This window comes from Rhinatrema bivittatum, chromosome 3 (genome assembly GCF_901001135.1).
Source record: "Rhinatrema bivittatum chromosome 3, aRhiBiv1.1, whole genome shotgun sequence".
Classification (NCBI taxonomy): domain Eukaryota; kingdom Metazoa; phylum Chordata; class Amphibia; order Gymnophiona; family Rhinatrematidae; genus Rhinatrema; species Rhinatrema bivittatum.
Genome location: NC_042617.1, coordinates 532,180,857 through 532,466,331, shown reverse-complemented (window position 1 = coordinate 532,466,331; position 285,475 = coordinate 532,180,857). Strand labels below are relative to the sequence as shown.

Sequence of the window (285,475 nt, the reverse complement as noted above, 5' to 3'; positions counted from 1 at the left end):
TCGCCTCACACTTTTGGAGAGATCCTCAGCCCTAGATCTGCTGTTTCCAGCATGGAGGTCTAGATTGGGTAAATGTGATTCGGTTACTTTTTCAGATAATAGAAGGACTAGCAGGCACTCCATGAAGTTAGCATGTAGGACATTTAAAACGTGAAAATTCTTTTTCACTCAACGCACAATTAAACTCTGGAATTTGTTACCAGGGGATGTGGTTAGTGCAGTTAGTGTAGCTGGGTTCAAAAAAGGTTTGGATAAGTTCTTGGAGGAGGACTCCATTACCTGCTATTAATCAAGTTGACTTAGAACATAGCCACTGCTATTACTAGCATCAGTAGCGTGGGATATACTTATTTTTTGGGTACTTGCCAGGTACTTGCAGCCTGGAGTGGCCACTGTTGGAAACAGGACGCTGGGCTTGATGGACCCTTGGTCTGACCCAGTATGGTAATTTCTTATGTTCTTATGGCGAGGAAGAAGTGTCTGATCATAGGAGGGGACCACAACAGACTCCAGGTGTTTGCAAGGACAAACTAAGATTTAACCTATGGCTGCTGGAACTTAGTGCTGCCCAGGGAACATTCTCATTGGTCCAGTACGAGACATAACCTGATTGATCTCAGGACATAAGGGCTACCCAGGAACAAACTCGCTCTCTTCTGGTACAACAGCATTCTGGTTCCTAACTATATGGCTTGCTGTCTGCTGTGTCCATTCAGGATATCCACCAGTCTGGCTGCCTTAAGTATACTTTTCCTCACCCTGCCAGTCGCCTGCATGCCCTGACATTGGAAAAGGCAAAGATTATGATTTTTCCAGAAAAAAAGACAAAATGTCTTTAACACAAATTCAAATTTTGCTTCAGTATCCAAGAAGCAGAGTATACTTTAGAGCAGTGGTCCCCAACCTTTTTTGCACCAGGGACCGGCTTCAAGCAAGACCATTTTTCCATGGTCTGGCAGGGTGGGGTGGGGCTTTGGTCATATGGGGGCGGGGTTATGGAGGGGGTTGGATTTTAGTGCACACTTATCATTTAATTATGACATTTATAATGTGAATGTGACTCAACTCACCATAGGTTCTCACATGCATGACACACTGACCCATGATCGTCACGGGGCTAGATGTAAAAGTACAGTTTGCATCCACGGGAACCCCCCTGACCCACAATAATGGATGTAAAGCAGAATTATGACATTCCCCATACAACTCACCCTACAAAAAAGATATTCTGGTTCTGGTGTCATCTCAGTAACAGCAACTCAAACTCCTTCTACTTCCAGGCTCAAAAGCCCTACTTATGAAAAGACAGCAGTTTACCACCAATACATGTCCTCTTGAGAAAACACAACAAATAAGACCGATACAAACGCTTACATGCTAGTAAAATATCTCATCTCGGTAACAGACACAGAACCGACCTAACATACTCCCAGGATCTGTAGTAATGCACATAAACTAATTTGCACATAGTTACACCTGTATTATGGAATACACTCAAACAGGAGCAACCCTATCTATGAAAAGGCAACACTACAAATATTAAAGCAGGTCCTAAAAACCAATACACCTCTTATTAGGAAAACAGAACTAGCAAGCCGCTATAGATCCCCACACAGAAATAATTGTAAAACTATACTAATAAGCAGAATAAATGTTTCAAAACAGCTATGAACAGAATAACATCCAACAATTAAAAACTCATAAAAACTATTAAACATTCTCCAAACACCAATAAAATATTTAAAAAAAGCAGACATCACACAATTAAAATGGCAGTCAATCAAGAAAAATAAACTTAAAATGCCACCTTTACTTACCCCCTCCAGCAGCTCTCCTACTCCCCTTCCATGCAGGCCGTGGCACACACCAGAAGCAGCAGTAGAAGCTAAGCTCTATACTTATTATGGTCCTCTTCCTTAGTGCCCATGTCTCTCACACACACACCATACCAGTCATGCCCCCATGACCAGTTTCTGTCTCTCACACACCAATCATCTACCAAACAGTCTTTGGCACACACACACCAGTCACCTTCCTGAACAGTTTCTCTCATGCCATACACACACACAGGCTTCCCACTCCCGTGTTCTACTTACATATACGGGCTTCTCACTCTCATAATCACTTTCTCTCTCTCACACACACACTCACCAGTCTCTCACTCCCATGCTTTTCTCTCCACATGCACAGGCTTCTCATTCCCATAATCACTTTCTTTCTCTCTCTCACACACACACACAGTCACCTGACCTCTCTCATGCTATAACACACACACACACAAAGGCTTCCCATTCCCATGTTCTCTTTCAGATATACAGGCTTCTCACTCCCATGTTGTGTCTCACACACACCCAGGTTTCTCACTCCCATGCTCACTCTTCACATGCACAGACTTCTCATTGCCATAATCACTTTCTCTCTCTCTCTCTCTCTCTCTCTCACACACACACGTACACAAACACACACCAGTCACCTGATCTCGTTCAGGCTTCTCATTCCCATAATCACTTTCTCTCTGTTACACACACACCAGTCTTTCTCATTTCCATGCTCACTGTCCACGTGCACAGGCTTCTCATTCCCTGAATCACATTCTCTCACATTCACACACACCAGTCTTTTTCTCTCACACACACCGTCACCTTACCAACCAGTCTCTCTCTCTCATGCATTCACACTCACCCAGGTTTCTCACTCCCATGCTTTCTTTCACACACACACACACACACACCACCCCCCCCCCAACACCAGGCTTCTTACGCCCTTGCTTTCTCACATACCCAGACTTCTCACTTCCATGCTTTTTCTCTCTCTCACACACACTCACACACACATACACACACATCAGTCACCTCCCTGACTAATGTCTCACACTCTCACATACACATCAGTCATCTCCCTGAGCAATCACTTTCATTGTCTCTCACATACACATACACACACACAAACACACACACACAGCTCTCTGACCAGTTTCTCTCAATCACACACAGGCTGGCTGGTTGCTTCTCTCTCTTTCTCTCACTCACTTCTTCTCTCCCCCCCCCCCCCCCCCGAGCACAAATAGTAGCTGCAGCAGCCCCTGCAGGCCAAAAAAGAAGAATCCCATCGGCCGCGGGAGGCTCATGCTGCTGACTCCTTTCTCGATTACCGGCTGCTTCAATTGCTCGGGGGTCGATGCTGCAGCCGCCGCTGCTACTTTATCATGCGGCACGGCTCTTTCTCCTTCCCGTGCACCACATATCACTTCCTCTTCCGGGTCACGGGTGGGGGGGGGGGCAGGCGCGGGTGCCACAGCTTCTTCTAGCACCGCTGCCATTCCCACTGGGCTTGAATGTGCTGATAGCCCGGCAGCAACGGCAGCGGGAGAGACCGGGAGCGCGCGACCAACCTGCCGGTGCTTGGCGGCGCCGCAGACCAGCAAAAACCCCCAAACGGCCCAGTCCCGGTCCGCGGACCGATGGTTGGGGACCCCTGCTTTAGAGGTGTACCTTAGCTTGACATTGACAGGCCGATGCAATATAGTGCACTCAGCCTAGTGCACAGCTTGACGTGTGGTTGGGCGCACGTTTTGGATGTGCTAGAATAACTCCTGATGCAGTAATGGGATTAGCACGTCCAAAACGCATGTCCAAACAAGTGCATAACTAACAGCGCTCATCACATGTAATGTGATGAGCGCTGTTAGTTATGCGCTGTGAATGAGGCAATTAGCTATTACCCCCCATTGCAGAAAATTCCCCGGTGCCTAATGCATACTTGTTAACATGGCAAACTTAGTACAGCCCCAGAGCTGGCGTTGTCATACCACAAACCAAGTGTTCAGGAAAGAGCAAACAATCCTGCTGTCACTGGTTCCTCCTACTTAGCATCGTTGTGATACTAAGATCCACTGATTGCGGGGACTGCAATTTATGAAAAATGGAAGGGCTCAATAACAAAAACAAAAATGTTGTGGGCACACAATTTACATGCACAATATACATGGTGGAATAAAATGGACGCTCATATTGAGGGTCACCTCACCTGCCTCCCACCCTTCCCCAGCATCTGGCCCTGGAGATGGTTGAATGATGCAGGTCTGTGTATCTCTCTGGCCAGTGCAAGGGTATTAGGTACCTAAGGAGAATCTTACACAGCCTTGAGCTAACTGACCCCCTCCCCCAAGTCCTCTCCACACACAATTAAAGATTATACATTTATTTTAAAATTTCATATTAACCACTTCCCTGACCCAAAAAGGGAGATTTTACATGAAAAGGACATTCAAAATATAGTCTTCTGAGATGAAAACATCACTTACCACAACATACGGTATATATTATATTTACATGCATTGCTGTGGTGCCAATCAGAAAACCCTGCAAAAAGGACACCTGACCCATATGGTATCAGATGTGGGCTTGGCCCTCAGAAAGCCATAAGTAAACCAAGTTACAATTTAGTAAACTTCCCTTGCCAAAACAGCACTAAGTACCAGGACTCAAACAGTAATAACCCTATCTATTAAAAGGCAACATTGCAAATATTACACCAGGCCCTAAAATACCAATACACCTCTAATTAGGAAAACAGACGAAGCTAGGTTGCTATAGATTCCTACACAGAAACTACATGCCAGCAGAATACCTCACCTCAGTCGTATAATGTAGACATAATATTGGGAGTTACCACCCAGGAAAAAGAATGTAGGTGTCCATATGGATAATACATTAAATCACTGTTAGCATCAGTGTGCTGCAGCAGGCAGTCAAAAAAGCCAAACAGAAAGTTAGGAATTGTTAGAAAGGGAAGTTGGGTTTATTTATTATTTATTTAAACATTTTCTATACCGGAACTTCATGACAAGCTTCATATCAGGGGCCGGTGTACATCAAACATTAGGGGATGAACTGAACATAACCATGTAACAGGAAGGCCGGAAGCGGCCTTATAAAACAGGAGATGTCATAATGCCTCCATATCGCTCCATGGTGAGACTGTATCTTGAATAATGTGTGCAATTCTGGTCACCGCACCTCAAAAAAGATTTAGTTGCACTGGAGAAGGTACAGAGAAGGGCGACCAAAATGATAAAGGGGATGAAACGGCTCCCTTATTAGGGCTGTTCAGGTTGGAATAGAGATGACTGAGGAGGAATATGATAAAAGTCTATAAAATCATGAAAGGACTTGAACGGGTAAATATGAATCGGTTATTTACTTTTTCAGATAATACAAGGACTAGGGGGCACTCCATGAAATTAGCAAGTAGCACATTTAAAACAAATCAGAGAAAATTATTTTCACTCACGCACAAATAAACTCGAATTCATTGCCAGAGGATGTGGTTAGGGCAGTTAGTGTACTTGGGTTTAAAAAAGGTTTGGATAAGTTCCTGGAGGAGAAGTCCATAAACTGCTACAAATCAAGCTGACTTAGAAAATAGCTGTTGCGCTGGAGGTGGACCTTTGGCCTGGCGTAGGATTGGTATGGCCCTCTGAGGGATCCCAGAGGGCGCCTGCCGCCAGGAGGCGGAGCACACGAGGAGATAGAGGCTGACAGGAACTTCACTAATACATCACTGCACAATGTAAATAAGTTACATTGTAAATAAGCACAATGTAAATAAGCACAATGTAAATAAACATCACTAATACATCACTGCACAATGTAAATAAGTTACCTCTGTAAATTTTTACGCTACTATCCTTATTTCCTTCCTCTCCCAGTTCTACAACCTTGTTTTATTGTAACTTTTGCTTCCGTTGCACTTGTTAAAAGAACAGTTTTTGCACCCCCTGTTATATGTAAACCGGCATGATATGATCTTATCATGAATGCCGGTATAGAAAAACCTTAAATAAATAAATAAAATAATAACGGTCCAGGGGTTCCGCAGGTTGAGCCCTTGGATTCCCAGACTGCCTGGGCTTAGGTGGGCCTCTGGGAGTCTCCCGGAGAGATGACGGAGAGATGTGCCCACAAAGAGAAGAGGTGCGCGGCTGTTGGTGAACAGGTGAGCTAGATCGGAACTGAGAGTACCGGAGACCACGGGAACAAGGCAGGAACTGAAGATCCTCCAGTTAGGATAGGCAGTGCCTAGTGGTCCAGCTCGAAGAAAGCTGCGGGCGTTGTCAAAGCAGGCGGACCTGGTGGTCACAGGAGGAGCAAAGAGAGAGTCCGAATGGAGTGCAAGGGACAAAGCCAGGGTATCCATCCGAGGATGGTCAGCCAAAGTGCAGGTCGGTTCCAGGTATCAGTCCGATCGTAGTCAAAGGCAAGCAGAGGTCAGTTCCAGGTATCAGTCCGAGCGTGGTCAAAGGCAAGCAAAAGTCAATTCCAGGTATCAGTCTGAGTGAAGTCAAAACATAGAAACATATAGAAACATAGAAATGTCGGCAGAAGACCAAACGGCCCATCCAGTCTGCCCAGCAAGCTTCACACTTTTTTTTTCTCATACTTATTAGGGATGTGAATCGTTTTTTTGACGATTTAAAATATCGTCCGATATATTTTAAATCATCAAAAATCGTTAGAGGCGATATTTAATAGGAATTCCCCCGATTTATCGTTAAAAATCGTAAATCGGGGGAAGGGGGAGGGCGGGAAAACCGGCACATTAAAACATCCCTAAAACCCACCCTGACCCTTTAACATAAATCCCCCACCCTCCCGAACCCCCCCAAAATGTCTTAAATTACCTGGGGTCCAGTGGGGAGGTCCCATTGTGATCTTCCACTCTCGGGCGTCGGGTGTGTTGATAGAAAATGGCGCCGGCGCTACCTTTGCCCTGTCATATGACAGGGCAAAGGTACTGCCGGCGCCATTTTGGTTCGTGTTCCCTGACGTCACGAGCGTGAAGCCAAGTCATATCTTGGTCCTGTGTATTGAATTTTGCTCACACTTGGATACCTCGTGCCTGCACCGTCCATGCCTAAGACTCTGTTTGAACCTGCTCTGTTGCAGTGTGGTCTGCGACCAGCCACAGGCGGCTGTGTAGGACGCGCTTCGGTGCAGGCCTCTTCAGTATCTTTGTCATGTTCCAGTATCAGCTTCCATCATCTCGTCTAGGGGCTCTTCAAGTCCAGCGTGGTCTGTGACCAGACCTGCGGGTGGACTGTAGGGTGTGCTGCATCGTAGTCTCAACCAGTACTTTTGCTTGAGTTGTTACGGCTATGGCTGCTGAGCAACCGCCTCACCACCAGGGGTCCCTCTAGAGCTGGATCTCCTGACAGGCCCAGTCCATCTCTCTTCTCCTCTCTATGTTCTGGGCTGTCCCTTATAACCCTGCCTGACAGTTCCCTCAGGGCTTCGGCATCGAGCTCGCCTGGGCTCCCTGCTCTAGCCTTCCTTGCTTGCTGTGCATTTGGTCCCTGGACCTTCCCTTGCCTTGCGCGGCCTTCGGGCCTTATTCCTTGCCTTGCCTTGCCTTGCGCGGCCTTCGGGCCTTATTCCTTGCCTTGCCTTGCGCAGCCTTCGGGCCTTATTCCTTGCCTTGCCTTGCCTTGCGCGGCCTTCGGGCCTTACTGCCTTGCCTTGCGCGGCCTTCGGCCTATGCTTGCCTTGCCTTGCCTTGCGCGGCCTTCGGGCCTTATTCCTTGCCTTGCCTTGCCTTGCGCGGCCTTCGGGCCTTATGCCTTGCCTTGCCTTGCCTTGCGCGGCCTTCGGGCCTTATTCCTTGCCTTGCCTTGCGCGGCCTTCGGGCCTTATTCCTTGCCTTGTCTTGCCTTGCCTTGTGTGGCCTACAGGCCTTCTGTGTGTGTGTGGCCTACGGGCCTTCTGACCTGCCTTGTCCTGCTTACGGTGTGTGGCCTACGGGCCTTCTGTGTGTGTGTGGCCTACGGGCCTTCTCTGCCTTGCCTTGCTTACGGTGTGTGGCCTACGGGCCTTCTGTGTGTGTGTGTGGCCTACGGGCCTTCTCTGCCTTGCCCTGCTTACGGTTTGTGGCCTACGGGCCTTCTGTGTGTGTGTGGCCTACAGGCCTTCTGACCTGCCTTGTCCTGCTTACGGTGTGTGGCCTACGGGCCTTCTGTGTGTGTGTGGCCTACGGGCCTTCTCTGCCTTGCCTTGCTTACGGTGTGTGGCCTACGGGCCTTCTGTGTGTGGTGTGTGGCCTACGGGCCTTCTCTGCCTTGCCCTGCTTACGGTGTGTGGCCTACGGGCCTTCTGTGTGTGTGTGGCCTATGGGCCTTCTGACCTGCCTTGCCCTGCTTACGGTGTGTGGCCTACGGGCTTCTGTGTGTGTGTGGCCTACGGGCCTTCTCTGCCTTGCCTTGCTTACTGTGTGTGGCCTACGGGCCTTCTGTGTGTGTGTGGCCTACGGGCCTTCTCTGACTTGCCTTGCTTACTGTGTGTGGCCTACGGGCCTTCTGTGTGTGTGTGGCCTACGGGCCTTCTGATCTGCCTTGCCCTGACCCAGCCTGAACCCAGACACTGCTACTTGCCGCCTGCCCTGAACTCAGCCTGAACCCAGACACTGCTACTTGCCGCCTGCCCTGACCAGCCTGAACCCAGACACTGCTACTGCTGCCTGCCCTGACCCAGCCTGGAACCAGACACTGTTTCTAGCTTCCTGTCTCTCTCCACCTGGAGCCACCCTGCTGGGTGGTGTTCATGACTCCTGACCGGAGCCCAAGCGTAACAGTATGCCGAAGCCACTAAATTTCCAGGGGAAGAGATTAGGTTCTGTGTGCTAAACGGTGAGTCAACTTTTCACTATTACAAGATGCCTCCTTCAAAGTTTTATACCTGCAATTCCTGTCAGACCTTGAATTACCCAAGCTATCAGAACTGCCTAGCCTGTCAACTTGCTGGTCAGGAACACTGGACATGCAGTAACTGCAATAAGAGAAATGTTTCTGTCTACCAAGAGTGTTTAAACTGTTCTACTCCAAAGCCAGGATGGTGGAAAATGTTCATGTATTCCCAGCCTATTACCACCAGGCAAACCGTGCCCCTGTTGTTTGGCTATAGAACCAGCTGCTTCATTAGGGAGAACAGTCAGCTCTACTACCGTGCGTTCAGCTTCTGGCCCAGTTAACAACATTATTTCATGTAACAGTTTATGGATTAAGCATTCTAGCACTTCATCTCTGGACACTTTGGAAAAAACTTGCTCTGAAAATCTCAGAACTCACCGGGTTAAGAAGCCTTCGATAACCTCCACGCTAGAGCACCAGAAACAGAAGCAGAGGGAAGTAATTAACTCTAGCAGGGCTCTGCTTCCCACAGCTGCCAAGTGGACACTAACGAGCACCTTCCCTAGACGTCCTAGAACTGCCTGTGCCTTCTCTAAACTGCTCCTCCAGAAACAAAATCAGGAGCGTCAGACTTTGGCTCGAGGTATCAAGCCCACGGCAGTACAATCTGTGTCTTCCATGCACACTACTTCTAACCTTGCTACTCTGCCATCTGAACCTGCTGCACAACCCCAAGAAGAGTCTGGGCCTGCTGTTTCGCCCCAAGAGGGGTCCGAGTCTCCTGCACTACCCCGAGAAGAGCCTGAGTCTGCTGAACCGGTCCTGCTGTCATCCCCGGAGGGGTCTGAACCAGCCCTGCTGCCGCCCCTGGAGGGGCTCGAACCGGTCCTGCTGCCGCCCCTGGAGGGGTCCGAACCGGTCCTACTGACAGACTTTCTAACTCAGCCATCTGAGCCTGCTGAACCGGCCCTGCTGCCGTCCTCGGAGGGGTCCGAACCGGCCCTGCTGCCGTCCTCGGAGGGGTCCGCACCGGTCCTGCTGACAGACTTTCTGACTCAGCCATCTGAGCCTGCTGATCCGGTCCTGCTGCCGCCCCTGGAGGGGCCCGAACCGGTCCTGCTGCCGCCCCTGGAGGGGTCCGAACCGGTCCTACTGACAGACTTTCTGACTCAGCCATCTGAGCCTGCCGAACCGGTCCTGCTGCCGTCCTCGGAGGGGTCCGAACCGGTCCTGCTGCCGCCCCCGGAAGGGCTCGAGCCGGTCCTGCTGCCGTCCCTGGAGGGGTCCGAACCGGGCCTGCTGCCGTCCCCAGAGGGGTCCAAACCAGTCCTATTGACAGACTTCCAGACTCAGCCATCTGAGTCTGCTGAACCGGTCCTGCTGCCACCCCTGGAGGGGTCCATACCGGTCCTGCTGCCGCCCCCGGAGGGGTCCGAACCGGGCCTACCAACAGACTTTGTTACTCAACTATCTGAGCCTGCTGTACCGGTCCAGCTGCCGCCCCTGGAGGGGTCCGTACCGGTCCTGCTGCTGCCCCCGAAGGGGTCCGTACCAGTCCTGCTGCTGCCCCCGGAGGGGTCCGAACCGGGCCTGCCAACTGACTTTGTTACTCAACTATCTGAGCCTGCTGTAGCGGTCCAGCTGCCGCCCCTGGAGGGGTCCGTACCGGTCCTGCTGCTGCCCCCAGAGGGGTCCGTACCGGTCCTGCTGCTGCCCCCGGAGGGGCCTGAATCGGGCCTGCCAACTGACTTTGTTACTCAACTATCTGAGCCTGCTGTACCGGCCCAGCTGCCGCCCCTGGAGGGGTCCGTACCGGCCCAGCTGCCGCCCCGGGAGGGGTCCGTACCGGCCCAGCTGCCGCCCCGGGAGGGGTCCGTACCGGCCCAGCTGCCGCCCCGGGAGGAGTCCATACCGGTCTTGCTGCCGCCCCTGGAGGGGTCCGTACCGGTCCTGCTGCTGCCCCCGGAGGGGTCCAAACCGGGCCTGCCAACTGACTTTGTTACTCAACTATCTGAGCCTGCTGTACTGGTCCAGCTGCCGCCCTTGGAGGGGTCTGTACCGGTCCTGATGCTGACTTTGGAAGGGTCCGGACCGGCCCTACTGTCACCTCAAGAAGGGTTACGGACTATTTCTCTGCCCCAGGTGGGGTTTGTGTTCCCCTTGTCACCCCAGGAGGGGTTATGGAAATCTGCACCGCCTCTGCTACCTCAGGAGGGGTCTAACCCTGCCGCCTTGTTCCAGGAGGGGTTATGGACTATTTTGCTGCCCCAGGTTGGGGTTGTGTCTGCCTTATCACCCCAGGTGGGGTTATGGACTGCCTTACTGCCTCGGGAAGGAATTGAACCTGCCGCATCACCCCCGGAGTGGTCTCACGTTATTATTGATTACCTCCTGCACAGATGGGATCCAGGAGGAGGGGGAGGCCTTGAGGGGGGGTACTGTTACGGCTATGGCTGCTGTGCAACCGCCTCACCACCAGGGGTCCCTCTAGAGCTGGATCTCCTGACAGGCCCAGTCCATCTCTCTTCTCGTCTCTATGTTCTGGGCTGTCCCTTATAACCCTGCCTGACAGTTCCCTCAGGGCTTCGGCATCGAGCTCGCCTGGGCTCCCTGCTCTAGCCTTCCTTGCTTGCTGTGCATTTGGTCCCTGGACCTTACCTTGCCTTGCGCGGCCTTTGGGCCTTATTCCTTGCCTTGCCTTGCCTTGCGCGGCCTTCGGGCCTTATTCCTTGCCTTGCCTTGCCTTGCGCGGCCTTCGGGCCTTATTCCTTGCCTTGCCTTGCCTTGCACGGCCTTCGGGCCTTATTCCTTGCCTTGCCTTGCGCGGCCTTCGGGCCTTATTCCTTGCCTTGCCTTGCCTTGCGCGGCCTTCGGGCCTTATTCCTTGCCTTGTCTTGCCTTACCTTGTGTGGCCTATGGGCCTTCTGACCTGCCTTGTCCTGCTTACAGTGTGTGGCCTACGGGCCTTCTGTGTGTGTGTGTGGCCTACGGGCCTTCTCTGCCTTGCCTTGCTTACGGTGTGTGGCCTACGGGCCTTCTGTGTGTGTGTGGCCTACGGGCCTTCTCTGCCTTGCCTTGCTTACGGTGTGTGGCCTACGGGCCTTCTGTGTGTGTGTGGCCTACAGGCCTTCTGACCTGCCTTGTCCTGCTTACGGTGTGTGGCCTACGGGCCTTCTGTGTGTGTGTGTGGCCTACGGGCCTTCTCTGCCTTGCCTTGCTTACGGTGTGTGGCCTACGGGCCTTCTGTGTGTGTGTGTGGCCTACGGGCCTTCTCTGCCTTGCCCTGCTTACGGTGTGTGGCCTACGGGCCTTCTGTGTGTGTGTGGCCTACGGGCCTTCTGACCTGCCTTGCCCTGCTTACGGTGTGTGGCCTACGGGCCTTCTGTGTGTGTGTGGCCTACGGGCCTTCTCTGCCTTGCATTGCTTACTGGGTGTGGCCTACGGGCCTTCTGTGTGTGTGTGGCCTACGGGCCTTCTGACCTGCCTTGCCCTGACCCAGCCTGAACCCAGACACTGCTACTTGCCGCCTGCCCTGACCCAGCCTAGACCCAGACACTGCTACTTGCCGCCTGCCCTGACCCAGCCTGAACAAAGACACTGCTACTTGCCGCCTGCCCTGACCCAGCCTGAACCCAGACACTGCTACTTGCTGCCTGCCCTGACCCAGCCTGGAACCAGACACTGTTTCTAGCTTCCTGTCTCTCTCCACCTGGAGCCACCCTGCTGGGTGGTGTTCACGACTCCTGACCGGAGCCCAAGCGTAACATGAGTCTTCTGAATACCTTGTGCATCCAAGTACCTTGTTCCTGAGTTTTCGTCTGTGCCTGCATGTACCTCGTCCCTGAGTCTTCATCTGTGCATCCAAGTACCTCGTTCCTGAGTTTTCGTCTGTGCCTGCAAGTACCTCGTCCCTGAGTCTTCGTCTGTGCGTCCAAGTACCTCATCCCTGAGTTTTCATCTGTGCATCCAAGTACTTCGTTCCTGAGTCTTCGTCTGTGCCTGCAAGTACCTCGTCCCTGAGTCTTCGTCTGTGCGTCCAAGTACCTCATCCCTGAGTTTTCGTCTGTGCATCCAAGTACTTCGTTCCTGAGTCTTCGTCTGAATCTCCATGTTCTGCTCTTCGCTGCCCTGGCCTCCATCCAGCCTGCTGCTTCTTGCCGTTACCCAACGGCAGGTCCGAAAGGGCTTGGAACGGTTGGATTACTGTTCATAAGACCACCATTGCATTGATGGTCTTCCCGAAGAGTGCAGTTCCGGAGGAGGGTCAGTCTCTTCAGTCATCTGTCTTCGGTCCAGCCTCGCTCCTATCCAGCCCATGCTCGGGCATGCCTCGTCTGCCGCGGCACCTCTTCGGAGTTTCTCTGGGGTCGAGCAGTGGTCCAAGAACACACATTCCCCTGGTAAGCAGAACCAGAGTCAAAGGATAACAGATGCGAAGCCCTCTGAGCTTTCCCATGCTCAAGGCCTCCATCTCCATAACAGTGCCCATGATCCATATCAGAAAAAGAAACATTGCCCACCAGGAGAGATGATAACTAGACAGAAGGGTCGCATGAGTTCTTTGTAAACCGGCATGATGTGCTTCACGAATGACGGTAAATAAAAGTTAATAAATAAATAAATAAATAAATGACAAAAGAGACTTGTGATGCCGAAACCACTGATACCAGGTGGGGCTGAAATTCAGATAGAAGAGTGATAACCTGTGGGAACAGGAAAGATACTAATTTGGGGGGCAACAATAATGGGATAGGCTAAGCTGAAAAGAAAACAGAACCAACTGTCATGATGCTGAATTAAGAAGAAACATAGAAACATAGAAACATAGAAATGACGGCAGAAGAAGACCGAATGGCCCATCCAGTCTGCCCAGCAAGCTTCACACATTTTTTCTCTCATACTTATCTGTTTCTCTTAGCTCTTTGTTCTATTCCCCTTCCACCCCCACCATTAATGTAGAGAGCAGTGATGGAGCTGCATCCAAGTGAAATATCTAGCTTGATTAGTTAGGGGTAGTAGGGGTAGTAACCGCCGCAATAAGCAAGCTACACCCATGCTTATTTGTTTTACCTAGACTATGTTGTACAGCCCTTGTTGGTTGTTTTTTCTTCTCCCCTGCCGTTGAAGCAGGGAGCTATGCTGGATATGCGTGAAGTATCAGGTTTTTTTTTCTCCCCTGCCGTTGAAGCAGAGAGCCATGCTGGATATGCATTGAAAGTGAAGTATCAGGCACATTTGGTTTGGGGTAGTAACCGCCGTAACAAGCCAGCTACTCCTCGCTTTGTGATTGCGAATCCTTTTTTTCTTCACCCCTGTCGTTGAAGCTATGCAGGATATGCGTGAAGCATCAGGTTTTTTTTTGGTTTTTTTTTTTTCCCTGCTGTTGAAGCAGAGAGCTATGCTGGAAATGCGTGATGTATCAGTTCTTTACTTCCATGACGGTTGAAGCAGAGAGCCATGCTGGATATGCATGGAAAGTGGAAGTATCAGGCACATTTGGTTTGGGGTAGTAACCGCCGTAAACAAGCCAGCTACTCCCCGCTTGTGAGTGCGAACCCTTTTTTTCTTCTCCCTTGCCGTTGAAGCAGAGAGCTCTGCTGGATGTGTGAAGTATCAGTTTATTCTTCTCCCCCTGTCGTTGGAAGCAGAGAGCTATGCTGTATATGCATTGAAAGTGAAGTATCAGGCATATTTGGTTTGGGGTAGTAACCGCCGTAACAAGCCAGCTACTCCCCTCTTTGTGAGTGCAAATCCTTTTTTTCCAATTTCCTCTTGCTGTTGAAGCTTAGAGCGATGTTGGAGTCACAGTAAGCATGTGTATGTTTATTGAATAAGGGTATTGTGTCCAGGCAGTAGCCATCATTCTGGCGAGTCACCCACTCTTCATTGGCGGCCTCTTGACTTTATGGATCCACAGTGTTTATCCCACGCCCCTTTGAAGTCTTTCACAGTTCTGGTCTTCACCACTTCCTCCGGAAGGGCATTCCAGGCATCCACCACCCTCTCCGTGAAGAAATACTTCCTGACATTGGTTCTGAATCTTCCTCCCTGGAGTCTCAAATCGTGACCCCTGGTTCTGCTGATTTTTTTCCTATGGAAAAGGTTTGTCGTTGTTTTTGGATCATTAAAACCTTTCAAGTATCTGAAAGTCTGTATCATATCACCTCTGCTCCTCCCTTTTCCTCCAGGGTGTACATATTTAGATTCTTCAATCTCTCCTCGTACGTCATCCGATGAAGATCCTCCACCTTCCTGGTCCGCCCTTCTCTGTACCGCTTCCATCTTGTCTTTGTCTTTTGTAGATACGGTCTCCAGAACTGAACACAGTACTCCAGGTGAGGCCTCACCAAGGACCTGTACAAGGGAATAATCACTTCCCTTTTCTTACTCGATATTCCTCTCTCTATGCAGCCCAGCATTCTTCTGGCTTTTGCTATCGCCTTGTCGCATTGTTTCGCTGTCTTCACATCATTAGACACTATCACCCCAAGGTCCCTTTCCTGCTCCGTGCACATCAGCCTTCCCCCCTCCCCCCCCCCCATCGAATACAGTTCATTCGGATTTCCACTCCCCATATGCATGACTTTGCACTTCTTGCATTGAATCTCAGCTGCCATATCTTCGACCACTCTTCCAGTTTCCTTAGATCCCGTCTCATTCTCTCCACTCCTTCCGGCGGGTCCACTCTGTTGCAGATCTTAGTGTCATCCGCAAAAAGACAAACCTTACCTTCTATCCTGTCCGCAATGTCGCTCACAAAGATATTGAACAGGACCGGTCCCAACACCGATCCTTGCGGTACACCACTTAAAACCGCTCTCTCTTCAGAGAAGGTTCCATTTACCATCACACATTGTCTTCTGTCCGTCAACCAATTTGCAATCCAGGTCACCACCTCGGCACTCACTCCCAAGCTTCTCGTTTTATTCACCAGTCTCCTGTGCGGAACCGTATCAAAAGCTTTGCTGAAATCCAAGTATATGATATCGAGCGCTCTTCCTCGATCCAATTCCTTGGTTACCCAGTCAAAAAAGTCAATCAGATTTGTCTGACAGGATCTTCCCCTGGTGAATCCATGCTGCCTCTGATCCATCAATTCTCCAGACTGTAAATAGTTCACTATTCTCTCTTTCAGCAGTGACTCCATTACTTTTCCCACCACCGAAGTGAGGCTAACCGGTCTGTAGTTGCCAGCCTCCTCCCTGTTCCCACTCTTGTGAAGCGGGACCACCACCGCTCTTCTCCAATCACTCGGCACCACTCCCGTTTCTAGGGATCTATTGAACAGGTCACACAGCGGACCTGCCAGAACATCTCTGAGCTCCCTCAATATCCTTGGATGAATCCCATCAGGCCCATGGCTTTGTCCACTTTCAGGTTCTTTAGTTCTTCCCACACATTTTCTACTGTAAAAGGATTTTCATCTATTCCACTTCCCTCCAGTTTCTTGTTGTGTAGAGATGGTCCTTCTCCAGGGGTCTTCTTTAGTGAAGACAGAGCTGAAGTTTCGTTTAATATTTCTGCCATTTCTTCGTCTCTCTCCACACATTGATCATTACCACCTTTCAATTTACAATACCACTTTGGACCTTTCTCTTTCGCTGATGTATCTGAAAAATGTTTTGTCACCCATTTTTTATCTCCTTGGAAATCCTCTCTTCTGCTTGACTCTTTGGCCAACTTGATTAATTTTCTTTGTCTCCCTCAGTTGATACAAATATTCTTCTTTGTGCTCCTCCCTTTGGGTCCTTTATATTTCTTGAATGCTGTTCTTTTAGCTTTAATTTTGTCAGCCACCTCCTTTGAGAACCAGATAGTTCAGTTTTCTTTTGCTTTTCTTTACATTTCTAACATATGAGCAGTTGCCTTGGTGATTGCTCCTTTAGATTGGTCACTGCTGATCCACATCTCTCTCGTTCTCCCATCCTTTAAGTTCTTCCTCCAGGTAGTTCCCCATTTCCTCAAAGTCTGTGTTTTTGAACTGTAAAACTCGGGTCTTTGTGGTTCTTTTCCCTATTCTTTTATTGATATTAAACCATACCGTTTGATGATCACTGCTGCTGAGGTGGGCGCCCACCTGGACATCTGAGACATTATCTGCATTAGTGAGCACTAAGTCGAGTATAGCTCCTTCTCTCGTGCGTTCAAAACCATTTGTTGAACAAAGATACTTGCATGGCATCCACTATCGGCTCTACTATTTTAGTTTCTGCAGATGGGATTTTCCAGTCTACATCTGGCATATTAAAGTCACCCATGATCACCACTTCTTCTCCCTTCTTACCTATCTTATGGATTGTGCTTTCAACCAGATCTCTGTCCAGCTCTTCCTTTTGGTTTGGAGGCCTGTAAACCACTCCAATATAAATGGACGCTCCGTCATCTTTTTTAGGTCGACCCATAGAGCTTCTTCAATACCCCAACTTCCTTGTAGCTCAGTTGCTTGGATGTTGTTTCTGACATAAAGAGCCACACCTCCCCCTTTTCTATCCTCTCTGTCCTTCCTTAACAAGTTGTAGCCTGGTATTGTGTATCCCATTCATGAGATTCTGTGAAACCATGTTTCTGTGATAGCAACAATGTCCATTCTGCGTCAGCCATTAGGCCTGCAGATCTGGGATTTTATTTCCCAAACTATGAGCATTTGTGGTCATAGCCTTCCAGGTACTCTCTTTACGGTTATTGCATTTCCTGGACTCCTTGTGAGATATTTAGTTGAGATTTGTTATTCACTTCACTATTTCTATTTGTGGTTGTGCCACTGTTGACAGAGTTATCCATCTCAATTAGATTTTTCTTTTGCTTATGGATCTTGAAATACTGCATGCATTGTGTTTTCTCTCTCTTTTCTGGTAATACTGCTCGTAAACAAAGAAAGAAATTCTCTATAGAAGCAGCTAATGTGCACACAGAAAACTGAAGGAGCTCTGGCAGTGACTGGCAGGTCATTTGTCCCTCCTTCCCGGTACTCTGTCTTATTTTGCATGCCAGTAAATGCTTCTATCCTATCTGAGTTCCGAGTCTGTTTATCTGTAAGCATGAGGATAAGCACTGTAAGAAGCCTACACTAGCCAGATCAGAGTTCTTTGATTAATTTAACATGCAGGAAGATAATTCACCCTACACACTGAGAACATGTGCAGGGGACAAGAGACTACTGGGAGGAGAGCAAATGGTTACATGATCAAGCTATAGATGGCAGCATTGAGCTACCTCTCCCGACTCTTATAGAGTGCAATCAGATTCCTAACAACAGAAATAAAATTCCTACACCAGAGGCTGCATGGTATCAGCCACACCTGAAAGCTATAGCCAGTTATATCCCACCTTTAGGCCATAATGCACAGATTCTGCTTCTGTTTGGTAGGGGTATACTGAGGTTTCACAAGGTTCATCAGAAATGCAACAGTCCTCATAACACTCCTAATGCCCAAAGACTGGACCTTGGATGTGTAATAGTATGTGACGTTTGCATTGACACAGTGTGAAAACAGATTGCACTGATACTTTCACTAACAGTGTGCTAGAAAATGGACATATTACTTTTTGTAAACCATGTCCTAGTCATTTCTTCATTAAAGAAAGACCTGGCTACAAAAAGCAACCAAAGCATGCTGCACAGACCTACTTGAATACTTTTACAACAGAGAACTGCAATGAGGAATTTGGAAGCACAGTGTTCAAGACTACAAGAGATGAATGATAAGAAACCTGCTTCCATTCTGCATACCCAGACCTTGGTTTTCTAATAACGGAGAGCAGGCCCTGTCCTGGCTTACTTCCTTGTGTCAGATCCCGAAGAGAAAACAAGAGTCAAAGGATAATTTTGTGGCCTCCATGAACAATATATTTGAATATGGTCATGCAGAGGCAGCTCCGCCACTGAAGAAGGTGATGAGTGCTGGTATCTTCCTATCTTTGGCATATACTATCTTCAGAAACTTGGTCAAATCAAGATTGTATTTCATTCAAGTGCTCAGTTTCAAGGAGTTCTTCTGAATTACCGTATTTTTCGCTCCATAAGACGCACTTTTTTTCCCCAAAAGTGGGGGAAAAATGTCTGTGCGTCTTATGGAGCGAATGTAGCGTTTCTCCCTCTCGCACGCCCTTCTCCTCCCAACTCAGCCCAATCAGTATGGCACAGATCAAACATCAGCTGTTTGAACCGCGTTCACTACGGAGGCCCCTCCAGTTCAAACAGCTCCCTGCCGGTCAGCTGTTCCTGGGGTGCCATGGGGTGCATCTTACTGCAAAAGTCGGCGGCACCCCGGGAACAGTAGACCGGCAGGGAGCTGTTTGAACTGGAGGGGCCTCCATAGCGCATGGATTCAAACAGCTGATGTTTGACCTGCGCCACGCCGAGCTTCGCAGTTAGATGCACCTGGGAACAGCAGACCGGCAGGGAGCTGAAGCTCTGCCGGCAGAAGACGATACATGGCATCAAAGTTAGTACAGGCCATTTCCTTCTCATTTGTTTAGATATATTAGATGTTTCATGCTTTTAACCTGCGCCACCATACTGATTGGGCTGAGTTGGGAGGAGGAGGAGGGGGACAGCGCGCGAGAGGGAGAGACTCTACATTCGCTCCAGGGGGAGCTCCGTACAGAGCCCATCATGGGGACAGAATTTTTTTTTCTTATTTTCCTCCTCTAAATCCTAGGTGTGTCTTATGGTCAGGGGCATCTTATGGAGCGCAAAATAGGGTATATACTTCTTACTGGACCAGACTTAACAAACAGCCTTTTAGGAGTTTTGATCCAGTTCAGAAAAGAGCCTGTTGCTATAACTGCTGACATTCAGCAGATGTTCTACTTTTTTTGTGGCCTGAGAAGAGTATAAGAACTGTTTGTTATGGTTCAGTGACAATAACATCAGCAATGACATCAATGAGTACAATGTGATAGTACATGTCTTTGGCAATAGTCCATGGCTATCCATGGACTCCAAAGAACAGCACAAAAAGGAGAAATGGAATATGGCACAGATGCCAGAAAGTTTGTGAAAAAGAACTTTTATATGGATAATGGACTCATGTCTATGCCTATAGAGGAAGAGGCCATTGACTTGCTGAAAAGGACACACTCAATGTTAGCCATTGCTAACCTGAGACTGCACAAAATAGCTTCCAACAGTATAAAGATATTGAGCACATTCTCTTTGGAAGACTATGCAAAGGATCTATTAGTTGACACACCACCAATTCAGTGCAACCTTGCTCCTGCTGGACTCTCAAGAAAGATACATTACCTTTCAGGTACCAATCAAGAAAAAAACGTATACCAAACGTGGATTCCATTGATGATCCCATATATGATTCACTTGGATTCATAACCTCAATCACTATACAAGGGACATTTTTGCTACGGGACCTTTCAGCAGAGATACAAGAATGAGATACCCCATTGCCCCTAAGCAAGAAAGGAGAGTGGGACGCATAGAGAGTCTCCCTACAAGCTCTTGGTCTGTTTCAGATTCAGTTTCAGATTTCTTTTTCTCTCACTACAGCACAAGGAAATCAGATGCTTCGGTGAAAGCCATAGCTGCAGTGATCTTTCTACTTGAAGGTAATAGGCAATGAAGGTAAGCCCCATATGGGATTTATCCTTGGTAAGGCTAAAGGGGTGATGCATCAAGCTGCGTTAGTGCTCTAACTTGCGTTATATCATGTATATTTATTTATTTATTTATTTATTTAAACAATTTTTATATACCGGCATTCGTAGGACACATCATGTCGGTTCACAATTAACTGAGAAAGGAAATTACAATGAACGGGATAGAGAGAGTCAACGATATTACAATGAACTAGGAACAGGATAGAGAGAGTCAACGAGCAGGATACAACTTTGTAAAACGAACTGGATGATGATTATCCATGTTAAGAATAGGTATGCATCAGGATGTTAAGGATGCATGTACACTTAAGAACTTAACATATGAACTTATTTACAATATTAATATTAAATGCAGGGGCAGGGAGAAGGGGAGAGGGGTAGCGAGGAGGGGAAAGGAGAGGAGGGGGTAGGGGTATAGGAGAACGTTAAGGCAATGGCACTTTCAAGGAAAGGCTGTTTGTAGGAAGAGAGGGGAGGGGTAGGGGAGAGGCAGCAGGGTGCTGGGGAAGGGTGGGGGGGAGGGAGCAGGGGGGGGAGGGAGCAGGGAGGGAGCTGGGAAGGTGAGGGAGCTAGAATGGTAAGGGATTCATGTATATTGCATGAAATATGCAATATTTTGCATCTTCCCACTCAGTTACCCTCTCCTATTACAATGATTTTCTTTGCATGTGATTTGTATGCATGAATAGTGCAAATGCATGCAAAGAAGGTCATGCATAGGCAATTTGATGCAAATATTTTATCGTGGTTGACCGAGAAGGTGGTCAGTGAGATAAAATGACTACACCTTTTAGAAATGTGTAAGATGTGTAGTGGGAGGCCCGGCACCCTAACGCGGGTCCTGTGGCTCCTGCTGTACATTTAAAGCAACAGAAAATAAAATAGCAGCAAAACAGGGAGGTTGCGCAGGGGTCAATGCTGCTCCCCATCTCAACCCGGGGTCTCCAGTTGAGGCCGCCCAGACTCCCCCAAAATGTAAATAAAAAAATGCACCCCCATGATGATGGAACTGGCCCCTCACCATCCCCAAATCCCTCCAATAAAATAAAGATTCTGGCTCCCCCCCAAATCCCTCCAATAAAATAAAGGCCCCGGCCCCCCCCCCCCCCAAGTGACACTAATGACCCCCTCTCCCCATCCCCCTAAGTGACACTGACACCACCCTGATAGTCAATACCCCTTCCTTCTATTCCCCAAGTGACACTGACGGCACCCTGATTTGAAAAACAAAAAGATCTTGGGCCCCACCCCACCCCACCCCGTTCCACCTCACCCCACGTCCCATCCTCCCCCCTGAAAGGAAAAAAAGGGAGTGTCCTGGCCCCTAGCCCTGTCCCCTTCCACACCTCCCATATTTAAACACGGATTCTGTGCTGGGGCTGGGTGCAGCCTTGTACCCAGCCCGGTCTGCGGACCTGACTTTGCACCAGCCATGTGTCTGGGGTAAGGTCTTGGGATCGGATCTTGGCAATGTGGCCTGTGTTCGATCTCCGGTCCTTACCCCAGTCATATGGCTGGGACAAGGTCAGGTCAGTACCATTTTGAAAAATGGTGCTGACTGGGCCGGGTGTGAGAGTGCACTTGGTCCTGATGTAGGCTCTGTGTTTAGGTACAGGGGTGGGGTGGGGTCTGGGACACTACCTTTATTTTTTTTCCTTTCGGAGGGAGGGTGGGAAGGGGGTGGGGAAGAGCCCGGGACCTTTTCTTTTAAATCGGGGGGGGGGGGGGGGGGTGTCTGTGTCACTGGGGGAGTGGGGGAGGGGCTTATTGACTATCATGGGGTTATCAGTGTCACTTGGGTGGTGGGGGTATTGACTATTGGGGGGAGGCATCAGTTTCACTTCGGGGGGGGGGAGTGGGGTGCCAGGGTCTTTATTTTACTGGAGGGATTTGGGGGGGGGGAGCTGGAGCCTTTATTTTATTGGAGGGATTTTGGGGGATTGGGCCATCACAGCATGGGTGCATATTTTTAATTTACATTTTGAGAGGAGACAGGGTGGCCTTGACTGGGAGCCCTGGGTTGAGATGGGGGTCAGCACTGACCCCCACTTAACCTCCATCTTTTGCTTCTATTTTTTAATTTTTGGCCCAGCGGCCTTTTAAGGCATTGGAGATCTCATGAGATTGGTGCCACCATTGCATTAAAAGGCCTCTTGCCATGTTCTTTTGGCCCGTGGTGTTTGGCCATGAGACAAAAGAATGTGCCATACAGCCACGATGCTTTTTTTGGGGTAGGGACCCTACTATCATGGCAACATCCCCTGTGATTGTGGGACCCCTCCTGCAATAAAACATCATGGCTTGGTGGCTTTAGCCCTAGGGCCCCTAAATTAGCTTTACAGACTTGCCAAGACTTGAATTGCATGGGACAGTGTTAGCAGTGGAAATTACTGAACTGGTACAAAATGAAATAGACTTGCAACTTCACATGGTTAAATTTTACACTGACAGTAAAATAGTTTTGCTTACATATACAATCAGTGCAGGAGATTTTATATGTACATGATCAACAGGGTTGAACTCATCAGAAAATCAACCCGGACAGAACAGTGGCACTTCATTTCCATAGAACTGAACCCTGCTGACCATGTTACAAGTGTTGCGGGAACCCTGGGAAGCGGTCCCATTTCCTGGGAGATGAAGTACACCTTTGGGCCACGACGCGACCGGAGGAGACCTCTGGGGAAGCGCTGTGGCAGGCGAGACGTGCCAAAGCACGGGCCGGCAGGCTGGAGAATAGGGAGCCCTGGCCTCTGCCGAACCTGACGCATCAGAGAGACCCAGCAACGCAATGTTGGTCTCTAAAGTAGCCCTCTGGCCACTCGGTAGCCCTTTCGGACCTGCCGTTCGGAACAGCAGATGCGACAGGACGGACAGAGGTTGAGGGCAGAAATGAACAGACTCAGACGAAGACTCAGGTTACTTGACGAATTCAGACGTAGACACAGGTTGCTTGACAGACTCAGACGTAGACACAAGTTGCTTGAAAATTCAGGTTATGAAAGGGTTCGGCATTAAGAAGAATACTGAAGAAGTACTGCCACGCCACGCACCCTACACAGCCAGTCAAGGCAGGTCGTGGACCACATTAACGATGAAGCAGACTCCAAACTCAGGCATCAACTCAGGTTACTTAGAGTTCAAGATGACGGTGAGTACTGAATGAGCGCTGCCTCACCACGTCCCCTACACAGCCACTCAAGGCAGGTCACAGGCCATGCTAATGGCAAAGCAGGCTCCAGGTGAAGCAATGGACTTCAAATCCAAACATGGCGAAGATTCAAATGAGGCCTGCACCAAGGCGTGCCCTCCACAGCCAGTCAAGGCAAGGCACAGCCTCGCAGGACGGAGCAGGTTCAGATGGAATCTTAGGCATGGACAGAAGCAGACACGAGGAACTCCGGAGACCAGGTCAGGATGGAGGTTAAGAACAGAACCTCAGGTTCCAAAGCTCGGAGAAAGGAACTCGGAGTGGATTGCTCAGAGAAAAGAAGCTCGGAGTGACGACTCAGAGCAAAATGAACTCGGAGCTAGGAACCTGAAACTTGGAGGATTTAAAGCAACGGTCTTCCGGAGACTTGCGCTGCCAGTGAGAAGAGCATCTGGATATGAACATCAGGAGACATCAGGGCATCATGACAAAGACACAGGATCAGACGAGAGACCTTGATGAAGAACATCAAGTCATCTGGAACCAAAGAGATGAAGACACAGGATCAGACGAGAGACCAGGACAAAGGCACGGGATCCCATGAAGAACAGAGTGCCTAGGAGAAGCTGGATTGCTGAGGAGTCCTAAGGAGGACTAGCTCCTTGCAAAGGCAACAGTGAAATGAAGACAGAGCCATTTTATAGGGCTGAAGAGGAACTCCCACGATGAGGTCATCAGGAGGAGCCAGGAGGGCTGGCCCTTTAAATCCAGTGAGGAGGCGCGGCCTCGTGCCTAAGGAGGTAGGAGGCAGGACCCTGGAGAGCAGCATCCACGCCGCAGAGAAGGAGGAGAAGCAGGGCCAGGCCACAAACCAGGCCTGGAATCGGAGGCGGCTTCCTGCCCCTAGGAGGACTGGGAGTGGCTTGGCTCTAGCCACAAGGAAACTGTGGCAGTGGCCTCCGGGCCGCGAAGAGGAGCTTCAGGACAGCCGCCCGGCCACAGAAGAAGAGGCAAGATGATGGCGGTGATTCCAGGCCGCGAAGAAGGATGCTTCAAGGTGGCCTCCGGACAGCATGAGAACGGTGTTTGCGGCCTCCTGGCCGCAAGGGAGAGTGCAGCGGTGGCGGTTCCAGGCCACGACAGCGAGAAAAGAACGTTGGTGGCCTCCAGGCCACATGGAGGCATAGAGGACAGCGTCGAGGACACAGGCTGGTGGAGAAGGTGAGAGGCTGCCTGTGGCCCTAGCCACGAGCAGAATCGTAACAACGAGATGCATCTCTGCAGCTCACCTAATGCAGACTTATTTGACAGGGACAGAATTTCTTTGGTGCTGTCTCATCACAGCTCCAGAATGGATAGTCTGCTTTGAACTGGTAAATACTGAAATGGATGCAGAGATCCATCTTCATGCGACTGCCTGGTTACCAATATTCCAAGGAAAAAGCAATTAGAGACACACCATAGTCTTGGCCATCGTCAATGCCAGTCCCTTGATTTCTGTACCTGCAGACCCAGAGTTTCAAAGCATGCTGACTCCTGCCACCATCCTTACTCAGAAGACTTATGTGAATCTGGCACCTCCTGGAGAGGTTATCACCAAGATGATTCCCAGTGGAGATGGAAAGATCTGTAAAGTTGAAATACAGACTGCCAGACAAGGGACTGTAAAGAACTTTGTCAGACCCATCACTGATATTTGCTTCTCTTAGCTTATGAAAAAAACATGAACATTTTGGACTCCATAGATTGACTGCAATGATGTTAGTGTTTAGTTAAAGAAATGCTAATTGTTGATTGGCTTTAGTTTTCAAAATATGCTACTTGGTCAGTATATATGACCTTTGACTTGGGAATTGCAGAGTATAAGTTCGTTAAGAAGGGAAAGTATCTCAAATTAAACCAGAAATGACTAATATACATCTTTGACTGAACCTATGAATAAATATATGACTGGGTTTCTTCTGAGAATGGGATAGTTGTGCGAGAGATTTCCACTGCATCAAGAGAAACTGACCATTCTGACAGTCATTGGAGCCTGGAAGGAAAGGTGTTCAGCAACCAGCATGTGTTGAATCAAGGAAGATTTTGTTACCACCCTTGCACATCAAGCTGATGAAGAACTTTGTCAAGGCATGGACAAAACTAAAGAAGCCTTAAGTACCCCGGTGGTAAATTTCTAAAGTTAAGTGAAGCTAAGATAAAGGAAGGTGTCTTTGTTGGTTGTCAGATTTGTGAACTTTTTCGAGATGATGCATTTAACCGTGCATTGCACGGCATGGAAAGCCTTCCGGTTAGTGGTAACAATTTTTCTCGGAAACAAGGCAGACAACTACAAACAGTTGGTGGAAAACCAAGTTAAGGCATACAAAAACCTTGGTTGCAACATGTCACTAAAGATACATTTTTTGCACTCTCATTTAGATTTTTTTGCACCAAACTGTAGAGCAGTACGCGATGGGCATAGTGAGCAATTTTACCAGGACATTGCAGCAATGGAAAAACGGTATTAGGGCAAATGGAGCTCATCAATGCTTGCAGACTATTACTGGACAATATGGGCCTGATTTTAAAAAGCATTTACTCGAGTAAAACAGAGTTTTATTCAAGTAAATGCACTTTACTTGAGTAAGTGGGCTTTCAAAAATTGCTACAATATATGCTATTGAATTGTCCATAGGATTTACTTGTGTAAGTACACTTTACTCCAGTAAATGGCTTTTGAAAATTGCTACAATAGTAGTTACATTTACATGTGTAACTCCTTTTGAAAATTACCCCCTTAATTTTTTATTTATTTATTTAGAATTTTTATATACCGGCAATCATGAGAACATATCTTGCTGGTTTACATAAAACAGGAGTTCATTTTATACATAGGAAACTAGAACTATGGTGATCGAAGGTACAGTTACATTTAACAAGGGTAGCCTAACTTGGAGAGGGAAGAAGATAGGAGAGAATAGAAATGGTTAAATAATATACAATTTAAGTATAGTATACAAAATAAATGTTATATACAGGAGGCATGGTGTTTTAATGAAATGTTATATACAGGAGGCATGGTGTTTTAATGAATACAAGAGACAAGCGAAGAAGAGCTGAGTAGCCACTGAATAAGGACTAAACTACTTACATTTATATACATAATAGTTTTTGGCATTTTGTTTCATAGTAAATTTTATTTCTATAATCCTTTTGCTGGTTTAATTTTTAAAGTGTTACATAAGCAGGACAGGTGAAATATTATGCAACCATAAATACATGAAAAAATCTGTTTACAGTTTATGATTAAAACTCTACTATCTATGCAATTGACATAGATGTAAAATGTAAAAACTTAAATATCATGGAAACAGCCAATCAGCTAGTTTAATTGTCATAGGAATTCAGCACATCAACATCAATAATAAATGGCACATTATATTGCTGAAGCAGATGACTTCTAAAAATTTGTATACCTGTGTAATCTGTCCAACCCTGCAGAATTATCTTCATTTTACCTGTCTTTATTGTTGCACGTCCCGGCTGCGTGGGTGCCGCAACCGGGCCTGCTTACCTCGCACTGCCCTCGACTAGCTCCGGTCTCGCGGCTGCTGCCAACTCCCGCCGTCCCCGTCGCTCACCACGGCCTTCTCCGGCTTCCTCCACGCCGCAGACCTTGCAGCAGAGCTCTAGTCGGGGCTCCACGTCTTCGGCCGCCTCAGCCCGCCCCTAGGTGCTCGCACGTGGCCAACATGCTCCAATTTAAAGGGCCAACCGCGGGAACACCGATGGGGGTGTAGATTGATGACATCACTTGAAAGCCCTATATATAGCGAGGCCCTGTCCCCAGGACCTCGCCTTGGCAATCGAGTCAATACCGTGGTGTAGTAAGCTTGCCTAACCCTGCTTTCCAAGTGTCTTCTTGTTCCAGTGTCTCCTTGTTGCAGCGTCTTCTTGTTCTGGCGTCTCCTTGTTCTGGCATCTCCTTGTTCCTGAGTCTCCGTGTGTTCCTGTATCCTTACTCAGGTAGTACCTCCTTGAACTGATCTCTGGTACTGACCTCGGCCTGTCTGACTACTCTCTTGTCTGCTGCCTGGAACTGACCACTGCCTGCCTGACCATTCTCTTGTCTGATGCCTGGAACTGACCACTGCCTGCCTGACCATTCTCTTCATCTGCTGCCTGGAACTGACCACTCTCTTCGTCTGCTGCCTGGAACCGACCCTTGCTTGCCTTGACTATGCTCGGACTGACCTTGGTATTTGAACCCTGCTTTGGCTGACCGCTTCTGGACTGATACTCTGGCTCTGATCCTTGCGCTTCACTTGGACACTCTCTTCTGCCTACTGTGGCCACCAGACCAACCTGCTTGGAATCCACCCGTGGCCTTCACCTGACTAGACCCGCAGGCGCTGCCTGCCTCACCTGCAGAACCTTCCTGAACTGTTACCTCCCTGAGGTCTCAGGAGCTTCCAGTTTGGGTCTGGTCCATCCTCTCTGCATCAGCTGCGCATCCTTGCTCGTGGTGGGTACACCCCTCTGCTACCTCTCCAGGAGACCATCTGAGGCCCACCTAAGTCCAAGCGGTCCGGGTACCCAAGGGCTCAACCTGTGGAAACCCCGGACTGTTATTGGCGAAGCTCCAGCTAGCCTCTGTCTCCTCGTGTGCTCCGTCTCCTGGTGGCAGGTGCTCTCTGGGTCCGACCAGAGGGCCGTACCAATCCTGTGCCAGGCCAAGGGTCCACCTCCAGTGCAATATTTATTTCTGTGGCCTAGACTACACTGGTCAGTGTTATCTCAGTTTATGTACAGTAAGACTTTATTTATTTGTTTAACCTTAATAAAGTTTGGAGTTGAAGAGGCAGCCTTTTCTGTCTACGAGTGATGACTGAATAAAGCTATCTGTTTAAGTTGCATATAGGAATGCCTAAAGTAGACAGAATACTTAGAAATCATAATTAAATGGGGCTTTTCATCATGTTAGGCTTCAGAAAGGAGCTTTTTTTATGGTAATCCCCAAGATATGGATTGAGGAGGAAGTGATTAGGGAGGAAGATATTTATTGAAATTTCAAAAGAAATTGAAGACCTGACTTTTGCTTAATGATGGGACTTGAAGGTCTCTGTAATAGGGTTTTTTGAGCCACACTGTATTTTATTTTATGTGTGTGGAGGAGATCAGTTTTATTTTATTGTTTTATGATGTTTGTATGTTATTGTTATATATCGTCTTGGCCAATTTATTCAAATCAGTAAAGCAGTTTATAAATTGTATTAAATAAATAAATACAAATAAATAAATAGATACAATTAAAATGAGTTTTGCCTTTTCTGCATTTTCCTCTGATGCAAGCCTGAGTATGTGCGTACACCATGCTTTGGAACACAGTGTAGCCTCTCTGGAGGGAAAAGTGTATGTGCTGAGAACAGTGCATGCACTTTTATCTGCTGCAAAACGTACTTGCATATTGAATATGAGCCTAGAGACAGTGGGTTTCCAGGGGTGTGGGGACGTCGAAGTAGTGAGGGTAGGCACTTGCACGCCTTTTTTTTTTGCCTGTCACTTTTGATGGACCCTTCCATGAATTGAGTACATTGGTCAGTGATGTTTCCCTGGAGTACACTTATTCAGGTAACTATCAGGATGGTTTTATTCTATTTATGTATTTTATGATGGTGTATGTTTTAACTTGCACATCGCCTTGGGCCTCAGTGTAGACGACTAAGAAATGCTTAATAAACATAAACATATATCTTCTCTTTTTAGAACTGTATGTGTAACACCAATCATTTTCATTCACTGAGAGTTTACTTTTCACAGTGCCAGGTATTTCCAAGCCAGTCCTAAATCACACCTAGACTAAACAATATAGACACAAATCACAGTTTATTTAAACAGCTCTGAGGTTCAAATGACAGGGCCAACTGAACTTCATGCAGTAAAGCCCTAGTCCACCCCAATGTCGCATTCAGTGCATCTTCTTGACTTCTGAGTGGGGTTGGACTACATTTGCATTTCTTCTCAGTATTTATGATTAGGAATATGTATATACTTAAAAGCTCTCATTTATTGGATCCTTACCTAGATTCAACAATATTGTGCAAGACACCCTATGCAATTTTACAAATCACTTGTGTTTTATTTGTATTTAGGAGTTTCATAAGCTGGAATTTTTTTGTTTGGGGTAGGAGAAAGGGAGGTTAAAACATAAATTATAAAAGAACATACAGAAAAGTATATGTATGCTGCATAGCAAGTTTTTAAAATGTGCCCAGCTAATGTCCTTCACCTGAATTTTATTTCAGCCGGATTCTATCCAGCACTATGAGGCCATTGCAATAAGCTTCGTTGAGCTTATTGTAGATTTTTACTCTGATTATATCACAGGTTTTTCATCGCTAATATTGCCCAGGTATGTAATAAGGGCGTTAGTGTTGAAAAACCCCACACTAAAATATCTGTGGCAAGTTTAGCATGAGTCAATGCAATTTGCAGAGTAATTGTCTATCTACCGTGTTTCTCCAAAAATAAGACAGGTCTTATATTATTTTTAGCTCCGAAAAAAAGGTTAGGGCTTATTTTCAGGGGATGTCTTTTTTTTTTTCCATGATTGGTGAATACGGACAAGGCTAAGCCCGCCTCCTCTTTCATTCACCAATCAGATTCAATTTTCGGCCAAACCTTTCGGCTTGGCCCTCGTTATTGGCCCACCGCAGGAAATTTTGTTTTCTTGCGGTTTCGGCCAATTTTATTTCGGCTGTCCCCCGAAACGATACTGTATCTGAAACCCGCCTCAACCCTTCCAATTTAATTAATTACCGTACAACAGGGTTGTAAAAAAAACCAAACAAACCCAAACCTACCCCAACCCTTCAAATTTAATTAATTGCAACCACCCCACCCTCCTGACCCCCCAAAATGCCGAAATTCCCTGGTGGTCCAGCGGGGGTCCCGGGAGTGATCTCCCGCTCTCGGACCGTCGACTGCCAGTAATCAAAATGGCGCCGATGGCCCTTTGCCCTTACCGTGTGACAGGGGCTATCGTTGCCATTGGCCGGCCTCTGTCACATGGTAGGAGCAATGGACGGCCAGCATGGGCCACCCATTGCTCCTACCATGTGACAGGGGCCGATCAATGACACCGATAGCCCCTGTCACACGGTAAGGGCAAAGGGCCATCGGCACAATTTGGATTAGTGGCAGCCGACGGCCCGAGAGGGGGAGATCATTCCCGGGTCCCTGCTGGACCACGAGGGTGTTCAGTAAGTCTTGGGGGGGGGGGGGGGGGTGTCGGGCAAGTCTTGGGGTGCAACCGCGCATCCACCTATAACTAGGGCTTATTTTTGGAGAAGGGTTTATATTTCAAGCCCACTCCAAAAATCCTGAAAATTCAAGGTAGGTGTTATTTTCAGGGTAGGGCTTATTTTTGGGGAAACACGGTATTACCCTGCAATGCAAGAAGATGCACTAAGATGGAGGTTACCTAGTGCGTCTCCATTTACTGTGTTAAACTTTCCACAGTAGACAGGTGGCACAAAAAAATATTGACTCCAGTGGGGCTGGCGGAATGAAGTCTTCCATCTCTTCTCAAACCCCACTGTCACTCCCCCGCTCCCAGGAAACATCCCCTTCAAAGCAGCTTCAGGGATCCAAAATCCCCGCACCCCCAGGCAATACCAGCCAGAGAGGCCAATTGTCTCTCTGCTTCCGGGCAGGGCTACTCCCTTAATGACAGTGAATTGGTCCTGCCATTGTCAGTTGTCAGTGAAAGGATCAATCCCCTTGCTTCTGAAGCAAGGGGGATTGGTCCTTTCACTGATAAAATCCATGCACCTCCAGGCATGCAAATCCATGCACCTGGGGGTGTGGGGATTTGGATCTCTGCAGCTGCTGCGGGGGGGGGGGGGGGGAGGGGGTGTTGCCTGGGGTAGGAGGATTTTGGATTGCTAGAGCTGCTGCTATTACATGGGTTCTAGGAGGGGTTCTTGAATCTTTAATTTTTTTTTAAGGTGATTGAGAGTGGGGGTTTGGGAAGGAAGGGAGAACCTCACCCTGCCAACTTATTTGGCCCAGCACAACCTGCTCTTCTTGGTCCTCCCTCCACCTCTAGCATGGATTTGTGGTTATAATAAGCATGCAAATAGCCCCCAAGTATATAAAAAAGCACTTTTTTATGCATGAGTCATTTTCATACCATTAGCGTATTGCATCCCGTGGGGACACCATGTTTGGTACAAAGAAAAACCTGTGCTAAAATTTAAAGCCAATTTTAGCATGGATATTATTACTGTTACTATTTCATCTGCTGAGCAGCCTTCCTACCTGCAGAGGCCTCCAGTGAGCTCTGGCCCTAGCCACTGAAGCTGTCTTCTCACAGGCTATCCAACTCAGCCTGTGGTGCAGCCTCCTAGCCAGGAGTCCTCAGTGAGCCTAGTATTTAGCCCTGTCAAGCTCCTCCTCTCTGCCTGCACCACATCCAAACTATAGACCTACATAATCCAGCCTTGCCAAACCCTCATCGCTTTCGCATGGAGTCACATTTGGCTCCTTGCCCTAGACCCTGTTTCCTTGCCTTGCCGAGTCCTTCTTGCTCCTTGCCTTGTAGCCTAAGAGCCTTCTTGCTCCATGCCTTGGCTTGTGGCCTAAGGGCCTTCTTGCATCTTTCTCTGCTTTCTGGCCTACCTTCCTCTGGCCTATATAGGTCTTGCCTTGTTCTGTGGCCTATCTAGATCTCCCTTGCTTTGCCCCTCAGGGCCTTACCTTGCCTAGCCTCTACGGGTTTCCTGTATTGCTGCCTTCAAGCCTTTGTCTTCCTCGTTGTCCTAGTCTCGCTCTTTCCTTTCTTGTCTTCATCCAGTTTTTGCCTGCACTCAAGCCTCATTTTCAGTCCTTGCCTGTACGCAAGCTCAGTTCTAGACCTTGGCTGCACTCAAGCTCCAGTTCCAGTCCATGGGTTCATCTTTCTTGCGGGGGCAATCTCTGGAAAAATGGCCTGTTTCTCCACAGCTGAAACATGGCGGCTTGTCTGAGGTTTTCGCTTGACGTATAAAGTCCAGCCGGGTCTGCACTACTGGCTATTAGAACTCTGTCATCCTCTCCCTGGGTCGAGTGGCTTCTCCGGGAACCGTGGTGACTTAGGCATGGTCTGGGCCTGGTAATAGGCCTCTGCCTGTTCTAGCACCTTTTCCAGCATAAGGTTCTGGTGTCAGCAGACCCACTGTCACATAGGCCATTCTAGGTTGTCCAAGAACTGTTCCAGTAGAACCATTTTGACTACCTCTGCCCCGGTCTTCCCTTCCAGGCGCAAACACTTCCATGCAACATCCTTTAGTCTGTGGAAGAGGTTGCTAGGGTTTTTATCAGCCTGGAGAACTCCTCATCAAAATTGCTGTCGGTAGGCTTCTAGGATGAGTTATGCTCTCTCTAGGATGGCAGCCTTGACTTCCTGATATGTGGCCTTCCCTTCTGGATTGGCGATTTGGAAGGCATCTTGACTACTCCGAGTGATAGATTCCCCAGATAGATAGCTCACCTGTCCTTTGGCCAGCCTGCTAGTCGGGCTGTACGTTCAATGTTTTTTAGGTAACCATCAGGGCTTCTCCTGGTGTCATCTTAAGTAGTGTCAGTAACACGGAGCTGGCTGATTACTGCGGTTTGCACAGCTTGTGCTTCCTGTGTTAGCACTATATGCTGCTGCATCACCTGTTCTTGCAGTGCTTGCTGCTGATTAATCTGGGTTTGCAGGGCGTTCTGCAATTGCTGCTGCCCTGTAGCAAGGACCTGGATTACTTGCAACATCTCCAGTTCTTTCCAAGCTGCCTCCCAACTGTCAGGCCGATACAGTAAAGTTCGCAGGAGAGTGGGCAAGCGCCCGCTTTCCCGGCGCGCGCACAGGCCAGTGTCCTGTGCGCGTGATTCAGTAAACTAAAATATTTAAATTAGGGCCGGCGGTAAAAAGAGGCGCTAGGGACACTAGCGCAACCCTAGCGCCTCTTTTTGGACAGGAACGGCGGCTGTCAGTGGGTTTGACAGCCGATGCTCAATTTTTGCCGGTGTCGGTTCTCGAGCCCGCTGACAGCCACGGGTTGGAAACCGGATGCCGGCAAAATTGAGCGTCCAGTTTTCAAGCCGTGGGCCGATTTCAAATTTTTTTTTTAACTTTCGGGATCTCCGACTTAATATCGCCATGATATTAAGTCAGAGGGTGCAGAAAAGCAGTTTTTACTGCTTTTCTGTGCACTTTCCCAGTGCCCGGCAGAAAATTAGCGCCTACCTTTGGGTAGGCGCTAATTTCTGAAAGTAAAATGTGCGGCTTGGCTGCACATTTTACTTTCTGTATCGCGCGAGAATAACTAATAGTGCCATCAACATGCATTTGCATGTTGCGGGCACTATTAGTCTCGGGGGGTTGGACACACATTTTGGACGCGCTATTACCCCCTTACTGAATAAGGGGGTAAAGCTAGCGCGTCGAAAACGCACGTCCAAATGCAGGTTAACAGTGCGCTGCACCGGAGCGCACTGTACTGTATCGACCTGTGTGTGCCTCTCTGGGAAAAGGAGAGCAGAATAAAAAAAAACACCCTGCTGGTCTCTATGGCCCTTACTCACTGCTTGACCCCTGACTTGGCCTCTTGTGCAAAGAGTGTGTGAGGAAACTGAAAGACCCCAGGAAAGGAGGGGAAAAAATTCTACAAGGGTTTTTTCCCCTTCTGCTGCTGCAGCTGTGGGCTCTTGGCTGTGCTTCCCACTAAGGCAAGAGATCCCACTGTAGCAAGCACCCTATATGGTAACATGGTGATTGTGGCTTGGAAACAGCCAGAAAGAATAAGGAGGCAGACTCTAGCTGTTTCCCATTGTGCAATTTATTTACAGTGGAGAATGAAGTGCAAAGTAAAATCAACAAACGATGCAGCTCACTTTAACGGCAAGTAGACACTCAATCCTCAAACATATGGCTCGATCCAGTAAGGCCGCGGTAAAAACAGTGCGGTAGTGTCAGGCGCACCCTTCCTCCCCGCACGCACAGTTCTCTTCACTAACTCCCCGATACTCTCCTCTAATCGCATGCAAATGCATGCCGCGGCTTTAAAGCGGTAGGGAAGGGTTATGGCCGCGTAACCCATTTTACTGTATAGGCGCTTAATACAGCGCCTATACAGTAACCTGGGTGCGCTGGTACCTGTCATTTCAAATGACATTTGAAATGACAGGTACCAGGAAGTGTAAAAATCAAAATTTGTAATACCTGGTCGGAGGGCCGCGTGGGTCCAGGCGGCTGGCGGGATCCGGGGGGCCGGTGGTCGCGTGTAAATCTAGGCCGCGGGCGGGTGGGCGGCGGCGGCAGCGGCGGCGGGGGGATGTGCCGGCGGGCGGCGGGTGGTCGCGTGTTAATCTAGGCCGGGTCCGCACAGGCGCACATTCATTCATTCACTGCCGGTGGGGCTGCCGGAAGAGGCAACCCCCACCGGCAGTGAATGAATTCATTCATCCAGGCGGAGGAGCCGGCTGCTTTCGCCACCGGCTCCTCCGCCTGGATGAATGAATTCATTCACTGCCGGTGGGGGTTGCCTCTCCGGCAGCCCCCACCGGCAGTGAATGAAATGAATGTGCGCCTGTGCGACCCCTGCGTTTCGGCGAGCCTTGAGCGCCGAAACGCAGGGGTCGCACAGGCGCGCATTCATTCATCCAGGCGGCGGGAGCCGGTGGCGAAAGCAGCCGGCTCCTCCGCCTGGATGAATGAATTCATTCACTGCCGGTGGGGGTTGCCTCTCCGGCAGCCCCCACCGGCCAGTGAATGAATGAATGTGCGCCTGTGCGACCCCTGCGTTTCGGCGAGCCTTGAGCGCCGAAACGCAGGGGTCGCACAGGCGCGCATTCATTCCATCCAGGCGGAGGAGCCGGTGGCGAAAGCAGCCGGCTCCTCCGCCTGGATGAATGAATTCATTCACTGCCGGTGGGGGTTGCCTCTCCGGCAGCCCCCACCGGCAGTGAATGAATGAATTGCGCGCCTGTTCAGCGTTCAGCGATACAGTCTCCAGCGATACAGTCCGTGCAATTGGGTAGGGTAGGCAGCAGCGGGGTCCGGGGGTGGCCGCGAGATCCAGGGAGCCAGCAGCGGCAGCATGATCGATCGCGCAGGCAGGTAGGTGGCAAAGTAAAGATGGCCGCCTGCACGGGAAAATCGTGCAATTGGCCGCTGAAGACGTGACGTCACACCCCGTGACGCCAAACGTCGTGACGTCACGTCTTCAGCGGCCAATTGCACGATTTTCCCGTGCAGGCGGCCATCTTTACTTTGCCACCTACCTGCCTGCGCGATCGATCATGCTGCCGCTGCTGGCTCCCTGGATCTCGCTGCCACCCCCGGACCCCGCTGCTGCCTACCCGCCGCTCCCGGCTCCTGCTGCCGCCCCCCCCCCCCCCCCCCCCCGCTGCCGCTGCCCCCCCGGACCCGCTGCTGCCTACCCGCCGCTCCCGGATCCTGCTGCCGCCCCCCCCCCCCCCCCCGCTGCCGACACGCCCGTGCGATTTTGGCGCTCATCCAGGGAGGAAGGGAGAAGGGACTACCGGATGCCGCTGATGGCTGCCCGCCGCCCACCGGCCGCCTGGACCCACGGCCCTCCGACAGGTATTTAAAATTGTTTTATTTTTTTATATAACACACAGGTATTTTTGTTTTTACACTTTTTAAACTTTTTTTAGCAGGGCCCGAGCCTTGCTACTTTTTCGTTTGTTTTTTTTTTGCCCTGGTCCCGTCCGGTCTCCTGCAGCCCCGTCGGTCCGGACGGGGCTGCAGGAGACCGGACGGGACCAGGGCGGGTAAGCAATGTTTTTACCCTACACTACACTACACTAACTCCTACTAGGGGGAGGCGGTAAACTAGCAGGTTAAGGCCGGCGAGCAGAACAGCGGGTTAGGGAGGAGATAATATCAGCGCCCGTTACAGTATCGCAGGGGAATAGATAATTCCTTCATTATACAGCTTTTTCGTTCATTTACATGCCGGGTGCGGAAAGGGTTATGCGTCTGTTTTCAGAAGCGATACGGACGCGTGAAACTGGAGACTGTATCGCCGAACTGCCTTGCGTGCCCGAATTGTGCGCTACGAGCACGTTACAGACGGGCAATCCTCGAGCGGACGATACTGGATCGAGCTGATAGTAGGTTTTCTCATATGGTAACTTCCTGCCTGCTCCCTGGGGCCTCTCTAAACCTTCCAGGCCCTGAGTTCTTAAACTCTAGTGAGGGGCTCCTCCCTTCATCCAGGATTCCCTTTGGGTTTGTATTTTAAGGAGGACAGGGTGAGACAGCTGGACCCGATCCTCTAAGGTAGTCTGAGGGAGTTTTCTGTACACTCCCTCATAGCCCCCAATATGCCCCTTTCTCCTTTGGCTAAATCTTAGCTGGATAATGACTTATATGTCTAACTTTTAGCCAGATAAGCAAGGGGAATCTTCAAAACTAGTCATTTAGACAGATAACTTGTGAGTTGTCCTTCTAAATGGCTTTGAATATGGATCTCATGGTCTCTTCAGAAGTTCACATTCCACAGGATTCATCAGCAAAGCAGCCAATCAGCAGCAAAACACTAAAGAAACCTTCATTAGCTTCACATACCTCCCCAGCACATGGAATCCATTTCTGGCACAGATCCAATTCAGTCCATCAATGCAAAATTGGCCACTTACTCTAATAAATAGTTAAGGATCCAGAATGAGACTTGCAAGTGCCATGCTGTTCTCTTTGGTTTTGTCCCCATGATTCCTTCCAGGGGCTCTTCTGAAAAACAAACTAGGCCTTAAACCTAGCAGCAGGGTTTTAGGTTTACCCCCTCCATGGAAAAATAATGAGTATCTACCAGTTTCTGCCCCAGGGAGGTCATACAACAGTAGACAAAAAAAAAAATAAAATCCTGGAAACACAAAGCAAGAAAAGTGCCTCCCACTTACTGTGCATCTCATGCTTTATACCTTTAAATGTCATCCTGTGACTTCATCAACACTTAAAGGCACTGTCCCCAAATTTCACCAGCTACTACTGACATATTTGCTACCTATTGCTTTACATGGGTAGAGATTAAATGATTTTCAAGAAGAGGTTTAGCAAAAAGCACTAGTGGCACATGGACCAGAACTGAGACCAAGGCCACATATGCAGCATTTAAAATATATACATGACAAGCAATAATAACTATCTTATATCAGCTAAGAATGTTATTAAATTTTTTTTTTTAATATTTCTTTAAGCGGTTTCTCTGGAATTTCCCCGGGCCATGTTGGCAAGAGAGTCAGAAATGATCTCACGCTCACCAATTCAGACTCAGTTATGTTAAAACATAGAATCGTGATGGCAGAGAAAGAGCATACAGCCTATCTGGTCTGCCCATCCATGCCAGCTATTCAGCTCTGCAATCCTTACCAATCCTTACCACCCCCTCAGAATTCCTCAGATTCTGTCCAATGTGGGCCTCTTTTCCTTTGAAAGAGGCCTCCTTCCTGTGCCTAAGGGTATGCATATTAATATGCATACCCTTGAGGAAAGGCAGGATAGGGGAGATGTGATAGAGCCATTTAAATACCTCCAAGGTTTTCAGGCACAGGAAGGGGGCCTAAAGGAAACGAGGCATCAAGAGGGATCAAGGGACGAGGGTTAAAGTGGGTAGACTCAGGAATAGTTTAAAGAAATATTTCTTCATAGAGGAAAGTAGCGGATGCATTGAACAGCTTTCTCGTGAAGATAATGGAAGCATATGGGGATAGACTTAAAACTAGAGATGTGAATCGGAACCGGTTCCGATTCCAGATTTGGTGACTATCGGGAAATTTTTTGTGTGTGGTCCGATCGTTTTTGGGTTTTTTTTTAATTGGCTGCGCTCGAGCCGATAAACAAAAAAACCCCACCCCGACCCTTTAAAACACATCCTTTAGCTTCCCCCGCCCTCCCGACATTTTTAAAGATGGTGCCGGCCATTCATTACTCCTACCATGTGACCGATAGCCCCTGTCACGTGGTAAGGGCAAAGGGCCATCAGCGCCATTTTGATTAGTGGCAGCCAACGGCCCGAGAGTGGGAGATCGCTCCCAGGACCCCCACTGGACCACCAGGTAATTTTAAAAAATTTTGGGGGGGTCAGGAGGGTGGGGGAAGTTAAAGGATGTGTTTTAAAGGTTCAGGGTGGGTTTAGGGATTGTTTTTGTGTGCCATTTTTTCCCGCCATCCCCCAAAACGATAAGATAACCCCACAAACAATTTCGTGGGGTTTTCCTATCGGTTTCGGGTAGCCCCTGATTTCTGACGAGTTTGAAAATATCGTACGATATTTTTAATTGTCAGAAAAACGATTCACATCCCTACTTAAAAACCATATGCTTTAGAATGAAGCCACTGACCATTTTAGTAGCCACCCTCTGGACAGACTCTATCCTGTTTAGATCCTTTTGAAGGTTTGGTCTCCAGAACTGTACACAGTATTCCAAGTGAGGTCTTACCAGGGACCTATACAGAGACAATATCACTTCCTTTTTCTGCTGACTATTCCTCTTCCTATGCAGCCAAGCATCTGTCTGGCTTTGTGCCATTGTCTTATCCACTTATTTTCTCACCTTAAGATCATCAAATATGATCACCCCCCGATTCCCTCTCTTATGTTCTTAGAAGATTATCATCCCTAGACTGTACCACTTTCTTTGGTGTTTGCAGCTTAAATGAATGACTCTGCATTTTTTGATCATTAAATCTTAGCTTCCAAACACTAGACCATTCGTCAAACTTTGCTAGATCTTTCCTCATGTTTTCCTCATTTTCCTGGTTGTTTATGCTTTTGCAGATGTTGATTTCACCGGCAAAAAGACAAACCTTTACCAATAATCCTTCCTTGATTATATCTAATAAGGTCTCAGACATACTGCATGAGCCAGTCATATACCATTCCATATATGGTAATTTGGGACATAGTATGGCAGCTCTAAGGTGTTGAACTGTAGGAGAGGAGCTTAAATAACCATGAACATGGATTTGAGCAGTACCGTTTGTAACTGGTAAAATATGAGTACTATAATTCACTGTATATACTTTAAAAATAGCGGACAGTACACAGGGGAACCTTTATTCTAACTTTAGTAAGCACTGTTGTAAATGTCATGGAGAAGAAGCAAATGACGTTGGATCCATCTATTCTTGTGCAAGGAGTGACTATTTTTGACATTGTTTTTACGATTGTGCCTAGTGTAAAACCATATTGAAGCTATATAGCTTGTTTCAAGTGAGCCTAAATGCCTAAAAAAGTAACTATTTATATTTTTATAGCTTTTGAGAAAGTAGACAGTATCTAGTGATCTTTACTGCCACAAGTTTTACCACTCTGCCCTTCTTTGATAACACTATCACACCCTGGCCAAATTGTAGGCTTTAAAGTTAATGTAAAACTTGCAGTCTGAATCACTATAGGTATGACAGTTTGTGGCTGATAGTGTTTTGAAGCCTTTTAGGGAAATTTATAGGATGTCTGTCATCTGCAGATTGAACTATACAAAACAACGGGATGACGCACATCAGGATGCTGACATACAGGGGTAAATAATTAAAATCAGGCACATTGCTACAAACTGAATGGGTACTTTTTGCCTATGGGGTTTGCACCAGTAATTAAAGCAAAAGTCTGCTTGGGCTTTTGCTTTGGTTATTTCCCCCAGAAAAACTACCTGCAGAGACTGCATCTTCTTTCTCTGAGGATAGTATTTCTGTCATAAATGCGCATAGTTTTGATCATACAAAACTTCATATGTTGTCCAATCCCCTGCTCCTTCCCTACCCCCCTGCCATCTGAGGGTAAATATATATATGCATTGTTGCACTTACTTTTATCTGCAAACACGTTGGGAAGTTTTTCAAAGCTCTAAATGTTCAATGACTTTGGATTCTGAACCTTCTCAAAGCCCACAAGGACTGGATTCAAAAAACAAAAACACAATGACACTTGATGTGAATGACAGCATGGAAACTAGGAGTCACTTGAGTGTTCCTGCACCAATGAATATACATGACTCTGTTATCCCTCAGTATTACACAGCTGAAAGTCCAGAGCTGAGCCAAAATATTGTAATCTGAGTAGCAATTAAATATATTCATTTTTCTTGTGAGCATCAGCAGAATGCACTATATATTTTTTTTATCGCATTAATGACAAAGATGAGTCATATTGCCATATACATTTACTCGAGTGTTCATGATTACCTGACTGGGGAGAAGATCTCTCTTAGGCCATTAATAGTTGTTTAGATCTTACTCACCCATTGAATTCTCCTTCTGAACACAAGATTAATAATCACGCTATACCCAAGAAGTGGTTTCCTGTCCAATTTTACTGATGGTCTGATGGATATTGATAAAGTTTCTTTACAGCTAAGTTATTAGAATGGATGAATGGATGAATGAAGACAATTGTCATTCTTTTGATCTATTCCATTTCTCATTGTGAAATAGTATCCCAATTAATGATGGATAGAGTGTGTTCCAATTTAGATGTTATTGCCAAGTTCCAATTTCATACCTCTCCATCCTGTTTGGCCATCTCCTATTATCCCTATTGCAGTATCTGAAGGATATCCTCCTGACACCTTCTCCTCCTCTATGAATCTCCTTGAGATGGTGTGCCACTGGTCTTCTTCTCGCAACATAATCCTTCTTCCCAGGAATGAAAGTGGATTCATTCCTCCTTGAGGACACAGAAGGTCCTATGGTTCTTTCTCTGTGAAAGATAACAATTTTTCTGATGTTACATAAGCTGAGCCCCTGGGCTCTTGGGTACTCAGTTAACACAAAAGTGGAATTATTATCCAAAAAGGGGAAACCTAAACAAGAGGCAAGAAGGGTGGAAAAACTTCCTCCTCATCCAATAGATAGGTTTCCAAAACCATGGTAAAAAGAGAAAGGTACTCTCTTTCTAATGATCACCTAGGTCTCAATCCCTGAGACCCCAGAGTCTCAGGGATTGAGACAAACAGGGAGCAGCATGAGGGATGTTCTTCCCCCAGAAGGATCAACTAAGGGATCCATGCAGTAAAATGGTGGTATAGGCTTATATAGACTCTGAGTTCATCATTTACCACTCCACATGGGGGAGCTAACCTCAACTCTGAAACTAACTCTGTTCCCCCCATAATCAACAGATCATTACTTTAATTAGAGATCTTTTAGGTTCTCTACAAATGAAAAAATATATTTAAAAATTAGTTTACCAGCATTATACACACTCTAGGATTTCCAATTAACTATATCAGTACTCTAAATTAACTGACGACAATCAATATGGACAACCAAATTGTTGGACCTTGTCCTTCCCTGTAATAACATAATGGATGTGGCTCATAGAATACATATTTAGTATCTTCCAATTTAATTTTACATTCATGAGCACTGCTTTTAACTCAACAAGGTCTTATGTCTTTGTTGTGTTGACCTAGAAAAATTAGGAAACATAGCTGTCCTATGACCAAGAAACATATTTTGCTTAGCATGAAAAAACATTTTTGATGTCCAATTTTTATCTAGTTAAAGGGCAAAAGAAACTAATAAGGTGGATCTAGTAGTCACCTCAACTTGTGCATTCTGCAGAACAAACAGTAATATCTAAACTATCAGTGGAAAGCTCAGTTCTTCCAGATGTAACCTGATCGAGCCCTCCTCTAGAGCCAGTAGGTAGGTGGAATACCTTAGCAGCATGTTGTATAGAGTTCAAGGGAGCATTTACAATTTCCTGATAACATTTTTTAAATATATCAATTGGCATCACCAAAAGAGATTTATTCAGGGCTTAATTTGTTTGTGTGTGTGTGTGGGGGGGGGGGGGGGGGCAGAGCAGGAGGGGTATTCTGTCACAGCCCTTCTCCAACCCAACGTCAAGGGATGAAGGCACCGCTCACATGAATGATGTTGTACACGAAAAACAAAAATTGATGTGCTTCAGTATTGGTGAACCTGAATTTCGGACACATCATAACGTGCCCCAGTGGCCCCTGAATAATAATATATGAAATATACAAAATTTATTTGAAAATATCACACAGATATACCTATATAGACAATAAAACTAAGCTAGCACACACACACATTCATACCCACAAGTTAAAAAATATGTTGTATTGAGATACAGTGTATAACTCTATTTATGTTACCAATTGAGTTCACAAATATGTATAAAATTTCAATTGAGAATTGATAAATTACTACAAACTTTAAATTGAAATTATGTGCTATTTATGTCTGACAAAAGCAGATGCAAGATCTCTTCGTTTCACCCCTGTCATTTGGGGCTTCCTCAGGGACTGATGTAAATGTACACTTACAAGTGTATTGCCACACTGAAAAGCACATGTAAACAATTAATCACACAACTGAAAAAAACATACAGTATCTTATAGCTATTACACTTCAAAGATGTGTATCAACCCTATTTTACTAAAACCTATAACACTAATGAACACATATGCACAACTCCACTACCCCATTAATCACCACATAGCTATTACCCACCACACATAAAAACCCAACGCTTTTCTAAATATTTTATCTCACTTTGTTTTTCTTTTATTTAGATCCTGAAGTCTAATACACTTATAATCACGACGACAATCTATCTACTTTTCCTATACCAAACCCCGAATATATTTGATAATGGCCGTACCTACCTGAAGTACAACAATTTATTCAACCTATAACGCTTCTAACTTCTTACAAAGTTCCTTCACCACAGCGTTCCCTTTCATTCATTAGTCACGTCTTTCGACCATCTGTGTTTCGCGGCGTTTCCTTTAGCCCTTATGAATTTCTATACATCCATCCTTTTTTACATGTTTATTGATGAAATACGCCGACCTGCGATCTCAAGCCAAACATATTCTGCAACAATATAACCAAAGAATTACCATAGGAAATAAAACGGCATTACCGCCACCCAAGCTCCTAGTTTTACAAATACAAAACTTTCAACACTCACGTCTGATCGGAAGTGACGTAACACGCCGTCACCCGCTGAAATGTAAACTGCTAACCTCCCCACAAAGCTTATATAAGCAAAAACAATGAGCATGTGAATAATCAATTCAATTATATTCTAACCAGCATCATTCCAATACCAATGTATTTCAAAGAATACTTTACTCAATTAATCCTTATAGTTTAACACGGACCTTACTCAGTCAACCATGAATGAAATGTCATTCTAAAAGCTATTAAACTCATATGCTAATAAAATGCGCTCCACTCTATTGGTCCATTCAACCCCGACGGAGCAATTGTGCGCCAACTATAGATAAATTGCTGTTCAATTTTTCTTAACATTAGGGACAAATCTCCCCCATGTTGAAGCGTAACTTGTTTAATCACAAAAAACCTAATTTCTGCCACAGTATGATTACTCTCAACCCAATGTTTTACTAAGGGTGCGTTTTCATGCAACGCTTTGATCCGGCTCCTATGCTCGATAATCCTACACCGAATGGGGCGAATTGTTTGCCCTATGTAAATTAAATTGCAAGGACAAATAATAGCGTATACAACGCCACTAGTACTACAATCAAACAGGCTAGGAATCAGATAAGGATACCTTAAATTGGGATGACTAAACAACTGACACTGAAGTGTCAGCGGGCAAACTGAACATGATCCACAAGGTATTTGTCCATGGAGAGGAACTGAATCCTCCGATTCTCTCCCACCCTTAAGTTTGTTGTATAGAGATTGACGTTTTTTGATGGCAAAAATAGGGTTTTCTGCAAAACATGGCATGGCAGACAAAACATGCCAGTGAGTCAAAATAATTTCCTTAATTTGAGTGGTTTTTGGAGAAAACGGAATAGTACAAATCATGCGATTTAGAGTTTCCTTTGGATTATGAATCAATAAATTATCCCTGTTGGAATATAACGCCCGTTTGTAAGCTCTTTTTATAACAGATTTTGAGTACCCTCTAGCTATGAATCTTTCCTGTAATGAAGTTTATCATCAATTATCAGATTTACAAGCTTATAAAAAATTAGATCAAAATCCCACCCCGAGGTTGCACCAACATGTTATTGAAATTTTGGAAATAGCTAATAAGGATAAAATCATTACTAGTAAGGAACATCAATTTTTACAAGTTTCTCATCCTACCACAGCTTATCTGTACATCTTACCAAAGATTCATAAAACATTGGTAAACCCGCCTGGGCGACCAATTGTGGCGGGCATAGGGACAGTTTTGGAGCCCCTTGCCCAGATGATTGACCATTATTTGCAACCATTAGTTCGTAGTGTACCTTCTTATGTAAAAGATTCAACTGACTTTATAAACCAGCTGACAGCATTACCTGATATACAATCCCATTGGATTTTACTCACTGCTGATATAACTTCGTTATATACCAACATTCCCCAGAGAGAAGCCCTACAAATTATAAAAATGGAATTGGCTAATCTAGATATTTCACAGAGGAGGTTGAATTTCCTTATCTCTATTGCAGATATCGCTTTGACTCAGAATAGTTTTAGTTATCAATCAGATTACTTTTTGCAAACTCAAGGTATCCCGATGGGGTCTCCAATGGCCCTGAGTGTAGCTGGATTGTATGTTTCTGGTTTTGAGAATCAATGGGTTTATAAGTCTGATTGGTTTCAATATATTATATGTTAGAAACGTTACATCGACGACTTGTTTTTTATTTGGAGTGGTAATGAGACACAGTTAGAGACATTTTTGACTGCCTTAAACTCTTGGGATGAACATTTAAAGTTTACCTTTACTAAAAATCATCATTCAGTAACTTTTTTGGACATGCAAGTGTATGTATATGAAAGGAGATTGGTCACCACAGTGTATAGAAAAAGTACGGATAGAAATACATTGTTGCATTACCAAAGTTATCATCCGAAACAGCTTAAGGATAATATACCAATAGGTCAATTTTTGCGGTATCGTCGATTGTGCACTTCCACTGTTGAATTTAAAATCCAGGCATCTCAATTACAGGAAAGATTCATAGCTAGAGGGTACTCAAAATCTGTTATAAAAAGAGCTTACAAACGGGCGTTATATTCCAACAGGGATAATTTATTGATTCATAATCCAAAGGAAACTCTAAATCGCATGATTTGTACTATTCCATTTTCTCCAAAAACCACTCAAATTAAGGAAATTATTTTGACTCACTGGCATGTTTTGTCTGCCATGCCATGTTTTGCAGAAAACCCTATTTTTGCCATCAAAAAACGTCAATCTCTATACAACAAACTTAAGGGTGGGAGAGAATCGGAGGATTCAGTTCCTCTCCATGGACAAATACCTTGTGGATCATGTTCAGTTTGCCCGCTGACACTTCAGTGTCAGTTGTTTAGTCATCCCAATTTAAGGAATCCTTATCTGATTCCTAGCCTGTTTGATTGTAGTACTAGTGGCGTTGTATACGCTATTATTTGTCCTTGCAATTTAATTTACATAGGGCAAACAATTCGCCCCATTCGGTGTAGGATTATCGAGCATAGGAGCCGGATCAAAGCGTTGCGTGAAAACGCACCCTTAGTAAAACATTGGGTTGAGAGTAATCATACTGTGGCAGAAATTAGGTTTTTTGTGATTAAACAAGTTACGCTTCAACATGGGGGAGATTTGTCCCTAATGTTAAGAAAAATTGAACAGCAATTTATCTATAGTTGGCGCACAATTGCTCCGTCGGGGTTGAATGGACCAATAGAGTGGAGCGCATTTTATTAGCATATGAGTTTAATAGCTTTTAGAATGACATTTCATTCATGGTTGACTGAGTAAGGTCCGTGTTAAACTATAAGGATTAATTGAGTAAAGTATTCTTTGAAATACATTGGTATTGGAATGATGCTGGTTAGAATATAATTGAATTGATTATTCACATGCTCATTGTTTTGCTTATATAAGCTTTGTGGGGAGGTTAGCAGTTTACATTTCAGCGGGTGACGGCGTGTTACGTCACTTCCGATCAGACGTGAGTGTTGAAAGTTTTTGTATTTGTAAAACTAGGAGCTTGGGTGGGGGTAATGCCGTTTTATTTCCTATGGTAATTCTTTGGTTATATTGTTGCAGAATATGTTTGGCTTGAGATCGCAGGTCGGCGTATTTCATCAATAAACATGTAAAAAAGGATGGATGTATAGAAATTCATAAGGGCTAAAGGAAACGCCGCGAAACACAGATGGTCGAAAGACGTGACTAATGAATGAAAGGGAACGCTGTGGTGAAGGAACTTTGTAAGAAGTTAGAAGCGTTATAGGTTGAATAAATTGTTGTACTTCAGGTAGGTACGGCCATTATCAAATATATTCGGGGTTTGGTATAGGAAAAGTAGATAGATTGTCGTCGTGATTATAAGTGTATTAGACTTCAGGATCTAAATAAAAGAAAAACAAAGTGAGATAAAATATTTAGAAAAGCGTTGGGTTTTTATGTGTGGTGGGTAATAGCTATGTGGTGATTAATGAAGGGGGTAGTGGAGTTGTGCATAGGTGTTCATTAGTGTTATAGGTTTTAGTAAAATAGGGTTGATACACATCTTTGAAGTGTAATAGCTATAAGATACTGTATGTTTTTTTCAGTTGTGTGATGAATTGTTTACATGTGCTTTTCAGTGTGGCAATACACTTGTAAGTGTACATTTACATCAGTCCCTGAGGAAGCCCCAAATGACAGGGGTGAAACGAAGAGATCTTGCATCTGCTTTTGTCGGACATAAATAGCACATAATTTCAATTTAAAGTTTGTAGTAATTTATCAATTCTCAATTGAAATTTTATACGTGTTTGTGAACTCAATTGGTAACATAAATAGAGTTATACACTGTATCTCAATACAACATATTTTTTAACTTGTGGGTATGAATGTGTGTGTGTGCTAGCTTCGTTTTATTGTCTATATAGGTATATCTGTGTGATATTTTCAAATAAATTTTGTATATTTCATATATTATTGTTGGGCTCTCTATATTGTGTGTAATTCTATGACAAGTGGATAGAGAGTTGTAGTTATTTACCCTTTGTGTATATTTACCAGTGGCCCCTGAAGCAGGCAGTATGCTGCCGAAACATGGCCAATGTCGGGCAGGTGGATCTGGACCCATGTGAGTGGCATTAAGTGATTAATAGCCTTCCAGCTCATAGATAAATATTAATGAAGAAGTGAAAAAACAGCGGGTGGGTCGGATAAGACACCGGGAGAGAGGAAGAGAGCAAGAAGGAGCACAGGAAACCAAAATAAAAAATAAAAAACAGCAGTTTTGAATAAAATCATTGAAGAATAAATTACGGTGGCTGAGTAACAGGACAACCACATAAAGGGTTGTCCTAGGTAAAAGCCACCGCTCATTGACCACGTACTAAGGAGTTCCCTTGATGTTGGGTTGTAGATGATTTCTGGATAGAGGGAATGAGGTCTGTTGGTGAACAGCCCTTCTCCCAGGCAGCCTGCAAGGAAGAGAACGAGCAGGCGTGAGCGAGGAACACACACAGAGAAGGGAACAGCCACTCTGCTCCCTAATCCAGTCCCTCCTCTCTTGTTCTCCCTCCCAACACCTCTCCTCCTATATTGCAGGGAATAGAAGGAGAAGGGGTGATACTGAAGCAGACACTGCAAAGAACAGACTCAAAAAAAAGGGTTTGAATTAGCACAAGTTTGAAACTTTTGAGCCAATTGCCAAGGCTTCACTTCAGGCCTTGAATGGCATCACTGCTCACAACTTTCAAACTTGTGCTAATTCAACTTTTTTGTGTCCTTTACCAAGGTTTTAATTTCCATCAAAATAGTGTTTTGCCACCTTTTTTTCTGGGACCCAAGAAAATAGACCAAAGCCAGTGATGTACATCAATTCTGGCTCCCCTGAGGAAACCTGTAGTTGCTTAGATTTTTTATGGGCCCCCCAGCTCTTGGAGGAAGCAAAGAAGAACAGAGAGTGTTAGAGCTGCGGACCCTAAGATATGGGCGGCCACATGGCTTTGATTTGGGTCTGTGTTTGTGTGTGAGAGAGAGAGTTCGTACCTGGCACTGGCCCTGCCCATCTCATCCCTCCCCACAGTTCCACTTCCTTTTTATTTACAAATAAAGCCCTGGATTTATTCATTTATTTATCTTGGAAAATTGAAAATCAAAGGTTAAAACCTCTGTTGATTCTCTGGAGTCTCCAGTTTAGGATGAACCATATTTTTATGTATGATTAAAGATGAATCACATCTCTGCAACATTTTATATTGTTCTTCAAGTCAATGTTGCAGAGATGTGATTCAAGTGCAGATGATTGGCGAGCATGGGGAATGTGCAGACAGTTACAAAGGTACCTACGAAACGTTTCTGGGTGGAAAGCATTTCCCACCTTACATTTACATAGCTTAAAACACTAAAAAAGACTTTAGGGATGTGAATCGTTTTTATACCGAATTGAAATATTGTAGGATATTTCTTAATTCGTTATATATCGGTTAAAACGAGAAACGAACAATTTCCCCCCCCAAATTTTTGTGAAAATCGTTTTTCGGGTTAGTATGCGCTAACTCCTGTAGCACGTACTAACAAAAAAAACATTTATTTTTGTTACTTTTTGTTATTTTTTGTTAGTGCACGCTAACTCCTGTTAGCGTGCATTAAGCCGAAAAATGATTTTTTACTAAAAAAAAAAAAAAAAAATGCCGATCCGTGGGAAAATCTCAACGAACCCGAAAGCGCAAATGATCGGGCACCCGATGCACATCCCTGGTGTTTATGGGTTGCATCTTCTTTTTCTTGTCTATAGCAAACAAACCTGCTCAGTGATGTAGCATATACCCATATCACCATTAATATGGTATGTGTGCACACTAAATTATCTAATTTTCTATTTAAAATATTCACTGATAGCATGTGGCCCTGGTGAGTAGACAAATTCATCCCATGAGCACCCCGATTGTAAAATCGTTCTGGCTGGCTTAAACACAAAATAGAGGAGCACCAAACATCAGGCCTGATTTACCAGGGTTTTCCCCCCAGCCTTTCTACTATGAGAAAAAGGCTTAGTAAATCAGACCTGCTGGAGAGCCATATTCAAAAAGGAATTTCACAACTTCTATGCCTATGTTAAAAAGAATTTAATTGAATAAGGCCAAAAGAAGGTAAAGCTGATCCTAGTCAAAGAGCCGTATTGGTTGGGGTTGAGCTGACCCACAGTTCACAGGGGAAGCAATTCTTTTAGATGTTAAGATATAATCCCCACATAACTCAAAGGGGTACTTCAGGCAGGAAGGGGGTAGCAGCAGACAGAATTCCTAGATTGGAGGTATTTGTCCATGAGTAAGATGTGAAACAAGGTTCAAAGGTCCACATACATCCATACAGTTCCTCATGAGCAATATGGAGTGGGGTACCTAGAGTACCTGAATGTAAGCTGCTTTGAAGTATCTGAAAAAGCGGAATATAAATCAAAAAATAAACAGATACTGTAAAATCACATTTTCTTCAGCAACTACCCTCCATTGGCTTCCCTTCATTCCTCTGCAATAAAGTATCTAGCTTTTTGGAAGATCTAGCTGTCCAGAGGATTCCTCTTTCTTTCTTTTCCTATTTCTGGCATAGGATATGCTGACTCCCACCCTCCACCTCCACTCCCATAGGGGGTTAGGGTGCTCTAGGGGAACAGATTTCTCGCTCTCCACTAACAGCAAACAAGCCTTCTCTAGAATTTTTCAGCTTTACTTTTATACTTTTCAACACTAGCGCCTTCTGCTGGTTGAACCCCATCAGAACCAATCACTTATTCACAAGTCAGTGACGAGATGTGCAAAAAAAAAAAAATTCATAGGAAATGTTGAAAAGTGCTACAAAATATGATTTTCGTCACCGGGTTTTGCTAAAGGAAATATAATTCAGAATATTTTTTTTTCTGAAAATCCACCAGCTTTTTTGACTAGTTTCATTTACCATCTCTGTTTGCCTTGATGTGTGGGGGATTGGCAGTTTTTGTGAAGAATACAGGATGCATGCTAAGGAGATCATGGATTTGTTTTAGAATCAGAGCTGTCTAGGACGATGCAGCATGAAGCTGTACAAAAAAAGCATTGTAAGCAAAAACCTTCAATCCCATTGTGTTATGCAACATGGTTTATTGACCTAATACTAGAGGACATAAGGAGGATTATTCTTAAATACAGGGCTGTATTGTTCACTCATGAAGCATTCAGGGATAAACCAGTTTTTTTTTCCCTTCAATAGGACAAGAAATTCATGAGATCCTTTAATATCTGCCCAAATGAAGGAGCGAGATGATACATTGTGATGGGATGGCCAAGATCTATTGGATATTTTCCTCTTGGACACTGTTTTTGTTGTCCATTGATCCAAAAAAGTCATCGTCCTGTTGTGATCCTGTTTCAGGTAAACATTTCATCTGAAGTCATTCTGTTATTACTCTGTGTGGTAGATTTAATTGATCAAATGTCACTGCCACAAACTGTATGTGCAGGAAACTGCAGGTGCTTCAGTCTTGCATGACTAAATACAGGAGTTGTACTGAATTCAAAGACCCTGAATGCATCATGAGTTGGATCGCTCAAAGGCTGCGCAGCATGCACCCAACATTGTTTGAGTTTTTTTTTTATTATTGGAGCCACTAGAGGCTAAGAGAAGAAGAAGGGACAGAGACTGTTGAAACAAGGCGTTTCTTTGGATTTTTGAATTGGTCACAGTAAGTAGCACAGTAGATTGAATTCTAAATTGGATTTGACTATTTTTGTTTAGAATGAAGCAGTTCTGTTGATAATTTTTCCATTGTATGAACTATAATCTTAGGAGAGCAGGTCAAGATATAAATATGATTTAAAAAAAAGAGGGATCTTCATAGATTTTATTTTACTTCAAGCACAATGGTCTTTGAAATGGATCTGATAATTGTAGGTTAATTTACAGTGCTGAATATTTCAGTTTAGGCTTTGTGGTCAGGTTTATACTATGTTATATTGTAAGGAATATTTTTAATCTCTAATATTGCAGACCTGTAGTATTGATGTTCCACATTCTCTTTTATTTACTTTGTTAATTATAATTTCACATATGTCAAGTTATGAACAAAATGTAATACAAATACTATTAAGAAAAAGAATAACTGAATAGAGAAAAATATGAAAAAGAAAGAAAAATGAAAATCTATTTTAGTTCTAGAAAGAGTTCCTCAACAGAAAAGAAGGGGAAAAGTACAATTTACCCCCCCCCCCCAAGGGGAGGTGGTCACCTTCCCACCCCCTAGAGAGCACAGAGTTGCTCACACAGGGTGAGGGAAACTCGGGGTTATGAGAACGGGGGCAGGGAAAATCCTGTGCGGCCACCAAGATGGTTTTTCAGTCCAAAAGAGAATACCCAGTCCACACTGAAATTTGTATTCCAAACAAAAAGGAGTTTACTAGAAGCAAAATGTAAGACCAGCTGATACAAAATGTTGACATTTCAAGAATCAGATTTTCTTAAGTAAGTATGTAGCAAGACAGATCAGACACAGTCTAGGCACTTACAGTTTCAAAATCAAGCCCTCATACTCCTTAAAGAAATCAAGCTAAAAAATCTCAGACTTCCCCGAGCTCTTGAACAGCTCTGCTTCCCAAGATACCTCTCAGAGCTAAGGAATCCCCTTCTCCCAATTCAGAAAATACTTCATGAATACCTCGATGGTGAAGATTGCCTCCTGGAATCGCTCCCGACCCTGATTTTCTGGGGAGAGCATTCCTCCTGGATCAGCTCCAAGACAGTCCGACATCCCAGAGACACATTCTCCCCAAGGAAAAGGAACAGGTGCTGTCCTTGCCCTCACGGGAGCTCTGACAGAGCATAGTCCCTATACTGCCTCTTGAGCTCCTTCATGGAAGACCCCCTCCCAGTGACTCCTTGAGTCACCTATATAACCCCTGGCTGCTGACCCACCCTTTAGGGGATGGACTCTTCTATCAATCACAAAAGCTATTAACCACCCTTGAAACTTCCATGGCTAGGAGATTCTCTTCCCTACCAGAATATAAGACCTATACTTTGCTAGTAAGAGTATAATTACCTTTACAATTATAATATAAAAAGATCATTACTAATTAAATGGAAGAAGGCGGCAGAGCTTTGTAAGTAATTCTAATCAATTCTTGAAAGAACGGTGAGTTTCAAAGGTAATATGGGCAATAAACACGGAGAGCTGAAAAGGTTCCCAAATATTAACAATATTTTTACGAAATAAGACCTTTTGCAGTTTATCAGAGAAAATGTAGCAACTATGTATTTATTTAGTTATTTAATTAGATTAAATGTATCACTTTATCAAAAACCAGCACAAAATGGATTATATTTAATAAGTAAAACATGAAAAGAAAATACATTATAAACGCAAAAGCATAACAAAACATACATTATAAATCCCAACAATAAAAGTAAATACTAAAAAGATTCCTAAAAATATACAATCTAAAAGATCTTGATTTACATAGAGCATACAAATCTGAAAACATATGTAGTTCCCTTCTGGGTGCACCTTTAAGTAGGGGGAAACACTCAATAGCAGGACATAGTCCTGACTTAGTCCTGAAAACTCTAGTGTGGATTCTTCAGTGGGGGGAAGTGTTACACCCTCCTGGGATTGTCTCACTCTTGTCTTGGGGTTTAGACTCCCTTGCACAGATGGGGGACTCCCTGCCTCCAAAGAACCCTTTCTGCCACCTGATTCTTCAATACTTGAATCTTTCTCCTACACACCTCTCTCCTCTCCTTTGGACTCCTGGTTCAGAGCACCGGATGGGCAGCTCTTTCTCTCTTTTCTCCTTTTCACTCTGCTGGTTACCTCTGGACAGGAACCTGACACACTTCTTGCTTGTCCTGCATAAATCCTTGTTCAAACAGCCAGTGGCAGCACTCAAGGAGACTTCCTTCTCAAGGTGCAGGATAGTGAGTCAGGAGCACAGCAACTGCTGCTGAAGACAGTTGAGGGCTGGCCACTGGGGTGAATCTTGCTGCTGCAACTGGCAGTGTGATGCTGCACTCAAGCAGGCTCCTTTGATTGTGTGCCTGCATGTTAACTGCTACTGGAGTGCATCTCCTCCGCCTTTCATTGGCTGCAATCAGCAGCTGATGAGGACCTGAGAGAATGGTGCAGCATGGCCATAGAATGGCAAAAGGAGATTGGAGTGAAGATGTGTGTTTGGTAGTGGGGATGGGCATCTGGGTCCCAGGCCAGAATGAAATGAATAAAGGTAAGGAGGGACATGTGGCACCACCACATACTCAGTAAGAAAAAATGCTCTTAATTGTTTAGTAGGCCATTTGGCAGTACATTATTCTTCAACAGAAGTAGAAAGGCCTCTGGCCTATAAACCCCTCAGCCCAACACCTGGGGTCATTGGCCATCTCACTCACTGTGCCTACAGAGTCTTGCTTCCTCTCTGTCTCCCTACTTCTAACTTTCTCACTAGAATATTCTTGAGCTTCTCTTTCCAAATTCTGTATTGCATTATTGTGGCCACTCCTAGACAGGAGTGCCATAGCAAATGGTGTAGTCCACTCACTACTCTACCAATCTCAATGTGTCCTCTGAGTGGAACTTAATAGGCCTCTTTACACATAATATTAAAGAAAAAAAAACACATGCTAAGAAATTCTTCCTCTTTCCCTACTTTGTGCAAGACACATCTATGAAAATTCTCACATGCAAACTCGAGAAGGATTTTGCAATATTCTAGAAAAAAAGGATCATAACCATATCATTATTTGCTCCAAAACAAAGGTAAATAAAAAGTGTTCCCTTACCCCAGACTGCTTGCAGTGGAGGTGTCTCAAGTTTCTGTGTAAGAGACAAAGCATTCTGGGGCATGGTAGTTTCAACAGAAATATAAACAACCTTTGACACAGGTAGAAAGCAATCAAGTATTTTTTAAATAGTTCCTTTCCTGAAATATTAGCATCCTGCAGAATGTTTATACCACATGTATAGCCCCTTCTTGGGGCACATAAAATAAAAGAGTATCTGATGCTGGGTTTTCATGATCTTGGCACCAGCCTCTGTGGATTCAAATTTTACACTTTTGGTTGGGTAGATGCTCGAGGTAAGGGCAATATTTCCTCAGAGTGGACAGGGAAAAGTATCAAAATCTTCCTTTTCACTCTCTGTGACTATCTGATTGCACCTCTATGGAACAAAATCTTCAATCTTCTTTTTCCTAAAAGAGCAGATTCACACCTCAAACCCACCACCCCAGGTATTAAGTAATTTTAAATAAATAAAAATAAATTAGAGTTTCATTCACTGGAGTATATGGCAAAATTATAACTTTTAATTTTTGGGGGGTTACCAGCAGTCAGTGCACAATAAAAATCACCAAATGAGTGAGTCGTAGGGTTAACAGCAGAGATAATGTTGTGGACCCTTGAGCCAGCGTGAGAGAAGATGGATCCACCGAGGGGAGGCCCTCTAATGGTTCTCTTAGCCGGGAGGCAGTGCAGGACCAGGAGACCAGACTGGGGCTTCACCTTTACCAGCCCTTATTCCCCGCAGGTTGACCCTCTTGGGTGCCGGGGCCGGCACGACTTAGGTGAAGGTCTCCTGGCAGAGAAAGTCCATTAGACGGTCCGAGTCGAGGCTGGCAGAGATCCAGAAGAACAGAGACGGTCCAGGAGTTGAGGCAGTCAGCAGCGGTGCGACACGGTAAACCAGGCCAGATGTCGGGGCAGGCTGAAGACAAGCAGGAACCAGACAACATGCCAGAGGTCAGGACGGGCAGTAGACAGAAGAGTCAGGATATCAAGCTGAGGTCAGAGCCGAGGAGACAACCGAAGACAGGAACTGGAAGAGGAGCGGGACCAAAGGAGCAGGAACACAGGAACTGGAACAAGCTGGAACGCAGGAATGGAAGCAGGAACGCAGGAACAAGCAACTAGCCACTCTCATGAGCTGACCTGTTGCCAAGCGAAGGAAGGGAAACAGGAAGTGGGCTTTTATAGCCCTAGCCCGTGATGCCATCGTTGAGGGCTGGACTGAAGTTTCCCGCTGCAGCCCCTTTAAATGTAGAACTAGGCCGCGCGCGCCTAAGGAGGAGGAGTCCAGTAGGGAGTCGGCGGCATCTCCCTCGTGGGGAGAACGCTGCGGCAAAGGCCCGATGCAGCCTGCCCGGGAAGACCGCGGAAGCAGACGGAGGCCAGCGTCTGCCAGGTGAGTTGGGGAGACCTGGTTGCGGCGGTCCGCGGCTGGGATTCACAACAGATAAGCAGCACAGCAAAATTAAATACACTTTAAACTTTCTTTTCCTCTAATATTCACAACTTAATCCTTTTGATCTTAATCATTCTTCAAACAAGACCCCCTTAGTACTCACATCCCTTCTCAGAATTCATCTCAGCAGTACTTCTCATCCTATCTCTAGCAGTTTCCGCAAGGTAACTGTGGTCCATAATATCCCCCCTAGGTTGCCACTGAGCGCTACCTAGCAGCCCAGTGGTGGTACTCTTGCTTCCAAGGTAATATGGTCCTGCTGTGCTGGGTATCAGAAGTTTCTGAAATCTTACTGCAGAAGAGCACACTATCTCCTGAGCCTGGGCAACTCCACCTAGCAGTCTTCTCTAACACTCTTACTTAAGGAAATATATGAGAACAATGCCACAATCTTCCGGATAAATGACTTATGCGGCTAAGTATTTAGCTAGATAAGTCAGGGGCAGGGCATGAGCGTAACAGGGAGGAGATGTGTTAGCCATATTCAGATATTCAGGTAACTTATCTGGCTAACTCTGGTCGGGCCACAGGGCTGTCCTAAAGTTAGCGAGATACACTTATCCTTCTAACTTTAAGATAGCTGGGTATAATCAGTAATGCAGCTGAGCCTTTGAATATCCCAGATTAGTTTGCCAGATAAGTGTATCTGGCTAACGTGGTGAGCCACACAATTGCTGAATATTGTCCTCTGTGTTGCTGGCTGGTTTTTGGGCTGGCATTGGCTTTGGCTGCTAATGTTTTAACTTGTTTTTGTTTTGTTTTATAATTGTTATGATGCTATGTATTATTATGGATGTATACTTTGTACACTGCTTACAACTGTGTATAAGCAACTTATAAGAAATTTTAAATAAAGAAAGAAAGAAAGAAAGAAAAGAAAAGAAAGAAAATGACATAACCAAATAAAGGTAAAAGGGCTTCTTATTAGTGGATTAGGACCACAAATAGTGCCTGGACCACACGCAGATATTTCTTTGATGCATGAAATTTTGCATGATCTTAGTTCCCCTAATAGTAATAACACTGTCTTTGCCTACTGAAGCTTTAAAGACACCCAGTTCTCCCATTTTTCCCCATAGTCCCTAATGACTGAGTCTCCACCTGCTTTTTCTCCACCCTCTCCTACCATCTTTCAAGCTTATTTCTAAATATTTTGTATCAGGTAATATATATCTCCTTAAATCAGCAATAACCTGCCAGAGAATGAGCAAGCTAATGTTCTCAGGCATAGAATCAACCTTGGTGTTCCTTCTCTCCCTATAGGGGTTGCCTTTAATGTTGGAATCATGACAGGCCCATTTTCCAACAAGGCTTATATATCATTGGCTCTCACAATAGACTTCTTGGTCTCATTTATAGATTGCAAAACCCCAATCAGATATAGGGTTGTAGCAGAGGAAGAACCTTCTGATCCCAAGTTTTGAGATAGATTCACAGGGCTGGCTATTGCTGCAGATCTCACAGCCACAGGAATAGATGTAGTTATCTTGGTGTTCCTTTCCTCTGTCCAGTGGTGGATTTATACCACAGCTTCCCCTAGACATATAGACAGCCAGCTGCCCATCCCTCACAAGATGATGGGGCACTGCAACTGATGATGTAAATCTTCCCCGGCTTCTGCCGCCTCTCCAGTATGCACCTCACAAGAAGCTTCTGTATGAAAGGAAGCAGCATTGCTTGCTCCCGCTGACACCACTGGAATGGTGAACTTATCCATGGGTCCCTTCACAGCATCTTTGAAAGGAAAGACTTTTGGACCTTTTTGTGCTTTGGCATTTCTGGCATGCAACAAAAGAAAGGCCAGAAAAAAATAACAATCAAAAGTGATGGGGGTAAAGCTGAGCCTTTGGAGTTAAAAGCTGCCATCAGCCATTTTGTCATGGGGAAACTATAATCTAACACTACACCAGCCCTTCCCAAACCCACCTTGATACTTTTTATTCTTATATATCGGTGTACCCAGGTACCCAGGCTTAATAATTGAACCATAGTCTATGTAAAAGCATTAAAAATGGAGGCAGATTGGGGGGGGGGGGCACTATAACATGACTGACCAAGATGGACGCTTGAGCAAAGAGCTCCTCTCCCCCGACTGCTTCTATTATTGCTTTTCAAAACCCACAGCGTGTTTTTTTCTGACATTTTTTCAGTCAATCTGTCTTATAATCTCCCCACTTGGTGACAAATTGCAAAACGACAGATTTAAAGTAATTCTCATTCAGCAAACATGCCAAAGAGATCCTTGCTGATGGGAGCGGGCAGGCTGCAGATGATTCCAGCGGGCTGGATGCTGGAAGCTCCTCTTCCGAGCCCGCACTAGGTCCGGAATATACAGATTTACCTTCCAGGGAAGAACTGCGGGATTGGTTTTTGGAACTTAGGGCCAATATGAAGCAGCACAAGCTAGACCTTTTAACCTCTGACTCAGAGGTGCATGATGACATGGTGGTCCTTGGTACGCATGTTGATGAGCTTGATACACGGGTGGATAGCCATGCCGATACTATCAGTACGCTGATGGCGCAACATCAATCAGCATAAGTCGAATATGCGCTTCTTGCAGAAAAATTGGAAGATCTAGAAAACTGCTCTTGATGGTGCAGTTTTCGGATAAGAGAAGTACCGGAAGACACAGCATATAGCGACACCAGAGCTGTCGCAGAACAAATTAGCACTTTCATAGTTACCTTTCATACTGAGGGAGATTCCTCTGCAGAACGTGCCTCTCTGCCTGTCAAAATTGAGAGAGCCCACCAGGCTCTTGGCCCAAAAGCGGACAACCGGGCCAGAGATATAATTCTATGCCTGCATACCTTTCCTCAAAAGACCCTCATCTATGGCACAGCAAGGAAGCAAGCTGAATGGCTTTGGGAGGGTAACACCATCGCCATCTTTAATGACCTTCCGCCTTCTATGCTTCGCAAGCACTTTGAATTGAGGGAGATGACGCGATCTCTTGGGGAAGAAGATATATTCGATACAGATGGACCTTTCCATTTGGCTTACAGTTTATGCTTAAGGGAAACTCATATCATGTGATAACTGTATTGGAAGCCATAGAGGCCTTTAAACAGGTCAGTCAGCCGATCCACTTCGCAGTGCCTAAAATGGCTCCGAGTGCTTCAAAAACAGCAACGTTTTCCAGATGGCATTGTGCAGGAAAAGGAAGACGGAGGCTGCGCCATCAGTCCAAGGATTTGTGGTCGGCCCTATTGGATCAGGTCTGAAGGCGATGAAAGACTCTCTGATTTTGCAGTCTAATCATATGTGCTGTAGCACTTTTGCTTGCTATCTCTGTTACTAGGGCTTAAAATTCTCAGAAGGTTTACATTTCCTAAGCTGTTTTACTGTTGTTTGCTAACTTGCTTGAGCAACTTTATTACACATTTCATTTATTTCAGTGGGGGTGGGGTGGGGGGGTTGGTTTCTCACTGATGTCCCCTAGGAGAAAAGGGATCTGCCAAAGGGATCAGGCAGATCATATTTCGGGAAGGGGGGATTTTTGGGAAGGGGCATTCCTATATTTATTTTTTGGGGGCACATAAACAGAAAGGGGTCACCTTGTTTTTGCTTTCGATCAATATCTATGTTGGAGTGCTTTAACATGTACATCAGCAGGATGTTTTTGTTTGCTTTCTAATGACGACTAGAATATTTTCTTTGAATGTGAAAGCCTTAATTCTTTTAGGAAGCACCTGCTCCTTTCTCAGGAGGTGGCTTCTTATAAAGCTGCCATTGTGTTTTCACAGGAAACACACTTGCGAAAATGGCATGAACACATCCTCTCCCTTAGGGATTACCCTCATATGTTCTTAGCAGCTAGCTCTAAAGGTGCCAGATATACCAGTATAGGTGTCCTCACTTCTAGTCTTTTCATGCATGAGATGCTATGTCAAATATCTGATCCCCATGGCCAATATGTTCTGGTGAAACTTAGAGTGGGTAAAGAGCTTGTCATTCTGGTCAACTTATATGCACCTAATGCTGATCAAAACTCATTTTTGAAAGTATTGGATAACATACTGCATTCCCATATGGAGGGATTGTTAGATTGATTTATTTATTTATTTATTTATTTATTTATTTATTTATTTATTTAAAATCTTTTCTATACCATTGTTTAGTAATACACCATCACAACGGTTTACAATTAGGCATGTATATAAGTTTGGTTTGTACACTTATCTAGGGGGTGCCAATCAATTTTCGGTTACATGTTACAAAAATCTATTCTATATGGAAAGTGGATTGGAACTTCCATTTATATGATTCACTGGATAATCATATACGTTTTATACTGTCTCTCTTAAATTAATACTTAATTAAGATAAAAATAGTAAAGAAAGCAATTACGCTTTTAGGGAACTTTCAGCTATGAGTAGGTGTTATTACTCATTGACCTCATTGTGAAAAGCTTTTTTGAAGAGCCAAGTTTTCAAGCTTTTTTTGAAGAGTTTTAAATCTTTCATCATTCTTATTTCGAGTGGCATTGTATTCCACAATATTGGCCCCGCTAAGGATAGTGCTCTCTCTCTAACTTGGGTCAGTTTTGCTGTTTTGACCGAGGGTATGGTTAGTAGAGCTTTATTGGCTGCTCTGAGATTTCTCTGGGGGACATGCAATCGCAGTGCGGTGTTTAGCCAGTCAGCATTTTCGTCATTGATTAGTTTATGAATTGTGCATAGCGTTTTAAATTGCACTCTTTGTTCTATTGGCAGCCAGTGTAATTCGGCAAGTGTTTGAGTGATATGATCCCTTCTTTTTTTACCAGTAAGTATTCTGGCAGCCGAGTTCTGTAGTATTTGTAGTGGTCTGAGTGTTGTATTTGGTAATCCTAGGAAAAGTGTGTTACAATAGTCCGTGCTAGCGAAAATTAGTGCTTGTAGTACTGTTCGAAAGTGTGCTTGAGTTAATAAGGGTTTTAGTCTCCTAAGGACCATTAATTTGGTGTAGCCTTCTCTAACTTTTAGTGATATGTGTTGCTTAAGGCTGAGTTCCGTGTCGATTATTACTCCTAGGTTACGAGCTTTCTCATTTAATTCCACTGTCTTGTCATTTTTAAGTTTGATGGGATTCTGAATTATTTCAATGTTTTTTTCATTCAAGGTGTATAAATTCAGTTTTTTCAATATTGATTACTAGTTCCATTTGGTTTAGTAGTTGTCTTATTATATCTAGGTACAGCATTGCCAAGTTTAATGTTTTTTCAATTGTTTCTTCTACCGGTAGAATTAGCTGAATGTCATCAGCATATATGTAATGTATGATACCTAATCTTGCCAGTAGGTGGCAAAGGGGCAGCATGTAAATGTTAAATAGTGTCACCGAAAGTGCTGAGCCCTGGGGGACCCCTGACTTTAGTTTGATTTTGTCTGATATTGTGGTTTTTATCTGTACCTGAAAGGATCTGTTATTCAGGTAGGATTTGAACCATTCAATTGTTTTGTTTTGTAATCCTATTTCTTCTAACCTTTTTAGTATTATGTCATGGTTTACTGTGTCAAATGCTGCTGACAGATCTAGTAATATCATGATGTAGTGTTTTCCGCTGTCAAATCCACGTAGTACATTATCTGTTAGAGAGATTAGTAATGTTTCAGTGCTATAGTATTTTCTGAAGCCATGTTGCGAGGGGTAGAGTATGTTATTGTTGTCAAGATGTTCTGCTAGTTGCTTTTGTACCACGTTTTCTATTAATTTAGCAAGCATAGGTAGGTTTGAAACAGGTCTCTAGTTACTTAGGATATTATTTGGGTCACTGTTTTTCTTTTTCAGTATTGGTTTTATTATTGCGCCTTTAAGTGAGTCTGGCATTCCTCCTTCGCTAAGTGATAGGTTAATTATTTTGGCTATTGTGTTGGAATTTGTATCTACTAGTTTTTTTATATCCATGGTGGGAATGGTGTCAATTTTATGTGGGGCGGGATTCAGATTTTCTATCATGGATTCCACTTCGATCTGAGATACCTCGTCAAATGTGGACCATTGTGTCACATCTCGTTTGAGCATTTTGATTTCCTGTTTTGTTAGGATTGGAATCTTTGCTTTCAGGTTTGTGATTTTGTCTGAGAAATAGTGTGCTATATCGTTGCATTTATTCTCTTGTGGGGTTTGGGGCGCCTCTGTTTTATCATTAGTCAGATTTTTTACTATGTTAAATAGTGTTCTTGGGTTGTTTGCAAATTTTTCAATTTTTGAACTAAAAAATAGTTTTTTTGTGTCAAGAATTACTTTTTTATAATAGGCTAGTTGTTTTCTAAATTTGGTTAAGTTTTCTGCTGATTTGTCTTTTTTCCATTTTTTTCTTTTTTTTCTCAGATTTTGTTTGATTTCTTTTAAATTCTCATTAAACCATGGGTTTTTTTGTTTGGGCTCAAGGATTTGCATTATTCTTGTGGGGTTTATTTCATCTGCCAATTTATTCGTGTTAGCCATTCTGTTGTTGCGGATACACAGTCTTTGTGGTCAAAGTGTGTTAGTGTTTCTTCTAGTTTGTTTTTTAGTATTTCAGTGTTAAAAGGTGGACGCTATTTAAATTCTAGAGGTTCTTTTTTCTGTATTTCTTTCGGCTTTATACATTTAATAGAGGATTGAATTAAGAAATGGTCTGACCATGGAGTCAGTGGAGACTTTAATTTTACCCTCAATCCTGTGTTAGATAACTCACATCAAACTCCTTGCCCTGCACATGGGATGAGAAAGACTCTATCTTCTATAATGGCCCAATAGGGTTTGTTGGATAGTTGGCGGCAGAGGTATCCCCATTCTTGCACCTACACTTTCTTTCCTTCATCTCATGGGTCTTATTCCCACATTGATTATTTCCTAGTTTACAAAATGCTGCAGAACCGAGTTGTGGGGGTGGGCATTGGGAATATAACATGGTCTGAACGTGCGCCTATCTAGTTTTACATTTTTTTCCAAGATTTGGATGGTGGCCAGAGATTTTGGCAGCTAAATGAAAGTCTCCTGAAAGATGAAATCTTATTCAAATCGATAGGTGAACATTTAAAAGATATTTCCATTTGAATTCTTCTGCATCTACTTCCCAGGGAGTAGTAGTAGTAGTAGAAGACCCCGTACCACTGCTCAAAAGCAGTGGTACGGGGTCTTCTAATCTCATATGCTACCTTTAGGAAGAAGAAAAATGAGCCCAAGTGATCTCAGCTGTTGGCCAAAATTACCAGGTTGTCACATGTCCATATGCAGACCTAATCCAAATCAGCTCTTCAGTGATTATCTTTAGCTAGATCAGAACTGCAGTCACTGGATGTTGGGCTTTTACGTCATCAGCTGGAGATCACTAAGCAGGAGTACTTTGAGCATGGGAACAAGGCTAATTGCTATTTAGCCTGGTGTTTGAAATCATTTCACACCCAGGGCTCCATAGCTAAAATTAAAGCTGCAACTGGGGAAATAGTCACCAAGTCTGCTGATATTCGGGACTGTTTTTCCCAATTCTATACTTCTCTTTATAGTACAGATGGTGACATATTGGACAGGGATATTGATTTCCATCTTGATTCGGTATCTCTTACTTTTGACCAATGACAATATTTGGATAGCCTGATTAGCTCATCCGAAGTTTTGCAAGTGATTAATTCTTTAAAAGCAGGCAAGGGAGCCCACGTGATGTGGTGAGCCTAGTGAGTTGCAGTCACTGGAGTTCCGGGTGCCATCCCTCCAAATTGTTATGAATCTGTTACCAGACGTGGACCCTTGGCCCGAGGTGGTTTTGGCGCTACCTGTGGTGGAAGACCCCCACAGGTCCCCACCGTCGGGAGGCGAGGCCGGATGGGAAGTAGGAGCTAGCTGGAGCTTCGCCACTATAAGCTCACATTCCCCGCAGGTTGAGCCCTTGGGTACTGGGGCCGGCTGGTCTTAGGTGGGCCCCTACGTGGATGATCCTGATGGCGCGGCCGGGTGAGGCAGAGGATCAAGAGGCCCAGAGAATGCAGTGGGCAGAAGAAGTGAGGTCCTGTCCAGGAGTCCAAGGCAGGCAGCAGAAGACGAGGTCAGGTCCATCCAGAGGTCAGAGGCAGGTGGCAGAAGATGAGGTCCGGTCCAGAGGTCAGACAGGCAGCAGAAGACGAGGTCAGGTCCGGTCCAGAGGTCAGAGGCAGGCAGCAGAAGATGTGGTCAAGAAGCAAGCCGGGTCAGGAGCCGAAGGGCAGGATCAGGAGCACTGGATCAGGAATGCCGGATCAGGAACGCTGGATCAGGAACACTGAAGACAACATCGAGGAGACCTGTTGCCAAACCACCTGTTGGGAGTCTGAAGCAGACTTAAGAAGGCTGGGGTCGATGATGTCATCCGAGAGGGCCGGCCACGTTTTCCCGCCACTGGCCCTTTAAATTTCATCTGGGGGCGCGCGCACGTACAGAAGACCCAAGCCAAGGTGGCGGTCAGTGGCATCCTGGTTGCCGACAGAGCAGGACATGTTACGGCTGTGGCTGCTGTGCTACCGCCTCACCACCAGGGGTCCCTCTAGTGCTGACTTTCCTGACAGGCCCAGTCCATCTCCTATGTCCACTCTATGCTCTGGGTGTGCCCTCTTAACCCTGCCTGACAGTTGCCTCGGTGCTTCGGCATCGAGCTCACCTGGGCTCCCTGCTCTAGCCTGCCTTGCGCGGCCTTCGGGCCTACCCTTGCCTTGCCTTGCCTTGCGCGGCCTTCGGGCCTATCCTTGCCTTGCCTTGCGCGGCCTTCGGGCCTATCCTTGCCTTACCTTGCCTTGCGCGGCCTTCGGGCCTATCCTTGCCTTGCCTTGCCTTGCGCGGCCTTCGGGCCTATCCTTGCCTTGCCTTGCCTTGCGTGGCCTTCGGGCCTATCCTTGCCTTGCCTTGCCTTGCGTGGCCTTCGGGCCTATCCTTGCCTTGTCTTGCCTTGCGTGGCCTTCGGGCCTTTCCTTTCCTTGCCTTGCCTTGTGCGGCCTTTTGGCCTTCTTCCTTGATTTCCATACCTGGCCTACGGGCCTTCCGTGTGTGTGTGTGTGGCCTACGGGCCTTCTGACCTGCCTTGCCCCGCTATTGGTGTGTGGCCTACGGGCCTTCCGTGTGTGTGTGTGTGGCCTACGGGCCTTCTGACCTGCCTTGCCCCGCTATTGGTGTGTGGCCTACGGGCCTTCCGTGTGTGTGTGTGTGGCCTACGGGCCTTCTGACCTGCCTTGCCCCGCTATTGGTGTGTGGCCTACGGGCCTTCCGTGTGTGTGTGTGTGGCCTACGGGCCTTCTGACCTGCCTTGCCCCGCTATTGGTGTGTGGCCTACGGGCCTTCCGTGTGTGTGTGTGTGGCCTACGGGCCTTCTGACCTGCCTTGCCCCGCTATTGGTGTGTGGCCTACGGGCCCTCCGTGTGTGTGTGTGTGTGGCCTACGGGCCTTCTGACCTGCCCTGCCCTGCTTACTGTGCCCTGACCCAGCCTGGACCCAGACACTGCTGACTGCCGCCTGCCCTGACCCAGCCTGTACTTGACACTGCCACTTGCCGCCTGCCCTGACCCAGCCTGTACTTAGACACTGCCACTTGCCGCCTGCCCTGACCCAGCCTGAACCCAGACTCTGATTCTTGCTGCCTGCCCTGACCCAACCTGGTACCTGACTCTGTTCGAGCTTCCTGTCTCTCTCCACCTGGAGCCACCCTGCTGGGTGGTGTGCACGACTCCTGTCCGGAGTCCAAGCGTAACAGGACAGGCCCTAGCACTGTGGGAGTGAGACGGCCTGCGTAGGGAGATGTTCCCTGCAGCTGTGAGGGAGCTGGGGCCTGCTGCTGATGTGGGAGGGTGGTGGGAGGTATGTAGTGCCGGCTGCGGGGCTCTGTGGTCAGCAAACGTAACACCCCCTCTCCTAGGCCCCCCTCCAGGAGGTTTAGACTTCCTAGGATGGGAGGCATGGAACAGTCTAATCAGGCCCTTATCTATTATGTTGGAGGCGGGTTCCCAGGAATTTTCTTCTGGTCCAAAGCTCTCACAGGCGAGCAGTTATTCCCACCATCGGCCTCCTTTCCTCACATCCAGTACATCGTGCACCTGGTAGGTGGCGTCATTTTCTGAAGCTAGTGGTTGGTTCAGGCAAGTTCCTCGAAGGCCAGTACAGCACCAGTGGCTTTAGCAGCGAGGTGTGGAAGGAGTTGTGGATCCTTAGGGAAGGTGGAAAATGAAGTTGATAGCTCACGGGACCCAGATGGTGGAGCACCGGGAAGGTCCAATGTATCGTGGTGCCAACCTCATGGACGAGAGCTTGAGGTGAATGTAGCATGTGCTAAGCAAGACGTCTTCGCCAGGTTTGAACTGTGGGGTTGGTCTTCGGTGGGCATCTGCGGCCTTATTGGCTCTGTGCCCAGCTTTGTGTAGGAGCTGCTGTGTGTGTCTCCAAAGGTGGTGCAACTCCCGTGCCATCAACTGAGCTGCGGGTGAGGGGACCTTCAGGGGCAGCAGTAGGGGAGGAAGCGGTTGCCTTCCGGAGACAACTTGGAAGGGTGAGGATCCAGTAGTGGAAGATGGGTGAGAATTGAGGATGAATTCTGCCCAAGGGAGTAGTGCTGCCCATTCGTTCTGATATACGTTGACGAAGGTTGGAAGAATTGCTTCAGGGTGTGGTTGGTCCTCTCTGCTTGTCCATTTGCCTGTGTGTGGTAGGTGGTTGTGAAGTCCAACGTGATGTCGAATTTTTTGCAAAGGGCTCTCCAGTACTTTGCCGTGAATTGAGTTCCGCGGTCAGACAGCACATGTTTGGGGAATCCGTGGAGGCGGAAGATATTTTGGACAAAGAGTTGTGCAGGTTGAGGAACAGAGGGGAGACTGGGCAGGGCGATGAAATGAGGCATCTTGGAGAAGCGGTTGACTAACACCCAGATGGTAGTTTTGCTGTCAGAGGGCGGAAGATCCACGATGAAGTTGGTTGAGATATGCACCAAACCAGGCCACAAGAACCTGGCAATTACCCAAACACCAAGAAAATCCCATGCTACTGATGCAATTAATAGTAGTGGCTATTCCCTAAGTAAACTTGATTAATAGCAGTTAATGGACTTCTCCACGAGCTTATCCAAACCTTTTTTGAACCCAGCTATACTACCTGCATTAACTACATCCTCTGGCAACAAATTCCAGAGCTTTATTGTGCGTTGAGTGAAAAAGAATTTTCTCCGATTAGTCTTAAAATGTGCTACTTGCTAACTTCATGGTGTTAGGATCTGTGAGTGTGTGGGCCCTGGGCCGAGGTGAGAGATGGTACTGCCCACAGGGAGGAGCCCAGTGAGCCTCACCATCGGGAGGCAAGGTCTCAGCTGACATCAGACACAATACAAGTCTAGAGTCTTTATTAAAGAGGTAGAACAGCACTACCCGCGGAGCAGGGGGTGCAAGAGTAAAGTCCCACAGACACCAAGTTGCCATGGTCCTGTGGAATGGGGAATGCCCAAGGAGGATAGATGGTACTGCAATGGTCCACAGAGTGGGGTGCACCTAACAGGGTTCTCCAGTAGAGTTGAGATGGTAGTCGTCCATGGAGCGGGGTACACCAATGAGGTCCTCAGTAGATATAGTAATGGTCCGCAGAGCAGGGAACACTGGAGAGGGTCCCCAGTAGAGGTGGTAATGGTCCACAGAGCACGGTACACCTATGAGTTCCTAGGTAAAGATGGTAATTGTCCGCAGAGCGGGGTACTCATGGCAGGAGTAGCAATGGTTCCAGAGAAGCCCCGGGGAACGGGGCAGGCAGAAGTCCAGGGCATCAGGCCCTCCAAGGAGCGGATAGCCAGAGACGAAGAGAGGGCCCCCGAGAAGCGGGTACCCAGGATGTCTCATGCCAAAGAAGCAGGAACTGGAACGAAGGGTCCTTCTATGAGCGAGGTGGAATCAGCAATGAGGGAACTCGTTGCCAAGTCGTTGCTAGGCAGGGCCAGTCAGCTTAAATGTCCTGGAGGGATGATGTCATCCGGAGGGGACAACCCTGAGGTTCCTGCCATGACATGGTTAAGACTGGCCCATGCGCTTACGCACCTAGGGAGATTCCGAGGGCAAGATGGCGGTCGTCAGCATCCGTGCTGTCCCGGGAGGCCTGGGAGTGGCAGGCAGGTTGACGACAGCTGGCAGAAGCTGCAAGACTTCCCAACGGGGCCAAGCCTGAGCAGAAGGAGGTGAGCAAGAGCGTTCACAGCCACCTGCGACCGACGGGTGTAACACTACCCCTCTTCTTAGGGCCCCTCCCCAGGGGTTTTGGCTTTCTTGGGTGAGAAGCATGGAACTGTTTGATCAGCTCTTTGTCATGGATATTGACTGCAGGCTCCCAGCTGTTCTCTTCGGGACCAAATCCTTCCCACGAGATCAGATATTCCCAATGCTTCCTGTGCTTCCTGACATGCAAGATGTCCTCAAGTAACTCCCTTCTGTTAAATCGGCACGCCTCACGCAAGTAAGGGAGAGAGCTCTGTCGCTGGCTGGACCTGTTCTATGGAACTCCATGCCACTCGAAATAAGACTACAGGGAATCTGAAACTATTTAAAACCAATCTGAAAACCTGGCTTTTTAAACAAGCTTTTTATAAAGACAAAGAGAAGGATGAAAACAACCGAGAGATAAGGTAGTACTAAGCAATCAGTTTTTTTTTCACTTATGTCTCCAAATACATATTAAATGTAGACTTGAACCACGTAACAGTTACCTAACCCACGTATAAACTCTAATTTACACCTAGTTTCTCTTATAAAAAATGTTACCGTTCCATGTTGGCACATGTTTAATTTGTAATCTCTACCAATCATATTTGTATTTTGTGCCTTTATGTAAACCGTTGTGATGGTGAACTAACTTAACAACGGTATAGAAGAGTTTTTAAATAAATACATAAATAAATGTTATATCTTCCTTTCGGGCCAGAGGTTGAGGCTCAGGGGGTTTCTTGGAAAATTCAGATAGGATGAGTGGCTTTAAAAGTGAGATGTGGAAGGCATTATGGATCTTGAGTGATGTGAGTAGATGAAGGCTGTAAGTGACAGGGCCCAGCCGGCGAAGTATGGGGAAAGGCCCGATGTATCTGGGAGCGAAGTGAGCTGAAGGCAGTTTTAAGCAAATAAAGCAAGTGCTGAGCCACACCTTGTCTCCGGGGTTCAACTGAGGAGCTGCCCAATGATGGGCATCATAGAACTTCTTGGATTTCAGGGCGCTTTGCTGTAGAAGTTGTTTGGTGTGCTCCCACAGTTGGTGCAGCTCTTGTGGAGAGGTTTGCGCTGCCTGAGAAAGGACAGACAGAGGTATTGGAAGAGGAGGCAAAGGCTGGCGTCCGTACACTACTTGGAAGGGTGATGACCCGGTAGATGCAGACTGGTGGGAGTTCAGAGCGAACTCGGCCCAGGGCAATAAGTCAGACCAGTCATTCTGCCGAGAGTTCACGTACACCCGAAGGAACTGTTTCAGGGTGCGGTTTGTCCATCTTTGAAAATCGGTCCACGGTGACCCAAATGGTGTTGTTGCCACTGGAAGGGGGTAGATCCACAATGAAATCCATGGCTATGTGTGTCCACGGCTCACTAGATGCAGGAAGAGGTTGTAGGAGACCCCAAGGACAGCCTGCCGGTGGCTTCTGACACGCGCAAGTGGGACATGATTCCACATACACTTGGGCATCCTTCTTCATGGTTGGCCACCAATAGAACCTCTGAAGGGTGGAGAGAGTTCTAGCTTGTCCGGGATGGCTTGTGAGTAAGGAATCATGCACCCAACGGAGGATCTTTTTGAGAAGAGGTCAGGGAACCACCTTCTTCCCAGATGGCACAGTGAGTGTGGCGGATGTACTTTAGTCAGATTAATGATGTGCCGTGGAACATCTGGAACATCATCTGTGGTGAATGAACAAGAGAGGGCATCGGCTCAGACATCCTTGTCGGCTGGCCAGTATTGTAGTAAGAAATTGAACCGAGTGAAAAAAAGAGACCAGCAGGCCTGCCTATGGTTAAGGCGTTGAGTGTGGTGTAGGTATTCGAGGTACTTGTGGTCAGTGTATATGGTTATTTGGTGCTGTGCCCTCTTGAGCCAGGGACCCCATTCTTCAAAAGCCAGTTTAATTGCCAGCAATTCCTTGTCCCTGATTCCATAATTACGCTCAGCCATGGAGAAGCATCGGGAGATGAATGAACATGGGTGCAAGGTGTGGTTAGTTGAATGCTGGCTGAGGACTGCACCAATACCAATGTCTGAAGCATCTACTTCGATGATGAAGGGTCATCGAGGGTCGGGATGGCGCAGGCATCGTTCTTGTAGAAATGCCTCCTTGAGCTCCTGGAAAGCGGACACAGCCTCAGGCGACCACTGGGAGGGATTGGCTCCTTTCCATGTCATAGCTGTGAGTGGGGCGGTTAATGTCGAGTAGTGGTTGATGAATGACCTGTAGTAGTTTGTAAAACCAAGAAATCTTCGGAGTGCTTTAAGGCCCATTGGTTGGGGCCAATCCCAAATGCTCTTGGTCTTTTGTGGATCCATCTGGAACCCCTGGCTAAAGACCACATAGCCCAGAAAAGGGACGGAATCCTTGTGGAAAGAACATTTCTCCAACTTGGCATACAACTGGTTATCACTTAAGCGTTGCAGAACGTTGGTGACGTCCTGGTGATGGCTCTGGAGGTCCTGCGAAAATACCAGGATTTCGTCTAAATAGACCACGACACAATTGTAGAACATGTCTCTGAAGTTTTCGTTCATCATATTCTGGAACACTGCTGGAGCATTGCAGAGGCCGAACAGCATGACCAGATATTCAAAATGGCCATCGCAGGTGTTAAATGCAGTTTTCCATTCGTAGCCCTGGCAGATTCTGACCAAATTGTAAGCACCTCTGAGGTCCAATGTCTTGGCCCCCTGGAGCTTGTCAAAAAGTTCAGAGATTAATGGCAGGGGGTAGCGGTCCTTCTGTGTAATCTCATTTAAGCCGCAGTAATCCTTGCACAGCCGGAGGGAGCCATCCTTTTTCCCCACAAAAAAGAACCCTGCTCCAGCGGGAGATTTGGAGGGCCGAATGAAGCCTTTTGCCAAATTTTCTTGTATATATTCAGACATGGCTTTTGTCTCAGTCAGTGAAAGTGGGTAGACCCTTCCTCGGGGAGGCTCAGTGTTAGGCAATAAATTTATAGCACAATCAAATGAGCGGTGAGGAGGTAGAGTGTCTGCAGCTTTCTTTGAGAATACATCCTGGAAGGAGAAATACTGTGGCGGAAGTCCTGGAATGGATGCTGTAGTGGCTAAGCAGGGTATCGGGGACACGACCTCCAAACACTCTTTGTGGCAGTGGTCACCCCATTGGGACAATTGTAGGGTGCTCCAATCAAATTGTGGAGTGTGGAGTTTTAACCATGGCAGTCCAAGAACCACAGGGTATATAGCCTTGTCCAGTATCAGAAAAGAAATGGTCTCCATGTGCAGAGATCCTGTGCAAAGTCGGATGGTGATCGTGGAGAAGGCAACTTCGCCTGGTAAAGGTTCGCCATGAATAGAGGAGAGTAATAATGGCGTCGGCATATGGATGGAAGGAAGCCGAAGGTGTTCCACAAGTTGTCTGAGGATAAAATTTCCACCAGCTCCGGAGTCCACCAATGCCAGGGTGTGAAATTCTTGAGCATCCAAATTTATGGAGAAAGGCAGAGTTAATGGAGGAGAGAGTGCGGTTAGGCCTAGGAGAAGTCCTCCGGCAGATCCTAGGCCTGGGAGTTTCCCGGATGGAGTGGACAGGAGGGTACCCATGACCCAATTGACCACAATACATACAGAGGCCAGACTTCTGGCAACGATGCTTTTCTTTTGAGGATAGATGACCACGGCCCATCTGCATCGGTTCCTCATCTTCGGTGTTCAGTGTAGTAGTGGTCTGAGTGGAAGATGTTGGGCGAATGCGTGGAGTACCTGACACCATCCTCTTGGATCCTCTGACCTCTTGTGAATGCTCCTGCAGACGGTGATCAATGCGATCAGCGAGGTCTATAAGGGAATCCAAGACCTTAGGGAGTTCTCGTGCTGCTAATTTGTCCTTGATACATGGACTCAGACCTTTGAGGAATACAGCACGTAGGCAGTCCAGGTCCCAGTGCAATTCGGACAAGAGAGTCCTAAACTCTATGAGATAATCAGTCAGTGATCTGGAACTTTTGTTGCAGGTGTAGGAACATAGATCTGGAGATGGCCTTTCGACCTGGGTCATAAAAAATGGAGCGGAATAGGGCGAGGTTGTTGAGGATTGGATCCATTAGCTCCCAAAGTGGTGATTCCCAGGCCAATGCTTTTCCGTCCAGAAGGAACAAAATGTATGTAGTTTTGGAAACTACATCAGGGAAATATGCAGGCTGTAAGGAAAAGTGCATGTTGCACTGGTTCAAGAAACCTGTACATAACAAGGGGTCACCTGCAAAATGAGGAGATGCCGGCAGGGGTACTGGAGGTCGGAATGGTGATGCATGTGCAGCTGAGTTAGGCTTGCCAGGCTTCGGAACGGAGTCCAACCGATTGCTCAGTTGATTTATGGCGTTAGCCAAAGTCTCTAGAATCTTTTGCTGTTCTGTAATTCGCTGGGCCAGGCTAGGGATTGCCTGAATTGCCGAGACCTGTGCTGGGTCCATCGACTTGGCAATCTGTTAGGATTTGTGAGTGTGTGGACCCTGGGCCGAGGTGAGAGATGGTACTGCCCACGGGGAGGAGCCCCGTGAGCCTTACCGTCGGGAGGCGAGGTCTTCGCTGACGTCAGACACAGTACAAGTTTAGAATCTTTATTAAAGAAGTAGAGCAGCACTACCCGTGGAGCGGGGGGTGCAAGAGTAAAGTCCTACAGACATCGAGGAGCCACGGTCCTGTGGAATGGGGAATACCCAAGGAGGATAGATGATACTGCAATGGTCTGCAGAGTGCGGTGCACCGACGAGGGTTCTCCAGCAGAGACAAGATGGTAGTGGTCCGTGGAGCGGGGTACACCAATGAGGATCCTCAGTAGATATGGTAATGGTCCACAGTGCAGGGTACATGAAAAGGAATCCTCCGTAGATGGTAGTGGTCTGCAGAGCGGGGTACACCGATGAGGTCCTCAGTAGATATGGTAATGGTGAGCAGAGTCGGGTACATCGATGAGGTACTCAGTAGATATGGTAATGGTCCGCAGAGCAGGGTACACCGGAGGGGTCCTCAGTTGAGACGGTAATGGTCCGCAGAGCAGGGTACTCACGGTAGGAGTAGCGATGGTTCCAGAGAAGCCCCGGGGAATGGGACAGGCAGAAGTGCAGTGCGTCAGGCCTTCCGAGGAGCGGATAGCCAGAGATGAAGAGAGGGTCCTCGAGAAGCGGGTACCCAGGACGTCTCACGCCAAAGAAGCAGGAACTGGAATGAAGGGTCCTTCTGTGAGCGAGGTGGAATCAGCAATGAGGGAACTCGTTGCCAAGTCGTCGGTAGGCAGGGCCATTCAGCTTAAATGTCCTAGAGGGATGACGTCATCCGGAGGGAACGCCCCCAAGATTCCTGCCATGACATGGTTAAGACTGGCCCATGCGCGCGCGCCTAGGGAGATTCCGAGGGCAAGATGGCAGTTGGCAGTGTCCGTGCTGTCCCGGGAGACCTGGGAACGGCAGGCAGGTTGGCGACAGCTGGCGGAAGCTGCAAAGCTTCCCAATAGAGATGTGAATCGGAACCAGAATCGGTTCGGATTCCGGTTCTGATTCACATCGTGTTGGTTTTTTCGTCTGGCCCAATCGCGGTTTTGTTTATCGGCTGCGCCCGAGCCGATAAACAAAAAACTCACCCTGACCCTTTAAAACTAATCCCTTAGCTTCCCCCACCCTCCCAACCCCCCCAAAAACATTTTACAGGTACCTGGTGGTCCAGTGGGTGTCCCGGGAGCGATCTCCCGCTCTCGGGCAGTCGGCTGCCACTAATAAAAATGGCGCCGATGGCCTTTGCCCTTACCATGTGACAGGGTATCCGTGCCATTGGCCGGCCCCTGTCACATGGAGGGAGCACTGGATGGTGTGGGCCATCCAGTGCTCCTACCATGTGACAGGGGCCGGCCAATGGCACGGATACCCTGTCACATGGTAAGAGCAAAGGGCCATCGGCGCCATTTTGATTAGTTGCAGCCAACGGCCCGGGAGTGGGAGATCGCTCCCAGGACCCCCACTTGACCACCCCCACTGGACCACCAGGTACCTGTAAAAAGTTTTTGGGGGGGTCGGGAGGGTGGGGGAAGCTAAGGGATTAGTTTTAAAGGGTCGGGGTGGGTTTAGGGGTTATTTTTTGTGTGCCGTTTTTCCCGCCCTCCCCCAAAACGATAAGAGAACCCCCACGAACAATATCGTGGGATTTTCCTATCGTTTTGGGGGAGCCCCCGATTTCTGACGATTTTGAAAATATCGTACGATATTTTCAATCGTCCGAAGCCCGATTCACATCCCTACTTCCCAACGGGGCCAAGCCTGAGCATAAGGAGGTGAGCATGAGCGGTCGCAGCCGTCTGTGACCGACGGGCGTAACACATGGAATGCCCCCTAGTCCTTCTATTATCCGAAAATGGAAATAACCGATTCACATCTACTCATTCAAGACCTCTCATGATCTTAAAGACCTCTATCATATCCCCCCTCAGCCGTCTCTTCTCCAAGCTGAACAGCCCTAATCTCTTCAGCCTTTCCTCATATGGCAGCTGTTCCATCCCCTTTATCATTTTGGTTGCCCTTCTCTGTACCTTCTCCATGCAACTATATATTTTTTGAGATGCGACGACCAGAATTGTACAGAGTATTCAAGGTGCAGTCTCACCATGGAGCGATTCAGAGGCATTATGACATTTTCCGCTTTATTAACCATTCCCTTCCTAATAATTCCTACCATTCTGTTTGCTTTTTTGACTGCTGCAGCACACTGAGCCGACGATTTTAAAGTATTATCTACTACAATGCCTAGATCTTTTTCCTGGGTGGTAGCTCCTAATATGGAACCTAACATCGTGTAACTGCAGCAAGGGTTATTTTTCCCTATATGCAACACCTTGCACTTGACCACATTAAATTTCATCTGCCATTTGGATGCCCAGTTTTCTAGTCTTGCAAGGTCCTCCTGTAATGTATCACAATCCGCTTGTGATTTAACTACTCTGAATAATTTTGTATTGTCCGCAAATTTGATTACCTCACTCGTCGTATTCCTTTCCAGATCACATATACAAGCCGTTAAGCCCGTAACAACGGGCTACATTAAATTTTTTTCAGTCAGTTTTCGAACACAGCACCTTTCTACACTTTTTCTCCCTCACTCATTCACCTCGGTCACTCATCCTCCTCCCCCTCGGTCACTCACCCCTTCCCTCCCCTCACTTACTCACCCTCTGTCTCCCATTGCCTCCCTCCCCTCACTCTCACCTCCCCCTCCCTCAGTCACTCCCCACCCTCACTCAATCCCATCCGTCACTCTGATCCCCTCCAATCCCCTCTCAGCTCATCTGCAACCCCTTCCCTCTCCGTCAGCCCTCCTCCACTCCCTCTTTTTCTCTTCTCCACAATTTCTTACCCTTCCAACTTACTCACTCACATCCCTCTGTCCCCCCTCCCCTCAGTCACTCCCCCTCCTGTCACTACCACAATCACTCCCCCCTTCCCCTCAGTCACTCCCCCCTCCTCCCTTCCCCTCAGTCACTCCCCTCCTCCCCCTCAGTCACCCTCGGACGGTGCAGACAGAAGATCTCTGGGGGTCCCTCCCTCACGTGCTCCTCGCCGCCAACGCCGCTACTGCTCCTCGCTGCCGCCGCTACTGCTACTCCCAGCGCCATGTATTTTAGCAGGTCACGCTCCGCTCTGACCGACGTGCTCGCCCGCGCATGCGCGGTAGAGCTGCTCTCTACTGCGCATTTGTGGGCTGTCGGTCAGAGCCCATTTATAAGGTAGATTGAAAAGCACTAGTCCAAGTACAGATCCCAGAGGCACTCCACTGTCTACTCTTTTCCACTGAGAAAATTGACCATTTAATCCAACTCTCTGTTTCCTGTATTTTAACCAGTTTGTAATCCATGAAAGGACATCGCCTCCTATCCCATGACTTTTTAGTTTTCTTAGAAGCCTCTCATGAGGAACTTTGTCAAACGCCTTCTGAAAATCCAAATACACTACATCTACTGGTTCACCTTTATCCACATGTTATTAACCCCTTCAAAACAATGAAGCAGATTTGTTAGGCAAGACTTCTCTTGGGTAAATCCATGTTGACTGTGTTCCATTAAACCATGTCTTTCTAAGTGCTCTACGATTTTGATCTTTAGAATAGTTTCCACTATTTTTCCCGGCACTGAAATCAGGCTCACTGGTCTATAGTTATCCGGATCACCCCTGGAGCCCTTTTTAAATATTGGGGTTACACTGGCCACCTTCCAGCCTTCAGGTACAATGGATGATTTTAGTGATAGGTTAGAAATTTTAACTAATAGATCAGAAATTTCATTTTTTAGTTCCTTCATTACCCTAGGATGCATACCATCCGGTACAGGTGATTTGCTACTCTTTAGTTTGTCAATCTGGCCTACTACATCTTCCAGGTTCACAGTGATTTTGTTCAGTTCGTCTGACTCATCACCCCTGAAAACCATCTCCGGAACTGGTATCTCCCCAACATCCTCATTAGTAAACACAGAAGGAAAGAATTCATTTAGTGTTTCTGCAATGGCCTTATCTTCCCTAAGAGCCCCTTTAACTCCTCGGTCATCTAATGGTCCAACTGACTTCTTAACAGGTTTCTTGCTTCGGATATATTAAAAAAAATTGTTATTATGAGTTTTTGCCTCTATGGCCAACTTCATTTCAAATTCTCTCTTCACCTGTCTTATCAATGTTTTACACTTAACTTGACAATGCTTATGTTTTATCCTATTTTCTTCAGATGGATCCTTCTTCCAATTTTTGACTGATTTTTTTTGGCTAAAATAGCCTCTTTTACCTCACCTTTTAACCATGACGATAATCATTTTGCCTTCCTTCCACCTTTCTTAATGCATGGAATACATCTGGACTGCACCTCTAGGATTGTATTTTTAAACAATGTCCAGCCTGTTGAGCACTTTTAACCTTTGCAGCTGCACCTTTCAGTTTTTTTCTAACTATTTTCCTCATTTTATCAAAGTTTCCCTTTTGAAAGTTTAGTGTTAGAGCTGCAGATTTACTTATTGTCCCCCTTCCAGTTATTAGTTTAAATTTGATCATGTTATGAGGCCCCACCACCGTTACCTCTCTCACCAAATCCTGCGTTCCACTAAGAATTACATCTAAAATAGCTCACTCTCTTGTTGGTTCCTGAACTAATTACTCCATGAAGCAGTCATTTATTACATCCAGGAACTTTATGTCTCTAGCAAGTCCTGATGTTACATTTACCCAGTCAATATTGGGGTAATTGAAATCTCCCATTATTATTGCACTGCCAAATTGGTTAGCTTCCCTGATTTCTCTTAGCATTTCTTCATCTGTCTGACCATTTTGTCCAGGTGGACAGTAATATACTATCACTATACTATCACTATACTCTTACCCAACATACATGGGATTTCTACCCATATAGATTCTACTGAGCATTTAGTCTCTTGTATGATCTTTATCCTGTTGGACTCTACACCCTCCCGGATATAAAGTGCCACACCCCCACCAAGTTGATCCTCCCTATCATTGCTATATAATTTGTACCCTGAAATAGCACTGTCCCATTGGTTATCCTCCTTCCACCAAGTCTCTGTGATGCCAAATATGTCAATCTCATTTACTGCTATACACTCTAACTCTCTCATCTTACTTCTTAGACTTCTGGCATTGGTATACAGACATTTCAAAGTGTGTTTTTTGTTTGTATTAACAACCTGCTTTTCAGTTGTTAGGGATACTTTGGAAATCATTAGCTTTGGTGATTTTTCACATATAGGCACATGGACTACATTTGCTTTTATTGGAACCTCTCTGTTGGGATGCCCTGACTCTTGTCCGGAGTGGCCCGCGATATGGGAATCATGAGCCCAAAACAGAACCTTGTCAGAGTCTGCGTGGCATGACTGTTTTCCCCATAGAAACAGTTATGGTGGTAGACAGTAAAACTCATGCAGGGTCTATGATATGCCGTGGTGTTTCGACAGCATCTTCAGGAGTGAAGGATCGTGAGAGTGCATCCACTTTGAGGTTCTTGGCTGTGGGTCACTAGCGGAGCACAAAGTCAAAACGGGTGAAAAAGAGGGTCCATCAGGCTTGAAGTGGATTCAGACTCTGGGCCTGATGTAAATACTCCAAGTTTTTATGATCCATGTATATGGTGATACGATGTTGTGCTCCCTCCAGCCACGGGCGCCATTCTTTGAAGGCGAGTTTGATCGCCAAGTGTTCCTTATCACCGATCCTGTAATTTCACTCCACTGGGGAAAATTGTTTTGAAAAGAAAGAGCATGGATAGAGAGTGTTGTTACGGGAGTGTTGGCTCAGGATAGCCTCAACTCCTTCGGCGGAGGCGTCAACCTCCATGATGAAAGGACGTTGGGGGTCAGGGTGCCAGAGACATGGCTCTCGGAGGAAGGCGGACTTTAAGTGCTGGAAGGCTGCTTCAGTCTTGGGAGACCATCGCTTAGGGTTCACCCCTTTACATGTCAGGGCCGTGAGTGGGGCTGCCAGCCTTGCGTAATTGTGGATGAATGTGCGGTAGTAATTGGTGAATTCCAGAAATCTCTGTAAGGCCCGCAGGCCTGTCAGTTGTGGCCAATTTTGGATGCTTTTGAGTTTCTCTGGGTCCATCTGGAATCCTTGTCTGGAGACAATTTAACCCAGAAATGGCAGACTCTCCTTCTCAAAGGAGTATTTCTCAAGTTTGGCAAATAACTGGTTGTCCCGGAGGCATTGGAGGACATGGGCAACATCTCAGTGGTGGGTCTGGAGGTCTTTGGAGAAGACCAAAATGTCGTCAAGGTAGACAACTATGCACTCATACAGCATATCATGGAAGACCTCGTTCATCATATTTTGGAAGACAGCTGGCACATTGTAGAGTCCAAACGGCATTACCAAGTACTGGTAATGGCCGTCCCTGGTCTTGAAGGCTGTCTTCCACCTGTCACCTTTCTAGATGCGAATCAAGTTGTAAGCCCTGGCTCCTTGTAAGCGGTTGAACTGATCCGCGATGAGCAGCAACAGGTAGCAGTCCTTTAAGGTAATGGCATTCAAGCCACGGTAGTCGATACATGGACAGAGCGTCCCGTCCTTCTTCGTCATGAAGAAAAAGCCTGCCCCTGAGGAGGAGGTGGATCACTGGATGAAGTTCTTTGCCAGGTTCTCCTGCACATATTCTGATATCGCCCAGGTCTTGGTAAGGGACAGGGGGTGGACCCTGCCCCGGGGGGGGGGGGGGGGGCTCCGTGTTGGGTAGGAGGTTGATAGTGCAATCATATTGGTGATGTGGTGGCAGCGAGTCCGCCCCTTTCTTCGAAAAGACATCTGCATAGGACGCATAGGGGCGGATTTTCAGAGCCCTGCTCGCGTAAATCCGCCCAAAACCGGGCGGATTTACGCGAGCAGGGCCCTGCGCGCCGGGAAGCCTATTTTACATAGGCCTACCGGCGCGCGCAGAGCCCCGGGACTCGCGTAAGTCCCGGGGTTCTTCGAGGGGGGCGTGTCGGGGGCGTGTCGGGGGGCGGTCCCGGTCGTCGCTGCGTTTTCGGGGCGTGTCGGCAGCGTTTTGGGGGCGGGTACGGGGGCGTGGCTATGGCCCGGGGCGGTCCGGGGGCGTGGCCGCGCCCTCCGTACCCGCCCCCAGGTCACGGCCCGGCGCGCAGGAGGCCTGCTGGCGCGCGGGAATTTACGCCTCCCTCTGGGAGGCGTAAATCCCCCAACAAAGGTAAGGGGGGGTATAGACAGGGCCGGGCAGGTGGGTTAGGTAGAGGAAGGGAGGGGAAGGTGAGGGGAGGGTGTTAGAGGATTCCCTCCGAGGCCGCTCCGATTTCGGAGCGGCCTCGGAGGGAACGGGGGTAGGCTGCGCGGCTCGGCGCGCGCCGGCTATACAAAATCCATAGCCTTGCGCGCGCCGATCCAGGTTTTTTAGTAGATACGCGTGGCTCCGCGCGTATCTACTAAAATCCAGCGTACTTTTGTTTGCGCCTGGAGCGCAAACAAAAGTAGGCTATTCGCGCTCCTTTTAAAATCCGCCCCTTAGAGGGGTGGAAGCCAGTAGGGAAGAGCGAGGTTGTGAGACAGTGTTGGTTGGTGACTGTATCCAGACAGGAGGAGCGGTAGGACAGACCCACTGGGACAGCTGCAGGGACGCCCAGTCAAATTGGGCGGAGTGCTGCTGGAGCCAAGGTAGACCATGGACCAAGGGATGAATGGTTTTGTCGACGTGGAGCGCCAAACGCTCCATGTGGAGGTAGCCTGTACAGAGCTTACCAGGAACAGTGGTGTGAGTGATCCTGCCAGGTATTAGTTCACCATGAATGGAGGAGAGCATGAGCAGCAATGGGGAGAGAAAGGTGTAAATCTGGAGGTGTTTCACCAGCTGCTTCAGGATAAAGTTGCCTCCTGCTCCGGAGTCCACAAGTGCCAGGTATGGAAGTCATGATTACCCACCGAGAGAGTCATGGGAAGGGTAAACGGGGGAGCTGGAGAAGTCAGGACTAGGGACAGTCCCCCACTGTGACCTAGGCCCGTGAGTTTTCCGGATGCACCGGACAATGGGCTATTACATGCCCAGCCTCTCCGCAATATAGACAGAGTCGGCGTCAGAGACATTCTTCTGGGGATAACTTGCCGAAACCCAGCTGCATGTGTTTCTCTGTTGTGTCCCTGGTCAGGGCAGGACTCTGCTTGGGAGAGGGAGAGCGCAGGGAGTGCTGGGAAGCAGGTGGATGCTTCTTTGAGGGTTGTCCTTCTCAGGTCCGTTCCTGGAGACAGCAGTGTATGCGGCCGGCCAAATCTATGAGGGCATCTAGGGATGCAGGTAACTCACGGGCTGCCAGCCCATCTTTTATCAGGGCAGCCAGTCCAGTTAGGAGGATGGAGCGCAAGCAGTCCTCACCCCAGTGAAGTTCCGAGGCCAGGATCCGGAACTCGATAATGTAGCCCGTTAAGGAATGGGAACCCTGGCGTAGGTGGAGCAGAGACAAGCCCAAGGTATTCTGCTGGCCAGGGTCGTCGAAGACAGTGCGAAAGAGGGTCAAGAAGCCTTGTAGGTCTCGCAGGACTGGGTCAGTGGCTCCCACAGGGGGGAGGCCCAGGCCAGGGCCTTGCCATCCAGGAGGGAGGGGATAAAGGTGGTCTTGGTGATATCATCAGGGAAGAGAGCGGACTGGAGGCAGAAGTGCATATTGCATTGATTCAAGAAGCCTCGACAGTGTTGAGGGTCCCTGGAGAACCGTGGAGGAGCAGGAAGCGGTATGATGGGACGGACCATCATGCAGGGCCTATGTAGCCTGAAGCAGGAGGGACCAATGGGCCCGAGGAGACTGCATAATCCAGACAGGCACCAAGCTGCTCCACTGCCATGGTGAGGAACTCTAAGACCTTTTGTTGTCTGAGGATCTTCTGAGCCAGGCTCAGGATGGCCTACAGGGCAGATGCTTCTACCAGGTCCATAGGCTTGGCAATCTGTTATGAGTCTGTTACCAGATGTGGACCCTTGGCCTGAGGTGGTGTTGGCGCTACCTGAGGAAGAAGACCCCCCAGGTCCCCACTGTTGGGAGGCGAGGCCAGATGAGAAGAAGGGGCCAGCTGGAACTTTGCCACTACCAGCCCACATTCCCCGCAAGTTGAGCCCTTGGGTACCAAGGCTGGCTGGTCTTAGGTGGGCCCCTACGTGGATGATCCCGATGGTGCGGCTGGAAGAGGCAGAGGATCAAGAGGCCGGAGAATGCAGTGGGAGAAGAAGTGAGGTCTGGTCCAGGGGTCTGAGGCAGGCGGCAGAAGACGAGGTCAAGAGGCAAGCCAGGTCAGAAGCCAAAGGGCAGGATCAGGAGTGCCGGATCAGGAATGCTGAATTAGGAACGCCGGATCAGGAGCACTGAAGACAACATCGAGGAGACCTGTTGCCAAGTTGCCTGCTGGGAGTCCGATGCAGCCTTAAGTAGGTTGGGGTTGATGATGTCATCCGAAGGGGCCAGCTGCATTTCCCTGCCACCAGCCCTTTAAATCTTGGCTGGGGCCGTGCGTGTGCATGTAAGGTAGGCCTGAGCCGAGGCGGCGGTTGGCAGCGACCTGGCCACAGACAGAGCAGGACAGGCCCCAGCGGTGTGGGAGTGAGAAGGCCTGCTTCGGGAGATGCTCCCCATAGCTGCAAGGGAGCTGGAGCCTGCTGCCGACATGGGAGGGCATCGGGAGGTATATGGTGGCAAACGTAACACAAATATACAGATAAAATAGCCCCATTGCTAGCATTTTGGTACTGTCGGAGAGCGATATTATTCAACTACTGGTGGTGATCACAGCTGCACAAAGCAGGAATTCAGGGCCACACGTTATGACCTCGAGACTGGTGTGCAAAGACAGAGACAAGGGGAAAAACAGTGACTCCAAGATGGCTGTCCCTGGCGGACTTTTCCCTGGATGAGATGACAATCAACCGACTGACAACGGTGGTGGTCGCTGCATTAGACCATAAATTTGAAAGTATTTCCAATCATTATGGAACTTAAGGACTCAATTCAAGACATTGGTCGACGTGTTGAAACAGCTGAGGGCTGCATCTCCATTGTGGAACATGACACACTAGTGCTTACAACGTGTGTGGCCCAACTAGAAAATAAGCTTAAGGCAGTAGAAGAGGAAGCCAAATATCTAGAAAATAGATCTCGGTGAAACAATCTTAGGGTTTGGGCTTGCTGGAGGAGATTGCCAAAAGGACTGTGAACCTGTGGCTTGCCAGACAGCAATATGGCTTTTTTTCCTAAAACAAAAGCCTTCCTGGTGGAAAGTCTCCCTACTCTGATTCTGAAAAATAAGGAAAGAAGTTTGTAAAAAAATAAAATAAGCTCCAGAATAAGAGGGATATTAAGGCTGAGAATTTTCACTACCTACCCTGATACCTTACCCTAAAAACTTTGTATATGAGGGTATGACCAATAGGTGTGGGTTAAGGTACCCACACCCGCTTGATACTTTATACACATTTCTGTGGTTATCAATTGAGGTTTGAATGCACAAGCCTGTGGAATGTAAGCTCTCTATAGAAATTTGTACTGTAATTCCTACAGCGATATATTTGCCAAAGCTTCTTTCAAGTGCATAAATAATATGATAGAAAACCTTGTGACAGGGAAAAGCCACTATTCACTGCTTACACATTTCGTTATAGGAACACTTGAAGTCCAAATGATGCAAAGCCTTGTGTAACTTCAAAAGGGAAATCCTTTCCAATTCCTCAGTCTGAAAAAATGTGTCCAGTTTGGTTAAGAACATAAGAACATAAGAAATTGCCATACTGGGTTAGACCAAGGGTCCATCAAGCCCAGCATCCTGTTTCCAATAGTGGCCAATCCGGGCTACAAGTACCTGGCAAGTACCCAGACACTAAGTAGATCCCATGCTGCTGATGCCAGTAATAGCAGTTGTTATTCTCTAAGACAACTTGATTAATAGCAGTTAATGGACTTCTCCAAGAACTTATCCAAACCTTTTTTAAACACAGCTATACTAACTGCACTAATCACATCTTCTGGCAACAAATTTCAGAGTTTAATTGTGCATTGAGTGAAAAAGAATTTTCTCCAATTAGTTTTAAATGTGCCCCATGCTAACTTCATGGAGTGCCCCCTAGTCCTTCTGTTATCCGAAAGAGTAAATAACCAATTCATATCTACCCGTTCTAGACCTCTCATGATTTTAATGACCTCTATCATATCCTTCCTCAGCTGAACAGCCCTAATCTAACCTAACAGCCATATCCTCTCCAAGCTGAACAGCCCTAACCTCTTTAGTCTTTCCTCATAGGGGAGCTGTTCCATCCCCTTTATCATTTTGGTTGTCCTTCTCTGTACCTTCTTCTTTTGAGATGCGGTGACTAGAATTGTACATAGTATTCAAGGTGTGGTCTTACCATGGAGTGATACAGAGGCATTTTGACATTTTCTGTTTTATTCACCAATCCCTTCCTAAAGGTTTGTAGAGTGAAAGCCAAATCCTCCACCTTTAAAGATGCAACATAGCGTCATAATTGTAAATAAGAAAATAAGTCCTTGTCCCCCAAAGCATATTGAGCTTTCAACTGTTGAAGACATAGTATCACCCCATTCTCATCTAGAATTTCTCCAAGAGCAATACACTAGTGACATGAGCTTAGTTGAGGGGCTAAAAAAGGTACAGGGAAGGACTAAAAAAATATGAAAGGGTATGGAATGACTCACTTATGAAGAGAGAATAAACAGGTTAGGGCTATTCAGCCTGAAGAAGAGACAATTGAGAGGTGATATGATAGAAGTTTATTATATCATGAGTGTAAGGATCCATTGCCAAGTGCTCTTCCAGGCAGCAGGTGGCACTCTGAGCCACTTGAACTGTCTGTCTAGTCCTCCCAGCTCTGTGCTTCTCAATTCCCCCTGGCAGCCATCTTATTTCTTATACAGGCTTGTCCTTCTACTGAGGCAGTCTCAGTACTCAGTTGCCAGAGCTTGGTCCTACCTTCCAGTCCTCATACCATGGCTCTGTTCCTATATCCAGAAGACTACATTATCTTCAGCTTCTTCTTTTAGTGTTCCTATTTGTTCTACCTGGGCTCCTGGATTTCTGGTTCATTCTTGCTCCTTACTATGTTCCAGACGTCTTGCTCCCTGTTCGTGCACAATTGGGCTGTGGAGTTTGTTGCCAGAGAATGTCACCAAGGCTAGTAAAATAGCTTTGTTTATAAAAAAAGTTTAGAAAATTTTTGTAGAACAAGTCCATAAATATCTATTAACCAGATAGCCTTGTGTGCCTCCACTGCTTTCCCTATAGGAGAAAGCAATATGAAAAGGACTTTCCTATTTGGATCTGCTGGGTTCTTCCAAGTGACCTGGACTGACCTCTGTTTGAGACAGAATGCGGGGCTTGATGGACCCTGGTTTGATTCAGCATGGCATTTCTTATGTTCTTATGTAAGGTAGGCATGCACTTTTATTTTGAAAATTAGTGCAAAGTCTATGGATAAAAAGTGCCCACAGATTTTGTCCCAAAGCAGAGAGTTTGAAAATTGCCATTGCAATGTTATCCCTTGTGCTTTCAGGCTCACTGTGGGCTGTTACTATGCAGAGGCAGGGCAGTATACACAGTGCATATTACTTGTGCTCTCAAGGTTTATAACAGCCGTTACTACATTAACAAAGGGAGTTGGCCAAAGTAGTTAATATGTAACAGCATCAGCAGAAAGAGGATGTGCTAGTAAAGGATTTGCCACCGGACAATGCTGTTCCATTTGTGATGGATATAGGAGAGATATCAATCTGTCTTTTCTTCTATAAGAGACTTGGCAAACATTTTGTCAGATGCTGCTACAAGTGGAAAAGCAATAAGACCCCTTGATAAGACCCTATAGCAGTGAACAGGATGGGACTGAGCCAAACTGCTGCAGAAAGAGAGGTACGTGATGATTAATAACAAGCATCTTACTACTTCTATTCATTTATATTGCTCTACAAGACATACGCTGGGCTATACAGATGCACATAAGAGACAGTGGTTGCTGTGTGATGCTTACAAATGAATTAAGACAGACAGACAAGGAGAGAGCTAGTGATAAGATTTATGGTCTGTAATGAAGGTGAATAAGTGGGGTTTAATTGAGAACAGGGACCACTGTATCTCATTGGGTAAAGCTGCAAGAAATTTGGTCTTTGGCCCACAAACAGTCTCTTACACTGCCCTGTGTTGATGCCATTTTTATAGTCCTTTAGTTTCAGATTTCATTGGCTTACTTTTATATTTATGTAACTGTCAACTGGGATTTCCAATACTGTGATTTGACACACCACTTTTTGGCATTGAAAAGTAAATAAAATTTGCTGTTGGACAACCTAAATTGACACTGTTCCTTTCTTTTCTATATTGAGATTTTGATGGTTGGGCTGTCACTGATTTACTTTTGATTTAACTTTTATATTTGCCACTAAGCACAAAAATATATAATCGTCAGAGAAAAACTGAATAGAGCAAACTCATACAGTGAATATACTGTACATGCCTCGTAGAGTTTGATCTCTTCCATGAAACTCTTAGGTAGCAAAAAAGTTCCAAAGGAAGTGGAAAAGATATGCGCATGCATTTGCCATCACAAAAGGAAACAAAATTAATAATTTTAAGGGTATTTGTATATTTATGACGTACCAAAAAACACTTCTGAAATTGTCCACTTAATTTACTTTATCGTCAACAAATAATATTTCCCAACAATTTATGGACTTACGTAAAAACTTAAAATCAAGTCATAAATCATTTAAATATTTTTGTTTTCAGTAATGACCAGAGTTATTGGGCATTATTTATTTATTTTATTTATTTAGACATTTTATATACCGTCATTCTGTATCAAGATCACAATGGTTTACAAAATAACATTCATAATTTTAGAGCAGAATTAGCACATATAGAGTGAAATGCTCCAATACAAATTATTCTGCTAGCTAATACATATAACAAAACATATAACATATAACAGCTAATCCATCTTAGCAATCAGTAATTGTAATTCATGTTTCATTGCATCTGTCCTACTTGCTTCCAGTCCAAAGAGCTCGCATCATTCTTAATATTGAAATTTCCTATCTCTCTTCTCACAATTTATTCCTCATGGTGCAAATTTAACCCTTGTCCTTCTTGATACAGTCTTTCTCACACACTCTGTTGATTTTAAGTATGATTATATGCATTTTTAAAAAGCCATGTTTTTAGCTCACATTTAAATCTATTTTTATCTGGTATCAGATGAAACATCTCAGGTAGTGAATTCCAAAGCTTTGGACCTGCTATAGAAAACACATGATCTCTTATTTGGGACAGGTGTGCATTCTGTATTGTTGGAAAAAACAGAATTCCTCTATTTTGGGATCTTAGTGCTCATTGAGGTATGTGTATTTTTAATTTCACACCTATCAGACCAGAATCACTGGAATGAATTATTTTGAATATTAGTGTTAATACTTTGTAATATATTTCAGATTGTACGGGTAGCCAGTGCAGTGAAATCAGAGTGGGTGTAGTATGATCAAATTTCTTAGACACTAATGAGTCTAGCTGAAGCCTTTTGAAATAATTATAGGGGTTTGAAAAAACATGCAGGAAGACCCAGTAATAAAGAATGTTGCGCTGCGATGGATGAGAGCACCAGGGGGCGCTCTCTAGCGCGGGGCGAAATGTGTGCCCTTCCGGTGAAACGTCCTTACCCTGAGCCTCGACCAAACCTGTATGCTTCCTTGAGACCACCAACACAATGGTGGTCTCTGAATGGTCCTCTGACCGTTCCAAGCCCTTTCAGACTGCTGCTAGGGAGTGACGGGAAGCAGCAGGTAGGACAGAGGACAAGGCAGATGAGGATAAGACATAGGACAAGGATTCAGATGAAGGCTCAGATGTTGAGGTAAACTTGAAAGGAGTGTTGTGACATCACGCGCCCTACACACCCCAGCCGGGATGGTCGCAGACTACGTTGGAGGCGAAGCAGCAAGGCTGGCATTGACTCAATTACATTCGAGTTCAAGATGGCAATAGGTACTGAAGAAAAGGACTGGAATCCAAGGAGAAGGACATCAGGATAGACAGATGAAGGTAATCGGCCAAAACTCCAAGTGGCCCCGTCCTGAACTGAGCTTCGGGAACCCGGCGTGATCGACGTATCAAGAAGGTATTCTGAAGTTAGACTTGAAGACGGATCACAGGAGGGAAGTTCTGGAACCCTGAACATGAAGAAGATCAGACGAGAGTGAAGATCCGAGACGGTACTCAGATGGACGAGGAAGATCTTCGATCTGAGATGAAGGAGACTCCATATAGAGCACTAGCACCCACAGCCAGGGAGAAGGCTGCCGTGGCCAGATCGGCCCTCAGGCTATCCACCAGAGCACTGCCCTCTGTGTGGTCCCTCTGGCTCCTCCTGCAAGCTCCTCCCTGGGTGTTTCCTGCTTCAGCCTACAAAAGGCTTCCACTGTCAGTCCTTCCTCGCCTTCACAAGGAGCAACTTCCTTCCTGGAGCTGGTCTCCTGAGGATCTCTGTTTTCAGTCTAGAGCATCGAAGGATGAAGACGAGTCTCCAAGGCAAGGTTCCAGGACATCCGGAACAGACTCCCCGGACACTCAATGAGGAGCAGCTGGGACAGACAAAGCGGACATCCAGAAGACTCCAGACCCAGGAGGGACAGACAGGAACATGAGTTCCCTTGGCTCCGGAGATGGATGAATCCCACCAGTGCCCTACACACCCCAGCCGGTGTGGTGACGGACCACTGGGCCACCACGCGCCCTACCAGCCCAGCCGGACTGGTCGCGGACCAAAAGGGACGGGAAGACGGAACCTCAGGAACCTCTGGACTAGAACGGAACATCAGGATATTGCAGACATCAAGGCTGGAATGGAGACATCAGGATACAGCTGGAATGGAGACATCAGGATACTGAAGACATCACGAAGACAAGAGACCAGGAACGTAGAACATCAAAGAAATCAGGAACAAGGAATGGGATCCCAAGACAAGGATGCCAGGCAGGAGCTGAAAGCAGAGATCCTCAGGAGACAAGCTCCAGGAAGGAAGTTGCACCTTGCGAAGGCGAGGAAGGACTGACAGATGAAGCCTTTTGGAGGCTGAAGCAGGAAACACCCAGGGAGGAGCTCGCAGGAGGAGCCAGAGGGACCACTCCCTGCTGGCCCTTTAACTCAAGGAAGGAGGTGCGGCCTCGTGCCTAAGGAGAGGAGGTGCGGCCTCGTGCCTAAGGAGAGGAAGCAGGAAGTCTGCAGGACCCTGGCAGCGGCCTTGCAGATGCCGGCAGTGAGGAGGAGCTAGAACTGGGCCGTGCAGGCCCCGATGTGGGAGGCGGCGTCCAAGCCGCGAAGAGGAGGGCAGAGGAGCAGCCCCATGCTGCAGGGGAGCCCGAAGGCATCGGTGGCCTCTACGCCGCAGAAAGAGACCCGGCGCGGCTCCTAGCGTCGGTGGCTCCTGCCACATGAGGGCAGGCCTCCAGGCCTGCTAGAAGATGGCAGCATCCACTGCTGGAGAGGTCCAGGGCTGCGGCCTCTGGACCATGGAATGGCAGTGGCTCCATGCTGCGGGAGAGGCCCCTGCTTCTGCGGACACCGGGTCGCATAGAAGAGATGACTGCGGCCTCCTGCGACAATGGGACACGGCAGCAAGGCCCGCTGTGCTGAGGACAGCTTTGGCAGTCCCCGGACCCCATGGGAGTGGCGTCGGAAGTCGGGCTGAGGGAAGGAGGAAGGTAAGAGGCCTCCCATGGCTCCAGCCACGGGAGGAATCGCAACAAAGAGTTACAGTAGTCTAGGTTTGAGAATATAAGAGTTTGCAATCTTATACAAACATTCTCAAAAATAATAAAGGTTTCAGCCAATGTAATATATGCAATCTATATTGACTAATTTATTGATGTGCTTTTTCATAGTAAAATTTTCGTCTAACTGAATCCCTAAATCAAGTACTTGATTTGAGAAGGTATTTTGAAAAGTCCCCAAGTCAAGAACTGATGGTTTAACCATAGATGAAATTTCTCCTTAGCCAAATTATTTCAGTCTTATTGGAGTTTAATGTTAGTTTAAGCTGAGACAGGACTTGCTGAATAGCTTTCATATAGTCTGATAGTGTCAACACTGAATGTTCAAATGATTTGGAAAATGGAATGTTAAACTGCATGTCATTGGCATACAAGAAGAATGAAATCCCTAGACCCACCAGTAATTTACACAGGGGAAGCATATTGAATAAGGTTGCCGATAGGGATCAACTTTGAAGAACTCCTTTATCTATATGGAAAGTTTCAGATATGTGATTGCCCAGTTTAACTTGAAATGACCTATTAGATAGAAAGGAAGAGAACCATCTGAGTATACTTCCATCAATCCCAATGTTGATCAACTGATTATGTAACAGGGATGATCCATAGTATCAGAGTCTGCCGTTAAATCAATTAGCACAAGAAAATAAGATTCAGCAGAATCAAATCCTCATAACACATCGTCCATTAAGGAGAGGTGTAGAGTCCCAGTTGAATGGTGTTTCCTAAATCCAAATTGATTTGGAAAAAGACTATCTTGGTCTTCCAAGTGGTTCACTAGTTGGACTAACACAACTTTTTCAAGTACCTTTGAGAGAAAAGACAAGTTGGAAACGGGATGATAGCTTTTTCAATCAGTTCTACCAGTTTTATTTTTAAGTATTGGCTTTATGACAGCTTGTTTTAATCCAGATGGAACAAGTCCTTCAGAAAGCAAATGAATGATTATTTATTTATTACTTTATTTATAAGAACATAAGAAATTGCCATGCTGGGTCAGACCAAGGGTCCATCAAGCCAAGCATCCTGTTTCCAACAGAGGCCAAACCAGGCCACAAGAACCTGGCAATTACCCAAACACTAAGAAGAACCCATGCTACTGATGCAATTAATAGCAGTGGCTATTCCCTAAGTAAACTTGATTAATAGCCGTTAATGGACTTCTCCTCCAAGAACTTATCCAAACTTTTTTTGAACCCAGCTACACTAACTGCACTAACCACATCCTCTGGCAACAAATTCCAGAGCTTTATTGTGCATTGAGTGAAAAAGAATTTTCTCCGAATAGTCTTAAATGTGCTACTTGCTAACTTCATGGAATGCCCCCTAGTCCTTCTATTATTCGAAAGCGTAAATAACCAAGTCACATCTACTCATTCAAGACCTCTCATGATCTTAAAGATCTCTATCATATCCCCCCTCAGCCGTCTGTTCTCCAAGCTGAACAGCCCTAACTTCTTCAGCCTTTCCTCATAGGGGAGCTGTTATATCCCCTTTATCATTTTGGTTGCCCTTCTCTATACCTTCTCCATCGCAACTATACCTTCTCCATCGCAACTATATCTTTTTTGAGATGCGGCGACCAGAATTGTACACAATATTCAAGGTGTGGTCTCACCATGGAGCGATATAGAGGCATTATGACATTTTCCGTTTTATTAACCATTCCCTTTCTAATAATTCCTAACATTCTGTTTGCTTTGACTGCTGCAGCACACTGAGCCAACGATTTTAAAGTATTATCCACTATGATGCCTAGATCTTTTTCCTGGGTGGTAGCTCCTAATATGGAACCTAACATCGTGTAACTACAGCAAGGGTTATTTTTCCCTATATGCAACACCTTGCACTTGTCCACATTAAATTTCATCTGCCATTTGGGTGCCCAATCTTCCAGTCTTGCAAGGTCCTCCTGTAATGTGTCACAGTCCGCTTGTGATTTAACTACTCTGAATAATTTTGTATCATCCACAAATTTGATAACCTCAATCGTCGTATTCCTTTCCAGATCATTTATATATATATTGAAAAGCACCGGGCCAAGTACATATCCCTGAGGCACTCCACTGTTTACCCTTTTCCACTGAGAAAATTGACCATTTAATCCTATTCCAGTGGGAACACTGAGAGGAGAGGATCACCTTGCTGGTGGCTGAAAGGAATCAGTACGTTTTTGCTTGGAACATTGTCTTTTTTAAAAGTATTGGGGCAAAGTTAACTATTTGGGAATATTATTTAGTGTGTTTGTGTGTTTGTGCCTTTAATAGTCAGAAAGGCAGTGAATAAACAAGTTAGACTGTTTGTATTTTTAAACAGTCAGTCAATAAGGTAGCAGTAGGTAGGCAGTGAATAAACAAGTTAGACTGTTTGTATTTTTAGTCAGCCAATAAGGTAGCAGTAGGTAGTGTGTTTATTTTTAAAAGTCTGCAGAACTGAGTGTTCTCCAGACTTTTAAAGAACTGAGTGTTTGTATTTAATACTAACTGAGTGCTTGTATTGAAAAAAAAAACCACACAAAAAAACAACAACCCCAAAAAGTAGCAAGAAGCTAGAAATAAGCTAGGAGCAGTGTATACCTAAGTAAAAAAGTTGAATAGTTCAGCTCAGTTACTCACCTTGGAAAGGTGTTGAGGTAGTGTGATTGGGTTTGAATAGGGACCAACATTTGTTAATCAAGAGAGCAGTGAGTCACTCAGGCTGACTAACTGAAGTTTGACTGTTTGTATTTCCCAACCCTCCCACTCTTCGCCCACCCACCCCTAGCTCATCCCTTAATTTATAGGCAGGTGCCACTTTCACAAAAAAAAAAAATTCAACAAAAACTTTATTGAGAATTCGATCAGACCCCGGTAGGCCACTACCAGACACATAGTGAACTCACTAATACATTTAAAGGACGTTAGACACATTCCTACTCCCATAGCAACCTAAAACTTAACTAGGAACTGAACAAAATTGAGATGAAGGCAGCAGTCCAGCAGCAAGAGGGGGGCTTCCCAGTCTTTTGCATCGAGTGTCACATGTATGATTTTTTACCCACCGGTGAGAAGTTGTACATGTGCATGCGATGAAAAGAGCTCCTGGCTCTCAGAGAACGAGTCCGATCTCTGAAGGCTAGAGTGGCAGACCTGGAGGAGCTGAGGCAGACAGAGAGGTATATAGATGAGACCTTCAGGGACATAGTAGTCAAGTCCCAACTTCAGACTGGCAGCCCTGGTGCTGCCTTGGAGGAAGAAGGTCTCATGATGGGAGAGCACCAACCAGGTGCAGCAGGAAAGGATCCTGTAGCAAGGACCTGCTCTCCAGGTGATGCATTATCCTTTCGCACTGAGGATATCTCCCCAAGGCCTACTGCCCAGGAGGGAAAGGTTAGGTCGGCCGTCATAGTTGGTGATTCGATTATTAGGAATGTAGATAGCTGGGTGGCTGGTGGGCGTGAGGATCGCCTGGTAACATGCCTACCTGGTGCGAAGGTGGCGGACCTCATGCGTCACCTAGATAGGATTTTAGACAGTGCTGGGGAGGAGCCGGCTGTCATGGTACATGTGGGCACCAACGACGTAGGAAAATGTGGTAGGGAGGTTCTGGAAGCCAAATTTAGGCTCTTAGGTAGAAAGCTTAAATCCAGAACCTCCAGGATAGCATTCTCTGAAATGCTCCCTGTTCCACTCGCAGGTCACCAGAGGCAGGCAGAGCTCCGGAGTCTCAATGCGTGGATGAGACGATGGTGCAAGGAAGAGGGATTCAGTTTTGTTAGGAACTGGGGAACCTTTTGGGGAAGGGGGAGTCTCTTCCGAAGGGATGGGCTCCACCTTAACCAGGGTGGAATCAGACTGCTGGCACTAACCTTTAAAAAGGAGATAGAGCAGCTTTTAAACTAGAACAAAGGGGAAAGCCGACAGTCGCTCAGCAGCACATGGTTCAGAGAGAGGTATCTTTAAAGGATACTAATAATGCATTAGAATTAGGGCATCCCGACAGTGAGGTTCCAATAATTAGAAAAGTAGTCCAAGTGCCTGTAACTAAAAACTCACCTGAGCTAAAAAATTCTAACTTATCCCTATCAATTAAAAAGCAGAATGAAAATACAAACAAAAAACAAACTTTGAAATGTTTGTATGCTAATGCCAGAAGTCTAAGAAGTAAGATGGGAGAATTAGAATGTATAGCAGTGAATGATGACATAGACTTAATTGGCATCTCAGAGACATGGTGGAAAGAGTATAACCAATGGGACAGTGCTATACCGGGGTACAAATTATAATCCAATGACAGAGAGGAGCACTCGGGAGGAGGTGTGGCGCTTTATGTCCGGGATGGCATAGAGTCCAACAGGATAAACATCCTGCATGAGACTAAATACAAAATTGAATCTTTATGGGTAGAAATCCCATGTGTGTCGGGGAAAACTATAGTGATAGGGGTATACTACCGTCCACCTGGTCAAGATGGTGAGACGGACAGTGAAATGCTAAGAGAAATTAGGAAAGCTAACCAAATTGGTAGCGCGGTAATAATGGGAGACTTCAATTACCCCAATATTGACTGGGTAAATGTATCATCGGGTCACGCTAGAGAGATAACGTTCCTGGATGGAATAAATGATAGCTTTATGGAGCAATTGGTTCAGGAACCGACGGGAGAGGGAGTAATTTTAGATCTAATTCTCAGTGGAGCACAGGACTTGGTGATAGAGGTAACGGTGGTGGGGCCGACTAGCAATAGTGATCATAATATGATCAAATTTGATTTAATGACTGGAAGAGGAACAGTGTACAAATCCAAGGCTCTCGTGCTAAACTTTCAAAAGGGAAACTTTGATAAAATGAAAAAAATAGTTAGAAAAAAACTGAAAGGAGGAGCTACAAAAGTAAAAAATGTCCAAGAGGCGTGGTCATTGTTAAAAAAATACCATTCTAGAAGCAAAGTCCAGATGTATTCCACACATTAAGAAAGGTGGAAAGAAGGCAAAATGATTACTGGCATGGTTAAAAGGGGAGGTGAAAGAAGCTATTTTAGCCAAAAAATCTTCATTCAAAAATTGGAAGAAGGATCCAACAGAAGAAAATAGGATAAAGCATAAACATTGGCAAGTTAAATGTAAGACATTGATAAGGCAGGCTAAGAGAGAATTTGAAAAGAAGTTGGCTGTAGAGGCAAAAACTCACAGTAAAAACTTTAAAAAATATATCCGAAGCAGAAAGCCTGTGAGGGAGTCAGTTGGACTGTTAGATGATCGAGGGGTTAAAGGGGCACTTAGAGAAGATAAGGCCATTGCGGAAAGATTAAATGATTTCTTTGCTTCGGTGTTTACTGAAGAGGATGTTGGGGAGGTACCCGTAATGGAGAAGGTTTTCATGGGTAATGATTCAGATGGACTGAATCAAATCACGGTGAATCTAGAAGATGTGGTAGGCCTGATTGACAAACTGAAGAGTAGTAAATCACCCGGACCGGATGGTATACATCCCAGTTCTGAAGGAACTAAAAAATGAAATTTCAGACCTATTAGTAAAAATTTGTAACTTATCTTTAAAATCATCCATTGTACCTGAAGAGGATAGCAAATGTAACCCCAATATTTAAAAAGGGCTCCAGGGGCGATCTGGGAAACTACAGACCGGTTAGCCTGACTTCAGTGCCAGGAAAAATAGTGGAAAGTGTGCTAAACATCAAAATCACAGAACATATAGAAAGACATGGTTTAATGGAACAAAGTCAGCATGGCTTTACCCAGGGCAAGTCTTGCCTCACAAATCTGCTTCACTTTTTTGAAGGAGTTAATAAACATGTTGATAAAGGTGAACCGGTAGATATAGTATACTTGGATTTTCAGAAGGCGTTTGACAAAGTTCCTAATGAGAGGCTTCTAGGAAAAGTAAAAAGTCATGGGATAGGTTGTGATGTCCTTTCATGGATTGCAAACTGGCTAAAAGACAGGAAACAGAGAGTAGGATTAAATGGACAATTTTCTCAGTGGAAGGGAGTGGACAGTGGAGTGCCTCAGGGATCTGTATTGGGACCCTTACTTTTCAATATATTTATAAATGATCTGGAAAGAAATATGACGAGTGAGATAATCAAATTTGCAGATGACACAAAATTGTTCTGTTGCGATCCCGGGCCGTCCCCGGGACCGCCACTCACCCTGTCACGGTACCCCTCCGGTTCCGCCGCGTTTTCGGGCCGTGCAGGCCCCAAGAGCGGCGCTCCCACGCCGCGCTGGCTGCCGGCGTTCTCCGCGGCTAGGCTCCGCCCCCTAGCCGCGCGCGCGGCAGGCCCCAGCTTTTAAAGGGGCCAGCGCGGGACACAACGGCACTGCCCCCCGGATGACGTCAGATGCTAAGGGTATTTAAACCCTGCACTGTGAGGCCTTCCTTGCCTTGCAACAAGGTTCCAGGTTTCCTGTCTTTAGTTGCTGCGTCCTGTGCTTCCTTGGTTTCCTGATTCCTGATCCCGGACTGGCTTACGACGACCCTCTGGCTCCTGATCCTGATCTGGCTTACGACAACTCCTCGGCTTCTGACTCTGGACTGGCTTACAACGATTCCCTGGCTCTCGACTCTGAACTGGCAAGCGGCGATTCCCTGGCACTCGACTCTGGACTGGCAAGCGGCGACTCTCTGGCACTTGACTCTGGACTGGTGAGCAACGACCCTCCGGCACTCGACCGCGGCTCCCGTCTGACTCTGCCCCCGCGGGCTCTCCTAAGTCCCAGCGGCCGGGTTCCTACGGGCTCCTCCTGGGGGGACTCCGGCTTCCAGGGTGAATCTCCTAAGTCCCAGCGGCCGAACTCCTACGAGCTCCTCTCGGGGGAGGCTCGGCTTCCAGGGCGAAGACTTCCTCACCACTGTGTCAGCTCCATCTGTCTTCCTCTCCCTTGCTTAGCCCTTGGTCGCAAAGGGCTTTCCAGGGCCTTCCTCGGGCCAGCCACTTCTCCGTCCTTGCCACCTCTCGGTCGGGGCTACTGCTACTACCTCGCAGTACTCCATCTTCCGGTCCCGACCGGCCCAAGGGTCCACGAACCCAACAGATTGCAAGGCCATGGACCCGGCGGACCTGGCCGGCCTCAAAGCCATCCCGGGCATAGCCCAGAAACTGCAACAACAATAGTCCTGCCTCGATACTCTGATGTCAGCAGTCCAGCGCCTGGCGGATCGCGTTGAGGGGACCTCTGCAACTCGCCCTGTAGCATCCTCGTCCCAGGCCAGCGCCAGTTCGCCTGTCCCGGTACAGATGCCAGCACCGCCTAGATATTCCGGAGACCCGAAGGCGTGTCGGGGGTTTCTCAACCACTGCTATATCCGCTTTGACCTTCTGCCTGCTCAGTTCTCTACGGACCGGTCCAAAACGACCTACATCATTTCTCTCCTGGACGGGAAACCCTTGACCTGGGCTTCTTCCCTCTGGGAACGCCAAGACTCCCGGTTGAATAACCTTGTACTCTTCGTCAAGGCCTTCCAGAGGATTTTTGATGAGCCGTCCCGAGCCTCCACGGCCGCCTCAGAACTCCTCCAGTTGCGACAGGGTAATCGCCCCCTAGAAGAATATGCGATGGAGTTTCAGACCCTGGCCACTGAGCTGGCCTGGGGGGAGGACAGCCTACACGGGATATTCCTGGAGGGTCTTTCCCCTCGACTCCAGGATGAACTCGCGGCCCGGGAGCTCCCGGACGACCTCCAAGAGCTCATCGAATTGGCCGGACGAGTGGATCGGCGCATTCAGCGCCGTTTCCGAGAGCGAAGGTCCGTACAGGGACCGGTCGCCCGTCATACCACGCCACCTCGGGCCCGACCTTCACCTTCTGTGACAGCTGCCATCCCGCCGGAGGAACCCATGCAGTTGGGCCGAGGCCCTCTCTCGGCTGAAGAACGAAGGCGTCGACGCTCGCAGGGCCTATGCCTCTATTGTGGTGGTAAGGGGCATTTCCTGGCTCGCTGCACAGAGCGTCTGGGAAACGCCAGAACCTAGAGTCTAGCGGGGAGTTGACTCTAGGCAGTATCTCTCCGGACTCCCCATGCACTGTTCCAGCTAAACTCTGTCTTCCTGGAGGAGGGATCGACACCCTGGCGCTGCTCGACTCTGGGTCCGGGGGGAATTTTATCCTCCGTGATCTGGCGCAACAACTGCAGCTCCAGATCCTGCCTCAAGAACCTCCTTTGCGGGTATCATCTATCCAAGGGGTCCCCCTTCCAGGGTCCATTACTACTCGTACGCGCCCTCTCCAGCTTCAGGTCGGGCTCCTTCATAAGGAGGAGATCTCTTTCCTCATCCTCGAAAGGTCCATTCACCCGCTCATCCTCGGACTGCCCTGGCTAAGGAAACACTCGCCAGTAATCGACTGGCACTCGCTTCAGATCACGTCTTGGGGACCAGCCTGCTCCCACAGTTGTCTTCCGGCTCGTCCGCTTCAGACCCTTCCGCTTCTGACAGCCCCGCTGACAGTACCACCACAGTACCAGGCCTTCCGGGATGTCTTCTCTAAGGAGAAGGCTGAGTTACTTCCTGAGCATCGCCCCTTCGACTGTGCGATTGACTTACTGCCAAATACCACGCCTCCGCGTGGTAGAGTTTACCCTCTGTCCTTGCCTGAGACCAAGGCCATGTCTGCTTACATCAAGGAGAATCTAGACCAAGGATTCATAAGACCCTCCAAATCCCCCGCAGGCGCCGGCTTCTTTTTTGTGGCCAAGAAGGATGGGTCCCTTCGGCCCTGTATCGACTACCGGGGCCTGAACCAGATCACCCGACGAGACCGCTATCCGTTGCCCCTGATTCCGGAACTCCTAGATCGCCTGCAGGGGGCCCGTATCTTCACCAAATTGGACCTTAGAGGGGCATACAACCTCGTACGGATACGACCGGGAGACGAGTGGAAGACCGCCTTTAACACCAGGGACGGTCATTATGAGTACCTCGTCATGCCTTTTGGTCTCTGCAACGCCCCAGCCGTGTTTCAAAATTTAATGAACGAGGTACTGCGCGACCTCTTGTACACCTCAGTCATAGTCTACCTGGACGACGTGTTGATTTTTTCCCGGGACCTTGAGGAACATCGCCAACACGTGCGCCAGGTTTTGCTAAAATTACGAGAAAACCGACTGTATGCCAAACTGGAGAAATGCCAGTTTGAAGAGGAATCCTTGCCCTTCCTGGGGTACATCATCTCCTCGACTGGTTTCCGCATGGACCCTGATAAAGTTGCAGCTATCCGGAAATGGCCACAGCCTATGGGGGTAAAGGCGCTCCAGCGGTTCTTAGGCTTCGCCAACTTCTACCGCCACTTCATCCCGCAGTACTCCACCTTGGTGGCTCCCCTTACGGCTCTCACACGCAAGGGTGCCGATGCCCGGAATTGGACTCCAACCGCCGTACAGGCCTTCCAGACTCTAAAGGAGGCTTTTCTTCAAGACACCTGTCTCCGGCACCCGGATCCGGTACGCCCGTTCATAGTGGAGGTGGATGCTTCCAGTGTGGCTGTAGGGGCCGTCCTGTCCCAGATTTCCACAGACGGTAAAGCTCGACCATGTTCCTACTTCTCCCGGAAATTTTCGCCTGCCGAAAGGAACTATGGTATCGGGGACAAAGAACTACTGGCCATTAAATTAGCCTTTGAAGAATGGCGCCAGTGGTTGGAGGGGGCCCAATACCCAATCGTAGTGTATACGGACCACAAGAATCTGGCGTACCTATCCCAAGCACAAAGACTCAACCCCCGACAGGCACGCTGGTCACTCTTTTTTAGTCGGTTCAACTTTTCACTTTGGTACCGACCGGCGGCCAAGAATATTAGGGCGGACGCTCTCTCACGTACTACTGAAATGGAAGGCACCTCTGAACCCCCTCAGTACATTCTGGATCCAGCGAAGGTCCAATTGTCTGCCACCGACTTAGCACCTGCCGGGAGGACGGTAGTCCCACTCCGCTCAAGGAAAAGGGTCCTAGCTTGGGCGCACGACTCACTGACGGCGGGTCACCCCGGGATCTCCCGGACTCTGGAACTACTAACCGAGTTCTATTGGTGGCCACGGGTAAAGGAGGATGTCCGTCTTTATGTCCAGTCTTGTCCCACATGTGCACAGCAGAAGTCCTTACCAGGCCGTCCCTGGGGTCTCCTCCAGCCACTCCCTGTACCCACGGAACCGTGGACGCACATCTCCACAGATTTTGTGGTAGAGCTGCCCCCGTCCCAGGGTAAAACGGTGGTGTGGGTCACCATTGACCGTTTCTCGAAAATGGCTCACTTTGTGTCTCTGGCCAAGTTACCCACGGCCCCGGAATTAGCTGAACTGTTTATCCAGCACATCTTCCGTCTGCACGGCTTGCCGCAGCACATTGCCTTGGACCGAGGGCCCCAATTTACGGCGAAATACTGGCGGGCGCTCTGTAGAAAATTTGGGGTTCAGTTAGACTTGACCACGGCATTTCACCCCCAGGGCAACGGCCAAGTGGAGCGCACGAACCGAACCCTGAAGGCGTTCCTCCGGGCTTTTGTAGGGGAACAGCAGGACAACTGGGCTGCCCTACTTCTGTGGGCGGAGTTCTCTTACAATCGCCATCGACACTCTGTCACGCTACAGTCTCCCTTCAAGCTGGTTTATGGAAAGGTTCCCAAACCGCCACTACCGTTATCGATCTCTACATCCTCGCCAGCGGCGCAATTGACAGCCAGCCAGATTCATCAGCTTTGGCACTCCACACAAGAAAAGCTCCGTCACACCGCCGCACGCTTCAAGGCTTATGCGGATAAGTCTCGGCGACCTGCCCCAGTGTTTCTGCCTGGTTCAAGAGTGTGGCTCAGCACCAAGAACATCCAACTTCGCCTGCCCTCCATGAGACTAGCGCCTCGTTACATTGGTCCTTTCCAGGTAGCCGAACGTGTTGGTGCGGTTTCCTACCGCCTGCGTCTTCCCTCTACCCTTCGCATCCATGACGTCTTCCACGTCTCTCTCCTCAAACCGGTGGTCCTCTCCTGCTTTCGACCCTTGCCTCCGAAGCCCACTGCTGTTACTTCTGACCCGGGAGCCACGTACACAGTTAAAGAGGTGCTGGATGTCCGGTTCCGTCGCCATCGCTGGGAGTACCTCCTGTCTTGGGAGGGCTACGGGCCCGAGGAGAACTCGTGGGAACCTTCCTCTCATATCCTGGATAAGGATCTCCTTCGCCGGTTCCATCTGGCGCATCCGGCCAAACCCCGGCCTCCTGGGAGGGGGCGCAGGGGAGGGGGTACTGTTGCGATCCCGGGCCGTCCCCGGGACCGCCACTCACCCTGTCATGGTGCCCCTCCGGTTCCGCCGCGTTTTCGGGCCGTACAGGCCCCAAGAGCGGCGCTCCCACGCCGCGCTGGCTGCCGGCGTTCTCCGCGGCTAGGCCCTGCCCCCTAGCCGCGCGCGCGCGGCAGGCCCCAGCTTTTAAAGGGGCCAGCGCGGGACACAACGGCACTGCCCCCCTGATGACGTCAGACGCTCAGGGTATTTAAACCCTGCACCGTGAGGCCTTCCTTGCCTTGCAACGAGGTTCCAGGTTTCCTGTCTTTAGTTGCTGCGTCCTGTGCTTCCTTGGTTTCCTGATTCCTGATCCCGGACTGGCTTACGACGACCCTCTGGCTCCTGATCCTGATCTGGCTTACGACAACTCCTCGGCTTCTGACTCTGGACTGGCTTACGACGATTCCCTGGCTCTCGACTCTGGACTGGCAAGCGGCGATTCCCTGGCACTCGACTCTGGACTGGCAAGCAGCGACTCTCTGGTACTTGACTCTGGACTGGTGAGCAACGACCCTCCGGCACTCGACCACGGCTCCCGTCTGACTCTGCCCCCGCGGGCTCTCCTAAGTCCCAGCGGCCGAGTTCCTACGGGCTCCTCCTGGGGGGACTCCGGCTTCCAGGGTGAATCTCCTAAGTCCCAGCGGCCGAACTCCTACGAGCTCCTCTCGGGGGAGGCTCGGCTTCCAGGGCGAAGACTTCCTCACCATTGTGTCAGCTCCATCCGTCTTCCTCTTCCTTGCCTAGCCCTTGGTCGCAAAGGGCTTTCCAGGGCCTTCCTCGGGCCAGCCACTTCTCCGTCCTTGCCGCCTCCCGGTCGGGGCTACTGCTACTACCTCACAGTACTCCATCTTCCGGTCCCGACCGGCCCAAGGGTCCACGAACCCAACATGTTCAGAGTAGTTAAATCACAAGCAGATTGTGATAAATTGCAGGAAGACCTTGTAAGACTGGAAATTTGGGCATCCAAATGGCAGATGAAATTTAATGTGGATAAGTGCAAGGTGATGCATATAGGGAAAAATAACCCATGCTATAATTACACAATGTTGGGTTCCATATTAGGTGCTACAACCCAAGAAAGAGATCTAGGTGTCATAGTGGATAACACATTGAAATCGTCGGTTCAGTGTGCTGCGGCAGTCAAAAAAGCAAACAGAATGTTGGGAATTATTAGAAAGGGAATGGTGAATAAAACGGAAAATGTCATAATGCCTCTGTATCACTCCATGGTGAGACCGCACCTTGAATACTGTGTACAATTCTGGTCGTCGCATCTCAAAAAATATATAATTGCGATGGAGAAGGTACAGAGAAGGGCTACCAAAATGATAAGGGGAATGGAACAACTCCCCTATGAGGAAAGACTAAAGAGGTTAGGACTTTTCAGCTTGGAGAAGAGACGACTGAGGGGGGGATATGATAGAGGTGTTTAAAATCATGAGAGGTCTAGAACGGGTAGATGTGAATCGGTTATTTACTCTTTCGGATAGTAGAAAGACTAGGGGGCACTCCATGAAGTTAGCATGGGGCACATTTAAAACTAATCGGAGAAAGTTCTTTTTTATTCAACGCACAATTAGACTCTGGAATTTGTTGCCAGAGGATGTGGTTAGTGCAGTTAGTATAGCTGTGTTTAAAAAAGGATTCGATAAGTTCTTGGAGGAGAAGTCCATTACCTCCTATTAAGTTCACTTAGGGGCGGATTTTAAAAGCCCTGCATGCGTAAATCCTTCTGGATTTACGCGCGCAGGGCCCTTGCGCGCCGTCGCACCTATTTTGCATAGGCCGCCGGCGCGCGTAAAGCCCCGGGACGCGCGTAAGTCCCGGGGCTTTCAAAAAGGGGCGGGAGGGGGCGTGTCCGGGGGCGTTCCTAAAACGACGCTGTGTTTCGGGGGCGTGCCGTGGCGTTTCGGGGGTGGGCTCGGGGGCGTGGCGCCGGCCCGGGGGCGTGGTCGAGGCCTTCGGACCAGCCCCCGGGACCAGAGGACGGAGCGGGGCTGCCAGCCGATGCGCGCAAAGTTAGGAGGGGGGTTTAGATAGGGCCGGGGGGGTGGGTTAGGTAAGAACATAAGAAAATGCCATACTGGGTCAGACCAAGGGTTCATCAAGCCCAGCATCCTGTTTCCAGCAGTGGCCAATCCAGGTCATAGGAACCTGGCAAGTACCCAAAAACTAAGTCTATTCCATGTAACCATTGCTAATGGCAGTGGCTATTCTCTAAGTGAACTTAATAGCAGGTAATGGACTTCTCCTCCAAGAACTTATCCAATCCTTTTTTAAACACAGGTATACTGTGGGGGGAAGGGAGGGGAAGATGGGGGGAGGGCGGAGGGAACAGGCAGCGCGCGCTGGCCGCAGCGCGCGCTGGCCTCGGCGTGCGCAGGTCGCACAAATGTGCACCCCCTTGCATGCGCCAACCCCGGATTTTATAAGATACGCGCGGCTACGTGCGTATCTTATACAATCCAGCGTACTTTTGTTCGCGCCTGGTGTGCGAACAAAAGTACGCGATCGTGCAAGTATTTAAAATCTACTCCTCAGAGAATAGCCACTGCCATTAGCAATGGTAACATGTAATAGACTTAGTTTTTGGATACTTGCCAGGTTCTTTTGGCCTGGATTGGCCACTGTTGGAAACAGGATGCTGGGCTGATGGACCCTTGGTCTGACCCAGTATGGCATTTTCTTATGTTCTTATGTTCTTACTCTCTGTTTCCTGTCTTTTAACCAGTTTGTAATCCACGACAGACATCGCCTCCTATCCCATGACTTTTTAGTTTTCGTAGAAGCCTCTCATGAGGGACTTTGTCGAACACCTTCTGAAAATCCAAATACATTACATCTACCGGTTCACCTTTATCCACATGTTTATTAACCGCTTCAGAAAAATGAAGCAAATTTGTTAGGCAAGACTTCCCTTGGCCAAATCCATGTTGACTGTGTCCCATTAAATCATGTCTTTCTATATGCTCTACAATTTTGATCTTGAGAATAGTTTCCACTATTTTTCCCGGCACTGAAGTCAGGCTCACTGGTCTATAGTTACCCGGATCACCCCTGGAGCCTTTTTTAAATATTGGGGTTACATTGGCCACCCTCCAGTCTTCAGGTACAATGGATGATTTTAATGATAGATTACAAATTTAACTAATAAATCAGAAATTTCATTTTTAAGTTCCTTCAGTACCCTAGGATGAATACCATCCGGTCCAGTTGATTTGCTACTCTTTAGTTTGTCAATCTGGCCTACTACATCTTCCAGGTTCACAATGATTTCGTTCAGTTTGTCTGACTCATTACCCCTGAAAACCATCTCCTGAACTGGTATCTCCCCAACATCCTCATTAGTAAACACGGGAGCAAAGAATTCATTTAGTGTTTCTGCAATGGCCTTATCTTCCCTAAGAACCCCTTTAACCCCTCGGTCATCTAATGGTCCAATCGACTCCCTCACAGGTTTCTTGCGTCGTATATATTTTAAAAAGTTTTTATTATGAGTTTTTGCCTCTATGGCCAACTTCATTTCAAATTCTCTCTTCGTCTGTCTTATCAATGTTTTACACTTAACTTGACAATGCTTATGTTTTATCCTATTTTCTTCAGATGGATCGTTCTTCCAATTTTTGAAGGATGTTTTTTTTGGATAAAATAGCCTCTTTCACCTCTCCTTTTAATCATGACGTTAATCATTTTGCCTTCGCTCCACCTTTCTTTATGTGTGAAATACATATGGACTGCACCTCTAGGATTGTATTTTTAAACAATGTCCAAGCCTGTTGAACACTTTTAACCTTTGCAGCTGCACCTTTCAGTTTTTTTCTAATTAATTTCCTCATTTTATCAAAGTTTCCCTTTTGTTAGTGTTAGGGCTGCAGATTTACTTATTGTCCCCCTTCCAGTTATTAGTTTAAATTTAATCATGTTATGATCCTTGTTGCCAAGTGGCCCCACCACCGTTACCTCTCTCACCAAATCCTGTGTTCCACTAAGAATTAAATCTAAAATAGCTCCCTCTCTTGTTGGTTCCTGAACCAATTGCTCCATAAAGGAATCATTTATTACATCTAGGAACTTTATGTCTCTAGCAAGTCCTGATGTTACATTTACCCAACCAATATTTGGGTAATTGAAATCTCCCATTATTATTGCACTGCCAAATTGGTTTGCTTCCCTGATTTCTCTTAGCATTTCATCATCTGTCTGACCATTTTGTCCAGGTGGACTGTAATATACTCCGATCACTATACTCTTACCCAACACACATGGGATTTCTACCCATATAGATTCTACCTAGCATTTAGTCTCTTGTTTGATCTTTATCCTGTTGGACTCTATACCCTGCCGGTATGCAATTTTTATATACCGTTGCACAGAAAACAAGTTTCTATCTCTACGGTTTACAAATAAAATAGAAAATTCATAACGTAGCTTTGAATGGAAAAAAATTAAGGTAGTGATTTTAGGAGTAATAACACAGTTTACTTCTTTCAGTGAACTGGCTGGGATTGGGTCACGTGGATGAATAGCTGGTTTAATTTTGGTGATAATTCGACTGACTTCACGATTGGTTACTCTGTCAAACATAGACCATTTAACCAGGCCATAGGAGTCCTCAAGGGCTCTTGTAAGAGAAATGACAAGGAAATGATTTTTCAACCTATTAATTTTGTCTAAAATGAATGTGGCATATTCATTACATGCGGCCTTTGAAAAGTTATAGTTTCTCAAAAAGGAAGTGATAATTTATGGGTCTTTAATTATATTTTTAACAATATCAAAGAGTAATTTAGAGTTAAATATTACTCCATGGATCTGTTAAGCTAGTAATCTTTTTTTTTCTTTGTTGGTTAATATCCGGTATTTAGTTAGGAGAGACCTAGATTTTCTAAGGGATTTTAAAATAGGACATTTCCGCCATTGTTTTTCCAATTTTCTAAGGATCTGTTTAGTACATCTTAAATTATCATTATACCATGGATTCTGCAGATTGGAAGCATGGTTTTCTTTGTTAATGGTTCTCGTTAGTACAGGACTGAGGTTATCAGCTATGACATTGTTAATGGTTCTCGTTAGTACTGGACTGAGGTTATCAGCTATGACATTGACAATCTGGCAGAAGAAGCATTAGCTTGATTTAATTCAAGGAGCTTATTTTCTATTGATTCTGAAAGTATCTCCATATCTATTTTTTTCGTGAAGGCAAAGGTGAGATTTTGGTTTATGCTTTTAGAAGGTGGGTTAAGGAAGGTTATTTCAGCCTTTATTAATTCGTGGCCAGACTAGGGCAGTATAGTGTGGTAAGATTTAAATAATTAGACAGCTACTGATATTGGTAAAAATTAGGTCTAATATATGCCCTGCTTTATTGGTAGCTTTCATAATAAATTGAAACCACCCTAATGCATCCATTGCCTCCAAGAACATTTCACAGGCTACTGTTCTAGGTTTCTTATCTACATGGAGGTTAAAGTCTCCTACGATTAAAGTAGATTCTGTTGATGGAAATACCTTAGTAAATAATTCAATCAGGGGTGAACAATCTTTTTGTAGTATACCAGGGGGGGGGGGGGGGAACGGGACAGTAGACTAGACCTAAATTTAATTGAGATTTTAGAATTGCCCCTCATTGGAAGGACTAATTTCTACTTTGTAGGATACTAATTTAAGTTCTATTTTACTAATTATTAACAAAGCCCCACCTTTCTGCATAGGTCTAGGAAAATGAAATACATCATAATTGGGATGAGAAACTTGATTTATCAGAACATTATCATTAGTATTGAGTCAAGTTTCAGTGATTAAAAAAATAGTGGGATTTAAATCCTCTAGCCAGTCATTAATCAGGGGGATATTTCTTTTGTCAGACACCATAAGAGCAGAGTAAACATTAAGCAAGAAGGAATTAAGATGTTGTTACTTATAACCAGAAAGACCAAGTTTCCATTCCTTTTTTGATTCTTTCTTGTGATACCTCTTAGTTCTCCATACAGATCTTGGCCTAGAATAGGTGTAATGAAGCAACTTTCATCCATGATTCAAATAAAGAGAAACCAGGGTTCAATTAAGTGAACATATCTGGTCTGTATGGGGCAGTCGAGCAATCGAGCAGTCAGGGCTGCTGCCAGCCGATCTTCTGGCTGGTGGAGGCCAGGTAGTAGAGGCAGCAGAGATGGTGCAGTTGATACTCCTTCAGTGTCCGCGTTGTGTCTAAACAGCCCTGTGCCCGATAATGATGTTGGCGGTGGGTGGGCAGGCTGCCTAGCATGGGCTTCTCTCTTGTAGAAAATGGAGCAGCCAGGCAGTTGAGCAGACGGGGCTGCTGCCAGTTTGGGGCTGGCTCAGCCGAGCCCCTGGGTGTCTTCAGCCCTGGTAAAGTCACTGAAAAGGAGGATGTCATTTCCTGGTGGGCCAGCTGCACCCTGGAGCCCAGTTGGAGGTGAGCAGGGGGAAGGGGCCACAATTTGGGGGGGAGGTCGAGTGAACGCACTATCTCCCAGCCCTCGCAGTTCCATCCTAGGGCTTCCTCGTCAGGGTACCGCACCTCGTTGAACCCAGCCCGGTCTGCCCTGAGACTCACTGTCAGCAAGTTGGCATCAAGACCAGTCTCCTCCCGTCTCTCTGTCTGAAGTAGTCAGTGCCATCTGCTGCAGAGAAACCCTCCGAGCAGACACAAATGTTGGGGCAGGAATCCTCAACTCATCAGTTGGAAGGGGTCAGTCCTGGGAGTGACTGAGGACAACCCCCAAAACTCAGCCTTCCATCCAGCACCAATGCACCAACGCACTGAGGAGCTCAACAAACACCTGTCTTTCATCACAGCCACATCAGATATTTGTAAAATAGAAGCTTGACTCTCCACCAAAGACATGATCTTGATCTTCTATTTTCCTATCCCGGGCCTCTAACTTACAGTAGAGAAAACATCTTTAGAAAAAGAACAGAGTCAAACAGCTAAATTACCTTTCATCCTTGATTTAGTCAGGCCAATTTCCTCTAGCAATATGCCTTTCAGGTCAAGGTCATCAGGCTGAGTGCCAGCAGCTCTTGGCTTGGAACGGAAACAGCTGTCAGAAATTTCACTCAGTGGGGTTTGTGGTAATAGATCTGGGGCACTGCTGTGGGCACCAAAGAAACTTTCAAAGAAGACTAGGAGTGACCCACTGTTTTTCCTAGCATCTCTTCTACAAAACCTTATGCATCTTCCCCAATGGCCTCCTACATCTTAACCCTAGGCCCTGCTTCCGACCTTGCCCTTATATTCTGCTTTCTGCATCCACATTTCCAGAAGTGCTGTCATTGTGAACTGCATGGAAAATGGAGGGTGTGGGACAGTTTGTAGTCAACCACAATAATCCAGGTAGCAGTGGAGGAGTCCAGTCACTGGGGCTCAGAGAGATCTATAAGATTGAGGGACTCGCCAAAGGTGGAAATTTTTGCGGCTTCCCGTTAATTTAGTTACATTAGGTCTGCTTCAGTGGCTGGACAAAAGCATCCATAGGACCCTGAGAGAGCACCAGAGTCTCTGCCATTTAGGTTCTAGCCTTCCCCTTTCTCTTGCCCATTTCATAAAGTGGTAACAAAACAGCAAGGGGAAAAATTAATTTAAGAGAAGAAACCTGGGGTGCAGAACTCAGGCAACAGGCTGAGTTGGATGACACCTGTCTTGGTTCCCTCTATAGTACATTTTCCATAATTTTCCTAATTGCAAAGGTAGACAAATACTTTTAAGCCCGTATAAAGCAAGCCAATTTTAAGCACAAAGAATCTGGCACCTGCATACATAGTATGTGAGAACCGATTTCCCATGCAGCTAAAAGTATGCATGTATTCTTTCACATTTCAAAGTGATGTTGTGAGTTAGCTGTATTAGTGGCATTCCTACAATGTGTATAGTTACCAAACTTGCCTCCATATTGAATCCCTAGAAGATCTTTTTTAATGCTACTAAAAGTATGTGCTCTGAGAAAATATACAAATACTCTCATACGGCTAAAAATCTATTTATTCAGATATGATTAACTTAGCCAGGTTAACTATATTTTTATCCCACATAAAAGGTGCAAAGTCTTTGAAAATGTATCCCCAAATTCACTATTAAATAATGTAGCCAATAGTTCAATGTCCATTCTGCAGTCTTACTCTGTTTCACCTAACCCTTCCCTGCAAAGATTCTCTTTGCTCCTACCATTGCTTTTCTCATGAGATCCTAGTATGTTCCCTTATTCCTGCCATGTCCTCTTCCATATATGTTATTCATCAAGTACTGCAATAATCCCAATTAGATGAGAGGCTCTGCAAAGGTGATGCCATTGCTGTTAGCAAGTTGAGCCATTATAGTAGTGCTTGGTAACCATGAAAATTTTAATAAATGTTTGCAGTTGATTCTTGTACAAAGAAGCTAAAAGGACTGAAGACTATCCTCTGGGGGCCACAACCCTAAACAGAAAGGTGAGAGAATGTTAATTTTGTGAACGAATTCTGCAGTTAAAAGTACATTTCAAAGCATTGTGTGGATAGCCTGCTACAGAACAGCAGTAAAACCTTGTCAGTAGAGATTCCCTATTGCCCCTGCTCTCATGTAGGTGTATCCCAACTACTGATCAAGAACAGGGGTCTTCAGACAGTTTTGGTAATGGTGGAAGGCAGAGTGATTAGTCTATCTCCTTTATGGTCATGAACCATGGTAGATTTTCTCTCCTCTAAAATGTAAATCACAAATGCTTGAAAGAAAAAGTAAAATAGCAGATCAAATCTGTTATTATTTTCCCTATAGGTAAACTCTTACAAAGTCAAGTAAGTCCAAACTACATACATGTGTATTTTTTTTTTCAGGAATGTGTGCACCCAGACACTGTAAAATAGGCTCATCTCTCTCTCTCTCTCTCTCTCTCTCTCTCACTCTGCCTCTCTGTCTCTCTCTCTCTCTTGATATATGCAACTCCTGTTCCATTGGCTACTAGAATTTAAGGGCACATTCAGGATTGGTGGGCCAAATAGACACCCCATGTTCTCTTGGGTTCTTTTCTGACAGGGGGGGAAAGGTAGTTTTTTCAAGGTCCTTGGGCTGTTAGGTCTTCTGACACTTTCCAGTAAAAATAACTAGGGATGTGCATCGTTTTTCTGACGGATGAAAATATCGTACAATATTTTCTAATCCGTCAAGTATCCGGGGGGGGGGGGGGGTGGGGTCCCTGAAAGTGATAGGATAACCCCATGAAATTTTCATGTGGTTTTCTTATCATTTTTTTTGGAGGGGGGGGGAAAGAAAGGGCACACAGAAAAAAAAACCCCAAATCTACCCCGACCCTTTAAATCTAATTATTTAGAATCTCCCACCCTCTCGCCCCCCCCCCCCCAAACTTTCCTAACGTACTTGGTGATCCAGCGGGGGTCCTGGGAGCAATCTCCCGCTCTTGGGCCATCGGCTGCCACTAATCAAAATGGCACTGATGGCCCTTTTCCCCTACCATGTGACAGGGGCTATCAGTGCCATTTGTTGTCCCCTATCACATGGTAGGAGCAATGGATGGCTGAAGTAAGTTGCACGCGCCGGCCAACTGCCAGCGAGCGATCCCCGGCGCAGCAACAAATGGCCACTGTTCCGGGAGCCTCTGACCCCGCCGCACTTGCAGACCACCCCTTTTTGAAAGCCCTGGGACTTACACGCATCCCGGGGCTTTATGCATGTCACCGGGCCCAAATCCTTTACTGGAATAACTGATGCAGATGAATAAAATCAGTAGAGAACAATGCAATCCATGCTGCAAAACCAAAAGACAGTACACAGTCCAAAACCGAAAGACAAAAATCACAGTTACTACACAATCTTTCCACGTTAGGGGTTTCTTCCCCCCCCCCCCCCCACTTCCCATTACCTCTGAGACTCTTTTTGGAGATAGGACCTTCCCTGGGCGCTCTCCTTTTGGGTAACTGCTTTCTGATGTGCAGATCTCTGGAGTCCAGTAACATGACACTTCAGATCCCTGAATGGTAGATGTTGGATATGAAAAAAGGGGGCATGGGTGTAACCTGTATGGAGCGGAATTTACTACCCTTAACAGAAGGTACTGGAGTAACCTACATGAAGCAACAGTTACTACCCTTAACAGAAGACATGGAGGTAACATGCACGGAGCGGCAGTTACTACCCTTAACAGAAGGCATGGGGGTAACTTGTATAAGAACATAAGAAAATGCCATACTGGGTCAGACCAAGGGTCCATCAAGCCCAGCATCCTGTTTCTAACAGTGGCCAATCCAGGCCATAAGAACCTGGCAAGTACCCAAAAACTAAGTCTATTCCATGTAACCATTGCTAATGGCAGTGGCTATTCTCTAAGTGAACTTAATAGCAGGTAATGGACTTCTCCTCCAATAACTTATCCAATCCTTTTTAAAACACCGCTATACTAACTGCACTAACCACATCCTCTGGCAACAAATTCCAGAGTTTAATTGTTTATTGAGTAAAAAAGAACTTTCTTCAATTAGTTTTAAATGTGCTCCATGCTAACTTCATGGAGTGCCCCCTAGTCTTTCTACTATCCGAAAGAGTAAATAACTGATTCACATCTACCCGTTCTAGACCTCTCATAATTTTAAACATCTCTGTCATATCCCCCCTCAGCCGTCTCTTCTCCAAGCTGAAAAGTCCTAACCTCTTTAGTCTTTCCTCATAGGGGAGCTGTTCCATTCCCCTTATCATTTTGGTAGCCCTTCTCTGTACCTTCTCCATCGCAATTATATCTTTTTTGAGATGCGGTGACCAGAATTGTACACAGTATTCAAGGTGCGGTCTCACCATGGAGCGATACAGAGGCATTATGACATTTTCCGTTTTATTCACCATTCCCTTTCTAATAATTCCCAACATTCTGTTTGCTATTTTGACTGTTGCAGCACACTGAACTGACGATTTCAATGTGTTATCCACTATATCGCCTAGATCTCTTTCTTGGGTTGTAGCACCTAATATGGAACCCAACATTGTGTAATTATAGCATGGGTTATTTTTCCCTATATGCATCACCTTGCACTTATCCACATTAAATTTCATTTGCCATTTGGATGCCCAATTTTCCAGTCTCACAAGGTCTTCCTGCAATTTATCACAATCTGCTTGTGATTTAACTACTCTGAACAATTTTGTGTCATCTGCAAATTTGATTATCTCACTTGTCATATTTCTTTCCAGATCATTTATAAATATATTGAAAAGTAAGGGTCCCAATACAGATCCCTGAGGCACTCCACTGCCCACTCCCTTCCACTGAGAAAATTGTCCATTTAATCCTACTCTCTGTTTCCTGTCTTTTAGCCAGTTTGCAATCCACGAAAGGACATCACCACCTATCCCATGACTTTTTACTTTTCCTAGAAGCCTCTCATGAGGAAATTTGTCAAACTCCTTCTGAAAATCCAAGTATACTACATCTACCAGTTCACCTTTATCCACATGTTTATTAACTCCTTCAAAAAAGTGAAGCAGATTTGTGAGGCAAGACTTGCCCTGGGTAAAGCCATGCTGACTTTGCTCCATTAAACCAGTCTTTCTATATGTTCTGTGATTTTGATGTTTAGAAAACTTTCCACTATTTTTCCTGGTGCTGAAGTCTGGCTAACCGGTCTGTAGTTTCCCGGATCGCCCCTGGAGCCCTTTTTAAATATTTGGGATTTGCTATCCTCCAGTCTTCAGGTACAATGGATGATTTTAATGATAGGTTACAAATTTTTACTAATAGGTCTGAAATTTCATTTTTTAGTTCCTTCAGAACTCTGGGGTGTATACCATCCGGTCCAGGTGATTTACTACTCTTCAGTTTGTCAATCAGGTCTACCACATCTTCTAGGTTCACCGTTATTTGATTCAGTCCATCTGAATCATTACCCATGAAAACCTTCTTCTCCATTACGGGTACCTCCCCAACATCCTCTTCAGTAAACACCGAAGCAAAGAAATAATTTAATCTTTCTGCGATGGCCTTATCTTCTCTAAGTGCCCCTTTAACCCCTCGATCATCTAACTGTCCAACTGACTCCCTCACAGGCTTTCTGCTTCGGATATATTTTTAAAAGTTTTTACTTTGAGTTTTTGCCTCTACAGCCAACTTTTCAAATTCTCACTTAGCCTGTCTTATCAATGTCTTACATTTAACTTGCCAATGTTTATGCTTTATCCTATTTTCTTCTGTTGGATCCTTCTTCCAATTTTTGAATGAAGATCTTTTGGCTAAAATAGCTTCTTTCACCTCCCCTTTTAACCATGCCGGTAATCGTTTTGCCTTCTTTCCACCTTTCTTAATGTGTGGAATACATCTGGACTGTGCTTCTAGAATGGTATTTTTTAACAATGACCACGCCTCTTGGACATTTTTTACTTTTGTAGCTGCTCCTTTCAGTTTTTTTCTAACAATTTTTCTCATTTTATCAAAGTTTCCCTTTTGAAAGTTTAGCACGAGAGCCTTGGATTTGCACACTGTTCCTCTTCCAGTAATTAAATCATGGAACAGAAATTACTACTATGGGCAACTTGCTGGGCAGACTGGATGGACCATTTTGTCTTTATCTGGGTTATTTTATCTAGTCTTCCATCTTAGGAAGATGACAAAGGCTCATGTTCAGAGCCCTCAGGCCTGCCAGGAAGTAGGAAGATTGCTTGGTGTCCAAGGAAGATCCTAAAATTTAGAGAACCAAGGGGGTCATTTATTAAATGGGCTCATGAGTTTTGTGAAATTACACACATTGACAAGACGGTCGGCCCCTGTGACATAGTGAGGGCAAAGGCGATCGGCGCCATTTTGCTTACTGGCAGCCGACGGCCCGAGTGAAGAAGATTGCTCCCAGACCCCCGCTGGACCCCCAGGGACTTTTGGCAAGTCTTGGGGGACCCTCTTGACCCCCACAAGGCTTGCCAAAAGTCCAGCGGGGGTCAGGGAGCGACCTCCTGCACTCCGACTGTCAGATGCCAGTACTCAAAATGGCGCCGATCGCCTTTGCCCTCACTATGTCACTGGGGGTCCAGCGGGGGTCCGGGAGCGATCTCTTTCACTCGGGCCGTAGGCTGCCAGTAAGCAAAATGACGCCGATAGCCTTTGCCTTTATATTTTCTCTCTGTCTCTGTCTCTCTCCTACCCCTCTCCCTCCCCCCTCTTGAACGGGCATTGTGATAAAACCCATTTCCAAAGATAACACACAGAAAAAAGGTGTAGTTATTTTTGGCATTAAAACCTGCATTGCTGTGCATTACTCTGTCTCATGCCATGTTAACCAACCCTCATTTCCATTTACTCCTCTCACTTAAATGCTAATTTTAAATTTGCATACACATTTTACGATGAGGTATTTATTGTGCATTCTCTCTGATCTCATACAATCAATCAGGCTGATACAATAAAGAACGTATCAACATGTTGGATGTACGTTTTGGACATGTGTCAACTACCCCTTATACCATAAGGGGTTTATCGCGTCCACAAGCCATTATACCATAAAGAGTTTAGCGCGTCCAAAATGCACGTCCAACTCCCTCCGAAACTAAAAGCGCTCATATCATGCAAATGCATGTTGATGAGGGAATTAGCTATTCTCCCCACATACAAAAAAAAAATGTGTGCCCGATTCGCACATTTGTACGTTCAGAAATTAACGCCAGCCTAGAGAAGGCATTAAATTCTGAGCGGCCCAAAAAAGTATTCAGAAAAGCAGTAAATACTACTTTTCTGTACATTCTCCAACTTAATATCGTGGCGATATAGTGGCAATATTAAGTCGGAGGAACCAAAATTATATTTGTGAGGAGGCAGAACATTAAAACTAGTATAAAAATAAGGAACTGTTTCTGCCTGGTTTCGAACCAGGGACCTTTCGCGTGTTAGGCGAATGTGATAACCACTACACTACAGAAACTGAGGCCTTTGGGCCTGTGCTGGCTTCTTTCTCATATAAGGATCGCCTGACAGGGTCACGGCGGTATGGGATTCAGGAAGCATTATCCTTGGGTAAAATTCATTTACCTGCTTGTATTTTATATTTGCAATTGAAATGCAGAGGTCGTGCTGGATTACCGCCAACCTGCACTCCAACTAGGTTTGTCAGGAGAGGACGATTAAAGGTACTGCCCCCACCCCCTCCCAACACCACCTGTACTGCACAGGTGGTGATCTTCCCAAGCTTGTTTTTAGCTGTCAGAATGGCCGAGTGGTCTAAGGCGCCAGACTCAAGTCTTCCTCCTTCCCTTTGCTGGGTGTTCTGGTCTCCTGATGGAGGCGTGGGTTCAAATCCCACTTCTGACATGCTCATCCAATGCTTTAGAACCTTAGGCTTATTTTTTCAATACATTTTAGGTTCTAATAGAAAAAGCAAACAGGACAAGCTGGGTCGCACCGATGGTCAATTAAGGGCAGTATCCTGATCCCCCATCTCAAACGGATATTCACCAGCAACCGTGAATTTTACAACAATGACACCAACTTAGGTACCAGACCCTGCCGGAAACCCAGATGCCAATTCTGTCCACAGATTAAGCCAGACCACACCATCACAGGACCCAAGAACTTCAACTGCAACATCCGGCCCCTCTCACTGCTCTTGTCACTCTGATGTCTACATAGGACAAACAAGTCAATCCATAAGGAAAAGAATAAATGGACATAAATCTGTCATGAGAAATGGCAATATTCAGAAACCAGTATCAGAACATTTCAACTTTCCAGGACATTCTCTATCTGACCTTAAAGTAGCTATTCTCCTACAGGGAAACTTCAAAGGAGCACTCCAGGGTGTAACTGCTGAACTGGAGCTCATTAACAAAATTAACAGCATCACCCTGGGTCTGACATGGACAATGGCCTCATGACTCATCACAGCTATCTGTGAACTTAACCTTTAGCAGCTCCAGCTGCCTTTTCACACTTACCTCAGTTATCAATAGGCTATACTATAATGCCATTAACACTCTCTCCACATCATTTCCTGACTAACCCAGTGCTTTTTCTCTGTTCCCCATATATTTTATCCATCTCATTCAAAAGAGTATTCATTTAGGAGCAGAAGTGTATATCTCAGTGCAGCAATGACTCTTCAATGGTCTCTTCTGTTGCTGTCTTCAGGAGGGCTAACGGAATGAATCAACATAAACTGTAAACTCAGGATCAACCGAGAAGGAAGCAGAGATCGCAAGCAGGTGATTTCCCAGTGAATGCTGTCTCTCTGAAATGTCATTTTCAGAAACTTTATTTCTTTTACTGTCATGTCAGATTTCTTGGCTTTCTAGCACCCTAAGTATCACCTCCATTAAATAGGCCTTTGAGAACCACAGCAATGATATCAACACACCCACTGTTATCGTCACGTGTGATAAAGATCGAGGCTGTGTTATGCTTAAGTCCTGATTGCTTACCTCCTATCTCAACCTGATGGTGACAGAGCGAGCCAGAGACGCAGGACGTGGTTCTTTCAGCTCTTATCTCTGATATGTATGTTGTGTCGCTACTTGTCTTTCTTAATAAGCTTTCGCACATTATTACGTCATATTTGGTTACTAGCGTTCGATGTTTTATTTCATGTGTAATATTTGAAATATTTCTTGAAATCTTAAAAAGCACTTTAACATCCACAGTTGTGTATTAAGGGATTGAGATGGTTTGCAAGAACTAATGCAAAATGCCTGTGATGATAGGCACTTCAGCACTTTAGATTAGGGAGGGCTGCATATGCTCTAGAATGTTACTCGGCATGTCTGTCCCGAGACAGGTGAAGACTGTGAGGGGGCAGAACATTAAAACTAGTATAAAAATAAGGAACTGTTTCTGCCTGGTTTCGAACCAGGGACCTTTCGCGTGTTAGGCGAATGTGATAACCACTACACTACAGAAACTGAGGCCTTTGGGCCTGTGCTGGCTTCTTTCTCATATAAGGATCGCCTGACAGGGTCACGGCGGTATGGGATTCAGGAAGCATTATCCTTGGGTAAAATTCATTTACCTGCTTGTATTTTATATTTGCAATTGAAATGCAGAGGTCGTGCTGGATTACCGCCAACCTGCACTCCAACTAGGTTTGTCAGGAGAGGACGATTAAAGGTACTGCCCCCACCCCCTCCCAACACCACCTGTACTGCACAGGTGGTGATCTTCCCAAGCTTGTTTTTAGCTGTCAGAATGGCCGAGTGGTCTAAGGCGCCAGACTCAAGTCTTCCTCCTTCCCTTTGCTGGGTGTTCTGGTCTCCTGATGGAGGCGTGGGTTCAAATCCCACTTCTGACATGCTCATCCAATGCTTTAGAACCTTAGGCTTATTTTTTCAATACATTTTAGGTTCTAATAGAAAAAGCAAACAGGACAAGCTGGGTCGCACCGATGGTCAATTAAGGGCAGTATCCTGATCCCCCATCTCAAACGGATATTCACCAGCAACCGTGAATTTTACAACAATGACACCAACTTAGGTACCAGACCCTGCCGGAAACCCAGATGCCAATTCTGTCCACAGATTAAGCCAGACCACACCATCACAGGACCCAAGAACTTCAACTGCAACATCCGGCCCCTCTCACTGCTCTTGTCACTCTGATGTCTACATAGGACAAACAAGTCAATCCATAAGGAAAAGAATAAATGGACATAAATCTGTCATGAGAAATGGCAATATTCAGAAACCAGAATCAGAACATTTCAACTTTCCAGGACATTCTCTATCTGACCTTAAAGTAGCTATTCTCCTACAGGGAAACTTCAAAGGAGCACTCCAGGGTGTAACTGCTGAACTGGAGCTCATTAACAAAATTAACAGCATCACCCTGGGTCTGACATGGACAATGGCCTCATGACTCATCACAGCTATCTGTGAACTTAACCTTTAGCAGCTCCAGCTGCCTTTTCACACTTACCTCAGTTATCAATAGGCTATACTATAATGCCATTAACACTCTCTCCACATCATTTCCTGACTAACCCAGTGCTTTTTCTCTGTTCCCCATATATTTTATCCATCTCATTCAAAAGAGTATTCATTTAGGAGCAGAAGTGTATATCTCAGTGCAGCAATGACTCTTCAATGGTCTCTTCTGTTGCTGTCTTCAGGAGGGCTAACGGAATGAATCAACATAAACTGTAAACTCAGGATCAACCGAGAAGGAAGCAGAGATCGCAAGCAGGTGATTTTCCAGTGAATGCTGTCTCTCTGAAATGTCATTTTCAGAAACTTTATTTCCTTTACTGTCATGTCAGATTTCTTGGCTTTCTAGCACCCTAAGTATCACCTCCATTAAATAGGCCTTTGAGAACCACAGCAATGATATCAACACACCCACTGTTATCGTCACGTGTGATAAAGATCGAGGCTGTGTTATGCTTAAGTCCTGATTGCTTACCTCCTATCTCAACCTGATGGTGACAGAGCGAGCCAGAGACGCAGGACGTGGTTCTTTCAGCTCTTATCTCTGATATGTATGTTGTGTCGCTACTTGTCTTTCTTAATAAGCTTTCGCACATTATTACGTCATATTTGGTTACTAGGGTTCGATGTTTTATTTCATGTGTAATATTTGAAATATTTCTTGAAATCTTAAAAAGCACTTTAACATCCACAGTTGTGTATTAAGGGATTGAGATGGTTTGCAAGAACTAATGCAAAATGCCTGTGATGATAGGCACTTCAGCACTTTAGATTAGGGAGGGCTGCATATGCTCTAGAATGTTACTCGGCATGTCTGTCCCGAGACAGGTGAAGACTGTGAGGGGGCAGAACATTAAAACTAGTATAAAAATAAGGAACTGTTTCTGCCTGGTTTCGAACCAGGGACCTTTCGCGTGTTAGGCGAATGTGATAACCACTACACTACAGAAACTGAGGCCTTTGAACCTATGCTGGCTTCTTTCTCATATAAGGATCGTCTGACAGGGTCACGGCGGTATGGGATTCAGGAAGCATTATCCTTGGGTAAAATTCATTTACCTGCTTGTATTTTATATTTGCAATTGAAATGCAGAGGTCGTGCTGGATTACCGCCAACCTGCACTCCAACTAGGTTTGTCAGGAGAGGACGATTAAAGGTACTGCCCCCACCCCCTCCCAACACCACCTGTGCAGTACAGGTGGTGATCTTCCCAAGCTTGTTTTTAGCTGTCAGAATGGCCGAGTGGTCTAAGGCGCCAGACTCAAGTCTTCCTCCTTCCCTTTGCTGGGTGTTCTGGTCTCCTGATGGAGGCGTGGGTTCAAATCCCACTTCTGACATGCTCATCCAATGCTTTAGAACCTTAGGCTTATTTTTTCAATACATTTTAGGTTCTAATAGAAAAAGCAAACAGGACAAGCTGGGTCGCACCGATGGTCAATTAAGGGCAGTATCCTGATCCCCCATCTCAAACGGATATTCACCAGCAACCGTGAATTTTACAACAATGACACCAACTTAGGTACCAGACCCTGCCGGAAACCCAGATGCCAATTCTGTCCACAGATTAAGCCAGACCACACCATCACAGGACCCAAGAACTTCAACTGCAACATCCGGCCCCTCTCACTGCTCTTGTCACTCTGATGTCTACATAGGACAAACAAGTCAATCCATAAGGAAAAGAATAAATGGACATAAATCTGTCATGAGAAATGGCAATATTCAGAAACCAGTATCAGAACATTTCAACTTTCCAGGACATTCTCTATCTGACCTTAAAGTAGCTATTCTCCTACAGGGAAACTTCAAAGGAGCACTCCAGGGTGTAACTGCTGAACTGGAGCTCATTAACAAAATTAACAGCATCACACTGGCTCTGACATAGACAATGGCCTCATGACTCATCACAGCTATCTGTGAACTTAACCTTTAGCAGCTCCAGCTGCCTTTTCACACTTACCTCAGTTATCAATAGGCTATACTATAATGCCATTAACACTCTCTCCACATCATTTCTTGACTAACCCAGTGCTTTTTCTCTGTTCCCCATATATTTTATCCATCTCATTCAAAAGAGTATTCATTTAAGAGCAGAAGTGTATATCTCAGTGCAGCAATGACTCTTCAATGGTCTCTTCTGTTGCTGTCTTCAGGAGGGCTAACGGAATGAATCAACATAAACTGTAAACTCAGGATCAACCGAGAAGGAAGCAGAGATCGCAAGCAGGTGATTTCCCAGTGAATGCTGTCTCTCTGAAATGTCATTTTCAGAAACTTTATTTCTTTTACTGTCATGTCAGATTTCTTGGCTTTCTAGCACCCTAAGTATCACCTCCATTAAATAGGCCTTTGAGAACCACAGCAATGATATCAACACACCCACTGTTATCGTCACGTGTGATAAAGATCGAGGCTGTGTTATGCTTAAGTCCTGATTGCTTACCTCCTATCTCAACCTGATGGTGACAGAGCGAGCCAGAGACGCAGGACGTGGTTCTTTCAGCTCTTATCTCTGATATGTATGTTGTGTCGCTACTTGTCTTTCTTAATAAGCTTTCGCACATTATTACGTCATATTTGGTTACTAGGGTTCGATGTTTTATTTCATGTGTAATATTTGAAATATTTCTTGAAATCTTAAAAAGCACTTTAACATCCACAGTTGTGTATTAAGGGATTGAGATGGTTTGCAAGAACTAATGCAAAATGCCTGTGATGATAGGCACTTCAGCACTTTAGATTAGGGAGGGCTGCATATGCTCTAGAATGTTACTCGGCATGTCTGTCCCGAGACAGGTGAAGACTGTGAGGGGGCAGAACATTAAAACTAGTATAAAAATAAGGAACTGTTTCTGCCTGGTTTCGAACCAGGGACCTTTCGCGTGTTAGGCGAATGTGATAACCACTACACTACAGAAACTGAGGCCTTTGGACCTGTGCTGGCTTCTTTCTCATATAAGGATCGTCTGACAGGGTCACGGCGGTATGGGATTCAGGAAGCATTATCCTTGGGTAAAATTCATTTACCTGCTTGTATTTTATATTTGCAATTGAAATGCAGAGGTCGTGCTGGATTACCGCCAACCTGCACTCCAACTAGGTTTGTCAGGAGAGGACGATTAAAGGTACTGCCCCCACCCCCTCCCAACACCACCTGTACTGCACAGGTGGAGATCTTCCCAAGCTTGTTTTCAGCTGTCAGAATGGCCGAGTGGTCTAAGGCGCCAGACTCAAGTCTTCCTCCTTCCCTTTGCTGGGTGTTCTGGTCTCCTGATGGAGGCGTGGGTTCAAATCCCACTTCTGACATGCTCATCCAATGCTTTAGAACCTTAGGCTTATTTTTTCAATACATTTTAGGTTCTAATAGAAAAAGCAAACAGGACAAGCTGGGTCGCACCGATGGTCAATTAAGGGCAGTATCCTGATCCCCCATCTCAAACGGATATTCACCAGCAACCGTGAATTTTACAACAATGACACCAACTTAGGTACCAGACCCTGCCGGAAACCCAGATGCCAATTCTGTCCACAGATTAAGCCAGACCACACCATCACAGGACCCAACAACTTCAACTACAACATCCGGCCCCTCTCACTGCTCTTGTCACTCTGATGTCTACATAGGACAAACAAGTCAATCCATAAGGAAAAGAATAAATGGACATAAATCTGTCATGAGAAATGGCAATATTCAGAAACCAGTATCAGAACATTTCAACTTTCCAGGACATTCTCTATCTGACCTTAAAGTAGCTATTCTCCTACAGGGAAACTTCAAAGGAGCACTCCAGGGTGTAACTGCTGAACTGGAGCTCATTAACAAAATTAACAGCATCACCCTGGGTCTGACATGGACAATGGCCTCATGACTCATCACAGCTATCTGTGAACTTAACCTTTAGCAGCTCCAGCTGCCTTTTCACACTTACCTCAGTTATCAATAGGCTATACTATAATGCCATTAACACTCTCTCCACATCATTTCCTGACTAACCCAGTGCTTTTTCTCTGTTCCCCATATATTTTATCCATCTCATTCAAAAGAGTATTCATTTAGGAGCAGAAGTGTATATCTCAGTGCAGCAATGACTCTTCAATGGTCTCTTCTGTTGCTGTCTTCAGGAGGGCTAACGGAATGAATCAACATAAACTGTAAACTCAGGATCAACCGAGAAGGAAGCAGAGATCGCAAGCAGGTGATTTCCCAGTGAATGCTGTCTCTCTGAAATGTCATTTTCAGAAACTTTATTTCTTTTACTGTCATGTCAGATTTCTTGGCTTTCTAGCACCCTAAGTATCACCTCCATTAAATAGGCCTTTGAGAACCACAGCAATGATATCAACACACCCACTGTTATCGTCACGTGTGATAAAGATCGAGGCTGTGTTATGCTTAAGTCCTGATTGCTTACCTCCTATCTCAACCTGATGGTGACAGAGCGAGCCAGAGACGCAGGACGTGGTTCTTTCAGCTCTTATCTCTGATATGTATGTTGTGTCGCTACTTGTCTTTCTTAATAAGCTTTCGCACATTATTACGTCATATTTGGTTACTAGGGTTCGATGTTTTATTTCATGTGTAATATTTGAAATATTTCTTGAAATCTTAAAAAGCACTTTAACATCCACAGTTGTGTATTAAGGGATTGAGATGGTTTGCAAGAACTAATGCAAAATGCCTGTGATGATAGGCACTTCAGCACTTTAGATTAGGGAGGGCTGCATATGCTCTAGAATGTTACTCGGCATGTCTGTCCCGAGACAGGTGAAGACTGTGAGGGGGCAGAACATTAAAACTAGTATAAAAATAAGGAACTGTTTCTGCCTGGTTTCGAACCAGGGACCTTTCGCGTGTTAGGCGAATGTGATAACCACTACACTACAGAAACTGAGGCCTTTGGGCCTGTGCTGGCTTCTTTCTCATATAAGGATCGTCTGACAGGGTCACGGCGGTATGGGATTCAGGAAGCATTATCCTTGGGTAAAATTCATTTACCTGCTTGTATTTTATATTTGCAATTGAAATGCAGAGGTCGTGCTGGATTACCGCCAACCTGCACTCCAACTAGGTTTGTCAGGAGAGGACGATTAAAGGTACTGCCCCCACCCCCTCCCAACACCACCTGTACTGCACAGGTGGTGATCTTCCCAAGCTTGTTTTTAGCTGTCAGAATGGCCGAGTGGTCTAAGGCGCCAGACTCAAGTCTTCCTCCTTCCCTTTGCTGGGTGTTCTGGTCTCCTGATGGAGGCGTGGGTTCAAATCCCACTTCTGACATGCTCATCCAATGCTTTAGAACCTTAGGCTTATTTTTTCAATACATTTTAGGTTCTAATAGAAAAAGCAAACAGGACAAGCTGGGTCGCACCGATGGTCAATTAAGGGCAGTATCCTGATCCCCCATCTCAAACGGATATTCACCAGCAACCGTGAATTTTACAACAATGACACCAACTTAGGTACCAGACCCTGCCGGAAACCCAGATGCCAATTCTGTCCACAGATTAAGCCAGACCACACCATCACAGGACCCAAGAACTTCAACTGCAACATCCGGCCCCTCTCACTGCTCTTGTCACTCTGATGTCTACATAGGACAAACAAGTCAATCCATAAGGAAAAGAATAAATGGACATAAATCTGTCATGAGAAATGGCAATATTCAGAAACCAGTATCAGAACATTTCAACTTTCCAGGACATTCTCTATCTGACCTTAAAGTAGCTATTCTCCTACAGGGAAACTTCAAAGGAGCACTCCAGGGTGTAACTGCTGAACTGGAGCTCATTAACAAAATTAACAGCATCACCCTGGGTCTGACATGGACAATGGCCTCATGACTCATCACAGCTATCTGTGAACTTAACCTTTAGCAGCTCCAGCTGCCTTTTCACACTTACCTCAGTTATCAATAGGCTATACTATAATGCCATTAACACTCTCTCCACATCATTTCCTGACTAACCCAGTGCTTTTTCTCTGTTCCCCATATATTTTATCCATCTCATTCAAAAGAGTATTCATTTAGGAGCAGAAGTGTATATCTCAGTGCAGCAATGACTCTTCAATGGTCTCTTCTGTTGCTGTCTTCAGGAGGGCTAACGGAATGAATCAACATAAACTGTAAACTCAGGATCAACCGAGAAGGAAGCAGAGATCGCAAGCAGGTGATTTCCCAGTGAATGCTGTCTCTCTGAAATGTCATTTTCAGAAACTTTATTTCTTTTACTGTCATGTCAGATTTCTTGGCTTTCTAGCACCCTAAGTATCACCTCCACTAAATAGGCCTTTGAGAACCACAGCAATGATATCAACACACCCACTGTTATCGTCACGTGTGATAAAGATCGAGGCTGTGTTATGCTTAAGTCCTGATTGCTTACCTCCTATCTCAACCTGATGGTGACAGAGCGAGCCAGAGACGCAGGACGTGGTTCTTTCAGCTCTTATCTCTGATATGTATGTTGTGTCGCTACTTGTCTTTCTTAATAAGCTTTCGCACATTATTACGTCATATTTGGTTACTAGGCTTCGATGTTTTATTTCATGTGTAGTATTTGAAATATTTCTTGAAATCTTAAAAAGCACTTTAACTTCCACAGTTGTATATTAAGGGATTGAGATGGGTTGCAAGAATTAATGCAAAATGCCTGTGATGATAGGCACTTCAGCACTTTAGATTAGGGAGGGCTGCATATGCTCTAGAATGTTACTCGGCATGTCTGTCCCGAGACAGGTGAAGACTGTGAGGGGGCAGAACATTAAAACTAGTATAAAAATAAGGAACTGTTTCTGCCTGGTTTCGAACCAGGGACCTTTCGCGTGTTAGGCGAATGTGATAACCACTACACTACAGAAACTGAGGCCTTTGAACCTATGCTGGCTTCTTTCTCATATAAGGATCGTCTGACAGGGTCACGGCGGTATGGGATTCAGGAAGCATTATCCTTGGGTAAAATTCATTTACCTGCTTGTATTTTATATTTGCAATTGAAATGCAGAGGTCGTGCTGGATTACCGCCAACCTGCACTCCAACTAGGTTTGTCAGGAGAGGACGATTAAAGGTACTGCCCCCACCCCCTCCCAACACCACCTGTACTGCACAGGTGGAGATCTTCCCAAGCTTGTTTTCAGCTGTCAGAATGGCCGAGTGGTCTAAGGCGCCAGACTCAAGTCTTCCTCCTTCCCTTTGCTGGGTGTTCTGGTCTCCTGATGGAGGCGTGGGTTCAAATCCCACTTCTGACATGCTCATCCAATGCTTTAGAACCTTAGGCTTATTTTTTCAATACATTTTAGGTTCTAATAGAAAAAGCAAACAGGACAAGCTGGGTCGCACCGATGGTCAATTAAGGGCAGTATCCTGATCCCCCATCTCAAACGGATATTCACCAGCAACCGTGAATTTTACAACAATGACACCAACTTAGGTACCAGACCCTGCCGGAAACCCAGATGCCAATTCTGTCCACAGATTAAGCCAGACCACACCATCACAGGACCCAAGAACTTCAACTGCAACATCCGGCCCCTCTCACTGCTCTTGTCACTCTGATGTCTACATAGGACAAACAAGTCAATCCATAAGGAAAAGAATAAATGGACATAAATCTGTCATGAGAAATGGCAATATTCAGAAACCAGTATCAGAACATTTCAACTTTCCAGGACATTCTCTATCTGACCTTAAAGTAGCTATTCTCCTACAGGGAAACTTCAAAGGAGCACTCCAGGGTGTAACTGCTGAACTGGAGCTCATTAACAAAATTAACAGCATCACCCTGGGTCTGACATGGACAATGGCCTCATGACTCATCACAGCTATCTGTGAACTTAACCTTTAGCAGCTCCAGCTGCCTTTTCACACTTACCTCAGTTATCAATAGGCTATACTATAATGCCATTAACACTCTCTCCACATCATTTCCTGACTAACCCAGTGCTTTTTCTCTGTTCCCCATATATTTTATCCATCTCATTCAAAAGAGTATTCATTTAAGAGCAGAAGTGTATATCTCAGTGCAGCAATGACTCTTCAATGGTCTCTTCTGTTGCTGTCTTCAGGAGGGCTAACGGAATGAATCAACATAAACTGTAAACTCAGGATCAACCGAGAAGGAAGCAGAGATCGCAAGCAGGTGATTTTCCAGTGAATGCTGTCTCTCTGAAATGTCATTTTCAGAAACTTTATTTCCTTTACTGTCATGTCAGATTTCTTGGCTTTCTAGCACCCTAAGTATCACCTCCATTAAATAGGCCTTTGAGAACCACAGCAATGATATCAACACACCCACTGTTATCGTCACGTGTGATAAAGATCGAGGCTGTGTTATGCTTAAGTCCTGATTGCTTACCTCCTATCTCAACCTGATGGTGACAGAGCGAGCCAGAGACGCAGGACGTGGTTCTTTCAGCTCTTATCTCTGATATGTATGTTGTGTCGCTACTTGTCTTTCTTAATAAGCTTTCGCACATTATTACGTCATATTTGGTTACTAGGGTTCGATGTTTTATTTCATGTGTAGTATTTGAAATATTTCTTGAAATCTTAAAAAGCACTTTAACATCCACAGTTGTGTATTAAGGGATTGAGATGGTTTGCAAGAACTAATGCAAAATGCCTGTGATGATAGGCACTTCAGCACTTTAGATTAGGGAGGGCTGCATATGCTCTAGAATGTTACTCGGCATGTCTGTCCCGAGACAGGTGAAGACTGTGAGGGGGCAGAACATTAAAACTAGTATAAAAATAAGGAACTGTTTCTGCCTGGTTTCGAACCAGGGACCTTTCGCGTGTTAGGCGAATGTGATAACCACTACACTACAGAAACTGAGGCCTTTGGGCCTGTGCTGGCTTCTTTCTCATATAAGGATCGCCTGACAGGGTCACGGCGGTATGGGATTCAGGAAGCATTATCCTTGGGTAAAATTCATTTACCTGCTTGTATTTTATATTTGCAATTGAAATGCAGAGGTCGTGCTGGATTACCGCCAACCTGCACTCCAACTAGGTTTGTCAGGAGAGGACGATTAAAGGTACTGCCCCCACCCCCTCCCAACACCACCTGTACTGCACAGGTGGTGATCTTCCCAAGCTTGTTTTTAGCTGTCAGAATGGCCGAGTGGTCTAAGGCGCCAGACTCAAGTCTTCCTCCTTCCCTTTGCTGGGTGTTCTGGTCTCCTGATGGAGGCGTGGGTTCAAATCCCACTTCTGACATGCTCATCCAATACTTTAGAACCTTAGGCTTATTTTTTCAATACATTTTAGGTTCTAATAGAAAAAGCAAACAGGACAAGCTGGGTCGCACCGATGGTCAATTAAGGGCAGTATCCTGATCCCCCATCTCAAACGGATATTCACCAGCAACCCTGAATTTTACAACAATGACACCAACTTAGGTACCAGACCCTGCCGGAAACCCAGATGCCAATTCTGTCCACAGATTAAGCCAGACCACACCATCACAGGACCCAACAACTTCAACTACAACATCCGGCCCCTCTCACTGCTCTTGTCACTCTGATGTCTACATAGGACAAACAAGTCAATCCATAAGGAAAAGAATAAATGGACATAAATCTGTCATGAGAAATGGCAACATTCAGAAACCAGTATCAGAACATTTCAACTTTCCAGGACATTCTCTATCTGACCTTAAAGTAGCTATTCTCCTACAGGGAAACTTCAAAGGAGCACTCCAGGGTGTAACTGCTGAACTGGAGCTCATTAACAAAATTAACAGCATCACCCTGGGTCTGACATGGACAATGGCCTCATGACTCATCACAGCTATCTGTGAACTTAACCTTTAGCAGCTCCAGCTGCCTTTTCACACTTACCTCAGTTATCAATAGGCTATACTATAATGCCATTAACACTCTCTCCACATCATTTCCTGACTAACCCAGTGCTTTTTCTCTGTTCCCCATATATTTTATCCATCTCATTCAAAAGAGTATTCATTTAGGAGCAGAAGTGTATATCTCAGTGCAGCAATGACTCTTCAATGGTCTCTTCTGTTGCTGTCTTCAGGAGGGCTAACGGAATGAATCAACATAAACTGTAAACTCAGGATCAACCGAGAAGGAAGCAGAGATCGCAAGCAGGTGATTTCCCAGTGAATGCTGTCTCTCTGAAATGTCATTTCCAGAAACTGTATTTCTTTTACTGTCATGTCAGATTTCTTGGCTTTCAAGCACCCTAAGTATCACCTCCACTAAATAGGCCTTTGAGAGCCACAGCAATGATATCTACACACCCACTTTTATCGTCACGTGTTGTATAGATCGAGGCTGTGTTATGCTTAAGTCCTGATTGCTTACCTCCTATCTCAACCTGATGCTGACAGAGAAAGCCAGAGATGCAGGACATGGTTCTTTCAGCTCTTATCTCTGATACGTATGTTGTGTCTCTACTTGTCTTTCTTAATAAGCTTTCGCACATTATTACGTCATATTTGGTTACTAGGCTTCGATGTTTTATTTCATGTGTAATATTTGAAATATTTCTTGAAATCTTAAAAAGCACTTTAACTTCCACAGTTGTATATTAAGGGATTGAGATGGGTTGCAAGAACTAATGCAAAATGCCTGTGATGATAGGCACTTCAGCACTTTAGATTAGGGAGGGCTGCATATGCTCTAGAATGTTACTCGGCATGTCTGTCCCGAGACAGGTGAAGACTGTGAGGGGGCAGAACATTAAAACTAGTATAAAAATAAGGAACTGTTTCTGCCTGGTTTCGAACCAGGGACCTTTCGCGTGTTAGGCGAATGTGATAACCACTACACTACAGAAACTGAGGCCTTTGAACCTATGCTGGCTTCTTTCTCATATAAGGATCGTCTGACAGGGTCACGGCGGTATGGGATTCAGGAAGCATTATCCTTGGGTAAAATTCATTTACCTGCTTGTATTTTATATTTGCAATTGAAATGCAGAGGTCGTGCTGGATTACCGCCAACCTGCACTCCAACTAGGTTTGTCAGGAGAGGACGATTAAAGGTACTGCCCCCACCCCCTCCCAACACCACCTGTACTGCACAGGTGGAGATCTTCCCAAGCTTGTTTCAGCTGTCAGAATGGCCGAGTGGTCTAAGGCGCCAGACTCAAGTCTTCCTCCTTCCCTTTGCTGGGTGTTCTGGTCTCCTGATGGAGGCGTGGGTTCAAATCCCACTTCTGACATGCTCATCCAATGCTTTAGAACCTTAGGCTTATTTTTTCAATACATTTTAGGTTCTAATAGAAAAAGCAAACAGGACAAGCTGGGTCGCACCGATGGTCAATTAAGGGCAGTATCCTGATCCCCCATCTCAAACGGATATTCACCAGCAACCCTGAATTTTACAACAATGACACCAACTTAGGTACCAGACCCTGCCGGAAACCCAGATGCCAATTCTGTCCACAGATTAAGCCAGACCACACCATCACAGGACCCAAGAACTTCAACTGCAACATCCGGCCCCTCTCACTGCTCTTGTCACTCTGATGTCTACATAGGACAAACAAGTCAATCCATAAGGAAAAGAATAAATGGACATAAATCTGTCATGAGAAATGGCAACATTCAGAAACCAGTATCAGAACATTTCAACTTTCCAGGACATTCTCTATCTGACCTTAAAGTAGCTATTCTCCTACAGGGAAACTTCAAAGGAGCACTCCAGGGTGTAACTGCTGAACTGGAGCTCATTAACAAAATTAACAGCATCACCCTGGGTCTGACATGGACAATGGCCTCATGACTCATCACAGCTATCTGTGAACTTAACCTTTAGCAGCTCCAGCTGCCTTTTCACACTTACCTCAGTTATCAATAGGCTATACTATAATGCCATTAACACTCTCTCCACATCATTTCCTGTCTAACCCAGTGCTTTTTCTCTGTTCCCCATATATTTTATACATCTCATTCAAAAGAGTATTCATTTAGGAGCAGAAGTGTATATCACAGTGCAGCCATGACTCTTCAATGGTCTCTTCTGTTGCTGTCTTCAGGAGGGCTAACAGAATGAATCAACATAAACTGTAAACTCAGGATCAACCGAGAAGGAAGCAGAGATCGCAAGCAAGGCCTACATGACCATAGAAGGGGAAAGAGTTATTCAGGTCTCAATGGGTTGACGAACTTTTTACATTTTAAGACAAATAACATTTCAGAAAATATGGATACAATGAAAATCGATGTGAATTGTAAAGGTTTTGATGTAGGGGTCATCTTCCGGTTATATGTTCTGTTCTGAGGGGTGAATTTTTAAATAAATCAAGCTCGGATTCTGAAACAAAAAGAAAAAAAAAGGCAAGAATAAATAGGACATACAGGTACAGAAATGATTAATATCTACAATTAAGCACAGCTATGAACTACAAGGAAAGCGCAACATCATCATGGGGCACTGTAGACAGGAGTGGTACTATAACAGTGGTAATGAAACGTAATGTATGACATTTAACTTACAAAAGAAATAACTGTCGATGATCCTTCATCGGACTTCATGACCCCGTGCAGTGTTGTCCGCTTCAGCTGCCAGCTCCTTGGGCAGATCGGGTGGCAAGTTTTCCTCAACCTCTGCATGCATACTGAATCTCTGACAAATGTTGTGTAGCATGCAGCAGGCAACAATTATGCTCACCACCTTTTCTGCACTTTACTGCAGGGCTCCCCCTGAGCGATCCAGACATCGAAAACGCCCCTTCAGAACTCCAAAAGTGCACTCAATCACGTTTCTGGTGCTGCCATGATCCTCATTGTAGCGTGTTTCGGCAGCTGTGCGGGGACTGGAGTGGAGTTAGCAACCAGGGCTTACAGCCATAGCCGCCATCACCTATAGGATGAACAATGCGGGTTGCATCAAAAACAACTTCGCAGCGCAAAACACCGTAAACATTGAATGACATCATAAACATTATTGTATACCGATCATCCTGAACATCCGGAGACCAGAACACATGACAGAATCAGGGGAAGTAGCTATTGTCACTTACCAAGTAGCCAACCTTTCTGGAATTGGGTCCCCAGAGCTGAATGTGCCAGAATGTAGGCGTCATGGCAGCTGCCAGGAAACTTCGCTACAACATTTAGAATCCGAAGGCGTGCATCGCAAACCACTTGCACATTCATGGAATGGAAGTGCTTGCGATTCTGGAACGCACTCTCTTCATCCAACCTGGGGGTAAACGCAATATGAGTGCAGTCGATAGCGCCCAACATGTTAGGCATCCCCTCAATACCCATGAATCCACTGCAGATCTGTTGCAGTTCAGCTGGATCCGTAGGATAGACAATGTACTTCCTCATCCGCTTCATCATGGCCTTCAACACCTGTGACAGATGACGTGAAACGGATGCCTGCGTCATACCAGCAATTACACTCACTGGGTTTTGAAAACTTCCGGTACCAAAAATATTTAAGGCGCACAGAAGTTTATTCAATCCTGTCACAGCATGGTGTCGATTGGCCAGGGGGTCTAGGTCCTCACGCAGATCTTCATAGAGGGATAAGATTGCCCGCAAGCTCAGCCGGTAGGTTCGGACAACATCTCCCTCACACATGCCAAAAAGCGCTGCCCGTGTGCGAATGAAACGTCCCGGCCTGTTGATGGCCCACTGATGGCCTGGCATGCTGATGGCATGGTGCTTTGCCTGCATGGAATACAACAGAGGAAAACACACGAAATTCAAATTAATAGATGAACACATATAAATCCTTTAACAACTCATACATGCTTACATCTGCCACACTGTGGGCTCTCTGGTGCACAGTTGGAATGGCAGCACACAAAAATTATGTTACAGATCAATGTGGTGAGAGAGAAAGGGAAAGATAAACCTCCATGACTGTTCAGAGTAAACTACAGCTAAGTATTTTTTAAATTGTTTTCAATGCAGATATTGCTGACACACAATCTGTCACATTAAGAAAAACAGGAAATATATACAGATTGAAAAAAGAAGCATGGACATGGGTTGGGGGAGATGAACATACATGGATACACTGCTGATCTCAGCATCTAATACAGTCTTATTCCAGATGCAGGAGGAAGCCTCCGTATAGCCAACTGTATAGGCGTCCGTAGAGGAACCGGAGCCTCAGGATGCCTAGCGGATGCCCATCTTTCCGGGCGCCCATCTCTCTGGGCGCCCATCTTTCCGGCGTCCTTAGAGACGTTCCTGTCTCCGCCTTTACGGACGCCTATGTTTACGGGTGCCCATCGCTCTGGCAATGGGCGTCCGTATGTTACGGACGCCGTTCTTTACGGGAGCCGATCTCTATGTCCATGTCCGGAGCCGCAGAGAGGCCCAGGCATGGACGTATGGATGGTACAGTTAAACCGAAACATATCACATACCTCCTCCGGTCTTGCCACTGGGTTCTCCGGTCGGATGGGTTCTCCTTTGTGCCAGCCCCCCCCCCCCCCCCCCCCCCGTTCACCTCTCCAATCTGCCGAGCATTTCCAGCGTTTCTCAGTCGAGCATTTCTCATTCTCCTTCTCAACCGAATGAAAAATAGCACTAGAGCAATAATATACATGTTGTCCATGGCGCAGTCCGGTACGAAGCTGATCGAACACCACACTAACGCCAGGGTAAGGGCAGGCGGTAAATTTGCAGGTTAAAGACGTGGCAAATAGGTTAAAAAGGAGATAATCGGAGCGCACAATAGTGTATCGGAGGGAATAGCTAATCCAATCATTAACATATCATATACATGCCGCGGGCGGAAAGGCATTTGTGCTGATTTCAAGAAGCGGTAAGGACGCGTAAAACCGGATACTGAATCGTGGGTTCGCCTTACGCGTCCAATTTGTGCGCCCAATGCGGGTTAGAAACGGGGTAACTGCGACCGCACTTTACTGTATCGGCCTGTAACTAATTTTAACAATTGTCTGTTAACCTGTATGTTTGACTTGATTAGATTGTAAGCTCTAGTGAGCAGGGAATGTCTCTTGTGTGTTGTTGTTTGTAGAGCACTGCATGTGACTAGTGGCGCTATAAATATATAGTAGTAGTAATATTGGTAACCCAATAAAAGGTACCGCCCAACCTATCCTTTAAAAAAAATAAATTAAAATAAGACACCACCACAGCTGCAAATACCTTAGGGATGATACCTGCTTATACATCAGATTATAATAAACTAATTTAAAGATTTACATGGTTTCTTAGCCATCTGTCTGCAGCCCCTACCATTTGGGAAAGGCTTAAATGGGCCAAGTAGTTCCTAGTGGGAAAGACAGCAACTAGCCAAATTTTCAGGGGCTCTGCCCCCTTCCACAGAACATTTATTTTTCTATTACCTCATGTAAATCTTTGGCATTTTGCCTCTGATTGGGAGTGAGTGCTGCCTCTCTATTGGGATTTTGCACCTGTGTTTGACCCAGGTAGCAGTCATGTTTGGCTAGATCCTCTGGGCAATAACATCTTAAAATTACCCAATTACATGTGTGCTTAAGTGCCTTAGAATATTTGCACATGGAGCTAAATTTAGCCCTCTACAGGTTTCCCATGAGGCTTCTGCTGAGGTTCAGCAAGTTTCAGTTACTTAGGAAAAGCGCCGAGATAACAGTTGCAGCAACAATTAAAAATTACTCTAAAGAGAATGAGTGCACAGCAAGGAACATGAAAGGCTTTGAGCTCTCACTACAAGACGTTAATTAACTGCACTCTTGGAGAATCAAGCTTTAAAGCACCACATGAGCAGCTTATTAGCTAACCAGTAGGCAGTGCTTTTTGCTACTTATGGAAAGCTCCGAGTTCCAGTCCAGACTCGAATTCCTAGGGCTGAAAGTGTTCTTGGATTAGTGGTATTCTCTAAAGCTCAGAGGTAGGTGTAAGCTGAGTTTTGCTGTTCTAGCAACTTGGGCAAAGAGGAGCATCAGCGATCACAGTGCAGAGAGCTGGATCCTGCTCTGTCTGCCAAAGGAAGCTGTCATAGCACATGGCCTATACCCAGGAGAGGGATGCGGGGAGACAAGGGGACCGGAGAAAATGCATTATGGTAAGCCTTGCATGGAATAGGTTTGGCTTTTCAGGGCAGCATTCAAAATGCTAAAATAGTAACAAAGCTGCTGGAACCAGGAAGTGGAAATGGAAAACCATAATATTGGTTATCATGTCAGTTCACTTGTGGAGTTCTTCAGGTACATGAAGACCATAATTTGTTCTGGGTCCTGGCTAGTAATTATGAATTGTAGTGAGGCTGCTCCCTGATTAAAGGAACAAACCATTAAGGTCTGTGTGCTATTTTTAGGATATTATTTATATGCAGCAGTCTGCAGGTCTTTTGTATGTGCAGCAGCAGAGTTTACTTTGCAAATGTGTCATTATTAACCCTTTTGGTGCCTAAGCAGCAATTCATTCATCACTGATTTATGTACCGTTCAATGAAATTTTTAAAAATGCTTTTCTTCCAAAAGGATTCAGATTCTCCTCCCCCAAATGTTGTTCATTTTCCCTAGTGTTAGTGTTTTAATCTTGTTTATGGCTTATTGTTAACTGTTTATGGGAGAGCTCAGGGACTTTCAAAGTTAAAAAAAAACAAACCCAATCTTAAATAATTAAAAACAGAACAACGGCAAAGGCAGCAGAAGTATAACAGATTTTTTTGTGATATGTAAAGTCAATATCAGCCTTGTAAACAAGGCATGATACAGAGGTTCACACCTATGGGAATAAATATCAGTAAAATAAACTGGCAGATATGCAAGGTTTGAATTTATTGATATTTATTCCCAGAGGTGTGAATAATTTTCACTATATGTATTTACTTTATATTTAACTGTGAGGACTCAGAACGAGGAGTGTGCCTGCCTGTATTAATGATATATCATGACAGAAATGTATGTGGTGCATCTGATGAGGCACCTGAACATCCCAGGTTTAGCCCATAATGCTCCTCTGTGTCCTCTGCAATTTGCTTTGGGTACTGTAGCTGGCCACAGAAATCATGAGTCTGAATGAATCACAGATGGGATTCTAAATGTATCTATTGCCTGGTGGGCGATGATTTGGTGATCATGATCCAAAATTGCTTGAAAATGATCTGAAAAAATCAGAGGGAAAATAACAAACGTTTCTGACATTTTTACAAACCCAGTGCTCCATCCGGGACATGCCACTATTTTTGGCAGGGTTTGCGCTCATGGTCCATAATCATGCTTTTTGGACTTACCTCTAATAGCATATCCAGTGGACATGTGTTTAAAACCCTATCTGCTGGGGAAACTCCTACTGGCTTCTATTATATTCCTGGTGGGTAGGCCACATCTTTATAGAGGATGGCACGTATATAATGTTCCAGGTTTCTAAGTTAACATTAATTTTGTTATAGATTTATCTTACTTGTATCTGTTCATGGATGCGTGCCAATGTTTCGTTGGTCCTAAGGGCATGTGATTCAGAAAATAGTTACCTGCTTGTAGTGTATGCAGTTTTCTTGAGGAAGGTTTTTGCATCTGGAAGCAAAATGCTGGATAAACATGGATTTATTGAATAATTAATCTTATTGTTTTGAATCTGAGTGCTTGCATCTTCCCTGATTGTTCATTATTTCAAAAGGTCACCCAGTAAGTAACATTTTAGCTTCACAAATAAATATTTCACTTGTAAGTTTTTTATTGTTTTGGGGATTCTGCAAGCATCGAAATTGCAACTTTAACAGCAGTGATGGGGACTGTTTGCCACCAGTGGTTTTGGCCTCCAGGAGATACATACCAGTCGAATATCAGGTTTTCCTGAATATCTATTGGCAAACAAAGGAATATTTGGCTGCATTTGTGTGTTTTGAAACTACTCAAAAGATATTTGCAAGGGCTCAAATAAAAAGAGTTACAGACAGACGGAAGAGGGACCTGGTTCTATTTTACTATTTTGGGCTCCTCTCTGCCACCAAAGAGTTATTCACCCACCTAGTCAGCTTTTATTTGCCTCCCCTGGCCTTTATCCTAAATAGATTTTCTCCAGCTCAGAGCAAGCCTCCCTTTAGCCTGAATAATTCCATTATTTCTAATGGGAGGAAAAATCAACTTTTTTTCCCTGCCATGGAAAATTCTGATCACTGGGCTGTGCCACTCTCTTTCCTTTTACTCCATCTGATTCCAGTGGAATGGAATTGAAAGATAAAGTCTCAGGAGGTTGAAACAGATTTGTTTCTTAGTTTTATTGGTTTCAGGATTATCAATTGTAATTTATGATTTATTGTTCTTGTTTGAGGTGTATGTCAGAAATTTTGGGTGTGGGTTTTTTGTTTGTTTGTTTTTTTTTTTTTTTAAATGGTTTAAATTGTAATCCACCCTGAACTACTTCCCCCGGGAAGGGCGGGCTAAAAATGATTTTAAATAAATAAATGGGACATGCCAAAATATAAAACACGAAAACAAAACTAGGATTGCTTAAAAACATACCTGCCCGCACCACAGGGAGGGTAACTTTCAAAGCCATTTCTGAGGGTAAAACTGTGCTTTCCAGAAAATTGCCTCTCCTCTGGGCAGGTAAATGTACTTGCGTGGGGCCCCTGTGTGTACTTTTAACGACAGTGAGCCCAGCATTCCTGGGGCAGGGCTGGGGAAGGGCTTCCACGTCCCTACATGCATTTGAAATCTCCAAAATAATGCAAATCTCTTTTCTCAGAAATAATACCCATGCAAATTGGCAGGTGTAAGTGCGTGCCGGTAGCTTAACTGGGATAATTTTCAAAAGGCAAACACGCCCGCACGTTCACTTTTAAAATCAGTGCAACTTGAAGTCCGCTGATTAAAAATAATAATAATAATTTCCGACTCGTCTATACACTAATGCGGGCAGTTAACGGAATTTCCTCCCAAAAGTAACGAAAATTGCCTCCTGTCAGTGAACCAGTTTTTAATCCACTCCACCACATTGGCGCCACCTCCCAAGCTTCTGACAGGACTTTGCCCTGGTGAATCTATGCTGATTGGATCCAGCAATTTACTGAATTGTAGATAGTTCACTACTCCTTCTTACAGCAGAGTATCCATTCATTTTCCCACCACCGAGATGAGGCTAACCAGCCTGTAGTCTTCAGCCTCCTCTATGCTACCAGTCTTGTGAAGTGGGATCACAATAGCTCTTCTCCAAACTCACGCCATCACTTCCGTTGCCAGGGATCTTTTGAACAGGTCTTTTAGCGGACTCACTTGGGATGTACCTCATTTGGCTCCATGGCTTTGTCCACATTCAGTTTTCCTAGCTCTTCCCATACATTCTCTTCTATAAAAGCAGTTGTATCTACCCCATTCCCATCTAAGGTCTTGTCAACCAGCAATGGTCCTTCTCTGGGGTCTTCTTTAGTGAACACTGAGCTGATGTATTTGTTTAATATTTCTACCATTTCTTTATCTGTCTCTGCTAGAGATGTGAATCGGAACTGGAATTGGTTCCGATTCTGGTTCCGATTCACATCGTGAATTATTTTTTGAGCAGCCTGATCGGGTTTTTTTTTTATTGGCTGCGCCCTAGCCGATAAACAAAAAACCCACCCCGACACTTCAAAACAGCTCCCTTAGCTTCCCCCACCCTCCCGACTCCCCTCCCCCCAAAAACATTTTAAATTACCTGGTGGTCCAGTGGTGGTCCCGGGAGCGATCTCCGCTCTCGGGCCGTTGGCTGCCACTAATCAAAATGGCGCCGATGGCCCTTTGCCCTTTCCATGTGACAGGGTATCCGTGCCATTGGCCGGCCCCGTCACAAGGTAGGAGTAATGTGACAGGGGCCGGCCAATGGCACGGATACCCTGTCACATGGTAAGGGTAAAGGGCCATCGGCGCCATTTTGATTAGTGGCAGCCGACGGCCCGAGAGCGGGAGATCGCTCCCGGGACCACCACTAGACCACCAGGTAATTTAAAACGTTTTGGGGGGCAGGGGTCGGGAGGGTGAAAGAAGCTAAGGGAGATTTTTTAAAGGGTCGGGGTGGGTTTAGGGATTATTTTTGTGTGCCGTTTTTCCCGCCCTCCCCCCAAATGATAAGAGAACCCCACGAACAATTTCATGGGGTTTTCCTATTGGTTTCGGGGAGCCCCTGATTTCTGACGACTTTGAAAACATCGTACGATATTTTCAATCGTCAGAAATACGATTCACATCCCTAGTCTCTACACCTTGATCCTTGTCAGCTTTCAATTTCAGTATACCACTTCGGGCCTTCCTTCTTTCTTTGATATATCTAAAAAATGTTTTGTCACATCTCTTTACCTCTTTGGCAATCCTTCTTCCGCTTGACCTTTTGTTTTCCTGATTTCTTTCTTCGTCTCCTTCAGTTTCACCAGGCATTCTTTCCTGTGTCCCTCTTTTTGGGATCCTGAATACTGTTCTTTTTGCCTTTATTTTTTTAGTCACTTCCTGTGAGAACCAAATCAGTTTCTTTTTCATTGTACATTTGTTTACTTTCCTAGCTTATAGATTTGTTGCCTTTGTAATAGCTCCTTTTAATTTGGCTCACTGTTGTTCCAGCTTGTCCATTTTCTCCCAGTCTTCTAGTTCCTCATCCAGGTACATCCCTATTTTTTCAAAGTCCATATTTTTGAAACTCAAAACTCGGGTCTGTGACTTCCCTATTTCTTATTTGGGATATCAGACCACACTGTCTGATGATCACTGGTGCTCAGGGGGGCATCTGTCTGGACATCAGAGACATTATCCCCATTAGTGAGCACTAGGTCGAGTATCACAGCCTCCTTTGTGGGTTCCCTTACTATTTGTTTAAGCAGAGCCCCTTGAAGGGCATCCACTATCTCTCGACTTCTTGCAAGTTCTGCAGAAGGGATACTCCCATCCACATCCGAAAGAAGCTTTTACTATCTCCCTTTTGAAAAATGAAATGTGATATAAAGACTAGCCAAAAAATACCCTTTACAGCTATGGAAAAGAAATTTTTCAGTTGGCAAGGCCTATTCTAAATAATGTAGCACAGAGAGCTATTAATAAATATCAGTGGGAGCGTCTTTGTCTACAAGCAAGTTCAATGTGAAAATATACAGTTGGGATAGCCCAGGTTAATAAACTCAGATGCAGGAGAAAAGGATTAAACAGCCGCAGGAAAAAAAAACAAACCTTCTAAAAGGCGAATTTTAAAAGGAACGCGTGTGGGCTCATAAATGCACATATCGGCGTGAAACGGAGATATGCTGCAATTTTATATCGTGCACACAAGTATGCGCGTGTCATTTAAAATACCCCTCCCGTGCAATCTTTAGAGGCGGCTTGAGCAAATGTCTCATGCGTATTTCTGCTCGGGCTTTAGTGACTTTTATGGGCATATGCAGGTGGATTTTAGAACATGCTTGACCCTGAACCCTCACGCTGTGCTTAAAGCTCTAAAACTCAAGACCTCCAGACTTGCTCCTCATCAGGACCAGCAGTAAAGTTATGTGGATAACGCGTCGTCGCCCGCCATGGTCAGCTCTTTTAAAATTCGGAGTTCTGCGAGTACGTCTTGGCCTCGTCCCAGAATGCCCATGCTCCACCTATTTTCCACCCTTTCTTTTTGATGCACACATGGGCGTGTGCGCGTGTACCTTGACGCGTCTTAAAATTCACGTTGCTAGCACAGGGCCTGCCTGCAGCGTATTTGGCTTCTTTTGTGCGAGCAACGCTTTCAAAATCTACCTCTAAGAGAGGGAAATATATTAAAAACCATGCAGGAGAAAAGGATTTAAAAGCAGAATACAAAAACTTCTAAAGTGCACATTAGGGAAGAGAGTAAATCTCTATGTATGTTAAAGCTACTCACTTAGGGGCCGATTTTAAAAGGCGCGCAAATAGCCTACTTTTGTTTGCGCGTATCCACTAAAATCCTGGATCGGCGCGCGCAAGGCTATGGATTTTGTATAGCCGGCGCGCGCCGAGCAGCGCAGCCTACCCCGTTCCCTCCAAGGCCGCTCCGAAATCGGAGCGGCCTCGGAGGGAACTTTCCTTTGCCCTCCCCTCCCTTCCCCTACCTAACCCACCTGCCCGGCCCTGTCTAAACCCCCCCCCTTACCTTTGTCGGGGGATTTACGCCTCCCGGAGGGAGGCGTAAATCCCCGCGCGCCAGCGGGCCTCCTGCGCGCCGGGCCGCGACCTGGGGGCGGGTACCGAGGGCGCGGCCACGCCCCCGGGCCGTAGCCACGCCCCCGTACCCGCCCCCAAAACGCTGCCGACACGCCCCCGAAACGCCGTGACGACCGGGCCCGCCCCCGACACGCCCCCCTCCGAGAACCCCGGGACTTACGCGAGTCCCAGGGCTCTGCGCGCGCCGGGAGGCCTATGTAAAATAGGCTTCCCGGCGCGCAGGGCCCTGCTCGCGTAAATCCGCCCGGTTTTGGGTGGATTTACGCGAGCAGGGCTCTGAAAATCCGCCCCTTAGCAGATTGCCGGCTACTTAGCATAATTTAGGGGGTGTCTGACCTAACAGGGTAAAAGTTAGGCAAATTAATAGAGGGAGTTAGGAAGGCAGATTGGTTACCTGGGTGAACTGGGAATGAACTGGGAAAATGGGCTCTAGTGTCAGCGCACGTGTCTAATAACCCCCCCCCCCCATTTTTGCGAGCAAGGCGGCATTTGCGCACACATGTGTGCATCAGTATGAAATCATGCGCACATGTATGCGTGAATAGCCAATTTAAAAATGAGTGCATATATGCGCATATACGCACGTATGTTTTAAAATCAACACGTCTATATGCGCGTGCTGGCAAACGCGTGCACATGTACACGCGCGTGCAGCTCTTAAAATCTACCTCTTAGAGGGAAATATATTAAAAGCAGGAGAAAAGGATTTAACAGCAGAACAAAAAAACTTCTAAAGTGCATTCTAAGATAGAGAGGAAGTTATGTAAAATTATTGAAACAAATCACTTAGCAGATTGCAGTGCTGTATGCTTTCGAATCAGGCTGCACCCAGAAAGATGCCCTTCTGCAGTTCCTCATAAGCTGTTGCTGTTTTAATAATCCAAAACATTTTTGTGTCATCTGCAAATTTGGTCACCTCACTCATTGATCCTTTCTCCACATTAGTTAGTGCAGCTAGTGTAGCTGTGTTTAAAAAAGGATTGGATAAGTTCTTGGAGGAGAAGTCCATTACCTGCTATTAAGTTCACTGTGGGGCAGATTTTAAATGCCCTGCATGCGTAAATCCGGCCGGATGTACGCGTGCAGGGCCCTCGTGCGCCGGCGCGCCTATTTTGCAGAGCCCCGGGACGCGCATAAGTCCCGGGGCTTTGTAAAAGGGGCGTGTCGGGGGCGTGCCCGGAGCGAAGTGGCATTTTGGGGGTAGCGACGCGGGCGTGGTTTCGGCTCAGGGGTGTTCCGGGGGCGTGGCTGCGTCCTCTGGACCAGCCTCCAGGACCGGAACAAGGAGCGGGGCTGTCGGCTGGCGCGCACAAAGTTACGCCTGCTTTCAGCAGGCGTAACTTTGCCGACAAAGGTAGGGGGGAGTTTTAGATAGGGCCGGGGGGGTGGGTAAGGGAGGGGAAGGTGGGGGGAGGGCGAAGGAAAGTTCCCTCCGAGGCCGCTCCAAAATCAGAGCGGCCTCAGAGGGAACAGGCAGCGCGCGCTGGGCTTGGCGCTCGCAGGTTGCACAAATGAGCACCCCCTTGCGTGCGCCAACCCCGGATTTTATAAGATACACGCGGCTATGTGTGTATCTTATAAAATCCAGCGTACTTTTGTTCTTGCCTGGTGCGCGAACAAAAGTACGCGATCGCGTAAATTTTTAAAATCTACCCCTTAGAGAATAGCCACTGCCATTAGCAACGGTATCATGGAATAGACTTCGTTTTTGGGTACTTGCCAAGTTTTTATGGCCTGGATTGGCCACTGTTGGAAACAGGATGCTGGGCTTGATGGACCCTTGGTCTGACCCAGTATGGCATGTTCTTATGTTCTTATACCTCTTTCCTGTCCTTGGGTAAATCAACCCCAGTATTAGTAAGAGCTTCACAAATGGTGGTATCAGTTGATGTCAGTTGCAACATCATTGGCAATATGAACCAAACAAATCAAGCTGTGACGTCACCTTTGAAATCTTGTCAACAGTGCTGTTTCCGTAGGCCGAGGGGTACACTTTAAGTATAAATATAATAACTTAAAAAATTTCATTTTTATGCTAAGTGATACTATGACCAGCCCTGGATTTATCAATAGGAACCCGTTATGCCTGTGCCTAGGTCAGCAAACATTTGGGGGCAGCAGGCTGGCTAAGATTTGTTGCCTTCCAGCTCTGCTGAATCTCATTTGGAAGAGAATATTCCTCTGCTATCCTGTAATGGATCCTTACAGGAGGTAGGGGTGTGAAAGCACTAAAAGTGCTAAATTTGTCCCTGACTATGACTGTGAAATATTGCAGAATGAGATTTCTTTTCAGCTGTTTGGATCATAAATATGTAACTATGTCACATTTGACCTTTTAAAATAACACGAGTAAACATGATCTGATGAACTGTGTAATTATTCTATATTTGTACTTAATAAACAGGAGTTGATAAGACATAACATGACAAATGGCAACATCCAGGACTTGTCTTGTTAGGGAACTAGTCAAAGCATATATTATTATATCTTATCAGTGCGTGAATAACAGTTCAGAATATAATATCTGTGGCAAGCAGATATGTGTGGTCTGTTTATACTGCATTATATTTACACGGACTTTACAAATGTTCCTGTTCCAGGTATGAGAAATCACAGTTAGCAAAGTATGAACCTGGCACAATCTTTATTACACTAAAATAGGACAGAATTTAGTAACTGCCTATATTAGTGCAAAGCCCTAGGGTATCTGTTATCTGATAATTTTGTACCAGTTTTCAAAGTGAAAGTATGTGTGTGCTTTCACTTGGAAAAATATCCCAGGAAAACTATCTGCTCACATTTACACCTGTGGGTAGTTTTCTCTAGAGAACTTTTGTGCATCTTGTGGAAAATTCAAACATATGCGCCTACGTACAAACCCCTTCCTAACCCTGCTCTTGGGAATGCCTCTTTTTTTTCACCACAAGTAAAATTGTGCTGGTAGAGGCACTACGTGCGTAACTTTACCCTCATATAGGGCAATTTTCAAAAAATCCCTTTAATGAGGCAATGTCTTTGAAAATTATCCTTGTTGTGTTTTTCCTTTAAAGCATTTAATTGAAATTATACTAAGGACCTGATTCATCAAGATTTTTTTCCCTTAGACACAGCCTTAACAGATTGAGCCACTAAGGAGCCTATGTAATAACATTTAATATGTACATGTTAAGGGCCATTTGTGCATGGTAAAAATAATATGCTATGCAGCCAGATCTTAATGTGCATGTTAAGACAATCCCTTGTATGAATAAATGAAGGAATATCATATGTAAATGAGACTGCCTTCCCATGGTACTTATCTTTTGTGGACCTGGTGCTGGCTGAAAACCCCCATGCTGATTTAAAATGAAAAGACCTGTTAACACAAGGGATTTCCTCCCTTTGGTACCAAGCATAAGTGCTCTATACCCTGATTCCATGCTCCTCCCCAGGTAGTAAGTACAAGGTGCCTTCCAGCCCAGAACCTTCCCATCTCCTCCTCTTGGAGCCATGTTAACGGGGCTTCCATGGTCCTACATGTGAATAAAGGCAAGCCTGTAAATGTAGCGTGTTTGGATTTTCAGAAGGCATTTGACAAAGTCCCTCATGAGAGGGATTCAGTTTTGTTAGGAACTGGGGAACCTTTTGGGGAAGGGGGAGTCTCTTCCGAAGGGATGGGCTCCACCTTAACCAGGGTGGAACCAGACTGCTGGCGCAAACCTTTAAAAAGGAGATAGAACAGCTTTTAAACTAGAACAAAGGGGAAAGCCGACAGTCGCTCAGCAGCGCATGGTTCGGAGAGAGGTATCTTCAAAGGATACTAATGATGCATTAGAATTAGGGCATTCCGACAGTGAGGTTCCAATAATAAGAAAAGTAGTCCAAGTGCCTGTAACTAAAAACTCACCTGAGCTAAAAAATTCTAACTTATCCCTATCAATTAAAAAGCAGAATGAAAATACAAACAAAAAACAAACTTTGAAATGTTTGTATGCTAATGCCAGAAGTCTAAGAAGTAACATGGGAGAATTAGAATGTATAGCAGTGAATAATGACAGACTTAATTGGCAACTCAGAGACATGGTGGAAGGAGGACAACCAATGGGACAGTGCTATACTGGGGTACAAATTATATCGCAATGACAGAGAGGAGCAACCGGGAGATGGTGTGGCACTTTATGTCCGGGATGGCATAGAGTCCAACAGGATAAACATCCTGCATGAGACTAAATGCAAAATTGAATCTTTATGGGTAGAAATCCTGTGTGTGTCGGGGAAGACTATAGTGATACGAATATACTACCATCCACCTGGTCAAGATGGTGAGACGGACAGTGAAATGCTAAGAGAAATTAGGGAAGCTAACCAAATTGGTAGTGCGGTAATAATGGGAGACTTCAATTACCAGTAGAGAACACAATAATGCAAGGAAACATCAGAGTTCCACAAGGAGTTCTTTAAGAAGTGTATATTTATTCAACAAGCTTTTTCACGGCAACTCCACTTTCAAATAGCAGACATCTTATAAAAGTCCCCCGACACGGACCCATGTTTCGCCGTGGCTGCGTCGGGAGGACCATAGATATCAAGGAGATCTAAAAGGAAAAACATACAATTGTGGAACTAAAAGGAAAGGCTACCCAGTCAATTTATTAAATACTACAGTAAAGAAACATAACTTTGTAAATCCATTCCAAAAGTAGACAGGGAGCGCATACACCCTCATAAAAGACAGGCATTTAAACCTGAAAAAGGCACGAAGAAGGGGATCCATCGCGAGACTCACCCGGTCCAATCACACCAGAGACAATCACTTTGAACCAATCACGGTCACACGAACAAATGCCATTCAATCTCCCTGTTTAGTCCTGTTGGAATGACAGTACCTAGTGTATGAATCCACCTCTGTTCTCTTCGACCCAGGTGTTCTGCGAAGTCACCTCCCCTGAAGGGGCGTGTGACCACTTCCACCACAAAGAAGAGGAGATCAGAGATGGCGTGGGATGCCTGGGACAAGTGATCAACCAAGGGTTCATTTTCCCGCTGATTACTAATATTTGAACAGTGCTCAATCATGCGTGTCTTAACCATCCTGGTGGTTTTTCCACATATAACCCATATAAGGCTACCCATATATAACCCACATGTAACCCATATATGTATCATTGGGACATGCTAGAGCAGGGGTCGGGAACCTTTTTGGCTGAGAGAGCCATGAACGCCACATATTTTAAAATGTAATTCCGTGAGAGCCATACTAACTACAACCCCCCACCCTCCTGACTCCCCCAAGACCTACCAAATTAATTTACTACAACCCCCCACTCTCCTGACGCCCCCAAGACCTGCCAAAAGTCCCTGGTGGTCCAGCGGGGGTCCGGGAGCGATCTCCTGGACTTGGGCTGTCGGCTGCCAGTAGTCAAAATGGCGCCGATGGCCCTTTGCCCTCACTATGGGGTAGATTTTAAAAGAAGCGCGATCAGCCTACTTTTGCTTGCGCATCAGACTCAAGCAAAAGTACGCTGGATTTTAGTAGATACGCGCGGAGCCGCGCGTATCCACTAAAATCCTGGATCGGCGCGCGCAAGGCTATCGATTTTGTATAGCCTGCGCGCGCCGAGCCGCGCTGCTTCCCCCCCGTTCCCTCCAAGGCCGCTCCGAAATCGGAGCGGCCTTGGAGGGAACTTTCCTTTGCCCTCCCCTCACCTTCCCCTCCCCTCCCCTCCCTAACCCACCCGCCCGGCCCTGTCTACACCCCCCCCTTACCTTTGTCGGGGGATTTACGCCTCCCGGAGGGAGACGTAAATCCCCGCGCGCCAGCGGGCCTGCTGCGCGCCGGGCCGCGACCTGGGGGCGGGTACGGAGGGCGCGGCCACGCCCCCGGGCCGTAGCCACGCCCCGTACCCGCCCCCAAAACGCTGCCGACACGCCCCCGGAACGCCGCGGCGACCGGGCCCGCCCCCGACACGCCCCCGACACGCCCCCCTCCGAGAACCCCGGGACTTACGCGAGTCCCGGGGCTCTGCGCGCGCCGGGAGGCCTATGTAAAATAGGCTTCCCGGCGCGCAGGGCCCTGCTCGCCTAAATCCGCCCGGTTTTGGGCGGATTTAGGCGAGCAGGGCTCTGAAAATCTACCCCTATGTCACTGGGGTCGACCAATGGCAGCGGTAGCCCTTGTGACATAATAAGGGCAAAGGGCCGTCGACACCATTTTAATTACTGGCAGCCGACGGCCCTTTGCCCTTACTATGTCACAGGGGCTACCACCGCCATTGGTCGACCCCAGTGACATAGTGAGGGCAAAGGGCCGTTGGCGCCATTTTGACTACTGGCAGCAGACAGCCCAAGTCCAGGAGATCACTCCCGGACCGCTCCTGGACCCCCACTGGACCACCAGGGACTTTTGGCAGGTCTTGGGGGGGGGGTCAGGAGGGTGGGGGTTGTAGTAAATTAATTTTGGAGGTCTTGGGGGGGCGTCAGGAGGGTGGGGGATTTTGTTAGATTTTTACTTTTTTTTTTAATATTTAATCTTTATTGAATTTCCAAGTTTACAATAACAAAAAAATCTTTGTCATAAAGAAATATAAGTGCATTTTCAATGAGCTATTAAAGAAACAAAAAAAAAACAAGGGGGAAATGAATGTATAATCATTTTCCATACATGCAAATTCTCATCCATTATATGCACTTTCACATTATAGAGGAAATATAGTGGGGGCGTATGGAAATAAGGAGGAGTCAAATCTATAAGCAATTTAAACTTAAACAATGGTCAACCAAGAGTATATATTCATAATTATTAACCCTCATTAGATGTTACGACTGTCATTGGATATTTAGAACTCAAGAATTCTCTCAACTGTGGTATGTCAAAGAAAATATAAGTAGACCCACGCCAACCAATAACACACTTGCAAGGGTATTTCACAATGAAACTAGTGCCCATAGCTAAAACTTCGGGCTTCATCTGAAGAAAAGCTTTATGCCTCACTTGAGTAGCCTTGGCCAGGTCAGGGAATATCCTGACCAAGTCTCCACAGAAAGGTACCCTTAACTTCTTATAGTAATTACGCATTATTAAATTTATGTCTTCTTCTGCCATCAAAGTCACTAAAAGAGTCTCTCTTCCAGTGACCTCTACTTCTGATGCTTCTAGATACTGCGTCAAGTTATCCATGTTATCCAAAACACTAATTCTAGGTGTACTTTGCCTCTGAGACAGGGGATTTTTACTTTTTTATTAAAGATTTGTCTGCGAGCCAGATACAGCCATCAAAAGAGCCATATCTTGCTCCCGAGCCATAGGTTCCTGACCCCTGTGCTAGAGAGATAATGTTCCTGGATGGAATAAATGATAGCTTTATGGAGCAATTGGTTCAGGAACCGACGAGAGAGGGAGCAATTTTAGATCTAATTCTCAGTGGAGCACAGGATTTGGTGAGAGAGGTAACGGTGGTGGGGCCGCTTGGCAATAGTGATCATAATATGATCAAATTTGAATTAACGACTGGAAGCAAATCCACGGCTCTCGTGCTAAACTTTCAAAAGGGAAACTTTGATAAAATGAGAAAAATTGTTAGAAAAAAACTGAAAGGAGCAGCTACAAAAGTAAAAAGTGTGCAAGAAGCATGGTCATTGTTAAAAAAATACTATTCTAGAAGCACAGTCCAGATGTATTCCACACATTAAGAAAGGTGGAAAGAAGGCAAAACGATTACTGGCATGGTTAAAAGGGGAGGTGAAAGAAGCTATTTTAGGCAAAAGATCTTCATTCAAAAATTGGAAGAGGGATCCAACAGAAGAAAATAGGATAATGCATAAACGTTGGCAAGTTAAATGTAAGACATTGATAAGACAGGCTAAGAGAGAATTTGAAAAGAAGTTGGCCGTAGAGGCAAAAACTCAAAGTAAAAACTTTTTAAAATATATCCGGAGCAGAAAGCCTGTGAGGGAGTCAGTTGGACCGTTAGATGACCAAGGGGTTAAAGGGGCACTTAGAGAAGATAAGGCCATCGTGGAAAGATTAAATGATTTCTTTGCTTCAGTGTTTACTGAAGAGGATGTTGGGAAGGTACCCATACTGGAGAAGGTTTTCATGGGTAATGATTCAGATGGACTGAATCAAATCACGGTGAACCTAGAAGATGTGGTACACCTGATTGACAAACTGAAGAGTAGTAAATCACCTATACCGGATGATATACACCCCAGAGTTCTGAAGGAATTAAAAAATGAAATTTCAGACCTATTAGTAAAAATTTGTAACTTATCATTAAAATCATCCATTGTACCTGAAGACTGGAGGATAGCTAATGTAACCCCAATATTTAAAAAGGGCTCCAGGGGCGATCCAGGAAACTACAGACCAGTTAGCCTGACTTCAGTGCCAGGAAAAATAGTGGAAAGTGTTCTAAACATCAAAATAACCTCCTAATCCTTGACAATATCAGGGTGACTGGAAATCAAGTATGGACATGTATGGACAGCAGGGGCTTTTTAAAATCCTTTTTAGTTTTAATTATTGGGTGTTATTTGATATATATGCTGTTTTGAAACATTTTATTGGTGTTTGGGAAATTGTAAAAAATGTAAATGATTGTAATTAATAGAAATTCTATTTATTAGTAGTTTTAAAATATATTCTTTTATTAGTATGGTTTTTACTATTATAATTGATGCTTTATGTTTCTTGATTTTATTTGTTTTATGAGGAATGGTGGTTCTGTTTTTCCATTGTTAATACACAGAGTCTGGCTTCTTGGGGTTTCCATTTCAATTTTTGTCTAATTTGTGCTCCTTTATTTTGTATTCTGTATTTGGTGAGGGTCTGTCTCTGCTTTGTGTGTGTGACCATGATGAGAGATTCTGCTAGCATAGGGATCTATAGCAATCTGGTTTGTTTTGTTTCCTCAATTGGTGGTGTATTGGTATTCTAGGACCCAGTGTAATATTTACCCTTGCTTTTTCACAGTTAGGGTTATTGTTGTTTGAGTCCTTGGTGTTATTACTGTTATGTTACAATGGGATTGCAGTATAGATTTTGAGTGTCTTTTTTGTGTTAGTTCAAAATGTGCCTGGCAGTGGAAGGTGCTTGTGCTGCTGTTGCTGTGAGGTGACACCAGAATTTGAAAATATCTTTTAGTATGATGAGCTGTAAGGGAAACATCCAAGCTTCATTGTTTGGGGGAATTTCAGTGGATGCACAGAGTTACAGAACTGGAGGTGCAGGATTTATATTGACATTCTGTCTCTTCCTATAAATTCCAGACTTCACTCTCATAGCCATATAGAATTAGCTGAATGAGATTATCAAATAATTATATAGTGTGAAACTGGCCAACTTTTTAAAATTACGCAGAAGACCCTTTGGACTTTTTTATCAACACCAAATATTCAAAAGCTGTGTTCATCCCATCAAGCTCATATATCTCATTAAAGAGGTAAATTGAATAACACAATAACTTTGTTTTATTATTGTTACTCATAAGTTATAACAATAACATTAATCTTGGAATATTATATATTTTTAATATAAATGAAAGGTTGTCACAAGATAGGTTGTGTCGTGAAACATTTTATGTATATATTTAAGGAAACATACGTAAATTGTCGAAATACATTTCATTTGTTTAACCTTTAACCTCTGGTTTGCTAGTAGACTGAACTACTGTGTCCCGAAATTATGTTTGTCTAAAAAGTGTGTCACCAACATGAAAAGTTTGGAAAGCTCTGACTTAGGGAATAGCCACTGCTATTAATTGCTTCAGTAGCATGGGATCTTCTTAGTGTTTGGGTAATTGCCAGGTTCTTGTGGCCTGGTTTGGCCTCTGTTGGAAACAGGATGCTGGGCTTGATGGACCCTTGGTCTGACCCAGCATGGCAATTTCTTGTGTTCTTATGTTCTAAGACCACAAGACAGGAAAGCAAGGCCAGGTCAATTAGCTGAGGTGACTCGATAAAAAGGAAAGAAGAGAATGGACAGGCTGAGTTAACTAGGGCCGGAGTCGCTGCCTCATGGGATCGGCAAGAGGGTGGCTAAAGCAGCTGTGAGTGAGGCTCGCTGATGAGCTCTGCTGGTGGGGTCTGCATAACAAGCAGAATCGTGACACAATGGCATAGATTTATTTTTTAATATGGGCATAGTTGATTTCATTGTCCGTTGGTGTCCCAGCTACATGAATGACTGGCTTCCCTTCTTGCAGTAATAGTGGTCCAAGTCTTTGTTTAGAAGCATCAACCTGAACAGTCACTTCTTTTCTTATGTCATAATACATGAGAGTGCCAGTGTTAGAAATTAGCTTTTTCATCTTTTAAATGTGTTGTAGCTGTGCTTCCCATTGAAAATCTGAATTTGTCTCTTTAAAAGGGCTCGTAAGGTGTGGAATAAACTTGCTAAATGAATATGCCATCCCTAAAATTGTTTCCAGTTCTGATCTATTTTCTGGTGGTCCCCTGTTAGAAATTGCTGCCATTTATTTATTTTTTTATTTATCTATTTAAACTTTTTGTATTTCATGAAACCAATATATTCAGTGCAGATGTTTTGCTGGATCTGCCCTGAGGCCTTCTGCTAACAGTACATGACCAAAGTTTTACTTCACTAGTTCTTAATGTATATTTCTCTCATAGCCTTTTCTCTGGATCTTTGAAGCATAGCTTTTAAGTTGACGTTGTGTTCCTCCGCGCTTGTGCCATATTCTAGTATGTCATAGAAACATAGAACCATAGAAATGATGGCAGAAGAAGACCAATAGGCCCATCCAGTCTGGCCAGCAAGCTTTCACACTTATTTTCTCATACTTATCTGTTACTCCGACCGCTGAGTTCAGAGCCCTTATTGGTAGCTTTTTTATTCTAATTTCCTTACACCCCCGCCATTGATGCAGAGCATACACTGCATATATCACGAAGACCTGCATATAGTTCATCTACTTTTCTCTGAAAAGCTTTCTAAGCTGAGTGAATGTCAAATGGTAGGTGAGTGAAATGGTATCTTCCTTGTGGAGTGTGAAAGGTTGTGAGCACTGAGTTCCCTGATCTAGTCTTTTTTGCCAGTATCTTGATCTGGCATCAAGAACATGGAAACATTTTGCTCCTGCAGGCTTACTGGTGATGACCTCTATTCTGGACTTTTGCTATTCTTCCCATGTTTAAATCACGGGCGCCCAGACAAAATTATTAGCTCTTTCGTGCATGGAGTTTTTACCATTAACATTGAATATACCTATTCTGTGGGCTCATCAGCTTTGACAACTACACCAAGTTTTTCCATTCATGTTGAATTCTTTGGCAAGTCTCTCTATCAGTGCCATGGGAACTCTACATGGAGCATGCACATTTGGCATTATTGTTTAATCCACTTTGATTTTATAATCTACAGGAATTTGCTCTAATCCATGAAAAGCATCTTTATATTCTGTTAATATATCATTTGATAGGGATGTGCAATCGTTTTTCTCAAATTAGGCAATGTTAACGAAAATGGTTCAGGAGAACCTATAGCGATTTAATTTTTTCCGAAATTTCAGAAAAAATTCATTTTTGAGTTACTGCGCGCTAATGGGAGTTAGTTCGTGCTATGTCCCATTAGCGTGCACTAACTCTGCCAGGTTAGTGCGCACTATTGGGAGTTAGTGTGCGCGCTAACCCGAAAATCGGGCCCCCCAAAAAAAACCCCGAACCGCGGGAAAAACGAAATACCCGTGGGGGGACCCCGAAACGAAGCCAGACACATTTTTTACCTGAATCACATCTCTATCATTTGAGTGGTCACTCTGAGACTGATGTAAACTGAAGAAATCAATTGTATTAGTTTTGGGGCCAATATTCAGCCGCAGAGTCACTAGTTAAGTTAGCCGGTATAGCTATCTGGCTAACTTAATAGGGATATTCAGCGCTGCTGCCATACCACTGAATATCCCCAACTATCTTAAAGTTGGTTGGTTATGTTGCGTTGGTTAAGTGGTTAACTCTGAATATCGGAGTTAGCCGTATAACTTATGCGGTTAACCCTGGCGCACCTTGAAATGCCTCCTTCCCACCCCCAAATTATGCGCCTAAATTCTAGGTGCCTAGAATTTTGGTGCATACAACGATAAATATCACTGGCTAGCCATTTAGATAGAAAACTTTTCAGTTATCCATCTAAATGGCTTCTGAATATCGGCCTCTTTAAGTCCAGACAAGTTCTGAATCCCAACACTGGACTGACCACAGTCTTTACATTGCTAATCTCCAGGCTTTGTTTGCTACATTTGGATTTGCAGTCCAAAATGCACATACCTTTCATCCATTTGCTTCCTTTCCATACCCATATAACTTGTGATTGGTGGCTTTCGCTGGTACTGAAAACATTTACTGCTGAAATATATTTAAAAGTATTGCATTTACTTGGGCTTAAACATTATTTGCTTTGGGTTTTCCCCCCACTGCTGTCTCCACAAATACTTGGTCTGCTTATTCCTTTTCAATAACACTTATGAAGTTAGAGGGTCTAGTTATTTATTATTTTTATATACCAACATTTGATCTGAGATACCAGATCAGTTTACATTCAGGTACTGTAGGTATTTCCCTGTCCCCAGAGAGTTTATAATCTAAGTTTTGTACCTGAGGCAAGGTTACAAGGAACAACAGCAGGACTCAAACCCTGGTCTCCTGGTTCATAGCCCACTGCCCTAACCACTAGGCTATTCCTCCTCACTACTGCTACTGACCATTTCTATTGATGTCTCCTGAGTCCTCCCGTGAGTCCACATCAATCCGCTGCATGCCTTAGCAAAATGATTGCTCCTTTTGCAGACGACACTAAGATCTGCAACAGAGTGGACACGCCGGAAGGAGTGGAGAGAATGAGACTGGATTTAAGGAAGCTGGAAGAGTGGTCGAAGATATGGCAGCTGAGATTCAATGCCAAGAAGTGCAGAGTCTTGCATATGGGGAGTGGAAATCCAAATTAACTGTATTCGATGGAGCGAGAAAGGCTGATGTGCACGGAGCAGGAGAGAGACCTTGGGGTGATAATGTCTAACGATCTGAAGTCGGCAAAACAATGTGACAAGGCGATAGCTAAAGCCAGAAGAATGCTGGGCTGCATAGAGAGAGGAATATCGAGTAGGAAAAGGGAAGTGATTATTCCCTTGTACAGGTCCTTGGTGAGACCTCACCTGGAGTATTGTGTTCAGTTCTGGAGACCGTATCTCCGAAGAGACAGAGACAAGATGGAGGCGGTCCAGAGAAGGGTGACCAAAAAGGTGGAAGGTCTTCATCGAATGACTTATGAGGAGAGATTGAAGAATCTAAATATGTACACCCTGGAGGAAAGGAGGAGCAGAGGTGTTATGATACAGACTTTCAGATACTTGAAAGGTTTTAATGATCCAAAGACAATGACAAATCTTTTCCGTCGGAAAAAAATCAGCAGAACCAGGGGTCACGATTTGAAGCTCCAGGGAGGAAGACTCAGAACCAATGTCAGGAAGTATTTCTTCACAGAGAGGGTGGTGGATGCTTGGAATGCCCTTCCGGAAGAAGTGGTGAAGACCAGAACTGTGAAGGACTTCAAAGGGGCGTGGGATAAACACTGTGGATCCATAAAGTCTAGAGGACGTGAATGAATGTGGAAAAAAGGATTTGCATTCACAAAAAAAAGCAGAGAGTAGCTTGCTTGTTACGGCGGTTACTACCCCAAACCAAATAAGCCTGATACTTCACTTTCAATGCATATCCAGCATAGCTCTCTGCTTAAACGGCAGGGGAGAAAGACTGATACTTTGCGCATATCCAGCATAGCTCTCTGCTTTAACGGCAGGGGAGAAAGACTGATGCTTCACACATAACCAGCATGGCTCTCTGCTTCACGGCAGGGGTGAAAGTCTGATGCTTCACTTTCAATGCATGTCCAGCATAACTCTCTGCTTCAGTGGCAGGGGGAATGAAGAAAAGAGGATCTATATATACAGACAACAACCAAAAAGGACTGAATTACATAGTCTGGGAAAACAAATAAGCATGGGTGTAGCTTGCTTATTGCGGCGGTTACTACCCCTAACTAATTAAGCTAAATATTTCACATAGATGCAGTTCCAACACTGCTCTCTGCATTAATGGTGGGGGTGGAAGGGAAATAGAACCAAAAGGTTACTAAGAGCCAAGAGTAACAGATAAGTATGAGAAAAAAAATGTGCATAGCTTGCTGGGCAGACTGGATGGGCCGTTTGGTCTTCTTCTGCCGTCGTTTCTATGTTTCTATATGTTTCTATTTTACATTTATTTCACAGCTATCCATTTGCCGGGGAGTTTTGCCTTGCATGTTTGTTCTCACACCCCTGCCATGTGTCTTTTGGAAGCTTTTCCTTTTTGTCTCTGTCTTTTGATATTGCATTTGCCTTAGGGCTGTGTGCGTGCTCTACATACTTCAAGCAAATTATTTGATTCGGTCATTAACCTTAGCTGAGGTTCTGCTGTTTCAAGAGTTCTGGCAATGTCAAATGCTTTGTTTAGACTGAGATTATCATCCTGATTTATCAGTCTCTCTTGCAACTTTGGAGAATTTGTGCCAAATACAATTCTGTCACGGAGGATCATATTATCAGTTTCAGCAAATGCATAGTCTTTAAATTAAAAGTTTTAGGTCTGTCACAAATTATGTTTCTATAGATTCATTTGTACTCTGTATCCTGTTGTAGAATTGATATCTTGTATAGCCCCTGGGTTAGTTGTATCCAGATAGTGGTACCAAAGGACATATCTCAAATACAGTTTCAAGTGGTAAACTTTCCATACTGTTAAAGTGTCTTATTTCTGGGTTCCCCGAGTGAGGGAAGGAAAGAACTTTCAAGGCCCTTCCCATTGCAATACTTATGTCCCAGTTCACAGCTCTTGTACACAGAACAGATGTGCTCAAATCACTTTACAGTAAAAAATGTACTGGAAGCTGACTTTGGTTTCCAACACTACTTTTACTGAGATGTTGTGACATTTATTTATTTACTTATTTATTTAAGCGTTCTTATATACAGAGTTTTGTTGGGAACATCACCTTGGTTTACAGGTAACTTAATGCAGCAAGAGGCTTTACATTGAACAGGTAACAAAATGTAGCAACATGATAAGAAATAAAATGGAACAGAAAAAATTAACTATGTAGAGGGGGTATATATTAAAGACAAGGGGGAAGGCCCAAATATACTGGGCATACAGGACAGAGTGGCAAACGTCTGGAAGAGGGTAAATATAGGGGGAAAAAATATGTTCGGAAAATTCACTGAGACCTGGGGGGGGGGAGGAAGTACAGGCAGAGAGGGAGACATTAAGGGGGTGGGGGAAACGTTACTGGGGGTTACTTACAGAGGGGCGGCGAGAAGGTGCTCAGGTGTAGGCCTGTTTAAAGAGCCAGGTCTTGAGGTTCTGTTTGAATTTTTTGATGAAAATAGTTTTTACAGCAGTTTAGTTCACCTTTCACCTTACAAATCATGAGTGTGGAAGAAACTATTTGGTAAGTTCCTCTGATCTAAATATTCAAACCACCATCATGGGGTGTGAATTTTTCTGTTTCCCTTCCTAGGGAATGTTGATGGCTGTGCCCTGATTTTGTAATTGATTTAAGTTGTTGAACCTCCATGGAGATTTTAGATATGGGAGCTTATTCCAACAGATTTCGAAATTATTTTTTTTTGCCTTTGCCTATTTTGATTCCTTTGCTTTTGTTCTCTCCTTCCCTGTATGGGATGCACAATTGAATTTGCAAACCCTTTCCTGCCCGAGGATTGGAGAGGCACCACCTCTGAGGCACATTTTCAGTGCCAGTCATTGACCAATAGGGGTCACCACTGTAGTGGCAGGTTTATCCCTCTCTTCTCTCTGTGGCTTCCCTGGGTCTGAGCCCAGATCCCCTGCATCACATTATACAGTGCTGCAGTCTAACAGCAGGGCCAGCCCATGGAAATGATTTTAAGCACGTGAGGATTCTGACTGTACAGTCTTCTATTTTCAGTCAAAAAAAGAAGTCCAGGATGAACATGCCCATCCATTTGGGAGATCTGCCTGCCCCCAATTCCCCAGCAACTCATAACCATTCCCTTGAGAGCTCTGCTTTCTATCAGTCTCATCTCCACACTCATACAATGTCTGAGGCAGTTCTGCATTTCATCAACCTGATCTTCCAATAGGCATGTGTACACCTAAGAACATAAGAAATTGCCATGCTGGGTCAGACCAAGGGTCCATCAAGCCCAGCATCCTGTTTCCAACAGAGGCCAAACCAGGCCACAAGAACCTGGCAATTACCCAAACACCAAGAAGATCCCATGCTACTGATGCAATTAATAGCAGTGGCTATTCCCCAAGTACACTTGATTAATAGCAATTAATGGACTTCTCTAAGAACTTATCCAAACCTTTTTTGAACCCAGCTACACTAACTGCACTAACCACATCCTCTGGCAACAAATTCCAGAGGTTAAGTGTGCATTGAATGAAAAAGAATTTTCTCAGATTAATCTTAAATGTGCTACTTGCTAACTTCATGGAATGCCCCCTAGTCCTTCTATTATCCGAAAGTGTAAATAACCAATTCACATCTACTTGTTCAAGACCTCTCATGATCTTAAAGACCTCTATCATATCCCCCCTCAGCTGTCTCTTCTCCAAGCTGAACAGCCCTAACCTCTTCAGCCTTTCCTCATAGGGGAGCTGTTCCATCCCCTTTATCATTTTGGTTTCCCTTCTCTGTACCTTCTCCATCTCAACTGTATCTTTTTTGAGATGCAGCAATCAGAATTGTACACAGTATTCAAGGTGTGGCCTCACCATGATGGAGCGATACTGAGGCATTATGACACTTTCTGTTTCATTAACCATTCCCTTCCTAATAATTCCTAACATTCTGTTTGCTTTTTTGACTGCTGCAGCTCACTGAGCCGACTATTTTAAAGTATTATCCACTATGATGCCTGGATCTTTTTCCTGGGTGGTAGTTCCTAATATGGAACCTAACATCATGTAATTATAGCAAGGGTTTTTTTTCTCTATGTGCAACACCTTGCACTTGTCCACATTAAATTTCATCTGCCATTAGGATGCCCAGTCTTCCAGTCTTGCAATTTCCTCCTGTAATGTATCACAATCTGCTTGTGATTTAACTACTCTGAATAATTTTGTATCATCCGCAAATTTGATAACTTCACTCGTTGTATTCCTTTCCAGATCATTTATATATATATTTTGAAAAGCACCAGTCCAAGTACAGATCCCTGAGGCACTCCACTGTTTACCCTTTTCCACTGAGAAAATTGACCATTTAATCCTACTCTCTGTTTCCTGTCTTTTAACCAGTTTGTAATCCACAAAAGGACATCGCCTCCTATCCCATGACTTTTTAGTTTTCTTAGAAGCCTCTCATGAGGGACTTTGTCAAATGCCTTCTGAAAATCCAAATACATTACATCTACCGGTTCACCTTCATCCACATGTTTATTAACCCCTTCAAAAAAATGAAGCATATTTGTTAGGGAAGACTTCCCTTGGGTAAATCCATGTTGACTGTGTTTCATTAAACCATGTCTTTCTATATGCTCTACGATTTTGATCTTGAGAATAGTTTCCACTCTTTTTCTGGTACTGAAGTCAGGCCTATAGTTACCTGGATCACCCTCTGGAACCCTTTTTAGATATTGGGGTTACATTGGCCACCCTCCAGTCTTCAGATACAATGGATGATTTTAATGATAAGTTACAAATTTTAACTAATAAATCAGAAATTTCATTTTTTAGTTCCTTTAGTACCCCAGGATGCATACCATCCGGTCCAGGTGATTTGCTACTCTTTAGTTTGTCAAATGGCCTACTCTGCTCTGCTTCCCATCAGTCTCCTTCTGTGCTTCAAGCTATCTATCTATCTATCTATCTATTTATTTATTTTGAATTTTTATATAACCGACATTCCTGTAAAGAATACATATCACACCGGTTTACATTGAAACAAAACTTTCACTGGGGGGCGATACATTAAACAATGAACATTAGCGTATTATAACATTCAAACATTTGGAAACAAGGAACAATTACAACCGCAAGCAGCTTCAACGCAGAATTAATATAAAAATAGCATAAAATAAGAATAAAATAAATATAAATACATTAATACAGGATAAATTAAAACAAGTAGGAAGGTTAAGTAGCTTGGAAGAGGGGGCGAGAAGGAGGGAAAGGATGTCAAAAAGGTGTGAGGAGGGAGGGGGCTTTTAGGAATCTGGGCTATACCCAGATTCCTAAAAATGGTACTTGTTTATATTCAACATCCTGAGGAATAACCAAATTCCTAAGTGTTCTGCTTACCACCAGACTCTTCTGCTCCATTTTATGTCCTTATGAAGTGAGGCTGATTTCATTTTTTCTTTAGAGAGATGCGTAATGATAGTTTTATTTACACATTGTTTTCTTCCAGGAGAAAAGGGCAGGCATGGTCAAGAACTAAACCCCAGAAACATAGAACACAATGGTCAATAAAGACCATATGGCAGATCCAATCTGCCCATCCACATCTCCTGCTCAGCTTTATAGTCCTTTCCTCTTTCTCAGAGATTCTCTCCGCTTGTCCCATATTTTCTTAAATTCTGATACTGCTCAAGTCTCCCACCACCCTTTTTGTAAAGAAATATTTCCTTAGATTATTCACCCTTATCTCATGACCCCTCATTCCATTGAAAGAGGTCCACCTCATGTGCATTTATTTCTTGGACGTATTTAAATGTCTTTATCGTATCCCCTTTCCTTCATGGTCTACATGTTTAGATCTTTAAGTCTGTCCTCATATCCTTTGTTATGTTGACTGTTGACCATTTTAGTAGTTACCCACTGGGCTATCTTTATTCGGATTGCATCCTTTATAAATTGCAGTCTTCAAAATTGCACACAGTATTTCACAATAATTGGAGGATGTGTGCATCAATCCCACTGACTCTCACAAACAACTCAAACATTCTACCATTTGAGCAAATCCCCCTGTAGGGATGTGCATTTGTTTAAAATGAAATAGGAAATTAAACATTTACTATTGTGCAGAATGTTTTAAAGACACCAATGAGATTTATTGGTTTTTCTTTCATTTTGTTTTGAAAAAAAAAAAAAGGACAAACCTCTTTGGCCACCTCCTAAAATTGCCGGGGCCAGGAACTCCCCAAATCCCATTTACCCCATCCATAGGGATCCCATCAACATGACCAGCCTGAGGTCCAGCCCTGATACCGGAGCCCAGCCCATTGCCAGGGCCTGACCCAAAGCCTCAGCCTAGGCCCAAGCCCATTACCAGGGCCTAGACTGGAGACCAAGTCCTGTTGCTGTGGGCTCTGCTAAGCTCAGATTCAAGGTTCATGCCCAATTCTGGGGCCTGGTCCAGAATCCGGGTCTCATTGCTGAGGCCTCTGCCCAGGCACAGGCCCAATGCCATGGCCCAACCCTGTTTGAAGACAGGGTCCATTCAACAAGGGCTTGACCTGGGCCCAGGATCATCACCAGGACCTGGCTTGGAAGCTGGGTCCCATCACTGAGGTTGAGGCCTAGGCCTGACACCAGAGCCCAGCCTGGAAGCCAAGTTTTGTTGCCCCAGCCTTGGCCTAAATCTAGACCCTGGCTCAAGCTCAGACCCAAAGGTCAGGGACCAGGCCTCAAGAAGATCTCTTCCATTTGAAGTTCTCTTGAAATTATGCCCTCCACTTGGAAGATGTGCTGGAGTGATGTCGTTCTGGTGCCTACCTCCTGAGCGAGTGGTGCCTGTGAAAGAGTGACCCTACTTCCCTTCCTTAACCTGGGCTGGACCAGGCATCAAGAGAGCTCTGTGGGCAGGATCCTGCTGGACCAGGATAAGAATGTGAGCCCAGTTGGGATCAGGAGTCCCCAGCGTCTTCAGGAGAAGAGCTACTGTATACAGTTCTACATGAAGGTATTGTAAGAGTACACTGCTAGAAGGTAGGCAGTCTACTAAGGTTTATACTAGACTACACTACTAGAAGAAGATAACTAGTCTACTAGTTTGTTGACTGAATAGAAGAATAGAGTTTAAGTTGCATGAAGAAAGGCCGGCATCGGTGTGTTTTCTATTTCTAGCCAGTGAAGACTGCTTGGCTATCTCACAGTGCCATTTTGATGAGCAGCTGTACATTTTTAACTGCTGTACATCAAAATGGCCTCCTTTGCTTAGGAGGAAGGCAATAGCAGATTTCACTCCATCATGTCCTCCAACTAGAGGGTAGCATTTCAAGAGGACATTGGACAGAAGAGGACATCTAGATGCTTGGTCCCCAGCTTCTGACCCTGGGCTTGGGTCTTTGCTGAGACCCTGGGCCTGGACCAAGGCCTTGGCAATGAGAACCAACCTTTGGGCTGAGCCCTTGCCTTGGACCTAGGCCCGAGCCTGTGAGATGGTACTCAGCCTCTGGACCAGGACATGGAGATGAGATTGGTTCTGTCTCTAGGCCGAGGCCTTGACGACAGGACTGGCTTTTGGGACAGGCTTTGGCATTGGGCCTGGGATTAGGCTTGGGTTTCAACAACTGGATCCGCCCTCTGGTCCAGAACCCAGTATTGGGCCTGGGTCTAGGCTTAGGCTTTGAGCCAGCTGCTTTGATGGGAGCCCCCCCACAGACAGGGTAAGTGGGGGCTGGGGAGGTTCCTGACCACGAAAGGTTTTTGGGAGTGGAAGAGATGGGGCACAGAGGGACCTGGTAAGGCACTGTTTCAATTAGTTTTGTTTTTGGGGTGTTTTAAATGTTTATTTAATTTCTGCAAACTACAGAAACAAAATAAATACTAAACAAAATGATACCCTAAAGGTAAAAAACATCCAAAAATGAAAAAAAAGTTTCCCCTGTGCATCCATATACCTTGTAAGCTACACAATAGGAAAGCAGGAGAACAAATATAGACTACTATGGTTAGTTTACTACATGAGAAGAGAATCATGTGCTATAAACATTTATGACTACTGTAAAGATATAGACTGTTTGTTCAGGAGGTAATTTTCCAGAACATCTTAGGTGATTGGCTTTTTTCCCCTCCTAGAACACAAAGCTATCATACAGTTATAAATCAAGGTGAACTTTAACATCTGTTTGCTTTTCTTTTTTTTTTTAATCATCCTTGTGATATTTCAATAGTCCAAGGTGCAGCTGTAGCTGGATGGGTCTCCTTGGAGTCTCAGCATTTCCTTGCTCAAGAGTGAAATAGATCTCTGTACTGTGTAAAATAAATGCTCAGAAAATGAACTCAGGGATACATAGCTGAGGCCTACTCAAAGCGCAATGGTGCCCCCAAGGCATGGGGCTGCCATCATCTTAAAGGGCCCTGCGATCCAACATGACATTCCCAAAAAAGTTTAAAACAAGTCACCGGGGAGGGGGGGGGGGGTGTCTTTCTAGACCCTATCACCACCCCAGAGCCACCATTTGAGGCAGCCCCTACAACATTTTTTTTTTAAATAGATGAAAGGTGTCATGCAACATTGACCAACCCTCCTGGCCAACCTCCTTCTTATTGACTCAAACTCTCCCAAAAAGTGAGCCCCCTACTCCCGTCCATGCCTTTCATGTAAATAATAGGTCAGTAGTTGCCCCCCTCACCTCCTCACCCCCTAACTCTTCAAAAATGACATTGGTGGCCCTCCATCCTGGACCTTAAAATTCTCATGGGTGTTCCTGTTCAGGGCCTGGAGTGCCCTATAGCCTTGGGCGCAATCAGCACCATTTTGGAAAATGGTGCTAATCAGGCCTGGGCCTAGGGGGTGCCATTGCATAGCACCTTTCATCTATTTAAAAACATTTTTTTGGGAGGGCTGCTTCAAATGGTGGCTCTAGGATGGGGGTTGGGTCTACTAAGACCCCTATGACTTGTTTTAAACTTTTTTGGGAATGTCGTTTTGAGCCGCAGGGCTCTTTAATTCTACTAAGGGTTCATTGGGACCCGCATTAGGGTCTCAGTGCTCCCACAGTAGAATAACATTTCTGGAAAAGCTGTAGATACAATAATGTGGCTGAAAATGTCTAAATCAGCTGCACTGTTTAATTTACATAGGATTAGGTACGCATGAGCTGCTTTGCATAGATTTGCAAAATTCATACATGCAAAGCAGATTATTGTAATGGGGTGGGTTTCTGGCGCAAACATCTCCACAATAGGGCTATATCATGCAATACACAGCGTTTATGACGTGATATACATACTAGCGATGTGAATCGGAACCGGTATCGGTTCGGATTCCGGTTCCGATTCACATCGTGAAATTTTTATCTTGCAGTCCGATCGGGTTTTTTTTTTATCGGCTGCGCCCGAGCCGATAACCAAAAAATACAGCCGACTCGTTAAAATGAGTTTGTTAGTATCCCCCCACCCTCCGGACCCTCCCAAAAAATTTTTAAATACCTTGTGGTCCAGTGGGGGTCCCGGGAGCATTCTCCCGCGCTTGGGCCGTCGGCTGCCAGTAAACAAAATGGCGCCGATGGCCCTTTGCTCTTAGCATGTGACAGGGTATCGGTGCCATTGGCTGGTCCCTGTCACATGGTAGGAGCAATGGACGGCCGGCGCCATCTTTAAAAATGGCGCGGGCCATCCAGTGCACCTACCATGTGACAGGGGCCGACCAATGGCACCGATAGCCCCTGTCACATGGTAAGAGCAAAGGGCCATTGGCGCCATTTTGATTAGTGGCAGCCGACGGCCCGAGCGCGGGAGAATGCTCCCAGGACCCCCGCTGGACCACCAGGTATTTAAACATTTTTTGGGGGGGGACCGGAGGTTGGGGGGATACTAACAAACTCATTTTAAAGGGTTAGGTTGTGTTTTTAGGTTGTGTCCTTTCTTCCCGCCCCCCCCCCCCCATAACGATAAGAAAACCCACTAAATTAATCGTGGGGTTTCCTATCGCTATCGGGGATCCCCCGATATCTGACGATATTGAAAATATCTAGCTACCTTTTTCGGGAGAGAATTTTAAAACCTAACTGGCTATCTTTGAATATTGTTGGTTAGATTTAAAATGATCTGCGCACAAGATCTAACTGGCTAAATTTTTTCTGGATATGTGCCCCAAATATTCAAAAGTCAGCATTTAGCCGTGTAACTCACAAATTATCTGGCTAAATGCTTTTGAATAGCAGCCACAAATGTATTGGTGTAAAAGGACTTTTGGTCTTTTCACTACATCTGTGTTCTTTCCAGTGGAGGACATATTGAGGTTGGTAGAGTAGTGAGTGGATTAAACCATTTTGCTATGGCACTATCCTATCCTCTAGGAGTGGTCATAATGCAGAAGACCTGGATTTGGAGAGAGAATCCAAGAGTGTTTTGTCCAGAAGGTTAGGGTTTGAGAGAGAGGAGTCCACTCTTTCATTTGTCTGGGAAGAGATAAAACCTGCCTTCTGTCCCAGTTCTCTAGCGTTTCACTCTGGTGAGTATAAAGGACCACACCGACAGTTCCCTGTGGGGGTGCTTCTGATGCTTATTTAAAAGTAGCAGCTCCAGTTGTTCTCAGCGAGGCAGAAAGTACCTCTGTTCTCAGGAAGTAAACATTTCATCCTGGCTTCATCTTTTTATGGGGGAAGGAGGACCCTGTTCAGAGTTCTATGTCTGAATGAAGAGCTTCACAAGATCAGGTGTCGGTCCAGAGGTGACCAGTTGTGTAGAGGAAGAAGAGAGAAGTATTTATAGATTAAAACATTTGTAGGCCACATTATCCACAATTCTAAGTGCTTATAAAAGAAGTTGCAAAGATAAAAACAAATGAAAACAAACATCATAAAGCAAAACTGCCTAGTATAATTATTTTGTAGTTATCTCCTATTTTTTTCTTTGGTAATTTGTAAACCATTTTGGACAATTCCTGTTGTGAAAGACGGTATAGAAATGTTTTTAAATAAATAAATAAATAAATGCAAGCCAAATCATAACTGCTAGCACAATTCACAATAATTAGTCTAACATTATTGAAAAGCTTGGTTGAAAAGATAAGTTTTCAGTTTGTTTCTGACTGTTTTGAAACAAGTCTCCTTATGAAAAACTTCAGGAAGGTTATTCCATTACACAGCTCCCTCAACTGCAAACAACTGGTCTCTAGCTTCAGTAAACTGAATTGCCTGAAGAGTTGAAACATCCAAAAGAAGCTGGCCTGCAGACCTTAGACCTCTCTCTGGCCGATACATTCTTAATAAAGAGCTGATGCAGAGAGAGGCATCATTATTCAGTGTGCCTCTCTGTGTCAGCTTTTTATTAAGAAGAGCTGCCAAACTGGTGCTCTGTATCCAATCAAAGGAATCTAGAAGGGAAGAAGGAGAAGTATGTGGAGTATTGGAGAAGCAGGTACCAAGAGGGGTCCTTGGGAGGCCAGGAGCCCAGCATCCGTACAATGTAGAAAAGGAGTCAATGGATCCCAGGAGAGAAAAACAGCAAGGATCAATATTTATTTATTTATTTATATTTTAAATCTTTTCGATACCGTCGTTAAGATGGATACCATCACAACAGTTTACAGTATGGCACATAAAATAATGATGCTAAAATATTTCAATTTACACAGGTGCCATAATGATTCAGTACATAGTTTTTAAAACAATAATAATTGGTTTGTGATAAATAATGTCCAAATCTTTGTATCAGTTTTGAATACAAGACTAGCTTTATAATTGTAACTTTATCCTTTAGTGATGAATGAAAAAATAAAACTACACACATATTGATTACGGTGGTGGTGTGTGGGTGTTCAGTTGTTCGTACCTTGCACTTCGCTGGGTTTTATTCCCCGTTCTCTTTTTGATAAGCTTGTTTAAAGAGCCAGGTTTTTAAGCTTTTTCTAAAGGTTTTGCTGTCTCTTTGTAATCTTAACTCCAAGGGCATGGAGTTCCATAGTATGGGTCCTGCCAAAGATAGCACCCTCTCTCTTACTTGTGTTAGTCTTGCTGTTTTGATTGATGGAATAGTAAGGAGTGCTTTGTTTGCTGATCTCAGGTCTCTGTTAGGGATGTGTACGTGAAGGGCTGTGTTCAGCCATTCCGCTTTTTCGTTGTGTATTAATTTATGTATGGTGCATAGTGTTTTGTATTGTATTCTTTGCTCAATGGGTAGCCAGTGTAACTCAGCTAGGGTTTCGGTGATGTGGTCTCTTTTACTTTTATCGGTCAAAATTCTTGCAGCTGTGTTTTTGTAAAATTAAGGGCAATATCCCCTTAATAAAATTCAGTACCTGTCTGTGGATTCTAAGTGATTTACAGACTCTACTGCTTGTAACTATTTTATTTGATCTGTTCAAAAGGATGTCAACTTGGTAACACAGTCAGCACTGGAGGCTGAGGCATACGCTAACAGGGGAGGACCTTCAGGGCAGGAACGACTGAGGAGTCAGAGGAGGAGGAGAGTCTGAGGTACCTTCCAACCTGAGTAATAATGGTCCGGACACTTGTTCTTTTTGCTTACTTTGTGCTGAGAATGGACATATGGAGGAGTGTTGCCCCATGACAAAAAGAATGGGGAGCCCTTTCTGGAAAGTGGTGAAGTTGAGACGGAGCAAGGGCATGCTCTTATTGTGTGGTGTAAGACTTTGCTGTCGAGGATTGCAGGCTTGTAAATCTCTGCAAGGGGGAGTACAGTTGAGCGAAGGAAAGGATCGATGAATCAAAGTGGGTGAGTCCTGCAGGCATGCTCCCATTGTGGAATGGAGGAGTAGTTGTCAGGGACTGTCCCCAACTTGGCAATGAAAAGTGGAAGAACAAGAGGGCAAAAATGCAAAGCTGTAATTTGCTGGATGGTCCATGTGAGGGACTTTAAGACTTTATCAGATCAATTGAGATGAATGAGATGAATGAGGTTCCCATCCATACTCTGGTGGATTTAAGATGTGGAAAGACTCTCATCCATAAAGACCTAGCCCAGAGTGGGCACACTGATTACAGGAAGAAAGCCTCACTCACCTGCATTTATGATGACCAGTGATAGTACCCAACCAGTCAGGTCTTACTGATGGCATCGGCGGGGCAAGCCTATGAAGAAGTGGTTATACTTTCTGAGCTTCCATACCGTCTGTGTCTGGGACGAGATTATCCCTAGTTTGAAAATCTATGGGGTCAACTCAGTGCCATCTGGACCAACCCATATTGCACAGAAACATCTCCTCTGAAAGCCTCTCTATGTGATGTTGCAAAAGTGACCCACACAGAGTCAAAGACATGGAGGCAGCACCTGAGAAGAAAATCTGAGAGATCTTAGTGTCTAAAGACTGCCTGGGACTTTACTGTTTTAACTTTGTGTGGTGACATATGTCAGAGGGAACTGGGAGCAATCCAAGAACCTTTAACTGATTTCCCAAAAAATGGTATGGGAAGGATAACCCTAGAAAACTTAAGCAAACCCCACTCAAAAATAGGTCACTTGAATTGGGCTGGAGGTATATATAGTCAGGGGAAGGTAAGGTAAGGTAGCCCCTGGCCTAGAGCATCCCATATTGATGCTACCCTCTATAGTGAAGAGAAATGATCAAGCAGGAAAACAATATAGGAAGGATGATGTTGCGTCCATCGGTCACAGACGACTGTGACTGCTCTGCCTTACTACTTTTCTTGCAGATTCCTCCTCCTTGGGCAGGATGGCTGCCACTGGTGCCGAGTGCCTCGGCATCTCCAGCGTAGCATGGGCGTTCCAGTCCACCATGCTCACTCCCGTGGACTCCTAGGGCGCGCGCGCACATCTCGTACGCTCAAATACAAGTCATGGCGGGAACCTCGGGGGCGCCCCACCGCATGACGTCAATACCTCCAGGTATTTAAAGCTTCCACTTCGCTACCACCTTTGAGTTAGCAAGGACTTCGGTTTAAGCTACTCTGACTGCTCTAAGCTGCAGATTTAGATGCCGCTCTATACTCCAAGGGCCTTGCTCCTTCAGAAGCTCAAGACACCCACTCCTTGGGAATCTCTCACTTCCATCATCCTTCGGGGCCTATAATAACTGAGACAATGGCTTCTTGGGGGGTCTCTCTCTCTTATTCTTTCAGGATCTCTGGACTATCAGGTACTCACTCCTCGAGGGCCTACCATTCTATGTATCCTGTACCATGGACCTTCGGTCCCATCATCTCTCTCCTGTGAGTACCTCTACGATCCGGTGCTCCAACTCCACCCACCAGGCTCGGCATTGCCCGCACCGCGGGTCCCTTCCTCTCTTGAACATCTGGGTTAGATTCTACATCTGAGACTGTTGAATGTATTGGCACCTTGCGGACATCAGTGCCTTACATTCCTGCTTCATACCATCTATCTACAGCAGTACAATAAAGCCTTCCGTTCATTCTGTGTCTGCTATCTGAGTTTAGCCTATTGCTGTGGTTCCCCACGGGGCCCCTCCCCATGGGCGGAGTCATCTCCACCATGACCAAGGGGCCACAATGCCACAAACACAGCAGATGAATTATTTTCTCAGGAGGTAATCTGGGTAGTGGCAGATGCTCAACCTGACAAGGTCAAGTTCAGGGGGAAGGATATGTTAAGGAGTCTGTGTAAGACTCTCCTTGAAAGCCCGGGATCAGGCAATTAGCCTGGTCTACCTTAATCCAAGACAGGAAGGGATTTCCATGCTAAGGTTATTCTCCTTAGAAGAGGTTAAGAAGCTAGGCCCAGGGAGAACAAGGGAGGCCCCAGGGAAGAGAAGGAAGCCTAAGAAAGGTTATATTGCTGTCTTTATTTTGTGAACTGCGAAAGTAAGCAGAACAGCTTCTGTTTTGTGTACTTGTTAATAAAGAAGTTTGAGAGAACAGCCCTAGTCAAGCCTGAATGAGTTTTCTGGCTAGCTAAAACCATTCACAGTATCACATGGTTTTGCTCCCAAATGCAGATCTTTTTAGAACATAAAAACATAAGAAATTGCCATGCTGGGTCAGATCAAGGGTCCATCAAGCCCAGCATCCTGTTTCCAACAGAGGCCAAACCAGGCCACAAGAACCTGGCAAGTACCCAAACACCAAGAAGATCCCATGCTACTGATGCATTTAATAGCAGTGGCTATTCCCTAAGTAAACTTGATTAATAGCAGTTAATGGACTTCTCTTCCAAGAACTTATCCAAACCTTTTTTGAACCCAGCTACACTAACTGCACTAACCACATCCTCTGGCAACAAATTCCAGAGCTTAATTGTGCGTTGAGTGAAAAAGAATTTTCTCCGATTAGTCTTAAAAGTGCTACTTGCTAACTTCATGGAGTGTCCCCTAGTCCTTCTATTATCCGAAAGTGTAAATAACCGATTCACATCTACTCGTTCTAGACCTCTCATGATTTTAAAGACCTCTATCATATCCCCCCTCAGCTGTCTCTTCTCCAAGCTGAACAGCCCTAACCTCTTCAGCCTTTCCTCATAAAGTGCATGGAACAGCTCCCCTATCATTTTGGTTGCCCTTCTCTGTACCTTCACCATCGCAACTATATATTTTTTGAGATGCGGCGACCAGAATTGTACACAGTAGTCTAGGTGCAGTCTCACCATGGAGCGATACTGAGGCATTATGACATTTTCCATTTTATTAACCATTCTCTTCCTAACATTCTGTTTGCTTTTTTGACTGCTGCAGCACACTGAGCTGGTGATTTCAAAGTATTATCTACTATGATGCCTAGATCTTTTTCCTGGATGGTAGATCCTAATATGGAACCTAACATCGTGTAACAAATAATTTGAGGATTTGAAATGTAAGTTCTTTTAAATAAATACATCTTAAATTCTACTAACTGTAACCTCGCAAGTAGTTAACCACATCACTTCTTGTCTTTGGTGAAAATTGCTGAAGATACAGTTTCTATATTCCCATAAAGATTTTCTTCTGCTTGAAAACATCTATAATTGCTAATCTTTCCATAATCTTAACTGAATGTAATTCATTCTGCTAATGCCAAAAAGGAGGATTAACATCTCTACAAGCACTTAATATACAGTAACTTTCTTCCTCACTAAAAAACCTTAACTTACATATAACCTCTGACCTGTACCTTTAATCCCCAATACTGAAACATATAGAAACATAGAAATGACGGCAGAAGAAGACCAATAGGCCCATCCAGTCTGCCCAGCAAGCTTTCACACTTATTTTCTCATACTTATCAGTTACTCCGTCCGCTGCGTTCATGGCCCTTATTGGTAGCTTTCCACCCCCCATTGATGCAGAGAGCATTGTTGGAGTTGTATCAAAGTGAAGTATAAGGCTTAATGTCTGAGGGTAGTATCAGTCGTATCGAGTAAGTTACCCCGATCTTTGTATACTCATACTGCTCAGATCAATGCCTTGTTAGATGTTGGCTGGATGTAAATTCTATTTCTTCATTCCCCCCTGCCATTAAAGCAATGAGCTGCGTTGGATATGCCTTCAAAGTGAAGTATCAGGCTTAATTTGTTAGGAGTAGTAACCACTGCAATAATCAAGCTACTGAAATCTCATTGAAGAAAACTGCCTTTTCCTGAAGCTGATCCCTTTGTTTTTATTACTTTAACCATGTGGCAACTTATTTTCCATCAAAAACGTAGGATTTGGAGAGAGAGGTAAAAGTGGTGGGACCACTTGGCAATAGTGATCACAACATGATCAAATTTAAACTAATAACTGGAAGAGGGACAATAAGTAAATCTACAGCTCTAACACTAAATTTTCAAAAGGGAAACTTTGATAAAATGAGGAAAATAGAAAAAACTGAAAGGTGCAGCTGCAAAGGTTAAAAATGTTCAACAGGCATGGACTTTGTTTAAAAATACAATCCTAGACTAGCAGTCCAGATGTATTCCTCGCATTAAGAAAGGTGGAAGGAAGGGAAAACTATTACTAGCTGTTGCGCCCATTGGTTGCAGGCGGCTGCGACCTTTACTGCTTACCTCCTTTCTCTATGCAGCTCCAAGTCTGGGCAGAATGGCGGCTTCTGCTTCCACACGCCGACCCTCATGGCGTACCCTGGACGGCGTGGGTGTTCCCAGCAGCCATCTTCATCCTGGGTTACCTAGGCATCGCGTGCGCCTGCCCCCTTTTTAACTATGTCATGGTGGGAACCTCGGGGCATCCCCACCGCATGACGTCAGCCGTTCACGATACGTAAACCCATCTGAGCTACGAGTTAGCAAGGAATCTCATCTTGCTAGTTCCACTACTCTGGGACTTCCTCACTGACTACTGGGTGACCTAGGTACCCGCACCTTGGGGGCCTCCCCACACTCAGGGCTATCCGCCCCTCGGGGAGCCATCTCTCTCTCTTCTCATTTCAGTGAGTTCTTGCATCATCTCATCTACTCCAGCTGCTTCTGCTCCAGTCATCCTCGGGGCCTTGCTACATCTGCCTCTACTTCACCGGTGTGAGTACACTACCTTTGTGGCACGGATTCTCAGGTTACCCCACTTGCAGACCACTACCGGATCCATCATGTCTTGTGCATTCTACCAGTGGCTGCCGACCTACCCCACGCTGTGGACCTCTACCGGGATAGCCAGCACAAGCAAGCCTAAATAAGGTGTTCACAGGACCTTTCCGCGCCGCAGAGTTCTACTGGACTCAACAGCTACAGTACAGACTCATTTGCTCTGTCCTTCAGGATCTATTGCTGTACAATAAAGTTGTTTCCTCTGCTGTTATCTCTAATGAGACCTTGCCTGTTGGGGTAAGGGCCCACAGGGCTCCTCCCTCTGGGCGGCGTCTTTACTCGCCTCAACCTAAGGGCCTACTATTTAGTTCAAGACACACCGAACATAACACTAGCATAGTTAAAAGATGAGGTGAAAGAGGCTATTTTAGCCAAAAAAACATCCTTCAAAAATTGGAAGAAGGATCCATCTAAAGAAGATAGGGAAAATGCATAAGCTTTGTCAAGTTCAGTGTACAACATTGAGAGAATTTGAAATGAAGTTGGCCGTAGAGGCAAAAAACTTTTTAAAATATATCCGAAGCAAGAAACCTGTGAGAGTCCATTGGACCATTAGATGACCGAGGGGTTAAAGGGGCTCTTAGGGAAGATAAGGCCATTGCAGAAAAACTAAATAAATTGTTTGCTTCCATGTTTACTAATGAGAATGTTGGAGAGATACCAGTTCTGGAGATGGTTTTCAAGGGTGATGAGTCAGATGAACTGAACCAAATCACTGTGAACCTGGAAGATATAATAGGCCAGATTGACAAACTAAAGAGTAGCAAATCACCTGGACCAGATAGTATGTGCCTCAGGGATCTGTACTTGAACCAATGCTTTTCAATATATTTATAAATGATCTGGAAAGGAATACGATGAGTGAGGTTATCAAATTTGCCGATGACATAACATTATTCAGAGTAGTTCAATCACAAGCGGATTGTGATAAATTGCAGAAGACCCTTGCAAGACTGGAAGATTGGGCTTTCAAATAGCAGATTAAGTTTAACCTGGACAAGTGCAAAGTGTTGCATATAGGGAAAATTAACCCTTGCTGTAGTTACAAAATGTTAGGTTCTATCTTAGGAGTTACCTCCCAGGAAAATGATTTGGGCATCATAGTGGATAATACATTGAAATTGTTGACTCAGTGTGCTGCACTGATCAAAAAAGCAAACAGAATATTAGGAATTATTAGGAAGGGAATGGTAAGTAAAATGGATAATATAGAGGCATTAATATATCGCCCCATGGTAAGACCGTACCTTGAGTACTGTCTGCAATTCTGGTTGCTGCATCTCAAAAAAGATATAGTCGCATTGGAGAATATACAGAGAAGGGCGACCAAAATAATAAAGGGGATGGAACGATCCCCTATAAGGAAAGTCTAAAGTGGTTAAGGTTGTTCAGGTTGGAGAGGAGATGACTGAGACGGGATAATGATAAAGATCTATAAAATCATGAGAGGACTAGAATGTAAGTGTGAATTGGTTATTTACTCTTTCAGATAATAGAAGGACTAGGGGGCACTCCATGAAGTTAGCAAGTAGCACATTTAAAACAAATCAGAAAAAAAATATCTTTTACTCAATGCACAATTAAGCTCTGGAATTTATTGCCAGAGGATGTGGTTAGGGCAGTTAGTGTAGCTGGGTTTAGAAAAGGTTTGGATAAATTCCTGGAGAAGTCCATAAACTGCTATTAATCTAGTTGACTTAGGGAATAGCCAGTGCTATTTCTGGCATTAGTGGCATTGGATCTATTTAATGTTTGGGTACTTGCCAGGTACTTGTGGCTTGGATTGGCTACTGTTGGAAACAGGATGCTGGGCTTGATGGACCCTTGGTCTGACCTAGTATGGCATATCTTATATTGTTATGTTATAAAATGCTGGCTTTTCTAACAAGCCAATGGCCTCATTTACTAAGCATTTTTCCCTTTGACACAGAATGGGAGAAAAGCCTTAGTGAATTAGGCCCTAAATTTGCAAAGTAAAAATTGCAAGTCACACAAATATAGCAGGATAAAGAAGGGGTGTGGTCAGAAGTGATACTGAGACAGATTTTCAAATTTAGGCCTGGATTTTCTAAGGTCGCAGATCTTAGAAAAACCGGGGGCAGGGGGGGGCGAAGCGGGGGGTGTAGTTATTTGGCGCGAAACTGGCGGCGATAAGGGTCCTTACCTTTCGCCGCCAGCAATGTCTCCGCAGAGTCAACCCCGGTGCCGCCCCGACTCCTCCTCTTTCGGGGCAGACTCCGCCCGACTCCACCCTCGTTTAGTGATCGCGTGCGATCGATTTTGAAAATGACCCCCTTAGCACAATATTCGGCGCTAACTAATTAAATTTAGCCAGCAGTACAATTAGCAGATCTAAATCTTCCTGTTCAAAATATGATCAGCTTGATTTAGCAGTATATTCAGCTGCACAATTACCCACTGTGTGAGCTTTTGAAAATCTATTTCGGCCTTTTCCCTCATTTTGAGTAGCTAACCAGGTTAGACATTTTCCTTTTTCTATGTCAGAGGATACAGGAAACGAGTGAAAGCAAAGCTATAGATTTCTGATATTTTTAACTTCTCTTCTGCTTTGCCACATGGCCTATGTATTTGATGAAAAATTGATTAAAAACAACATTTGAAAAAAGGCTATGCCCTAACTGTGGTACTTTTCATATTGTGCCTTAAGGGGATGGACAATCAGCTGCGTTGGGCCCGCTTGCAGGTGGAGAAGCAGTACTTGCAGAGCATGCAGCTCAAGAGCAACCAAAAGCAACACTGTGAGTAATGAAGGCGGCAAATTCACCCTCATCCCAACACCCTCAGACTGCCGGAAGCTGCCATCCTTACAGCCACACAGGCTTGATGAAACTGAGTGCTAGAGGAATATGCCCCCTTTATATGGGAGCTGGCCGTGGTTTGTTATTTAACATTTTTGCTCATGTCTTGGCATGAACTTCAGATTTGTTTAAAACACTATGTTAAAGATTTCTGAGGGGGTAAGTCTTCCAACACGCATATTCATTGATCACCTATCACAGGGGGTTCACTCCCTTTAGTAGGTATAGATCATAATGATCTCTGTGTAGGACTAATAACTCGCTTTTGAGTTTAACAGAGATTGAAGTCGCTTCATACTTTTTCCAGTTCACACAGCAGAGAAAGGGATTTACCATTTTTGTATAGAATTACACTCTTCTAGTTTTCAGCCCTGGGCAGAGACCAGTGCACCTACCATGTGACAGGGGCCGACCAATGGCACCGATAGCCCCTGTCACATGGTAAGAGCAAAGGGCCTTCGGCGCCATTTTGATTAGTGGCAGCCGACAGCCCGAGCATGGGAGAATGCTCCCGGGACCCCCGCTGGACCACCAGGTATTTAAAATTTTTTTTGGGGGGGGGTCCGGAGAGTGGGGGGATATTAACAAACTCATTTTAAAGGGTCAGGTTGTGTTTTTAGGTTGTGTCCTTTCTTCCCGCCCCCCCCCCCCCCCCCCAATAACGATAAGAAAACCCACTAAATTAATCATGGGGGTTCCTATCGCTATCGGATGATATTTTCAATCGTCAGATAAACTATTCACATCCCTAATCTGTATAGCTGCACATGCAGGAGCCTCAGACCTAATAATATGCATGTGTTGACTATTAGACAAGCTCTCTCATTCTGCCACAGTCACATCTGTAGAAACACACTGAAAAGAATTTTTATATTCTGTCTGGCACATTTTTTGTTGGAAACCAACTCCAAGAGAAGGACAAAATGACATGAATATTGCCAGACAGGCTAAAAGATGGGGGTGAACAGTACAGGTCTGACACAAGAAAATGAGGAAGAAATAAGGACAGACAGAGAGAAAAGGAGAGCGTGAGAAAGAGAGCGGGTGGCCAATGAATGGGAAGGGTAATAAGAAAGTGAGGCATTCTGTGGGGTGCGGAAAAAGGAAGGGTTGGAGTGACTAAGTGGTGACTGGGAGAATCGATCTTCATGGTATTTCTCTCTTTTGCAATATTTCTAGGTGGAGAACAAGAGCGCAACACTCTTCATGAGGATAATATGGTGAGGATGAGCAGGGGACAGCCGATTGTCCCTGAACCCCTTCCAAATATCACAGACTTACAAGTGCCAAGATCTCCAAAATCCTCATGGTAGGTCCTTGGATGAAGACTTGTGGGTAAAAGAAGAAAGAAAGAGAGAGATGAGCTTCTCTTTTTGTGGCACACAGGAATATAGTATTGGACTGTTATGCAATGGAAAACTACTTCTGTCATTCCTGTTCTAGTAACTTAAGGGATACGGTAAATCTGTCCATCCCACCCAGCACACGATGACATTTATTCCATATATTGTATGCCAGGCTGTGCTAAATTACCTTTATAAGGGGTATACATGTTTTTCAAATTATGCCCGCAGCACCTAAAGGACGAGGAGTTATTCATAGTGGAAACTTTCTTAGATCAAAGAGTCTATCTTCAACCTCAAATGAGTATCCCCGCGTGTTATTTTCTGTGTTATTTTGGCAATACGTGTACAAATTGTCATTCTAATAGTTTCCTGAGGCTAAAGCAGAATCTCGATGCCCTCTCTTCTTCCTTTGGCCCTGTAGTGCATGCAGGCAGATAGCGAAAGCCATTCAAGGTAATGAGGTGCTTAAACGCCTGGGAGAGGAGCAGCTCAACACAGTGGTGGAGAGCTTCACGTTGACACAGTACAGAAAAGGAGAAACTGTCATCAGTGAAGGAGCGGAAGGGAATACCATGTACATCATAGCAGGTACGCTGAAAATCAGTGGGCAGGGAAGGCTCGGAGGGTAATGCACTGTGCACCTCTTCACAGGTATTGTAGAAACCCAGGTCTGCTATAGGCAGGTCATACTTAGAATAATCTCTCAAAAATGGTTTCCAAGCAAAGAGATGTAGGTACAGTGAGCATCATAATGAGAACGAGACAGACAGAAATGAGGTGATGAGAGTATTCAGACATAGAGCAGGATATATTTAGTAAGAGTAGCCAGATAACTTGTCCCCTATATCCAGCGGGATAAACGCCTAAAGTTATCTGGCTACATGTAGCTGGATACATTAAAAACCTGTAGCCTGGTAGATTTTCTAGCTATCTGGCTTGTGTAGCCAGATAATGTGCTACTTACCTGAATGTCTTTAAAAGATATCCAGCTAAGTAGTGCTGTCAAAACCTTAACAAGAAAAGGAAATAAGAGTCAGTGGGCCCATTCCCTTCCTCCCCCCTAAAAACGTCATACATGGCCCTGTTGGGCCATGTTTTCTGCACCCCCAAACCTCGCTTAAAGCTATAATAGTCCCTGAGTTTGTAGGCTGGGCCCTCTGCCCCGGTTTTCACAAACTATGAAGATTGGGCTGCTTCCCCTTCCCCCTCCACCCACAGTGCTATGTCACACCGGCTGCCCCCATTCTCCCAACCCTCCCAATCCTCTCTCCCCCCATCTCGATAGCTAAAATTTCCCTGTCAGGAGAGAGGGGCCCACTTTTCCACTCTCAGCGCCTCCAGCACTACTCCAAACTTGGACTGACCCTTCTCCTGGGTTGGGACGAAGCAAGCCCTCCTCCGTCTACAAGTTTTTTTTCAACGTTACATGTTTTCTATAACATTCCTGCCCAGACACCAATTAAAACTGGAGTAAAGGCGACAGGATCACTATTCCATATTCTCACTAGAGTTAGCCTTAAATATGCTCCACTTGCCAAAATCGGCCATTGTGCCTTTTGCCCAGTGTCCTCCCATAGCTTCGCGTACATCAGGTCTCTAAAGCACCCCACTTTGTCTCTGATATTAAACTTAACAGCCCATTTAATCAATACTGTTTTTCATGAGTCCATAAAAAGCTCTGAGCTCCAATCCTCCTCCTCAAGGCACATTCTTTCTGGAACCCCTTCTGTGAGGACTCCCTTGTATCATTTTGGTTGCTGCTGTTTCCCTTGGAAAACTGTGTTCTTCCTTAGGACTTCCAGGGTGTGCTTGCTCTATTCTCTCTCTATCATGATCTTTATATAGTAGGCTGTGGTTCTGCACTGCTACAAGAATATCTCTCTTTTCCAACAATTTTCTCCATCTCTTTCTCAGTCTCTCACATCCTCTTTAGGCCTCTCTGCATCACCTCTGGCAGGCCTCTCTATTGTTTCTGCTTCTGTTTTATCTTCATCCTGAAGCAAGTCCTTTTCCTGGTTATCTGGATTAGTTTGGCTAGAAGGGGAGTGGGAACTGTTACACCCCTCACCTCTAGTCTGAAGCACCTCCAGTGTACCCTCCGGCATCATGCCGCATCTCAAGAATATGGCTGCAGTTCCTGAACCTTCTTATAGGCCCTGCTGTTTGGAACATGCCCTGATGACATCACTTCCTCCCTAGTATATAGGGAGGTTCAGAACTACCACTCAGTGCTTTTGTAACAGGTCTCCTACATCTCTGCAGTGCTATTTGGCCAATGTTCCTGAGTTCCTGCATGTTCCTGTATTCCTGCTTGTTTCCGTTTATCCCATTTGCTCCTCCTCCTCCATTCATGGTCTTCTTCTGTAAGTCCTTGTTTTGTCTTGTTCCTGTGCCTTTGTTAGCCCTGTCTTATCTCGGCCCCAGCTTTGTCTCCTTGTTGCCTTGACCTCAGACCAGAACATGACCACTTCTTGCTCTCAGACTGCCTTGATCTTGGACTGGAACTCGACCTATGTTATAAGTCCTGCTGGCTGCCAGAACCTAAGGACTTAACCCAATGGGGAGGTGGTTGGCTAGGTGGAAGATATTTGTTGTGGTGTCTTGACTGCTGCCTACCAAGGCCTATTCTGCGCTTGCACAAAATGGGTTGCGCCAATTTGACAGCAGCCCAAGGGCTCACCACCTACATAGTTTGACAGGAATCCAGTGTTTGTTCTGGATTTTGATTTGGCTTGCCCTGTATTGTTTCATAAGGGTTTTCCTTGGTTCCTCTTTCCTGGTTGTCTCCTTCAAGCGTGTCTGCCGAGTCTGCTGGCCCAAGCCCAGTTTTGGTCACTTTTACCTACTCGCTTTGGTGTTGCACCTCTTCAGAGCTGACCTGTCTCTCCCATCTTTTCAATGAGATCCATACCACAGGGCCCCACTGCGGGCTTCCTTGCCTATGAGCCACAGTCACTGTAGGTTCATTCCCTTGGCTTCCATACTCTTTTTCTGCACTCAGCTGTGTCTCTCCTTGCAGGTCTGTACTCATTTCCGCCTTCTGTTCTCACAATGCATTCACTGGCTCCTCTGACTATTTGCCAGGCCTTCCTGTTGTGCCTTTCTCAGGTCTCCCTCTGGGACAATCATGGTTGGCCTCAGCCATGCTGTCCTCTTCCTTTTGTACCTCTGAGGTTTGCGCTCCTGGACAGCTCCAGTCAGGTAACACATGGGGTTGCGGTGCTTGAGCCCTTCCATGGTCTTACTTCTGGCAGTTAGGAGTGTTGCTTCAGATTTTTTTTGAGTTACAATCCTAGGAAATCTGGCATTTTACAAGGCCCTCTTGCAATTGCCTCTGTCTTTCCAGGAGGGTGTGCAGTAAGGCTTACATTTTATGCTCAGTTGTGCTCCAGTGTAGACAAGGCAGGCTTGCTTCTGGAAAGTCCCACTCTGTTCAAATTCTTTCTCTCTTTACACCTAGAAGGAAAAAAAAAATCCTGCTTGTTCAACTCTAACTCACTCAGTCCCCTGACTATATTTAGCCCATTGTACCACTTCCAGACTGCTGATGCAGTGAGGACCCCCTCCCCCACCACAAAAAACCCAAAACAAAATATTATCCTGACTGTTCTGTCTCTGTGCCTGAGCCACCCTTCTTCACTCTTTTCATTGCTGTGTGCACACACTTAGCAGCACTGCTTCTGCACCACTCTGCTTCTCTCTGCAGGAGCCAGCCAGTAAAACGTTTACTCTCTTCTCTTTTCCTCTTTGGAGGTTTGGGTTTCTACTTGTGCAGTCACTTAGCACAGAAATCCCCATACTGACACAACATGTAACATAGCCAAGTGGTCTTAGGCTGGAGACATGGAACACACAGGCCTCTAGCCTTCTCTTCTTAAGGAGTGCTTTATTTATAACAAAAATTGTGGTAACAGAATCTAAAATTGCTTACCTCCAGCAGTGTAAATCAACACAGCATCATATTCAGAATAGCAATCTTAAAGGAAGTTCCTTCTCCTAGGAACTCAAGGCCTCCCTGTTCTTCCCCTGGGTTTAAGCTCTTATTCCTGCTCTCCAGGGACCCGCCCTAAGAGCTACCTGGCTGTCTCAGGTTTTTAAGGTGGACGAGGCTAGAGGCCTTGTCTAGGGTTGTCAGGGACACTCCTTCATATCTCCTCAATGCACATCATTGCCCTGGAGAACAACAGCAGCCGTACCTGCTACAATCAGGCATGATTTAGGAGGCAATCAAACCACACCAAAACAAAGCAGTAAAATAGGGGACTGCCAGGGAAAAAAGGGATACAGTTTAGATTCCATTTTTAGCTGTTTTAAAAGATGACACATATCAAGATATAACAGATTGTAAAGAGACTCTGACGTCAGCTTGAGTCAAATGCAATCAGACCAGTAAGAGAATAAATCTTTCGACACGACATTTGGATCTCCTGGGGGAAATGGTCAGATCAGCTGCAGATGAGATTCAATGCAGACAAAGGCACAGTCACATCTGTATGACACAGGAACAGGTGTGCATGTAAACGTAAATGTTGTCTTGCCTCATGTTTTTTCAGAAGGAGAGTTGCATGTGACACAGCATGGGCAGCACCTCCGGACACTGTTGACAGGGGATGTGTTTGGGGAGTTAGCAATTCTGTATAACTGTAAACGCACAGCCACAGTCACAGGTAAGCTCTGTGGATTCCCTGGGCCTTATTTGTCATTAGTGTTATGTCAGAATCACCTGGATAGCAGCCTACATAGGTATGTGAAGCGGGGAAAATTGTTGACAAGCCTAGTAAATTGCCAGGAGAGTCTTCCAAATTCTAGCTAAGCTATCTTACAGGCCGATTCAGTAAAGCGCGGCCGCGATTACCCCGTTTCTAACCCGCTTTGTACCCGCAATTTGGCCGCGTAAGTCCAACCCAAGATTCACTATCCCTTTTAACCCATCCTTATCGCTTCCTTAAATAAACGGGTAATCCTTTCCGCCCGCGGCATGTATATGAGATGTAAACGCTCCGATTAGCTATTCCCTCCCATACAGTAACGTGCACCCCGATTATCGCCTTTTTAACCTGCCGTTTAGCCGCGTCTTTAACCTGCTAAATTACCGCCTACCCTTACCCTTGCATTAGAGGGTAGGCGGCAAACTTTCCCCCAGCCCCCGCTCAACTGCCCTGGCCACATCCATGGGTGCCGGTCTCCCGTACGGGCCCGCACTGACAGGGACAGGGACATTGACTCACAAATGTCCCTTCACTTTCTCTTTCAGCATTCCTTCTCCCGCTTCAGCAGCCCGGGGTGGATCGGGCGCTCTCCTCTCCGCGAGGTGGCTTCCAGCAGCCCCCGCCGGCAAAGATGCATGAACGCACGCCTGTACTTCCAATTTGGGCGCTCAAGGCACCTTCGCTGGCTTGAGCGCCCAAATGGGACGTACAGGGGGTGCGAGCTCATCATGCCAAAAAAATTGCACTGGCAGGCAACTGGAAGATTGCCAGAGCGGCGGAGCCAGGGCCGGGGGGTGTGTGTGCGCGGGAGGGTGCGGGGCGACGGCTCCCCTACCTTTCCTGCATGAGGGGCAGCTCCGGCTCACCTGCCTGCCTCCCTCCGTTCCGCCGCTCACTGCCTCCCCAGCGCCATCTTGCAGCTTGTGACGTCACCCCTGACCCTTGAGCGCCCAAATGCCGGCGAAGGTGCATGAATGCACGTCCAATTTGGGCGCTCAAGCAGCAAAGGCGCATGAGCGAACGCAGTGACTTCGGAGGTCCAATCCGGGCGCTCAGGTCACGGTGTGCGCTCATGCGCCTTCGCTGCTTGAGCACCCAAATTGGACGTGCGTTCATGCACCTTCGCCGGCGTTTGGGCGCTCAAGGGTCAGGGGTGACGTCACAAGCTGCAAGATGGCGCTGGGGAGGCAGTGAGCGGCAGAACGGAGGGAGGCAGGCAGGCGAGCCGGAGCTGCCCCGCATGCAGGAAAGGTAGGGGAGCCGCCGCCCCGCCCCCTCCTGCGCACCCCCCCCCCCCCCCTGGTCCTGGCTCTGCTGCTCTGGCAATCTTCCAGTTGCCTGCCGGTGCATGATGAGCTCGCACCGCCTGTACGTCCCATTTGGGCGCTCAAGCCAGCGAAGGTGCCTTGAGCGCCCAAATTGGACATGTGTTCATGAACCATCGCCGGCGGGTCTGCTGGAAGCCGCTTTCGCCGCCGGCTGCCCCCGGGAGGCAGGGGAGCCGCGGTGGGCACCTCGGGAGGAGGGGAGAGAGGACTGGGGCTGCTGGAAGCATGCAGTAAGTTTACTTTAGTTACACTTTCTATTTTCTTAATAACATGTCGAGTCTATTTTCGCCCTGCGCCTTGCTTCGGGAGGGGGGGAGAGAGGACTGGCAATCCCCGATGCCCGAGCATAGGAGAACCATCCACTTCCTGGTACCTGTCATTTCAAATGACATTTGAAATGACAGGTACCAGCACATCCAGGATACTGTATAGGCGCTGTATAGCGCTCTATACAGTAAAATGGATTGCACTTCATGGACGCTTCTTGGACGCGCTTTGGACGCGGCTTGCATTTGCATGCCATTTAAATACTGTATCGAGCGGTATGTGATCCGAACTGTGCGCGCGGCAAACGAGGGTGCGCCTGACACTACCGCACTCTTTCTACCGCGTCCTTACTGTATCGGCCTGTTAGTTTCCAGGCTGGCATTGGTATATGGGAAGGTCCAATCTAATACTGTGCTTTAAATCTGCTATTGCAAAGAGATGGTAGTAAAAATGAAACCAGCAGTTCAGGGAGTTAGGATCATTAACAGAAGTGCTCATATAGGGTAGTTTAAAACTAGAACACTGTCCATTCAAATGTTGTGAAAATCCATGGCATATAGCATGATCACATCCGAATGCATAAAAATCATGAGCAACTCCACTAAAATCCCTGGGGCCACAGCAGGCTCCATTGTGCATAGCATGGTATATACCAGGGGTGTATCTAAAGGACAAATAAAAATGACAAAGTATGTCTTTATTTATGTTAGTCTGTTGTTTATTGGGTGGGATTGTGATGGAAAGATAAATAATGAAGCCATAAAAGAGAATTGTTTCATAATAAACAGTTATTAGATCTTTATTAATTAATAATGATGAATAAACTTATTTAATAATTGAGCTGTGAGCCAGTTTGTGGGACTGGTTTTTTTTGGATGTCCTTTAGTTATTATTGTGGGTAGACAGTCATTAGTGATAATTTGGTGTCTTTTGGGGATATACCAGGGGTGGACAATTCTGGTCCTCGAGCACTACCAACCAATCAGTTTTTCAGGATATCTCTAATTAATGTGCACAATACTGATTTGCATATACACTGTCACAGCTGTATGCAAATATGTGTCATGCATATTCATTATGGATATCCTAAAATCCCAGCTGCTTGGTGGCCTTTGAGAACTGGAATTCTCCACCCTTGATAGATACAGTTGCATGCAAAAGTTTAGGCACCCTGATCAAATAGTATGTTTCAATGAACCTAAGTAAACAGAAGCTGACACAACCTCTAGATGTATAAAGTTAAGCTTCAATCCTATTCAGTTCTTCCGATATCACATTTTAAATACAAATTTTAATTACAGAACCATCATAACAGGCTTCAATAGGCCATTGAATATTTGAGCCTTAAAGTGCCTTAATTTTAATCATAGATCCCATCAATTATTTAGATGTGGTGCTGCGCTGTGTGCGGATGCCGCCGATAACTTGGCGCCGTGCGTGCCGCGAGTGCTGAGGAGGGGGCGGGAAGATGCGGCCTCTTCTGCCGAGTGGTGTCGGCGCAAACCAATGACAATGCTCTGCGTGCAGATGTTGCCCCACACCCTCCCCCTCCCGCCAACACGAGCATGCTCAGTCCCAGTTGTGGGACCCTCGGGTTACAGGCAGGGGGAGCGGAGGAGGTCCCGGCATAAAAGCTCAGTCGGGGGGGGGGGCATGCACAAGTTATGGGACAGCTCATTGGGAATTCTGGCCCTGGTCTGTCCCATGGGGTGGGGGCAGCCACGCGGAGGGGAGGCATCTGACCAGGGCGCAGTGCCTCGGTCCCTTTTGTTTCCTGTCCTCACTACGGAATCCCACTTCTACCAAAAAAACAACAAACCTCTGAGACAATTTTGTCATTTGGATTAAAAAAAAAAAAAAAAAAAAAGGAAATGCTCAGACAGAGTAACGGTGGTAGCCTCATGGTTAGAGCAGCAGCCACAGAACTGAGCAAGGGATCAAATCTGGAGCAGCCTCAACTGGAACAGAGGAGGAGATCCGGCCATCCTGCGGCCAGACCTTCAACGAGGTAGGTCCCTTGGGGGATAGCGGGTACGAGGGTCTGTATTGGCAGGGCTGGCGGTAGCACTAGGTGAGCTAGGTCTGGGCCTAGGACGTTGACCATAAGGGGGCGAGAGCGGCAGCAGCAAAGAGGACTGGGGATTCGAATCTCCACTTCTCTTTGTCTGCCGCCACTCGTGAGAGGTAGGAGCCAGGGCTGCAACTAGGGGCAGGGGGTGTGTGTGTGTCAGCATGACCAAGGCGGACGGGTTGAGGGGGGTGTCGGGGGGGGGGGGGGGGGGGAGTGACGCAAGGCAGAAGGTGCCTAGGGCACCTAATCCTCTTGCACCGGCCCTGTGTATTGGCTCTCCCCAGGGTGCTTTATGGGGCAGCACCTTAGGTCAGCTATGGCACGCAGTTACAGTCACGGGCCTAGAGCTTCAATTCGCCATCTGGCCCTATGGGGGAACCCGGAGAGCCCAGTACCACCTAGAGAGGAATCTCCAGATACTCTGCTAGCCGGTAACCCCCGGAGGAGTGCAGGATCTGGGAAGTGCAGGGCATCCCGGGGAGAGCCAGACAGAGACCTCAGCCCCCCCCCCCCCCCCAGGGACCCTGCACCAAACACCAGTGACCCTTCAAATAGCATTGCAGCGCAGGGGATGGGAACTGGGTAGCCTGGGGGTAGTTTCCCTGCTGGGGATGGTTGCAACCCCCAAACCCCCACACTGGCTCTCCAGCTGTCAGGTTGGGAAGTGGGACAAGTGGTCAGTTACCCAGGCAGTTTCACCCCCTTGGGAACAGCGAGGTTTGCAGCTGGGGAACCCAGCTGCACAGTTTCATGGTGTTCCTGTACAGTGCACAGGTGCCAGGATGGAGGGCCGCAGATGGGGTCCCTCCGCCATGGCCCGCCTGGCCATGCCCAGGGCTTCCGAGTTTTTACGAGGGGGCCCAACTGCATTGGCAACCAGGTATTCCTTCTGGTAGTAGCCAATTGAAAGCTGGCTACTCTATGTGCCTGCAGCCCATGGGCACCAGCGTGCCGAAACCGCAAGAGCCCGTGAGGTCAGTTCATCTGCTCTCTGCCCCGGTCTATGCTGCACTGGAGAGCTCCAGTATCCCAAACTGGCTGGACTTGCAGAGTGCCACAGTTGAGAGTCTGGACTACACCCTCCGTGTACAACCTATGGCACCGGCGATTGCTGAAGGTGGGATCATCTTAGCTCACGGGGCTGGGGAATCCCCTGAGCAACTGCAGGGGTAGAAAGGATGTCCCACCCCACTGCAGAGGCCAATAAAGCCCAGCTCCCTGCGGAGCACTGCAAAAGTGAAAGGAGGCATAAGAGAAAAAGTAGGAGGCGCACCTGCTGCTCCGATTCCTTGGGCAGCTGGAGTTCCTTGCCAGCATCTTCCTCTAGTTCTCGGGAGTTGTCAGTGGCAGAGGGCTCATGGGGCACCATTACCATTAATGCTAGCTTACCTGCACTAAACACAACAAAGCAGTTGTGGCAGGGTGTTTCGTGTTCACACTGGTGTCGCATACGCCATTGCCAGTAGAGATGTGAATTGGAACCAGAATCGGATCTGATATCAGTTCCGATTCACATCTCTATAGATGTGAATCGGAACCAGAATCGGATCCGATATCAGTTCCGATTCACATCTCTAATTGCCAGTATGTTGATATTTTTAGCCTGCTGGAAGGGCATAGGAAGGTGGAAGGGTCATGCAAGGATCGCAAAAGGCATGAAGCTTCTTTGGGTCCCAAGCGGGTCTTGAGGAACATTAACAACTGGGTGCGATCCTTTGTGCGCCTAGCGTCAGCAGTCAGCTGAGCCGATTCCTCGCAGCACTTAGCTTTGTGGTCTTATTTAGACCCTATTCTCAGTGCCCACTTCACCTACTAGGGATTCACTTAGTTGAATTATGGCAAGTGATTCAGAGAAAGGATGGCTGATATACCATCCATGTCATGGAGCGCACAAGACATCGAGTTGTGGTTGACAGACATGACGACACACAAGTCAGAAATGCAAGCAATCACTTCTTTTGTGTCCAGGGAGGCTCCCAGGGGCGGGGGTGGGCTGCCGACCCCATGGCCGAAGCCTGTTGGCGGTACAACAAAGGGGGTTGCATGACTAGGATTGCAAATACAAGTATATCTGCTCCACCCTCGTTGAAGTCACCCCGCCACCAAGTGTACCAAGAAAGCCCAAGCGGCAGGAGCAAGTAGCCCTTACATGCTACTTGACCCTGCCACAGTTAGGGTCTTAGCCTTCTTCCCAATAGACATACAGCCATTACATTACACCAGGTTTCAAGGATGGCTTCAAAATCCCATATAAGGTCCTCTGAGTCCTGCCAAACACACAAATGCATACTCTGCAACCAGATTCACTGAATTAGTGAGAGAGAAGCTGGGGATGGAAATTTAGTCTAGGCAGGGTAGCAGAACCTTTCTACCTCCTGCCTTTTGACAAGATGATCTTGTCACCTCTAGCGGTGGTGCCTAAGAAAGAGCAGGGTAAATTCAGACTGATACACAATCTCTCCTACCCAGTGGGCTGGGCTGTGAATGACTTCATCCCACAGGAGGGGTGTGTGTGATCCAATACACTTCCTTCGACATTGCATTCAACCTCCTTAGGGATTGTGGGGAAGGGGCTCTCATGGTGAAGGTTGACATAGAGTCTACGCTCCGACTCTTGCCAGTGCATCCAGATGACTTCCCTTTACTAGGGGTTTGCTTCGAGGGCACTTACTACTTTGATAAATGCATGCCCATGGGATGCTCGGTTTCATATGTGCACTTCTAGACATTCAGCACCTTCCTACATTGGGAGTTGTCCTTTCACGGGCTTGACAGGAATCATTCACTACTTGGAATATTTTCTGTTCATTGGACCTCATGGCTCAGAGGGGTGTTGTGATCTATTCGATGGCTTTCAAAGCATGGCCAAAGATTTTGGCATTCCGCTGACAGTGGACAAGCTGGAACTGCCATCTGAGGTGCTTATGTTCCATACATTGAGCTTGACACCATTGAAATGATGTCCAGGCGCCCCGCCAACAAAGCACAGAAGCTGTTTGAATTGATCCAGGGTGCTTATGTGGCCCACAAGAAGACCTTGGCTACTATGCAATCCCTAATAGGGAGCCTGGCCTTTGGCTGCAGGGTCATCCCAATAGGGCAGGCATTCCTACGCCAATTGATTAATGCTTCCTTGACAGTAACGAAGAAGTACCACCGCTTGCGAGTTACCCGTGCCTTGTGTGAGGATCTCGCAGTATGGGAGGAATTCCTGGTCGAATTTAATGGCTCAGTAATGTGGTTACCCCCACCTGTATCCAGTTCTGACTTACAGCTATTCTCAGATGCCTCTGAAGGCATTGGCTTTGGTCTTTACTTTCAAGGGAGCTGGTGAGCTGAGACATGGCCTTCCAATTGGGTGGACTCAGAAATCATGGCTAATATCACCTTCCTGGAACTCTTCCCGATAGTGGTAGCGCTCCACCTTTGGCAAGGATGGCTAGTGAACAGAAAGGTGATATTTTGGTGTGACAACCAAGCGGTCATACATGTAATCAATCAGCAGTCCGCTATGTGTACACCTGTTGTGGAACTCCTTAGGCTGATGGTTTTGAAGTGCTTGCAGTTAAAAGTTTGGGTGCAGGAGAGACACATCCCCGGCATTTACAATGAGATTTCTGACTGGCTTTCTCACTCTAAGTGGGAAGACTTCCAGTGACTTGCTCCAGATGCCGAGGAGCAGGCGACGCCGATTCCTGCACACCTCTGGACCATTGGGACTGGGATGCATTCAACCCGCTGTGGCAGTTGATTGCACAATCCCCTTGGCGAGCATATCTGAAGGGATACAGCAACATCGTGGAATTTCTGGAAACTACCTCCCTTCCTGAGAGCCTTGGTCTTTCACACAGACTGGTAGGATACGTCATGCAGGCCAAGCGGCATGGCGTGTCCCGAGTCACAGTTCTAGCCAATTTGGCAGGTTACACCTTTTTCATAAAGGCTCAAGGTTTGCCCAACCTGACAAGGGATGTTGCCATCCGGTGCATCCTGGCGGGCTGGGCCAAATGCAATCCGCGAGTTCTGGATGCACGCCATCCTATTCTACACGATCATTTGCTGGCTCTATGGTGCTGTTTTCCTTCGGTCATTATGGCCCACTTCAAACTGGTCCTCTTCTGAGCTGCCTTCTGCATCGAGTTCTTTGCCAAGTGTTGCGTGAGCAAGCTCATTGCTGCGGCCAGTGCCCAACACAATTGCTCTAGTCTGCGAGCCTGTGATGTTTCAATCGCAAATGGAAAGTTCAATATCAGGATTTGGAGATCCAAGACCGATCAACTTGGCAGGGGGCAATCAGTCACTTTAGCCCAAGTACTGGTCCTGCCTATGTGCTCAGTGGCCAATGCTGCGCAATATAAGACAGTCAAACCCTCCGGTGGGGGGAACAATTTCTATTGCATGCTAACTCCCTATCCTTCCTTGCTGCTCTTCCCCTGCCCACCTCTCACCACTTTCTTGCCTGCTCCCCTCTCCCCCACCCTGTTCTTTGTATTTTCTACCTGCTTCAGTTATTTGTAAACCGGCATGATATGCCCTATGAATGTCGGTATATTAAAAGTTTCATAAATAAATAAATAAACTCACTACCATTAAGCAAATACCAGTTTAGCACCATCCTCAAGTGAACCCTGGAAGTGGCTGGTTTGAAGCCGAAGCAGTTCGGAACTCCCTCCTTCCGAATCGGCATGGCCTCAAGCGCAGTGGCATCTGGTTTTCTGGGCATTGCCATTCAGCATATCGGCAGATGGCACTCCCCGGCATGCCTATCCTACATTAGACAGGGAAACAAAATCCCACATCCCATGGCACCATAGACTCTAGCAGTGACCCACAGGATCACACCAGCTTATTCTCTTATACCCCCTGTGACTTTGCTGCTATCGCCTTATGTCTTTCAGGCCCTCGGCGGCGGCATCAAGTGATATGGATCATGGGACATTCTTTTTGTGTTTTGGGCATAGCAGCGGGTGAAGAGAAATACCCTCAGCTGACAGCTGGATGTTACACCAAGAGACGGCACAGTGCGATGGCTGGGTCGCAGGGGCATGTGTTGGGATCACCTGGTTCCCCTGATATGGCATTAATTGACAAAATTCACCCCTCCAGAGGTACTAGTCATGCACCTTGGAGGAAATGACTTGGGAGTCAAGGCCCAGATGCCTGCTCTTAGATAATGAGGAGTGACATCGTTGTCATCCTGTCCTTGATCACGCTCATCTGGTCGGAGATCATCCCTCACCGCCAGTTTCTCGACTCACCAATCTGGATGTGCTGAATGAAGAAACTAAACAAGCAAATTGGGACTTTTGTCGAGCGCTGGGGTGGCATGCACATAAGGCACCACATCTGGATGTGTGTGATTTGCTCAGTACTGTTTCATAACGATGGGGAGCATCTTTCAGAGATGGGGCAGGACCTGTTTTGGACAACTTGAAATGTGCCGTACACAGAGTCCTGACAGATTCCTAGTCCTAGCCTAAAAGGGCCCTAGCCATTGGCTGCAGCTAAGTGGGGAGGGTCCTGAATAAGCTGTCTGGCTATTTGGGCCCTATGGTGGGTGTACCCAAGCCAAGAGGGGGACTTCAGCTAGAGACAGTGCACAGCACATGATAAACAACATCAGTGCAAGGGAGGCTGTCTGTCGCCTGGGCCCACTGGCCCTGGTGCGGTGACAGACCGGATACCCACACCCTTTGTTGGGGCAGTCACCCTGGTTTGGATGCAGCAGGTAATCAGAATGCTCTGTGATTTCCTCCTGGGTGGCGAAGGGCCTTGCTTGGTTGCAGCAGGTCTAAGGCCAGAGGTGACATGCTGCCTGCACAGTGGAGGACCCTCGAATAGCTTAACTTACGTTATGGCTCAGGTACAAAGCTTGTTAACACTGTTTATTGTAATAAAGCTGTGGCCAATTTCATCCCACATCTGGTTTACAGAATATTTTGAGTATGTGAATGTGTATTAGCATGTCCTCCACCTCCTTACTCCCTGGCAACGCGTCTCCCCGCACACTGGAGAGGAAGTGATTGGCAAGCCAGATTGAATTTAAGAGAACAGTTTTGGATTTTTACCCTGCAAGCAGTTCAACCGCAGGAGATAAATAAATCGAATGGAACACTGACATTTAAATATTCCATTTTTTTGAGTGGGATTGAGTTGTTTTAGAATATTTTTGTACTGATTTAGATGTTAATATTAATACAATTTTGCAAGTGTATGCATTATTAAAAAGTATCCATACTAATTTATTAATGGGATGGACAATAAAATTTATTTTTTTTTGTATCATGTTAGCAATCTGAAGGTCCATATTCAGACACAGTCCAGCTACATTCATTAGTAAAACCGCACTATTGAGTATAGTCGACAATCTTAAAGTTAGCCAGCTAACTATAGCTGCCTAACTTTTTAGAGCAGCTCTTAGGGACAACAAGATTTAGCCGGCTAAGGGGGTCATTTTCTAAAGCTAGCGTGCGATATATATCTATGTATCAATGAAAAATTTCAGGAAGACATTATCTTGGCTCACCAAAAGATTTTTATTATTAGTTCAAGTTGTATTAAATAAAGGACGTTGTCAATCTTAAACAAGACCTCTGTCCATAATGAAAGTTACTATACATATATATATATATATATATATATATATATAGTGACAGAAGCAGGAAGAACAGCTATAACTAATGAAGTTGTGTAGTGTTGCTTTTATCAGTGGCAATCTCACAGAAATCATACATTTGTTTTTTATTCTGTGAATTTCCTTAAAAAAAATCACCTAGGTCTTGTCTCTCTCTTTCATTAGCTGCCACAGATGTAAAGCTTTGGAAGATTGATCGTCAAACCTATCGAACAATTGTGACCCACAAACACAAGCAGAGACGCCAAGAGATCTTGGGCTTCCTCAAGGAGTAAGTATCACATGGGGGTACCCATTTCTGAGATACCCAAGACTGAAACATGAAAATCAGAGCTTTCTATTAAAATACTTGGTTTGACAGATTTGTGGTCTGACCCATTATGGAAAATCTTATGTTCTGCTTTGCCAAGTCACCCTCTTTTGCCATAGATAGGCAAGCTGTATCACTACTAACTAGGGATGTGAATCGTTTTTTGACGATTTAAAATATCGTCCGATATATTTTAAATCGTCAAAAAATCGTTAGGGCCACAATACAATACCAATTCCCCTGATTTATCGTTAAAAAATCGTAAATTGGGGGAAGGGGAGGGCAGGAAAACCGGCACACTAAAACCCCCTAAAACCCACCCCCGACCCTTTAAATTAAATCCCCCACCCTCCCGAACCCCCCCCAAATGCTTTAAATTACTGGGGATCCGGCGGTGGTCCAGAACGGCGGCGGTCCAGAACGGCCCCCTCAATAGAATCGTGTTGTCTTCAGCCGGCGCCATTTTTCAAAATGGCTGCCGCAATATGGCGGCGGCCATAGACAAAAACGATTCGACGGAGGAGGTCGTTCCGGACCCCCGCTGGACTTTTGGCAAGTCTTGTGGGGGTCAGGAGGCCCCCCCAAGCTGGCCAAAAGTTTCCTGGGAGTCCAGCGGGGTTCCGGGAGCGATTTCTTGCCGCGAATCGTTTTCGTACGGAAAATGGCGCCGGCAGGAGATCGACTGCAGGAGGTCATTCAGCGGGGGTTCCGGACCGCCGCTGAACGACCTCCTGCACTCGATCTCCTGCCGGCGCCATTTTCCGTACGAAAACGATTCGCGGCAAGAAATCGCTCCCGGAACCCCGCTGGACTCCCAGAAAACTTTTGGCCAGCTTGGGGGGGCCTCCTGACCCCCACAAGACTTGCCAAAAGTCCAGCGGGGGTCCGGAACGACCTCCTCCGTCGAATCGTTTTTGTCTATGGCCGCCGCCATTTTGCGGCGGCCATTTTGAAAAATGGCGCCGGCTGAAGACAACACGATTCTATTGAGGGGACCGTTCCGGACCGCCGCCGTTCTGGACCACCGCCGGATCCCCAGGTAATTTAAAGCATTGGGGGGGGGGGGTTCGGGAGGGTGGGGGATTAAATTTAAAGGGTCGGGGTGGGTTTTAGGGGGGTTTAGTGTGCCGGCTCACGATTTTAACGATTTTTCACAATAGTTTACACACCCAAACGGCAACAATACGATTCCCTCCCCCTCCCAGCCGAAATCGATCGTTAAGACGATCGAGGACACGATTCACATCTCTACTACTAACTGAGTATAACAGGTTTTGACAAGACTGGCTCAATGTCTTCCTGATTCAAGACCACAGCATCAGAACAGAGTCGTAATAGATCAGTGGTGCAACATAGTTGTCCTGGACTCTGGTGCAAAGAATGAGCTGGTGGTAATCCCTTTCTGATTGACAGTGTTGTGCGTGCATCTTCCTTCCCACCTCTTCATAACCTGGGACTTGTGCACTTCCAGTCTGTTTGCTCTTGTGTGTAGGGTAGCGCCCTTGTGTATAGGGTAGAGCCTTGGATTTCAGGAGGCTTCAGCCATGGGCAATATTATCGAGCATAAGTAACCATAATCGCTATAAAAGCAGCCACTGTCATGCAGGAGTACATATGTTGTCTCTTGAAAGCTCCATGGAACTCAGTAGCCCAACACTATCTTATTAAAACAGCACATCAGTTCTCTAAAACTAACAGATATCCAGTAGCCAGGTACTACAAGTGATACCATCATCAATTTTTGGTCAGTGCATTTCAGCTCTGTCATATTTTAGTTTTGAATTTGTTAATAGCATAATGGCATTTTGACTGCTGAGGCAACAGGGTGAGGACCACTGACATAATATGGAACTTGCTGTGGTTGATCAAAGAAATAGTCTCATTATTGATATATAATATTTTAAAGCCTGATGAAGGTTCTTTGATAGGACCTAAAATAAATTGGGATATGCTTCCTGTCATGTTAGGCTGGTGGATGTTGCACTGCCGTAGAAAATCTTTGCTGAAGCATGTGAAATGAGGATATTCCTGACTACTTTAGGCTTCTCTTCAGTTTCTATCAGGTCATGTATTTATGTTATCACTTGCTAACCATTTCATAGAAAGCAATCCTCAAATCATCCAGTAAAGAAACCACCTGCCACATTTCATTTTTCACCATTCCTCCGCCCCTGGTGTTCAGACCTTTAGTTGTTTCATTTCTGTTGAAATTCCTCTTCTGTTTAGCTCGGCGGTTCTCAACTGGTGTGCCGCGTCACACTAATGTGTCGCCAAGCACACGCAGGTGTGTCACCACACTTCCCGGTCCTCCGCTGGCCCAACTGCTCCCCCTGCCCCAGCGAAATAGGAACTTATCTTCCACCCGGGCTTAAAATGCTGATAGCCCGGGTGGAACGCGGCAGGAGAGCTGGAGTCAGCGGCATCGGCATCGTCTCTTCTTCCTGCCCCCTGCAACCTGGAGGAGGAAGTGGAGGGCAGCGGCTGTGCACGTGGGAAGAAGAAACCATGCTAGTGCGGGCAGCATCAGCTTGAAGAAGAGAGGCGTGACCTGAAGAAGAGCAGCACGGCGCAGAGCAAAAGAGGAGCAACGTCTGCCGCTGCGGCTGATGGGAGTCCTTTCTCGAGGCCGCAAGGGCTGGAAGTGGAGGAGGCTGCTGCTGCCGCTAAGGCAGGAAATGGAGGAGGCTGCTGCTGTCGTTAGTTCGGTGGGGAGAGAGAGGAAGAGCGTGTAGCCGCGCGTATCTTATAAAATCTGGGGTCGGCACGCGCAAGTGGGTGCACATTTGTGCAACCTGCGCGCGCCGAGCCCAGCACGCGCTGCCTGTTCCCTTCGAGGCCGCTCCGAAATAGGAGCGGCCTCGGAAGGAACTTTCCTTCCGCCTCCCCTCACCTTCCCCTCCCTTCCCCTCCCTAACCCACCCCCCCGGCCCTATCTAAACCCCCCCTACCTTTGTTGGCAGATTTACGCCTGTGGAAAGCAGGCGTAAATCTGTGCGGGCTGCTGGCGCGCCATCACCCGACCTGGGGCTGGTCCGGAGGCCTCGACCACGCCCCCGGGCTGGCGCCATGCCCCCGGGCGTGGTCATTCGCGACCCGCCCCCGAAACGCTGCATCATTCGCGGCACGCCCCCGACACGCCCCTCCATGCAAGCCCCGGGACTTACGCATGTCCCGGGGCTTGCCCGCGCCGCCGAGCCTATGCAAAATAGGCTTGGCGCGTGCAGGGGGGGGTTGGGGTAGGTTTTCGGGGGGTACGCGCGTATCTAACGCGAATACCCCTTTGAAAATCTACGCCTATGTATGTGTGATTGAGAGCCTGTGTGTGATTGAGATCCTTTGTATGTGAGAGAGATAGCATGAATGTAAGTGTATGACTGAGAACCTGTATGTGTAAATGAGAGAAATCATGTGTATGTATGAGCCTGTGTGTATAAGTAAGAGAGAGAGCATGTATGTCTGTGTGTTTGAGAGCTGGTGTAGATGAGAGAGCATGTGAGTAAGTGATTGAGAGCCTGTGTGTAAGTGAGAGAAAGAGACAGCATGTACGTAAGTGTGTGATTGAAATTCTGTGTGTATGTGTGAAAAGACAAGACAGCATGTGTATAAATGTGTGATTAAGAGCCTATATAAGTGAGAGAGAAAAAGCATGTGTATATGTGCGTGATTGAGAGCCTGTGTAAGTGAGAGAGGGAGCATGTGTGCATGTGTGTGATTGAGAGCTAGTGTGAGAGAGAGAACTTGTATGTGACTGAGAGAGAGGAGAAAGTTGCAAGCAAACCATCCCTCCTCCTGCTAATTCAAAACAATCTCAGGGCACCTGGATATCAAAAGTTCCAGGGAATGCAGAGCAAAGCATATTTTTATCATAATTTTTTATTATTGGGTCTTTGTGTCTGCTATTTTGAAATATTTTATTGATCTCTAGAAATTTTTTATATGAGTTTTTAATTATTGGATATTCCATTTATCAGTTGTTTCAAAATAATTTGTTCTTTTTATTATTATGGTTTTACTGCTATTGATTTCATATTTCTTGATTTGTTTTATGACTGGTGATATTTCTCTTTTTTCTTTGTTACACTGCATACAGTCTGTCTGGCTTGTTATGGTTTCCAGTTCAGTTTTTGTCTGCATGTTTCTATTTATGCTTTATGGTCTCTTTATTCTTTGTTAGGTGAGGGTCTGCACGTGTGACTGAGGTGAGGTATTCTGCTGGCATGTAGTTTCCGTGTAGGGCTCTATAGCAGCCTAGCTTGGTCTGTTTTCCTAATAGGAGGAATATTGGAGTTTTAAGGCCTGGTGTAATATTTTCAGTTTTGCCTTGTAAGGTGGTTACTGTTTGAGTGCTGGAAATTGGTGCTGTTTTGGTGTGAGATGTTTACTATTTATGCAATTTCTGTTCAGACAGAGGACTCATCTTTCTCTTGTGTCATTCTTAATAACAAAAATAATACTGTGCCTTTATTTGTTTATTTCCGCCATGAATTATAATGAGCAGTGTGTCACAGATGTGAGCGTGGTCTGTCACGATGGGAAAAAGGTTGAGAATCACTGGTCTAGCTGATGGCTCCATCCACAAGGTTTACATAAACAGCTGTGCCTGCCCTGGGATGCTGAAAGTGGATAATCACTGTTATCTGTAAAGGGCAGGTCAGCTGGGCTTCCTGATTCACTTCTAGAGTAGTTCTTCCCTAATCTTTATCAATTTACCCTAGTATGGGCTAATTCAGTATTTCACTAATATAATTCATTAAGGCACTGCTCATGCATGGATGTCATTTCTCATTATTCCTTCACTTCCCATCCCTTGTTTTCTTTTTCTCCCTCATGCTTTCAGATCCCAGACACTGAATGGACTATGTGACACCCAGCTTTCTAAAATCATTGACTCCATGGAGGAGGTACGTGATAGGCCTATGTCACTGATACATTCTGCAGACATTATCATTACTATTGTTTTATTCTTATGCAAGGGACAATGATCTTTTGAGAGACATTTTGGGAAAATTGTGGTAGGAATGTAGAGAGTGTCACAACATCTCATTCAAATGTATTAAGTGGTTTTTTAATTATTAAATATTAATAATCATTTAATATATAATCATTTAATACATTTAAATGAGATGTCACAACATCTCATTTAAATGTATTAAATATTTTTTACAGGATAGTGTGAAAGAAATGACCATATTTTGTTTTCCAAAATGAGCAATTGTTTTCCCAAATGCAAGGCAATTGGCAACCCCACTTTATTTATTTATTTAAAAATGTTTGTATACTGCCTTTACAAATAAAAATTTAGCCAAAACGTTTTACAGAGTTAAGACATACATAATCTAAGAAACTCATCAAAAATAAAAACAGCAATCTTGAACAAAATTAAAAAAACAATCACAGTAAAACAAACAAGGAGCGTCTCTCGGGAGTTATGAGTAATATAATTTATGTAAAATACGCTAAATATTTAGTTAGTACCCTCTGTTTTCCTGTTCAAGAGGTAAGCTACCCCATTTCACACACGAGACAGGGATATACTTAGATGATCCAGACGCAGGCACTTGAGAAGTAAACAAATCACTTTCTGCTTGGAGCTGATTAATCATGTGACATCAACAAGGACCCCTGAACACCAAGGCCTGAGGCAGCCATTCTGTTTTTGAGATGGTGCTGCCTTATGCAAGGGAGTAGCAGTGCATTGTTTGCCCTGACTATGTCACCGCACTCATTAAGGAATTGGTTCCTTGCTGCGTTTTTCTTGGGCTTTTACTTGCAGTCAGCTCTGGTTTTACCCATTTCGGTCTCCTTACCATAACTGGACGAGTGTTGCGGTGGGCAGATCTCTACTTGAGGATCATACGTCCTGACCATTTCCAGAGCCTGATCCAGGGGCACCCTAAAATCAGCCAGTCTGATAGTTCCTGAAAGGCACTGAATCAAATTTTATTCCCACAGGGCTGAACATGCGTTCAGCCCAGTCATGTAAAGGAGCAGGAATAAATCTTTGAATGAAAACTTACACCTAGATGCACTAAAGCTGTGATGTTTTTTCATGGGAGGGGTCACACTATCGTGGGGGGTATAGCCGTGATGGTGGGGCCCCTCCCCCAACATAGCACTGCAGCAGTATAGTGTGTTCTTTTGCCTTCCAGTCAAACACCGCGGGACAAAAAACACGGCAAGCAGCCATTTAACTTGATGGCGGCCCCACCCTCATGGGACTAAGGGGCCAATGGCCTGAAAAAAAAAAAAGTCACATACTAACAGGAAGGTAGAGTAGAGGTCAGTGCTGATCCCTGTCTCAACCTGGAACCGCCAGTAGAGGTCACCCCAACTCCCACAAAATGTACATTAAAAAACCGCACAGCTGTATTCTAATATGTTTGCTTGTTGGATATTTTCAATGTATGTTGTTAAAATCCAAATAAAATATAAATAAATAAATAAATAAATAAATGCACAGCCAAAATGGTGCCGACCTGACCTTGCCCCAGCCATGTGACTTGGGTAAGGCGTGGGTATTGGACCGAGGTCATGTAGCCAAGGTAGGGCCTGGGACCTTATTTTTTTTAACAATTGGGGGAGCCATAACTGACACTTGGAGCTGGGGGCTGTCACTGTCACTTCGGAGGTAGGGGTAGGGGGCCATCACTTTTATTTGGAGAGTGGGGGAGGGGATATTAACTTTCAGGGGGATCTCTGCCACTTGGGGGAGTAGGGGTGGGGGACACTGACTATCGGGGGGAACTCTGTTACTTGGTGGGTGGGGAGCATGGACTATCAGGGTATGGCTGCAGGGGCCAGGCCACATTTTATGTTTTAGCTTTCGGGAGGGGGGAAGATGGGGTCAGGACTATTGTCACATGGTTCTTTTTGTTTTTATTTACATTTTAGGGGAGTCAGGGCCGCCTCAACCGGCAGCTCCAGACTGAGACCGGGCTCAGCACAGACTCCCACTCAACCTCCCCGTTTGCAGTGATATTTTTTCCTCTGCTTTAAATGTGTGTCAGGGGGGATCACGTGATGCAGTGAGAGGGGGAAGATGTAATCTCCTTCTCTCGGTGCCTGGCATTCAACATCTGGCCCCATCTGCACCGCTAACCTCACCGGACTTTGTCTCAAAGTGGCCTGAGTGGTAGCTCATGCATATGTGACTTGATCCAGACAGGAATGCCCACTCGCGCTACTAAGCAGGAATGAGAAAAAGGGAAAGTTCGCCCGACGACCCCTGCTGTGACCAATATGGCGGCTACCGGCCCGCTCGAATCCACCTCTTCGCCGGCAATTGCTGATATCAAAACCGCGGTCCTGGAAGCGCTCGGGCTGGATCTTAAACAGATTTCTTCTACGGTTGCTGAGATTTCGGCCAATTTAAACAACTTTGAGACGCGGGTTACCGAATTAGAAAGCCGTGTCTTTGATAACCAAGATGGTCTCCGGATGGCACAGATTGATATTGTGGCACTGAAGACCTCCATGGAGAACCATGCGGCGAAACTTGAGGATCTTGAAAACCAATCTCGCAGGTCAAATTTGCGCTTTGTCGGGCTGCCCGAGACGTTGGAGGATCGGAACCTGCCTGCCATGTTGGAGGAATGGCTGGAGCGGGAGCTGGGTCTCTCTCGGATGCATGGCAAGCTGTGTATCGAGAGGGCCCACCGCTTAGGGCCTCGTCACCCGAATGCCACTAGACCGCGAGTTGTGGTGCCCACAAGTATGAAATATTGCAAGCGGTCCTTGCAGGGAAGGGTTTGACTTACGAAAATGCCCAGGTGCTTGTATTTCAGGATTTTTCCGTGGTGGTGGCGGCACAGCGGTGGATCCTGGCCCCTATCTGCTCCCAGCTGCTGGCGCAGGGCACCCGGGCCTCTTTACTCCATCCAGCTAAGCTGTGCGTTGTCACGGCCGCCGAAGTCTCCTGGTGCACCACTGTGGAAGAGGCCAAAATTTTTTTTAAAGAGACAGCGCCAGCGGCTGTGGGGACTCCAGCGGAGTAGGGCCCGTGACTAGACCTGTTCGGGTGTCTGGGCTTCTTGGTGGGTTTTTTCTCTCTCTCTTATCTTTATTGTTGGGCTGTGGTCCACCCGCTCAGCTCTGGCTGCCTGCAGATCAGACAGGTACTATTGCAGGGGTGGGCAGTTCCGGTCCTCGAGGGCCACAAACCAGTCTGGTTTTCAGGATATCCCTAATGAATATGCATGAGAGAGATTTGCATGCACTCTGCCTCAGTTGTATGCAAATCTATGCCCACCCCTGTACTATTGCGTGCTTTTGCGTATGATCTCGGGCTCGTCCAGTTTTTTTATTTCTTTCACATGGATCTGCCTAGTTTGTGACTGCAGGGCTCTACGGTACTTAGCCGGTGAATTTTATGAGATTGGTGCGCTGTGATTCCGGCAGTTTTCTTTGAGCAGGTTTTTTTGGTTTTTTTCTCGAGGGCCCTGGTTCCCATGAAGTGAGTAATCCTGCTGAACTTTGGCGCTGAGGTTAAGTGGGCCCACACTGTCCATGTCGGTCCCTGGTGATTTTTTTGCTTCCCATGGCTATGGCAGGGACTCAGCGAGAACTTGAGGTCTGGGCCCAAGGCGGGCGGGTTCTTTTTATTTCTCTTCTCTTTGACATTATAGCCCCTGGCCTGACCACAGTACATCTATGCATGTTCCCCTTTGGATAGAGACCTTTCTTAGACTCTAGTGGTAACTACAGGGGGGTTGGATATCCTCCATGCTTATGTTCTCATTTTGATGCTCTCTGCACTATTTTGTCTATAGTTACAAAGTTTGTTTCACCTATTGCTATTGCTCTTTATGCTGAGTCTTAATGCTTTGTTACAATTGTTTGTATTCATGTTCATGTTGACTGTGCGCTATTTGGTGTTGATGGGGTTGTGATGGGGGGAGGAGGGCGAACCGGCATGGGAGTGATCTCGTTCCCTATTATAGGGTGTGGGAGATTTATAAAGGGGGGTTTGGAGGTAGGGGATGGTGGGGAGGTGGGGGAAAGGGGAGAGGTTAAATTTTCCAAGTGACCATAATGTTCGGAACTGTTTCTTATGTTCCCACTTGGGTGGCATTCCTTGGGCGTTCTGTATTTTGCAGTGGGGGGTCTTGGCTGGGAAGGCCCCCACTGCGGCTCAACTTTGATAAAACCTCTGTAGTAGCCTGTTCCTTCATGTGTCTCTAGTAATGTAACGGATTTAATGACTTGGAATGGATAAACTCGCCTATCAAGAGGTCTAAGATACTCTCCTTACTCAAGCGGAAGAAAGTTCAACCTGCGTTTTTGCAAGAAACACATCTAAGTGATGCAGAGCATGAAAAATTGCACAGATATTGGGGAGGAGGAGTGTATTATGCCTCTGCCACCACCAAATTGGCGGGAGTGGCCATTTTGGTCCATAAGAATTTGCCCCTTCGTATCTATCAAGAAATTAAAGACCCATTGGGACGCTATGTAATTTTGGTAGCGGAGCTCCACCAGACTAAGGTAATACTATGCAATCTTTATGCACCCAATACTTACTATCCCCGCTTTTTTCAGGAGATTTTTCAACTCTTATTGCCTTATGTAGATGACCTTCTCATTATGGGGGGGGGGGGGGATTTTAATACCATTCGGGATGGCCAGTAAGATAAAACTCCCCAGTCAGGGCAGTGTGCCGTCTACGGCAAGGGGCTTGACTTCTTGGAACGTTCCCTGCAATTAATTGATGTTTGGCGTCTTTTGCATCTGGGGGAAAATACTTTACCCATGTTTCGAGAGCCCATGGCTCTCTGTCCCGGTTAGATTGTTTCTTAATAAGTGTAAGTCAGGTGTCCAAGGTTTGCAAGGTGACTATAGACAACATTATTATATCCGACCATGCTCCGGTGCGATTGCGGGTGGGGAAGTCTCATGCTACTTCTTTCTCTTGGCGCTTTCCGTTCTACTTAGCCAATGATGGTAAGTTTCAGGAATATCTGCATGCTAAGTGGAAGGAATATGCGGAGCTCAATGCCCAACATGCAGCTTCCCCGACACTATTTTGGTATACTGCTAAGGCAGTTATACGGGGTGATATCATTTCCTATATGGCCCATAGGAAAAAGGCCATGGATCACAGGCTACTTGTTTGACGGCTCAATTGAAAAGGCTAAGGCCTCCCTGAATAGCGCTAATACTAGCGCGGCCAGAACACACTTCTTGTCCATCCAGGAGGAGTTGAATACACTGTTGCATCAGTGTGCCCGAAAGAGCTTTTTATTTTATCAATGTAAACTCTTTCAACATAGTAATAAATCTGGTAGGTTGCTGGCCAGCTTGGTGCACGCTGTCCGTGGTTCTCGACAAATCCCCGCGATCCGTGCTCTCTCAGGGCAGATGCTTACAGAACCTGCCGCTATTCTGTGGAGATTTAGAGACTTTTATAGTAGTCTCTATACTTCCGAAGGGTGGGACGGGGCCCCTTTGGTTGGCGTTTTTTCTGAGTTGCTGCAACTAGGTTTGTTCCCCACCCACGCAAACACGGCTCCTATTACCCTTATTCATAAGTCGGGGAAGGATCCCTCACTTCCAGAGTCCTATCGCCCAATATCTCTTATAAATTTTGATCAAAAGATTTTCGCTAAAAGTTTAGCTGAGCGTCTGGCGGTAATATTGCCCTCACTTATCGGATCGGACCAGGTAGGCTTCATCCGTAAATGATATGCTCTTACCAATAATCGTAAAGTACTAGTTGCAATGGCGATGTGGATGCCCCCTTACTTATACTTACTATTAGTTTTGATGCTGAAAAGGCATTCGATCGGGTGGAATGGGAGTATCTTTTCTTTGTGATACGACTAATGGGTTTTGAGGGTTTTTTCTTGATGTAGTCCGAGTACTATACCAGGCTCCTGAAGCCATTATTACGGCTAATGGTTCCCAGTTGGAGGCTTTTCCTATTGCGCGGGGTACCCGCCAAGGTTGCCCCCTCTCCCCTTTATTATTTGTCCTCCAACTCGAACCTATATTAAAAGTGATTCAGCTGGCTAAGGGGATCAAAGGCATCTGGTTCCAGTCTGTCACTTTTAAATATGCTCCTTTTGCGGATGATCTTTTGGTCTTCCTTACTGACCCACGTAGATCTCTCCATCCTCTGCTCCAACTTATGTGGGCCTTTGGAGTCTTCTCCGGCTTACGACTTAATATGTCCAAATCTGTGGCTTTGGCTTATCCAGAGGACCTATCTTGAACCTGGGGGAAGGATTTTCCACTTAAATGGGCTGCTGCTTCATTTACATACCTGGGGATTGTTATCCCTAGAACACTCGAGCACCTGTATAAATTGAATGTCTCTCCTTTACTCCAAGCTACTCAGGATAAGTTGCTCAATTGGTCTTCTTTGCTGCTGTCGTTGGGAGGCAGAGTTAATATATTTAAGATGATGATTTTCCCGAAATGGCTATACCTCTTCTAGAACTTGCCTCTCCAGTTGCGTTGACTGGAGCTGGCGCAGCTTGATAAGGCTCAGCGCCATTTCTTTTGGAGGGGTTGGAAGGCTCGGATCCCCTTGACTTGGATGAGAGAGCGGCGGGGATGGGGGAGGGGGTTGGGTGTCCCTGACCTGGCACTTTATAATCTGGCCAGCAAACTCCGGGTTATTAGAGACTGGTTATTGGATATGTCCACCTTTATTAGTGCTCGGGCAGATGGGACGTTCACCAGTTCTTTTTCCTTTAAATATGTCTTGCAATCCTTGGCTAGTAAGCTTCCCGCATTTCTGGTGCACAGTGTTATCACTCGCCCTATCCGCACCTCGTGGTGGAGGCTACTAAGTATTCTCAAGTCTGACCACATTTGTGCTTATCTTTTGCCAATTCATGGCAATCCTGACTTTCTTCCTGGTTCTCAGACGGCTGCCTTCCAGCACTGGGACCTTAAGGGCATTACTCAGTTGGGCCATGTGTTATCCACTTCTGGCCAGATTTTGCCCTTCTTGGAACTTGGGGAGCTGTATGGCCTTTCAGCGACAGCGGTCTTCCCATATCTACAGCTTCAATACTATGTTGGATCACTGACCTCCAGTTCCCGACAGGCTTCGACTTTTCACACCTTGGATACTGTTTTTTCTTTCGAAAAGTCTACAGAGCCCTCTCTATCAAATTATTACAAACTTCTAAAGCAATTAACTGTCATTGAAACCTATGCTAGTCTGGTGGAGAGGTGGAATAAGGATGGGGTTTTTGTGGTCACTGAATTTATAATTTGAGCCTGTTTCCAACAAGTTTCCCAGATCTCGGTAAACATGTATTACAGGGAAATGCAATATAAATTTCTTTGGCGTAGTTACGTTTCGGCTCAAGGAGCATTCCACTTGAGGATATCGTCCTCTGCTGCCTGTGGGCGATGTGGGCATCCGCTTGGCACCTTGTCTCATGCCTTTTGGGAATGTCCCCCTATTCGAGGTCTTTGGGTTAAAGTGGTCCATTATCTTGAATACCTGCTGAGGTTGGGACTCCCGCTTTCCCCTATGTGGTTACTTTTTGGATGCATTTCTCCTTTACGTGTGCGAGATATGGGAGCTCGATTGTTCATTTATAAGGCTAGTTTAGTGGCCAAAAAGGTCATTTTACTACATTGGCGTGATGACCATCCTCTGACATATTGGACCTGGTGTAATTGTCTACACCGCATTATGTCACTGGATGCAGAGACGATAAAGCAGTCTCTGAGACATAAGAAGTTGTTTCTGGCTGTCTGGGACTCTTACCTACAATCATTGCCTCATCGATCCCACAGCTTACTTTTAAATGAGTGGAGCTGAGCTGGTAGGTGTCGACTGGGTTGCCTATTTCGAGCCAGAGTGATGGACACTATATGGGCACAATTGGTCATTGTTCTTTATGGGGTGGGGGGAGGGGAGTGGGGGGGTTTGTGGATCAGGATGATTTGTCATTATGAGAAACTTTGGTTATTCTAACGGAGAGTGTTTCAGGAACTCTACACTTTCCGTACTGTTGTTTGACTCTATAATACTAATAAAAATTGTTTCTCACTAAGGGCCGGATTTTAAAAGGGTTACGCACATAAGGTACGCGCGTAACCCTTTTAAAATGCCCCTGTGCGCGCCGAGCCTATTTTGCATAGGCTCGGCGGCGCACGCAAGCCCCGGGACGCGCATAAGTCCCGGGGCTTGCAAAAAGGGATGGTCGGGGGCGTGGCCAGGGGGCGTGGTGTCAGCACAGGGGCGTGTTCGGGGGCGTGTGGGCGGTCCGGGGGCATGGCCGAGTGCCCCGACCCAGCGGCCTGTGTCGGGGCCTGCCGCGCCAGCAGACAGCAGGTGCGCGTAAGTTACTACTGCCCGGAGTCAGTAGTAACTTTTCAAATAAAAGTGGGGGGGGTCTAGATAGGGCCGGGGGGTGGGTTAGGTAGGGGAAGGGAGGGGAGGGGAAGGTGCGGGGGGAATGGGCAGCGCGCACAGGGCTCGGCGCGCGCAAGTTGCACAATTGTGCACCCCCTTGCGCACACCGACCCCGGATTTTATAAGATACGCGCGGCTATGCGTGTATCTTATAAAATCCGGGTTACTTTTGTTTGCGCCTGGTGCGTGAACAAAAGTACGTGCGCGCACTGTTTTCTAAAATGTACCCCTAAATGTGTGTCGGGAGCCTCAAGACCTGCGTTAGGGTCCCAGGCCTCCAACCTCATATCTAACGCATTTCAAATAGGTGTTGTTTTATTGCAGCTGTCTACCTTCTCGGTCGGCTGTAATAAAATGTGTGCATCAAATTGACTAGTAATGACCTTCTTTGCATGCATTTACATTATCCATGCATGCAAATCACATGCAACGAAGGTCATTGTAATAAGGGAGGGTATTTGGCAGGGAGATGCATAATGTTTATCTCATGATATACATGATATAACGCGCGTTAGAGCACTAACGCGGCTTGATGCATCACCGGCTAACTTCATGACAGGTCAGCAGCATGACCAAATTTAGCCAAATAAGTTAACTGGCTAGCTCTTAATATTGATTAAATTATGTGGGTAACTCCGCTCCTTCCCAAAACACCTTCCACCTGCCCCTGGAATGCACCGACTTATCTGGCTAAATTCTAGAATTTAGATTGATAAGTCTTTAAATATATGGGTTTAGCCATTTAGACAGATAACTTTTGAATATTGACCTCTTAATTTCCAAAATATAAAGCCATTGAACATTCTGCTCCTTTTATTGTACCAGTACAAGTGGAGTAATAACCCAGTAAGGTAAACAAATGGTAGAATTTTGTAGAGCTGTGCAGAGGGACGCCATATGTTGCATTCGGGATTCGTATTCGTCAGGGGGCAGATACGTTGCATTCGGCAAGGGGGGGCCCCCGATACGTTTATATGTTAATTCTTATTCGTTTCCCAGCTAAAATTAAATTAACTACAACCCCCACCCTCCTGACCCCCCCAAGACTTACCAAAACTCCCTGGTGGTCCAGCGGGGGGTCCGGGAGTGATCTCCTGCACTTGGGCCGTTGGCTGCCAGTATTCAAAATGGTACCGATAGCCTTTGCCCTTACTATGTCACAGGGCCTACCGGTGCCATTGGTCAGCCCCTGTCACATGGTAGGAGCACAAGATGGCACCGGCCATCCATTGCTCCCGGATCCCCCGCTGGACCACCAGGGAGTTTTGGTAAGTCTTGGGGGGGTGGGTCAGGAGGGTGGGGGGTTTGTTTAAATTGGCTCCTATAGACGGCCGAATAATTTGGTGAAGATTCGTTGTATTCGTGGGGAAACGCAATACATTTCGCTTCCCCACGAATACAACGAATTTGGCCCTATACATTGCGGATTACCAATTCGTAGGGAACGAATGCACACCCCTAGAATTTTGCAGATTAGAATGCTGGATTCTTCTTCCATTGTTGTAGGCTACACCCTTAAAGTCTGTCACTTTAAAATAATGAAATGTCATCTTCTCGGAAGAAAACTCAGTAAGTTGTTTTCTGTCTAATATAGCGCAAGTTCCATCCAGGCGATGTGATAGTTCAAGAAGGGGATGAGGGGAAAGCTTTTTTCATCATCCTCAAAGGAGAGGTGGGTATGTTTTTCACTAAATATCCAAGGTGCATGAGAAAGGCACTAATCAAACCCAAACAAGATTCTTAGAATGTATCTGCTATCTCTAACAAAGTAAACCACAGTATTTCCTCTTTGACTCTCAAGTTTCTCAAGCTTTAAATACCCCAATTATTGTCTTGTCCTTGTTCTCTGTTGTGAGTTATGCCTTCTCACAGCTCTATATTTTTTCTCGGGGAATTGTCTCATCCTCTACATTATGTCACAGTGATATAATCTAAGAGCCCGATGAAATGCAGTGAATGAATTCAGTTCTAAAAGAGATGTTCTCATCCGTATAGTATCTTGTCCTGGGTAATTGATTCGTGATTTATGTTTTAACTTGGTCTGGTCTGTGAGCCGGTCAAAGTTTCCTATAAACCCCTCTCTATCTTATTTCAGGTGCAAGTTACCAAAAAGGTAAATGGGAGTCAAGAGCAAATCCGGATCATGAGAGCTGGAGAACACTTTGGAGGACTTGCCCTCATACGGTAAGCCCTGCTGTGCCACAATGACAAGTAGGTGACCTGTCTCTGACAACATATGTGGAGAGAGGGGTTGGGATGAAAGAGAGGAAGAGAGAGATAATAACTTGTGAGAGAAGAAAACAAGATGGTGACAAGTGAGAAAGAAAAGAAAAATAGGAAGAAAGAAAGAAAATGGGGTGAGAAAGAAGCAAAGAAGGCCTGGGAAGGAAAAGAGAAGATAAAGGTGAATTTTAAGACCTGCACAGGGGAGCACTTGTACGCGCGTTTGCCAGCTCGCACACATGGACGCAGCGATTTTATAACATACACATGTATATCCGCGCATGGTATAAAATCGGCTATATGCGTGTACATCTACGCACCATTTTACACTGATATATGCATGTGCATGCAAATGCCACCTCGATTGCATAAGTGGCGGGGATTTTGGTAGAGACGCGCGCTGACGCAAGTACCTGTTTCCCCAGGGTGTTCCCAGTTCACCCCAGTAAAGGAGAGGAGTTCCTAAACCGACTAGCTAACTTGCCTCCCTTTTACCCTATTAGCCCCAACTCTTAAAATACCGCTGACTAGCCTAATTTTTTTTTCTTTTTTTCATGACTTAAATGTCGATCACAGCAGAAGTAAAGTTACGCAGATAGGGACTCTGGCGCGTGCTGATGTGTGTAAATACTTACCTGCTGGTTTCATTCATATTTCCTGGCCTTGCCCACGCCCATTCCCTGCCCTTTTATAAAAAATAAATTTTACTCGCGTACCGGGAGATACGAGTGTACCCAGGCGCCTCTTAAAATCCGTAAGGCACGTGCTGGGCCAATATACGTGCATATCTCCCTGCTTTGGTGCACATATGGTATGGTCAATTGATGGATACATGTGCTGGAAAAAATAGTAAAATACTTGCTTTAAATGCTTCTTTCATAAATGTTTGCTTTTTAAGTTTAAAACAGCTGTTTTTTACAATTTAATAGTTGATAGTGAAATAGGTAGTTTGGCTGTTACCAAGACGTAGTTGGTTACCAATAGTTACTAAGACGTAGTTGGTTACCAGTAAAATGGTTGTGCCTGCTCAGGCTTGTCCATCTGGTTAAGAACATAAGAACATAAGAAATTGCCATGTTGGGTCAGACCAAGGGTCCATCAAGCCCAGCATCCTGTTTCCAACAGATGCCAAACCAGGCCACAAGAACCTGGCAATTACCCAAACACCAAGAAGATCCCATGCTACTGATGCAATTAATAGCAGTGGCTATTCCCTAAGTAAACTTGATTAATAGCAATTAATGGACTTCTCCTCCAAGAATTTATCTGAACCTTCTTTAAACCCAAATACACTAACTGCACTAACCACATCCTCTGGCAACAAATTCCAGAACTTAATTATGCATTGAGTGAAAAAGAATTTTCTCTAATTAGTCTTAAATATGCTACTTGCTAACTTCAAGGAATGCCCCCTAGTCCTTCTATTATTCAAAAGTGTAAATAACCGATTCACATCTACTCGTTCAAGACCTGTCATGATCTTAAAGACCTTTATCATATCCCCCTCAGCCGTCTCTTCTCCAAGCTGAACAGCCCTACCCTCTTTAGTCTTTCCTCATAGGAGGGCTGTTCCATCCTCTTTATGATTTGGTCGCCCTTCTCTGTACCTTCTCCATTGCAACTATATCTTTTTTGAGATGCAGCAACCAGAATTGTACGCAGTATTCAAGGTGCGGTCTCATCATGAAGTGATACAGAGGCATTATAACATTTTCTGTTTTATTCACCGTTACCTTCCTAATAATTCCTAACATTCTGTTTGCTTTTTTGACTGCTGCAGCACACTGAGCCGACGATTTCAATGTATTATCTATTATGACGGCTAGATCTCTTTTCTGGGTGGAAGCTCCTATTCCTAATATGGAACATAATATTGTGTAACTACAGCATGGGTTGTTTTTCCCTATATGAATCACCTTCACTTGTCCACATTAAATTTCATCTGCCATTTGGATGCCAAATTTTCCAGTCTCACAAGGTCCTCCTGCAATTTATCACAATCTGCTTGGGATTTAGCTACTCTGAATAATTTTGTATCATCTGCACATTGGATTACCTCACTTTTCGTATTCCTTTCCAGATCATTTATAAAATATATTGAAAAGCATGGGTCCTAGTACAGATCCTTGAGGCACTCCACTGTTTACCCTTTTCTACTGAGAAAATTGTCTGTTTAATCCTACTCTCTGTTTCCTGTCTTTTAACTAGTTTGTGATCCACGAAAAGATATTGCCATCTATCCCATGACTTTTTACTTTTCTTAGAAGCCTCTCAAGAGGAACTTTGTCAAATGCCTTCTGAAAATCCAAATATACTATATCTACTGGTTCACCTTCATATACATGTTTATTAACCCCTTCAAAAAAGTGAAGCAGATTTGTGAACACAATACTCAAGGTGCAGTTGCACCATGGAGTGATATAGAGGCATTGTGATATTCTCTGTTTTATTCTACATTCCTTTCCTAATAATTCTTAGCATTATATTTGCTTTCTTGACTGTTACTGCACACTCAGCAAAGGATTTCAACATATATCCATGATGTTGCCTACATCCTTTTCCTAGGTGGTGACTCCTTGCATTATGTAGCTGTAATTTGGGTTACTCTGTCTTACATGTATCATTTTGCATTTGTCCACATTAAATGTCATCTGCTATTTGGTTCCCAGCTTCTCAGTTTCACAAGGTCCTCTTGCAATTTCTTACAATCCTCTGGTGATTTAATAACTTTGAATAATTTTGTATCATCAAATTTGATCACCTCACTCATTATTTACATCTCTAGGTCATTTATAAAATGTTATAAAGCAGCTGCCCTGGTACAGATTTCTGGGGCACTCTACCATTTAGCTCTACTTTTTATTTTTTTAACTCATTCTTAGTTCACTATAGAATATTGCCTCCTATCCCATGACTTTTTAATTTCCTCAAAAGTCTCAAGCGTTTGTCAAACGCTTTTTGAAAATCCAGATACACTAACTGTATCAACTGCCTCATCTTTATCCACACGTCTCTGATATGATTCAGAAATATCACCAAACGGAGAATCTTTCTATCTTTCCAGTAGTTTGGTCTGACTACAATCTACTTTCTTTTGAGTCATAATGCAATCCTGTGTTATGGTAAATTCTAAGTCTGTTCTCCAGTGTAAGAATAAGAAGGAAATGATTGCTGATAGGTTTTCGAAGGCCTTACGTGATCTAGTTAAAATCGCCTTATGAGGCAACTTTAGGGGAGCTTTTTAATCTGTGGAATGGGACATTATCTCTGGCTTTTGACCACATTGCCCCAGTTAAAATAAGCTACTTAGCTGTAATAAGTCTGCTCCTTTGTATACTGTTGATCTTCATCAGATGATGAGAATTGGTGAAAGCTAAAAAAGGATCTGCTGCTGCTACTCTGAAGTTGAAGCTGATAGAAACAACTATAAATCTCATTTAAGAAGTTAACATCAAATTTCTCAGACTGAGAACCAATCGAAAATGTTATTTGAACTGGTTAATAATATGACAAAATCAAAGACTCAACCAGATGTTGACATCTCTTGTATGCTGAGTAGATAAGATTACAGCAATTCATAATAATTTAGAAAATTCCCCTCATAAAGTAGAGCTACCTTTCCAGAGCATAGCTCAAACAACTGTGATGCCCTTTGAGTTTATAACAGGAAATGACATTGCTAAGATTTTCTATCAAAGCAAACCTAGCTACCGCTATTTGGAGCCATGCCTATGATTTCTAATTAAAGAACGTTCAAAACAATAATTCATTATCACTTTGTTAAAGAAAACTGGGCTGGACTTTTCTTTGATTGACACCTTCCTACAGCCCAGTTTCAAATTTGCTCTTTTAGGACAAGATACTGGAAAGAACTGTTGCTCTTCAACTTTCTTCCTCATCCAATGAATATCATTTTTAGACAATAATCAATCTGGCTTCTGGAAATATTTTAGTACTGAGAAAGCAGTGGTAGCCTTAGTAGATGATCTTATGAGGGGATTGGACAGAGAGGTAGACTTGGGGAAGGTACCTTGAATCGCCCCATTTTATTAGATTATAGCAGTTGGTATCAATGGTGATATATTAAAATGGTTTGCTTCTTTCTTTGGAGAGACAAATGCTTAAGGTGAAGACAGGCTCTTCTCTTTCTTAAGCTTGAGAGCTGTGTTGGGGTTTGGGGTGCCACAAGGGTCAGTGTTATTCCCCATTTTATTCAATATATATCTGCACCATTGGGCAAATTGATCAGAAAATTAGGCCTTCAATTTTATATATTTGCAGATGATATATAGCTTTACTGTGACCTGGCCCATCACGCCTTGATTGCACTGAAAGGGTGAATGTTGGATTAAAGGAAATTTCAACATAGTTAAAGATTAACAAATTAAAAATGAATCCCCCCAAAATAGAGGTTATCTAGATTAAAAAAAACAACTTTCTGGAGAATATGCAACTGTCTGCCTCAGGAGGCATGGGTATTGGGTTTTATGCTAGATTGGGAATTTGAATTCCATTCCCAAATCTCTAAAACATGCTACAAAGTTGCTTTTTGTGCTTTAGAGAAATTTGTACTCTCTGACCATATTTTACCTTAATAAAATCAACAACCCTCACTCATGCATATGTTACGGCTTATTCAGAACATGAGTATGAAGCTTTCCACTCACATCTTCTCTGTGTTGAAGCTACTACAATAGTTACCTGTAGCTTATAGAATTAAGTTTAAAAGACTTGCATTGGTATTTAAATCATGACATGGGTTGAAACTGGTTACCTGTATATGTATCAAATAGAAATTTGCGATCAATATAGGTATATATTCCCATCTCCTAAGGAAGTAAAACTGATGGCTTTCTCTTATCTTTCTCCTTCTGTTTGGAACTCTGTGCAGGGAGATTTGATTATTTCAACTTTCATAAACAGAGTAAAGGCTCTGGTTTTTTTTTTTTTTACTTTAGTTTTTAACTGATCTCTGTAGATTTTTATGCAGATCTTCATCTGATTTACGTTTTTAGTGTTGTGCTATTATATATTTGGTCTATTTTTTGGATTTTATTTTATTTTGTTTTGTATTTCCATGTTTATGCTTTTTGTTTTATCTGTATTGAATTATTTGTTGTATGTATTTTTAGCTAGCTTGGAGCCATGTTTTGGATAGGCAGAATATAAGTTGAGAAAAATAACTAAATAGCATAATAAGAAGCAGGGCCATGGGGAAGAAAGGAGTCTTGTCATGATGTTGCAAGGATCTTTTCTTAACCGTAATTTGTAAGGTATCAAATTGTAGTATATGTTGGGTAGTACTTTCCTGTGTTTGAGTCCTTTCTCAGATACGTGTTAGGATAAGTCAGTAAAATACATATATTAGAAATAAAGTCATGTTACACAGAATATCCAGGTTTTATGAAAATGAATAACAGTAAGAGAATCTGAAAATAAATTTATAGGAGGAAAGCAGGGTCAAGATATAATCTAGACCAGTGGTTCTCAACCGGTGTGTCACCAAGCACCGGCAGGTGTGTCGCGGCTTCTGGTGTCCCACTGCCCCGCTTGTGCTTCTCTTCTCCCCGGGGTGGGGCCGAAGAATGGAGAGATGCTGTGCGCCACTGCCGGAGGCCAGGCCAGCGGCGGCTGAAGAGTGGAGAGACCTGTGCGCTGCCGCAGGCTGAAGATTGGAGCGACGCTATGCGCCACCACCGGAGGCCAGGCTGGCGGGGCTGAAGAGCAGAGAGACCCTGCGCACCACTGGAGGCCAGGCCGGTGGCAGCTGGAGAGACGTTGCACGCTGCTGGAGGTCAGACCAGCGGCAGCTGATAAGCGGAGGCCAGGTTTATTGGGCCAAACAATGAGAAGAGGCTCCATGTGAGCGTGTGTGTGTGTGTGTGTGTGTGGTAGAATGGGTGCATGAGTGAGCTTGTGTGTGTGGTATAATGCGGGCATGAGTGGCAGCTTTGTGTGTGTGTATGTGTGTGTGTGGGTGGTAGAATGGATGCCTGGGTGCGTGAGTGGCAGCTTCGTGTGTGTGGTAGAATGGGTGCCTGGGTATGTGAGTAGCAGCTTTGTGGGTTGTGGTAGAATGGGAGCAAGAGCATTTGTGTGTGATTGAGAGCTTGTATGTAAGTGACAGAGCATGTGTGTGATTGAGAGAGAGACTGGTCAGAGGTGATGTGTTTCTGTGAGAGAGAGACTGGTTAGGGAGGTGACTGGTGTCTGTGTGAGAGAGACAGAGACTGGTCAGGGAGGTGACTGGTCAGCGAGGTGACTAGTGTGTGTGTGAGGAAGATATACTAGTTAGGGAGGTTACTGGTCTGTGTGAGACAGAGACTGGTTGTGACTGGTTGTGGGCCCTAAGGAAGAGGACTGTGAGGACTGAGGACAGAGCTTCAGCAGCCACTGCTGCTTCTGGTGAGTGCTATTGGCCTGCAAGGGAAAGGAGAGTTGCTGGAGAGGATAAGTAAAGGCAGCTTTCTAAGTTTATTTTTCTTGATTGACTGCCATTTTAATTATTGGGTATTATGTGATGTGTCTGCTGTTTTGAAATATTTTATTGATATTTGGACACATTTTAATAATTTTTATGAGTTTTTAATTGTTGGATGTTATTCTGTTCGTCAGCTGTTTTGTAACATTTATTAGTATAGTTTTACAAGTATTTCTAAGTGGGTATCTATCTATAGCAGCTTGGCTTACTCTGTTTTCCTAATAGGAGGTGTATTAGTGTTTAGGGCCTGGTTAAATATTTGTAGTAGTAGGGGTATTGTGCCTGCCAGTAAAGAGAGTTTGTTTTGCTTTTACTGAGATGTCATCAGAACCAGAATATCCTTTTTTGTATGGTGAGGAGTATGGGTAATGCCCTAGTTCTGCTCTGCACCCATTTTTGGGGGTCGAGGGGGTTCTTGAGGATGCAGAATGTATATTTACATTTAGCCCTGTGAAAGTCACATGTTCAGTGTGTCACGCATGTGAGAACCATCTGTCAGGTGTGTCCCGGCCAAAAAAAGGTTGAGAACCACTGACCTAGACAAGTTGTTAACTTTCAAAAACCAAAGCACTTCAGCAGGAAGACAATAAGGTACATATCGGTGGTTCAACACAAAGTTCATCTTTCTTGTAAGCTTGCGGCCATCACGGCGGATCTCCACGCGGACGCTTCCAAGTTTCGAGATGTCTGGTCCCCTTACCTGCATTGGGAAAGACAACAGACATTGCCTCGGACCAAGTAATAGACTGCGTACCATAAGTTCTTTTTACAGGACCTTGTGTGTTGTTCATCTTTTCATTTTCTGTTTTGGTGGCACCCTTACTCGTTTTTCCACTGTTCATGGACCTCTTGTACTTTGTTAGTTTCTGAGCACTTGGATGCAGGGAGGGAGGGATGGGAGGGGGGGGGGATTCTGGGAGGGGGGGCATATGGCGCAGACTGTATATTCTTTATGTTCTGATGTTGAGCCTTGTCATGATGCCTGTTTTGTACTCTTTTGATCATTTAATAAAATTATAAGTAAAAAAAAAAAAAAAAAAAAGTAGAATACGTTTTTTCTGTCTTCTGTATATTTTGAATATTCTTGGATAAAGGCATGGAATTCCATGTCAAAATCAGCCTTTTCTTTATAGCATTAATGGGGATTACACAAAAGGGATGCATTTGCTTAATTTTTTCTAGTAAAAAAAATTGCAGGAGGCATGCAAAAAACATTTACTGGGAGGGATCCTGATATTTACCTACTTTATACTTTTTCCTTTTCTTGTTTTCTGCTACAGTAACATCTGTAGGACAGCAACGTGTAGAGCGCTTGGCGATGTGACCTGTATCACCATGAATAAAGAGTGAGTACACAAATACCTCCATAACTCCCATTTGAACTTCTGTTTATTTTACTTATACAGTCTTATATCCCATAGGTTCCAATAATTTAATCTTTGCAGCTTACAGTAAAAAATTCACTAAATCTAAAACAAAAATATATACAAACCACAAAGACAAATAATATAAATCTTAAAAAATATATAAATCTAAAAAAACATTAAAATTGCTCATAAGCCTTCCTAAAATACATTCAGGGTAATTTTCAAAGGAAAATGTAAATGTAATATACTATTGTATTGCAATGGTTTCCCATTAAAAACGCATCGAACACAAAATGCTCACAATAATCCACAAAATCACACATAACAAAGAGCCCAACTGCCTAAATACATTATTCCAAAAGCATCATCCCCAGCGAAACACAAGATCAGCAAACAAAGCCCTACTAGCAATTCCTCCAATCTCCTCAGCAAACCTCACAACAGTCAGAGAAAGAGCTACATCAATAGCCGGACCATACCTATGGAACTCACTTCCAGAAAACATAAGGCTTCAAAATGACACAAAACTCTTCAAAAAACTACTCAAAACTTGGCTATTCTGACAAGCCTACAAAGACAGTACTGGATAAGCCATCGATATTGTATAAGCTGACTACAAGCTGACTGTATTAGAAAAGTAGATATCAACCTTTGCATTTCCTTTGTTTATTTCATAGTTATACTACTTAGCTGTGCTCCCATGATTTGTTATTGTCTTTTGATATTTATATAATTTTAGTCTACAATATTTTAGATTTTTCTAGCAGCTATTACTAATGTTTTACTTCTTTTATATATTATAGCTGTTATTATTCTTTTACTCTATCATTATTATACTTTCCTTGTTAAATGATTGTAAACCGTTATGAAAGTTCCCACTGATATGATGGTATAGGGCAGCCGAGCCTGAGCGAGGAGGGAGCCACTTGGTGAGGAAAAGAACTTTGAACTCCTGCCCCGTTTGACGTCATCTGAGGGGACAGCGCCTACAAAACCGGCGCTTTGAGACGCCCAGGCTGCAGCCGAGCCTGAGCGAGGAGGGAGCCACTTGGTGAGGAAAAGAACTTTGAACTCCCGCCCCGTTTGACGTCATCTGAGGGGACAGCGCCTACAAAACCGGCGCTTTGAGACGCCCAGGCTGCAGCCGAGCCTGAGCGAGGAGGGAGCCACTTGGTGAGGAAAAGAACTTTGAACTCCCGCCCCGTTTGACGTCATCTGAGGGGACAGCGCCTACAAAACCGGCGCTTTGAGACGCCCAGGCTGCAGCCGAGCCTGAGCGAGGAGGGAGCCACTTGGTGAGGAAAAGAACTTTGAACTCCCGCCCCGTTTGACGTCATCTGAGGGGACAGTGCCTACAAAATCGGCGCTTCACGGCGCACCGCAGCCGCCGGCGCACCGCCAAAGCCGTGCGCGCCTAAGGGGCGCGCGCGGCTTTGTCCGGCTTTGGCGGTGCGGGACGGAAGGGCGACCAACTTCTGCCAGGCTCATCTGCCACTGAGGCTCTGATATCGCAGATGTTTAGCACATAGCGTCTCCTGAAGTAAGTGACTTTTGATTTGCTATGCCTCCAAAACGCAAGGGGAGGGTAAGGGTTTATCCCCCGGCACCCCTCCCCTCGCCTATACAACAGGAAATAGTACGCTATATGTCTAATGTAGCTCTGAAAACTCCAGTTGCCAAAGACTCTGCAGACTCAGTATTTGTGGGAGAAAATACTGGGACATTAGACGAGGCATCACTGAGTCCTAATCTGAGACTTCCACCGAAACAGAGGGAAAGTGAAGCATCTACCGGCAGTATAAAAGAACAGATAACACCCAATGGAACCAGGGCAAACTTGGTTGAAGTGGGTGAGAACCCCTCAGCTATGGGCGGCATGGATCTAGAGGTTATAGATCATATGCCAGCCCGTTTAACATCATTGACATCTTTGAATGAGACTGGGGGGGATATCCCTGCTGCCGGAAATGAAGCAATTGAGATCATAGCACGCCCTCAGGTGGTTACATTAGATCTGTTGAGGGATCTGATGACTAAAATGAATGCCAATATGAAAGGGTTGGAGAAAAAGATTGATAACATGGCTGGGAACAATCTTCAGGATATAACAGCAATTAAGGAGGAAGTAAAAAAGTCTGCTGAAAGAATTCAAAAACTAGAAGATTTAGAGAAAAAGAACCAGGAGTTTCATGTTGTAGTTGTGAAGGACAGGGAATATATGTATAGACGTTTGGAAACCTATGAAAACAACTCTAAACGATTAAATTTAAGATTACTAAATTTTCCTAGGGTGGTTGGGCAAACACCCATGGAAACTTTACAACAGTTTCTTCAGGAAGTTCTATTATTTCCAATAGGAGAAATACCTGTAATAAATGCATGCTATTTCCTGCCAAAGAAGAACCCTGTAGCAAATACTTTAGAGTTGCCGTTTCAAGGTAACCTATCAAATTTTTTGGAGAATTCAGAAAGAATAATAGATAGGGGGGTATTGTTAGTTACTTTTCAAAATTTCCTAGACCTTAATAAGGTAATGAAAAAATATTTTGCTGCCTACCCTATCACTTTTTGTGATAATATGGTGAAAATATTTCCGGATTTATCGTATCCAACACAACAAAAGAGAAAAGAGTTTTTGCAATTCCGGCAGGAAGTAATTAATTTGGGATTTTCTTATACCCTGAAATTTCCATGCAAATGTATGCTTAAAAAAGAACAGGATGTTTCATATTTTTCTTGCCGGAGCAATTAAAGTATTTTATTGAGCAAAGGAGGATAGTCACATCATCCCCACTTTCTAATGAATAGTAGTAATATAGTCAGAGCCTAACTGTGAATGAAATTAGTTGAAGAGATAATCTTAATTTGTTTATGTAAACTCCCATATTCTAGAAGCCTCAGTTAAGTTTGTTGATGGGTAAATATTTCAAATATTGATAAAAAAAAAACAATAAGGGAGTATTATGGAAGTATAATGGTGTGATTTATTTTGTGAATGTTATGGTTTCTGTATTAATTTGTAAAAATCAATAAAGATATGATATGATGGTATAGAAAAACAAATAAACCATAAACCATTGTAGCAATTTTCAAAAGCCCATTTACCCGCGTTAAATGCACTTAACACATATAAAAGCTATTGACAATTCAACAGAATATATTGTAGCAATTTTCAAAGGTAAAAGGCGTTTTAATGTTGGAACCCTTGAGCCCTTGAGCCATCCAGTCCCCATAAAGTAGGAATGAGTGAAGATTTTCAGCCTGGTTTGAGTGTGACATGTCAAATTATTTGTCCATGTATCTCAGGGAAATCTAAAATGAATAGGTGGAAATTCTAAGGCAGATCCATCAGCCCATAGAAATCCTCACCAGACTCTGCTTGGCTCCATCTCAAATTTACATGGATCCACCACAGATTTTGCTGGCAATGGAGCTCTGATTTCCCTCTGAAAGAGGATTTATCAAGCCAATCTGACAAACCTGTGGACTTTCTGTAGCTTACAGGGAGTAAAATACGAAGTAGCTGAACAGTGCACAGACCTTTGAATCTGAAGGACCACGTTAAGTAAATTACAGTCCTTGATGCTAGGATAGATTGAAGTTAGCAAATGTTTGATTTGAAAACAATGTCAGTCTTCTACTTTCCCATGCATGTTATTTGATTTGTAAAATTTGTTAGTCGAAGTAGTGGCCCTGTGTTGGACAATGCATAGTAAGTCATTCAGCAAGGCAGATTTACTATTATATCTTTCTATGCCCCCTTGTGGATTCCGATAGTACATCACTTGTTCATAAAACCAGGATATAATCAGTGCAAAATATCTGCCTAGAATAATGAAGGAGCCGTTCTGGATGCATTTTGTTAAATATTTACAGAGATTGATGAGAGGCTGAACAGCGTTACTGACGCTAAATGGGACAAAGGTTAGACAAAATATTTTCTTTTTGTCTGCAGTAGCGAAGTAAAACAATGATCGTGTTCCTTAGGAGGCACCTGCACATGATTAAAGTTCATAGTGATAATAAATATGCTTTTGAAAATGGTTTGATTGCAGTTTTTTTTAATTATTTCAATTAATATGTCAGGAATGTTTTTAAAAATTTATTTGGGTATTGAATGCATCAAACAATTCCTCAGAGCACCTCAAACTGCTCGATACAAACTCACCCAAGTTACCTACTCCTCAGCCGTAAAGATTTTTTCATGTAACCTTAACCGAATGAGACACTTACTTACTTGCTATTTAAGAAATTCTGTTGCACTCCTGCTCGCGGGCCCAACCGCGAGCAGGCGCTTACCTCACGGCTCGGAGGCCGCCGCTGCCACCTGTCCTTCTCGCGGCATGGGTCGCCCTCAGCTTCCTTCCATGTGGCAGGAGTCGCTGCCGACATCCTTCTGTGGCCCGGTGGCTGCCTTCCTTCTTCGGCATGGCGGGGCCGTGCTGGCGTTCCAGAGCGGCAGGAGCCGCTGACGTCATCTCCTCTTCGCGGCCCGGAGGCCACAGTCCCCAGCCTCGCTTGTGGCAAGGAGCCACTCCCAGCTTTCTCTTCTGCGGCAGGATGCCACTGTCGACGTCTGGGCCTGCCCTGCGGCCGTTCTTCTTGCTCCTGTGCGCAGTGGCGGGGACACCGCTGTCCAAGGTCCTGCCCCTTTTTCTTAAGGGACGAGGCCACGTCTCTCTTTCCAATTTAAAGGGCCCGTGGCTGGATATGCCCCGGGCCCCACCTGGAACTCCTCCCTGGGCGTCACCTCCTCTTCTGCCCTATAAAAGGGCTGTGCCTTCATTCTCTCCTTGCCTTTGCAAGGGGCTAGTCCTCCTTAGGACTCTGTGTTCCTGCTCCTGCTTGGCATTTCCTTTCTTCATTTTGGGATCCCTTGTCGTCCATGTTCCTGGTCTCTGCTGATGTCTCGTCCGTTCCTGATGTTCCATGATCCAGCCCTGATGTTCCCAGTCCTGATGTTCCAAGTCTGAGTTCTGGGTTCCAAGTTCCGAGTTTTAATCCTGAGCCTAGTATCCTGTCCCGACCTTGGAGGATCTAGGGGTTGCTTCGTTCCTGACCACTCCACTCATGGTCCGTGACCAGCCGACCGGCTGTGTAGGGCACATAGGGGACAGTGTGGTCCGCGACCAGCCCAGCTGGGCTGTGAAGGGTGCCTGAGGGACCTTGCTCGCCTGTGTCTGAGTCTCCACGTTCCAAGTTCCTTGTCTGAATCTCCACGTTCCAAGTTCTTCATCTGAGTCTCCACGTTCTTCATCTGAGACTCACCTCTGCCTCCTGTCCGGCCTGCCACCTCTGCCGTAACACAGCAGCAGGTCCGAAAGGGCTTGGAGTGGTCGGAGGACTATTCAGAGACCAACCTTGCGTGGTTGGCCTCCCTGAGGCTACGCAGGCCGGCAGGGGCCTGGGCATCTGATTTCTGCCCAGATGAGGTTCTGTCTCACCTGCCTCGGCGCTTCCTCGGAGCTCCTCTCCTGGTTCGCCGAGGTCCAAAGGCACACTCTACTCGTCCCAGCGCAACAGATTGCCAAGGCCTAAGGGTACATCTCATCTCCTGAAAACAGGATCGCTCCCGCAACAGAGTGCCAAGGCCTGTGTGTGCAACAGATTGCAAAGGCCTCCGAGCATATCAGAAGCTCAAGGCCTCCCGCTTGCAACAAATTCACTGTGTGATATTGAATTTTGTCACTATAACTAATACTTCTATGGTGTAGAACACTTATAAGTATTCTGTACTATGTATAACTAATCTACAGTGTAGTACCCACACTGCTCCAGTTAGCCGGAAGTATAGTATATACTGTAACTCATTGTATACCGCATCTGTTAACTATTTGGCTCATGCAGATGTTATTGATCTTTCCCTCTGGCCTCAGGCTTTTAAATACCTTATTCAGCTAGGTATTGATTTTTTTTTTTTTTAACAGAAATTCTTGTTGTAAAAACTCATACCTATAATAAGAAACCTTTGTGACGCATGTAAAGAACTGAGGACTGAATCAAAATTACACAAGCATATGGCAGTTAAAGGGCAACAAGCCATGTCACCGTGAATTTTGAGCACAACATTTCTCTTTTAACTAGACTGTCCTAAACTTTTTCTGCCATTATTGCAGCCCACTCAATTATTATTTCTTTTTCCTTTAGAGATTTTGAAGAAACGGTGCCATTTGATACTGTGGAGCTTCCAAATGTGTAAGTTTCTCTGTGGTAACTTCTTTGGGCTCTGTTTTTAAAACTATTTCCTGCACAGTAGGGGAAGATGAGCTTGGTATTAGGCCAGTTGTATCTGCAATCAGTAGGTGTACAAAACTTTTAACTGTAAACAAGTCAGATCATATGTCCAATGCCATTAATGGCCACAGGAGGACATAGCAGCTCCACAACAGCATGAGATGAATTGTATGCATAACAGTGATGTTTAATATATGTTGAGTTTAAACAATTTTCTCAGAAGTAAGCAGATGTGGAAAACTGGAAATATACCTCTTTTCTATATTTTCTAATAAAAGGATTAAAAATAGACACATATACAAATAAAGGATAAGTTTCAAACCAATGTGCACATATGTAGACTTATGTGCGAATACATGTGTTGAGCGCCAGACCGCGCACGGGCCTGCTCACCTCGCTAGCTCCTCTGCAGGTCACGGGTCGGCCTCCCCAGCGACAGCCGCAAGGTCCTCCAGCCCTCGGCGTCCCGCGGTGGAGGTCGCTGGGCCTTCCACTGCGCACCAGGCCTCACGCTGGAGTTCGGCCAGAGCTGTATCTCGCAGCCGGGAGCGAAGCTCTTCCACCAAAGAGGCTAGCGATTCCAAAGCTTGGTGATATTTTTTGATTGTGGCGGCCAAACCCTGTAGGGCCCTGGAGGCGGGAGACTCCGCCGAGTCCATGGCCTTGGCAACCTGTTGCGCTTGTTGTCCTGGAGCAGTGGAGAACGGCTCCCTAGTAGGGACCAGGAAGCACCTGCCCCCAGGGAGCGGAGCACTGGAGGAGACAGAGGCTAGGATGAGCTTCACCACTGGAAGCCTGCGGTCCCCCCGGGTGGAGCCCAGTCAGACTCTAGGCTGTAAGTCTGGAGGAGCAAGGAAGACCAGAACAGCATAGGCGATGACAAGGCAAGGGACTGAGCCAGAATCAAGAGACATGGTCAATGGTTGCCGAGGTCAGAATCCGAGGATCAGTCCGAGGAGTAGTCAACGAGGCAGGAGTCAGGTTCCGGAGGTCAGACAAGGACACAAGGCAGGCAGAGGTCAAGATCCAGGCAGCGGTCAGAATGGTCAAGGAGCAGGCCGAGGTCAGTACCAGAGAGACAGTCCGAGGATACTTCCTGGGGAGACAGGATAGACAGACGCTGGAACAGAAGGATGCTGGAAGGCTGGAACAGTAGGACGCTGCAACAAGGCTGGAACAAGATTTTGAACGCAGAGGCAAACTAGAACATTTTCGGTGCTGACCCGATTGCCAAGGCAAGGAAGTGCAGGCAGGGACTTCCTTATATTGTTCGATCAATCAGGGCGCGCTGCAGAGCTAGGACCTGCCCCTGGCCCTACAAGAGGCCGGGCGGTCCATGCGCGCTTGCGTAGGGGCATGGCCAGTGCCACTGGAGATACCGGACTCCGGTGTGAGGCCTGGTGCGCAGTGGAAGGCCTGGCGACCGCCGCCGCAGGACGCCAAGGCCTGGAGGAGCTCGCGGCTGCTGCTGGGGAGGCCGACCTGTGACCCGTAGAGGAGCTATGAGGTAAGCAGACGCATGCGCGGGCTGGAAGGGGCGCGCAACAATAACATTTTGAAAATTCAATCCATAATGAGTAAGATGAAAAATGTCAAATAACACTAAATGGAGACAAACTATTTTGATAAAAAAATAAATATGCACTTTAGAATGATAAAGGACAAATATAATTGGGGAGAATCAAATTTGTATAATTTATTCTTGATATATGTTGCATATTATGTGTGTGTGTGTGTGTGTGTGTGTTTGGTAGGAGCAGACTTACCAACAAACAGATGCAAAGCTTTGTTTTACATTATCAGCTTTGGTATCGCACTACTGTGGCTGGTGTTGTTCCTACTCCTCTCAATATGTGAGGTGGGGACGGCCAGCTGTCCAGATGCCTAAGCACAGACAGAGGTGTAAATCTACTGTGGAATGTGCATGTACATGTGGAAAGTACCTGCAGACTCTAGTAGCCAATACAGGTTGTTTGAATATTACCCTCGTAGACAAAGGATGGTAATAAGGACTAAGTAAATCAGACACTTACAGGTTGATGCAATATCTTGCGCTGAGACTAGCGCACAGGTTAATGAGCACTTGGACGCGCGTTTTGCATGTGCGTCCCTAACCTCCGATGCAATAAGGGGATCAGCGCATCCAAAACGCGAATCTGAACTTGTGCATAGCTAATAGCCCTCATCGCATGTAAATTCCATGTGGCTGAGGCTATTAACTATTTCCCCACAATGCAAAAAATCCTCGTGCACTTTTTAACTGGTCAAAGTTTTTGCTTGCCTGAAGCAGGCGTAAAATCTTCCTGCGTGTCAAGGGCTCAGCTTTTTAAAAAAAAACCTGCTTTTTCTGTGGTTCCTCCTACTTAATATCATTGCGATAGTAAGTAGGAAGAAACACAGAAAGCAGCAACATGCAAAAAAAAAAGTCAATGTCAAAAATAAAAAAATATTTCGGGGCAAACGATATACACCCACAATATAACTCTCAGGGCTGTGAATATTGTGCATGCATGTTGTGCCAGTAAATTAGCTACTGCAGGATAAAAACAGACGCTCGTAAATTGAGCATCCGTTTTGGTAACCTGCACACACAGGGCACTTAATATTAATTTATTAATTGCTTCGCTTACTGCCGATTTGTCCATTCACTGTCACATGTCATTGAAAGGAACAATCCTCTTTCAGAGGCTGTCCTTGTCAGTGAAAGCCCAGTATCCTGTTTCCAACAGTGGCCAATCCAAGTCACAAGTACCTGGCAAGTACCCAAACATTAGATAAATCACAAGCTGCTATTGCTTATTAATTACCGTAATAGTAGTTTATGTACATTTCCTCTAGGAACTTATCCAAACCTTTTTTAAACCCAGTTACACTAACTGCTGTAACCACATACTCTGGCAATGAATTCCAGAGCTTAGGTATGCACTGAGTGAAAAAGAATTTTCTTCGATTTGTTTTAAATGTGCTATTTGCTAACTTCATGGAGTCCCCCACTGGTCCTTCTGTTATCTGAGAGAGTAAATAACTGATTTACATTTCATAATTTTGTAGACATCTGTCATATACCCCCTCAGTCGTCTCTTCTCCAAACTGAACAGCCCTAACATCTTTAGCCATTTCTCATAAGGCAGTCATTCCATGCTCTTTATCATTTTGGGTGCCCTTCTCTGCACTTTCTCCAGTGCAGCTATATCCATTTTGAGATGCGGTGACCAGAACTGCCCACAGTATTCAAGGTGCGGTCTCACCATGAAGTGATATAAAGACATTATGACATCCTCTGTTTTATTTGCCATTCCTTTCCCAATAATTCCTAACATTCTGTTTGCTTTTTTGATCGTCACAGCACACTGAGCCGAAGATTTCAATGTATTATCCACTAGAGATGTGCTTCGTTTTTTCCTGCCGGGTCGTTTTTTGACTTGGATACTTCGTGGTAAATTTCGGGTTTCCTCGTCTCGTTTTTCGAAAAAACGAAATGAGGAAACCCGAAACCGGGCCAAAAAACGAAACGGCAAAGGAATCTTTAAAAAAAACCACCCCAAGCATTTAAAATTCTTTTTTTACATATCTATCACTACCACCCCCCCCCCATCCCGATCCCTCCCCAAGACTTACAAAGTAGATCCCTGGTGGTCCAGCGGGGTCCCGGGATCCATTTGACCTCCGTGCCCATGTTTCTGCAGCCGTGCTCTTTAAAATGGTGACACGCAGCCTCTGAACACCATGTCACAGGGGCTACCGGCGCCATTGGTCAGCCCCTGTCACATGGCCATCGGCGCCATCTTGTGCTCCTGTCATGTGACTGGAGCTGACCAATGGCGCCGAAAGCCTCTGTGACATAATATGGGCAAAGGCTATCGGCGCCATTTTGATTATTGGCAGCCGACAACAAAATGGCTCCCGGACCCCCGCTGGACCCCCAGAGATTATTGGCAAGCCTTGGGGGGGTCAGAAGGGGGGCTCCTGACCCCCCCCAAGGCTTGCCAATAATCTCTGGGGGTCCAGCGGGGGTCCGGGAGCCATTTTGTTGTCGGCTGCCAATAATCAAAATGGCGCCGATAGCCTTTGCCCATATTATGTCACAGAGGCTTTCGGCGCCATTGGTCAGCTCCAGTCACATGACAGGAGCACAAGATGGCGCCGATGGCCATGTGACAGGGGCTGACCAATGGCGCCGGTAGCCCCTGTGACATGGTGTTCAGGGGCTGCGCGTCACCATTTTAAAGAGCACGGCTGCAGAAACATGGGCACGGAGGAGGGCAAATGGATCCCGGGACCCCGCTGGACCACCAGGGATCTACTTTGTAAGTCTTGGGGAGGGATCGGGATGGGGGGGGGTGGTTAACTATAGTTAAGGTAAATGTTTGGGGTGGTTTGGGGTGGGTTTTAATTAAAAAAAAAAAAAAAATGTGTGCCCCTCCCCCAGGCAAACCCGAAAACCGAAATTTCCCCGAAAGTCGGGGGAAATTCTTTTCGGGTTTCGGGCCTCCGAAAAAAACCCGAAGTAGGAAATTTCGGGCAATTTCCTACTTCGGGCGAACAACGAAGCACATCTCTATTATCCACTATGATGCCTAGATCTCTTCCCTGGGTGATAACTCCTAAGATAGAACCAAACATTGTGTAACTACAGCAAGGGTTATTTTTCCCTATATGCATCACTTTGCACTTGTCAAGAACCTAGCAATGGCCAGCTCTGGGCAGGCCCCAGGTGTAGGTCTTGGTGGCAGATCCCAGGACTAGGCTTTGGTGCTAGGCTCAGCAGGGGCTAGGCCTCGGCACTTGGCCCAGCACAGAGCAAGGCCTTGGCCACATGCCTGACCCATGCCTAGACCTTGGGCCTTTGTGCTGGGCTTGGCACAGGGCTCAGCTTTGGTGCTGCGCCTGGTCCTGACTAGGTCTTGGCACAGGTCATGACCCAGGGCTAGGCTGTGGCACCGAATTCTTGGAGGCCCTTTTAAAAAAAAAATAAATGCATGATTATGAAAATACTTGAAAGTTTTCATGTATTTTTGTTGGAAGTTTTTTTAAATTTGTTTCATTCAGAATGAAATTAACTGTAATTAGTTATCTAATTCCTCCCCCCTGCTTTTCCAGTTCCCAGTTGTATTCCCTTGTTTTATTGTAACTTTTTTCTCCTTCTAGTAATTGTTTAATGTGGACTGTTATTGTTAAGATCTTTGTTCCCTGTAAACCGATTTGATTTGTATCACGAAAGTCGGTATAAAAAAGCTTTAAATAAATAAATAAATAAATAAATAGATGAGAAAAAGCTTCATTAGTTGCATTTTTTATATTTAAGATCAAATGCACATCCCTATTAAGAATTCACATATCTGTGTCAGAGATCCTGCCACTGGATGGCTACACATATGTTAAACAATGCTTAATTTTAAGTTATGAATTATCTTCTTACAAAATTTTAGTGTATTGATCTTGTTAGTCTAGTTCCTTAATAGAAGATCATTGCCCCTTGTTAAGATGATCATGCTTAGTCTACCAGCGCCATGCATTTATGTCTATGCTATATCTGCCACCAGCAGTCTTTCCCACACGCATGCATTAATGTACAAATAGTTAAAAAGGAGAGATTTTGCAAATGAGAGCAGATTTTTCAGCATTAACAAAAATTCTGTACTCACAGATTCTTAGGAAGCTCTGGGAATGCATTGAGATAAAATTTGAAAAAATTAAATTAACTTGGCATCTTTTTATGTCCTCATGGTGTCATATGAACACTGAGCAATGTCTTTCAGTTAGCAATAAAAATAAAAGTTCAAACTTCAGATATTTGCAACATGTACTACTATGGAATATAGAAAAGTGAATTTGGCTCAAATCATCTTTTATTTGTTAATTATAGCCGATGGTCAGTAGGAAAGGCAAAACTACAAATTTGCATATGGCTTTCAGAACCTGGCACTGTCAGCAGGTGCCTGATTTCTTTCACTGGAGGAGGAGGGCAAAGGTTACTGTGAATAAGTTACAAATACTCTGACAGTTTTCTTTGTGTTTTTTCTTGGAAGAGATTTGTTGGACATTGAAACCTTGAACCTGAGTGGCAGAAAACGGTAAGAAATTCATTGTTGTTGGCTAGACGGCCTGCTCGCTGCTGAATCCCTGCCAAAAGATTTTACTGAAGTCTTGCCCTCTTACCCCAGGATTCCGTCTGATCTCACCCCTGCCTGAGGGTTCTGCCTTTTCTCTCCCTCTCTCAGGTATTGCCCAGTCTCTCACTTGGCTTAAGATTCTGTCTGATCTGCTGCTTGATCCCGCAGTCTGCACATTTTCACTCTTGTCACAAATTTCAACCTACTCTCCTTACCATCAAGCTGCTAACCTCATTCTGAAGTTGCATTTTGTCTTCCTTGCCTGTCTGTAGTGTGTCTCTCTCTCACTCTTGCTTCGTCTATTGCCTGTGCAGCATCTCCTTCCCAGAGAGTCCTAACAGAGCTCAAGCTCCATTGCGACTACAAGACTTGGTACCGGTTCTATACAGTGAAGGGAGGCACCAGGGGCAACCAGTGACACTCGGAACCGGTGGCTTTGGCAGAGTTGAACTAGTGAGAAGAATTTTTTTTTTTTATTTTCCTTTTTTAATCACCTCTGTATTAATGGTAGTTGGACACAGCTCTGCTATAGCTAGATTTTTAACTTCTAGTGGCAATCTGGTGATACTGTCCTAGACTGTTTGTATGCTGAATATAGACATATTCACCAATTAATGTGATTCCAATTTAGGATTATGTGATTACTACTACCTTCTTTTTACTGTATAATCACCAAAGTAGCAGTAATACTATCTTTATATATAAAGTGCCATCTATTAAAAGTAGGGATGTGCATTCGTTTGCGCCGAAATAGGAAATAGAAACGATATTTCCTATTTCGTCGCGTTCCAGGAGGGTGACGAAACGATAAGAAAACCCACGAAATTTTGTGTGGTTTTCTTATCGTATTTCGGGGGGGGGGGGGGGGGAGAAAGGGCACATTAAAAAAAACTAAACCCACCCCAACCTTTCAAATTTAATTAATTGCAACCCCCCACCCTCCCGACTCCCCCAGGACTTGCACGACCCTCCCCCCAAGACTTACCGAAAGTCCCTGGTGGTCCAGTGGGGTCCCGGCAGCGATCTCCCCCTCTCGGGCCATAGGCTGCCACTAATCAAAATGGCGCCGATGGCACTTAGCCCTTACCATGTGACGGGCTATCGGTGCCATTGGTTGGCCCCTGTCACATGGTAGGAACAATGGATGGCCCGTGCCATTTTTTAAGCCTCTATTCATCCTTTTTATTTTTTATTTCACCCTTTAGATTAATTTCTGTCGGTTGAGGGAAGCGTCTTCTATTTATAGTGGACTTCATATAAAAAGCCATTTTGGAATTCCTTGATTAGTCTAATGAAATTTTTCTCATTTTTTTGCTTGTTCGGATGCTTATCAAGAGTGTGCTTCTTGAAGCATGAAATTGAAAATTGAAAACAATGTTGAATTAAAAAGTCTAAATAGTGCCACCTATAGTCAGCATGTCACCAATGTGCATGCTTTATAGCATCATTCTCAATGCAGACTTTTTAGCTACATTAACAATCCAAACAGTGTTGTGTTGGAAAATCAACTTCTTTTGTGTGAACTTAAAAGTAGATGCATATCTTTGCGGTCAGGCCCCTGACTGAAAATTTATCCCAAAATGTGTTGCACGCAGACTTTATTGCCACCCATAGTGCCCTACATTGAATCACTTCTCACGTAGCAGTGATAGTGTCGGTTGGGCAGAACTGTCTATAAAATACCGTCTGCTTAGATATCCTGTGAATGATAAGTCTCAGGATTACAGGGTTCTTAGACTTAAAAATGAATCACTAAAGCTGCACTGCTGAATTGGTTTACTAGCTCTTGCTTAAACTACTAGGTGTCAGGGGGACCTGGGAAGCCAGTGGAGTATTTTGCCTTGAAGAAAATTCGTAAACTGCATGTTGTCCAAACTCGACAGGAAGAGCATGTGAAAATGGAGAGGCAGGTCTTGCTGCAGAGCCACAGTCCTTTCATAGTCAGGTAAAAGCATAACAGCAGATCATCTCTCCCTTTCCTCATCATGCTGTTTAGGGCCATTATAGCGTAGGGTCTTCCAGTCACTGCTATTGTTCCACAAATTGTTCTGTGATCCTGAGAAACAGATGCTGTGGCAGCGTTACACAGATTCACAGATACAGGTACTTTCAGGATTGGATTTAAGGATTTTAGCCCTCATAGGCAGTACTGGAGAGTAGGGTTGGTGGGGTATGGGGTCCCCCCAGGGATCAGAGAGCAGGGAGGGCCAGAATGCCAACGCAGCATCTCCTGAAGTGGCTGGTTTACAGCCCTAAAGGAAGAAGAAGCCGTCTTCTCGTCAGCCCAGATATTTCCTACCTTCACAATTTGGTGCTTTAGGCAGCTGCCAATGTTGCCTAGGCCTAAATTCGGCCCTGGGTTCTTTGGATGTGTACTAGAGGTTCTCAAAAACAGGGCATCTTCAACATATTCCACAGATCCCCCGATACAGGTGCTGTGGTTGTTTTCCACAGATCCCCCCCCCACCCATCCCACCCTCACACAGGCACTGTGCTGGAATTTCAAAGTGTAGATGATGTCTGTAAGTCATAGCAGAGTCCTCTGTCATTTTCAGATATAGGCACTCTTGCAGAGCCTCTTCCTATGGAGTGTAAGCCCTGTGGTAGTGCATCTCTGCATCCTTACCTGGATTTGGGCATTGTGGCATCACAGTGAAGCTACTCTAATTTTAATATTGGGCTCAAGAACTATGATAATACTCTTGCTATAGACCACCAAGTCAAGGCTCAATCTGATGGATACATTTGTGTTCAACATACAAACTATACGTGATCGTGTGACGTGCAAAGAAGCAGAATCAGTGACATGTCAATGCATTTTCTTTCACTGTGTCTTTTTTTTCCTTTTCCTGCCTTCCCAACCCATCTTTCTGTCTCTCTTCTCCTCAGACTGTTTGAAACATTCAGGGACAGCAGATACGTGTATATGGCACTTGAGTTCTGTGAAGGAGGAGAGCTGTGGACAAAACTGCGAGAGGTGTAAGTAGAAATGGTTGCTCTGCTTGCTGCTGTGACAGTCTAGGTGGATTCATAGCTGAGCTGTAGAGGGGAAGGAGGACAAAAACGGTGCCTGCAGCCACAGAGGGTGGCAGAAAAAAAAAGCAGAAATGATTTTCAGGCTGTGGAAAGGAACCTCAATAGATGATGAATGCAGCAGAAGCGTGACCATGAAGACCAGAATCAGGGACGCAAAGCCTAGTGTGCTGGTCACTCACTATGCATTATGCAGTGCTTCTGATTCATATCAGTAGCAAAGTGCATGTTAAATCGCTGTCTTTTACGTTAGTATAAATCACTGGAGAGATGTCCATTCAACTGCCGGTGCGCGATCCTTGGCATAGCGGCAAATGGCTGCTGTGCCTGGAGCCTCTGACCTTGGCCCCGCCCCCACCCCACTCTCGGACTGACCATGCCCCGCCCATTCCCCGCGCCTTTAGTAAAGCCCCGGGACTTACACGCATCCTGGGGCTTTAAGCGAGTCGCCAGGCCTTTTGAAAATAGGCCCAGCGCACGTAAGCCTGGTTACCTTTTTAAAATCCGGCCCATTATCTATATATGATGCATTTAAATAAAAAACATTTTTGCCAACACTAGGGCCTGCAATTGGGAGGTATTCCCTAGCTGGAACTTCGTCATCATTACAGTTAGTAGACCAGACTGTGTGGGGTTAATTTCCTTTGTGGTAAGTGTGTCGTATGCAACAACACCTTACAGGTAATGCTTTCTCAACATTCACACTTCAGTTAAGGGGCCATTTTTCTTGCAATTCAGAGCAGGCAATATATGCAGTTATCTGTCCTTGTTTTAAATGATATATCGAGCACACCAAAAGAGCGCCACTTTTAAAATCCTCCCACTTATCTGTAGAACCGGCATTTGTATCTACAGGCGCATGCCCACTTAAAATTGGGCACACATGTTCACATGGCCAGCTATTTTATAATGTGTGCATATGCACATGCATGTTATAAAATGGCCGTGTCCCTGGGCACTGGTCGACATACGTAGGCACATGTGTGCCTGCGTACCGGTTTTAAAATTCACCTTTATATGAATAACATGATTAAGCCTTCTGCAGTATGCGTTTTTAAATTACACCCACATTTGGAAATTAATCCATTTATGAAAATGCGAGGTATATTTGGACATCATGTTATTCATATAACCTTTTGAACACTACAATATTTTCAGTTCTAGCTGGTTTAGTAGTCCATTAATGTGTACAAACTTTCTATTTTGCTAGCAATGTGTATTAATTGTTAAGAAATGATATGTAAAAGGTACAAGATATTTTTATGATGTATATTGAATGAAGCTGCTGTTATCATATTGTATATAACTGCTAGTTGGCTTTGTTGTGGGTTTTTTAAAATTGTGGTTAATGCACTGCTTCTGAGTATATTTATCATGAATAAAAGTATATGGTGAATGTGTATAGATAACTAGTATGAATGAGTCTTAAATGTGAGCAATGTGATACAATATGGGTATTTAATTTTTAGGTGGTACCTTTTGAAATGTATCAGTTTAAAAAAAATATAAGTTGAAATAAACATTTGTGATACTTATTTAAAATGTATCATTGTTAAATATATGGATGTACTCTTTTAGTTATATTAGCTCAGCGTAAAGTGAGGAACCCAAATGTTGAGGATTAGATTTTTTTGTTACTATATAAAGTACATATATAAAGTTACTATATAAAGTATAAATATATACATACATATATTTCTAACCTTAAAGATTTAAAATACAAATAAAGAAAGTATATATCTGGTTAAGTGTACCTTACAGGCATATCTTTACAAGGTCATGGGAATGAAAGTACATGCATAGATTTTATTTTGAAATTCTATGCCCAATTTTTTGTACATATTTTGCAGCTGCTTCCATTCACTTGCAAAGTATGCAGGTACAAATTACCCATGTATGCTGGCTATATTTGCAAAGGGAAATTCAGCAATGGCAGTATCAAAATTGAACTCTCCATCCATAAACAGAATTAAAAAAGCAGCACCTGCACCCTTTTCTCCCACACAAATCCTCTAAAATTTGCAATGAGAGCCGATCAATATAAATCATAGACTTCAAGAAAAAAGTCTGTCGTTTACCCAAAGATATAAAGCAATCCAGTAAAAGAATCTCAATAAAGAAAAAAACTGGAGGAAAAGAGAGAATTTTAAAGATTTGACTTGTTCTATGTCTTATTTTCAGGAAGTATTTCAGCGAGGAAGTAACCATCTTCTGTATTGCTTGTGTGGTGGAGGCACTGGAATACTTGCACAGCAATGGAATCGTCTATCGGGACTTGAAACCGGAGAATCTCATGTTGGACAAGCATGGATATGTCAAACTGGTGTGTGTGTGTATGTGTATAGTAAGAAAAGATACCAGACAATCTTCACGAATTAATATGGTGCTGTGTAAATATCTATAATTATAATTACCCATGGGTGTTGAGAGAGGGTGGTTTAGTGTGCCCATGGGCCTCAGCCTGACCCAGACCTTCAGGGCTGAGCCAAGGGTTGACAGTGGCTCCGCATGGCTGACTGTCTACCCTCTGCCAGGCCGGCAAGCTCCCAAGGCCAACATCCGAGGATGTTGGAAGTTGAATGGTCCTCCGACCATTCCGAGCCCTTTTGGACCTGCAGCAAGGAGCAGCAGGCCTGGCCTGAGGTTGAGGGCAGACGGACCTTGACACGAAGACAAGAAGATTGATGCAACGGCATTACATGGCATGAAGACTTGGGTTGATGCAACGGCATCACATGGCACGAAGACTTGGGTTGAAGACATGACACCAGGACTATGAAGACGTGACACCAGGATCGATGCAATGGCATCACAGACGAGACTTGACACCAAGGCTGATGCGAAGATATCACGGACCAGTGGTCGATGTGACGGCATCCCGGACCAGGGTCGATGCAATGACATCAGAAACATGACGCTGAAGTGCAGACACAATGAGGAACTTGGAATCCAGACGAGACGAGAAGCAAGGAATGCGGACATTGGCACTGTCTCTCAGGGCGCCCTACTCAGGCCACCCCCGGGACTGAGTTGCGGACCACCCTGTCCCACTGCGCGCCCTACACAGCCCTTGCAGATTGGTCACAGACCACGAGGAGAACGGGACAGTGCAGGAAAGATCCAGGACATGACGGCTCAGGAGCACAGGACAACCATCCACCAGCAGGCTAGTCCACTCAGGCACACATCATCCGAGGGACCCCCGGCCTACCGGACCAGAAGGCTCGAGAGTGAAGACGGGACAGAGGAACGAACATCCAGGAAGGCAGGAACACCAGGACGTAGAAGATCAAGACACCAGGACACCTGGACGAGGACCTCAGGCACGAAGACTTGACATGATACAGATGGACGAGACAAGGAGCTCCACGAAGACAAGAAGACCTTACAAAGACTCTGGCAGGCAGGAGCCTCCAGAGTGAAGACACCACGATGCAAGGCTCAGAACAACTGACGGAGCAGCCCTTTATAGGGCTGAAGCAGGAAACAGTCACAGAGGTGGGGCCAAGACACTTCCTGGGTCTGGCCCTTTAAATTCTGCAAGAAGATGTGGCCGCACGCCTAGGAGAGAGCAGGAGCTGTGCAGGACCACGGACAGCGGTCTGCACCGACGTAATCGCGGCAGACGCAGGGCAGGGCCTGAGGAGCAGGCCCTGACGTCAGCAGTGTCTCCAGCCGCTGCAGGGAGCCCCGGGGGCAGCTCCAGCCGCCGGGCCAGCCCGGGGATGCGGCCTTAACACCGCAAAGACAAAGGGCAGTGTCGGGGGCGGTCCCAGCCCCGAAGAAGGCCGCGGCTCCAACCGCGGAGAACAGGGGAGACACAGGCGGCCTCCAGGCCGCATGAGGGTCTTCAGGCCGCGGCTCCAGCCGCATGGGAGGACCGACGGCGGCGTCCTGCCGCACTGGCGACGAAAGCAGCATGGGGTAAGTGAGCCTGCTCGCGGGGAACCGCGGGCAGGAACGTTCATAACAATGGGGTAAAACAGCATATGAGAATATTGCATGAAAACAAGATTAAATCTTTCACAAAATCATTACTAAGCTTTTATTCAGAGCTTATCCAAAAATTACATATGCAAAAATATGTATATATACATATTATATATGTATATATACATATATAATATCAATATAAATATATTACATTATAAGTTACACATGTGGTTAAATACATACAATTAAAAAACTTTAACAGATGCTATACTAAAAATAATCCTATGGGGCGGATTTTAAAAGGAGCGCGAATAGGCCTACTTTTGTTTGCGCTCAGGCGCAAACAAAAGTACGCTGGATTTTAGTAGATACGCGAGGAGCCGCGCGTATCTACTAAAAAACCTGGATCGGCGCGCGCAAGGCTATGGATTTTGTATAGCCGGCGCGCGCCGAGCCGCGCAGCCTACCCCCGTTCCCTCCGAGGCCGCTCCGAAATCGGAGCGGCCTCGGAGGGAATCCTCTAACACCCTCCCCTCACCTTCCCCTCCCTTCCTCTACCTAACCCCCCCGCCCGGCCCTGTCTATACCCCCCCTTACCTTTGTTGGGGGATTTACGCCTCCCTCTGGGAGGCGAAAATCCCCGCGCGCCAGCGGGCCTCCTGCGCGCCGGGCCGCGACCTGGGGGCGGGTACGGAGGGCGCGGCCATGCCCCCGGACCGCCCCGGGCCGTAGCCACGCCCCCGTACCCACCCCCAAAACGCTGCCGACACGCCCCGAAAACGCCGCGACGACCGGGACCGCCCCCGACACGCCCCCGACACGCCCCCCTCGGAGAACCCCGGGACTTACGCGAGTCCCGGGGCTCTGCGCGCGCCGGTAGACCTATGTAAAATAGGCTTACCGGCGTGCAGGGCCCTGCTCGCCTAAATCCGCCCGGTTTTGGGCGGATTTAGGCAAGCAGGGCTCTGAAAATCCGCCCCTATATGTATTGCACACACCACGTGCATCCTCAACAATTGCTTAAAATTATGCTACAACCAACATATATATTTATTATTTATTTTATTTATTTAGCATTTTTTTATATACCGAGGTATAGCATAGTTGCCTTCACTCCGGTTTACATATAGAACAACTTGTTACATTGAAAGATTTTAAACTTTAAATTTAACAATAGTGGGAAATGGCACCAAAAGAAGAGATATGAACAAAGAACATAGTGTAAACAGGGTAGATACACTGAATAGATAGGCAGATTATTAAACAGAGTACAAAATGTGGTATAAGACTAGCAGGCTCAATAAAAAAAAAAAATCACATAATTACACAAGCCAATGTTGAAATTCAACTTTGAAGGACCCCAATGATCCTCGTTTCACCTGTTGCCTTCTTCAGGGGGAATTTGAACATGGAAAAACATCAACAAGCCACATAGAAAACATCATTGTATATGGAAAACAGAAAATAACTGTTTAATGTATTTGTTCAATGACAAATAATCTAAACAATTTACCGATGAGAATAGAAAGAAATGTTGTCTATCTTAAAGAAATTGTATTGGTACAAAACCAACAAAAATCTTTGTGGCAACGATTTATCCAAAAATAAAAAATGAAGAGATAAGTATGGATGGATGGTGCTCATATTAATTAACTACTGAATAGAGTACATCAAGTAAACTTACCAGAAAAATAGAAAGTGTGTGTGTGTTCGCTTCAGAAAAATGTTCTTTATTAAAACTCCTTCAATAGATAATATAGAAAATTTCCACTATTTCAAAACATGAAAATTCAAAACAAAATATCTAATTATTAACAGAATATGATTGCTTTAAATATGTAATCTATATATAAAGAAAACCTGTATCACATAGTAACCCAGAGTCGGTTACTTAATGCCATAAAAAAGGTCACTTTTAGACTCATTGTAGTGTTGCTTCAGCAGAATCAGTGTTTTATTATGCCAAACAATCTGCTGTGCAAATGAGACAATAACAACTATTTGGCCAGAAAGAAAACGATATATGTAAAAAATATATGCAGGGAAATCATAGAAAGGAACTCCACCAAAAAATAGTCACTAAAGATCATATTATACATAAATGCTTACCTTGTCTTCCTCCCTACTGGCACCAAACTGACAGCTGGTTACGCGGGAACTAGAAACGAGGCACGTAGATGCGCCATCTCATCTTTCTATATATATTGTAGTGCTTACCTAGCCTGCTTCCCTGCCATCACTGAAACTGACAGCTGGTTTTGTGGGAACTGAAAATGAGGTGCACAATGCACCTTCTTGTCCTTCTATTTATATTATAGTATGTAATACGCATATCATATTCCGAATCCCCTATAGCGTTAAAACCAAACAAATAATGAAAATAGCCTGACACATACATTTTTTTATAACTCCAATAAGCTAAAAACAATTCTGGTTGGCATTTAAACAGAAGATGTAAAAACAACCTGAACATGTGAATTACTTTACAGCCCTGAGTAGCTAACAAAGAAAGTGCCCGACAGGGAAACAATCGTTGAGAATCAGGTTAGACGTTTGAAAAAACTGACAGTGCCTATCTCCCTGTTGTCATAGAAGACAAATGTAAGGGAGCTAAAACACAGGTACAGAAATACGTCATCTTGTTCACCCATTGCAATGCTAATATGGAACGCACAAGATGTGCACAGAATCCAGACTAGCATTAATGCCATGGGACCGGGTGAACAATGAGCATAACCTCACACATAGGTTACTAGGGATGTGAATCGTTTTTTGACGATTTAAAATATCGTCCAATATATTTTAAATCGTCAAAAATCGTTAGAGGCGATATATAATAGGAATTCCCCCGATTTATCGTCAAAAATCGTAAATCGGGGGGAGGGGGAGGGCGGGAAAACCAGCACACTAAAACAACCCTAAAACCCACCCCAACTCTTTAAAATAAATCCCCCACCCTCCCGAACCCCCCCCAAATGTCTTAAATTACCTGGGGTCCAGTGGGGGGGTCCCGGTGTGATCTTCCACTCTCGGGCCATGGGTGCGTTGATAGAAATGGTGCCAGCCCGAGTATTGCAAAATGGCGCCGGCCATATGGCCGGCGCCATTTTGCAATACGGCAACACGATTCGAGTGCAGGAGGTCGTTCCCGGACCCCCGCTGGACTTTTGGCAAGTCTTGTGGGGGTCAGGAGGCCCCCCCAAGCTGGCCAAAAGTCCCTGGGGGTCCAGCAGGGGTCCGGGAGCGATCTCCTACGCTCGTGACGTCGGGGGACAGGAACCAAAATGGCGCCGGCGCTACCTTTGCCCTGTCATATGACATATGACAGGGCAAAGGTAGGCCGGCGCCATTTCTATCAACGCACCCGTGGCCCGAGAGTGGAAGATCACACCGGGACCCCCCCACTGGACCCCAGGTAATTTAAGACATTTTGGGGGGGTTCGGGAGGGTGGGGATTTATTTTAAAGGGTCGGGGTGGGTTTTAGGGTTGTTTTAGTGTGCCGGTTTTCCCGCCCTCCCCCGATTTACGATTTACACGATATTTAAAAAAACAAAACAGCGACGATCCGATTCCCTCCCCCACAGCCAAAATCGATCGTTAAGATGATCGATGACACGATTCACATCTCTATAAGTTACTGCATAGCCCTGGCATACTAACTGATAACAGAAGCATACAACTGATGATGTTAACTAATTACTGTAGATATAAGCGCTCGCAATGGCACAATGAAAATGTCGTATGGGAGATTATGGCATAAACATACAGAATTGAATTGAATTTATTTTATTTATTTAAGAGTTTTTATATACTGTCATTAAGTTATTTACCATCATAACGGTTTACAATAGGGCTATTCATAACGGTTTACAATAGGGCTATTCAAAAGATAAGAAAACTGGAACATTGGGACTCAAAGCAATTTGCAAAAAATGAATGAAATGACCTACATGAAGTATATCATCACAGAGAAAAAGAGGGGAAAGAAAGGGGTAGAGATGATAAGAATGTAAATTCTTGCCTTTCAGTATCATGTTTATGAAAAACAAAAACAGGAACTGGTTGCTCTATATACTTAAACATGTTATCAAATGAAAAAATCAACTATATAATTTAGTGTACATGGACAAATCATGAGTATTGTAATGTATGACTGTCAAAACCATGAAACTAATCATGAACGTCAATCAAATGACTAAGAATAGTACATCATATAAAGGCTTCCCATTCAATGGATGAGTTTAATCCATCAGGTGATATTGGGTGCCAATTATAGAAGTAATATTGTTCTTGAAATTGTAAGGATAAATGACTCCCCCTATTGCTATCTAAGCATTGAACAACAAAAAATCTGAGTTGTTCCAAAGTATGTGCTTATTCAAGCCAATGTTTGACAATAGGTGCCTCCAGTTTACTGGTTCTATATTAACAGCTCTTGTGTACACTGTTGGATAATACGAGTCTTGATGGATAAGGAATTCTGACCTATATATAATTTATTGCATGGATACACGATCACTCACCTGAGTAGTATTGCAGTCAAAATAGCTCTTTAATGTGTGTTTGTTACAATTTCGGACCAAGGAGACCTCAGGCCAGGGCCTCCTACCTTCTGACACTGGGCTCCAAGCTCGGTCCATCCTGCTATCTCAGCAGTCAGCAGCCCTCTTTGTGGCCATGCTGCTGTTGTATGCCCTGGCCCCTCCAACATGGCGAGGTGTTCCCCCCAGTCGGACCACGTCTTCTCTCCGGCGGTGCCTGCCGCCATGTGGCCCACGCCATTGCCGCCGCCTCCCTCGGTGTCCCTTTCCTAGGCGTGCTCGCATCGCGCTCCGAGATTTAAAGGGGCCGCAGTGGGAAATGCTCCCGCGACCCCCACTGATGACATCAGTGGCTCAGAGTATTTAAGGCAAGCTCTGCCAATCAGAGCTTGCCTAGGCAACAGGTCGCCAAGACGACTCAGGAACAAGACGAGCATTGTTCCTGAGTTGCCATTGATCCTGATCCTGAGTTCCAGTCTTTGTTCCTGCTTGTTCCTGATCTTGAGTTCCACTATCCATTTCTGCCTAGCCTTGGTTCCTTCTCGCTGCTCTTGGACTGTTTGGCTTGACCCCTAGACCGGACTCAACTATGAGTTTTCCGCCTGCCTCTGACCCTTGAACTAGACCTGACTATGAGTTTGCTGCCTGCTTTTGACCCCTGTACCAGACCTGACTTCTCTTGTTGCCTGCTGTGGCCCCTGAACTGGATCCTCATTGTTGTTGTCTCGCTTCATGCCTGGCTGCCCCCAGGATCATTCATGCAGAGGCCCACCTAAGACCAGCCGGCCCTGGGGAAAATGCGGGGAACATGGGCTGGTATAGGTGAAGTCCCTGTCTGCCTCTGCTTCCCATCCGGCCTCGCCTCCCGACGGTGGGGACCTGTGGGGGTCTTCCCTCTCAGGTAGTGCTAACCCCACCTCGGGCCAAGGGTCCAACTGCACAACAGTTTAATGGGTAAGATGAAATGCCGAAACTCTTGAATCGTATATACATTAATAGAAAAGAGCATCCTATACATTTATACTGTCCCACAGTACTGGAGGTATATGGTAAATGAGAGGTAACTGAGACTAGGAAATCTCAAAGGTTCTTACCCTTGGCTCATGCAATATTAGGTTTTGCCTTAAATACCTGGTAGAGGGATAAGACATGCCAGTGTTTCAAAATGATTTGCTCTAACTGATTGGAGCATACCGAAAAAGGTAGAACACCCACTGCACGGTCGGTCAGTAGGAAGACAGTGGCTAGTCGGCAACAAAAGTTATCTGTTGGCAAGTACAGCTCGTTTGTAAGCTCTCCTGAGTAATCTATAGGGATAACCTCTAGCCTCAAATTTACTAAATAAGGAAACCGCTTGTTTCTTGTATTCATCAACCGTACGGCAGTGTCTTCTAAGATGAAGGAATTGACCCACCAGTATATTACTCCTAAATGTTGTGGGTGAAAACTCTGAAAATGCATCTGGTTGTTCCTATTTGTGGGTTTAGTAAAAATTGAAGGGGTAGATTTTAAAAGGAAGAGCGCGGGCGTACATGTGCGCGTGTTACCCGGCACGCACACATGTACGCCCAATTTTATAACATAGGCGCGTGCATGTTATAAAATATGGGGTCGGCGCACACAAGGGGGTGCACAATTGTGCACCTTGCGTGCGCTGAGCCTGCTCAGAGCTGCGCTGCCTTCCCCCTTTCCTTCCCAGGCCACTCCGAAATCGGAGTGGCCTCGGAGGGAACTTCCCTACCTCCCCTGCCCTTCCCCCCCCTACCTTTGTTGATTTCTTTTTTTTGGGCTGAAGTAAATTGTACACGCCGGCCAACTGCCGGCGCGTGATCCCAAGCACAGCGGCAAATGTCCACTGTGCCTGGAGCCTTTGGACCCGCCCCTTTAGTAAAGCCCCAGGACTTATACACATCCCGGGGCTTTACGTGCATCGCCGGGCCTTTTGAAAATAGGCCTGGCACGCGTAAGGCCGGTTATGCGTGTAACCTTTTGAAGATCCGGCCCGAAGTGTACAGCACACCATAACTGTTAGATCCAAAAAGGAAATTTGCTGACTGTCAGATTGAAAGGTAAATTGAAGATTAGGGTCAGGTGTATTGATAGAAGTAGTGAACCAACAAAATATGTCAGGAGGTCCTTTCCATAAGAAAAAAAATCATCAATAAACTGGATCCATAATACTATGTGGTCTGGTTTATTTATTCAGACATATAAATATATGCTTCTTCAATCCGACCCACATACAAGCAGGCTAAGGACGGTGCCATAGTGGCACCCATTGCTGTTTGCTTAGTCTGCTTGTAAAAATAATTGCCGAACTTGAAGAAATTGTGTCTCAGGGCTATTGTTGATGCTAAATCTGTGACAAATGTACTGAAATCTTCCAAGTGACAATTGGTAACTAATGTTTCATGTACCAATCGAACAGCTACCTCCTTAGCCTGCTAGTCTTAACCCACATTTTGGACTTTGTTAAATATATATGTTGTTGTAGCCTAATGTAAGCAATTGTTGAGGATGTGTGTGGTGAGTGTACATTACATATAGGATTATTTTTAATACTGCATCTGTTCAAGTTTTTTTTATTGTATGTATTTAACCACATGTGTAACTTATAAATTAATTTTTTTTTATATTGATACCAGTTTATGATGATCTGTTTTAACCTGTGATTCATAAAGAGCTTTCTTCATAGACAGAGAAACAGAGAATGACATAAAAGCTTAATTGAATCCCGACCATTTGTCCCGACCATTTGTAATTTTGGACACATGAAAAGGTACTTTGGTAATTCTGCGCATCCATAAGTGAATATTTGTCATTGTATTTATAGGTAGATTATAGTTGGTCACTTTTTATGCCAACAGGTGAAATTTGGTTGAAGTGTAATGGACGTATGGCTAGGTGTTGGGAAGTAATTTTGTATATCTATACCATTTTGGCTATAATATAGTGCATTTCTGAAAAATGCACTATATTATAGTGACCTAAGTTTCAGTGGACATGAAAATCAACTACGAAGTTTAAGAGTTTGTATGGTAAACTTTGTCACTAATTTTGATCTCAATTCACCCAAAATCAGTATGTAGAAATATTTAGGGCCAAAAGACCTGTGGCAATTTTTCCAAATAAAAATAATTGCATTTTGGAGGCTGGCCTGATAGGCCAGGACTGGCTGCTGAAGCACTTCACTATTAACTCCTCGTTTGCTAGAGGGAGCCCCATTTACTCCCACCATCTGTTGGTATTCTCAACCCAGAATACCTTTACAATTGACAGACATCCAGAAATATTTTGCCAAAAAATATGATCACTTCTTCAGAAAGCCAACAAAAAAAAATGAAATCCATAACAGAGTTAAAACAATAATCCTTTCTACCCATCCCTTCCAACCACACACCTTCAAATAATTTGAGACGAAAACCAACCAATATAAAACTATTTACTCAACATATAAAGCAACTCGGGATAAGAATCTTATTAGAGAAGAAAATGAAAGAAAAGGACAGATTTTTAGAAACTGGAGTCTGTGTTCATTTTCTGTAAAAGATTCCATATCGTATTAAATTTGTCTAATTTGTCTTCGCTTGCAGCAGTTCATTTTTTAAGACAGCTATCTGATCCAATAGTTCTAGCCACACCTCAAACATATTTTTAGGTTTTGTTTTCCATTAGCTTATAAGTTTTCTGATAGCCACCGAAACAGCCTGACCCATCCGTTTCTTCTGGTGAATAGCACTTATCCATGTCATACTGTAGTATTAATCAAAAAGAACTATTGGAATTTTAGCATTTCCTGTGTGGCAGTTTCCAGTTTTCAGTTCATGTTCTCCTAGCTGGAAAGTGGCAAATAATTTTTGTTACCCCAGGTGCATTTTATATTTTTTTGCGTTGTAACACACCTAAGAGACCCTTGACTATTCTCTGTTTATCCAGGCCACCTTTTAGTTATGTCTTAGTCATTCAGTGCTACTTACATCGATAAAACATTCATAAAGCATAACATGGCCTTTTATGTTTTTTTTCACCTATTCCAGTGCATGCACTCTGTTACAGATTTTGGCATCATCTGCAAATGGATATATTTTCCCTTTAATTTCTCTTACTTTGTCACTAATAAAGATATTGGAAAGAACTATCCCTAGCACAGAGCCTGGGGGTACTTCACTGAACTCCGTTGACTACCACTCTGAGAAGTTGCTTAACCATCTCCTTAATGAGATAAGAACTTTCTGTCCTTCACCCATACTGGCTAGCATGTTTGCCAGTCTTCTGTATGAAATAGTGCCACAGGTCTTGCTTCAGTCCACACAGGTAACATCTATTGCACTATTGGGGGTGTGCATTTGATTTGAAATGACATGTTTTGCTAGGTGGTGTTTCAAAATGAAACAAACAACCCCCGTGAGTGGGGGTTTTTTTTTCATTTTTTTGTTGTGTTTCAACCTGCTCTGTTCCACCTGGTCTCCAACCTTTGCTGTGCAAAAAACTCAGCACTGTCAAAATGAAAGAACTAAATAACTCTCATAGACCTGCCTCTGTTGCCCTCTACCCGCAGATGAATCATTTACCTTCCATGGGAATCTCCAAAATTCACATGGGGCAGGATCAAGCCCCAGTCCTTCCCTGCCAAATCTCAATTTGAAAATGGTGCTGGTTATTTTGTGGGGCAGCTGTATACTGTACGGCCATGAAACAAAATGGCCCCTGAGTCAGGACCGGCCTGTTCCATTTTCAAATTGGGGCCTGAGAGGGAGGGGACAAGAGCAATTAGAGATTGTTCCTGCCTTATTTGGAGACCCCATGGAAGGAGTAAGAGTCATCCAGGGGGGTGGCACAGAGGAGGCCCGAGGATGAGTTCAGTTTTTACATTTTTGCAGTAGAGAGTTTTGTTTCAGCGGGGGTGAGGGGAAAACCCAGCTCTGTAATTTTCCTTTTATGTTTTTCTTTTGTTATTTTTGTTTCTGTTCCTTTTGATGTTTATTTCATTTCAAATAAATGGAAACAAATATTAAATAAAATGAAAAAATAAAACCACAAAAAATCCCAAAACAAACCACATTTTTATTTAGTGCAGACCCCATTGCACCTCCTTGATCCACTACTTTGGTCACCTCATGAAAGAATGTCATTAAGTAATAAGATCTCTTGACAAGATCTTCCCTATGTGAAACCAGGTTGTCCAGAGTCTTGTAACCTTTTTGTTTCAAAGTACCTCATTAAGCTTCTTTTAGTGGTGTTTCCATACCTATGATCTTAATTGCTTCTTCCTTATCTCCTCTTCAGTGGTGTGAGACTATATCCACCTTCCTCCAGTCTCCCAGAAACTCCTCTGTGAGGGGTGCAGTCAGCACTTCTGGTCTGGATAGTGGGAACTCTCTCATTTTACTGGGGTGTTCACTGTGCAATCATGTTTCATTCCCTTTTCAGCTTTCATATTTTTATTTATGTATTATTTGATTTATATTCCGCTTTTCGGCACTTCAAAGCAGATTACATTCAGGCACTGGAAGTATTTGAAATTGTAAGTCCTTTAAGTACTTTCTCCTCAGGAAAGGGATTTGTGATCATTTCACAATCATTTATACTGCTGTATCCTGCCTTAGGTATGTCACCACCTGCTGTGTATTAGAGAAGTGAATCGGAACTGGAATCGGTTCGGATTCCGATTCACATCGTGGGTTTTTTTTTCGTCCGGCCCGATCACGGTTTTGTTTATTGGCTGCGCCCGAGCTGATAAACAAAAAACCCACCCCGACCCTTTAAAACTAATCCCTTAGCTTCCCCCACCCTCCCGACCCCCCAAACAACATTTTACAGGTACCTGGTGGTCCAGTGGGAGTCCCGGGAGCGATCTCCCGCTCTCGGGCCGTCGGCTGTCACTAATAAAAATGGTGCCGATGGCCTTTCCCCTTACCATGTGACAGGGTATCCGTGCCATTGACTGGCCCCTGTCACATGGAGGGAGCACTGGATGGCCGGCGCCATCTTTAAAATGGCGTGGGCCTTTTTGCTCATACTATTTCTGCTATCTTTTTGTAGAATGTATTGGTCTCTTTTTCTCTTCCCTTTGCTGTCTTGATTTACATAGAGATTTGTTGCCTCTTGATGCTTCCTTTTATTGCTGCCCGTGCTTCCTCTGTGTTCTTCAGATTCTGAGACCCTGATAGGATGTCCTCAGCACAATAGCTCATCATCTTGAAGTCAGACCTTTTGAAGTCTAGGACCCTTGTCTTAGTATGGTTTACTTCTGGTTTGAATCTATTATTGAATCATACTTTTCGGTGATCACTATACTCCAAATTTCCATCTATCATGGAGTCAAGGACATGGTCTTCATTTAGCAGAATTAGTCCAATATACCCTCCCCGTGAATAGGCTCTTCAGTTAGTTTACTGAAGAATGCTACCTGAAGGACATCCAAGACCTCCATACTCTTAGCTTAAACAGCTGGTAGGTTCCAATCCATTACTGGTAGATTGAAGACCCCTACAAGTAGCTCCTCCCTTTTGTTCACCATCTTTAGATGTCTTTCATCCTGACAGAATCTATTTCTTTCCTCTGTATTGTTGGTGTGCATATTAGTCCTATGTAGATAGACATCATCTTTGATTTCTGCAGGGCAACACATAGTGGGCCAGATTTTATAAAATTGAACTTTCCTTCCGCCTAACCCACCCACCCGGCACTATCTAAACTCCCCCCCTACCTTTGTTGGCAGATTTACGCCTGCGGAAAGCAGGTGTAAATCTGCGCGCACCAGCGGGCTGCTGGCGCACCATCACCCGATCCGGGGGCTGGTCCGGAGGCCTCGACCACGCCCCCGGGCTGGCGCCACGCCCCCGGGCCCGGCCCCAAAACGCAGTGTCACTCGCGGCCCGCCCCGACACGCCCCTCCATGCAAGCTCCGGGACTTACGCGCGTCCCGGGGCTTGCGCGCGCCGCTGAGCCTATGCAAAATAGGCTTGGCGCGCACAGGGGGGGTTTGGGATAGATTTTCGGGGGGTACGTGCGTATCGTAAGCACGTACCCCTTTGAAAATCTACCCCAGTAATTCAGCTCCTCCTTGCTCTCCCTGTATCTCAGTGGTTAGTATTGTGTCCCAAATGTAAAAGGTTCCTCCTCAACCCCCATCACCTTCCTTATTCTAACCCTTCTGAAGAGATTATACCCTGAAATTGTATAAAAGTTTAGAAAGTGTCAAAATCACTACCGTAGACAGGAATGGGATCTTCACACCTATTGCAGCAATCCGGCCAAAATATATCTTTAAATAGAAGCGAATATATTAGTGGCCTGAGGGCTGTGGGTGATGAATAAAAGATGTTTATGTTTTTGAGTGAGTCTATATATCTCGGTGGGTCTGTGGGAGGTATATAATGTCTATGATAGCTCCTCCTCCTGGGCATCCAAATCTTTAGTTAGGATGTGAGGAATATCTCTTCTTTTCTGCTTAATATTTCATGAATATCATCTATTATGAAATTTCTATTTGGCAAAATCTGAATATTTTCCTCTATACAGTCTCCAGAAGCCAAAATTAATTTGGATGAATCAAGCCTTCTATGTGTATGAATAGGTTTTGAGCATGTTGAGAATAATTTTCAAGAAACAGACAGTCTGCAAGTGTTTTTTTTACCTGCAGAATTTCCATTAATATTCAAAGCTAAAGTACACATGCATACATTCATTTTGAAAATTATCCATCAGAACGCATGCAAAGTCACTTGCACAAGCTTATATCTGCTGATACTAGGGCGTAACTTGTGCGACTGGATTTGTGCACATTACTTTTGAAAATCCACACTCCACCAATGTCTCTTTTTTTTTTTTTTTGCGCTCATAAAGTGCATACAAACTTGAATTCTGGGCATACTTTTTGTGCACCTAGAATTTTCTAACATGCCATTTCTATGTATATTGCAAAGTTTTATGCGTGTAAATGGCTTTGAATATCAGGCCCAATGTGCATACCTATAGGTGAATTTCAGTTACCTACATTTATAAGTATAGGTAGACTTTGCTTAATAAGTTTGTGTACAAGTGCATAATTTGGGTTATAATTTGTGTGTCTATAGGTGGATTTTGGTTTTGCAAAGTTATTGCTGAAAGGAGAGAAGACATACTCATTCTGTGGAACCCCAGAGTACCTGGCACCTGAAATCCTTCGTAATGAGGGACATGACTTTGCAGTTGATTTCTGGATGTTGGGAATTTTGATATTTGAACTACTGGTAGGACGGTGAGCATATCTATCAAAGTACCTCTTTACTTTCTTCTGATTGGCCTTTCCCAGCATTTTCTGCTTTAGCTGGGCCAAAGAGAGGGCCACATGCCTCCTACCTCATCTCACTTGTATTAAATATCCCCACCCTGTTTGATCTTGGTGGGGGTCCAGTGACTCCACAACTGCCTATTACCAAATTCCATATATACAGAGAAAGGACACTGTTAGGAAACTGACCAAGTCCAGCTGCTGTAGGTCCCTATACAGAAACTACATGCTAGCAAAATTCCTCACCTGTTGCGCTTCCTGGCCAAGCTGGTGCCGCGACCGGGCCTGCTCACCTGGCGTGCCCATCTACCAGCTCCTCTCTCAACCCCAACACTGCTCATCCACGGTGTCCATGTACATCCCCAGGCCCATTGGGGCCTTCCATCTCACAGCGCTCCTCACACCGGGGCTCAGCGTCCTCCTCGGCGTTGGCCCCGCCCCCTAGCATGCATGCACGGAGCTCTCCTGTCTTTAAAGGGCCAAGCGTGGGAAACTCATGGGCAGTGCCCGATTCTGACGTCACTTGAGCCCTGTATAAATAGCAGGGCTCAGCCACTAGCTCCTTGCCTTGACAATTGGGCCGTTCCATGGCTCCCTGTTCAGTTGCCTGTCGGGACCCACTCCGGGTCAACCGCACCTTGGGACCACTGTTCCATCCGGCGTCCGTTTCCGCGATGGCTGGGGCCCAGGTCCGGCGAGTACCTCGTTTGGTTCATACACTCCGGTGTCTCTAGTTTGCCTGATCCAGTGTCTCCTGTTCCAGTGTTTTCCGTTCCTTCGTCTCGCCATTCCTGGTAGTACCCTTCGGACTGATTTCATGGTACTGACCTTTGCTTGCTCCTGACCTCGTCTGACTGCTGCCTGGATCCGACCTCTGCCTGTCCACTGACCACGTCTGACTGCTGCCTGGAACCGAACTCTGCCTGTCCACTGACCACGTCTGACTGCTGCCTGGAACCGAACTCTGCCTGTCCACTGACCACGTCTGACTGCTGCCTGGAACCGACCTCTGCCTGTCCACTGACCACGTCTGACTGCTGCCTGGAACCGAACTCTGCCTGTCCACTGACCACGTCTGACTGCTGCCTGGAACCGAACTCTGCCTGTCCACTGACCACGTCTGATTGCTGCCTGGAACCGACCTCTGCCTGTCCACTGACCACGTCTGACTGCTGCCTGGAACCGACCTCTGCCTGTCCACTGACCACGTCTGACTACTGCCTGGAACTTGACCTTTGCCTGACCTGACTTCTCCCGGACTACTTACTGAACCCTGCTTTGGCTGACCATTCTGGACTGATACTCTGGCCTTGATCCTCACTATCCACTCGGACACTTTATTCTGGCCTCCTGCGACCTCTGGACATCCTTGCTTGGACATCGACCGCGCACCCTTGTTCGTGGTGGGCACTCCCCTGCGCTTCCTCTCTAGGAGACCCTGTGAGGCCCACCTAAGACCAGGCGGCCCGGGTACCCAAGGGCTCAACCTGCGGAAAACCTGGGTTGCTATTGGCGAAGCTCCAGCTAGCCTCTGTATCCTCCTGTGCTCCGCCTTCTGGTGGCAGGCGCTCTCTGGGTGCAACCAGAGGGCTGTACCAATCCTGCACCAGGCCAAGGGTCCACCTCCAGCGCAACAGGTTGCCAAGGCCATGGACTCGGCGGAGTCTCCCGCCTTGCAGGCCATCCCTGGCCTAGCTGCTCATGTCTGAGAGCAACAGCGAACCATGGAAGCATTAGCTTCATTTTATTTATTTATTTATTTATTTATTTAGTGGTTTTTTTATACCGGCATTCACGATAGGCATCGCATCATACCGGTTTACATTTAACAGGGGATGAAAAAATAATACAATATAAGAACGTTAACAGGTGTGGAGCTTAAAATCTTGCAGTTACAATAAAACAGGGAAGTACACAACTGGGAGCAGGAATAAGAAAGGAGATAGGAGATTAACAGAGAGAGCAATTATTTACAATGTTATAAAATTTACAATGTAATAGAAAATTGATTATAGTATAATGGTACAGTCAGAGGGTAGATTGGCGGTAAGTAAGTTTCAGTTGTGGTCTGGGAAGGCTTTCTTAAATAACCATGTTTTGAGCCTTTTCCTGAAAGTTAGTAGGCATGGTTCCTGTTGCAGGTCCGATGGGACGGAGTTCCATAAAGGTGGTCCGGCTGTGGAGAAGGCTCGGTCTCTGAGGGATTTATGTTGATATGTTTTGGAGTGTGGTACATGAAGTGATTCTTTATATGACTCTCTGATGGGTCTGGAGGAGGTGTGTTGTCTGAAAGGGATTTGTAGGTTCAGCGGAGTGAGGTGATGGATGGCTTTGTAAATGGCAACCAATGTAAGTCTTTGAGGATTGGAGAAATGTGGTCTCTTCTCCTTGAGTTGGTCAGAATTCTAGCTGCTGTGTTCTGCACCATCTGCAGAGGTTTGGTGTGAGATGCGGGGAGACCTAATAAGATAGAGTTATAATAATCTAATTTAGAGAAGATTATTGCTTGCAGAACTGTTCTGTAGTCATGAAAGTGGAAAAGTGGTTTTATTCTTTTTAGTACATGTAATTTGTGGAAGCAATCTTTAGTTGCTTGGTTGAGAGACACCTTCATCTGTGGAGAGACTATGGTCTCAACTAGAGGATTCTGTTATGGCCAATTCAGGGGGTCTGGCTCATACCCTGCCCCAGTGGGCATCATTAGCCCTCCCAGCACCACCCTGATTCAATGGGGATCCGCGCCTCTGCCGAAGCTTCATCAACCAATGTTTTATGCAATTCTCACTACAGCCTTTGCTGTTTCCGAGTGAGACCACCAAGATCACCTTCATCCTCTCACGCCTTGAAGGGAAGGCCCTGGCATGGGCTTCCCCACTTTGGGAGCGTTCTGATGATATCCTCAGTCATCTCTCCCACTTCATTTCCATTTTCAAAGTGGACCTTCGAGGATCCCGGCCGACAGCCGGTTGCGGGTCACCATCGTCTCCACCTCCGTCAAGGCTTGCATTCGCTCACTGAATTCACGGTAGAATTCAGAACACTAGCCACAGAACTGGGGTAGCAAGAGAACTGCCTATGGGTAATCTATTTAGAAGGCCTGTCTCCTGCCCTCAAAGATGAGCTAGCTGCTCGTGGGATTCCCACATCTCTTGAGGTCCTGATTTCCCTGGTTGGCAAGATTGACCATCGCCTACGACAGCAACACCAAGAGGTAAAGGTCCTCCGGCATCCTGCCCTACGTCCAGCTCATGCTACGAGCCCCCAGTTGAAGGCCTTACCGGCACCTCCTCCATCACCAGAGGAACCGATGCAGATTAATCATGGGCACTTGTCTCCTGAAGATCGTCTCTGATGTAAGAAACAAGGCCTTTGCCTATATTGTGGTGGTTCTGGACATTTCCTGCAATCCTGCCCCGTACGTCCGAGAAACTGCAAAGCCTGAGCCTGGCGAGAGTCCCGACCTTGGGTGCTACTGTTACTGGCCCCCAATTATTACTCCCTGTATTCCTCTTCAGTGAATCACGCTCCTTTGCCACTTCCGCACTTGTGAACACTGGGGCGAGTGGCAATTTTATTCTGGACGATATCGTCACACTACTCCAGATTCCACTTCAACCCCTGGAAGTACCTCTCCGCATCGCATCAATCCAGGGAGAGCACCTCCCTAGATGCATTACTCCTCGCACCGTGGCCTTCCGCCTCTCCGTGGGAACCCTCCATGAAGAGGAAATTTCCTTGTTTGTCTTGAAGCATTCCACGTATCCGGTAATCTTAGGACTTCCTTGGCTCCAGGTACACGCACCCCAATTCGACTGGCAATCCCATCAGTTATCTCAGTGGGGACCCCAGTGCCAGAACCGCTGTCTGCGAAAGGTGTCCCCAGCAGTCACCATTCTGAACTTTACAACCCTTACCAGGTTACCTGCTCTGTATTCTGACTTCAAAGATGTAGTCTCCAAACAGAATGCTGACATTCTGCCTCCACTCCAAGAATTCAATTGTCCCATTGAGCTCCTACTGGGCACCACGCCTCCCAAGGGTAGAACTTACTCCCTCTCGCTTCCGGAGACCCAAGCGATGTCTGAGTATATTAAAGAGAATCTGAATAAAGGATTTATAAGACCCACCGACTCTCTGGCAGGAGCAGAACTCTTCTTCATGAAGAAGAAAGATGGCAGTTTACATCCTTGCATAGACTATCGTGGGCTAAACGCCATAACTCGTAAGGATCATTACCCTCTGCCACTCATTAGCGAACTATTTGATCGCCTACAAGGAGCCCAGATCTTTACAAAGTTAAATCTCCGAGGGGCATACAATCTTGTACATATCCAGCCAGAGGACATCTGGAAGACAGCATTCAATACGAGGGTTGGCCACTATGAGTACGTGGTAATGCCTTTCGGACTTTGTAACACCCCTGCGGTCTTTCAGCGTTTGATGAATGAGATCTTCCGGGACCTACTATACTCATTTGTCATGGTATATCTGGACGATATACTGATCTTTTCCAAAGATCTGAAGTCCCACCACTCACATGTTCAAACAGTCCTCCAATACCTCAGAGACAATAACCTTGGGCTACATCATCTCCAATTGTGGCTTCACCATGGACCCTGAGAAACTCCAAGGCATTCGAGATTGGCCCCAGCCAGTGGGCCTCCACACCTTACAAATAATTACAAATTATTACAGAAACTTCATCGCTAACTACTCCACACTAGCTGCTCCACTCACAACCATGACTAGGAAAGGTAGTAACCTTCAAGTTTGGAGTCCCAAGGCTTAATCTGCTTTCCACGCCTTGAAAGAAGCCTTCTGCACCAGACCATGTCTACGTCATCCAGATCCTAACCGCCCCTTCATCGTCGAAGTTGACACCCTGGCATTGGAGCATGGGCGGTCCTGAGCCAATTTTCCTCCAAGGGGGTCTTAGTACCCTGATCCTTCTACTCACACAAGTTTTCTGCTGCAGAGCAAAACTACATGATTGGGGACCATGAACTCTTAGCTGTGAAATTGGCCCTTCAGGAATGGCACCCCTGGTTAGAAGGAGCACAGCATAAGTTCAAGATATTTACAGATCACAAGAACCTCGAACATTTAAAGGAAGCCCAACTATTGAATCCTAGACAGGCCCACTGGGTGCTGTTCTTTGAACGTTTCCACTTTGATCTCCGCTACCGACCCACAGCAAAGAACACCCGAGCGGATGCTCTTTCTCGCTCCCTCGAGCCAGAAGATACACCCGAAAATCCTCGGCACATGTTCGACCCAGCCTGCATATCCCTCGCAGTCACCAACACGGTACCAGCCGGGAAGATGGTGGTCCCATGCCGTCTCCAGGAGCACATCCTCCATTGGGCCCACGACTCAAACTTGGCTGGCCATCCTGGCCGGGCTCGGACCCTCGAGATGTTAAGAAGACATTATTGGTGGCATAGCATGGTTAAAGATTCCTGTAATTATGTGGACTCCTGTCCCATCTGTGCACAGCAAAAACTCCCAACTGGTCATCCATGGGGACTCCTCCAACCTCTTCCAGCTCCCACCGAACCCTGGTCAAGCATCTCTACTGACTTCATCATTGACCTGCCTCCATCAAAAAAACCCACTGTTATTTGGGTTATTATTGACCACTTTTCAAAGATAGCTCATTTTGTCCCTCTACAGAGCCTCCCCTCGGCTCCTGAACTGGTGAAACTCTTCCTAAACAATGTATTCCGCTTACATGGGTTACCCAAAGAGATCGTTTCTGATCGTGGGCCGCAATTCGCTGCCAAGTACTGGAAGTCACTTTGTCAAAAATTTGACATTACCCTGAATCTGACATCGGCCTACCACCCTCAAGCGAATGGCCAAGCCGAGAGGACAAACTGCTCCCTTGGTGGTGACTGAATACCACTGACAACTCACCGTTCTCAGTGGTATTCAGTCACCAGCCACATCTGCCTCTACCAGTGCTACTTTCCGTGCCCTCGCCTGCAGCCCAGTCTACGGCACAGACGATTCGCCATCTTTGGAATCAGGTCAAGATGAGACTGGGTCAGGCTGCCAAGAGAGGCAAATGCTTCACGGATGTTCAATGTCACTCCGCCCCCCTGTTCCAGCCCGACCAGAAAGTCTGGCTGAGCAGTAAACACATCAGACTACATCTTCCTTCACAACGTCTGGCTCCCAGATTCATCGGACCATTTCCGATCACTCGATACATAGGGGCAGTTACCTACCAACTGCAACTTCCCGCCTCCATGGGCATCCACAACACATTCCATGTGTCCCTATTAAAGCCATTCATCTTGTCCTGGCCCTCTCAAAGGCCTCCTGAACCTACACTACTTTTTGCTGTACCCGAGGACATGCTCCAAGTAAGAGGTCCTGGATGTCCGGCGACATAGAGGACATTGGGAATACCTCCTGTCGTGGGAGGGCTTCGGGCCGGAGGAGAACTCCTGGGAGCCCTCCCACCACATCTACGACAAGGACCTCCTCACTGAGTTCCACCAGACCCATCCTGAGAAGCCCAGGCAGGTAAGGAGGAGGCCTAGAAGGGAGGGTACTGTTGTACTTTCCGCCCTTGCTGGTGCCATGACCTAGCCTGCTCACCTGGTGTGCCTGTCTACCAGCTCCTCTCTCAACCCCAGAACTGCTTGTCTGCGATGTCCATGAGTGTCCCTAGGCCCATCGGGGCTTTCCATCTCACAGCGCTCTTCGTGCTGGGGCTCGGCATCCTTCTCGGTGTTGGCCTCGCCCCCTAGCACATGTGCCTCAGAGCTCTCCTGTCTTTAAATGGCCAAGCGCGGGAAACTCATGGGTGGCGCACGATTCTGACGTCACCTGAGCCCTGTATAAATAGCAGGGCTCAGCCATTAGCTCCTTGCCTTGACAATCGGACCGTTCCATGGCTCCCTGTCCAGTTGCCCATCGGGACCCACTCCCGGTCAACTGCACCTTGGGACCACCGTTCCATCTGGCGGCTGTTTCCACGGTAGCAGGTGCTCAGGTCCGGCGAGCACCTCGTTCAGGTCGTACAACGCCGATGTCTCTAGTTTTCCTGTTTCAGTTTCCTGTTCCAGCATCTCCTGTTCCAGCATCTTCCGTTCCTTCGTCTCTCCATTCCTGGTAGTACCCTTCGGACTGATCTAACGGTACTGGCCTTTGCTTGCTCCTGACCTTGTCTGACTGCTGCCTGGATCTGACTTCTGCCTGTTCACTGACCACGTCTGACCACTGCCTGGAACCAACCTCTGCCTGTCCAATGACCACATCTGACTGCTGCCTGGAACTTGACCTTTGCCTGACCTGACTACTTCTGGACTGCCACAGGTACTGACCCCTGTTTGGGCTGACCATTCTGGACTGATACTCTGGCCTTGATCCTCGCTATCCACTCAGACACTCTATTCTGGCCTCGCTATCCACTCGCTATCTGGCCTCCTGCAACCTCTGGACATCCTTGCTTGGACATCGACTACACCCTTGTTTGTGGTGGGCACTCTCCTGCGCTTCCTCTCTAGGAGACCCTGCGAGGCCCACCTAAGACCAGGCTGCCCAGGTACCCAAGGGCTCGACCTGGGGAAACCCCAGCTTCCTTATTGGCGAAGCTCCAGCTAGCCTCTGTCTCTTCTTGTGCTCCACCTCCTGGTGGCAGGCGCTCTCTGGGTCTGACCAGAGGGCTATACCAATCCTGCACCAGGCCAAGGGTCCACCTCCAGGGCAACAACACCTAAGTCACACATGCAAAACACAGACAGACCCTTGTCAAATACAAAATAAAGAATCTATAAAGTATAAAGACAAACACACAGACAAAAACTGAACTGGAAACCTCAGTGCCACAATGGAAAACCAAAAACATCACATTCCTCATAAATAATCAATCAATATAATCAAGAAATATAAAAATCAATAATAGTAAAACCATATTAATGAAAAGAATATTTCAAAACAACTAACATATAGAACATCCAATAATTATAAACTCGTAAATCATTTTTTAATTTCCCAACACCAATAACATATTTCAAAACATCAGACACATCAAATAATAGTCACAAAACTAATAAGGATTAAAAAGTTCCCCTTTCTAGATATCTGGGTACTTTTGATTTCCACTCGCCTGAGATTGCTGTGGATTAGGAGGGGCACAGAGTCTTTCTCCTGTCTCTCATACACACAAGCTCTCACAGACACATATGCTGACTGATACATACATGCTCTCACAGTCATACACATGCTCTGTCTCACAAACACACACGCTCTGACAGACACTTATGCTGTCTCTCTCATATACACTTGCTCTCACAGACACACCATCACTCCTCTTTCATTCACACAGGCTCTCACTCTCAACCGGGCCTCTTCCTCTTTATTTCCTGGAGTCTGCAGGGAGTGGGATTCAATGTCCTCCTCCTCTCTTATGTTGCCAGTGGGTTGGGATGGGGTTGCAGCGGCCCCAAGGCATTTTTCATTCTTCAGCTGCAGGTGGGATCAGTTTGCCAGTGGCTTGTCAGGCTTCCTTCGATTTTCAGCTGCTGGTGGCATGATTTGTTATTGCATATCGTCCTTGAAAATGATTAGGAGGAAGTTTGACTTTTTGTAGCTCCATGCAGGTGCAATGGAAAGAGGGGGCATTAACAGGTGAATGTCCATATGGGTACAGTGTCTGGGGCCACATGTTTGGGACAGATGAATAATTTTTCCTTTTTCTTTATTTCTCCAGACCTCCTTTCTTCAGCTCCGACCACCGGAAGATTTACAGTAAGATCCTAGATGGAGAGATCTACTTTCCCACATACATCAGTGAGGCTGCATGTTCTATCATCTCTAAACTGTGCCGGTAGGCCACCTCAGAACCTCTTGCATGGTCACACCTATGCAATGACGTTTGCTATCTGTGGAAAAGCTTGAGATGTGATGCATGAAAAAAGTATCCCCAAAATTTCATTTTAGCCAGGCTTAGCTGCAAAACATCCAGCAGCTTACACATTTTAAACATAGGCCTCATAACCACCGGGAAAGCTGGCTTCAGTCCTCACATGGTACAGCAGCCTAGCAGCAGGCTAGAACAAGAATATGTCAGTTTAATCTACAGAGAACTGGGACAGTAATTAGAGGGTGAGGATATAATTCTCCAAGTACAAGGTAACAAAGAAAGTTTCTGATTTAAATTCATAGAGCATCAAGTAGTAACTGGAGGCTTCTATACCAGATCATGGGTGATACCTGGAGGGGGCTGATGGGAGGTATAGTAATGCTTTAATTATGGCACTTTACTGGGTGGGAGTTGAAGTCAAGTCCTCTGATTACTCAAAGGTACTGGATAATCTCTAATTTGTTTATTGACATCTTATGAAGTATATAGCACCTTTAATCAAAATATAAGATCCCAACATATGTTAAAGTTACTGCACTTAAAAAAATGAACATGCAGCCTTCAAGAGCAGTGCTAGTATACAACTATCCCTGGCAAGTAGTTAAGAGGGGTACACATCTTGTCAAAACTTTTGACAGGTGGTCATGCCCACTTCTGGGTCAAGGCCCACCCCTTTTCTCACCCTAGCCTGCCCCTTTGTTGACATCCATCATAGCCTAGCCTACTCTCCACCCCTTTTTGTCCCTTTTTCATATCGGAACTTCCGGTTGTGCCCCATGTCTGGCCCTTGTGGAGGATGCAGACTGGATCTGGCAATACATTTTTCAAGATGGAGACGAGTGCCTGGGAACAGGAAATGACGCACATCCAAGATAGTGGCTGCTGTGGAGGGGCCAGAAATGACATCATGGCAGTGCATGCACATTAAAACCAAAACAAAGCGTATTTTAATCGCGCCATAGTGAACCATGCATCAGGCAGCCATCTTGGAATGACATCACAAGCCATGACATCATCCCTGCGTATGCTTAGATCTTTTGTTTACAAGAAGAGAGCTTGGAGGGCAGCCATGTTGGAAGGAATGAGCATGCTCAGAAAGCAGCTGCGGGGGATTGAAGAGGTAGTCAGTAGCAGTCATTAAAATCTTTCAATTTTTTGTCATTAAACTAAAAATAGAAAATCCTCCTGTTTTCTTTTTTGCCACAAAGCATACCTTTTTGAATCAGTGTTTTGTTTTTTTTAATCAAACACAGTGCTGTTTGAGAAAGCAAGAGAAAATAAATAAATAAAAATAAATAAAAAACCTTTGTCTCAGTAGAGATTTTACAACCCTTCACTGCTTACTCCCACCCACATCACCCCCCTTCCCCCATACTGCAGCATTTGAGAAAAAGAGAGAAAAGACCAGAGCAAGGGGAAATTAATTTTTTTATCACTCAGAAGTGGACCCCCTCCTCTTTACTTTGCTTTTTAATAATTTCTTTTTTTTTTTTTTAATATTTTATTACATTTTAACAATACATTTTTGTTAGAATTCAAAAGAAATACTTATTGGAATCCAAAAATTATACTTATATTAACAAATGGTTTGCATACTTATAATACTTTCAATAAGTGTTATGCGCCCCACCTGCGGCCGTCCCGCGCACAGGCCTGCTTACCTCCATAGTTCCACAGCGGGTCCCCGGACGACCTCCCTCGCGGTTGTTGCCCAGGCCCCGGCGTCCCGCAGCGGTGGTCGTCGGGCCTTCTACTGTGCACCAGGCCTTATGCCGAGGCTCAGCGTCCGCATCCATGTTAGCCACGCTCCTGTGTGCGCGCGAGCGGACTGTCCAGACTCATGTAGGGCTAAGGCCGGGTCCTAGTTCTGTGGCATGCCCTGATTGATCCCTCTATATAAGGAAGTTCCTGTCATTGCTTCCTTGCCTTGGCAATAGGGTTGGTTTGCTCTAAGATTGCCTCTGCGTTTGTTCTTATTCCTGCCTGTTCCTAGTCTCATTCCAGGATCCTTCTGTTCTAGTTCTGTTCCTGACCTGTTCCTGTATCCTAGTTCCTGCGTCCTGCTTGTTCCTGTGTTCGTCTGTCTGTCTACCCAGGTAGTACCCTCTGACTGTCTTACTGGTACCGACCTCAGCTTGCTCCTGACCTGCCTGCCTCAAGACCTCTGCCTGCCTCCAACCTCGTCTGACCTCCAGTACCTGACCCCTGCTTTGCTGACCACTCCTCAGACTGACCTCTGGATCTTGACCTTTGCCTGCCTGACTTCGTCTCCAGATTCTAGCTCTGTTCCTCGCCTTGTCATCACCAACTCTGTTCTGGTTCTCCTTGTTCCAACTAGCCTCTTCCTTTGAACCCGATCACGCTCCCCTTGTGTCCATGGGCACGCCGTACTGTGACTCTCTTAGGAGACCCTGCGAAGCCCACCTAAGTCCAAGCGGCCCGGGTCCGTACGGGCTCCTCCCAGGGGGACCTCGGGCTTCCAGTGGTGAAACTCTTCACTGCTTCTGTCTCCTCCAGTTACCTCCAGTTCCCTTTCAGGAGGCCTTTCATCACTGTCCCAGAACAAGGGTCCACCCCCGAGCCCAACAGGTTGCCAAGGCCATGGACTCGGCAGAGTCTCCCACCTCCAGGGCCCTACCAGGACTGGCCGCCACAGTGAAACAACATCATCAAGCTTTAGAGATGCTGGCCTCTTCGGTTGAAGAACTGCACTCTCAATTACAAGATACAGCAATGGCCAACCCGGTGGGCCTCTCGGCCACTGTGCTTCCCAAAGCAACTCTGGCACTTCCTGCACCCCCCAGGTATAATGGGGATCCACGCTCCTGTCGTGGCTTCCTTAATCAGTGCTACAATCCTCGTTTTATTTGAAGGAGATCACTAAAGTCACCTTCATTCTGTCCCATTTGGAAGGGAAGGCTCTGGCACGGGCCTCTCCCTTACGGGAACGTTCTGATCCCATTCTCTCCAAGTTATCTGACTTCATTGCTCTCTTCAAGCAGACCTTCGGAGACCCAGACTTCAAACTATCGGTTTACAAAAATACAGTATTAAGCTGGTTTAGCAGCTATCTCACTAATCGCTGTTATCAAGTAAATCTCAAAGGCAAGTCTTCACAAATCTATACCCAAGTTACTGGAGTCCCACAAGGGTCTTCTATGATCTATGCGGATGACATACATATCTTTGTCCCGTATAAATCTTCATGGGCTGATACCATCTCCCTATGTAAAATTTATTTATTTATCTATTTATTTAATATTTTTATATACCGAGGTTCTGGTAACAATGTTACTAATCACTTCGGTTTACATAGAACTTTGAAATGACTTAACATTAAAATTTACATTAAGACAATTGAGATATGGCTAATTCATAGCAGACTCAAACTTAATACCAAAAAAACAGAGATTCTACTGTTAAGCGTGATAGAAAATCCTGCAAACTGTCCATTGTCATCGATTATATTAGAAATGATGTAATAGAAATCAAAAGAATAGCTTGTTACCTAGGAATATAATTGGATACTAATTTATCTCTAACGCACCATGTTTCAAATTTAGTAAAAAACTCATTTTTCAAACTTCATACTTTAAAAAGATTAAAACCTCTTTTATTCAAATCCGACTTTCAAACAGTGCTTCAATCTCTCATTTTCTCTGGTTTAGATTATTGTAACAGTCTTTACTTAGGCTTATCTGACTCCACTTTGAAACCTCTGCAGCAGATTCAAAATGCTGCAGCTCGTTTACTGACAGGATCGCCAATGAGACAACATATCACACCTATTCTATTCAAATTACATTGGCTCCCAATTAAATTCCGAGTCAAGTACAAAGTATTATCACTAATTCACTCGCTGATATATGATCCTGACTCGACCTGGTTATGTACCACATTGCGGCTCTATAAACCAACCAGAAGCCTCAGATCTGCTAGCAAGAATCTACTTGATGTTCCCACAATCAGGCTTGCAAGATTAAACATAACCAGAGAAAGAGCTTTTTCTATAGCGGGTCGTTTACTCTGGAATTTGCTTCCAAATGCTCTGAGACAGATCACCAGTCACAAAGAATTCTAAAAATCAGTAAAAACATATTTATTTAAAGAAGCTTTTGCAGGACAAGAAGAAATGAACATGCAACAATCGTAGATCTCACATACTTATCAATTCACTGCCAATTATGCTATCGTAAACTCTGGGAACCTTGTTTCTACGCTAATCTTAAGTTATTTCTGACTATACCTTTGTGTAAAATTCAACATAGTTAACTTAAAGAATTTGAGGAAATATAGTTAGAATTAGGGTTTAAAAATTATAAATTGCATTTTTTCTTAACTTTTCTATCTTTCTGTTTATTTTTTATGATTTTCTACATTTTATATTTCAAATTTTTATTTTAATTTAATTCGTAGTTATCTTCTATTTTTATTTTTGTAATTTGTAAACCGTTTTGGTCAACTCCTGTTTGCGAAAGACGGTATAGAAATGTTTTTAAATAAATAAATGGCTATCGCTAGTCATAGCTTACTCCACCTCCGTCAAGGGTCAAGGACCCTCTCCGAATATACAGTGGCGTTTCAGACCTTGGCCACAGAACTTGGGTGGCAAGAAGATTGTCTGCAAGCCATCTTCCTAGATGGACTCTCCTGTGCTCTAAAAGATGAGCTTTCTGTCCGTGAGACTCCCACATCTCTAGAAGACTTGATCTCACTTGCCGGGAGGATTGATCATCGCCTCCGGCAAAGACACCTAGAAGTAAAGGCTCCACACCCTCCTCGAGTACGCCCCACACGTGCACCCTGTACTCCAGCGAAGATTCCTGCACCACCACCTTCTTCCATGGTAGAACCTATGGAGGTGAATCATGGGTGATTGTCTCCAACCGAGAATCTCCGTCAGCGAAAGGAGGGACTCTGCCTTTACTGTGGCACTTCTGGACATTTTCTGCAGTTCTGCCCCATCCGACCGAGAAACTGCAACGCCTGAGCCCAGTGGGGGTCCCGAGCTTTGGCGCAACTGTTTCTGGCCCTCAACTCTTGCTACCTGTATCCCTGGGCATTAAGACCCACACCTTTGCGACCACTGCTCTCATCGATACTGGAGCGAGCGGTAGCTTCATTACGAACGACATCGTCAAACTCTTGAAAATACCTTGAAAATACCTCTCCAACCCCTAGAGGTGAGTCTCTGTATTGCCTCCATCCATGAGGAACACCTTCTAGGTCTAATCACTCACCAGATAGTGGCTATCCATCTCACTGTGGGTACTCTTCATGAGGAAGAGATATTTTTATACATCCTCAAACGCTCAACTCATCCGGTAATTCTGGGGCTACCCTGGCTCCAGGTCCACGAACCCAGTTCGATTGGCAGTCCCTGCAGTTGGTACAGTGGGGCCCAAGATGCCAAAAGACTTGTCTGCACCCGGTATCCCCCGTGATACCAGTCTTGAAATCAGTTACTCTTCCAGTTTACCTCTAAGCAGAAAGCGGATACCTTACCTCCACTACGCAAGTTCAACCATCCTATTGAACATCTGACGGGCACCACGCCTCCCAAAGGCAGAAGCTATCCGTTGTCCTAGCCTGAGTCTCAGGCTATGTCGGAATATATTAAAGAGAATGTAGATAAAGGCTTTATCTGTCCATCTGATTTCCCCGCAGGAGCGGGGTTCTTCTTTGTGAAGAAAAAGGACGGTGGGCTATGTCTCTGTATTGATTACAGGGGTCTCAACGTGATAACTCGTAAGGATCGATACCCGCTACCCCTCATTAGTGAACTGTTCGATCGCCTTGAAGGGGCACAAATCTTTTCCAAATTGGACCTGAGAGGTGTGTACAACTTGGTACGCATTCAACCTGACGACATTTGGAAGACAGCGTTTAATACCAGAGACAGCCACTATGAATACGTGGTAATGCCTTTTGGGCTATGTAATGCTCCAGCCATCTTTCAACGCCTTATGAATGAAATCTTTCGAGATCTCCTGTACAATTTTGTAGTCTTATATCTCAATGACATTGTGAACTTCTCCAAGGACATAGACTCCTGGTTTCTTTCTCTGGTGTTAATTTTGGATTCCTTGCTCTTATTTTTCACTATCTGGCACCTCTTGGGACTATTTGAGATAGAGTGTGAAGTTGTCACTGAAACAGTGCCAGGGGCCCCAGAAGAGAAATCTTCCTCCCCGTCTGGACCTGAACGCAGACCCGTAGCACCACTAGTCGAGGATAAAGCATCAAAATGGGGGATCCGCTACATTAGTTAAGTAGTATTTGGCAAAGCACAGACAGCTGTTTACTAATTTTTTGAAAAGACATAGTGAGAGAGGCAGAACATATTTAAAGTTTTAATGTACCTGGCCTGCAACTTGGTCCTCTTCAAATGCATTCTGTTACTCACGGTCCTAAGCTTTAAATATGAATTGGAAGAGGACTAAATAAAGAGGGCACTCTCACCCACATCTACCTGGAGTATGAGTGTAAATGAATGAAAGCCATCAGATAGCATGACATCTGGGTGATCGGTGGTGACGGCACAGGAGATTCCTCAGCTTGCTAAATTCAGTGAACTGGGAGGAGCATCAGCTTTCCCGGTGCAGTTCAGGTACAAGTGATAGTTTGTAATCATAGACAATCAAGTAAGCAATGGATTAGTGTCTATGTTGTCCAGACACTGTAATCAATAAGCAGAAGAGTGCATGATTTTGGAAACATCTATATTAAAAATCAGTCCTTTTTAACCCTTTTATTTTAACATGTATATTAGATTCTGACAGTAGTACAATAGCATGAGCATCTTCTGATATCATAGAAACATAGAAATGACTGCAGAAGAAGACCAAACGGCCCATCCAGTCTGCCCAGCAAGTTTCACACTTTTTTTTCTCATACTTATCTGTTATTCTTGGCTCTTAGTAACCTTTTGGTTCTATTTCCCTTCCATCCCTACCATTAATGCAGAGAGCAATGATGGAACTGCATCTAAGTGAAATATTTAGCTTAATTAGTTAGGGGTAGTAACCACCACAATAAGCAATCTACACCCATGCTTATTTGTTTACCCAGACTATGTAATACAGTCCTTGTTGGTTGTTGTCTGTATATAGATCCACTTTTCTTCATCCCCCCCTGCCGTTGAAGCAGAGAGTTATCCTGGATATGCATTGAAAGTGAAGTATCAAACTTTCTCCCCTGCCTTTGAAACAGAGAGCTATGTTGGATATGCATTGAAAGTGAAGTATCAGGCTTATTTGGTTTGGGGTAGTAACCGCCGTAACAAGCAAGCTACTCCCCACTTTTCTGTGAATGCGAATCCTTTTTTCCACATTTCCTCTTGCCGTTGAAGCTTAGAGCAATGTTGGAGTCTTAGAACAATGTTGGAGTCGCATTAACCATGTGTATGTTTATTGAATAAGGGTATTATCTCCAGGTAGTAGCCGTCATTCCCGCGAGCCAGTCACATCCTCTAGACTTTATGGATCCACAGTGTTTATCCCATGCCCCTTTGAAGTCCTTCACAGTTCTGGTCTTCACCACTTCCTCCAGAAGGGCATTCCAGGCATCCACCACCCTCTTCGTGAAGAAATACTTCCTGACATTGGTTCTGAGTCTTCCTCCCTGGAGCTTCAAATCGTGACCCCTGGTTCTGCTGATATTTTTCTGATGGAAAAGGTTTGTCGTCTTTGCATCATTAAAACCTTTCAAGTATCTGAAAGTCTGGTTCATATCACATCTGCTCCTCCTTTCCTCCAGGGTGTACATATTTAGATTCTTCAATCTCTCCTCATAAGTCGTTTGATGAAGACCATCCACCTTTTTGGTCGCCCTTCTCTGGACCGCCTCCATCTTGTCTTTGTCTCTGCTTTGCTAGCTATGGCACTGCAGTGATGTCACTGCAGGAAATTCCTGTGTGCAGTAACATTAGGAATTAGCTTCCCACCATCACAATACCTCATTACAAATGCGCTGTTGGTTTTTTAATTGTTTAAAAAGGACTGGATTTCTAAGACAGATGCTGTTTCCAAAAACTTCAGACTCTGTGGTAAGCAATTGCAGTCTTCATTTATAGCAATAGTCTGTAAAAAAAAAAAAAAAAAGAGAGAAAAATTCTATGGTCTTCCAGGAAAATCTCACTCAGTAGGCTGCATAAGTCGAGGCCTCTCCGAGATCTCCTCCTAATGCAGTACTGAAGCGGTTAAAGAGAGCAGTACTGTTCTTACCCAACAGCAATGTCTTAGGACCCAGTTGTGTAAGGCAAATCAGGGAATCGTGACAACCAGGCCAAAGGTAAGCGGTGGGATGGAAGTGATAATTGTGCTTGAACTGCGTCTTTTTCCCAGACTTGTAAAAGCAGCAGCTGTAGCAGCATTAGCCCATCAGGAAGGGAGTGTGGTCTTTCATTTCCCCGGCAAGAAAAGAGCATCAGTGATTTAGCAAGTTTCCTCTCTTAATGTATTTCCAGGAATCGACCAGGTCAAAGACTGGGAAACACCAGAAATGGAGTCCGGGGCATCAAGAAGCACAGGTAAAGAGATCACAAAGAAGGAAACTTAACATCATGAACCCAGGGCTCAAAGGGACCTGCTAATACAATAATTCCTTTTTTTTGGACAGATCTGAGTAAAATACAGCATTTTTGTAAAAATAAATTTCAAAGAGCATTTACTTAAAGGACACAGATTTCATGTGTTATGTGAAGTTACTTTTTTCCTGCATGAGGGCAATCACTTGAACTTTCTTTGGAAAATATAATAGGAGATGCAGACTTTTGGAAAATAGTACTAAATATTCACATTTATTTTCAATAAATTATTTTTGGATCATATTTAAGTTGTAATAAAAATAAAGCAAAAGCTCTCACCTGGTGCTGAATATCAAGGAGGCTGATGTACTAAAGTGCTCTGAATTTTATGTACATTTTCTGATTTAGTGCATGTTGTTTTACTCCCGGGACCTCTATGGAAATAAGCTCGATAGCAAAATAGCATGTGTACTTCATCTACTAAACTGCTTGTAAAATCTTTAACTAAACTGAGGTGTAGTTAGTTTTTCTGTGAAAATAGCCTTGTGAGGCTGCTTTTAAGAACATAAGAAATTGCCATGCTGGGTCAGACTAAGGGGTACATTTTAAGAAACAGCGCGCGCATACTTTTGTTCGCTGGATTTTATAAGATACGCGTGTAGCCGCGCGTATCTTATAAAATCCGGGCTCGGCGTGCGCAAGGGGGTGCACATTTGTGCAACTTGCGCGCACCGAGCCCTGCGTGCGCTGCCTGTCCCCTCCGAGGCCGCTCTGAAATCGGAGCGGCCTGGGAGGGAACTTTCCTTCCGCCTCCCCCCACCTTCCCCTCCCTTCCCCTCCCTTCCCCTACCAAACCCCCCCTACCTCTGTCGCAGAAGTTAAACTTGATTAATAGCCGTTAATGGACTTCTCCTCCAAGAACTTATCCAAACCTTTTTTGAACTCAGCTACACTAACTGCACTAACCACATCCTCTGGCAACAAATTCCAGAGCTTTATTGTGCGTTGAGTGAAAAAATTTTTTCTCCTATTAGTCTTAAATGTGTTACTTGCTAACTTCATGGAATGCCCCCTAGTCCTTCTATTATTCGAAAGTGTAAATAACCGAGTCACATCTACTCGTTCAAGACCTCTCATGATCTTAAAGACCTCTATCATATCCCCCCTTCGCCTTCTCTTTTCCAAACTGAACAGCCCTAACCTCTTCAGCCTTTCCTCATGGGGGAGCTGTTCCAGCCCCTTTATCATTTTGGTTGCCCTTCTCTGTACCTTCTCCATCGCAACTATATCTTTTTTGAGATGCGGCGACCAGAATTGTACACCATATTCAAGGTGCATTTTGCATATAGTTTAGCTGTGTGTTTATAGTTAATGAGTTGCTTGCAGAATCTTAAATTGCAGTTACACATTAGCTATGAATTTAAATAAAATATGGTGAGTGTAACACTACACACGAGAAATAACTATTTGCAAAGTTACACATTTGGGGGTAGATTTTAAAAGGTGCACGTGCGCGTCCATGTGCGCGCACTACTCGGCACGCGCACATGGATGTGCGCCGGCACGCGTATGTTTTAAAATATGGGGGCTGCACGCACGGCACTCGCAAGGGGTGGGGGGATAAACCTTTGCAAAATCGCACAGCGACGCGATCAGGGTTCCCCCAGTTCCCTCCCAATCCATTACAATTTAGGGACGGACTGGGAGGGAACTTTCCTACCTCCTACCCTAACTTCCCTTCCCCTTCCCCTTTCCTCCCCGTCCTCTAAATTACTTTTTTTTTTTTTTTTACCTTTTTTTCTTCAAGTTACTTCAGGGCCCAACCTGAAAAACTTGCGCGTGCCGGCAGCCAGGACAACGAAGAATAGCGCTGTCCCGGCCGGCCCCCCAGCCTGCCCATTTGTCAGGGCCCACCACTTATTCACGTGGCCGGGCCCTTTTTAAAATGCACGCAGCGTGCGCAGGGCCCGGCCACACACATAAATGGCGATTTTTACGTGCGCGGCAGATTTTAAATCTGGCCATCAGTGTGCTAAAAGGGCAAATAATATGTGCACATTATTAGCTTTTTTAGCATGCAAAGCAGCTTTTGTGCAATTTTGTGCTCATTAGTATATTAGCATTTTTGTTTGATGGCAGGTAAGAATCTGAGGAGCTATTGAGTTTTAACAGCTGCACAGGCCTAACTTATAGCATTTCGGGGAGACTCTGATCACAGGAGTTCTGAGCTGGCCTGCAGTCAGTGCACCTCTACCCTTACCTGGAGAGACTCCTGCTGAAGGAACCAGAGCCACCAAATGTCCAGTACAATATGGACTTCAGTTATTACAAACTATAAAATATAAGACAGTAGAGGTAATGAACATCTAATGTTTGTTTGTTTTTAAAGAGCGGCCTTTCCAAAAGCATTGCAAATACTTGTCTGTTTGAATATGTGAAACTTTCTGTCTTCTAAAAATTAAGAGGTTCATATTCAAAGCATTTGGATGACTAACTTTGTGTCTTAGCTGGACAAACCACCACCTCTATTTCCCATTGCAAGGACTGGCTCTGAGTTATCTAGGTAGGTGATCAGCTAGATAAAATTTATCTGGATAACTTGGAGGTGTTCTGGGGCAGAACAAAGTTGTCTGCATAACTTAGCCAGATAACATTGATATTCAACTAAATTATCTGGATAACTTTAGGTTTTCTTGAAAGCAATCCTAAAGTTAGCCAGATAAACTTATTTGGCTAATTTTGAGAAAATCAGGTATATTCAATGGTACATCCTTGCCACTGAATATACGACTCAAGATAGCCAGATATGTTTATCTGGCTAACTTGCTTAGACTCCATGTAGCTAAATATGGACTCAAATTTTAATGAACTCCATGATGGCAATGAGATTAAAAGATAAGTGTACTTGTTTCAGATATCTCTATTAATTTTACACTCTGTATAATGTTTCTCTGTCTCTTTTACTTCCCAGATGGTTTAATAAGCTAAAGTGGAAGAAGTTAGCAGCACAGCAACTCAGTGCTCCAACTGTGCAGCTAATAAGACATGTAAGACCATTATCTCACTACACTGATAATTAGGCAGATAAAAAAAATTGTTTGAGATGGCCTGTGATGATACCAGTCTACAGACTGATCAACATTTATTAGGGAAGTTCATTTGTTTAAAACAAAATAGAAAATTTTGTTTCATTTTGTTGGACCCACAAAATGAAAAACTAAGTGTCAAAATTTAGGGGTTTTTTTTAAAGTTTGTTATTAGTGCACACTAACCACAAAATTAGGGAAAAATGAAAAAACCCCAATGATACATTTTAAAAACTAAATCAAGGAAAAAGCAACACAAAATGAAAATGACATACAAAAAAAAAAACAACAAACCACTGCACACCCCTACCATCTATGAACTATATAATTCTTATATAACTCTTGTGATGGAATCCAGGAAACTCCCTGAAAATACCTTAAAGGACCGGCCACAGCCATGTGGCTGGTAGTCCTTAAGAACCAACCCCGCAAGTGAAATCCCTCTCATAAGATACAGAGGTTTGAGCATGCTACCATTTAAGTGAACTACAGCAGAGAAAAAAAGAGAACAATGCAGCTATGTAACTTGAGCCACCAGCTCAGGAAACCCAAAATACCCCTTACTGTAAAGGTGCTTAACCGACCATTGAATAGATGAGTCACAGATTCAGGTAGGGGATTTGCATGTCACAGCCCCCCTGGATTTCTGCTGCTAATTTTTTAGGAAATATCACTAAAAAATCAAACTCCTAAATTACAGAACTATGACTGGGAAAGGGATTTATGAGAGAAATGTACTGGAGAACAGTCCTAGGAAGCAAACAGATCTTCATCTTTTGAGAACAGTTTATTCTCTACCCACTGCTAAAAGGTGTTTTAATGATAAGAAGGGAGCCTTGGAATCGTTTGTATGAATAAGTAGTCTGGATGTTTCAGGTCTATTGGAAACTTCTCAAGAAGAACTTATTGGGGCTGGTACCTTGATTGTTTGATTTGCTTTGGGAATTGATAGAGATTTGTTTTTAAAACTGTATTTTCAGAAAAGAACTATACCATTCTGTGTTTTATTAGTGATTATCTTTCCTGATGTACCATGCATTACACAAACAGTGAGGAAGAAGTTCTCACAATTGAAGCCTCAAGTGACCGTATTGGAAGTTACCTTTTTCTTGAAATAGGAAATGTATCATTGTTTTCAGCAGGATAAGTTTGTATTTTATGATGCTTCTTATCTTGAAAAATTCCTTGGTGATAAATCTTCTGGGTTAGGTTCCTTCAGTCGTTCACTGGAGCTGTGGCTTTACTGGATTGTTGTTTCTTAATTTCTCCCAGGATATAAAGTAATTGATTTATTTTATTAATAATTAGGCATTTTTTAGTTTAATGTAGCTATCTGATCCTCCTTTTTGAGGACATGAGCCTAATTTTGTTTGTAGTTGATTATTTTTCAAATTTGAAGTGGGCTTTTCTTCAAGTGCAAGTTGTATGCTATTGAACAATAAAAAAAAAAAAAAATACTTTAGTTGCCCAGGGTTCCTGTTTAATATTGCAGAAACTAAGAAGAAAATGATTTTTGGTATATTCTAGATGGATGGACCTGTGAGACAGAGACACCTCCCACAAATGATACCTATACAAACTGCTTTTATGACATTAGAAATAGATGATACCACAGAAAAGAAACTTGAAATGGTGACAGACGTGAAGAAAACCACCCATAGTATACAAAAACCCAAAAGATCCCATAAGAACAGAAAACTCCTGCTGAGGGACTCTGTTATCTGGGGACACATTTGGAGGGAGACAAAAGTTCAAATGTCTATTAGGATCTTCGTCTAGTATTATAGGAATAGAAAGAAGGAACTGTGATGCTCATGCCATAGTCCACTTGGGGACCAGTGACCCGGCTAGAAACAGAGGGGCAGATTTTCAAAGGGGTAAGCGCGTAAGATACGCGTGAACCCCCCCTTGAAAACCTGCCCCAAGTTCCCCCTGCGCGCGCCGAGCCTATGTTGAATAGGCTCGGCGGCGTGCACAAGCCCCGGGACGCGCGTAAATCCCGGGGCTTTCCTGAGGGGGGCGTGTTGCGGCGGCGCAGGCGTAACTTGTCAAACAAAGGTAGGGGGGTTTAGATAGGGCTGGGGGGTGGGTTAGGTAGGGGAAGGGAGGGGAAGGTGCGGGGGCGGTGGAAGGAAAGTTTCCTCCGAGGCCGCTCCGATTTTGGTGCGGCCTCAGAGGGAAAGGAGGCAGGCTGCACGGCTCGGTGCGTGCAGGCTGCTGATTTTGCACAGCCTTGTGCGCGCCGACCCGGAGTTTAAAGGATACGCGCGGCTACGCACGTGTCTATTAAAATCCGGCGTACTCTTGTTTGCGCCTGGTGCGTGAACAAAAGTATGCGCAAGTGTACTTTTTAAAAATCTACCCCAGAGTCATTGTAGTTCTGGTAATATTCAAGAATTGAGGGGAGGGGCTTAGGCACCTGGCAAAGACCATAGCCTTTCCTCCACCTTACCATGAACAAATAGTACCTTTGTTGTATTATCAACTTCAATAAATGGATCAAAACCTAGTGTAAAGAAAAAGGTTTAAAGGTGAATTTTAAAAGCCTGGCATGCGCATTAACTAGGGGATGTGCAAATAGGTCGGGTTTGTGAGCGCTGAGTGGATTTTAAAAGCTGCCCAAATAGGCAAATATCTCCCAAAGCATGCACATTTCCAAAGTTTCCAAAAAGGGACAGGGTGTGGGCATAGTCTGGGCAGGGCAGGGAATAGGCATTTCGGGGCATAAACCAGAGATGTGCGTGTAAATATTTGTGCGCCTGGGCGTGTGCCCAGATTCCCTGCTGTGTAAGTTTACTTCTGCTATGGAGGAGGTGTAAGTTATAAAATAAAGACAAACAGGCAGATCTGCGGGGTTTGAAGGGTCGGGGCTAACTAGGGGGAGTGAAGGTTATTAAACACCCTTAACTGGGTGAACTGGGGATGAAATGGTTTAACTGGCGTTGGCGCACACCCCCGGCTTATGCGGTAGAAGCGGGATTTGCGTGCCCATGTGCACACCCACTCAAAATTTGGTGCACATGTGTGCGCGACCAGACTATTTTATAACATGAACGCATAGGTGTGCATATGTTATAAAATGGCTACGCATCTTGGTGCAGGCCAGCATGCACGCACAAACTGGTTTCATATGCCAGTTTGAAAGTTACAGTCCCTGAGAACAAAAAGAAAAGACTCTACTGTAAAAGTGAAAAGAAGATCCTAGGTGAGAGATTTAGATCATGCATTGCAGTTGTTTAAACTAGAGGATGGAGTGGCAGACTGCAAATTGATTAAGACTGCCATTCCCAACAAACAAATGAAGATAGTGAAGTAAAACAGAAAAGTGTGAATCTCAGAAGGATACCCTCATATAATTGCTATTTTATAAGCATCCGAAGTCTGCGCGTACTTCAGGTTTCGTATACATGCAAATAAAGGGGTGGTCTGGTGCAGGGCCAGAGGTTACGTTTGTAATTTGCTATTTTATAAGAGACTTATGCAGATACATTTGGCAACCTACTCACTAAGGGGTAGATTTTCAAAGGGTTGCATGTGTAAGATACGCACGCAACCCCCGAAAACCTACCCCTGCCTCCCCCTGCGCCCACCTAGCCTATCTTGCATAGGCTCGGCGGCGTGCAAGCCCCGGGACGCGCGTAAGTCCCGGGGCTTGAAAAAATGGGCGTTCTGGGGGCGTGCCGGGGCGGGGCCATGGTCAGAGTGCCGGCCCAGGGGCGTTCTGGGGGTGGGACCGAGGCCTCTGAAACAGCCACTGGGCTGGGGGATGGAGAGCTGGCGCGCGCTAATTACGCCTGCACGGAGGCAGGCGTAACTTCTTCAACAAAGGTCAGTGGGGGATTTAGTTAGGGTTGGGGGGCGGGTTAGATAGGGAAAGGGAGGGGAAAATGCAGGGGGGGGGGGGGAGGAAGGAAAGTTTCCTCTGAGGCCACTTCGATTTCGGAGCGGCCTCGGAGGGAATAGAGGAAGGCTGCTCGGCTCAGCGTGCGCAAGTTGCACAATTGTGCACCCCCTTGTGCGCGCCGACCCTGGATTTTAAAACATGCGCGCGGCTGCATGCGCATGTTATAAAATCGGGCGTAGATTTGTTTGCGCCGGGTTGCGCGAACAAATCTACGCCTGTGCGCATGTTATAAAATCTGGCCCTAATTGTACACCTGCTAATTAGCTTCAAAATCATCATCAGACTTGCTTTTTGTATAACATTGGCTGAGTGGGTGGTCTGGGTGAGCTGGGGGGAGTTCAGACTTAAGAACCAGGAGGGTCTCAATGACCTGGAGAAGGACTGGGCGAACTGCTGAAGGAATCAGAAAACGGGTAATTTCAGTTACGCATGCAGGCTTTAAAATATGTCGACTTATGCGCATAAAATGGATTTTACACAAGCACATCCTATTTTATTTTTGCACATAAAATATAAATGTATATGTTTTTAAAATTGGTAGGAAAAGAATATATGTTAAATGCAGTGAAAAACTCACTTTTAATACATTGTATGTGTTTGCGGGTAAGCATGCATATGCACATTTATTGAGAGACAAACGTATTTTATAATATGCACATATCTGTTACACGCAAGTTATAAAATACTACCGTAGATCTATGCTTAGTTGTATACTCATGTATATGCATCCTTGCTGAGTAGTTTGAAAGTTGCTTCAAATGGTTTTACTAGAAGGAGATCATGTCAGAAGAATCTGATCGATTTTTTTTTTATTGGAAAACTAGAGAATTAGATTGGGGATGGACATTGGTTAAAATGAAAGTATCGAGAAAGAAAGAAAAGTGATGAGTGGAGTTCCTCATGTATAATCCTGGAGATGGTTTTGTTCAATATATTTGTGAGTGATTTTGCAGAGGGGTTAGACTGATAAGCTCTTCTTTTTGTAGATGGTAATAAGATCTGCAATAGAGTGGACATGCCTGAGGCGATAGGTGACATAAGAAGCATTCTAAGAAAGCTGCCAAGTAACTGATCACTCCTCAAACTATATGTCAATTTATTTATTGACTTAAACTTGATTACCACTCAACAGAACAAATTCTTTGAGTGGGACACACATTTACTGATGCAAAAATGGGATGGTTTAGGGCTATTCTGAGGCAAAGTCAAGAGCTATGCCCAGAAGTTGCTATTTTATTTATTTATTTGTTTATTTATGAACTTTTAATATACCGATATTCGTAGGTCACATCATACCGGTTCACAATAAACTCATGGAGAAAAGGAAATAGAAATTACAAATAACCGGGGGAGGGGAAGGGGAGCAGAGGAGGAAAAGGGAGAGAGAGGGGGTGGGGAGAAAGCTAGAGCCTGAGGGGCGTGAAAGCAAGAGTTGGAGAGAAGGAGATAAAAGTAGATAGGAACTGAAATAACGGTCTTAGCAAGATTCTTACTGGAATAGCAGCATTAACAAAATATTTACATTTCAATTGTTTGCAGAATTAACCTTCACTTGGTGGGTGGTGAGGTAGGACGGGGGTGGCAGTGTGGGGGGGCAAGGGGGATTAGGTTTGGTTAGAGTCGGGGTAGGCCTGCAGAAAGAGCCATGTTTTGATGCCTTTTTTGAAGTTAAGTAGGGAGGGTTCGAGGCAGAGAGAGGTGGGAGTGAGTATTTAATAAGAGATTTACACGTACAACTTATCTAATTTATTCATCTATTTTTACACCTGCTAATTGACTAACACAAGTGAAATCGGATTCTTGTTTGCAATTTTTTGGTAGGAAATTTGGGTGTACTGGTATTAGTTAAGGGTGAATGGCTGGAAGGACTAGGTGAATCAGAGGTGGATTGACTGAACTGGTGGAGGTATCAATGAACTAGTGATTTCAAATATGTGCACAAGATCTTTCAAAACAGTATATATGCGCACTTTAAAATATACATTAGGGATGTGCATTCGTTTGCAACGAAATAGGAAATTGAGATGATATTTCCTATTTCGTTGTGGTTGGGGGGGGGGGGGGATGAAACGATAAGAAAACCCACGAAATTTCGTGTGGTTTTCCTATCGTTTTTGGGGAGGGGAGAAAGGGTACATTAAAAAAAAAACAACAACCCCAAACCCACCATTTTTTAAGATGGTGCCGGTTGTCCATTGTTCCTACCATGTGACAGAGGCCTTCCAATGGCACCGATAGCCCTGTTACATGGTAAGGGCAAAGGGCCATCGGCGCCATTTGATTAGTGGCAGCTGACGGCCCAAGAGGAGGAGATCGCTCCCAGGACCCTGCTGGACCACCAGGGACTTTCGCTAAGCCTTGGGGGGGGGGGTCGGGCACATCTTGGGGGGGTCGGGAGGGTGGGTGGTTGCAATTAATTAAATTTATAGTGTTGGGGTGGGGTTTTTTTTTAAATCTGAAGGATTGGGGCAGGTTTCGGGCATTGTTTCAGGGACAAACGAAAGAAATTCAGCCCGAACTGCAGGAAAACGAAATTTCCAGCAGCAGGCCGATAACGGAGGCCGAACCGAAAGGTTTAGCCGAATCACATCTCTAATATACATGCCTCTGCATATACAGTAAATCAGGGTTTTTATGCGTACATGTATTATTTTCATGCATAAAATATGCACGCATATTTTTATAAAATAGGTAGAGAAAGTAAGTGCTTTCATTGCATTGCAAACATTTGCATGAAATGAAACACATGTGCGTACTTTCAGAGCAGAACTACGTGGTATTTTATAAACTGTGGAGCAACCTGCTGCACAGTTTATAAAATGCTAGGATAAATCTCTGCTCATCCACGTACGCACTCAAATCCAGTTTATCAAATAGGTTTGAAAATTAGGGCCTTGGGGACCGAAATCTGAGGGAGAAGTAAACAGAAGGTGAGATATTGATGTCCACAGAAAAAGAAAAAAGATCTCTGTGTGATTATATACGATGATAATTTCAAGGTGACAAAATAGTGTAATAAGGTGATGAACAGAATTGGAGCGATTCTAGGGTGCATAGGTAGAAGCATAACTATTAGAAAAAAGGAAATAAATATGCCATTGGTGAGAACTCATCCAGAATATTGTGTGACATGTACTCAGAGTTCAGTTCAAGGTCTGGATTGTTTTCATTTTCCCTTTGGTAACTGCTTACCAGCTTCTCAGAAAAAAAGAACAGAGAGAGAGAGGGAGAAACAGAGGATCCTTAGTTGCGAAAAGATGAAGAAATAGCAGAAGAATTAATTAGCAACTGTCTGGCAAGCTGCAAGTACAGTATTAACTAGAAGTCATAGCATAAGCAGAGGTGCTCACACAGGGGCAGATTTTAAAACCTGCGCGCAGGCGCAGATTTGTTTGCGCAACCCGGCGCAAACAAATATACACCGATTTTATAACATGCGCGTGCAGCCGCACGCATGTTATAAAATCCAGGGTCGGCGCGCGCAAGGGGGTGCACAATTGTGCAACTTGAGTGAGTGCGCTGAGCCACGCAGCCTGCCTCCATTCCCTCCCCCCCCCCCCCCCCCGCACCTTCCCCTCCCTTCCCCTACCTAACCCGCCACCAGCCCTACCTAGAACCCCCTCCTTACCTTTGTTGAAGAAGTTAAGCGCGTCGGCCTGCGATCCCGGGCACAGCGGCAAATGGCCGCTGTGCCTGGAGGCTCAGGCCCCGCCCCCGGACCGCCCCAGACCGGCCACACCCCACCCCTTTTTTGCAAGCCCCGGGAAATACACGCGTCCCGGGGCTTGCGTGCGCCGCCGAGCCTATGCAAGATAGGCTCGGCGCATGCAGGGGCAGGTAAGGGCAGCTTTTCATAAGAAAAAACCTTTGAAAATCTGCCCCACAGTCGCTGTCAGGCTGCAACGATAGAATTAAATAGCAGCTGGGACTGGCTGGCAGGCTGCTGGTACAGTAGTAACTAGAAGTGAAATGCTAAGGGAAATTAGGGAAGCTAACCAAATTGGTAGTGCGGTAATAATGGGAGACTTCAATTACCCCAATATTGACTGGGTAAATATATCATCGGGACACGCTAGAGAGATAACGTTCCTGGATGGAATAAATGATAGCTTTATGGAGCAATTGGTTCAGGAACCAACAAGAGAGGGAGCAATTTTAGATCTAATTCTCAGTGGAGCACAGGACTTGGTGAGAGAGGTAACGGTGGTGGGGCCACTTGGCAATAGTGATCATAATGTGATCAAATTTGATTTAATGACTAGAAGAGGAACAGTGTGGAAATCCACGGCTCTCGTGCTAAACTTTCAAAAGGGAAACTTTGATAAAATGAGAAAAATTGTTAGAAAAAACTGAAAGGAGCAGCTACAAAAGTAAAAAATGTGCAAGAGGCGTGGTCATTGTTAAAAAATACCATTCTAGAAGCACAGTTTAGATGTATTCCACACATTAAGAAAGGTGGAAAGAAGGCAAAACGATTATCGGCATGGTTAAAAGGGGAGGTGAAAGAAGCTATTTTAGCCAAAAGATCTTCATTCAAAAATTGGAAGAAAGATCCAACAGAAGAAAATAGGATAAAGCATAAACATTAGCAAGTTAAATGTAAGACATTGATAAGACAGGCTAAGAGAGAATTTGAAAAGAAGTTGGCTGTAGAGGCAAAAACTCACAGTAAAAACTTTTTAAAATATATCCGAAGCAGAAAGCCTGTGAGGGAGTCAGTTGGACCGTTAGATGGTCGAGGGGTTAAAGGGGCACTTAGAGAAGATAAGGCCATCGCGGAAAGATTAAATGATTTCTTTGCTTCGGTGTTTACTGAAGAGGATGTTGGGGAGGTACCCATGATGGAGAACGTTTTCATGGGTAATGATTCAGATGGACTGAATCAAATCACGGTGAACCTAGAAGATGTGGTAGACCTGATTGACAAACTGAAGAGTAGTAAATCACCTGGACCGGATGGTATACACCCCAGAGTTCTGAAGGAACTAAAAAATGAAATTTCAGACCTATTAGTAAAAATTTGTAACCTATCATTAAAATCATCCATTGTACCTGAAGACTGGAGGATAGCAAATGTAACCCCAATATTTAAAAAGGACTCCAGGGGCGATCCGGGAAACTACAGACCGGTTAGCCTGACTTCAGTGCCAGGAAAAATAATGGAAAGTGTTCTAAACATCAAAATCACAGAACATATAGAAAGACATGGTTTAATGGAACAAAGTCAGCATGGCTTTACCCAGGGCAAGTCTTGCCTCACAAATCTGCTTCACTTTTTTGAAGGAGTTAATAAACATGTGGATAAAGGTGAACCGGTAGATGTAGTATACTTGGATTTTCAGAAGGTGTTTGACAAAGTTCCTCATGAGAGGCTTCTAGGAAAAGTAAAAAGTCATGGGATAGGTGGCGATGTCCTTTCGTGGATTGCAAACTGGCTAAAAGACATGAAACAGAGAGTAGGATTAAATGGACAATTTTCTCAGTGGAAGGGAGTGGTCAGTGGAGTGCCTCAGGGATCTGTATTGGGACCCTTACTTTTTAATATATTTATAAATGATCTGGAAAGAAATATGACGAGTGACATAATCAAATTTGCAGATGACACAAAATTGTTCAGAGTAGTTAAATCACAAGCAGATTGTGATAAATAGCAGGAAGACCTTGTGAGACTGGAAAATTGGGCATCCAAATGGCAGATGAAATTTAATGTGGATAAGTGCAAGGTAAATCATATAGGGAAAAATAAACCATGCTATAATTACTAGGGATGTGAATCGTTTTTTGACGATTTAAAATATCGTCCGATATATTTTAAATCGTCAAAATCATTAGAGGCGATATATAATAGGAATTCCCCCGATTTATCATCAAAAAATCATAAATCGGGAGAAGGGGGAGGGGAAGGGGGAGGGCGGGAAAACCGGCACACTAAAACAACCCTAAAACCCACCCCGACCCTTTAAAATAAATCCCCCACCCTCCCGAACCCCCCCAAAATGTCTTAAATTACCTGGGGTCCAGTGGGGGGGTCCCGGTGTGATCTTCCACTCTCGGGCCACGGGTGCGTTGATAGAAATGGCGATGGAGAAGGTACAGAGAAGTGCTACCAAAATGATAAAGGGAATGGAAGAGCTCCCCTATGAGGAAAGACTAAAGAGGTTAGGACTTTTCAGCTTGGAGAAGAGATGGCTGAGGGGGGGATATGATAGAGGTGTTTAAAATCATGAAAGGTCTAGAACGGGTAGATGTGAATCGGTTATTTACTCTTTCGGATAATAGAAAGACTAGGGGCACTCCATGAAGTTAGCATGTGGCACATTTAAAACTAATCGGAGAAAGTTCTTTTTTACTCAGCGCACAATTAAACTCTGGAATTTGTTGCCAGAGGATGTGGTTAGTGCAGTTAGTATAGCTGTGTTTAAAAAAGGATTGGATAAGTTCTTGGAGGAGAAGTCCATTACCTGCTATTAAGTTCACCTAGAGAATAGCCACTGCCATTAGCAACGGTAACATGGAATAGACTTAGTTTTGGGGTACTTGCCAGGTTCTTATGGCCTGGATTGGCCACTGTTGGAAACAGGATGCTGGGCTTGATGGACTCTTGGTCTGACCCAGTATGGCATATTCTTATGTTCTTAAGTCATAGCATAAGCATAGGTGCTCATATAGCCGCTGGCAGGCTGCAACGATAGAATTAAATAGCAGCTGGGACTGGCAGGCAGGCTGCTGGTACAGTAGTAACTAGAAGTCCTAATGGAAATGCAAGCACGCCCATAGCCAGGTCTGTCATGCAGACTATGTGCTTGTGATTTTGAGCAGATCAGTGCTGCAGGTTAATGGTGGTGAGGGTGGTCTGGAGAGGATCTGGGGACCTGAGGAGGTAGCAGCTGCACTGACATTGGTTGCTATGAAGGGAATCGTGTGACCTGTGGCCTACTACTGAGGAGCATATAGGGCAAAGACTGGGGCCTAATCCGGGAAAAACTCTAAGGCCCATGATGTCTCAGTCATAAATGTCATAAGGTAAGGGTGGAGCAGATTATGATTGTGCTGGAACTTCAGATGTACAGGAAGGCAAGTGAGGTAAAAAAAACCAAAACAAAAATCTTTTTAGGGCTCGTGAGCCAATCAAGCTATGTGACCTTGATTCTAATATGTAAATAAACACAATATTTGTCAGTAAGTAAATGTTGCTTTGAATGAAAATTTTAAAAGAAGATCACAAACTGCATATTCTGATGTAGTACAGCTCTTTTCATGACAAATGGTCTATGTGAAAAGCAGAAGTCTCAGCTTGTAATTGATCAACTACTCAATAAGTTACAAATAGAACTATTGTCAAACAGGGAAAGGATTTTTTTTCTCATTAGCCTGGACTGTGCTGTGTAACCTGCTGCAATGCCATGATTTCTTTTTTCATAAGAACAAAACCTCTTACTATATGATGATAATTTTGTCCCTGTAGATTAGAATCCACTTTTTATCTGCATAAAAAATTTACTACTGTGCTGTTCCATGATTTCTGTTACTCAGTGGAGGAATATCCTGCTGATATACAGAGATTTCTCTCCCTTGATTGGGGTATATGCTGATGATATATTGTGATTTTTGTACCTTGCGCAAGATACATCCTGCTCATACACCCTGATTTGTCTTTCACTCTAGATATTTCCTGCTAATAAGCCATTATTTCTCCTTCTTTGTAGGGCTCTCCATATGTGAATTTTAAGTGGTATTCTGTGGATACGACAGCAGCAGAAGAGGAGTTTTCTGGCTGGGATGAGGATTTCTGAGCCTCTCCTTTCTCTTGCTATAGTGAACTTAAGATGTCCATGCTGTTTCCACCCACCTCGGCCTCTGAAATGAAGCAGGAGCCAAGTGACTGAGTTAAAATCACTTCACATGTTTATTCCAGTCCCTCACCTGGGATGAATTTTACTGAAAAGATGCCTGCAGAAACGAGAACTTTCCATAAATGCCTAACTTCACAACTACATTCTAAAGCCATAATCATTCATTACCAAGGTGCCAGTACACATATATGGGCTGGATTCTTCCTGTGCTCAGTATAAGAGGGATACAAGGAGGAACACCTGATCGGTTTCAGGGTTCTTTCAGACTACGTCTACCAGATTTAGTAGAGGTCCTCAGGTGGAACAAACTCAGAGTAAAGGAACACTTCCTTTCTGTGGCTGCAAGAGTGGTTTCAAATTGGTCTGACTTTATTTACAATGCAGTAGAGAAACAGGTTACTTTCCAGGGGAAACAATGTGTTGTAACAGTTCCCAATTTCTATGTTGAACAAGCAGTTGAATTATAATCTAAAAATGTGATAGGGAACATTTGTTTTGGTCGTTCTCTTCCTTCCAGATTAGAATTTAGGACGGTTCATTCCACATTACTTGGAAAAAATGAATGACTCCCTCTGTAACCACCTGATCAGGGGCAGTATTAGTCTCTGAAGATCTATAAAGCTTACCACTTACTCCTCACTGGTTACGCTACGTATGTTTTGTTCACGTCTGTTCAAATCCTTCTAACACATGCCCAGATAACACACACGCTGGGTTTCACCATTGGAGGTTTACAGACAGGGGAATAATGGCACATACTACTGCACTACAAGATGACTTTAACCAACCTGGGAAAATGTATTAAGAAAATTTGGGATTCTCATACATGGAAGCTGATGCATGAATTGCAGCCAGGGTGTATTAGTGGTGTGTGAATCTTAGCACACAGAGAAAGTGAGGGTGAATTCTGCTGCTTGCATGGTCTTACTCTATTAAGAAGCTCATAGTGTGAATCCTATCACTAGTCCGGTTAGCATGTACTGTAGCTTCTTGCACTCTGTAATTGGGAGTAGGAATCCTGGCACTCATTTTCTGTGTTCTACATGTTGCATTTAGTGACTGTGATTGTGTTTTCTGGCCCTGGTACACTGTGGAATTGTGTATATAATATTGAACTCAAAAGCAGTTGAGTGTGAATCTTAGCATGGGTTAATCCAAATGTGAATCCTAGAACTAAGCTCCTATCCAGACCAAGGCAGCAAAGTGGCCATTGCAATTAAGTAGTTCAAAATTCTGAATTTTCTCAGCACTTCCTAAAAGACTGCCCTTGATGTTCCTGGGGTGTATTATAGTTTTCATACAGCTTCTTTCAGTTCAGAGACAGAGACCCAATCAGTTCATTTTATTCTCAAAATTGTAATTCAGGCCATTCAGTTGATCAAAACCAAATATCTGACTGGCTAAAGTTAGATCGCCGAAAGAATCAGAAACTAAAGCAGTGTAAAAAAAAAAACCCAAACTGTGATATCTTTATTTAAAAATTATTTGGTCAATACATGAAAATAGAATAACCAAAAAATGAGACTATGTCCTTGGCAACGGGATGTGCAGTGGTTGCAAAGTGAATGACCGTCCATGCAAATAGCTCCCTTCTGGCCCTAACCCCTCAATGGAGACACCCCAGTTACCTCATACAGTAGACATAGCCAACTGGTTTTGATTACACAGACCAGATGGCACCATGTTTCATGATGCCTCTCTGGTGCAGAAGAGATGCAGAGTCAGTAAGAATAGGTTTTTTGTTTTTTGTTTTTTTTTGTTGTGGCGGGAGATGCTTGTAATTCCTTCTCTTGCATTTAAACTGTCTTCCATTCCTCCTCTGGATTATCAGGCAGCCAGGGAATATGTTGTGGCATCAAATACCCTAAGACTGCACAACGCAGGCAAATGCTAGCAGCCTCTTCTCAGGAAGATAGTTTTGAATGTAAAAGTTCAAAGGTAGAAAGGATAAGGATGCTTATCTTTTCTTTCGGAAAGCTGGTTACAAATTCAACTGTGGTTCCACATAAAATTAATATATTGGTCTCTCTCAACAATATGCTTTGTTGTACATGTAGAGGTATTTTTTTTCACAGGAAAAAGGAGACAGTATTGCCTCTGCAGGTAATTTTAAGACCCCACTTTGAATACTATATCCAGTTTTGGAGGCGGTATCATTATAGGGACACTAAGAGGATGGTGGCAGTTAAAAAATGGGCTACTAAAATGATGCATGGCCTGTGACACAAACCCCTCAAATAAAGGCTTAAGATGCTTAAAATGTACAAACTGAGGGTAGATATTCAAAAGCCATTTAGATGGATAACGAGAAAGATATCTGTCTAAATGGCTTAGCTGAATATTTAAAAGGCTGATCCAGCGAAATTCTAGCCGGATAATGAATTATCCGGCTAGAATTAGATGGGAGGTAGGCATTCCAGGGAGGAGTGGAGTTAGCCATAGGGCAGGCCTAAAGTTAGCTGGGTACCACATATCCAGCTGCACCGCTGAATATCCTGGTTAAGTTAGCCGGATATATGTATCCAGCTAACATAACTAGCCGCACGGCGGCTGAATATTTACCCCACTAGAAGAAAGAAGAATTAGGAGGAAATAATAGAAATTTTCAAATATTCTGACAGGCTTGAATAAGGTGTGGGAAGGTGAAATCTTCCATAGAAGAGAAAATTCGTGGACAAGGGGTCATTCTATGAAGCTGCAAGAGAGAAAGTGTAGAAAAGAGAAAATATTTCTTTACTTTGCAAGTGGTTGATGCCAGGAGCAGCCTACAGGGAGAGGTACTAGCAACCAAAATCATGATGGAATTTAATAATACTTGGGACAGGCACAGAACATGGTGATAGAAAGCAACTAGGGTGTAACAAGCCCAAGATATGAATGAAAAGAACAATTGTGAAAGTTAATGGAGGGAGCATGGTTAACAGGTCAGGTGGGAAACATTGTAGAGAGTGCTGGTGTTGCTTTAAGCCAGGGCTTCCCAAACCTGTCCTGGGGACCCCCACAGCCAGTCAGGTTTTCAGGATATGCACAATGAATATGCATGAGATAATTTGCATTCCATGGAGACTCAGTATATGCAAATTTATCTCATCCATATTCATTGTGCATATCCTGAAAATCTGACTGGCTGCGGGGGTCCCCAGGACAGGTTTGAGAAGCCCTGGTTTAAGCAATGGGAATTGGAGTGCTCCTTCTACCCAAGTGGTAGAAAAAGAGACATGGTCTCATTCTGGGCATACTGGATACACCAGTTGGTCTTTATCATTTGTCATTGACTAGGTTAGTAGGTGACTTAATCCATAGTGACTGCTTGCCAAATCACAAAAGTAAAAGACAGTTTGGCACACTTGACTCAATTTACTAAAGTCCAGGATAGGAGGAGATGCACAGCTCACGAGAAAGGCATATACTGACAAAGCTGTGCAAAGATAGTGAGACCGAAACGCCAGGGGGCTGATGAATTGTATTTGCAGAGCCATGTGAGAGTCCACCACTGGAGCCACTGCACATCAGGACTGAGGACTGTTGACAGAGACATGGAAAGGAAGCTAGCACAATGCCTACCTGCACTATTACCCAGATCTGTCAATACTATCAATTGTTTACATTCATGAACAGGGAAACACTAAAAAGTTCAACTAAAATGAAATTAAAAGGTTGCTATAGTCTAATTGACTTTCATTGTTTTGTTATCTGTGTGATAGGATACACAGTTTGGTCAGAATGCCAATTTAGGCCTGGAATTTGCTGTAGTTCTATATTTATTTGTTTTATATTCCACTTTTTTAGGCACTACATTCTGGTATTGTAGGTATTTCTCTGTCCCCAGTTGTGGTTTGTCCTATGACAAGAATTATGTAACAACTGAAAAATGTGTTTGACAACTAGTATCCAGGACCTATATGTGCTCTTGAGTACAGCAAGTCCAGTAACATAAAGATCAGTGATACAATATTATGTCATTATTTCTCTGAAAATAAGTATCTTGAAAACCCCCTAAGATTCTATACTTTCCCATTACTGTCCTGGGTCTGGGCAGATCAATGTGTTGATTCTGAGACGCAGAACATGTTGCCAGTTGGCTCCATTGTTTTCTTTTTCCAGAACAATTTGATCCAGGCCTAGTTTTACCCCATGGCATGATTGGCCTTGTAGTGAAAGAAAGACTAGATCGGCCTGTCCTGAAAAGAAAAGTGGAGCCAATTGGCAAGCCTTGTCATCTGCATTGCCAGCTCAATCCTCAGCCTAGTTTGGAAAATGTGAAAGTTGCAAGCAGCTATAGCCATTCATTGTCTCATGCCCTCATGGAAAGTTTCTATGGCGTTTAAAAAAAAACAACAAAAAACGCAATGTCTATGGAAAAATACTTGTGTGATATATTAAGGCATGTTAGCAAAGGTCTGAGACTTAATTGTTGTAGCACTAACCTGCAAAGATTCAGTCTAAAGGCTGAAGCCTTGAGTATTGGTGATACTGCTTACACAAAGCCCCTTTCTGTGACAATTTCTGTTTAAAATAATAAAATAGCTCTATCGGAAAATACAGACAGGAAACATATAAAGGGAAAAACAGATGGCAAGAAAGGGGTGTGAAGTACAGAAGCAATTCTTGGGTAAGACTGGGTCACGCCAGAGCGGAGAAAACATCTGAGAACCAGACAAAATGTGTTCACTTACAATAGGAAGCAATCACGTGTGCATTTGCAGTGATGAGCTACTCATCTCGTATTAAGGGATGTATTTCTACTCAGTGAGATATTCTGTATTTTCATACAATAAGTTAAGAAGGGGCCAGAGTTTTTACAGTGACATCAAAACAACAGAAAGGCCCATGTAGATGCAGCATATGTCCCAAAAGAACATGATTAACTGCCATACCAAATTACCAATTCACATTGCCCATTTTGTTCAGAAGGGATTGGCGTTTATGCATGCATACTATACTCAGCATTCTCACCTCCTAGTTACACGTCAGACTTTGGGACCTGTTTAAGAAGTTATGTTAAAAGTTGGCTGTAAAGCCTTTAATAAACCTGGTATCAAGTCTGGTTTGGGGCGCAATGGATTGCTTATGCATTGCTACCACCAATGGTGGTAATGTAAAGCAGAATGTGGACTGATTAATGGAAGGCTTATAAAGGCAATGATACCCCAGCCCCACTCAAGTCAACTGCCAGGTCCAGCAAGAAACAATCCATTCCTCTCCCACCCCCTGAGGCTTCCCAGTGGCCTGATCACTCAGCCCCACTCCTGAGTTAAATACCAGGTCCCCCGAAAACCAATCCCCATCACTCCCACCCCTAAGTCAAATGTCAGGCTTCCTAGTGGCCTGATCCCTCAAGGTCCCGATGTGCCTCCAGATGTCGTACCCCTTCAGAGTTCTTTCTAAAGAAAGTTGGGAGCAGGAGGGACTGCTCCTTACTCCTGATCCATTGACACCAAGATCTGCAATGGTTCTGCATTGGGTTTCATGTCGGATCTCGGCGCCAGTAAGGCAGGAGGGAGAAGTGCTCCCTCTTGTTCCCAACTTGCTTTAGGAAGCCCACCGATGGGGTATGGGGGCTGAGAGAATGAATCAAGGCCTTGAAGCCCCTTTATCAAAATGCCTTAGGAGGGTGGGGGATTGGGCTGCCGGAGGATCGTGCACTTGACTTGGGGCTGCTGGAACTGGACTGCTGGAAGCTTGGCACTTGATGAGAGTAGGGGATCACAGCACTCATTGGGCTTTCCATTATCATGGCCCACGTTGGGGGTTAGTGCTACAAATTAACAATACCTCCTCCTTGTTAACCTAGCAGTTGACACTAAAACTTAATGCAAATCAAGTTGCTTAAAGCGATTTGCAGTAACAAAATTTTTTTCATTACTTCGCATGAATTTGACAGAACACAGAACTTTTTTTTTTTGTGTTAATCCACGTTAATATTTACGCAGACTATTGTGCCAAAGTGCATTAAATAATGCAAGCATTAATGTATGTTATAGAACTGAAGCATATTAATACATATTTATCACGTACTAATGCTTGCGTTAGTGTAAACACTCTAATAAAGAGAACTCTATCCTCACTGGCACCTATTTTACACAGCTATTTCCCTATTTTACTGAGGCTTGCATCACTTACATCAAGTGCCCAACAAATGTTTCTTGATATAGAAATTTGTAGTTGTCATTCGTTCTTTTTTTTTTTTTTTTTTGACGACCATAATGCTTCTAGCTGCAGCATCCAGTGTCTTCCACCTCATGGCTGGTCTTCTCACCCCTTACATACATTACTTACACTAGAGCAGACTCATCTGCTGGCACCGTGCTTTCATCTTCAAAGCTCTGTTGCCTCCCCTGTCTCACCGGGGGCTGCATTCTATGTGTAAGCCCTCGAGTGCCCTGGGGTCAGCTTTTATACCTCCTAAGAGTTCTCATGAGCGCTTTGATGAATATTTACTATCGAGCATGCGTGGAAAGATTAAGGCAAAGCCCTGGTTTGATACATGGCTGTCCAAGTATCTCTTTCTCATATTTTCAGTCTTATAAGAGTTAAAGCAAGAGTGCTTCCTGTTTTTGGGCACATTTGAATGAAACATACAAAAATCTCCTATCTAGCTAAATTGCCCTTCTTCTGATACTTTCGACTTGTATTTGACAGAATTAGTAGACAAATACTTTAAAAAACATTTTTGACAATTTGATTACAAACTGATCTACAGGGTACGTCTCAGATGCTTCCAATTTATTGGAATTGAGTTCCTATTGACTGACCAACAAGCAAAGGAAGAGGAGTCTAGTGATAGCAGGATGCACTGGGCAGAAACAGAAAGAATCATGGCAATCCCAGAACCTAGTAGGACAGACAAAGAAAAGGAAACTATTATAAAATGGAAAACACATGGGGCTGACCTAGTGGCTCAGTGGAAGATTCCCAGTTCAATCCCCGAGTAGGGTCTTTTACTTGAGAAGCAGAAGATTAGGGCTGTGGACGCAGAAGAAGCATTGCTCATAGCCCCCTGGGATTTTGGGGGGCGGGGGAGAGTCATGATCATTGCTCAAGGGTGACACCTAGTGGCTGGATTTAGGGCCCATGATTGAAGGGTTTCAGTAGGCTCCTTGTTGCGTGGCCTGGATGAGGATCGTCACTAACTACAATGACCAGACTAGAGATGATGGGAGGCAATTATAAAATAGGGGATAAAACGCTAGGTATTTGCAAATGAACGCTCATGGCACTGGTTGTGATTGAGCTAAAAGCCCAAAAAAGCAGGAGGAAACTGCTGGATCAAAAACTATAATGCAGAACAAATTCATAAAACTTTAGAAAAAAGAAGCATGGAACATTTATTCTAAGGATGGGGAAGATATTTTAACACATTTTTGTTCATACAGTATCTCTCGGATGCCCTGCTGCATTACATACAATGGAACAGTATTACCCCAATCCCATGATTGTCTTGCTAAAGCTCTACCTTGCTGAATGTAACTTGAGCATAAGGCCACTAGTCATTTTGGTTTTGAATGATCTGAACCGGTACTTTTTATACGTGTGCATGTAGTTGGTACTTCTTTTCTCAAATGCTGCATTTGGTGCAGACAACATCTTTATGGTCATTTAGCTCTGCTTGGCCAGGTAATAATGGGGCCGATGCAAAATCTTCGCGGAAAGCCGGTTGCTGACTTTTCAGCGCCCGCTTTCTTAATGCACGCATGGCGCCATGCAATATTTAAATTAGGGGGGTCGTGCTAGGAAGGAGGCGCTAGGGTCGCGACCTAGCGCCTCCTTCCTAGCGTGACCGCCGCGGCTGCCGGTTATGAAGACTGACGCCGGTAAACTCGGCATCAGTTTTCATAACCTGCCTGTCTGCCAGTAATGAAAACGGCCGCCGAGTTTATCGGCGGCCGTTTTCATTACTGGCAGACCGGTTCCGGTGTCAGCCTTCATAACTCCGCAGGCAGGCATTAATATCTGAGCCATAAAGGTGCGTCTGAGACGCACATTTATCTTTTTGCATTTGGAGTGAATGACTAAAGCCTCATTCACATGCATTTACATGTGATGAGCGCTAACTCATTCACTCCATGTCCGATGCGCGTTAAATAGGCGCTGATCCCCCTATTGCATCAGGGGTTGGCTAGCGCCTATTTAACCTGTGTCCGACAGCAGGTTAAACAGTGCGCTCAGCTGAGCGCACTGTATTGCATCGGCCCCAATGTTCCTAGTTTTAGCTGCTGAGTAACTATGGGGCCTAATCTGATTTATTTTTGTACATGTTATATTCCTATGGTAATGCATCATAGATATGCATCTTGAATACTGATGCATATAACTTAGTTGCTACTAAAACTCAGATTCCAGTCCTGATTTTATATCTCACTTACTAATGCGCTCTGGTTCATTA

General features: G+C 45.2%; 1 protein-coding gene and 16 non-coding genes across 21 annotated transcripts; 9 read left to right on the top strand and 8 right to left on the bottom strand.

Moving 5' to 3' along the window:
- The first annotated feature begins 85,018 nt into the window (after nucleotides 1-85,018).
- LOC115088235 (cGMP-dependent protein kinase 2-like) lies at nucleotides 85,019-280,134 on the top strand. Of its 5 annotated transcripts, none has more exons than XM_029596301.1 (21): nucleotides 85,019-85,246; nucleotides 172,450-172,540; nucleotides 173,780-173,909; nucleotides 174,368-174,534; nucleotides 178,500-178,613; nucleotides 189,121-189,226; nucleotides 194,103-194,166; nucleotides 204,238-204,315; nucleotides 204,739-204,827; nucleotides 212,628-212,693; nucleotides 218,862-218,909; nucleotides 224,978-225,022; nucleotides 225,376-225,514; nucleotides 226,864-227,006; nucleotides 227,951-228,040; nucleotides 230,276-230,417; nucleotides 244,648-244,811; nucleotides 253,567-253,683; nucleotides 262,187-262,249; nucleotides 265,218-265,293; nucleotides 276,943-280,133. In XM_029596301.1, exons 1-21 carry the CDS (start codon nucleotides 85,214-85,216, stop codon nucleotides 277,027-277,029), a joined length of 2,052 nt encoding a protein of 683 aa, XP_029452161.1. In that variant the 5' UTR covers nucleotides 85,019-85,213; the 3' UTR covers nucleotides 277,030-280,133. The 5 variants fall into 5 exon arrangements, with proteins under 5 accessions (XP_029452161.1, XP_029452163.1, XP_029452165.1 ...); XM_029596303.1 differs by lacking the exon at nucleotides 85,019-85,246 and adding an exon at nucleotides 133,038-133,138; XM_029596300.1 differs by lacking the exon at nucleotides 85,019-85,246 and adding an exon at nucleotides 133,073-133,312.
- Nucleotides 114,255-114,327, bottom strand: TRNAV-AAC. The gene has a single exon. It is a non-coding gene; the product is annotated as a tRNA-Val (tRNA).
- TRNAL-CAA lies at nucleotides 114,605-114,713 on the top strand. Its single transcript has 2 exons — nucleotides 114,605-114,642; nucleotides 114,668-114,713. It is a non-coding gene; the product is annotated as a tRNA-Leu (tRNA).
- On the bottom strand, nucleotides 116,224-116,296 carry TRNAV-AAC. The gene has a single exon. It is a non-coding gene; the product is annotated as a tRNA-Val (tRNA).
- On the top strand, nucleotides 116,574-116,682 carry TRNAL-CAA. Its single transcript has 2 exons — nucleotides 116,574-116,611; nucleotides 116,637-116,682. It is a non-coding gene; the product is annotated as a tRNA-Leu (tRNA).
- Nucleotides 118,193-118,265, bottom strand: TRNAV-AAC. The gene has a single exon. It is a non-coding gene; the product is annotated as a tRNA-Val (tRNA).
- On the top strand, nucleotides 118,543-118,651 carry TRNAL-CAA. Its single transcript has 2 exons — nucleotides 118,543-118,580; nucleotides 118,606-118,651. It is a non-coding gene; the product is annotated as a tRNA-Leu (tRNA).
- On the bottom strand, nucleotides 120,162-120,234 carry TRNAV-AAC. The gene has a single exon. It is a non-coding gene; the product is annotated as a tRNA-Val (tRNA).
- TRNAL-CAA lies at nucleotides 120,512-120,620 on the top strand. Its single transcript has 2 exons — nucleotides 120,512-120,549; nucleotides 120,575-120,620. It is a non-coding gene; the product is annotated as a tRNA-Leu (tRNA).
- On the bottom strand, nucleotides 122,131-122,203 carry TRNAV-AAC. Its single transcript has one exon. It is a non-coding gene; the product is annotated as a tRNA-Val (tRNA).
- TRNAL-CAA lies at nucleotides 122,481-122,589 on the top strand. The gene is made up of 2 exons: nucleotides 122,481-122,518; nucleotides 122,544-122,589. It is a non-coding gene; the product is annotated as a tRNA-Leu (tRNA).
- On the bottom strand, nucleotides 124,100-124,172 carry TRNAV-AAC. Its single transcript has one exon. It is a non-coding gene; the product is annotated as a tRNA-Val (tRNA).
- TRNAL-CAA lies at nucleotides 124,450-124,558 on the top strand. The gene is made up of 2 exons: nucleotides 124,450-124,487; nucleotides 124,513-124,558. It is a non-coding gene; the product is annotated as a tRNA-Leu (tRNA).
- Nucleotides 126,069-126,141, bottom strand: TRNAV-AAC. Its single transcript has one exon. It is a non-coding gene; the product is annotated as a tRNA-Val (tRNA).
- On the top strand, nucleotides 126,419-126,527 carry TRNAL-CAA. Its single transcript has 2 exons — nucleotides 126,419-126,456; nucleotides 126,482-126,527. It is a non-coding gene; the product is annotated as a tRNA-Leu (tRNA).
- On the bottom strand, nucleotides 128,038-128,110 carry TRNAV-AAC. The gene has a single exon. It is a non-coding gene; the product is annotated as a tRNA-Val (tRNA).
- Nucleotides 128,387-128,495, top strand: TRNAL-CAA. The gene is made up of 2 exons: nucleotides 128,387-128,424; nucleotides 128,450-128,495. It is a non-coding gene; the product is annotated as a tRNA-Leu (tRNA).
- Nucleotides 280,135-285,475: the final 5,341 nt, after the last annotated feature.

What these genes read in the sequence shown, in the direction of transcription:
- LOC115088235 (XM_029596300.1), top strand. Translation starts at nt 133,253, where the DNA reads ATGGCCTATACCCAGGAGAGGGATGCGGGGAGACAAGGGGACCGGAGA. An exon ending in AGATCTCCAAAATCCTCATG is followed by an intron (nt 173,910 to 174,367) that starts GTAGGTCCTTGG and finishes TTGGCCCTGTAG; the next exon opens with TGCATGCAGGCAGATAGCGA. An exon ending in TGTATCACCATGAATAAAGA is followed by an intron (nt 212,694 to 218,861) that starts GTGAGTACACAA and finishes TTTTTCCTTTAG; the next exon opens with AGATTTTGAAGAAACGGTGC.